The sequence below is a fragment of the Schistocerca nitens genome, chromosome 2 (genome assembly GCF_023898315.1).
Source record: "Schistocerca nitens isolate TAMUIC-IGC-003100 chromosome 2, iqSchNite1.1, whole genome shotgun sequence".
In the NCBI taxonomy this organism is placed as follows: Eukaryota; Metazoa; Arthropoda; class Insecta; order Orthoptera; family Acrididae; genus Schistocerca; species Schistocerca nitens.
In genome coordinates, this window is record NC_064615.1 from 930,015,282 (window position 1) to 930,303,639 (window position 288,358).

At 41.9% G+C, this 288,358-nt stretch overlaps 1 protein-coding gene across 3 annotated transcripts; it reads right to left on the bottom strand.

Annotated features, from left to right (window-relative positions):
* Nucleotides 1-38,119: 38,119 nt before the first annotated feature.
* On the bottom strand, nucleotides 38,120-233,270 carry LOC126237249 (caspase-1-like). Of its 3 annotated transcripts, XM_049947164.1 has the most exons (7): nucleotides 233,082-233,270; nucleotides 178,413-178,567; nucleotides 72,483-73,297; nucleotides 64,205-64,449; nucleotides 57,819-57,997; nucleotides 38,923-39,052; nucleotides 38,120-38,817 (listed from the first exon to the last, which is right to left on the bottom strand). In XM_049947164.1, exons 2-7 carry the CDS (start codon nucleotides 178,497-178,499, stop codon nucleotides 38,579-38,581), a joined length of 1,695 nt encoding a protein of 564 aa, XP_049803121.1. In that variant the 5' UTR covers nucleotides 178,500-178,567; nucleotides 233,082-233,270; the 3' UTR covers nucleotides 38,120-38,578. The 3 variants fall into 3 exon arrangements, with proteins under 3 accessions (XP_049803121.1, XP_049803119.1, XP_049803122.1); XM_049947162.1 differs by lacking the exon at nucleotides 233,082-233,270 and having other exon boundaries at nucleotides 178,413-178,803; XM_049947165.1 differs by lacking the exons at nucleotides 178,413-178,567; nucleotides 233,082-233,270 and adding an exon at nucleotides 177,866-178,019.
* Between the last annotated feature and the right edge of the window lie 55,088 nt (nucleotides 233,271-288,358).

The following is a 288,358-nucleotide window of genomic DNA, read 5'->3' on the forward strand; positions in this document are numbered from 1 at the left end:
AAGTCGCATCACAGGGACTGAACAGTTGTTGAAACATTGTTTGTAGTACAATACAAATCACTGTTAATAGCACTCGCGAATTGAACTAAAACAGATTGGGGTCACCAATGTGGTTATTCCTGATGTGCGGAGCGGCGGCGATCATTGAATAACACACCAATATGCATTAATACGACTTTATTATGCGAGAATATTTACAACGTCTTATACAGTCAGCAGCACACAACAGAATGGCAAGCAATATGGCGGCGCACAATAAGTCCACATGGGTCAGAGAGCCTCCTATGGCGGAGATATCTCACTCGTAGAGTCGATAGTCGCCACAACTGTATATGTATGATTTTCAATATTGTAACAGGTGCACATATGCAGCAACATTTTCTGAACAGCCATTGAGGAGGCACTGTTGCTAGTGCCTTGTTTCATCTGGGCAGTCAGTTGCTCAATAGTTATACATCTGTTTGCCTGTACAAATCTCCACAGTGTCATTCACCCCCATCATCTGTGGCCCATGGTGCACCACAGTTGCCTCAGTGCCAGTTTTGGATAGTACCATTTTGCCATTTGTGCTGTACTTTAACCACAATAACATTTGAACAATTTACAAACTTTACTGTTACAGAAATGCTTCCACCCTTGTCCTGGAAGTCAATGATCATGCCCATTGGACATCAGATAAATAACTCCATTTCCACAAAACAATGACTCCACTGTTTTCTTGTTTTCTGTGTAACCCTCCCCCCACGCCCCTCCCCCTGCCAACATGACGGCATTGGTCATCTGTGAGTGCTTAGATCACATTGATGCCGAACACAGGGAGTGCTCACATTAATGTGACTGGACCATGAATATTACCCTTACAATATCCATCGTCAAACAGTACAGGCTTTTTTAAGTTAATGTTACACATTAAGTGGTTAGCCCCCTTCAAACTTATAGCACATAATCATGTACAAAAATTTAAAACTGAGGATCATTAGTAGGCCCTGAGCAACCTTTTTTGGCAAAATATTGGTATTTTTATTCTGTGTTGTGGCATCTTTTAGACCAAAGTTTGATTTTGAAGCCATTAATGGGACCAAAACCACCAAAATTTTAATTGCATGTAACCCCCAAAATATGTTACTAAGATCCCTTATTTTATTTTACACTTCTAAAATACTTGTGTCTGCAGGAGTTCAAGATCATTCACAAACAGTGTTTTGCCTCTTCTTCTCTGGCTCTGGAATACTGCTGTTTAGGTTTGTACTCAGGATCCTCATTGTCACTGACTTGAATTTTTGGTTCAGGTTCTGATTTTACTTCAGGACACAGAACGTCTTTTTATTGCTTTTTGTCATAGGTCCTAATGTTTGTAAAAAGGTAATCTTTTTGTTGTCTTGTCATTCTTGCTCGAATTACTGCACCAGGAAACCAATGGATCAATTTTCTTCAGAAAAGATGTGGTGTGCATATTCATTTCTATCGATGTCCACTTTTCAATGTACACTATCTTTGTAGTTAGCAATGAAAGCAAAGTGGATATGTTTGGTTATATGAGATACTTTATCTATCCAGTTGTATGTATTCACAGCAACTTCACCCTTTTCATTTTTAGCAGCTACAGAAGAGTTAACATGTGTTATGGAGAGAGGTTTGAGTTTCTATAGTAACATCAGCTGTCAGGTGGTGTTTTATGGATGCCAACTTCAAGTTGGTAACATCTGTAGGCATTTATATTTCATATAAAAAGGAACCACTTCTCTTGTTTGGCAGCATTGTATTCATGAAACATTCACCTTTAATACAAAGCTACTCTAAGCTCCTTAAAATGCCTATAAAATTTAAGAGAAACTGTTTTTCGAAGTTTTAAGTACACAGCTACAAGCTTTAGAAAAGGAGCTTCTTGGAGGGCCAATCTTATTTCCCCATAACAACAAGAAGTCCTTTTTCAGAAGACTGACATGAACTGATTTTAAAGATATTATGGCTCCTGTTGGATTCAAACAACTTTTAAATTGATGCATGTGCATAAAGAATGAAGTAAATTAGTACAACATATGAAAAACTGAAAGCAGTTATTTTAGATATTACTGAACATTTTTGATTGTACTGAAAATTTTATCTCACCAACAAGAGGCCCCCTTTTCCATTCCTGTCCAACATTCCATAAGTATCAAGATATCAGACTTCAAGACATGTTGAACTGAGAGCAAAACAGGTAAGGGGAATGTCACATACTCCCCAGTGGCTCCAAGGTAGGTGATGTTAGACTAGAATCATTAACCATCAAATTCTTTGTGGCAGTGGCTGAAAACACAGTGAGAGCAAATGGACAGTTGAAAGCAGATCCATTAGATTTACTTACACATGCATAGATTTACTTAGACAAGCACTGTGTACTCATTATGTTGCTGAAGAGCAATTGCTCTTCTGAGTATAACTGTGCTTTAACCAAAGTAGTGAAATATTGTGATATCTTGATAGCAACCTCATCCCTTCCCCCAATGAGTCAAGGCATATTTTCTTACAGACTGAAGTATGCAGCAGTAATGCCCATTGATAAATGTGGAGTGAGGTCCATAATTAGAGGTTACTTCCTATCTCCCTTCTCACCACTAATGTGCATTCACTACAAAAGTACAGTGGGAACAGATACTTCAAACTAAAATAAAGTTATGTAATTAGTAATTATGAGTTCTCTAAAATGATGAAAAATTTTATAACTACTCTTCACAAATCTTACATAATACTGTTAGAATAATTAGTTTTGTTGTCCTTCTGAGTGATGAATATAATTACTAACTGACAATTATAGCAGACACTCCTGTACTAATACTCTAATAGCTTCAAATGCACCAAAATTAAAATTCTAATTGGCTGTCATTTCTGCAGCAGCTTTTCATCAATAAATAAATATTCTTATTTAGCAGCGCTTCAAAGTTTCTTAAATGTTTACAGAATCAGTATTGTCACATTCCAGTCCCCACACTAAGTCCTTATAATGGTGGCTGCTTTCATGTAGGCCACTCCTTGGTGGTTGCCTGCATGTGTAACATCATCTCCAGTATTGATGCATGCATCATGTAAATGTGAGCAAAGCTGACATTAGTTTCTGTTATTGTGGAATTACATGTGTGGGAATTTCCAGTCTTGCTATTTGTGTTTGTCTAAATTAATGCACTAACGCATTTGTTCTAATCAAAAGGCCTGTAGACAGTACTTTAATAATCTGTAAATGAAAGTAATTTATTTATTCTTTTTCTGTTATAGATTACTCTGCATGTGAGAGGATCAAAAATGGCATATAGTGTTGGATGTGTTCCAGTCTTCATGTTCTGCATAAAACAGCTAAAAGTAAAATTGCCCAGTACCTCAGATGAAGTCAGTTGTGAACCAGACTTACTATTATTTTACATAGATTGTCTTCTCAATCAGAAAATACAAATGTAGGACATTCAAGTTAGAGCAAGGGGTCAATCCCAACAAAGGAGACTAATTCTTTACCAAGTAAATTAATGTCTGTATGTGAGTTCTTAATAATTTATCTTTGTGTAAAATATTTTATTTCTATTTTTCATGATTGAGGGACAGCCAAATGGTTTGCAGAGTTACAGAGTAATAATGGAGAATCAAGAATATAAGGTAATATGAACAACAGGATCAATTACTCTTCATGAAACTTACTGATTGATTGATTGACTGATTCATTCATTCATCCATTCATTCACATGTGTTCCTTCAATCTTGTCATGAAGGAGACTCTTCAAGGATGTGGAACAAGTTCAGTTACACATTAACAGGTGGAATCAGCCACTACTGGCTACTCCTGTCAAGTATATTAACAACAGATTATGACTATCACTAATCTACTCAAACAGATATTATGATAATTACTTCTAAGCCACTTTATCATATGTATGTTAGAAGAAAAATAACTACTTTGAGAAACATCACTTCTCCTCCTACTATGCTACTCAGCTGTTGTTGTTATCTAATACTTCAAACAAAGCACCTTAGTGGGCTGTGTTTACAGAGCTAATAATTGAACACGGAACTCCCACCTGGGAATCTGTTCCTATCTCTTATCTGTTTCTCCTACTTAATATTCCTCACTCTGTATTCTCATCCTTTCTCCTCACTCTCTACTTCCCAGTATGCCTATCCTTAACCTGTTTTCTTGTTACACTACAGCATATGTTCTTTCCTCTGTACCCGTTTCATGTTTCCCTTTCCCTCTGCAAGTCAAATAAATGATTCAAATGGCTCTCAGCAATATAGGACCTAACATCTGAGGTCATCAGTCCCCTAGACTTAGAATAACTTAAACCTAACTAACCTAAGGACATCACACACATCCATGCCCGAGGCAGCATTTGAACCTGCGGCCATAGCAGCAGCGCGGTTCCGGACTGATGTGCCTAGAACTGCTCAGCCACAACAGCCGGCCCTCTGCAAGTCCTCTCAACTAGACTCCAAATACTAACCATCTCTTACATTCAAAATCACTATTTGCCTCAGTCACATAATGCAACATTCTTGTGCATAGACATTCTATGTGCACCTTCCCCTGTTCAGTACCATTACTATCATTATACATATTACTTCAAAATTAGTTTTGGCAGGATGCTAACATTCTTGTGAAACAGAGCAGTGATAGAATGGAAACAATATGTACTTTTAAGAGTGGAGGGAGAAACAAATGCTAAAACCTCCGTAGACCAAGTGCATACCTTTAAACATTTAACTGTATAGTGGACATTAAGCCCAATTAATAAAGAGATAGATATGCTTTATGAGTTAGTTAGTTAGTTGGTTTCATGTTCCATAGATCATTTATTCAATTAATTGTAACAATGTGGAATGAGTCATTTTATGTTCATATCACAAATTAAATTGTAAACATGGCTACATGTTGAACTCTTTTTTTAAGAACTGAACTACAAGCATAATGGGCTACACTTCTAATGGGAAAGAATCAAATTGTAAAGGATGTAACAGGAGCTGTAAGAGATAGAAATGTATTGGTACAGTAGTAGTAATACAACACACTGAGGAGCCATGGAACTCGTAAATAAATAAATAAAATAAGTAAGTAATTATTACGGACACACAACACCGTGATTCCAATACAACATTAATTTATTTTCTCTCCAAGGCACGTACATCATGGAATATAAAACATTAATTCAAGGATAATCAATATTTCCAGAGTGTCTATAATTACAAATATTACCCCGCAACACCCTCTCCACTCTGGTAAACCTCTAGAGGAATGACCAGTTGAACAGGGCATGAGATTATGGATCCTTCTTAAGTTCGTAAGGTTACAGTTCGTATTTTCCCATCTCTCTTCCTTCATTAAGATCTTCTATCGGCACCTTCCTCCACATGTGTCGTGGACGAACATCCTCTTGTAGAAGAACGACATCACCCAGCTGGAGTCTTCCTGAACCTGGCCTTGGTTGATGAGTTTCATGGAAGTTTTTGAGCAGGGTCAGATATTCTTTCTTCCACCTGTTCCATAAGTGTTCTACCATCTTCTGCAGCCGTTGAAATTCCTTGGACAAGTCCTTTCTAACTGGTGATTCCGGACCAGTAGGTAGTGTTGCGAGTCGATCACCTACAAGGAAATGTGCGGGCGTCAGTGGCTCAGATTCTTCTCCCCCTTGCGTAATTGGTCTAGAGTTTAGTGCTGCTTCTATACTGACCAGGATTGTGTTGAGACCTTCTTCGTCCAACTGTGACTGTCCTAAAACTTTTCTCAGGCAACGTTTGACAGATCCCACCATCCATTCCCAGAATCCTCCCTACCAAGGCACGTGTGGGGCAATGAATTTCCAAGTGATGGGTTTGCTGAGCGAGGTACTTGTGCGTCTTGCTTGCCATGAGAGCCTGCCAGAGCTCCTTCAGCTCTAAGTGCGTGGCATGGAAGGTAGTAGCATTATCAGTGTAAATTGTGCTGGGCACTCCTCGTCTTCCGACAAACCTTTGTAGGGCTTGAAGAAATCTGTCAGTTGACATATCTGAGCTTAGTTCCAGGTGTATGGCTCGTGTTGTTGCGCATGTGAATAGAGCAATAAACGCTTTCTTCATAATATGTCCTTGTCTGACATATAATGGACCAGCAAAGTCAATACCTGTTACTGTAAATGGTTTCAGTGGTGAAACTCGTTCAGCTGGTAATGGAGCCTCAGTTTGTCGAACAACGTGAGCTTTCACCATCTTACAAGGTAGGCAACGGTGTAGAACATGTTTAATTGCCTGTCGATCTCTAAGGATCCAGAATTCTGTTCTCAGTTCAGATAACACTATGTTTACTCCAAGGTGATGCAAACGAATGTGAGGCTGCTGGATCAGTAAACGTGTGAAATGATGATGTCCATCAAGAAGAATCGGGTGGCGTTGATTTATGGTTAATTCTGCAAACTGCAGCCGTCCACCGAGACGAATAAGACCATTATCCAAGAATGGGTTGTAGCGGGCTATCTGAGAATTACGTGGTAGAGGCATGTTGTTGTATAGTGCCTGCACTTCGAGCGCAAAATTTTGCTGTTGAACAACTTGAATCCAGTAAGTGCGTGCTTCGCCAAATCTGATGCTGTTAGTTCTCCAGATGTTCTGTTTTCTTTCAATAAGTGCCGTTTAAAGCGAAGTACACATCCTGTCCATGAAACCATACAGAAGCATGGTGAAATTTATCTGCTGTGGTACCTCTGGAGGTTAGATCACCTGGATTTTCGTCACCAGGGCAGTGCCTCCACTGCGACGGATTCGTTAGTCATCGTATTTCCGTAACACGGTTTGACACAAAGGTTTTCCATCGATTAGGGTCATGTTGTATCCATCCTAAGGCTACAGTTGAGTCAGTCCACAATGTTGCACGACTTGCATTATAGTTCGTGGCCTTACAGAAATAATGAAGTAGTCTTGATCCAAGAAGTGTCGCTAGAAGTTCCAGCCGTGGAAGAGTTATTGTTTTGATGGGAGCTAGTCGGTTTTTACTGCAAACTAAATGGATTGATACCATATTTGTTGTGGTGCACCGTACATAAAGGACTGCTCCGTAGGGCTTTTCTGATGCGTCGCAAAAGACATGGATTTCTGGCTGAGTGTTTTCAGATACACATCGGGGCATTTTTGTGTGTGAACATGATGGCAATGTTGATATCCACATTCGCCAGCGTTTGCTAAGATCAAGGGGTAAAAGCTCATCCCATTCAATTCCTCTTGGCCAAATTTCTTGAAAAATTATTTTTGCAGTGAGGAACACAGGCGACAACAAACCCAGTGGGTCATAGAATCTAGCAGTGTTTCGTAGTACTTCTCGCTTAGTGGCAGGACGATTTATAACATTGTCGGTAACATTGTTGTGAACAACACTGAGCGTATCAGTCTGTGTGTTCCAGTCGACTCCTAGTACCTCCGTATTTGTAGTGTTTATGACACCTTCTGATTGCCATATTCCAATCAGTTGGCTTGAATTTGTGGCTCACTTTGCCATTGGTAGACTGATCTGTCCCATGAGTGATGTAAGCTCATAATATAAGTTAATTACGGCATTGTCATCTTTAGCACCTGCTACAAAATCATTCACGTACATATTATCTTCAACAAGTAAAGCAGCTTGTGGAAAATTCGTTTTGTGCATTACAGCACGTTCTTTCAGCGTGGCTGCAAGAAGACACGGACTGCAAGTAAGTCCGAAAGGTAGCCGGGTGAAGCGGTATGTAATCCTTTCGTCAGTTGTAATATAGTTTCCTTGTTGATCTACGATTACTTTGTACCAAAAAAACCTCATGAGATCTCTATCTTTCCTGTGAAGAGCTAACTGTAGAAATGCTTGTTTGATATCGGCAATTAAGGCTACCCGATGTAGACGATATCTCAGTAATATTGAAAGAATGTCAGGAAGTAAATTAGGACATATTTCTACAGAGTCATTCAATGAACGTGCATTCTGGTCGTGCGACGAACCATCAAATACAATCCTCCATTTGATGACACCAAACTTTTCTTTCTTTACTGCATGATGTGGTAGATAAAATGTGTCACGCAATTTCTGTCCAGAAGGGGTGACTTCCACATGTTTCTTCTTGATGTGTTCTATCATTTGCGCCTCGTAAATTTGTTTCAGTTTCTTGTCCTTCGTAAATTTTTTCTCCAGTGAAGCAAATCTCTTCTCTGCTTGCTGAAGATTATTAGATAACATAACGTTGGGTTTTCTGGGGAAAGACACGACTCTTCTTTTGTCTTCGATGCAGTAGGATTTTGAGAAATCTTGCAATAACGCCAATTCCTTCTGATTCAGAGTTGTTGTTTCATCTTCTGTGATTCCCATTGTTTCTAAATTCCAGAAACGTCGTAAAATATCGTCTGTTGTTGTCGCTGTCTCTAAACTGATGTAGTTTGCCGTCACAAGGTTAGCCGTGGTGCTTGATTTGCTTCCACTAAGAATCCAAACTAGAATGGAAGGTACCAGAACAACTGATGACGTTAGTCGAATCGGAGGGGAATGTTTAACGATTTTCCAATAGTAATCTGCTCCGATAAGAATCTCGATGGGAAGATCTTTTGTACCACATCGTAGGTCCGCAAACTGAAGTCCCCGTGTGTGTACAAGTTTTCTTAAATCGGAAGGCACAGTTGGGTGCGCGGAAAATGAGTATGTGCTTTCAAACGCAGTCATAGACGCCTTGGAATTAGTCCATGTACCCTGTAGTGTCAATTCTACGACTCTACGATGCGTTGAAGTTGCGGATGGCATTTCAAAGGCATTGACAGATAGATCACGATGTTCTATAGTCCTTAAACCTAGCTCATCAATCAGGAACTTGGAAGTGAAGCTTGACTGACTACCGCTATCCAGAACGCAGTGAGTAAGTTTGCTTAATACTGCGGGTCCACTGACCCAAACTCGAGCTGTCTGAAGATAAGTAAAACCTGCTGAGCTTACGTTGATTCTCCCTACAGATGTAAGCTAATTTGCTGAGAAGATGAAGAAGAGGTAGCAATGTCAGTACAGATAGCTTTGTGATGACTTTTCTTGCACTTAGAATACGAGACGTTGCCCTTCTTACTGCAGTTTCTAGCAGTGTGACCTCGGTTTAGACATATAAAACAGCGATTATCTTGCTTTAGTTTATCGATACGTTGTTGGCTGTCAGTTACTATGTTGCAGTCTTGGGCCCAATGAGAGCGAGCTTCGCAAAATACGCAGTATGGTTGTACCGGTACTTCTCGTTTAGGCTTACGCGGATTTTTCGCTTGCTTTGAATTTATGTGAAGCGCTGCTGCAGTGGGCGTGAAGCTAGGAGATGACTGATATTCTGTACGAATCTTTTGTGCAGTGAGCGCACCACGCGCTTCTTCTTCCAAAAAGTTAAGTAGTTTCAGTACATCTCCTTCCGCTACTTCGGTTCTTCTACCATGAATGACCCATTTCTGGCACATTTCAGCGGGAAATGCACGCAGAATTTTCGGAGTGAGAATTTTACGTATGCCACGACGTCTTCTCCTAAGGCTGGCAGTGCTTGAACACGACGGTTACATTCCAGGAATGTACTGTTCAGCGTTTCAGGTGTCGCTGACTGTACAGGCTTTATCGCATCCAAATAGTCGAGGTGCGCCTGTATAATACGATTGCTATCTCCGTATCGATTCAATAAAATTTTGTTTCTTCATACGTGTTATCCGTTATAGGTATTCCATCTACTAGTAACTTCGGTTCGCCTAATAGATACCCTCGTAGGAAAACATGTTTGTTTACTGTAGAAAGGGATGGGTCTTTATCAATGGTCGATTCAAATTGTTCCCAGAAGCGGGACCACTTTTCGACATCTCCACAAAATGACTCAAGCTTAATTGCTGGTAGCTTGACAGAGTGGAATACAGTTGGTTGTGTGAGCACTGGTGGTGACGTGATATTCATCTGCGACGTTGAGGCTGAAAGCTTGTAATCAATTGCTTTTGTAGCCTTCTGTATAGCGCGTTTGACTTTGTCTATATATTCCTCACAGCTCAGCACGTCTGCATTGTATTCATCGTCAGAGAGAAAATTATGAATAGCGTCATCTAATGAAACGAGCTTCTCTAGAGTTTCTTGAAGACGTTCCCTGTAATGTTCAAAATCATCAAACGGGCTTTCTATGGTAAGAGCATCAACAGCCGCACAAAACCGCGTAGCATTAGTCCTCTCCCTAGTTCGCTTTCTTTTGAAGTTTGCTAACTGTATCGCTGATTCGTCCTGCATTATGTCTTACCAAAGACGGCTGTTGTAAGATTGTTTACGAGTGCGCTTGTGAATAGCTTAAACGTTCAACAAGCAGCGTATGCGCAAACGTAAGTGAACGAAAACCTTTTAATAAAACTAGCTACTCTGAGTGCAAGTTTCAGTCTTGTAACACAAAGCCGTAAAAACTGTTTTGAAGCAACCAGTTCATGCGATCATATTATATTGGATGGACTTAGCTTGTGATGCGGTCCGACGTCGTCTCTTGTTTCCTACAGGGTGAAGTAAGCCGTTAATTGTTGAAATCACGTAGGAAATCGCAATTTCTTCCCGGGTTTCGGCACCAAAATATTACGGACACACAACACCGTGATTCCAATACAACATTAATTTATTTTCTCTCCAAGGCACGTACATCATGGAATATAAAACATTAATTCAAGGATAATCAATATTTCCAGAGTGTCTATAACTACAAATATTAACCCGCAACAGCAATTAAGCTCAGCAGTGAAATTTCCCAGGAGAATCAAATTCAGCGCAACATTCAAATTTTTGCTATGTCCACCCATTTAACAACTGCGAATGTTCAGTATTGAAACTGTAAATGCTGCATACAGCTTGTGGTATATTGTTCCTATGGTCAGTGGAGCATAACAAAAGTCTGGCATATTTAGTCACTGATATTACCAGTGCACTCTGGATGCACACTGTCTCAAAACGACTGAGAAAAAGAAATTCCTCTAATATTGAAATGAATACTTGAAATATGGGCTCACTCCTTCCTTATAAATTAATAACAATAGGCCTAGTTTGTGTCTCATTCCTGAAAAGACATCTTTAAATGAAGCATTGGAGGTCAAGTGATCATAGAAAATTATATTTGGACAAATCGAGTACACCAATTTCATTTTTCCAAGCTTTAATATCAAATGTATAATCTTAAGCTTTCCCAATGAATCAACTGTTCGTATTGTTCTTGGCTGTCCAGCCAGGTGCAGTAACTTTCATTCTTTTTACTTCTTCATTAAGTCCCCTGTAGTGATGCAATGTTCAGCAATCACAGATGTTGTTGGTTACTTAAATTTGGTGTGTCTTCTGTGTTCCTTGCATTTTTCTTCAATTGTCCTCACAATCTGCCTAATTTATGCCTTACCACATTTAGATGGAATATGGAAAACATCCAGTTTACAGAGTTTCAAGTCATCTTTCACCATGTATAATAGCACACACATTTTGGAGGTTGATAAAAAATGCATTTCATGTTACATCCAATCAGGATTCTGCAGATTTTGTTTGGTGCTGCACCAGCCTACAGCAATCTGCCACTCTCTTATCCACCATGTCTGTTCTATTTGCTGGGCCTGTACCTTCTGCCTGATAGCATATCAGATTTGTCTCCTGCCGTATCCATTCTTCTTTAGTGCCTCCTTAAGGCACACTTGGTAGGCTTTCTTCATCAGAAATTGCTTGGGCCCTGTGTACCAGTATGCATAGCATTCCTCATGCTGTGAAGGATGTTGGCAGCTGGCAATGTGAAGATAAGAACCAGTGTGGGCGACTTTCTTGTGTATACTGTGTCCCATAGTGCTGTCCATTCTGCACTTGACTGAGATGCCCAAAAAGAGGAGTTTGCCATTCTCTTCCAGCTTCATAGTCAATTTGATACTAGAATGCAGAGAGTTCAGTTGTTGGAAGAACTCTTGAAGTCTTTCACACCCATGTGGCTACACCAGAAATGTGTCATCTACATATTTTAAAAAGTATGAAGGCTTCAGTGTACCCATTTCCAAAGATTTCTCATTGCAAAATCCTCCATGAATAAGTTCTGCACAACTGGTGATAGAAAGTAGCCCTTCCATTCATTCATACTAGTCGCCACCACCTTAATAAATCACCAGGTCCTGATGGGATTCCAATTCGGTTTTACAGGGAGTACTCTACTGCATTGGCTCCTTACTTAGCTTGCATTTATCGCAAATCTCTTGCCCAATGTAAAGTCCCGAGCAACTGGAAAAAAGCGCAGGTGACACCTGTATATAAGAAGGGTAGAAGGACCTATCCTCAAAATTACAGACCAATATCCTTAACATCGGTTTGTTGCAGGATTCTTGAACATATTCTCAGTTCAAATATAATGAATTTCCTTGAGACAGAGAAGTTGCTGTCCATGCATCAGCATGGCTTTGGAAAGCATTGCTCCAGTGAAATGCAACTCGCCCTTTTTTCACATGATATCTTGCAAACCATGGATGCAGGGTATCAGACGGATGCCATATTCCTTGACTTCCGGAAAGCATTTGACTCGGTGCCCCACTGCAGACTCATAACTAAGGTACGAGCATATGGGATTGGTTCCCAAGTATATGAGTGGCTTGAAGACTCCTTTAGTAATAGAACCCAGTACGTTGTCCTCGATGGTGAGTGTTCATCGGAGGTGAGGGTATCCTCGGAGTGCCCCAGGGAAGTGTGGTAGGTCCGCTGTTGTTTTCTATCTACATAAATGATCTTTTGGATAGGGTGGATAGCAATGTGAGGCTGTTTGCTGATGATGCTGTGGTGTACAGGAAGGTCTCGCCATTGAGTGACTGTAGGAGGATACAAGATGACTTGGACAGGATTTGTGATTGGTGTAAAGAATGGCAGCTAACTCTAAATATAGACAAATGTAAATTAATGCAGATGAATAGGAAAAAGAATCCTGTAATGTTTGAATACTCCATTAGTAGTGTAGCACTTGACACAGTCACGTTGATTAAATATTTGGGCGTAACATTGCAGAGCGATATGAAGTGGGACAAGCATGTAATGGCAGTTGTGGGGAAGGCGGACAGTCATCTTCGGTTCATTGGTAGAATTTTGGGAAGATGTGGTTCATCTGTAAAGGAAACTGCTTATAAAACACTAGTCTGACCTATTCTTGAGTACTGCTCGAGTGTTTGGGATCCCTGTCAGGTTGGATTGAGGGAGGACATAGAAGCAATTCAGAGGCAGGCTGCTAGATTTGTTGCTGGTAGGTTTGATCATCATGTGAGTGTTACGGAAATGCTTCAGGAACTCGGGTGGGAGTCTCTAGAGGAAAGGAGGCGTTCTTTTCATGAATCGCTACTGGGGAAATTTAGAGAACCAGCATTTGAGGCTGACTGCAGTACAATTTTACTGCCGCCAACTTACATTTTGCAGAAAGACCACAAAGATAAGATAAGAGAGATTAGGGCTTGTACAGAGGCATATAGGCAGTCATTTTTCCCTCGTTCTGTTTGGGAGTGGAACAGGGAGAGAAGATGCTAGTTGTGGTACGAGGTACCTTCCGCCACGCACTGTATGGTGGATTGCGGAGTATGTATGTAGATGTAGAGCAGAAAGAATGTTGATGTGAGGACAAATTCTAGGAGATCAATCTTTGTGGGCTTGAATTTCTCTCTGATCAACTTGATGAAATCAACAAGCAGCACTCTGGTAAGAGAGAAACCACATAAAACCTCAGCTTAAAGTTTGGTCATGGAGGTGTAGTTGAGTAAGATGTACAGAGTTCTTGATACTGTGCTGACATTTACCAACCTAGTAACGTTAAAATCAATTTCTGAGAAACACAACACTGTAGGTAAGTTTTTGAAAAAAAAAAAAAAAAGCCTTTGCAGTGTTGAACTCTCATTAGTCATTACTAGTAAATAACTGTGAGAAATCACTATCTGTCATGTACACACTAGTATTATTCACAGTTGAAGAAACTGTCACTGTAATGCTGTGACTTTTCGCATGTGTGGTGATGAAATTTATTCCTTCAACTTCAAGAAGAAGAATTTGACAAAGCAGTCTTTGGCACAGAAGAAAAGTTTTTAAAGCTTCTGAAGAAAACAGAACTTCTGATGGATATTGATGAATCAACAGCTATAGACAATGAAGTATTACTGGTACCTCACATTTGATTAATTATTTCCTGCAAATATCACTTCCAATATGAAATACAAGAAAGTGTAAAATTTTGAAGAAGGAGAAAGAGAGAGAGAAAGAAAGTATCCCTTACAAAAAGTAATTGAATGCCCAAGTGATGTAGCTGTAACCATGGTTGGTTGATATCATGAATTTAAAGTCCATTTAAAACCTGCTATCTACATCTACATCCGTACTCTGCAAACCACCATGAGGTGCATGGCAGAGGGTGCATCCCATTGTACCTGTCATTAGAGATTCTTCTTTTTCCATTCAGGTATGGAGTGTGGAAAGAATGATTGTTAGAATGCCTCTGTGCATGCAGTAATTGTTCTAATCTTATGCTCATAATCCTTGTGCAAGCAATACGTAGGGGGTTTTAGTACATCCCTAGAGTAATCAGTAAAATCCAGTTCCTGAAACTTTGTTAATAGACTTTCTCTGGATAGTTTATGTCTGTCTTCAAGAGTTTGCCATTTCAGTTCCTCCAGTATCTCTGTGACCCTCCCCAGGGATTAAACAAACTTGTGACCATTCTTGCTACCCTTCTCTGTATATATTCAGTATCCCCTGTTAGTTTTATCTGGTAAGGGTCACATTCACTTGAGCAATAAAGGCTATGGCAATATTGCAGCTATAGGCTACCTACGTAATGAAAATCTACTGTGTAATTGATAGGCAACAGCTTGTTGCCAGTGTGATGAAAGGGGACAACCTAGACCTTCAGTTGAAAAATATGTAACCTGACAGTGCAATTTCTTTGAAATTATGTTTGTACAAACATACAAGTATTGTTTTGGTGAAGTAGGGATGACTGTGACAATTTCAAATCCTTCTCATTTGCTGTTTTCTTTTCCTCCTGCAATATTTCACCTGTCCACCAGGTCTGTCTCTTTCTTTCTTTATTCATATTACTTCACTCCTGGTTTTAATGCTTCTTCCTTAGGAGAGTTCTAAATTCCATCCAAAAAAAATAGCTCTTTTTCTTCTTTGTTATGTATTTCTAAACCTTTAACTTCTGAGATCCGGCTTCTTCTTAATTCCTTTTCCCAGAGATAATTGATATTTGTTCTGCCAGATGATTTTCATTCATGTTGTACAACAGTCCAAAAAATGACAACCTTCTTTTTCGTATTGTCTTATTCTTTCAGTGTTTTAACATATTTATTTGTTGCTTTTTAATTTCCAGTCTTCTTCACTTGTTGTTGTTGTTGTTGTCTTCAGTCCTGAGACTGATTTGATGCAGCTCTCCATGCTACTCTATCCTGTGCAAGCTTCTTCATCTCCGAGTACTTACTGCAACCTACATCCTTCTGAATCTGCTTAGTGTATTCATCTCTTGGTCTCCCTCTACGACTTTTACCCTCCACGCTGCCCTCCAATGCTAAATTGGTGATCCCTTGATGCCTCACAACATGTCCTACCAACCGTTCCCTTCTTCTTGTCAAGTTGTGCCACAAACTCCTCTTCTCCCCTATTCTATTCAATACCTCCTCATTACTTATGTGATCTCCCCATCTAATCTTCAGCATTCTTCTGTAGCACCACATTTCAAAAGCTTCAATTCTCTTCTTGTCCAAACTATTTATCGTCCATGTTTCACTTCCATACATGGCTACACTCCATACAAATACTTTCAGAAACGACTTCCTGACACTTAAATCAATACTCCTTGTTAACAAATTTCTCTTCTTCAGAAATGCTTTCCTAGCTATTGCCAGTCTACATTTTATATCCTCTCTACTTCAACCATCATCGGTTATTTTGCTCCCCAAATAGCAAAACTCCTTTACTACTTTAAGTGTCTCATTTTCTAATCTAATTCTCTCAGCATCACCCGACTTAATTCGACTACATTCCATTATCCTCATTTTGCTTTTGTTGATGTTCATCTTATATCCTCCTTTCAAGACACTGTCCATTCCATTCAACTGCTCTTCCTAGTCCTTTGCTGTCTCTGACAGAATTACAATGTCATAGGCGAACCTCAACGTTTTTATTTCTTCTCCATGGACTTTAACACCTACTCCAAATTTTTCTTTTGTTTCCCTTACTGCTTGCTCAATATACAGATTGAATAACATCGGGGACAGGCTACAACCCTGTCTCACTCCCTTCCCAACCGCTGCTTCCCTTTCATGCCCCTCGACTCTTATAACTGCCATCTGCTTTCTGTACAAATTGTAAATAGCCTTTCGCTGCCTGTATTTTACCCCTGCCACCTTTAGAATTTGAAAGAGAGTATTCCAGTCAACATTGTCAAAAGCTTTCTCTAAGTCTACAAATGCTAGAAATGTAGGTTTGTCTTTCCTTAATCTATTTTCTAAGATAAGTCATAGGGTCAGTATTGCCTCACGCGTTCCAACATTTCTGCGGAATCCAAACTGATCTTCGCCGAGGTCGGCTTCTACCAGTTTTTCCATTCGCCTGTAAAGAATTCGCGTTAGTATTTTGCATCCGTGACTTATTAAACTGATTGTTCGGTAATTTTCACATCTGTCAACACCTGCTTTCTTTGGGATTGGAATTATTATATTTTTCTTGAAGTCTGAGGGTATTTCGCCTGTCTCATACATCTTGCTCAACAAATGGTAGAGTTTTGTCAGGACTGTCTCTCCCAAGGCCGTCAGTAGTTCCAATGGAATGTTGTATACTCCTGGGGCCTTGTTTCGACTCAGGTCTTTCAGTGCTCTGTCAAACTCTTCACGCAGTATCGTATCTCCCATTTCATCTTCATCTACATCCTCTTCCATTTCCATAATATTGTCCTCAAGTACATCGCCCTTGCATAGACCCTCTATATACTCCTTCCACCTTTCCGCTTTCCCTTCTTTGCTTAGAACTGGGTTTCCATCTGAGCTCTTGATATCCATACAAGTGGGTCTCTTTTCTCCAAAGGTCTCTTTAATTTTCCTGTACGCAGTATCTATATTACCCCCAGTGAGATAAGCCTCTACATCCTTACATTTGTCCTCTAGCCATCCCTGCTTAGCCATTTTGCACTTCCTGTCGATCTCATTTTTGAGACGTTTGTATTCCTTTTTGCCTGCTTCATTTACTGCGTTTTTATATTTTCTCCTTTCATCAACTAAATTCAATATTTCTTCTGTTACCCAAGGATTTCTACTAGCCCTCGTCTTTTTACCTACTTGATCCTCTGCTGCCTTCACTACTTCATCCCTCAGAGCTACCCATTCTTCTTCTACTATATTTCTTTCCCCCATTCCTGTCAATTGTTCCCTTATGCTCTCCCTGAAACTCTGTACAACCTCGGTTTAGTCAGTTTATCCAGGTCCCATCTCCTTAAATTCCCACCTTTTTGCAGTTTCTTCAGTTTTAATCTACAGTTCATAACCAATAGATTGTGGTCAGAGTCCACATCTGCCCCTGGAAATGTCTTACAATTTAAAACCTGGTTCCTAAATCTCTTGTCTTACCATTATATAATCTATCTGATACCTTCTAGTATCTCCAGGATTCTTCCATGTATACAACCTTCTTTTATTATTCTTGAACCAAGTGTTAGCCATGATTAAGTTATGCTCTGTGCAAAATTCTACCAGGCGGTTTCCTCTCTCATTTGTCTCCCTCAATCCATATTCACCCACTATGTTTCCTTCTCTCCCTTTTCCTACTCTCGAATTCCAGTCACCCATGACTATTAAATTTTCATCTCCCTTCACTACCTGAATAATTTCTTTTATCTCATCATACATTTCATCATCTGCAGAGCTAGTTGACATATAAACTTCTACCACTCTAGTAGGCATCGGCTTCGCGTCTATCTTGGCCACAATAATGCGTTCACTATGCTGTTTGTAGTAGCTTACCTGCACTCCTATTTTTTTATTCATTATTAAACCTACTCCTGCATTACCCCTATTTGATTTTGTTCCTCCTGCCACTGAACTTCACTAATTCCCACTATATCTAACTTCAACCTATCCATTTCACTTTTCAAATTTTCTAACCTACCTACCCGATTAAGGGATCTGACATTCCACGCTCCGATCCGTAGTACGCCAGTTTTCTTTCTCCTGATAATGACATCCTCTTGAGTAGTCCCCGCCCGGAGATCCGAATGGGGGACTATTTTACCTCCGGAATATTTTACCCAAGAGGACGCCATCATCATTAACCATACAGTAAAGCTGCATGCCCTCGGGAAAAATTACGGCTGTAGTTTCCCCTTGCTTTCAGCCGTTCGCAGGACCAGCACAGCAAGGCCGTTTTTGTTAGTGTTACAAGGCGAGATCAGTCAATCATCCAGACTGTTGCCCCTGCAACTACTGAAAAGGCTGCTGCCCCTCTTGAGGAACCACATGTTTGTCTGGCCTCTCAACAGATACCCCTCTGTTGTGGTTGCACCTATGGTACGGCCATCTTTATTGCTGAGGCACGCAAGCCTCCCCACCAACGGTAAGGTCCATGGTTCATGGGGGTAGGCTTCTTCACTTATCAGCCCTAAAATTTTTCTCAGGAATTACTCTTTAACTTCTAGTTTGTGTAATCTACTGTCCTGAATTAGGTATCCACTTGCATATAGGCATTTTGGTGTCATTGACAAGGGGTAATCAATGGTTTTTGTATTTCATGACATGCACTTTTTACTGTAAATATTTTGTTGTTCCACAAACCCATTCATTCTGTGTATTTTCACTTACTGGAGATTTTCCTAACTTAGTTTCTTTTATTCTCCCCCTAGACATTTGAACGTTTTCAGTTCATCCAACATCTGTAAAAATATTGGTATATTTTTTGTTTTAGTGATTAATTTTGTTTCCTGCACAGAGAATCTTAAACATGGTGTATTGGATATCTACTCCAAGGCACTGAATTACCTCCACCTCTGCTCTATTTCCTGACAGTACAGCAAGATCTTCTGGGAAATGCTAGGCAGTTTACTTCTGTAAGCTTTTTTTTTTCAGTTCTATTAGTGAGATTTAATATTTTTATTTTTTACTGGAAGTAAATACAATTCCGTGTCATTACTACGAGAGAGAATTGCAACAGATAAAGCCACCACCTTGTCTTACAGGTGTGTTTATTTTAACAGGATCAGAAATTTCTCCTTTGAATGTAACCTTTGAGACTGTCTCTGTAAGTAATTTATTGATTATATTTGTCAGTCTAGCTTTAACACCAAATCCTTAGATTACTTTGTCTAGAGTTTCCCTGTCACCATAGCCAAATGCCTTTCTGAAATCTACAAATTTTACAACTATGTCTTTAGAGTTCATTAGTGTGATGGATTACAGATTTAATATTAAATGTGTGTCCTAAAACTCCCTTGATATTCAATTTAACAATTGAATTTTTGCAGTTCTCCTCATTACAGCTTTTGAAAATACTTAATAAGCAACTGATGGGGGGGAGATATTCCTCTAGTTATTATGTCTTTTGTCACTTTTTGTGTGGAGAGGATGCACTGTAGAATGAACTGACTTCACAGGGTAACATTGATCAGCACTCAGCCTTCCACAGGGTAATTAATTGCCAGCTAATATGAAGATGGCTATTTGTTTTTCTCACAAAGGCAGCAACTTTAATGAACTTCTAGTGGAATCCTGATTGTTGAATACATATTTGTGGTGCAATCACGTGATAAAATCTGATTACTATTTCACTCTTTTTTGTGGTGGTGGAGGGGGTGAGCTAAATACTTCTAAAGATAATTGGAACTTGTTTGTAAGCAGCATTGCTTGTACATTGTGTTTTCTGTGATTGTTTCTTGGTTATCTTAATAGTGTTTATTTTTCTGAAAAGTGCTCCAGTTTCTTTTTAGGTATAACGAAAATCTAGTGAGGTGAGCAGGGGTGGCAATTCAGAGTAGTAGGAGAAGTGGTACTTAACCTATAGTTTTATCTTGAAACAAGTTAACTGAAGTAGTTACAATGTGTGCTGGTTTGTACTCCAAATATATTTCCTGGATTTTTGCTTTGCTGAACTCTCTTGTAGCAGCAAGTGTGTGATTCTCTTCAGGAGAAGTGAAGTCTGCTTCCTTTCTCACAGCTCAACCTCATGGACAGAGCCACGGGGCGAGCACAAATGTATGGTTGGTATAACAACTGTGACGTCACCTGCTTGAGTTTGCTCGCAGAGGGGACATGGGGCAAAGTAGATGGAAATTTTATTCCTGGATACTTCTAGTGCCAAATTGTAAAGCAGTGGTTGTTGCGTGAGTAGAATTCACTTCCATCTGTAGTGCATTTAGTGCCATATATTTTAAATATGAATCCCACTTATGCTATATATTGTACTTCTTCATGTTAGAAATAAGATCTGGATGAAATTTTAAATTGTGTGTGTCCTAGTGAATCTCTACAAATATTATTTACAATGGCCACACAAACCTCAGCCAGTCTTTGGCCTCACTCAGTCCAGCTTTCCACACCCTTCCGTCAGCTACATCTTCACATCCCAGATCCAGTATCCGTGTGCCTCCCATGGTATTATATGTCCACCATGTTCTTGACTGTCATAGTGGTCTCTTTCCTTCAGCTTCTCCATCCATTACTGCCTTTGTTATCATGTTCTCCCCTCTCCTCCTCTCAAGTCTGTACCATCTGAGTCTTTTAGTTTTCACACTTGCTATGATGTCAGGTAGCATGTATAATTGTCTAAGTTCTTTGGTGTTCCTTATTTTCCAGTCTTCATTTTCTTTCACTGATACAATTGTTTTTTCCCCTCCAGGGTCCATGTCTCGCTCATGTAGGACACTATTGATTTGATGATAGTGAGAGATATTCTTTCTTGTTATGATCTCTTGTTCTATAAGGTTCTGGCAGTTGATTTTGATACTGAGGTGTGTGAATATGTCTGTCTTCTGTATTTTTAGATTCCTGACTGTTAGATGGTTGTGTCTTAACTGAGCTCTTTTTCCTATTACTGAAACTTTGTTTTACTGTCATTTATGCTTAGACATACTTTCTTAGCTTCTTCAATCAGTGCAGTTCTCATTTTCTCCAGGTCTTCCATGCTTTTTCCTAACACCACAATGTCATCCACAAAAGCCAGAACATTAATTTTTTTCCTTGCGGTGACTCCTGTAAATTCTTGTATTACTCCCATCAGGGTATTGTTGAGTGCCAAATTGAACAGGTTTTGTGGTATAATTATCTCCCTGTCTAACTCCTGTTTTCACCTCAAATGTTTCTGTAAATTCTAGTATTACTCCCCTCAGGGTATTGTTGAGTGCCAAATTGAACAGGTTTTGTGGTATAATTATCTCCCTGTCTCACTCCTGTTTTCACCTCAAATGTTTCTGAGAACTCCGCCTATACTTCTACTCTATACTTTGTTTCCATCACACACATTTTAGTTAGCTTTATCAGTTTGTCTGATATCCTACACTCTGCCATTATCCTCCATATCTCCTCTCTCACTATGCTGTCATATGCTTTGTTGAACTCTATAATGTACAGAATGTATCCTGATTTTTCTCCAAGTTCTTATCTAGTATTTTTCTTAGTGTGAATATTTGATTGGCTGTTGATTTATGCTTTCTGAACCCCACTTGTTCTGTATCTAATATTTCTTAAATGTATGGGTTGAGCTTATTTACTGTAATACTAGATGTTATTTTATAGCATTTGCATAGTAGAGATATTCCTCTATAGTTGTGTGTCAACATTTTGTCTCCTTTCTTGTAAATGGGACATACAGCAGCAGTTTTCCGTTCCTCTCCCATTTCTTCTTTGCTCCACACCTCTTTAATTAATTTGGCTAACCATTCATACGACTTGTCTCCCTCTTCTTTGGTGAACTGTGCTGATATCATGTCTATGCCTGGGACCTTCCCATTTTTCAGGCATTTTATTGCCTCCTTCACCTCCATCAGAATTGGTTCTTTGACTAATGGTTGTAAGTTCTGATGGTTTTCTACCTGGTTTTTGTTGTTGTAGGTGTCTACCAGGTTGTTCAGCAGTTCTTCGTAGTATCACCTCTAGTTCTCTTGTTTTCCTTCATTTTTTGTGATCAGTTTTCCATTTTCATCCATCATTATCACAGGCTTAGTTCTGTACTCCTTTCTATAGCTTCTCATTGTCCTGTAAAACTGTTTACTGTTGTTCTGTCTATAGTCCTCTGCCTTCTCTATCTGTTTATTTATGAATGATCTTTTCTCTTGCCTGATTATTCTCTTCATTTCTCTCATGGCTGTCCTGTATTTTATTTGGTTTTCATATTTGTTACTGTGATCATTGCCTGTCTGGCTGTCTTTCTGTCATGGCCTGCTTCTCTACATGTTTCATTGAACCATGGTGTGCACTTGATATTGCTATTATTGTTATCTCTTAGTAGGTCCTGTGTTGTCTCCTTTATAACTCTTGTTATCTTGTTCTGTTTTGTATTGATATCTTCACCTTCTTTGCTATTGCTTTAATTCTCTAATTCTGTGGATCTATTTCTAAGCCTAGTGTTAACCTATTTATTCACCTTCTCTTCTTTTAGCCTACTCACAAGCTACTCTTTTTGGTTCTTTTGCCTCTGTTGCTCTTACGTGCTTGTTTTGGCAATGATTGTTTCATCTTTATTAGCACAAGAGAATGCTCTGGTCCTATATCAGCCCCTCTCATTGTCCTAACATCTGTTACAGCCTAGTTAGCCCATCGGATGAGATCTATGTTGCTTTATGTATGTCTTAATGGGGAAATGACGTACTGATTATTTTCCTGTTTCTAGCTGTGGAAAAGTTGATGAGCCTTACACCATTATCATTTGATTCACTGTGCAAGCTTAACATGCCTATATGTTGTTTCCATTGGTGTTCTTGTGTTTTTGGCATTTAAGTCTCTCAGCACAATTTTTATATCATCCTGTGGTAATCTGAAGCACATCTGGTCTAAGGTATCATTGAATTCATGGTCCTCCTTGTCCTCGGTTGAGGTGTGGACACTTACTGATGAGAATTTTCTATATTTACTTTTGATTCTGATGTAGCATCTCCTTTCATTGATATTTTCTAGTGGCAACACATTGACCATTATTTTATTGTGGACATGTTTGTTTCCACTGTATATGGTTGTATAGTTTTCCTCTCTGTGCATGCCATGCCCAGGCCGTCTTATCTTCTGCAAGGCTGTAATATCCAGCATGTATTCTGCTAGTTCTTCATCAAGTATCTTTGTCTGTCCTGCAGCATATAGTGTTCTTACATTCTGTGTTCCTATTCATAGTCTTTTATTTGTAAGAGGTTGAAAGAGTTTTTCAAAACCATTGTTAGCTGTGAGCAGTCTGATGATAATTCCCCCAGCTTTGTTTGAAAGATTTACTGTTTGATGTTTTGCAGAAGAGGTCATTGGATGTTAATTATTGCATATCTAAAGTAAATCCTACTTGCGATATGCTAAGAAACAAGAGAAACTAACAGTATTTTTCAATTACCTTTCAAAAGGCTAGTAAAATTTGTGTATGCACCTCTTGCAAGAATACAGTTTGGTCTCTCAGGGGGAATGTATTCAAATGTATTAATTCTTGTGTTGTAAATTTTTTATCATGTTTTGATGGGAATGGATGAGTGATTTCATGACTGTGAAAAAATTCAGTTCGTCTGCCTTGCCAACATGAAAAAATTTGAAGATTCCACACTTTTTCCTTCTAGCGCACTTGAAAACTTGCAGAAGCTCTTTGGGACTGTATCCTCAAAGGCACAACACTTGAGAAATGAACACTATTTTATATGCCAAAGAGAAGTACAGAAAGATTTCCACTGACAAGACGTTAGAGAACCTTAATGAGGATAATGACATTTTCATAGATACACTGTTGTCCCTTATTCTGTCCATCTCTTCCACTACAGCAACTGTTGGATGGAGCTTCTCTTTCTTGAAACATATAAAAAAAATACCAGAGAAATGCAGTTTCAGAGAGAAACTCTTCTTTCGAGAATACATTTCAAACAGAACTTCTAGCACACTTAATAAAAACACAGCCATCCTATGAAGATATCACCAACAAGTTTGCAGCCTTCAAGGACTGAAGGATTGATCCGGTGCACAAGAAATAGGTGATTTCAATTAGTATGGTAAGCTTGTGTAAATATAGGTACATTTTTCTTTCCTGCCTAACTTCCCAGCCACAAGCTGCCACTGGAAATGAGACCAATCACAATATACTGCAACACAAATATTGTAATTCATATGTATGTTACTGGCAATCGATTCTGCATTGTCTCTTATAGAGACAAAAGTTAAAACAGGAACAACATATAAACATCCTTTGGTGTCACAAAGCTATGGGAATTTCTCAGAGGCCCAAATTGAAACATTACTGAAAGACACTCTAGTAATGTCATTAAGAAAGACAACTGCAAAGCACAATATAGCCTATGTAACATTATGCAACAAAATACATGGACTATGAATGAAACAAATAAGTGGCCAAATGGCTCTTGGTAATACTGAAGAAAGGTCTGTATTGAATATTATCATCAAAGTGCTTCTTAGGGTTTTGCACTCACTTGTCAGTGCAGCTGATGGGAGAATGTATGTTAAGAGTTAACTGGACGAGCAATGCATAAAAACCGCTTGATTTAAAGATAATCCTCCTGACAAAGACTGGCTCTATGTGTTGTTAAAGTGGCAGTATGATGTTGCACATATTTGTTTAGTGTGAAATATTACACCATCATAAGCAAGTCTCTCATGTAAAGTTCTGACACAATAATTTTATAATTTGAGAGAGGAACTTGCTGGTGTAAAGTAAAATGTTCAGTTATAGTGGGAAACCTCAGTGACAATCCTGGAAAATCACTTGTTATCTACACACATGGCACAAAGTACCCTGAGAAGCTATACAATAATTTCAAGTCAACAATAATCAATCTGTGGGTCAGCTTCTGTTTACTTATTCCCTCCCTAAGTGATATACAGACAAGGGCATATTCAAAAACTCTGGGAACAAAGTGGTGCCAAAGGCCATGTTGCAACAAAGTATGATGTGCTGCCTGTGCTGGATAAAGTCATACAACCAGATTGATAAGGCAACATTTACAAACCTTTCTGAACTGTCTTTTGTCACACATGCCAGTGTCTGGAAGGTATGTAAGTTCTTCCGTGGACAGTTTACTATCTCATTTCAGACTAAATGTTTGTAGGTTATGTAGTGTTCAAGGGATCAAATTTGTATGCTTCCAAACTCAATAGACCTATAGCAACCTCTGAGTGTTACTTTCTTCAAGTCCACGAAAATGTTGTGGAATATTTCAAACAGGTACAATCAGGATTACCAAAAACAGACTTTCCGTTATTTGATGGCCAAAGCCTCGCTAGCACGGTAGCTCAGCGTGTTCGGTCAGAGGGTTAGCTGCCCTCTGTAAAAAAAAAAAACTGAGTCAATGGCTCAACACTGAACTTGGACGGGTGTCCTGGGACATCCGCACCGAACAAATGCGACGAACAAAAAAAAAACAACATGGATAACATTTCTGAAAAAGTGGCAGCACAGGATAAGGATTGAATTAAGCACAATGTTGTTGCTGACTGTGCCCCCTGTGGTGTAGTGCAATTTAACATTTGTAGCTATATATATTTCAGATTTCCTCATTTTTAATTTTTAATGGAATTTCTTCAGCATAATTGAAAATCCTAGAGTGATTTGTTGTTCTGATTAATCACACTTCAGTTATGTTTCACCCTCAGTCCCACAAATCACTCAACAAAATTCACAAGGTTTGAAGGAATAATTTCTGGTTGCACTTTCCATGTATATGGCAAAAGTAGATGTCACCATTCTCAATTCAAAGAAATATGCAATTTATCAAAATTGTTTTATTTATTTTATGTTTTCTGGTAACAAGGAAAATTATTACAACAATTTTTGGGTGGCTACGGCTTGTGCTCTTTGTATGCTAAATTTTGACTGATCATAATTTAGCATAGTTAGTATTTGCAATTACAATTCTTAAAAACAATGACCAATCTCACCCCACTGGACAGTGTTATGGCAACTTTCCATTCTTATGAAATTTTTTCTATTTTACATGTTTCTTCAAAAACTATTTGCAGATTTCTTATCAGCTTCATTTGTGACTATTTCAGGGATTCAGCTGTTATAGGTAATTCCTCCACCAACTATTTTTTAAAGTTTTATTTCTTCTTTTGTCGTTTGAATATCATGTTAATCCTCGAAAATATCTGAGAATAGGCTATTTTCCTACTTTTAAAATATGATTCGGATTGATGGTATCCTGACCGATTATAATATTTACAAAGCATTTACAGTCCATGTTCTCACAAAATATCTGCTATATTTATGTATTTAAAGCTTAAAAATCATTAAATATCAAAATATGGTCACGTGACTGAAAACTCTGTTACTGGCTGATACTGTGGTGACGTCACAGGCTATGAGTAAGACGAAACCATACTTGTGTTATAGGAGCATTAGTTGAAGTCATAAGGTTTTTTACATACTTTTTCTGCAAACAGTTTATCTATGTAGTGATCCTTCTAATCCTATGTGTATAGAATATATACAAGAATATTGGACATGGTTAAGTCTTTACAACATAAAACACAGTTTGTATTGCATTCCTAAGGACTAGGTATTTAAGTAATTTAGCAAATAAACATATATTCAACAAACATTAAAGACGACATACAAAGTAGAATATTCATAATGCATATTTATTTTTGTTCTTTGGCTTCTAGGTACTCTGTCAGACTCTATCAATGATCAACTAAATATGCCTTTAATCAGCCTTAAAACTACTGATTTAAAGTGGTTAGGCAGATTATTATAAATGTTTATCCCAATATGTAGCGTGCCTTTTTGGCACAATGATGTTCTCACCTGCTTCATATGAAGATCAGATTTTTGTCTTGTATTGTATGCATGTATATCTTAATTTTGTAACAAGATATCTGGGTGTCTATCAATATATTGTATTATGAAAACTGATGTTTTGTAGATAAAAATGCAAGGAAGAGGAAGAATTGACATTTTTTTGAGTATGGCTCTGCATGATTTCCTATCGTTTACCCCTTGAATAATTCTTAACATTCTCTTTTGCAGCCTGAAAAAGTTTAATATTTTTTGTTGCATTGCCCCAAAAGATTATGCCATATGTAATTACAGAATGCTCATACGAGTAGTATACATTTAACAGGCTGGCTTTGCTGCAACAACTTTTTAAGATCCTCATCATGTAGCAGGTTTTGCTTAGTTTCCTTTGCAGTTATTGATTTTGTACCTCCCATTTTATGTTGTTCTGGAGCTAGAGTCCTAGAAATTTTGTGGTGTCAACACTTTCAAGAATTCTGTTCCTTATGTCTACTTGTATGTTTGGGTGGTGCCTTCCTTTTAGATTGTAGATGTTCAATGCTACTGTCTTTTCTGTGTTTATATTAGCTTGTTACAGCTGAACAACTGTTCTACACTGTTCATTGTACAGCAGAGTCTTAGTTTTTCTTCTGTTTTCCCACTACTAAGGAAGCTTGTATTGCCTGAAAATTGGAGTATAGTTTGGCAATACTTGTTGTATATAAGGTCATTGACATAGAGGAGAAACAGGATGGGTCCTAATACTGATCCTTGATGGACACCATATTTCACATTTTCATATCCTGAATAGTAGTAGCTGATTTTGTTATGGTTATTCTTTTCCCTGCTCCCTGCTCCATCACTAAACTCACTCAGAACTAAGGAATTTTAGAACTTTTGCAAATGGATCCACATATTGATTGTCAGCTTTCAGCCATGAGCTATGACCCAAAGCACAAGAAATTTATTCTTGGCAAAAATTGTTGATGATTTCCTCTGTAGAAGACACTCAGCAGGGAAACTGTTTCCAGCACGCATTCAGCGGTGCAACAGATAATGTATCCAGCTGCAGATAAAGAGGTCACATGTTCGAATCCCAGAAGGTATACATACATTTAAAGTTTTATACAAAATATAAAAATAGCATTAGCAAGAACTGATTGTACCAGTTGTTTCGATTTGGTATGTATTATCTACAGCTTCATATTATTCTTAGTCTGAGAAATGGACAATGGAGTATAAACGCGTTTACTTTGTGAACAAACAACTCAATTTTTTAGAAAGCATTGCTAGTAGTGAAGTTATCACCAAACACCCACAATATAATGAGGTGTAGGACAATAAGGTTATATGGAGAGATATAAAGCATATAAAACATGCTGGTGACACAGACGTAAGTGCTGTTATGTGTCTCAGTGTAAACTGACATTGGCATCTGAAGCAGACTTACTTCATCTTCATGTAACATGATCAGCTATAAAAGTTGATTCAATAAGTATCCTAACTGGACAGTACGAAGATAACATTGTTTCTAATAAAGTAAAAAGTGTGTGATCACATTAATCTAGAAAATATCTTTTTGAATGTAAAGCATGTGAACAGTGACTGCCAATGTAAGTGCATGTAAACAGCAAGGAAATAATAATAACAATTATTATTATTATAAACCCCGTGGAGGCCCGGGAAAAGAATAGGCCTCCGGTATGTTCTGCCAGTCGTAAAAGGCGACGAAAAGAACAAACCACTAATAGGGCTAACCCTCCTTTTAGTGTGATTAGTTGGTTCAGGACAGAACTAATGGAGCCTCGGACAAGCGCTGTCATGGTCGGGGACGACGCTTGAACCCTATGCCCGTCCACAATGGTAACGACAATGCTAGCCACATGGAAAATGATTTAAATCCAAATAGAGGCATTTTGCAGGACATGCTTCCTGCAACCACCCTAGAAGGAAAACAAAGACAGAGGATGAGATGGTCTGATGAAGTTAACCGACACCTAATGTTCTGTTATTACCAAGCGACAAACTTAGGAACCAACACAACTGGATACAGATCACAAGTATACACAACATTTATTACCAGATACCCAGAATTAATATTTTTAACAGGACGATGACTAGCTGATCAGATCCGTGTAATAATCAAAAATAACAGGATGCCCCAGTCAGAATTAGAAAACATCAGACAACAAGTACAACAAATACTGGAACAAAATAATGTACAGCCAGAAGAAGAAGAAAATACAGATATGGACTCAAACATCCCAGAGCAAACAAACCAAGAAAAACACGCATCACTTAAACAATCAGAGGAAAACGAAATCTTAAGACAGCCACCAGAACAATCACAAATAAAACAACATGAAGTGACACACATGTTAGATACAGAAGAAAAATTTCAGCTGACATATATAGAATACAAAGACACAAATACAGACATTAGACCATTATTGCATAGACCGCCAAATAACCCACAAGTCAAAACAACAATAAAAACTATCAACACAATCATACACAACAAAATAAATGAAACCACAACTATGGAAGAGTTACAACTACTGATTTATATAGGAGCACTCACTACACTAAATATACACACTAGGCAGAGATCAGAACCAACCAACACACAGAAGAAACCCACAAAACCAGCATGGCAACACAGGCTACAGATCAGAATAGAAAAACTGAGAAAAGACATCGGACAGCTAACACAATTTATAAGACATGAAATATCAGACAAAAAACGAAAAAGGCTAGGTAAAATCTCACAACATGAAGCGATAGAGCAATTAGATGAAAAGAAGCAAAAATTACAAGCATTGGCCAAACGACTTAGAAGATACAAAAAAAGTGAAAATAGAAGGAAACAGAACCAAACATTCAACACAAACCAAAAGAGATTTTACCAGACAATAGATAGCACACACATTAAAATAGACAATCCACCAAACATAACAGACATGGAACACTTCTGGAGCAACATATGGTCAAACCCGGTACAACATAACAGACATGCACGGTGGATACAAGCAGAAACACACACACAAGATGATACCACAAATGCCTAAAGTGATAATTCTGCAACATGAAGTCACCCAAGCAATTAATTCTACTCACAATTGGAAAGCCCCAGGAAAAGATAAAATAGCAAATGTCTGGCTAAAGTAGTTCACCTCAACACATTCACATCTAACTAAATTATTTAACAATATGAATATAATAGAGGGAAACATTCCACGTGGCAAAAATTTATCTAAAAACAAAGATGATGTGACTTACTGAACGAAAGTGCTGGCAGGTCGATAGACACACAAACAAACACAAACAAACATACAAAATTCTAGCTTTCGCAACCAACGGTTGCTTCGTCAGGAAAGAGGGAAGGAGAGGGAAAGAGGGAAGGAGAGGGAAAGACGGAAGGATTTCGGTTTTAAGGGAGAGGGTAAGGAGTCATTCCAATCCTGAGAGTGGAAAGACTTACCTTAGGGGGAAAAAAGGACGGGTATACACTCGCCCACACACACACATATCCATCCACACATATACTGACACAAGCAGACATATTCAAAGACAAACTCAAACTAAAAGAAAAATATAGACAAAGACTAACAAAAATACTGAAAACAGAATTGACAGCAAGAAACAAGACAAAAGCTATAAATACTTATGCTATACCAATATTGACCTACTCATTTGGGATAGTGAAATGGAGTAACACAGACCTAGAAGCACTCAATACACTTATACGATCACAATGCCACAAATATAGAATACATCACATACATTCAGCAACAGAAAGATTCACATTAAGCAGAAAGGAAGGAGGAAGGGGATTTATCAATATAAAAAACCTACATTATGGACAGGTAGACAATTTAAGAAAATTCTTTCTAGAACGAGCAGAAACTAGCAAAATACCCAAAGCAATCACTCATACAAATACATCAGCTACACCACTGCAATTTCATAACCACTTCTACAACCCTTTAGATCACATAACATCAACAGATACGAAGAGAGTAAATTGGAAAAAGAAAACACTACATGGCAAGCACCCGTATCATCTAACACAGCCACACATCGATCAAGACGCATCCAACACATGGCTAAGAAAAGGCAATATATACAGTGAGACGGAAGGATTCATGATTGCAATACAGGATCAAACAATAAACATCAGATATTACAGCAAGCATATTATTAAAAATCCCAATACCACAACAGATAAATGCAGACTTTGCAAACAACAAATAGAAACAGTAGATCACATCACAAGCGGATGTACAATACTAGCAAATACAGAATACCCCAGAAGACATGACAATGTAGCAAAAATAATACATCAACAGCTTGCCTTACAACATAAACTTATAAAACAACATGTTCCCACATACAAGTATGCACCACAAAATGTACTGGAGAATGATGAATACAAATTATACTGGAACAGAACCATTATAACAGATAAAACAACACCACATAACAAACCTGACATCATACTCACCAATAAAAAGAAGAAATTAACACAACTAATCGAAATATCAATACCCAATACAACAAATATACAGAAGAAAACAGGAGAAAAAATTGAAAAATACATCCAACTGGCTGAGGAAGTCAAGGACATGTGGCATCAGCATAAAGTTGACATTATACCAATTATACTATCAACTACAGGAGTCATACCACACAATATCCACCAGTACATCAATGCAATACAGCTACATCCAAACTTATATATACAACTACAGAAATCTGTAATTATTGATACATGTTCAATTACCCGAAAGTTCCTAAATGCAATGTAACATACACCGTACAGTTAAAAGGAAGTCACGCTTGATCAAGGTCCGCGTCACTTTCCATTTTTAACCAGACCTAAGGTCCGAGAAAGGAAAGAAAATAATAATAATAATAATAATAATCTGTTTCTAATCAGTTTGGTGAAGATTTGTGACTGTGATTTGGTTTTCATATGAGAGGACTTTCAAGTAATTTTACAAATAAGATAAAATTTTCTTTCATATTGGATTTGAACCAGCAATCTAAGGACATCAATCTGTAAAATTTGACAGTCTACTGCTCTCACAACTCAGCTATCTAACAATGGAGGTTTAGCTGGGTAAAAAAAAAACTGTTTTCACTAAGAGTTTAATTTAACTGAATGATGCTATCCTTCTTTGTAACAGTGGGAGAGCATACATCTCAGATGTAAGTTAGTGTTAACTTTACACTACAACACAATTTTAATTAAGTTGTGCATCGATGTGGTACGATTTGCATTTTATGCAAAATTTTCAGGAGTTTTTATAGGCGTATTTGTATGCTATGGTACGACACCATTTGTAACCCATTTTCCAAAGCATAAATCCAAAACAAGACGTCACTGTGAATTAGCACCAGGACAGGAGCTGTGAGCTAGCCAGCAGTGTCAGACACCACATGCCTCAAATGGATCATTTTAGTGTGCTTTCAGATTATTTCAATTTCATTTCTGTTTTTATGGAAGAATACTGAATTTCAAGAGGGAAAAAAAAGCATGTTAGTAGCATAAATGACAATCATTTAAGACAATTTCCAGAAAACGGTCATATATCCTATTCCAATTTATGACTTGGTTCAAGCCAATTTAACAGCTTATGAATATACAGGGCTATTACAAATGATTGAAGCGATTTCATAAATTCACTGTAGCTCCATTCATTGACATATGGTCACGACACACTACAGATACGTAGAAAAATCTCATAAAGTTTTGTTCGGCTGAAGCCGCACTTCAGGTTTCTGCCGCCAGAGCGCTCGAGAGCACAGTGAGACAAAATGGCGACAGGAGCCGAGAAAGCGTATGTCGTGCTTGAAATACACTCACATCAGTCAGTCATAACAGTGCAACGACACTTCAGGATGAAGTTCAACCAAGATCCACCAACTGCTAACTCCATTTGGCAATGCTATGCGCAGTTTAAAGCTTCTGGATGCCTCTGTAAGGGGAAATCAACGGGTCGGCCTGCAGTGAGCAAAGAAACGGTTGAACGCGTGCGGATAGGTTTCACGCGTAGCCCGTGGAAGTCGATGAATAAAGCAAGCAGGGAGCTAAACGTACCACAGCTGACTGTTTGGAAAATCTTACGGAAAAGGCTAAAGCAGAAGCCTTACCGTTTACAATTGCTACAAGCCCAGACACCAGATGGCAAAGTCAAATGCTTTGAATTTTCGGCGCGGTTGCAACAGCTCATGGAAGAGGATGCGTTCAGTGCGAAACTTGTTTTCAGTGATGAAGCAACATTTTTTCTTACTGGTGAAGTGAACAGACACAATGTGCGAATCTGGGTGGTAGAGAATCCTCACGCATTCGTGCAGCAAATTCGCAATTCACCAGAAGTTAACGTGCTTTGTGCAATCTCAAGGTTTAAAGTTTATGGCCCCTTTTTCTTCTGCGGAAAAAAAGTTACAGGACACGTGTATCTGGACATGCTGGAAAATTGGCTCATGCCACAACTGGAGACCGACAGCGCCGACTTCATCTTTCAACAGGATGGTGCTCCACTGCACTTCCATCATGATGTTCGGCATTTCTTAAACAAGAGATTGGAAAACCGATGGATCGGTCGTGGAGGAGATCATGATCAGCAATTCATGTCATGGCCCCCACGCTCTCCCGACTTAACCCCATGCGATTTCTTTCTGGGGGGTTATGTGAAAGATTCAGTGTTTAAACCACCTCTACCAAGAAACGTGCCAGAACTGCGAGCTTGCATCAACAATGCTTTCGAACTCATTGATTGGGACATGCTGCGCCGACTGTGGGAGGAACTTCATTATCGGCTTGATGTCTGCCGAATCACTAAAGAGGCACATATCGAACATTTGTGAATGCCTAAAAAACTTTTTGAGTTTTTGTATGTGTGTGCAAAGCATTGTGAAAATATCTCAAATAATAACGTTATTGTAGAGCTGTGAAATCGCTTCAATCATTTGTAATAACCTGTACTTTGCTAGTATTTCATACCTGAGTGTAACTGAAGCCGATTCTAGCTCTTTCATTCTTTGTACTTTGTGGTTTGTACCCTTCAGTTTGTTCCTGAATAGAAACTTCTGGAATTATTTGTGAATTTTCTTTAATTTCAGAAAGTTGCAATTTTTAAAATAAAGTCTTAGTTTTCCATGTTATCCTAGATGCTTCTTTACTTGTCTGTTTAAACTGTTCATCATGTTCAGAACTTTTGATTTTTTTTCTAATCTCACTATTACCACTTTTTCACACTCTTCATCAAACTTTATTCTCATTTTTATCCCTACAAACCCAAATATTTTGTTTGTTGCAGTGTTCATTTGCCTAGATAGCTCTTGACAGTTGGCAGGTTTATTTTATGTTAGTATAATTTCCTCACTGGATTGTTTCCCATTGCTTCTAGTGTTATGGTAAGTGTAAATGGCATTTTGTATTTCATCGATTTACATAGCCTCTGTTTTTGTAAGGCAGAAACTTCATTTTAAAGTTAGACAAATAGCGAGCAGAATGAGGTACATAATTCCCGACAACTGCAGTAAATCTGCTTTTTCTCAAAATTGAGTTGTTGCCTCCACTTTATGCTCTTTACTGCCATCTATTGATTACACTTTTAATACATGAACAAAACAGCTTGCAACTGACCAAAAACGTACCAGCAAAATAGGCTACAGGTGCTTAAGTCTGTCCCTACTTCTGGTTGCAAAACAAAACTGAGTGAATCCATTGCATGATGAAGTAGCAAAACTTCATACACCCTAAACAAATGCCATTATCTACAAGATTTGATGATGCCAATTTTGTGTAAATTATGTCTTTTGTGTGAATAACACTGCTTTTCCAGCTTATTGGTTCATGAACATTAGTTTCGAGCCTGAGTGTGAATTTCATGAAGTTGTCACTGCTGCGTGCTACCGTGAAACAAAGTACAGCAGCACACTGGCTGTTACTTAGCCATACAAGTGCGTTTTTCTTTGCATAGCATCTTTCTGAGTGCATGGAAAGCATTTACGTTGTATTTGTTGCATAAAATATCAAGAGAGTGTTATTTGCTCCATAATCATTAATACCAGAAGGGAGAGATCTGTAAAAAACCAGCAAATCCTTTTCACTAGAACAGGAACAGCAAAATGTATGAGGTAAGATTAAATCATCAACTCTTTTATTTTGTGCTGCATCACTGCACAGAAATGGTTAGAACTTCATAATGAGCACACCTGTAAACAGTACGTAATTTACACTGATGCGTTAGGTTTTTCACAATTTTCCTTTCCGCCCCTGGCTGTGGAAAACTGCCACATGGTGTCATCTCCCCATTCCGCAATACAAATTTTTGTGTGCCTTCACTTTATTTTGTTCGTCTCCTTTGTTTTCACTTCAGGTGTTTTGTGTCATTTGCAACTGGCAGTGGTGCCGACAGTGCAATGTAGACCTCGGCTGGCCTGACATCAGGACTCTGAATGTTGAGTGCATTAGGAGTAATCTTATGGTACTGCCTGTTGTGTAGATGGCTGTGTTGCTTGGGCAGTGAACATTACTGCCTCAGAAACTCTTCACAGCTTCTTGGCCAAGAGTGAGACTTGTTCAAATGCTGTGAACACTGGTGCAACAACTGCAGCAAGGTCTTAATTGGCCATGGCAGATTGTGTCACCTGGAAGTGCACAATGTCAGTGCAGATGATGATAGTAGTGCATGCCTGTCATGGTGATGGCGTCTTCGTCAGGGTAGTGGATTTTCCACCTGGGAGGTCGATCTCTGTTCCTCTGGTGTGCTTGCCCTTGTATGATCGTACACTTGTTGCTGTATTAGATGGCCTGGCAGGCATCTGTGCACCTGGACCTAGGTATTTAACGGTCAGCCTCCTCCTTGAGTGGGACTCCATATTGGCAGGGTACTGCAGCCTAAGGCACTTCACAGCCACAGTAGCTCGTGCTTGTGGGCCTTCACAGTTCTTGCGCTTGGGAGGGTGTCTCTTGGACAAGGAACATCTTACACTAGCATATTTGCCTGCACACCTCACACATTCCTCAGTGAAGTACAGCAGCACTCCACATATATTCAAGTCCTTGACAGCAAATGCACTGGGGCAAGCCTTCCTTGTTCCATAGACATAAAACACTGACCTGAGTATATGCCACCTCTTCACCAAAAACAGGCTCCTTTTTTCTCCTGATTCTTATTGACTACTACCTGGAGTAAAGGTGGATTTGACGACCCCACACACACACACACACACACACACACACACACACACACACACACACACACACACACACACACACCAAATCTGTTGTCCTCTCCTCCAGATCTTTAAGAGGTCAGGATCTGTGCACTTTTGGGAAACCCTTGAAGACTGCTTTCATGAGACTGTCTGGAACAAAAGCATGAATGCAGAAAGGAACCAAGAGCTCTGCTGCCGCACTTGCGGCCTTCCTGAAATCTTTGACATTTGAGAGTTGAACTCTCCCTGTCTCCTGCAGGCCTCAAAATGATGACGGCTCTCATCCATGGTTTGAGGCACTGCAGAATCAGTTTTAGCTTTCATATATCTCCATGATGTTCAGACCACCTGGCAGTGAGTGCCGAATGGGAGTTGGCTGTATTTTGTGTATGTTGGTTTTCAGCCGTTTTGCATGGCCTTCCTCTGTTCCATCACAAGTGGTTGATACGGATTGGAGGCTGCTTCTGTGGCCCCAAATTTTGGATGAACAGGTAAGGCCCTCAGTGACTACAGTGAAGTGTTCAAAGACAAAGAAATAGCTTTACAATTAATAACAGATGTTGACAGTTGGTATTGGAAGCATCCAGTTGCTTATATCAGTAAGCCACCCAGTCAGACACACTTCAGATTTGGCCCAGTAGAACTAGCTATTACCACCAGAAGTAAACTTGGAAACACACTAGTAAGAGGTAAAGTGCCTACAGCATAGACACTGGCCGGAGAGAGGGATATGCAGACAGGGCAAACCTACTTGTCCGTAGAATCAAATGTTATCCGAATTGGCAGAGCCTTAAAGGAAGAAAAGTGAGACATTGATTTACAGTTCAAATAGGATTTCTGGCAGACTTGGGAAGAAAACTAATATCTTCCTTTCTACAAGAATATAACAGATATGAAAAATGCAGAGGAGAACTTCTTTATATGTACATTCAGAGAATTTAGATGGTACATAACAGAACTTAAGCTTATGACATTTTAACTGCTTTAATACTTTTGTTTAATGTCACATCTCTTGTAATAACAGTCACAATCAATCATTAAATTCTTTTCTCATTTATGTCAGTATTAAGGCGTACTGCTGCATTATGATAATATATGTACATTCAACTCTACAGAAGCAGAACTCTATGGATCCGTGGAAACAGATGCGGAACTTGGTGAATCAAAATTCTTTTATGTTGCGACTAGAAAAAGAAAAGCTAAATAGTTCAGGGATTGTCAGAAATATTATACTCATGTAAACATAAATCTATGATGGAAAGGAACTTTAATTATCTGCCATACAAAGGAGGTAAGAAGTCTTGAGTTTCCTGAAAACACTGTTCTTTGGCAGTCACTGCATTTTGCTTCTGGACGCCTCTTATCTCTATCTTTTCCTTTATTTTATATGCTGGATGATCTCCCACTGTTGAACTTTTTGTCAAATATATATATATGGGTCTTTAAATATGTCTGCTTGTGTCTGTATGTGTGGATGGATGTGTGTGTGTGTGTGTGTGTGTGTGTGTGTGTGTGTGTGTGTGAGAGAGAGTTATCTACCATATTATAGCTTTTGTTCTGGGAATTTAGATGTTTCAGCTTCTAGTTCACAACTGATTTACACACTTATTAAATGTAAAAGTAAGACTTTATACATGTTTAGACTATCACATTCAGTACAAGGGAAAGGTAATTTCAATTTGGATACCTATGAAAACAGGTTTATAAATTTTCTTTGTTATCAAATGGTTGAAATGGATCTGAGCACTATGGGACTAACTACTTAAACCTAACTAACCTAAGGACATCACACACATCCATGCCCGAGGCAGGATTCGAACCTGCGACCATAGTGGTCGCACGGTTCCAGACTATAGCGTCTAGAACCGCTCGGCCACACCTTCCTTGTTATCACTGAGGTCTTTATGAAGGAGTACTTACATTTATTCCATACAGATGTTTATAGAATTATGGAGTATTTTGGGATAGAATTGAAAAATCAGATTTAAAAAACTCTTCAAAATTTCTTTATTAAAGACATAGCTTAACAATCAAAAACTTAAACAGTTTCTGTAATAATAGTTGATCTTACACAGAAAAAGGAAAAAACAACAAAATTCTCTAATGGTAATAAGAAGGTAACCTCATGAAAGATTCTGAATAAAAATCTTAATAGGCAAAAGCAACTTATTTCCTCAGTCATTTCATTTGAATAAATATTTCTGTCGCTGTATAATCTGTTTACACAATCAAGTTGTATTATTCACAGCCAGAAAAACGAAATGAGATCACGCATTTAGGATCACAAGTTTTATATGAACACATGTATTAAAACGTCATGGCAGGTGGCAATTGTTCCAATATAAATTCTCAAATTATATCAAACACCCAATTTTCTATGAAGCTTTGAAGTGAATTTGAGCAACATTGTGATGATTTTGTATAAATTAACTATGAAAATGATCATTTTTTAGGACGAAAGTACACATCTCGTATAAGCATCGTCGTGACAGATGGAACTTGCTTCTTCTCATGTTGCCATAAAACAACATCATTAAATGATTCAAATTCCACTGCAACTTTCCGTGCAGTACGTGTTAGAACCCTAAGGAGATCCATTGTGGAAGCATGGGCCATAAGTTCTTCACACAAGCACTGGATGAACCACGTACCACTTTCAGGGTTTCGCCACGAATAAAAGCCTGTAATTTTATTTACATGATGATAAGAACAGAAAATTTTATCACATGGAAGTATATAGCAACTATCTGGTAGGCAGTATCTTAAAAATATGAGGATATGCTTACCTTCAGCAGAGCTGTAAGCAATTAAAAAATCCGCATGTGCTGGAATTTTGTACGCCTCTTGGGATGAGTCAGTCTGAGTTCTTGAGCGAACTAACCTCACACCAGAGTCCACTTCCTCTCCTCGACAAGCCTTAAATCAAAACACAGAATGTGGATAAATAAATAAATAAATAAACACACACACACACACACACACACACACACACACACACACGTACGTACGTTATATGTATGTATCATGAAACCACATGTACTTGAAACTGTATCATTTTGAAGACCTATTTCTGTATTATATTGCCAGATCATAGCAACTTTTTACTACATTTTTGAAATCAGGAAGAAGAATGTTATTGCATAATCATTCACATTTTAAAACACCAACCTCTCAGGAATTTGGTGTTACTGTTTAGTAGCTCAAAATTTTCTGCATCCAACACTTGTATGTGTTAACAAAATATTTCAATTTCAGTATTAGAGTTCCTATAAAAATTTGTGTGTGTTTTGCTACACTGTATGAAGAGAAACCCCTAGAAAAATTTTAATATTTATGCCCTTTTTAGAAAGTAAGAGTCTATAGTTGAATGAAATAGCTTCATTGCCAAATGTGAATGTACAGGGTGTTTCAAAAAGAATATACATCTTACAAAGTATTATTTTGCCCAAACTATCCATCGCTGTGTCTCGACTCTGCTATTGGAGAAGTGAGTACATAGCCTAGTTTTTATTAATAGCCGCTAGATGTCAGTTGTCTGCTGTTTTGCTTGGTAACCATCATATGTTAAAATAAATACTCCGCAGCAGAAATCATTGTGTGTTCTCAAGTTGAGGAGTGAAATTCCGTGATTACAGTGCAAAGATGTTTCAGGTTGAGGTACCAAGTTGATCCTCCAACTGGCTGGAACATTCACAGATGGTATCGACAGTTTCTAGATACAGAATGCGTATGTAAAGGAAAGTGTCCCGGCCACCCTCGTGTTTCTGAAGAAAATGTTGCACAAATTCACAATGCTTTCCAACATAGTCCTTCAAAATCAATTCATCATGCCAGTCGGGAGTTACAACTGCCTAGAATAACAATTTGGCATGTTTTGAGATGATGGTTGGTTATGAAGCCGTGCAAGTCACAGCTGTCACAAACTCTGTGTCCTGATGACAAACACAAACGTGTGGCATTCTGTAATGAGATTCTAGATGCTATTGACAATGGTAACACTTTCACACAACGCATCAAGTTCAGTGATGAGACTTTCTATGTTAGTGGTCAGGTAAATAAGCACAACATCCAAATTTGGGGCTTGCAGAACCCATACGCAGCCACTGAACACGTATGAGATTATTCCGAAGTATGTGTGTTTTGGGCGATGTATCCTGATCATCTGTTTACAGCCCATTCTTCTTCGACAGAAACATGGTTAACAGTCAGCAGTATCTCACTATGTTACCAAACTGGTTGTTTCTGAGGCTGCTTGAAGACAACTTCATTTTTTAACAAGACACACCACACCCTCACTCGAGTCGTCAAGTGTGTTAATATCTGAATGAAACCCTACTGAACCGTTTGATCAGTCATCAAGGAGCTGGCAATTTAGCAAGTCTCAGTTGGGCTCCACAGTTACTGGATTTGACACCCTCTGACTTCCTCCTGTGGGGTTTCATTAAAGACAATGTTTATGTACCACCACTCCCACAGAACCCAGAAAAGTTGAAGAACTGGACCCATACTGCCATAACATCAGTGAAGAAGGATGGGCTTACCTGAGTGTGGGAGGAATTTGAGTATTGATGTGATGTTGTTTGTGTCACTGATGGAGGACACATTGAACATCTGTAATCTGAACTTGAGAGGTTTGTAAATATGTGTGTAAAGTTTCATATTCACATGTCTTAAAGTTTGATGAATATATGCATTCAAAATACGTATGTTCTTTTTGAAACACCCTGGGTATTACGTATCATTCTTGAGTTATGTTGATTTTGTAGGAGATCTGTATTTTAATGTTTTATAAAATATTCTTACACAAACAGATGCTGAAATAATGCCATAGTATGAGTAGTTTATCTGTACTCAAATAATTAGGAACATGCTCTCTTTATTCAAATTTGATTGCTCTTTGTCTCTGTGCATTGTTTACCACTTTTGTGATGATTATGGAACTTAGTATCTGCAAGCTGGTATTTTTTAATGTGATATGTTATAAATATACTTGAAAAGTAACTTCAGTTGTGTTAACTTCATCATTTAGAATTGTTTAAGCACCTATCAGTTCATCTACTGGAAATAAAACTAAATAGAATTGGAGCAGTTAATATCAATAATGTTACATACTAAAGTAACTTCCCTGGCTGCTGCCCATCCCAGCACTACATTTTTTAAAATTTAGTTATTCTCTTTTTGTTTGACTCGTGTATCACCCACATTTCACTTCCAAACACTGATGCACTTCAGCGAAATTTATTTTAGATGCAATGAATTCCTCTTCCTCAGATGTGCATTTCTTCCTGTCATCCGTCTGTATCCTATATCTTATATCCTTTCTATTTCAGCTTTTGTTAATTATTTTGCTAGGCAAATAGCAAAATTTATCTACTTTTAGTGTCCCATTTCCTTATTCTTTCAGCAACATCTGATGAATTTAACTAAATTCCATTACTTTTGAAAAACTTCTGTTTACGTTCATCTTGTACCCTCTTTTCAAGACACCATCCATTTCACTTAACTGCTCTTTAAAGTCCTACGCCATCTCTTGTGAAATTAAATCAGCACGTCTTAGTTTTTATTTCTTCTCCCCAAACTAATCTTTTCCAAATTTTTACTTTGTTTCTTTGGTGTTTGCTCCATGAATAAATTTAGTAACATTGAGGATATGCTGATGTCCTGCCTCACTTTGGAACTGCCACATCCCTTCCATGTCCTTCAATTTCTAATGGCCATCTCATTTCTGTGCAAATTATCTGTTATTCCCAGTATTTTATACCTGTTGCCTATGTAATTTTGGAGAGCATATTCTAGTTGGCTTTGTCAAAAGCTTTCTTTAAATCCACAAATGCTATAAATCTAAGTTCACCTTTCATCAGTCTTTCTTGCAATTTAAGTCATAGGGTAATTATTGCTTCTTATGGTTCTACATTTCTTCACAACCTGCATTTATTTTGCAGGAGGTTAGCTTCACCATTTTTCCCATCCTTCTGTTAGCAGATCATGCAAATATTTTGCAGTCATGGCTGATTAATGTAATGGTTTGTACCATTTACTCCTTTAAATTTGAGGATATTCTGCCTGTCTCAAATCCTTCACATTAGGTGTAACACTTCCATCACGGTTGGCTCTCACAAAGCTTTCAGTCATTTTGGGGTGATGGCATCTACTCCAGGGACTTTTTTTACTTAGGTTTTTCAATGTTCTGTCAAATTATTCTTATATCATCATCTCTCCCATCTCACCATAATGTATTTCCTCTTCGATTTCTACGAAGTTATCTTGAAGTTTATTTCCCCTTCTATTTATTCCTTCCACCTTTCAGCTCTCCATTCTTTCCTTTGTGCTAGCTTGGGCCATCTGAGCAGTTCTCGCTCTTTTCAGCAGTTCTCGCTCTTTTCAGCAGTTCTCGCTCTTTTCAGCAGTTCTCGCTCTTTTCAGCAGTTCTCGCTCTTTTCAGCAGTTCTCGCTCTTTTCAGCAGTTCTCGCTCTTTTCAGCAGTTCTCGCTCTTTTCAGCAGTTCTCGCTCTTTTCAGCAGTTCTCGCTCTTTTCAGCAGTTCTCGCTCTTTTCAGCAGTTCTCGCTCTTTTCAGCAGTTCTCGCTCTTTTCAGCAGTTCTCGCTCTTTTCAGCAGTTCTCGCTCTTTTCAGCAGTTCTCGCTCTTTTCAGCAGTTCTCGCTCTTTTCAGCAGTTCTCGCTCTTTTCAGCAGTTCTCGCTCTTTTCAGCAGTTCTCGCTCTTTTCAGCAGTTCTCGCTCTTTTCAGCAGTTCTCGCTCTTTTCAGCAGTTCTCGCTCTTTTCAGCGGTTCCATCAGATACAGACCCTGTGCCATCAGAAAATCACATTAAACTGAACTGAATCCCAAATATTTTACTGGTGATTTTACTTTATTTGCTAGTATTTGTGAGCCAAATTCATATGAAAAAGCAACAAGTTGTTAAAAATGAAACGAAGCCGTAAATGACATCCATCACTCAAAAGAAACACTGACTATGGCCAGTTTACACTCAACAAAAGAAATCAATTCTAAATGGATATTGGCACGTCTAAGAAACATCAGATGATTCAAAAAATTGATATCAGGTCATTTTGTTCAAAGGGTTATTCCCAGATAGCAGGAGTGGACTCTGATGAAACATTCATTTCTGTTCCTGGTTGTTCATTTTTTACCCTGTTAGCCTTAGCAGCCAAATTTGATCTTGACATGGAACACATGGATGTTCAATCCACATTCCTATATGGTTATCTGAAAGCTTACATTCCTCAACCCAGGGGTTACTTAAAGGAGAGTAAGGCAACTAATGTTTGCAAACTGAAGAAGGCAATTCATGGTCTCAAATAGCATCACTTGTTTGCTATCAGAAGCTACATCTCACATTTTTTTAATGAAGCTGAGGAACTCTGAAAAGAAATCTTTGCATTTATATCCTAACTGAGAAGCAAATTATACTTGTTCTGGTCACTTATTCAGACAAATTTATCGACTACTCGAAAAGAAATAATAGGTGGAAGAAATAATTGAAGAAAGGATTGAATGATCAGTTGGAGACTAAATAGCTTGGTGAACTCCGTGTGTTCACTAGAAGATAATGTGAAACAGAAAACAATGGATGATTAGCAAGTAAATATTCAGCAAACATACTCAAGATATTTGTTATGGAAGATTTCAATCCAGTCACACATTCACTCAAACCTGGTCTGAAGCTGCAGGGAGACAAAAAATTGGGAAGAACAGCTGACAGATGAAGAACAACTTTTGATACATTTCATTCCTGATCAGCAAGGCATTGGGTCACTCCTGCATTTGGCTCAAGGTCCAAGACCAGACATTGCATATGAGGGTTTTAAGTGACTGGCCAATTACTCCAGTAAAGAAGATTTTTAGTGAATGTTACACAAAATAGATAAGTAATTTACTTTATTGTTGGAACGTATCCTCCTTATTTACTGATATACACCATAAACTATTGAATGTTACCTACATTCTATGTGCACCGGAAATCTCTGGGAAACATATTTAATGACTCTGTGTGTGTTAAGGTTCTCGTGCTAATTTCCTCAAAAATACTTTGGTAATTTTCACAATGAAAGTGCCAAGGCAGGTAGCTGTCCCCTACCTAAGGGAGTGAAATAGTGACTTAGCTATTAGTGCATTATCTTTGCATTCTTATTCTGAAGTTTGGTCCTATGCATAGTCCTGTCACCAGTCTGTACTCTAAACTATAACTTTTGAAGTGCACTTCTGCAGCCCACCTACTTAAACTGCATTTCTGTATGAACTGTAAATGTACATTACACATTTTACATCTTCAGAAATGCCATTTTCAACTTTACTATGTTGATTTGAAAGCGGGTCTTAGCCCAAAACTAATCAACGAATAAAAAATAAAATATTTTAACTTACAGATTTTTCGTTCTATTGCTTGAAAAAATTTTATTCAGGCTATTTCATTTAGATTATTCCTGCCTCTTACAGCCATATGCTAACAACATGGACGCCATTTTCATCCATCATCATCTTGAAGTGTGATCCAATCACCAAAATAATGATTACTGGGCTCTGCATAATAAATTGAATGATGCTTCCTTGATATGCACAGCCCTCTAATCATCCTCAATAGTGATGAATAGTCTAACAATCAGCATTGGCGGCCGAAGACTTCCGACATAAGAAGTCACGCTCATTCTGCCAACGGCCTTGTCAAAGAAGCCGGAGGGTGGTCAGAAGTTCAGGGTATTCTCTTGTCCTTGGGGTGGGAAACTGCCCCTAGAGGCAGAAGCATCAGCAATGATTAACAGCATGAGGAATCAGAAGGGAATGGAAAGCACTGCATTATTATTGTTGTGGTCTTGAGTCCAGAATTGGAGGGCAGCGTGTAGAGTAAAAATCATAGAGGGATACCAAGAGATGAATACACGAAACAGATTCAGAAGGATGTAGGTTGCAGTAAGTACTGGGAGATGATGAAGCTTGCACAGGATAGAGTAGCATGGAGAGCTGCATCAAACCAGTCTCAGGACTTCAGACCACAACAACTACTTCAGTCCAGAGACTGGTTTGATGCAGCTCTCCATGCTATTCTATCCTGTGCAAGCTTCTTCATCTCCCAGTACCTACTGCAGCCTACATCCTTCTGAATCTGCTTAGTGTATTCATCTCTGTCTCCCTCTACGATTTTTACCCTCCACGCTGCCCTCCAGTACTAAGTTGGTGATCCCTTGAGGCCTCAGAACATGTCCTACCAACCGATCCCTTCTTCTGGTCAAGTTGTGCCACGAACTCCTCTTCTCCCCAATTCTATTCAGTACCTCCTCATTAGTTATGTGATGTACCCATCTAATCTTCAGCATTCTTCTGTAGCACCACATTTCGAAAGCTTCTATTCTCTTCTTGTCTAAACTATTTAACATCAATGTTTCGCTTCCATACAAATACTTTGAGAAAAGACTTCCTGACACAATCTGTACTCTATGTTAACAAATGTCTCTTCTTCAGAAACACTTCCCTTGCCATTGCCAGTCCACATTTTATATCCTCTCTACTTCAACCATCATCAGTTATTTTGCTCCCCAAATAGCAAAACTCATTTACTACTTTAAGCGTCTCATTTCCTAATCTAAGTCCCACAACATCACCCTATTTAATTCGACTACATTCCATTATCCGCATTTTGCTTTTGTTGTTGTTTATCTTATATCCTCCTTTCAAAGACACTGTCCATCCCGTTGAGCAGCTCTCCCAGGTCCTTTGCTGTCTGACAGAATTACAATGTCATCATTAAATCTCAAAGTTTTTATTTGTTCTCCATGAATTTTAATACCTATTCCGAATTTTTCTTTTGTTTCCTTTACTGCTTGCTCAATATACAGATTGAATAATGTCAGCGATAGGCCACAACCCTGTCTCACTCCCTTCCCAACCACGGCTTCCCTTCATGCCCCTCGACTCTTATAACTGCCATCTGGTTTCTGTACAAATTGTAAATAGCCTTTCGCTCCATGTATTTTACCCCTGCCACCTTCAGAATGTGAAAGAGTATTCCAGTCAACATTGTGAAAGGCTTTCCTCTATGTATACAAATGCTAGAAACATAGGTTTGCCTTTCCTTTACCTTTCTTCTAAGATAAGTCTTAAGGTCAGTATTGCCCCAAGTGTTCCAACGTTTCTACGGAATCCAAACTGATCTTCCCTGAGGTCGGCAGTAAGTACTGGGAGCTGTACCCAGTAGCAGATATAGACTCAGATCGCAATGAAGTAGTGATGAAGAGTAGGCTGAAGTTTATGACAGTAGTCAAACAGAATCAATAGGCAAAGAAGTGGACTATGGAATTACTAAGGAATGACTAATTAAGTTTTTAGATTAGATTAGATTTACTTTCATTCCAATTGATCCGTAGTAAGGAGGTCCTCCAGGATGTGGAACGTGTCAGAAAAACAACAATACATGACAAATATTTACAACTAAAACAAATCAGCTAATGTACCATTCCACAGGTCCCAAGTGGAATGATGGTCATTTTTTAATGAACACTAAGAGTCATTTTACAAATACTAATGCACTGAATTTAAAATAAAGCTTTTTATTTACTTATAAGGTAATACAACTACTGTAATACTTATTTACAATGAACACATTACTGCACTGAAATTGTGCAGAAGTTATGTAGTACTTATATACAGATCAGTTGGTTTTACTAAGAAATTCATCAATGGAGTAGGAGTTGGCCACCAATAAATCCTTTAGGCTTCTCTTAAACTGAATTTCATTGGTTGTTAAGCTTTTTATGGCTGCTAGCAGGTTCTTGAAAATGTGTGTTCCTGAATAATGCACACCTTTTTGTACAAGACTAAGCGACTTTAAATCCTTGTGAAGATTATTCTTATTTCTAATATTGATTCCATGAATTGAGCTGTTGGTTTGAAAAAGTGATATTTTTAATGACAAATTTCATTAAGGAATAAATATATTGGGAAGCAGTAGTTAGTATCCCTAGTTCCCTAAACAGGCTTCTGCAGGATGTTCTTGAGTTCACACCACATATAACTCTCACTGCACGTTTTTGTGCCTGGAAAACTTTAGCTTGGCTTGATGAATCACCCCAAAAAATAATCCCATATGACATTATGGAATGAAAGTAAGCATAGTATGCCAGCTTTTTCATTTTTATATCCCCTGTGTCTGACAAAATTCGCATTGCAAACAGAGATTTGTTAAGACGCTTCAGCAGTTCTGTGGTGTGCTCCTCCCAGTTGAATTTATTATCAAGCTGTAATCCCAAGAATTTAACACTGTCCACTTCTTCTATCTTCTTGTCATCGTATGTTAGACATATACTCTTGGGACACCCATTACAAGTTCTGAACTGCATGTAGTGTGTTTTTTCAAAGTTTAGTGACAAAGAATTGGCTAGGAACCAGTGATTAATGTCCACAAATATTTTATTGGCTGATCTTTTTAAGACTACACTTGATTTGCTATTTATTGCAATGTTGGTATCATCGGCAAACAAAACAAACTTGGCATCTGGCAATGTTACTGATGAAAGGTCATTGATATACACAAGAAAAGTAAGGGCCCAAAATGGAACCTTGTGGGACCCCACATGTAATTAGTTCCCAGTTGGATGATGCCTGATAGCTTGATACATGTCTCTCTCCTAATAACACCCTTTGTTTCCTGCCAGAGATATAAAATTTGAACCATTTTGCAGCATTTCCTGTTATACTATAATATTCTAGTTTACTTAAAAGGATATTGTGATTTACAGTGTCAAATGCCTTTGACAGATCACAAAATATGCCAGTTGCCTGAAATTTTTTGTCTAATGAATTAAGCACATTTTCACTGTAAGTGTAGATAGCCTTCTCAATATCAGAACCTTTTAGAAATCCAAACTGTGGCTTTGACAGTATGTTATTTGAGATAAGATGGTTATAAAGACGACTGTACATTACTTTTTCGAAAATTTTTGAGAATGCTGGCAACAGTGAAATTGGACGGAAATTTGATGCTATTTCTTTATCTCCCTTCTTAAACAGTGGCTTAACTTCAACATATTTCAGCCATTCAGGAAATATTCCACTAATAAACGACTGGTTACACAGATAGCTTAATATGTTACTTAGCTCAGAATCACATTCTTTAATTAACTTTGTTGATATTTCATCATACCCACTAGATGTTTTTGATTTTAAAGATTTTATGATGGACATTATTTCTGTTGGGGTAGTGAGGGTCAAATTCATATTATGGAAGTTACTTGAAATGTCTGGTCTAAGGTAATCCATAGCAGCATCTACTGAACCTGAGAACCCCATCTTTTCAGTAACAGTTATAAAATGTTTGTTAAAAAGTTCTGCAACACTATACACATCTGTCACCAATGTATCATTTACTCTTAATGCTATTTGTTCCTCTTCATGTCTGGTTCTACCGGTCTCCTCCTTCACTATATCCCATATTGTCTTTATTTTGTTATCTGATATGACTATCTTTTCCTTGTAATATATTTGCTTTGACATCCGTATTACAGTCTTTAATATTTTGCAGTATTTCTCGTAATGTGCTATAGCATCAACATTGGAAATGTTTCGGATTGACAGATACAGTTATCTTTTTGTTTTACAAGATACCCCTATTCCTCAAGTAATCCATGGCTTCTTTGAGTAATCCATGGCTTCTTTGAAGACTTTGCTCTAACACTGGTAAGTTTTGGGGGAAAGCAGTGTTCGAATAAGGTAAGCACTTTATTAGCAAAAATGTTATATTTTTCATTCATGCCATGAGCACTGTAAACATCAGTCCAGTGAATGTCTCTGAGGAGTGTCCTAAAATAATCAATTTTTGGCTTACTGATTACCCTCTTGAGCTCCGATTTAACAGATTTTATATCCTGTTCAGTATTAACATTTAACAGAAGGAACTGCATGTCATGGTCTGAGAGGCCATTGACTATTGGTTTTGTAATATAATTTTGTTCATTGGTCTTTTCTATAAAGATATTATCAATGGCTGTTTGTGAGCAAGTGGCTATCCTAGTGGGGAACTTTACAGTTGGAATTAAGTTGAATGATAGTGTTACTAACTCAAATAAGTTCTTATTGGAAGAGTCTTTAAGGAAATCTACATTGAAATCACCAGCAACCACTATTTCTTTGTTTTTGGTTGTTAAATGGGCCAGTACAGCTTCAAGGTGGTTGACAAACAGATTAAAGTTACCTGCAGGTGCTCGATATACACTTAATATTATGAAGGATTTTTTGTGAAATTCTAATTCTATTGCACATGCTTCCATATGCTGTTCTAGGCAAAATTTATGAATGTCTATGTTCTTAAATTTATGAGAGTTCCTGATGAATGTGGCAACTCCTCCTTTCTCCATTTCTGATCTACAAAAGTGAGATGCTAACCTAAACCCTGTAACACTTAAAAGTTCTATACCAGTGGTCACATGATGTTCAGAGAGGCAGATTATGTCAGCTGGGTTTGAGGACTAATTCATCTATGCGGATAGTTAATTCATTAATTTTATTTCCCAGTCCTCGAATATTTTGATGCAATAAAGATAGCTGACATTTCTCATTGAGTTAAAATTGGGTGGAGTTAAAAATATCTGCTGACAGTTGAAAATTCTTAACCAATGGCTGTTTATGCTGATGTTATAAGCTGGAATTATGTTTATTTGATTTTTTTCTCCAACTGAAGGTTTGTCTCAGTTCTAACCTCTCTTAAAATTTGCTTTCTGTCCTCCCTACCCTAAAAAAGGGTCTTTTCTGAATCCTATAACCACTGGTATTTTACCACTCATGACAGTGCCTCCCCCTTTAACTTTCCTGCTATTTCCCCAGCCAATTTACCCTTCCCCTTCCTGTTGAGGTGAAGGCCATGCCTACTATAATCCCACCTACTGAGAGAATCAACATGAACCACACCAATGTGTGACCCCGCACCCGACATGTGCAGCCATTCCAGCTCCAAATTAACTCTCTTGACAGAAGAGTTCAAATTAGGTCGGTCATGGCGCCCAAGAACAGATACAAACTCAACACTAGTATGCTTCGATGCTGATGCAATCTTCACCAGGTCACACACTATACTGTACCCAGGATCTCTGTCAATACTGTTACCTGCCCTACCCACTATAACCACGGTGTCTTCCTTAGTGAAATATTTGCAAAGTGATCCTAAATCCTCTGTCACCTGCTCCACACCAGCACTAGGTTTTAAGTTCAAAGGCTATAGAGACAGCAATAAGGAATAGCTCAGTTGGCAGTACAGTTGAAGAGGAATGGACATCTCTAAAAATGGCAGTCAGGGAAGTTGGCAAGAATAAGATACATACAAAGAACTGAACTGTGAAGAAACCATACATAACAGAAGAAACGCTGAAGTTGATCAATGAAAGACGGAAGTATAAAAATGGTCAGGAAAATTCAGGAATGCAGAATGAGGAATAACATAAGTAGGGAGTGCAGGGAAACTAATATGAAATGGCTGCATGAAAAAATGTGAAGATAGCTAAAAAGAAATAATAGTTTGAAGGACCAACTCAACATATAGATAAGTCAAAACAACATTCGAATAAATTAAAAGGAAGGTTGGTAATGTTAAGAGTGCAATGAAAATTCCACTGTTAAATGCAGAGAAGAGAGCAGATAGGTCAAAAGAGTACACCGAAGGCCTCTGAGGGGGGTAGGTATGTTCAATGTGATAGACCAAGAAATTTGAGTGAATTTAGAGGAGATAGGGGATCCAATATTATAATCAGAATTTAAGAGTACTTTGGAGGGCTTAAGTTCAAATAAGGCAGAAGGGATACATAGAAATCCATCAGAATTTCTAAAATCATTGGGGTCAGTGGCAACGAAATGACTACTGAAGTTAGTGTGTAGAATGTATGAGTCTGGGAACATACCACCTGACTTTCAGAAAAATATCATCTACACAATTCCGAAGACTGCATGAACTGGCAAGTACGAGACTAATCGCACGATCAGCTTAACAGCTTATGCGTTGAAGTTGCTGACAAGAATAATACACAGAAGGATAGAAAAGAAAATTGAACATGTGTTATAGGTTCGTTTATAAATAAATAAATCTTCTGCTACCAGTCACGATTTTTCTTTATTTTACTATTCGCACGACGCATTTCGAGAAATAATTCCCATTTTCAAGTGCGTTTTTTGATGTGTGTTAAGCCATTTCTTTTGATGTTGTCAGTGTGTGTGAGTCTGCTTCATTTTGTTGACTTTTACTGTAATACATAAGTCCACAAAATGAAGCAGACTCACACACACTGACAACATCAAAAGAAATGGCTTAACACACATCAAAAAATGCACTTGAAAATGGGCATTATTTCTCGAAACGCGTCGTGCGAATAGTAAAATAAAGAAAAATCGTGACTGGTAGCAGAAGATTTATTTATTTATAAACAAACCTATTGTAAAATATATCTAAAAACAAAGATAATGTGACTTACCGAACGAAAGCGCTGGCAGGTCGATAGACACACAAACACACACACAAAATTCAAGCTTTCGCAACAAACTGTTGCCTCATCAGGAAAGAGGGAAGGAGAGGGAAAGACGGAAGGATGTGGGTTTTAAGGGAGAGGGTAAGGAGTCATTCCAATCCCAGGAGCGGAAAGACTTAACTTAGGGGGAAAAAAGGACGGGTCTCTCTCTCTCTCTCTCTCTCTCTCTCTCTCTCTCTCTCTCACACACACACACACACACCCACACCCGTCCTTTTTTCCCCGTAAGGTAAGTCTTTCCACTCCCGGGATTGGAATGACTCCTTACCCTCTCCCTTAAAACCCACATCCTTTTGTCTTTCCCTCTACTTCCCTGTTTCAACAGTTGCGAAAGCTTGAATTTTGTGTGTATGTCTGTGTGTCTATCAACATGCCAGCACTTTCGTTTGGTAAGTTACATCATCTATGTTTTTAGATATTTTTCCCACGTGGACTGTTTCCCTCTATTATATATAAAAGCTATAGGGAGACGCAGGTAATACACGATATGTATGAGAGCCAAGAGGGAATAATAAGGGCAGATGACAGAACGAAGTGCTCAGATTAAAGAGGGTGTAAGATAAGGCTGTAGTGTTTTGCCCTACTGTTCAATCTGTACATCAAACAAACAATGATGGAATTGAAAGAAAGGTTCAGGACTGGAAATAAAATTCAAGGTGAAATGATATCAATGATACTATTTGCTGATGATGATGTTATCCTGATTTAAAGTGACGAAGAATTACATCATCATCTGAATGGAATGAACAGTCTAATGAATACAGTATATAAACTGACAGTAAATCAAAGAAAGACCAAAGTAATGACAAGTTGCAGAGATGAGACTAGTGAGAAACTGAACATTAGGATTGATGGTCATTAAGTAGATGAAGTTATGGAATTCTACTACCTAGGCAGCAAAATAACCAAAGATGGACAGAGCAAGGATGACATCAGAATCGGACTAGCATTAGCAAAAAGGGCATTCCTGATCAAGGGAAGTCAACCAGTATCTAACACAGGCCTTAACTTGAGGAAGAGATATTTGAGAATGTACATTTGGAGCACAGCACTGTATGGTAGTGAAACAAAGACTGTGGCAAAACCAGAACATAAGATAATCTGAGCATTTACAGTGTGGTGCTACAAAAGAAGGTTGAAAATTAGGTGGCCTGATAAGGTAAGGAATGAGGAAGTTCTGCACAGAATTGGGGAAGAAAGGAATATGTGGGAAACACAGACAAAGAGAAGGGACAGAATGGTAGGACATCTGTTAAGACATGAGGCAATGACTTCCCTGGTACTGAAGGGAGCTGTAGAAAGCAGGAACTGTAGAGGAAGACAGAGATTGGAATACATCCAGCATAATAGTTTAGGACATAGGCTATAAGTACTACTCTGGAATGAGGAGGCTAGCACAGGAGAGGAATTCATGATGGACCGTATCAAACTAATCAGAAGATTGATTCGGGAATGGGGGGGGGAGGGGGAGTTCCAACCACCTCATATGATGTGTTTTCAAAACACGAATCACTGGTCTCTGAGCTTAATGTGTTTGACTATTTGCCTATGACACATTGGCACTCTGCTGTAATAATAATAATAATAATAATAATAATAATAATAATAATAATTAAGGGAGAATGTATTATTATTATTTTTCTTTCTTTCCTCAGACGTTATGTCTGGTCAAAAATGGAAAGTGACGCGGACCTTGATCAAGCGTGACTTCCTTTAAACTGTACAGTGTATGTTATATTGCATTTAGGAACTTTCGGGTAATTGAACATGTATCAATAATTACAGATTTCTGTAGTTGTATATATAAGTTTGGATGTAGCTGTATTGCATCGATGTACTGGTGGATATTGTGTGGTATGACTCCTGCAGTTGATAGTATAATTGGTATAATGTCAACTTTATCCTGATGCCACATGTCCTTGACTTCCTCAGCCAGTTGGATGTATTTTTCAATTTTTTCTCCTGTTTTCTTCTGTATATTTGTTGTATTGGGTATTGATATTTCGATTAGTTGTGTTAATTTCTTCTTTTTATTGGTGAGTATGATGTCAGGTTTGTTATGTGGTGTTGTTTTATCTGTTATAATGGTTCTGTTCCAGTATAATTTGTATTCATCATTCTCCAGTACATTTTGTGGTGCATACTTGTATGTGGGAACATGTTGTTTTATAAGTTTATGTTGTAAGGCAAGCTGTTGATGTATTATTTTTGCTACATTGTCATGTCTTCTGGGGTATTCTGTATTTGCTAGTATTGTACATCCGCTTGTGATGTGATCTACTGTTTCTATTTGTTGTTTGCAAAGTCTGAATTTATCTGTTGTGGTATTGGGATCTTTAATAATATGCTTGCTGTAATATCTGATGTTTATTGTTTGATCCTGTATTGCAATCATGAATCCTTCCGTCTCACTGTATATATTGCCTTTTCTTAGCCATGTGTTGGATGCGTCTTGATCGATGTGTGGCTGTGTTAGATGATACGGGTGCTTGCCATGAAGTGTTTTCTTTTTCCAATTTACTTTCTTCGTATCTGTTGATGTTATGTGGTCTAAAGGGTTGTAGAGGTGGTTATGAAATTGTAGTGGTGTAGCCGATGTATTTATATGAGTGATTGCTTTGTGTATTTTGCTAGTTTCTGCTCGTTCTATAAAGAATTTTCTTAACTTGTCTACCTGTCCATAATGTAGGTTTTTTATATCGATAAATCCCCTTCCTCCTTCCTTTCTGCTTAATGTGAATCTTTCTGTTGCTGAATGTATGTGATGTATTCTATATTTATCGCATTGTGATCGTATAAGTGTATTGAGTGCTTCTAGGTCTGTGTTACTCCATTTCACTACTCCAAATGAGTAGGTCAATATTGGTATGGCATAACTATTTATAGCTTTTGTCTTGTTTCTTGCTGTCAATTCTGTTCTCAGTATTTTTGTTAGTCTTTGTCTATATTTTTCTTTTAGTTCTTCTTTAATATTTGTATTATCTATTCCTATTTTTTGTCTGTATCCTAGATATTTATAGGCATCCGTTTTTTCCATCGCTTCTATGCAGTCGCTGTGGTTATCCAATATGTAATCTTCTTGTTTAGTGTGTTTTCCCTTGACTATGCTATTTTTCTTACATTTGTCTGTTCCAAAAGCCATACTTATATCATTGCTGAATACTTCTGTTATCTTTAGTAATTGGTTGAGTTGTTGATTTGTTGCTGCCAGTAGTTTTAGATCATCCATGTATAGCAAATGTGTGATTTTGTGTGGGTATGTTCCAGTAATATTGTATCCATAATTTGTATTATTTAGCATGTTGGATAGTGGGTTCAGAGCAAGGCAGAACCAGAAAGGACTTAATGAGTCTCCTTGGTATATTCCACGCTTAATCTGTATTGGCTGTGATGTGATATTATTTGAATTTGTTTGGATATTAAGTGTGGTTTTCCAATTTTTCATTACTATGTTTAGGAACTGTATCAATTTAGGATCTACTTTGTATATTTCCAATATTTGTAGTAACCATGAGTGGGGTACACTATCAAAAGCTTTTTGGTAATCAATGTATGCGTAGTGTAGCGACCTTTGTTTAGTTTTAGCTTGATATGTCACCTCTGCATCTATTATCAGTTGCTCTTTACATCCTCGTGCTCCTTTGCAACAGCCTTTTTGTTCTTCATTTATAATTTTGTTCTGTGTTGTATGTGTCATTAATTTCTTTGTAATGACTGAAGTTAATATTTTGTATATTGTTGGTAGGCATGTTATGGGGCGATATTTAGCTGGGTTCGCTGTGTCTGCTTGATCTTTAGGTTTCAGATAAGTTATTCCATGTGTAAGTGTATCAGGGAATGTGTATGGGTCTGCAATGTAACTGTTAAATAATTTAGTTAGATGTGAATGTGTTGAGGTGAACTTCTTTAACCAGAAATTTGCTATTTTATCATTTCCAGCGGCTTTCCAATTGTGAGTAGAATTAATTGCTTGGGTGACTTCATGTTGCAAAATTATCACTTCAGGCATTTGTGGTATCATCTTGTATGTGTCTGTATATGTTGCTCCAGAAGTGTTCCACGTCTGTTATGTTTGGTGGATTGTCTATTTTAATGTGTGTGTTATCTATTGTCTGGTAAAATCTCTTTTGGTTTGTGTTGAATGTTTGGTTTTGTTTCCTTCTATTTTCACTTTTTTTGTATCTTCTGAGTCGTTTGGCTAGTGCTTGTAATTTCTGCTTCTTTTCGTCTAATTGCTCTGTCGCTTCTTGTGAGATTTTACCTAACCTTTTTCGTTTTTTTTCCGAGATTTCATTTCTTATAAATTGTGTTAGCTGTCCGATGTCTTTTCTCAGTTTTTCTATTCTGATCTGTAGCCTGTGTTGCCATGCTGGTTTTGTGGGTTTCTTCTGTGTGTTGGTTGGTTCTGATCTCTGCCTAGTGTGTATATTTAGTGTAGTGAGTGCTCCTATATAAACCAGTAGTTGTAACTCCTCCATAGTTGTGTTTTCATTTATTTTGTTGTGTATGATTGTGTTGATAGTTTTTATTGTTGTTTCGACTTGTGGGTTATTTGGTGGCCTATGCAAGAATGGTCTTATGTCTGTATTTGTGTCTTTGTATTCTATATATGTCAGCTGAAATTTTTCTTCTATATCTAACATGTGTGTCACTTCGTGTTCTATTTGTGCTTGTTCTGGTGGCTGTCTTAAGATTTCGTTTTCCTCTGATTGTTTAATTGGTGCGTGTTGTTCTTTGTTTGTTTGCTCTGGGATGTTTGAGTCCATTACCGTATTTTCTTCTTCTTCTGATTGCACATTATTTTGTTCCAGTATTTGTTGTACTTGTTGTTTGATGTTTTCTAATTCTGACTGGGGTATCCTGTTATTTTTGATTATTACACGGATCTGATCAGCTAGTCGTTGTTCTGTTAAAAATTTTAATTCTGGGTATCTGGTAATAAATGTTGTGTATACTTGTGATCTGTATCCAGTTGTGTTGGTTCCTAGGTTTGTTGCTTGGTAATAACAGAACATGAGGTGTCGATTAACTTCATCTGACCATCTCATCCTCTGTCTTTGTTTTCCTTCTAGGGTGGTTGCAGGAAGCATATCCTGCAAAACACCTCTATTTGGATTTAAATCATTTTCCAGTTGGCTAGCAGTGTCGTTACCATTGTGGTGGGCGGGCATAGGGTTCAAGCGTCATCCCCGACCATGACGGCGCTTGTCCGAGGCTTCTTTAGTTCTGTCCTGAACCAACTAATCACACTAAAGGGGGGTTAGCCCTATTAGTGGTTTGTTCTTTTCGTCGCCTTTTACGACTGGCAAAACATACCGGAGGCCTATTCTTTTCCCGGGCCTCCATGGGTATTATTATTATTATTATTATTATTATTATTATTATTAGTAGTAGTAGTAGTAGTAGTAGTAGTAGTAGTAGTAGTAGTAGTGGATGCCTGAATATCAAATACCTCACACTGAGACTGTTCTGTGTTAACAATGCTTTCCTATTTCCTTCTAATATGGCAGCATGCTGTTGTATTGCATTCTGTGTAGGTTACCTACAAACCCTGATTTGGAGGCAGTTGTCGCTAGGTGGTGTTGTCAACCACAGGTGATGATTGTAAGGCATATGTTCAGTTTTGTGTGTAATGGTTGTAGCTGAATGTCACTGCCACAATTTAGTGTGTAACAATTCAGCAGGCAATCTGGCATTAACTGTGCTTCTAACAACCCTTCAAAGCACCAACTGAGTAACATACGTGAGCTGCATTGCCCCACACGATTGGGAATGCAGCATACTCCGCCGCACAGTACTGAGAATTCATGTTTACACATGAGGCCATGTATGAACACCAATGAACTGTAAGACATTATGGAAAGCAAAACTTCATTTGAGCTGTTAATAAATTATGTTGATACAAGAGTTTGATTGCCTGTAATTATTTTAGTTCTTTTTGTGTTATTAACATGTTAGTTTTCTCCCATTCCCCACACTACGTATCAAATATTCTTTGCCATTCACCGATCTCTTGACAAATCAGTCGTTATTTCAGGTATTTACTGTAATTGATATTAATGCCAGTGTGAACGTTAAGTACAACATCAAAAACGTTAGTTAATATTGTTTCAGTGATTATGTACTACTCCACATTAATTTGAAAATACACATTTTCACTTGCCTGCACAATGAAGATTTTTGGTTTTCCAGCCAACGTGGTACATTTATCAGCCGTAAATGGTTTCCACAAATAGTCAACAGAGTAAGGTACATCCTTTGAAAGAATATAACCTTCTTTCAAACCATGAGTTAGCACCGTTACTACAATGCAGTCGGCATCAGAGTGATCTTCCTTTGACACTGAAATCAAGAAAGTTTCTTTATAGCTTAATTCACTTAGCGCTTTATAAACAAGCATACATTGTATGTACACAGAAGAAACATTTTGTTGTTGCTTTCAGTCATTTTTATATACCACAGATCAAGAACTGAAATTAGTCAAGACACACATCAACAAATGTAAGGCTATGTTAGAAACAAATTACTACTAACCATTTTAAACTGCTATGAATGCTGTGCTCACTTTGACGAATTTGAAATCATAAAATTAGAACCTCTACTTTCTTAAAGCTACTTCCTCTGTCACATCAAATCAAGGTGGCCAGCTTAGCATCTAGATAAACATTGATATTTATCATAGAGCAACAGTTATGTCTCTGACATAAGGACATTGGTATGTTTAGCATAGGACTGTTTGTCCTGCAACTGAAAGAAGTTTTCAAATCTAATTCAGTTTAACAAATCATTTGGAGCAGGACTGGGTAATACAACACTTTATTAAATTCTTTTGAATTTATAGGGAGTCTCAGTTTCTTGTTTAATATAGGCCTATATTGAAATAATTCCCATAATTAGCACCGATTAGATTAACACGAGTCAATTTTCTGTTGGGATATTTTGCACATGTTACATGCAGTGGCTTCTTCTGGCTATTAATATGAAACTTGATTGGGAGAAAGGAAAAATTATGAAAAGACAGTATGAATGGCAACTACTGACCCTTAAGAGGTAAACATTCAATAATGCCAGTCATTGTCCCCTGTTCTAGTAACAGCTTGATCACTCATTCTCCGACTTCAGTGTGCCATTCCTTCTTTGTAACATTCACCTGTCTACCAGCTTTCCTCCCTGAACAAAGAACTGCTAGTACAAACAGTTTGGTGGAAGACTCTGCTGTTTTTACCAGCACAGTACTGGAATTTTGATTCCTGAAGTTATGGCCATTCATCAGAGAAATATGAATAGAAAGAAAGACAAACAGATGGACAGAGGTGGACAGTTTACAAAACATCTTCACTATTTTCAGAATGCTAATTACCACCCATTTCTGCATCATAATTTTGAATTTCCTGCCCTTTACACTTTATGAAACAATGTTAGTGCAGACAAAAAGAACATATAATTGAGGTTTCAGTTACTGTTCACTAACATTACCCAGTTAACTTTCTTTAACTGTTCTCCCCCTACTTCTAAATATGTTGAAATCTCAGGTTGGAACAGTGCTTTGTCCTCTGCCATTGCAAACATAACAGTAACTATTACATGTTTAGTGACATTTGTATAGTTGCATTATTGAACAAAGTTCTGGGTTGTGCTAAGACTTCAGTGTTAAGAGCCTTACTCATGTACTAATTTATTGGCTGAAAGGCCAACAAATTACACAATGTAGGCTTGTTGGCTGATCAAGCTATTTTTCCTGTCATGCAATCAGTTGAGTATGACCACCCGACTGCCAACCCCTCACCACACCACCCAACAAGCTTCAACGCTGTCACATCTGCCTGAGGTAGTTAGGTAGGTAGGTTGGTTGGTTTGTTTAAAGGAGGGGGGGAGGGGGGGGTGGAAGGGACCAAACTGCGTGGTCATCGTTCCCTTGTTCCCAGAAAAATAATTACACAAGGAAAAGAAGCGAAGAGAAGAAAAGAAAGACTGATCTCCATAAGCAGTTTCCGCGTAGCTCGTTTGGCCAGCACGTCACCAAGTTTGTTGCCTGGTATTCTGACATGACCTGGGATCCAGACAAACACCACTTAGTGACTGGACCATTCCAGGGCATAGGCGACTGCTGCATGGTCGCTACCAAAGGATGACGAGGGTAGCACTGGCGATAACTTGTAGGCTGCTCAAGGAGTCACACACAGAAGTAACGAGTCCCCAGGGCATGAACGGATGTGCTCAAGAGCACAAGATATAGCCACCAGCTTGGCAATGAAAACACTGCAGCAATCACGCAAGGAATGCTGTTCAGTATGTCCTCCATGGACATACGCGAAGCAGACGTGATCATCAGCCGTCGAGACGTATGTGTAAACCATTTCATGGCCTTGGTACATGTCAAGAATCTGGAGGTAGTGGCAGCGGAGAGCTGCTGGGTTGAGTCCTTAGGGCCATGTGAAAGGTCTAGGCAAAGCCACGGCCTAGGTGTACACCATGGAGGTGTACGTGAATTGACCTCAAGTGTAAGTGGTAAAGGCAAGGACTCCAGTTCGGAGAGAAGGGATCCGACATGAACTGCAATTGGAAGCCCTGACTGGGGTTGCCAATGCAGGAGATGTACCACTGTGGGTGGGAAAAGGAGATAGTAATTTGGATGCGCAGGAGAACTCTGCCTGAGGAAAGTTCATCATCTGTTACTGCACGCTGTACAAATAAGACTAACATAACAGTGTCAGAAAGATATATATATTTTTATGACAAAGTATGTTGACTATTTCAGTTTTTAGGTTCAAAAAAAATGGCTCTGAGCACTATGGGACTTAACATCTGAGGTCATCAGTCCCCTAGAACTTAGAACTACTTAAACCTAACTAACCTAAGGACATCACACACATCCATACCCAAGGCAGGATTCAAACCTGCGACCGTAGCGGTCGCGCGGTTCCAGACTGTAGCGCCTAGAACCGCTGGGCCACCTCGGATGACAGTTTTTAGGTTTTTTTTCTGATGCTTATCAGAAATGAAATCTAAAAAACAAACAAACAAACAAACAAACAAACAAACAAACAAACAAACAAACAAACAAACAAACAAACAAACAAACAAACAAACAAACAAACAAACAAACAAACAAACAAACAAACAAACAAACAAACAAACAAACAAACAAACAAACAAACAAACAAACAAACAAACAAACCAAAACTGTTATTTCAATTCTGATACCTATTAGAAATAAAATCTAAATACTGAAATATCGACAGTCAATGGACTTATAAATAAAATAGACTTGGTTCATTGTTAGAAATCTAGTCTATTGCCACTCCCTCTGCTATGATGAGTGAAGCATAATAAATTTTATGTTTGTAACTGTTGTTACATGGTTGATTTCTTATGAATCTGTTGCTGTAAGCCTCTTTATTACATGATGTGCATGACCAAAGTTTGTAGTCTTTCTTCCTCTAATCTGAAGAGAGTTTCTTAATCTTAACAAACTATATCTTTTGTACTAATACATACATACATACATACATACATACATACATACATACATACATACATACACTGATAAAATCTGAATGATTTTTTTTATTTTTTTTTAATTTAGCATGACACATGAGGATTTTCTTCGTGCAACTAAACCATATTTCAAGTTGCAGGTATCATCTTAAATAATTGTGGGGATACAACTGCATTGACTAAGGTCCTCTTAATTTCTGCCAGCAGGTAGAAATCATAATGTAGTGAACAGCTCCCCCTGGCAGCTTACAAATCTTCTTGTGACTGTTCTTTTCAACAAATATGGTTTGATGACACTAAGAAAACTGAAGAACATGTTTCATCCATTCTTAAATAATTCAGAATATCACTGGCTTCCAGCTCCATTACTAACAGAGCATGGGTGAATTTCTTTCTTTGCATTAGCCATTTCTTTGCCCATAGCAAACGTGCACACACTGTAATTGCAGAGCGCAGTTGGTCAGGCAGTGTGTGAGCTCTCTGGGCTATAGAAAAATTGGTACATCAGTCAGCCAATAAACTGGGGCATGCCTAGAACCCATAGTGCCCTGTAGTAAAAATAAAAGTGAAGTTGGAAATGATAAACAAGAGCTGCGGTAGCACCTCTTCTGTATAATATAGTAACTACATTCGAACTGCTGCATGTTTGACACCTCGAGAGAAGTATGACTGTTTTTTCATAATATATAGTAATTTCTGGAGTTATTGTCACTTGGAGCTACCAGCGAAGCCTGAACAATGTTCATAGAATGCACCATAGCTGAAGTGCACATATGTTGTCAGTGACTCTTGCATTTCATGCTGATGTTGGCAATTAGTTGACTTTGCTATAGCAACTAGGTAATAGCACATGGTAGCTAAAGAAAATCACATCTCGTAGCACCTTTCAGCAGAAGATACGAATTTATTATATTTGTTTCCAACACGAGGAGTGCCAGAGTAACTTTCACTGACCTGGTTATTATGAATTTTACAAGTCTCATTGATTTTAGTATTTCTTTGGTGATTGGAAAGAAGCATAGCCAGATACACACATCTGTCATTGCAGTAACATACTTTTATGGCTTGTTTCTGGTTTTACTGAAAATTCTACCTACATTTGACAGTTTGTCATGCTTACCCCCTGCGATTCATTTCGCAAACAATTGCTGACAGCAGCAAGCAACAGAAAAGCTGCTGACACCGCAAATGCAGTTTTACCATCCAGGCCTTGAATGCTTTTGAAATACTGATCAATTTGAAGACAAGTTCATCAGAGGAGATTGAAATGAATCACAATACTGGATTTAATATACAAGAATTACTATCAACATCTTCATGAAATGAACTTCAAAAATAATTTCCCATCAATTACATTTACCCGCAATTTTTATCATTTTTTTAGCCCCTAGCGCATGTACAAGATGGATTTCACATTATTCTGTTTTTGTGTAAATATTAACTTAGTTAAAGTGTGGTTCTTAATTAGAAGCATATACCAATAACAAGTAATTTTAGAGCATAGTGAATAGTGAGTACAAATTTCTGTGTGTTCGAAGAGGCTCTTTTCAAGATGTGGAGTTACCTACTTTACATCATGTCCTTGTTGCCCACTTTTACTGAAAGAATACTACCCCTTTAATAGCATTACGTCTGAAGATAATTCTATGAAACATGAGGGCATGAAGAATTGTTTAATGTAGTATTTCTAAAGTAAATCCAGTGATAGCTGATTCTAACTCATTAATTTAATTACTAAGCAGTATCTTCACTGATACGGGAGTTCTTAATGTATACAGTAACAAGGGACAAGAAACTAGTTTTGTGTTTACATTTTGTTACCAAGTTACCAATTAACTTGCACCATGCTGCTTAGTACTTTTGTGAATACATCACGTAAATGTAATAAGGCTTTAAAAGCATAATTGGCTAACAGATTCTGTAATAGTTTGCATGTTGACAATTGTAACTGTAGTTTTTGAAGTGTGGTAATTCAGCTATTTATTAACTTCTTTGTAATATACGAGAAGGTGCAAATAGGAAGAATGTATTGTTGTGGAATATGAGCTGCAATGAGTAATTTAATAAAAATATTTCTTGGAATACACTAAGTTTAATTTATGAAACACTTCAGCCAACCTTTCTGGTTCTGTTAAGTATTTATGACAAATGACTTTTTTGCTTTCTCAGTTCAACTAACTGTTTCCATACTTTACCTGACGGTGTTTCAGTTATCTCAAAACGTCTCTAAGCCATTATGTTCAGCAATTCTACTTACAAGTCATTTCAGAAACTGACATGTTTTGACTTTATGCAAAGTGTGAAACTAAGAAGCAGATTTTCTGCCATTCTCATATGTCTCAAACTTCAATTAATTTCTCTCTGTACATGTAATTGTGAAACAGGGAATTTTTGCATCTCTCAAACTTACCTTATACCACTTACTGTATGTTATGCAATTGCATCAGTGATGATGCACAAAGACTTACATAATAGGTTTTTTTATATATTTTTGTTTAGTATTACCTTTCCCTGTTACTATTACAGAAATACTATACGCTGTAATGGTACCTAATAGTGAATTAAACTTGTAAAATCTGCTTCCAATTGTGATTATTTCCACTTCAAAGATGGTTAATCATGAGTACTAAAACGATGGACGGCTGTATGAAATACCCCTCTACATTGCATCCAGATGATGCCACATGACATAATATAGCAACCATTCAATGTCTCGTGGTCCGAAGGGCACAACCATGGCATTTTGATTTAACATTTGAATCAGAAGGAAAGGTATCATTTGATTTCTTCCAAAGACTGGGAGAAACTGGAAATTGTCTACAATTATGGTTGTTTCTTAATGGTCAGAGGGGTGATTTAAATCACCAGTTAAGACAAATCTTTTCCACAATAATCTTTTCTTTTCCACAATCTCTTTCACAGTAACTGAGTATTTTCTCAGAATCAACTTTATTAACCTTACCTGTATTTATAGTTATTAATCACAAAATCAGTGTACTCACATATAACTAATTAATTGAAATACATATAACTAGTAGGTAAAATACTCACAGTCCAGTAATATCTTTTTTATTTCACTGTATTCTTTGTTATGGTGAACTGTAATTTCGAAGTCCAAAGCTGTGAAAAGACGGTTCAGATTTTTAACATCAGCATCTGAACCAGATCGATTACTAACGCCTGGTGTATCAAATGTGTCATTATTGAAAATGACTGCGTGTCCTCTACGAGGATGATTCATATTATATTCTTCATCATGTTTTCCAACAGGCATAACAGCCTCAATAACAGGACCACTGGAAAAAGAAAATAAAACTAGCCTTAATCTCTTACCATTCCAAGACATTCGAAAAATCACAGAGTAAATTACAACTACTGAACAAAAAAATAAAGTACTTAAGTAAGTACTTAACACTTCAGATCTAGTTTTTAAGTTCATCTTAAAATGCTAGTCGCTTTTGTAAGGCAACTAGTAATTCATGATAAACTTGAAAAAAAGTGAGTATGAAATGGTGATTTTCTTTACAACTGCCTAAGTATGAACACATTTCTGACCTATGAGAGGTTAAGTGTCTATTCCTTAACTCAATTAGACATTCAATGAAATACTACACACTTACATTTGATAACATGCAAACAGAACAGTTTGACTCAGGATAACTATCATGACAACTACTTAAAGCAAACTTAGTTCATGAGTAATGATTGTGTTCTGAACTTTTTAGGGAACACACCACTCAATCATGAAGTTCCGTTCAAGATATTTTGCACTTACACGTATCTCTTCTGGTGTTGACCTAACTGCAGGGATGATGGGCCATTTTCATTCCCATTGATGAAATGGAATCATATTTGGCAATGCAACCAAAGTACATAAATTTTAGTGCATTGAGTCACTACTTTTTCATGTTTCATTAAAACATATGATGCATTTCTGACCCTGTGATCTGACCAGGAGCAAACCATTATAGCCCATTATTTACCTCTGCTCAAGTAAGGTGATGAGGAAGAGCAGAATTAATCTTTAATCTTTCCTCTCTTCCTCACCTCCTTTGTTCAAAGAAAATAGTTTTAGAAACTTTATGATGAACACTTCTACTTGCCAGGAAACTAACATAACCTTTTGGTTCCTGAATCTGAATGTTCAAATAGTTTGTAGGAAAGTGGCTAATAAGGTATGTCTGATTTTCTTTCACACTGGAAGGATCCCCAATTTCTTACTTTAAATTAGATGGTAGCTTGCTGAAAATCTTAAGGGGAGCCGGAGGTAGTGAAATCCAAAAAATTAAGATTTTTTTGCTACCGAAAATTGGAACATTCCTCTTTAACGTAAACTTTGAATTATTGTTCTACTCGCCCTAGAAGTGGAGTTATTACCATTTTCCCCCACGCCTGCAGAGGAAATGGGCGGCCGCTGAACGCATCGAACACCCTCTCGAGACTTCCTGGTGATCTGCTTGGGATTTTCTCGGCCTGTTACGCATACAGCGAGTGTACAAGGGTTGGCTACATTGTTTTCTGTGACAAATATTACCCGTATTTCCTTACAGCTTACTCCTATTTTCCTCAGAATTTCTAACATCTTGCTCCATTTAACATTGTCGTGCACTTTTGTTCTGGTTACGATGCCACGTTTTAGTAACCGTGTATATAAGAAGAGGAAGAATGTAGGGAAAAGAAAATTAACACTAATACCAAGTTGCGATACTACAATGAATAAGAGCGCGGAACATAGTTTCTTTGCTGTTTACCGTTTCGAATTAGTTCAGTGTTGCGCCTGTTGTTGGTAGTATTATACTTCTTGTGTAAAGCGGGTAATATGCAGTATGTACAAGAATCAGGAGGGAACAATAAAACCAATTTTTCATGACTTATCACAGCCAGAATTGTTACACAAATGTCTACACGGAAAGACGCAGGATCCTAATGAGAGTGTAAACAATTTGATTTGGAAAGTGATTCCTAAAAGGGTGTTTGTAAGCATAAAAACACTGCACTTTGGCATTTATGATGCAATAGCAACCTCCAACCAAGGGAACAGTGTGAAGTGTGAAGTTCTGAAGGCATTAGGATTTACAGGTGGGGTGAACACTGTACGAGCACTAAGAAATATTGACAGAGAAAGGATAAGAGGAGCAGAAAGAAGAGAAAGGCATATGAAGTATGATGGAACAACAGGCCAGAAAAGAAGACAGAAGAGGAAGCTCTTTGAGGATGAAGAAGTCCTTGATAATCCATCCTATAGTGCAGGAATGTATTGAGAAACTTTGATAGCCATTTCCCGTAAATTTGAATTTTTCAAATATAAGGAACATTTTCTCAAAATCCACTCAAGTTAGAGAGATGAAATTTTTATACAGCACTCCTAGTGGTCAAACTTTCATTGCAACATAGCCATTTGGCAATATGTTCAGTAGTTTCATTTCAGTTTAATTATAAATCAATTATTTGTAAAAAAAATTTGGGTCATTAATAAAAAAAATAATTGGAAGGAAACTAGAAAAGATACTCCAAAATCCCTCTGTCATAACTGCAATACTAAACCACTCTGTATGTAAAAAAAAATTCAAATTTTTCTATTTGGTAGTTTATTCATAAATGTTCCTCAAACGTAGTGATTTTAACATGGGCAGCATAGGCACCTCCGGCTCTCCTTAACATCAATATACCTAACTCCATTCTAAATCCTGAACAAGGAGACTGAAGTCAACGTGAAAATTGTCGTATTTGTCTCTTCTGTATTGTAACAATGCACAACATGGTTCACGTGAAACTAATTTTTAGTATCAGCAACAAAAAACAAACAGTAAATATATTGAAGTTAGTAAGAATTCAAACATCTTTGAAAATGCTGCTTAAAGAGACATGGTTATCTACACAGTATTCTTACAGCTCACTTCTGCTAAACTGACACTATTTTCTGTAAGTGCACTGCTCAGAACATAATCCCGTAAGAGAACACGAACTGAGAACACTCAGAACAAGGCAATGCTCTTGCCTTTAGGTCAACAAAAGGAGAGATTTTTCTAAAAGCTTAACATGCTGAACTGAGCTGCTTAATTAGTGGCCCCAAAGGAACTTCACAACTGCTTCATTCTGTGATAACCATTAATGGCTACTTATAGTGATGAACACTACTACTGCTTGTTTAAAATTGCTTAATATGAGTCTCTGTGAGATTAAGACAAACTGTTAGCTATGAACCATATGTTGGCTTCTTAAGCTGTCATCTGAGCTGTCATCTGAGCTCTGTCTGCTACAGTTTAGTTTGAACCCTTGATTAATAGGTGTGTTTTTAAACTGTCTTTTCAAGCTATTGAAGGATCCTATTTGTCCTACCTCTCTTTGACCAGGTTGATGCAATCTGTCGTGAAATCCTCCCTTGCCCCAACTTATTCACCTCCAAGTTACACTTATTCCCACCTTCCTCAATTATTATTTTTGGATATATTCCTATCTGTCTTCCCGTGCAGTTCCTTGTAATACTATGGAGTTTGTATCCTGATATACTACCAGTTGTGCTACCACCCTGTCCCTAATATCAGTGTTTTCCGTATTGTGTTTCCTTGCCCATTCCGTGGGGACATCATCATTCCTTCTTAACATTCCACCTAATTCTCAGCATGCTTCTGCAGCACATCTCAAATGCTCCAGTTCACTTCTTTTTTCAGTTTTCCTTCAATCTGTGATCCACTTGCATAGATCAATGTACTTCTTACTAACTTTCTGAAATTTCTCCTTCAAATTTTGGCCGTTGTCTGATACCAGCAGACAACTTTTGCGTATAAAATCCCTGTTTGCATTTGCTAGTCTGCTTTTCATATCTGCTTTGCTTTGTCTCTCATGTTACTTTGCTATGGAGGTAGCAGAATTTCTTCACTTCATTGGTCCCAATTCCATGGTATGTTTCTCTAATCCGATTTCTGCTACTTCATTATATTCATTTTTACTTTATTTACTTTCAATACACTGTGTTATCAGCAGACTGTTCATTTCATTCAGTATATCACTTTCACTGAGAATAGCGATGTCATCAGCATATATTACTGGTATCAGCTCATCTTCAATTTTAATCCCAGTCCTGAACCTTTGTTATTTCTACCACTGCTTCTTTGAGGCAGAGACTAAATAGTAGGAGAGAAAGAGTAATTCTACTAAGGAGTTCTGTATCTTCCACGAATTGTTCCCTCTCACATTTTTTGTGTATCACATTGCTTTCCACATGTTTTACGCTACGTATTACAGCAGTTTTTGTGAGTATTTCCAACATACTGCGCCATTTGACATTGTCGAACTTTTTTGCCAAGTCAACAAATCCTGAGATCGCCTTGTTTTTCTTTCAGTATCAAGCACAATGTCAGAACTACCTCCTTGGTGACTATGTTTTCTAATGGCAAACATTGTCACCTAACAGATTATTAATTTCATTTTCTGTTGTTCTGTACATGTCAGACACTTCAGTGAATGAGCTATAAAACAGTGCATGATAGCTCATGCACCTACTTGCCCTTCTTATCTTCGGAATGATCTAAATGATATTTTTATCCCAAAATCTGATGGTACATACCTGGCACATTCCCAGGTTCATGTATTTTGCAAGTTAACTTTAAGAGTCATTTCGTTAGAATCTCCCCTAATGACTTTAGAAATTCTTAAGGAATGTTATATTATTCCACCTCATTTGATCACAATGTTTTTAAGTGTTGTTTAACTGATGAGAACACGGCATGTGCCATAACCTGATTTCCTACAAACTTTGCTCAGTGGATGAGGGGTCACAATAAACAAACACATGCCTTGGCTTATCCATAGATACTCTACTGTTTCTGAAAATGGTCAAAGTTTTTGAGGTATTGCATGCTACCTTAGTGGTATCCTCAGACATGGCACAGCAGTTAGTGCTGCGCCTCCTTAATTTTGTGACCTGTGTTCAAAACCCGATTATTACTTTTATATTTGTAGCATTTATACACCCATGTCTGAAGACTATTACTACATTAATACTTCCCAGCATATACTGATATAGCATTGTCCTTACTCATCTTCATTGGTCCCAATTTCCATGGTATGTTTCTCATTAGTCTTCAGATGAATGAATTTTTTTCAAAAAAAAAATTATTCGAAATTGTTTTCTGTGAAATGTCTTCACCAGTGTTGCAATGTTTCTTTCCTGAATGAGATTCATGCAAAGAAATGTCATACTGGCAAATCTGCCTTCATACAATGCTCATGGTGTTCAGTATATCTGTATTTCAAATGTTTCTATGACTGGCATCATCCAAGGGAAGACACCAAATCTTTCTGAAGAATAAACATTTTAAGAATTGAGACAAGGATGGAATATCAGAATATGAGAATTTAAGAAGATTGAAATCCTTCAACATACCATATACACATCCATTATATAATAAATTTGTGACACCTATTGTGAAACCCAGTTTTTAATTTTACAGTTAATATAATACCCTTGTATCCCCTAATCTGATAAACATTCATTCATATAGTAACCTTCTACACACGTGAAGAGACAACTTAAAAATAAAATAGAATGAGATTTTCACTCTGCAGCAGAGTGTGCGCTGATATGTAACTTCCTGGCAGATTAAAACTGTGTGCCCGACCGAGATTCGAACTCAGGACCTTTGCCTTTCGCAGGCAAGTGCTCTACCATCTGAGCTACCGAAGCACGACTCACGCCCGGTCCACACAACTTTACTTCTGCCAGTATCTCGTCTCCTACCTTCCAAACTTTACAGAAGCTCTCGCAGGAAATTGAAAGGATGGAGGGGTTTTTTTTTTTTTATGACCGGAATCATGTTCCGTGTGTCTATGTTCATTATGAATTGTACAGATACCCCAAGAATGAAGTTTTCACTGTACGGCAGAGTGTGCTGATCTGAAACTTCCTGGCAGATTAGAACTGTGCGCCGGACTGGAACTCTGGTATCTTTGCCTATAGCAGGCAAGTACTCTGCCAACTGAGCTACCCAACCACGACTCACAATCTATTCTCCAAGCTTTACTTCAGCCAGTACCTCTTCTCCTCCTGGAAACATCCCCAGGATGTGGTGAAGTCATATTCCCGCAGTATCCTTTCCTCCAGGAGTATTAGTCCTGCAAGTATCACAAGACATCTTCTGTGAAGTTTGGAAGGTAGGAGATGAGGTACTGGTGGAAGTAAAGCTGTGGGGACATGTCTTGAGTCTTGCTTTGGTAGTTCAGATGGTAGAGCGCTTGCCTTTGAAAGAACGAAAGGTCCCGGTTTCGAGTCCCAGTGTGACACACAGTTTTTATCTGCCAGGGAGTTTTGTGTACGGATAATTTTGATATGATCGGTATGTTGATGCCTTCTACATGCAATACCTTTTAATTAATATTGTTTATTCTTTCACTGTAGCACATCCACTTTTAAACCTTTTTAAGTCCTTCCATCACCATTGGGTAGTACCATCCAAGGGAAGAGTATCATAGTCAACTACCCCAGTCCTTCAGCTAAAATTTTAGCATTAAATGTTATTAGTTCTGACAGATCCATGACCCTGCCCAGATTTGCCAAGGTAGGATTTTGAAGTCAACTGTTCAGCCTCATCCTGGAACACTAATATTTTTCAGTTTTTGCGTTCCGAGTCAGTTGGCCATTTATGAAGGAACTCTGCCTCGCTTTAACTTTGTTTGCTTGTTTGGAATTTTGATCCCTATCACTTATAACACCAATACGAAACACTACTCCAATTGATGTTGTGATTGACAGGGCCATGGGGTAAGAAAAATTTATGGTAGGTAAATACAGTGTTCTTTTTATATTGTAATCTACAGGCAAGTGGTCTTTGGTTGTTGTTGTTGTTTTCAGTCCTGAGACTGGTTTGATGCAGCTCTCCACGCTATTCTATCCTGCGTCAAGCTTCATCTCCCAGTACCTACTGCAGCCTGCATCCTTCTGAATCTGCTGAGTGTATTCATCTCTGGCTCCCTCTACAATTTTTACCCTCCGCACTGCCCTCCAGTACTAAATTGGCTATCCCTTGATGCCTCAGAACATGTCCTACCAACCGATCCCTTCTTCTGGTCAAGTTGTGCCACAAACTCCTCTTCTCCCCAATTCTATTCAATACCTCCTCAGTTATGTGATCTACCCATCTAATCTTCAGCATTCTTCTGTAGCATCACATTTCAAAAGCTTCAATTCTCTTCTTGTCTTAACTATTTATCATCCATGTTCCACTTCCATACAAATACTTTGAGAAAAGACTTCCTGACACAGAATCTGTACTCTATGTTAACAAATGTCTCTTCTTCATAGATTTCCTTGCCATTGCCAGTCTACATTTTATGTCCTCTCTACTTCGACCATCATCAGTTATTTTACTCCCTAAATAGCAAAACTCCTTTACTACTTTAAGTGTCTCATTTCCTAATCTAATACCCTCAGCATCACCCGATTTAATTCGACTACATTCCATTATCCTCGTTTTTCTTTTGTTGATGTTAATCTTATACCCTCATTTCAAGACACTGTCCATTCTGTTCAACTGCTCTTCAAAGTCCTTTGCTGTCTCTGACAGAATTACAATGTCAGAGAACCTCAAAGTTTTTATTTCTTCTCCATGAATTTTAATACCTATTCCGAATTTTTCTTTTGTTTCCTTTACTGCTTGCTCAATATACATATTGAATAACATTGGGGAGCGGCTACAACCCTTTCTCACTCCCTTCCCAACCACTGCTTCCCTTTCATGTCCCTCAACTCTTGTGTTTGCAATTTGGTTTCTGTACAAATTGTAAATAGCCTTTCGCTCCCTGTATTTTACGCCTGCCACCTTCAGAATTTGAGAGTATTCCAGTCAACATTGTCAAAAGCTTTCTCTAAGTCTACAAATGCTAGAAACGTAGGTTTGCCTTTCCTAAATCTTTCTTCTGAGATATCGGTAACAACTATATTTCGTAAATTATGCCGATTAGATGGACTGTAAGTATATAATGCTAATAATAATAATAATAATAATAATAATATCAAAACGCATGTGTTGAAACTCAGTGCACGAAATATGGAACATAGAAATACGTATCTAATAGTAAACATCCCCATCCCCCTATATCACACACACACAACTTTCACATCCCCATGTTCCTCTGCGTTACTTCCCCCTCCTGTTATGCCTCTTTTTTAAATTTTGTCCTTTGTTGTATGGGCCATTGCCTAAACCATTTCAAATGAAAATAAACTTTAATACATTGTACTGAACCTAATATAAATAACGACTAGCAGCAAGCAAGAGTCAGAAAACAAAAAAAAAGTTACTGTGAATTTATCGAACCGTACAATACTCACCCTACGATCATATCGTTGATGTCATCGAACTGCTGGCTGATGGGGCCGGCATCAGTGGTCTCATTCTCCTCCGTCTCCGTCGGTGCAGGGTCCGCGGCGCCCTGGCAATCGTACTTGGCTCTGATATCGCAGCCGGCATCTGTTGTGTCGCTCACCCTGCACGGTGTCGCCTTGGTTGGCTTCGTGTGCGACGGCGTCGAGTGGACGCTGCTGTAACCGGCGTCGGATGGGGGAGTGGCTGGCGGGGAGCTACTGCTGGACTTCCGGGAATAGCGACCGCTCTTATCCGAACTAAACGAATCACCAATGGAGTCTATCACATCGGACATTCGCCTTGTCCGCTTCGGGTAACACTTCGTCTCAGTCTCGTGGTTCCTATTATTGTCTGCGACCACGTCCACATTGTTCTCCTTGTCCTCTTTGGCAGTCTTCTCGAAGTTGAAAAAGACTTCGTTCAAATCGCTTTCATCGCTACTTCCGATGTACACTTTCCTCTCCAATTTTGCAGATAGATCCTGTCCATCTGATTTCACTATCCGAGTAGTGTCTGTGAGCTCATTGGCCACAACTCGTATTTTCGCAAGGTTGTCTTTTTCACCCATTGTATCATTTACTTCCTCACTACCACGACTCTCTCTTCTGTTTCTCTGACGAGCACTGCGGTCCGTATCGCTACTGAATGCTACAATGTTTTCCGATCCAGCGGAGCTATCTAACCCATCAGCTTCGGGTACTTGCACAGCTTCACTGGAGTAAGTTTTCGTCCCTGAAGTGTTGGACGCACTGCTCTGATGTCCTTTCGTATTCTCAGTTTTCTGAAAAATAAAACAGAGCAGAATAACTAAAGTGCTTTTTACTATGTTGTGGCAAGAAACTACCTTACGATAAATCTAAATAAAATACTATTTTAATTTAGACGTCAAATAATAAGGTCCAAATACAACAAACGGAAATAATTGGTATTCAGGTCCGCGTATTATGGAAACAGTGGCTCTTTTTAATGACTAACCATGTATTTTCTAGAAAAAACTGAAAATACCCACCAATGATGACACACAGGCGCGGAAACATGACTGCGCATTAAAAAGAACGGTTTATCGCAGTAGAACTGAATTCTCGTAATTTAGACACGAAACACGACTGCTGCTACAACAGTGAAAATCAACCTGGTCCCTACCGATCACTATTTTATAGTGGGCGTTCCCACTGTCATGGTGGACGATAAGGTAGGGGTTTTAAGAACGTTTTCATTAGAATCCTATAAAAAATTGACGAAGAATGCGGCAAGTAATTATGTGCTTTAACTAAAGTTACTTCCCTACTTTGTAAATCACCATTACTGTGCAAACGATGCGCGGGTATGTGATTTTACTACTAACAGAGGTACATATGTGGTCGGTGGATCAAAACGTTTGGCTACCCCTGTGGTAAACCTTCGAAATCAAACTACGAAAGGGAATTTCTAGGAACAGGCACAGCTGTTTCCACACGCTAGCTACAGTTAAAGAGAAGCATTGGCCACCGCGTTGGACTGCATCCATATACTATCTAGGAATTATACATAGAATGTTTAGAGCAGTCATATCTCTATTTTCATTATAAACTGATTACCGTTGCTTCCAAAAACGGCGATTGGCCCAAACGGCTTGGGAAACTGATTCTGTACAGCGAAATCGATGGTAAGGATCAATTGACACATCAAGTCTCTTCTATCGTACCTCGTATAAACTAAAATTGTAGATGCCAATTCCTCTAAATACGTGAGCATTTTATCAGAAGACTGTAGTACCACAGAATCTGTTCACCGGAGTATTTCATTAGATCAAGCTTATTCACGTAGAATCACACGTTAACGAACGAATGGCTGTCACCCTCATTCTCTTGAACTTTCAATGTACCGACATCGTGCGGCATGTTCTCTAATTTTAATATCATATTTTCCTAACATATACCGCACTGACTAGGTATACGACAACAAAGAAAAACATCTGATGCGGGTGAAACTGCATGCACAAACGACGCCGGTGAGGAGGAGGGGGGGAGGAAGAGGGGGGAAGAGTACTTGCAGACACGCCCCCCTCCCCACAAGTCGTGGACGGGGAGTGGCTAGTTACGGTTTTTCGCTCTCCCCCCTCCCCACCAAATTCACTTACGGGTGTGCACGTACTATAGGTAGAGGCAGCGATAAAAAAATTGAATTTACATCAACAAATAAGCAATTGCTATTTGGTTGACAGCATTTTTTTGGTTACAACAAACAGTCGAATCCTTTAAGCTACTGCACGTCAGCCAATGTTAAATGCCCTAACTATATATAATATCATGCCATAAGTTTCCGCGAAGTAATTGAAATCTTGTGAATCGAGGTGCTTTGCCTTATTCGTGGCTACATTACGAAGGAAAGAGTGTCTTCTCTGCTATGGCTGTATTTAGATCTACTCTAAACAACACACACACACCTCTACCTTTCTGTAGAACAAGATTACTGTTGATTACTGTTAACTGCATATGACGTGTAGAAAAGTACACGACAAAATCCCTTTTCGTCTCTAATCTGTCGTTATTACTGAATAAAGAGAAAATCGCACACCTGTGTTCCGCCAACTCACGCACCATCTGCTGGCCGCTCAAAAGGAAACTGCAATCGCGTTACTAGTAATTCTAGTTCACTCAGGTTCCTCAACAGTACGGGAAAGGTACTGAGGCGTCATTAAACAATCAATGGAAACCTCTTTACACTCTTCCGTAAGATGAGCGATTTACCTCGGGGAAGATCAGTTTGGATTCCGTAGAAACATTGGAACACGTGAGGCAATACTGACCCTACGACTAATCTTAGAAGCTAGATTAAGGAAGGGCAAACTTAAGTTTCTAGCATTTGTAGATTTAGAGAAAGCTTGCGACAATGTTGCCTGGAATACTCTCTTTCAAATTCTGAAGGTGGCAGGGGTAAAATACAGGGAGCGAAAGGCTATTTACAATTTGTACAAAAAGCAGATGGCAGTTACGAGTCGAGGGACATGAAAGGGAAGCAGCGGTTGGGAAGGGAGTGAGACAGGCTTGTAGCCTCTCCCCGATGCTATTCAATCTGTATACTGAGCAAGCAGTAAAGGAAACAAAAGAAAAGTTCGGAGTAGGTATTAAAATCCGTGGAGAAGAAATAAAACTTTTTTGCCGTTGACATTGTAATTCTTTCCGAGACAGCAAATGACTTGGAAGAGCAGTTGAACGGAATGGATAGTGTCTTGACAGGAGGATACAAGATGAACAACAAAAGCAAAACGAGGATAATGGAATGTAGTCGAATTAAGTCGGGTGATGCTGAGGGAATTAGATTAGGAAATGACACGTAAAGTAGTAAAGGAGTTTTGCTATTTGGGGAGCAAAATAACCGATGATGGTTGAAGTAGAGAAGATATAAAATGAAGACTGGCAATGGCAAGGAAAGCATTTCTGAAGAAGAGAAATTTGTTAACAAGAAGTATTGATTTAAGTGTCAGGAAGTCATTTTTGAAAGTATTTGTATGGAGTGTAGCCATGTATGGAAGTGAAACATGGACGATAAATAGTTTAGACAAGAAGAGAATAGAAGCTTTTGAAATGTGGTGCTACAGAAGAATGCTGAAGATTAGATGGGTAGATCACATGACTAATGAGGATGTGTTGAATAGGATTGGGGAGGAGAGGAGCTTGTGGCACAACTTGACTACAAGAAGGGATCTGTTGGTAGGACATGTTCTGAGGCATTAAGGGATCACCAATTTAGTATTGGAGGGCAGCGTGGAGGGTAAAAATCGTAGAGGGAGACCAAGAGATGAATACACTAAGCAGATTCAGAAGGATGTAGGTTGCGGTAGGTACTGGGAGATGAAGAAGCTTGCACGGGATAGAGTAGCATGGAGAGCTGCATCAAACCAATCTCAGGACCACAACAACAAAATATCTGGATGAAGCGCCGCGAAATTTGGGCGGCTCTAGCAATACTTATATTGGAAATTATGTATCACTTGAGACATCATGCGGCAAATAAAAAATCGGCCGTTTGACGCAATTATGACAGATTCAACGACGGAGGTGGCTGACCAGGAGCAGTTTACTCGTACGGTTACTTTGTCGACGATGAGACGCTTAAAGCAAAACCTTTTTTCTCGATTCGAACAGCCCGCTCGACTCTAGGTCGAAAATGCTGAGTGCCACCACGAAATTCTTACCAATAATTTTATGAGGGACTGATTTCTATTTACACACAGTAATCATTGTTTTTATCTTTCATTACAGAAAGTTTCAAGAAGCCGTGATCCATTGTGCAATGTCTTGGCAACTTCTACATAAGTCGGACCCAATGAGCTGGAAGTGTAAAATAATTTAAACATTTCAGGGAAATGTATGACTGGGTACAGAACATTGACCGGCGTATTGAGTGCACATGACTGAAGACTACAAACGGTCAGTCAGTCCTGCGGGGCTATGCCAATCTGATCGAAAGGTTGGAACCAATTTTCTATTGAAAAGTCGCTACTACGAAGAACTGGCCAGACTTCTACAGACTATTCATATTGATGCAACCTTAGAGAAACTAATAAAGTGCAGTAAACGCTGCGCTGAAGCAAACGCGTTTCTGCCATTGCGCGCATCACGGAACAGGAACACTTCGCGCCCATGTGTGTATGTTGGAGGCTTTGCGATTTCGTGAGTGGTTAGGTTTTCCATAGTTACCTTTATGTATGGAGTTGATATGGAAACTAATGTGTTTTGAGTATGAGCGAACAGTACCAGGTTGTACTGTTGTTGGCTGTAACTCACACTGTCACAAGGCTAAATGACTGAAGTAGTGCTTGAGTCTGCAGATTTGGCTGTCTAAATGCTCTAGAAAGGACTGTGTTGCTAATGCTACAATATGCTCTCAGTTCAGAGAAAGTGATTACGTTAGAGACCTGCATTCGGAATGCTACATTTACCGCGGAAACGCGTGCTTAGGAGTGATGCATTCCCATCGTGTTATTTGCCTTTTAGTAGTAACGGCGATTGATAGCACACCACGTGTAACGGAAGAAAGGAAGGAACATTTCGACAAATATAAGGGTCACAGATGAAGCAGCGAACCTCCAGAAAAGTTTTCAACACAGAAGAGTGCCCATAAATGTACATTTACACATGATGTTTGGAAGACTTCAGATAAAGCCAGTTTACGTAACACCGCAGCGGCACTACAGAGAAGAAATGATCTGAAAAAACACGTCTTTGAAATCACGACCACGTAATTCGGTTGTCATCTACGAAATGTCTGCACTATGAAGAAAAATAAAAAATGAATGAACAAGTAAATAAATATACACTTGTGCCTCGTGAAATTAATCGAATACTGGGCAAAATATTTTCACTTAATAAAATTAGTGAGTTTGGTATAACGGTCGAAACGGGTTCAATAGGTCAAGGAGCACATTTGCAAGTCCATTACGTTGTGCGCTATTTTGCAGAAAAGTTGAATTTTCTCAGGGAAATACTCCAATATCCGCCACCTGCAGTGTCAACCTTCCTATCTTTGACAAACAGCAGTTTCACCATTCCGAAATATTTTGAACGTATTTCGAGAGATGTTGCAGTTAGATTAGCTAGTTCATATTCTTGCTACAAATAGAAGGCATAATTTCCGCAGTGAAATAATTTCTAGGGTGAAAACGACAGTGTCCACTTGTTTGTTGAAGTTCTTTGAAACTTGTGACGAATACAGAATGATGGACGTTATACAGATCTTGTTTACATGTTAAAACGTTTCTTTGTGCCAGCTCAGAAAATTGCATACTCATTTCGAACATCTACAATGACAAAACTGGGCCTTTTTGCATGTTTCGCTTCGATAGATGTTTGAATTTTTTGTGTGTTTAATAGCAGGACAAGCTGCAGAATGGAGCAGTGCCATTCTAGCAGCAGCAGAACAGCTATTTACCTTACCCACTTTTTATGTGGGCTTCAACAGTATTACACTACAGGATGTAAAAGTCCGGGAACACTCAATTATTTATTGCACAAGAGCCGAACATTCTACAGATAGCATATGTCATTTTGAAGTCTTTGTTTTGAAGAGAAACTTAAAAGTTTTTGTTTTTCATGTTTACGGCCACAGCGTAGTTTGGTCATTTGCCGATAGTCAGCGCTAGTTTAAACAGGGTGAGTTCTGGTGCGGAGCGAGGTGTTTCATGAAATGGCCTCCCCGATCACCAGATGTCACTCCGTGTCACTTTTTCTGTGGTGACACATTACAGATGTGGTGTAATTACCGCCTGTACCAAGTGATGTAGCAGAGCTCCGGGAGAGAATACAGGAAGTGACTGATACAGTCGAGGATGCCATGCTGGGACGGGTATAGCACGAATTCGATTACCGTCTTGACGTCTGCCGGGTCACACATGGTTCACATATCGAATATTTTTTTTATCTTTTTACAAACTTTCAGAGTTTCTCTTCAAAATGCAATATGTATGACATCTGTAGAATATTTAGTTCTTGTGCAATAAGTAATTTGAAGTGTTCCCGGACTTCATGTACGCCCTGTATTTAGCCACGGACAGATGCCCACATGAGATAGCGCTATTCCCGAGGCAGACGCTGTTCCTTAGTGACGTCATAGCGTCGCCCAATAGCAGCACAGATAGACTTACCGACCAACCAACCGACAGGGTGAAACGATCCGATGACGTTCTGAAAGCGCTCTTTTGAATCATCTGTCCAGAAGCGTTTGATATACTGTTGGAGCCAAATATTATTCCAAGAATCAAGATAAATACCAGCGTGATTGTACCACGCAGACAGTGGATTTGAAATTCTTACCACTTCCTGAATGTTTCACTGAAGGTTCAACCAAGATAATCTAATGCGACTGTCGTATCTTTGAGACAGAGTTTTTCTCCCAAACAAATACTCTACATATACGAAGTTTCCAAGAGTTCTTTTAGCGTGCACACACAATTAGTTTAACTGGTACATATTTCAAGCAGAGTACGAAATGCAGCGAACTATTACGACTGGTGTACAACCACGCAGTGTATTCTCTATCGCTGAACTTGCTGCCTAATGTGGGAGGGTTAAGTACCAATCTAAAGAAGTTATTCGCCTTAATGACACTTCAACCATCTTCTGAGCTGTTATCCAGCGCCTTACTAAGATCTGACACTTGCATCTGTCAGTCTAGAGCCAAGTATCTTCTCCTCCATGTTTTATCAAGACAATTGTGAAAACTGAAGTTGAAGAATTTGCTACCCCAAACGTGGGAAGGAAAACTACATTCTTAAACTGATTGTAACATTTTTGAGTCTAAAAAGAAACTAAATAAATGCCTTCCAAAACAACAACAAAATAGCAGTAAAAACGATATCAATGGCCGATCGTGATTGCAGTCTACAGTAAACCTGATGTAATGTTGTTCATCTCAGAGGAACTATAAAGTTTAAGGATCGGAATTGTTTCAAAGAACCGGTACCAATGAAACTGGGCCCATATTTGGAACCATTAAATTAGTGTGCTGAACGGTTCTGCTGCCAATATCTACGTCTAATTCACACTAGACAAATCACTGAACAGGTTGGTACGCCAATGTGCACAATTGTTTTCGAAATGTGTTATTTGACTTAATATTTTTTCTGTCTGCGCTGGTAAGAACTGTACTAACCACCTCGTCTGACTTTCCATGTTCAGAGAAATACTTATTCTTAAAGAGTACATTTAATTAGTACACAGTTGGCAGCTTCATAACCTGGAGGGGAAGGAACAAGCACACAGTATTTCAATAACGACCACACACTTATGGCTCTGATAATTTGACATACCTGTGTTTCTAGATATGAAGGAAGTTACTTTATTAACTATCCTAATTATAATAGTTCTAACTTTGTATGTCTGTCTTCATGTATCGTCACATGTCAACAATATTCCGTAAGTAGTAAAAAGTGTTGACAGCTGTCAGCTTCTAAGAGCAAACCCAGGCATTTAGTTAGCTGGAGTCGAGAAGGGGGAGGGGGCGGGGTGAGTGTGGACCAATTTTGTTAACTTCGCGGAAATGGCAAAACAGTTGAGAGATTTTACAACGGCTCTGGAAGTACTAGTTACTCGTCCTTTCCATTCCACATTTTGGCTTCTTCAAACTGGTTCCCACACCGATAAGTCTTCCTCGCGGGGCAGGATGTGAAATCTGTTTTCCCTTTTCACCTGTTCGGCTTGCGTTAACTTGCTCCTACTTGCCGTTACCTCATCTTCCGGAAGTACTCTATCGCTGTTAAGAGCGAAAAGAAAACTGGTGTGTCAGTTTTTATTCTGGCTCGTTTGCTTTCACTCATCCGAGAATCCCTCTAACCGTGGTGTCTGGTTTTGCCGACATTCCAGAAACCGCAGTACCCATGAGGGACTGTCTGCCGGTCAGATGAAGAAACAAACAGCTCGCGGCGTACGCTACCGCCACCGTGCGGCAGCATGCTTGATTTACGCCTGGCATAAACCTGCTAATGTTTATAGAGGCGGAGAACAGATGGCGCGAGCGTAGCTCGACACGCCTCCGAGAAGACGTGCAGCGCGACGATCCTTTGTGTACAAAGCCTGCACGTGCGGCGGATCGCTCAACCGCTGACGCATAACGACGCTCGCTATCAGTTCTTTGTTACTCCAAACCAGGCGGAGCGGCAGTGCCTCCCAACTCCCCCCACCCCTTTTCCTCCCCTCCACACTTTTTCACACCACACCACTGCAGCATCATGTGGCATGGAACATGTAAACACTGCTCGTCCCCACCCGTCGACCCCAGTAACGCCAAGGTCGATGACATGCTGCTAGATTGGCGCAATCCTTTAACCCGTTTCCCAGTGTGCTCGTGTTCGTTCTTACATGCGCTAATATTAAATCCCTTTCCAAAATACGTTGTTTTATTGGTTACAGAAATGAAAGTACCATACATACACACACACACACACACACACACACACACACACACACAGAGAGAGAGAGGACGGTTTCCAAACTGCACTCACTGCACACACTGATCTTCCGCTTGACAGATTTAACAACGCAGGCGAGAAAACCCTTCCCCATCCTCAAGGCGTCTTTCAGGCTCCATGAATCATTGCGAGGCGAGTGAGGTGTTACTGGAATATGTTGTCGGAGTATTAGTAATTTAATATATATTTCCTTGCACGGAATTATTTTCCTGGTTGTAACTGTGCGGCGGGCTGCTATAGCGCCCTTGTGGAATTTTCTTACGTTCGTAACCGTGTGATAGCTGATTATTCTCTCTCTGATGGCAGTGTGTCAGAAAAGAATGGCGGGACGGGATAGCGATTTCCACAAATCTAAGCATAGTATGGCACTCGGGAATGCGTTCACAGCGTGGATTATTAAAAAGTTTCCAGTGACACTGCGGGAACGGTCGTTAGTCTGTCAAATTTGGTCACGGGGGGAGGGGGGGGGGGGGAAGCATTGTCTCTAGATGTGGCTGAACCTGAGAGAATGTCTGTGTATGAGAAACGAATCCAAGTATTTTGTAGACACAGCGCTGATTGGCTGAACAGCCAGACTGCAAGGTTTGCTTGGATCTCTCACAATCGGGATTCGGTCGCGTATCCCCATGACGGGAACGAGGGGGGATCATTTTAGCGCTTTAATTTACAGAAGATGATTTGCAGTAGAAACAATCGATCGGCAGATGTGTGTGTCGAAGTCAGTATGGGGGTTACGTAACCCAAGCTGGTGGTGATGTTGGCGGTGGTAGAGTAACTAATAGCTGGCCCCCCAAGCGAGCCGATTTTAGCGACGAGTGACATTTCCGACGGATTCTGCTGAACATGCACGTCCAGCATGTAGAAACACGAGATTCAGCTCGTTACCTGCACTTCTCGGAACGATGATCCGCCTCTTCTGCTGGACACATACGAACGGATTTCTGCGACGAGTTAAGTTTCCCCGTGGCTTCCAGGTGGCAGCAACTTTCAGCTGCTTCAAGGATGATGGAGTGGGCCAATGACCACATCGGTAAGCTAGAATTTTACCACGAAAGACCTTGTTTGTGAAAATTCACCCACGAGCATTATACGAACGAGAATGTAAAGAAGTAGGGCGTGACGAAGAGATGGCTGAAATATTTTTAAACGGCATTCCATACCAGAACCAAAACGTTACGAACAGAGCGACAAAATTTGGAATCAAGATTCAGGAAAGAGCTCAGATAGGTGCAGGCTTCTGAGGGAGGTGGTAAAGGGAGATGCGAGTTGTATAAACACTGGCAATTATAAAAACTGCTTGTACTATGTTCATTATTGTATTACCTATTAACTGTCATGTCCATTATTTTACAAGTATTTTAAGTTACTGTGCTTTACAAACAAGAAATCCCTCTTCCTAGCATATCGAATCTTCACGATTCTGAACAGTGTCCACGATTTTGAAAGACCCATTTAGTTGAAATATTGCCTTCCGGAAATTATGTTTTTCATCCATATTTGAGTCCACAGGGTGCGTACCCTCGGCGACTGTCACAATTTTCTTTCTCTTATCGTCCATACTAACTTTCTCCAGACGATATACAGGATTTCCAGTATTCAAAATGTATAGAAACGTCGCACTTTACACTGCACTTTCGGGGAGACAGCGGTAACTACTGGAATCCATCGCCTGTGGTTTACTGAACACATCACAGTACAGCGTTCGCTGAGTAATAACGAAAATTCCGAAACTTCAAAACCAGTTCGCGCGCCCGCACACACGCAAGAGCCGCGCTTCGGAACAGTTGGCGTCCCTGCACGTTAGTGGAAAATGACAAGCCTGAGATCGGCAGGCTGTGTCCGTCAAAGATATCCACGAAAGAGCTGGCACATCGCAACAAGCCCCCCCCCCCCCTCTTCCCACCACCGTATAATGCCAGCTAATATGAAACTTCCAAAGATTACAACTGTGTGCCGGACGGAAACTCTAACCAGGTACCTTCTCTGACCGAATGAGCTGCCAAGGCATGAGTCATGTACCGCCAGCAGAGCTTTTACTTCCGCCAGTAAAGCTCGTTTTTTCCAAAGACGCCGACTTTGAGCCTCAGATCGGTACAAAGTTTCAATCTGTGATGAAATTTCACAACCGTGCGCAAACTGCTTTCTTTACAGAAATAATTTCTCCTCTGCGGCCAACAGGTGGATAGGTGACTTATCAAGTGCTGTACGTAACTTCAAAGCGACACAAATTGTACTATTCATCAAAGTTGACACCAAGTCTCCAGAACGTTCTGCCCATCTTTCAGTTCCTCGACGGAGCCTCGGTGTTGGTAGTTAAGCGACTGCTGCGGATCAGTTCCTCATCGCCTGCGTACGATGTCTATGGCCTTCCTTCCCCATCAGTATCATTCACCTCTATGCGGCACTGCTCAAATTGTTGGGTCCATTTCACTATGGTAGGACGCCACACGGCATTTGGCCCATATACCACCGGAATTTCAATGTGAATGTGTGCTATTTATATGTTTTTCTCACAATAATCTTACTGCCCCCCATACTTACGCTTTGGAGTACGTTCCCAGTTGCCGCAACATTTCAGTTCCACACATACATCTGTTACCCGTACTGAAGCAGAACTGTCTGTGCAGAACACCCAGAACAGTAATTCTCTTCTGATAATTCCTCATTCTTCGGCTCTATCATCGTAACGCGAGTCGAGAGCACAACTTACTTTCCTAAGTACCCCCGTACGATGACTGTTTCGCAAACTGCTTCAAAATCCAGTGTTTCCTGTTGCCGCCGCACGTGACAGAACGTACAAGAAATATCCAGGTTAACTATGAACACTGGAATATGGAGCTATCAAGATGTTACTTTACGGAAGTACCTGCAAGAAACTGCCAGGCTGTTTGAGAACGAAACGTGTATCCTCAGCAATGAATTAGGTAAGTGAATAGTGATCATGTAACCCTGATAGGATTCTACGGCAGCTGAAGGCACGTAACACCAACCACGTCTCTATCACCACCACCGGGAAACGTCTGGCTTAGAATACACCACCGAAACGGCTATCTTTATTTGCTGATACCCGTAATAAATCAAACAATTGCGCGAATTACAGTTAAGTACCCCCACTGACTTTACACTGTGTGTGTGTGTGTGTGTGTGTGTGTGTGTGTGTGTGTGTGTGTGTGTGTGTGTTTTTTCCATAACACGATTAGGTAGCCATAAAAAAGGCTTATTGCGGCTGTAGAGTAGGTACGGGAAAGGGGGGGGGGGGTCACGATACTTTATTCATGGCAATTGTTTGATTCATTGTGGCTGTTAGCGTTGTAACTGTAAATAGTCACCGTGATTAACAACTGCGACAATAGCTGACGTGCAGTAAAATTTTACAACATTACACTGTCCACAAGTATGTAAGACATACTGAAACGGTTGTCACAGCTGTCCGGTCACGACCTCTGTTGACAACTCTAGGAAGTTTATACATAGACATTGTTTACATCCTCATGTGAACTGCAAGTCACCGTATGGTGTTTCACGAATGATACATAATATTCCAGTACTGGCAACTCGTGAACTGTGGATGTATGTGGAGAAAATTTCAGAGACGCAGACTCAAAAGACTCGAAAACTCCAAACATGATACGTTCTCCGATATGGTTGCTGCTAACGTTACAGGCTACGAACTTCAGGTATCTGACTACCACAGCCCATTTCTACGACATATAGGTAGAACTATTGGATGTAGGCTGTTTAGGTTTGCTTAATGCTCTGTATGAAAATCGCTGACTGCGCTGTGTGCGATCTGTGGCTAGTTTGACTCATTGTTGGAATATGCGCTAGTGAAACGTTGGGCAGTTGGAGGTGAGCCGCCAGCAGTAGTGGATGTGCTGAGAGAGATGCCAGGGTTTTGAGAGGTTACTGTAAGCGGACGATCTGAACGTGTGTCCGTCCGAAGAAGGAAATTTGTTTAATTGGAGGTCAACGCTATTAAGGTAACTACATTGTTTGTTCTCTATCAAAATCTTTCATTTGCTAACTATGCTTATCAGTAGTTAGAGACTTCGGTAGTTTGAAACTCATTTAACTGGCAGTATTGGCACTCGCTGTATTGCAGTAGTTCAAGTCACGAAGATTTTTGTGAGGCAAGTGATTCATGAAAGGTTTAAGTAATTGTTAGTCAGGGCCATTCTTCTGTACGGATTATTGAAAGTCAGATTGTGTGTCAGTTTAGTGATGATCAGAATAACTAAAGAGAAAACTGTACGTTGACTTTGGTTCAGCTGTTTGAAAATCAAATAACTTAAAGAGTTTTTCCAGCACTGTCGTTCTTAACATTCAAAGGAGAATGTTTCACTATTAACATATTTCGTATTTGGCGTTATACTGTATATGTAACTGCAACATGTGGATAGCCGACGATGCAAAAACCGATGTATGTGAACGTTTCATTGGCGATCTCACTCTTGAGAAACTCGTCAGTGAAGAGCCCACGAAAGCGTGTATTAATTTCTTGCGAAGCGTTGGAACGCACAGATCATTTACAAGTAGCTCATTTTGTGAGTGACAATCTTTAAGTACTGTGGCCTCACGGTATTAAAGTAGTAATTTATTCGGATGCAGTAGCCTCCACCCTGGAGCTTCTTACGCGTATTTTATCCACATTTAATCCACTTCACAATTCTAAAGGCGTGCATAGCAACATATTAGCAAACAAGCCTGTGGCGGCTACCAAGAAGTAAATAAATACTTTCACATACCAAGGAAACGCGTCTCTAAAACCATGGGTTACCGGGCGTGCAGCTTTAGCCGGTCAGGTTTGGTTTTTTACGGTCGCATCTGGCCCAATGTACGAGGCGTGTTTTTTAAGGAAGTACCGTTTGAAATTAAAAAAATACGTGCTAAGATACCTCAATTTTACTTTTACATGAAAGCCTGTACCTTAATCTAATTTTCTACATCATTTCCGTCAATATTGAGGCACGTCTCATAACGTTGTACCCGTTTTTTAATACCCTCCTCATAGAAGTCTGCCGCCTGACTTGTTAACCACTGCATCACCACTGTTTTGACTTCGCCATCGTCTTGGAGACGCTGACCGCCCAGGTGTTTCTTCAAGTGCAGGAACAGATGGTAGTCACTGGGCGCAAGATCGGGGCTGTACGGAGGATTATCTAGAGTTTCCCATCGAAAAGATGTGATGACATCTTTGGTCTGATTCGCCACATGCTTAAGGGCATTGTCTTGCAGCGAAACGATGCCCTAGTTTAACTTCCATAGACTGTTGCTTTGGTTCTGGTGTGACGTAGGCCACCCATGTTTCATCGCCCGTAACAATTTTGGCTTAAGAAATCATCATCACCGTCATTGTGGTACCGCTCAAGGAAAGTCAATGCACTGTCTAAACTTTTTGTTTCGTGCACATCCGTCAACATTTTCGGTACCCAACGTGCGCACAATTTTCGTTAATTCAAGTGTTCGGTCACAATGCCATACAAAACACTACGAGAAAAATTAGGAAAGTCATCCCGCAAGGAGGAAATCGTAAAGCGTCTCTTCTCTCACCTTATTGTCCATATCCTGCACCGAACTTTTATTAACGACCGAAGGACGCCCATTACGTTGTTCATCTTGCTCATTTGTGCGGACATCTTTAAATGCTCTCATCCACTTTCTTACCATTCCATCACACTATGTTTTCTCCGTAAACTGCACAGACCTCACGATGAAAACGATCGCTTTTAGGCCTTTAGCACTAAGAAATCTTATTACAGCCCGTACTTCACCGTCGGCAGGACTCACGATTATGAGAGGCATCTTAAACACTCAGTACACAACGTGAACAAGGAAGAATCAGACTGTAATGGCGTCAGTGCATAGATTAAGGTACAGACTTTCACGTAAAAATAAAATTATTGAGATATCTTAGCACTTTTTTTTAATTTCAAAACGGGACTTACTTAAAAAAAAAAAAACACGCCTCGTATCAAAGTCCGGCCTGTCCGACTCTTCTCAGGTGAAAGCGTTCGTTCTGTCAGTGAGTAGCAAGCCGTCCTTTATGTAACAAAGTGGAGCAGAACTTTTGTCTAACGGAAGTCCTAATTCTTAAGTGAAATCAAAAGAGTCATCAAAATCAAGTGCAGTAATTTAGATCAAGCAGTAATATGTACAAATAAGGGGCAGTTAAATGGAAACGGAAAACCCGTCACAACGGCACCATGTAATGGTTCCATTCCAAAGTAATTACCACACGCGTTAAAACATTTATCCCAGTGAAAGTCGAGACGATCCATTTCTGTTTCGTAGAACGCGGTCGGCCGCTGATCGATCCACAACCACATCCACTCTTGCACCTCCTTGTCCGACTTACCGTCGTCCACGCATGTCATTCATCAGGTCGCCAAAGCTGTGCAAAATCACACGGTGGAAGATTCTGGCCGTACAGAGTATTTTGCAATGTTTCCCAGCCAAACCGCTGAAGCGTAGCCTTCGTCGGACAGAGTGTGGGAGCGGGCGTTATCGCCCAGCAGGTTGATTCCTTCCGACAACATTCTTGGGCGCTTTAACTTTATGGTGCGTCGCAGTTTCTGCGAAGTGTCTTCATAGTGATGCACGCTGATCGCTGATCATAGTTACGCGCAGAGGACCCCTACTGTCGAAGGAGGTCACGATAACGCCCGCCCTCACACTACCAATCGGACGAAGACTACACTTCAGCGATTTGGTTGGGTAGCCGTGTAACATTCTCTGTACATCCCGCATCCTTAATCGTGTGATTTTCGTATATTTGGCGACCTTGAAGACATGCGTGGACGTCTGTGAATATCGGACGAGGAAGTACAAGAGTGCGTGCGTTTGTGGAGGCATCAGTGTCCGACCAAGTTCTACTAAACAGGGGTTGATCGTCACGTCTCCCAGTGGGATCAATGCCTTAACGCATGTAGTGATTACTTTTGGATGTAACCATTCCACGGTTCTGTTGTGGCCAGTGGCCGGTTTTTATCTGATTGCTCATAATAATTGCCATGGACTTCAAATCCGGGAACATGCAGCTGAAACTACAGCTATAAAAAAAAAAAACTTGAAATTGGATGATAAATTCTTCGATCCGTAGCAGAATTTCAAGAAATTTAGCGGGGAAAAAAGTATGAGGTGACCAAAGCTATTGAAAATCTCTTTCGTTTTGTGTCTCAAAGGATTAGATAATTTTACCTAGTTCAATGAAGAATATTTAGTTTATTTTGATCTAAAGTTGTCTTAGAGGACTGAGCGATTAAGAAGACTGAGCACTCAGTTGCTCTCATAATCTTAAGGCTGTTTCCTGATTTGTTTTAGCTTGAGCACCTTCAACGTTGCTCTCGCAAAAAGCTTACTGTAATTGTTACTACTAATAGACTCAAAATATCATTTCTGTTTAAACTAGGTGGTCCTGTGTTCAGGGCAAACTGACAGGATGCATATGATGTCTTCTACTTCTGAACCCGGCATCCCTAGTTTCTCATGGTGTGCCACTCTAAGGGACTTTCGAAACTAGCGTTGCCGCCTGAGCCAATACTACACTCTAGGCCTGCAGATATTTTGGACAAGAACGTGGGTGTTCCTTGCGCTTCAAAATCGCAATTCACAGCTGTAAGGTAATGTATCTTAGTAATTTCAGTGACGATTGAGATTTTAGTAAACAGAAGGGACAAAAAATAGTTTTATTAACACAGTAGAGACTTTAAAAAGAAATTAAGTACTATTAATTGTGCCTCCTTAATTACTTGACGTATTTCTGTCACTTGTGACTGCATATTACGTTGCTATAGTAGGCTATGGTGTAATTCAGAGATAAATTTCAGTTTTAGCTATCGGTTTGGGTTGAATATTTAACAAAATATTTTCCTTATGTTAAATGTTTTCTTATATATTTTACCCATTTTCATTAATATGCACACACTTTATGTGTTGACATTAAATAGAAACCCGGACTTTCGTAAGGACTCTAGTAGTAGAAGACTAAATTTTTCATTATAATTTTGTGTGTGTGTGTGTGTGTGTGTGTGTAGAGAGAACGAAATTTCATTGGGCAGACATCGCTACCGCCGCGCCTCAACACACGATACCGACTTCGCTGAAAGGAGTTTGTCAGTTTCTGTAAGTGACGATTCAGATTCCAGCTTCCCAGATCACACTTCACCGCCCACTGCTTGCGTATTTGTTAATTTCTTTGAAGTACTAACGGCATTCACAGACAAAAGCGGCAAAATCTGGCACCGCTCTTGGTCGTTCTCAATAATTACGTAACCCTTACTAGAAAACGTCCATCAATCAAAATTTCGTCTACAAAAATTTGTGCGAAGATCTATAGAGTAAATTACTGCCACTGATTCGCCTTGCAACGTAATTCCTTTAAATTACGTTAAATTCACAAAACACATGCACAATTGCACAAAGACGTACTGTATTTGTACCTGAAAATAGTTATGCACCGCAGAATGTACCGCGAACGTTAAAAGCCGTTCACAATAATACAGCGGATACTACTTCAGCAAGAGGTTAAAAAATGGCGCACTGAGGTTACAGAAAATCAGCACATCATGCGTGATTGCAACATATGCCAGATAATGCTGTGTGGCTGTGCTATTTTTCTCAAATCCAGAACGTATGCACATCAAACGTCCGAAACAGGTTTCAAATTCCATACCGTTAATTAGAAGCGGCTCATCTATGCATATATCGAAGTCCACAAAGAATTCATCACTTATTGAGAGCCACAGCCTTTTATCAACTGCAGTCTTCTTACATAATAAAGACTTCATGTTGTTGTGGTCTTCAGTCCTGAGACTGGTTTGATGCAGCTCTCCATGTTACTTTATGCTCTGGAAACTGCATCTCCCAGTACTTACTGCAACCGAAATCCTTGTGAATCTGTTTAGTGTAGTCATCTCTGTGTCTCCCTCTACGATTTTTACCCTCCACGCTGCCCTCCAGTACTAAATTGGTGATCCCTTGAGGCCTCAGAACATGTCCTACCAACCGATCCCTTCTTCTGGTCAAGTTGTGCCACGAACTCCTCTTCTCCCCAATTCTATTCAGTACCTCATTAGTTATGTGATGTACCCATTTAATCTTCAGCATTCTTCTGTAGCACCACATTTCGAAAGCTTCTATTCTCTTCTTGTCCAAACTAGTTATCGTCCATGTTTCACTTCCATACATGGCTACACTCCATACAAATACTTTCAGAAAAGACTTCCTGACACTTAAATCTATACTCGATGTTAACAAATTTCTCTTCTTCAGAAACGCTTTCCTTGCCATTGCCAGTCTACATTTTATATCCTCTCTACTTCGACCATGATCAGTTATTTTGCTCCCCAAATAGCAAAACTCCTTTACCACGTTAAGTGTGTCATTTCCTAATCTAATTCCCTCAGCATCACCCGATTTAATTTGACTACATTCCATTATCCTCGTTTTTCTTTTGTTGATGTTCATCTTATACCCTGCTTTCAAGACACTGTCCATTCCGTTCAACTGCTCTTACAAGTCCTTTGCTGTCTCGGAAAGAATTACAATGTCAACGGCAAAAAAGTTTTATTTCTTCTCCATGGATTTTAATACCTACTCCGAACTTTTCTTTTGTTTCCTTTACTGCTTGCTCAGTATACAGATTGAATAGCATCGGGGAGAGGCTACAAGCCTGTCTCACTCCCTTCCCAACCGCTGCTTCCCTTTCATGCCCCTCGACTCTTATAACTGCCATCTGCTTTCTGCATAAATTGTAAATAGCCTTTCGGTCCCTGTATTTTACCCATGCCACCTTCAGAATTTGAAAGAGAGTATTCCAATCAACATTGTCAAAAGCTTTCTCAAAGTCTACAAATGCTAGAAACGTAGGTTTGCCTTTCCTTAATCTAGCTTCTAAGATTAGTCGTAGGGTCAGTATTGCCTCACGTGTTCCAATATTTCTACGGAATCGAAAATGATCTTCCCCAAGGTCGGCCTCTACTAGTCTTTGCATTCGTCTGTAAAGAATTCGCGTTAGTATTTTGCAGCTGTGGCTTATTGAACTGATTGTTCGGTAAATTTCACATCTGTCAACACCTGCTTTCTTTGGGACTGGAATTATTATATTCTTCTTGAAATCTGAGGGAATTTCGCCTGTCTCTTAGATCTTGCTCACCAGATGGTAGAGTTTTGTCAGGACTTGCTCTCCCAAGGCTGTCAGTAGTTCTAATGGAATGTTGTCTACTCCCGGGGCCTTGTTTCGACTCAGGTCTTTCAGTGCTCTGTCAAACTCTTCACGCAGTATCACATCTCCCATTTCGTCTTCATCTACCTCCTCTTTCATTTCGATAATATTGTCCTCAAGAACATCGACCCTGTATAGACCCTCTATGTACTCCTTCCACCTTTCTGCTTTCCCTTCTTTGCTTAGAACTGGGTTTCTATCTACACTTAAAATAACGAAGGTGGAAGAACGAGACGGGGGGGAGGGGAGATGTGAGGAAATGACAACTGAAGAACAACAACTAAAATATGAGTAGCGTAATGCCCATGTTATGTTCATCACTGGACAGCGTATTTAGCACATATAACCCCCTGCCGCCTCAGACGGCGGAAATAAAGACACTAGCGGCGGAGCACCGTAACAACTGCCCACAGCTAATTCGGACTCAACGCGACAGGTTCTGATGTGCGTGCATCCCTCTCCGCGTCAGCTGTGATCAATAGGATTGAGGTCAGGTGAGCTTTGTAGGGATGGCTGGTGGGGGGTGGGGGGGGGGGGGGGGGGGACTGTAGCCCGTTACACGGGTGGAGGATGTACTGCTGCGGAAACAATACGATGCCCACTGATGGGTATTCATTATGGCGACAACAGAACGGTCGCCCCCCTCTCTCTAAACTCTTCCCATTTCTTCCGCCTTTTTAATTAAACCGCTAATTGGTCTGTACTGGAAAACAATCCCCCCTCTGAATCATACAGTTTTCTAAATAACTGTATATACCGCAGCTGTTTCAGATTCGGCGTGACGCTACGTTTGAGACGATTGTTGTCAGTGTGTTAGGTCATTCCATGTGAAGGCGGGTGCAAAGAATCCGAGAAGGCAGATGGAACAAAGGGCGCACTGGCGACGCATTCTATTTGCGTCCTACTACTGCGCGTTGCACCTCTGCCTACATCCAGCTGCCGTGGTTTTATTTAGAAATCTCGCTCGTACACTCGTGTTGTCCATCTGACAAGACTACATTATGAACGGGCTAATAAGTTTCCTTGTGTTAACGAAACAATTTTTTTTAGCTTTTGTTTAAGTGTTGCATTATTGATTTTCTTCTGTGGATAGCCATGAACTTCCTCAGCATTCTTTCCGTCTTTATGGCTAGTACAGCGTATACAAGGGAAACTGTGCCTCCGAGGTAACTTGTCTTGTTCACACATCCGACGCTTATTTGTCGTGTGCAGTCTGTAGTCTCATAAGCATGTTCAGTAGTAGGGCTCAGATTTTGAATTATTGTAACATCTCTCTTTAGCGCAAGAACATTAAACCGGCGTTAAACACCATTTGATTTTATCCATTATGTACTTCTGTTACTAACAGCAAGTCACTTAGGAACTACGTTTAGCGTTAATAACAGATTCGCTTAAAACATGCAGAATTGAACAAATTCCGTACAACGAACAAGACAATACTTTCGAAGCGCGTCGATTCGATTTCTGTAACCTTCGCAAAATGCGAGTGTCTCCAAAACGAAGAGGCTTATGATGGGTTTCTGCTTATTGTTCTTCAGCTGTAGCAGCCCACGCGACCTGGTTATCGCGAAATCGTATCTTGGAATAACATAGTTAATGTGTTTTTCGCCCCCCCCCCCCCCCCACACACACACACACAATAATTTTGAAACGCATGTTAATGCTACAGTCGCAATATGTTTTTACATGAATGTCAAAAAGTCAGAAGTACTTAAACAACGAATTGGTTGTGTTAACCTTGAGAGTGACTAACTGACGTTCGAGTAAACAGCTTTTGTACAAATAAGCAGTCTAAACGCCTGATATAGACGGAGCCTGGCATTACAGTTTCACTTGCCTTGTTCACACCGCACACTTAATAGCTGTTGCCTGCTGCCAAACAGCTCAATATCAAAACTTTTAGGATATTTTCATGAAGTCTCTATGCCAACTTTAACAAGCGACATATCGTTCTACTGGTGTTTTTAAAGAATATTCCAATGTCATTAGAAGGTTGGTTGGTTCACTGGGGGGTGAGGGACTAAACATGGAAGTCGTCAGTTCCTCGGTCACGGGTTCTTTCATCTGGCGTAGACAGTGACGTCCTCCGGAATGTGCTCGGCAAGTAACGTTTCTAAGAGTGGTAAAAGCGATGCACTGAATGTGATATTGATACACTGACACTATGCTGTTAAGTAAATTACGTGTCACCTTAAGCGCAGACGCATAAAACCTGAACGGCAGAGACTATTTCGATAGCCAACTATCACATGACGGACAGTAACAGCATAGGACATTCCACGCAGTAACACACCCTTCCTTTTAGAATTCGCTGCATTCGGGGACGTCGAGAAAAAGTGTAGGCTTGCAGAAACAAAATTGCACTCTTGCACATTGAATTATATACAATAGATGGATCGCGAGGAAAGCCCTTGTCAGTACAGCTTGTCATCGTAGCTGCGTACATGAAATAATTTCCATGTTTGAAAGTACTTATTGATGTGAAGAGCTGTTTACTAGTATGAAATGTATGGCATACTTGTCCGAGAGTCCCCTTTCGGGGAGTTCGGCCATCTGGTGTTTGACACCACTCCGCAGACTTTCGGGTCTATGACGAAATAATGACAACACCCAGTCCCCGAGCGAAGAATACCACCGACTCGGCCAGAAATCGAACCCGGCTTTCGGCATGGCATTCAGCCGCGCTGACCGCTCAGCTACGGAAGGTTAACGATTTTCAGTTCTGAAAGGTAATAAATTGATCAGATCCAAATTTTGGACATTCATCTTCGGTCAGTTTTGAAAGTAATTATTGCTAATACGTTTTATCCCGAAATGGAGAAGATACCGCCAGAAGAGCGATTTCAAGTCTCAGGAACAGAACCGTATTGACAATGGAGGAAAGTACAGCAATCGATAGCGAAGTCCATCGTTTCGTCACAGTAGATCTGGATTGGAACTACTTCATAATCATCTTCAGTGCATATAATAACAGGTGACAGTCCGAAGGGTCACGTAGTAAATACTATTGATTGATGTTCATCATCATAAAGGAGTCTAACATCAAGTTCATGAGTTATGTTAGACTCCTGTCTGTTCATCAACCATGTTTATTACGTGACACTTCGGACAAACGTCACCTGTCATACGCGCTGGAGGTGACTGTGTAATAGTTGAACCGAGACTCGACTCAGGACCTTTGCCTTTCGCTGTCCTCTGCCGACTGAGCTACTCAATCAAGACTCACGACTCGTCCTCACAGCTTTACTTCCCCACCAGTACCTCATCATCAGCCTCCTACTATGTCTCCGCAATATCCTTTCTTCCAGGAGTACTTAGTCCTGTCAAGTTTCGCAGGAGAACTTTTGTGAAGTTTGGAAGATGGGGGATGAAATACTGGCGCAAGCAAAGCTGCAATGACGGGTCATGAGTCGTGCTTGGACAGCTCTATCATTAGAGCACTTGCTTGCGGAAGGCAAAGGTTCAGAGTTCGAGTCCGTCCTACATACAGTTTTAACCTGCCAGTAAGTGCATCAACGCACACTCCAGGCCAGAGTGAAAAATAATTCATTATGGAATGCCAGTTTTGGCTACAAAATAACGGAACTATTGCTGTAAAACGTTTTATTTCGAAAATACATGTTTAGTTATTGTCACAGTGAATATACTCTATTCCTACAACGCACCATGCTACTTTTCCATCGATAAAATCAGTGATTGAAGTCTTGCTCTGTGAACTCTATGATGCGTGCGCCTTTTTCACTGCTTCAACAGGCTGGAGTCATACCTTTTAATGCAGATTTGACCTTTGTGAACGGCTAAAAGCTACAAGGTGCTATGTCAAGGGAGTAAGGTAGGCGGTCTAACGCCGGGATGCTGCACTTCTCTATAACATTCTTAAACAATGCAATATGAGCCGGCGCTTTGTCTTGATGACTGTCTTAAACAATTCCGGTAGTCGGAATTGAGGGAGAACTGAGAGGTAGTAATGTTTATTAATAGTCTGATCTTCAGGAAGCCTATGAAGATACGCAATTCCATAAAAATCGAAAAAACAACCATCGCTTTGAATCTTTATTTACTCATTCGGACTTTTTTCACTCTCGGTGAAGCTGGGCCCTTCGAATGTATAGATTGACGCTTAGTTTCTGGATCATAAATGAAAAACCAAGATTCTTCACGGGTTATCACTCTACCCAATAAGTTTGGATTATTTTCAGTGGTATTGAAAGTGTTAGTACAAGCATTTTCACCAACTGCCTCTGTTCGACCGACAGAATTTTCGCCTGTAGTTTCGAACACACTTTCCTCATATTAAATTGGTGACCTAAAATTTATCTTGAGCATTTTTTGTCAATTCCTACAGTTTCAGCAATCGATCGAATACTCAACCGACGGTCAGGTCGAATCATTACATATGTTTTCGGTATTTTCATTTTTTGGTGTTTAAGCGATGTGTGTGACACGTATTCAATGTCTTCTCGGTCATCTTGAAAACGCTTTAGCCTATCAAGAACTCGCATACGAGGTAAACGGTCTTCGATTTACGAATTTTTTTTAGTAATATTCAGATTTCAGCAGCAGTTTTTCCAAGTAAGAAAATAACAGCTCTTACACAAACGAAGGCCACAGTCGCAATGATTTGTCTAGACACCAGAGATGCTGCATTGGATTGAGAAGGCTTCATACTTCACGGCTATTTGTCGTTATCTTTGGCGCATGCGAACCTACTGTATGACAGCATCAGTCCTGCTACTTCATAGGAAAACCTCGTTTTATCGTTGTCTCGTGCTTTTATAAGACATTTCTCTAAATAAATCTACGTATCTACGAAAGCTGATTTTGTAGTCTCTTTGCGGCCCGTCTAAGCTTACAACTTGTGTATTTGGCCCATGCCAGCTTTTCAGTGACATCCTTGATGTAACGTGCCAGCTCTGCTAGAGCGATACAGTAATATTGGTCCCCGCACCTTTTCCTCTCCCCTCGAGCTACCCGAGTTCTCGTTCGTTTACGCCTGCGGCCTACTGCCCCTTTAGTGTCCTGCACTAGCGTGGCACGCCGCTAGAGGAGCCAAAACAACATGTCTCATCAAGTTGAAGTCGAGCCCCATGAGGCAGACAGACCGCGGCGCGTCCATCACAGCACGTGATGCCGCAGGTAAGTTAATTACACGCTTAAATGCGTGCAAGCTTTCAATTGCATACGACAAAGTTTCACTGACACATTTTCGGTGGGCCCTGCATGGAGCCGAGCGTTAGCTAATTATAGCGGACAAGGCTAGTAATGTGACTGTCTTCCGAAGTTCGTTGCGAAGCCCTTATTTCTCGTGGACTACGGATGGAGTACTGCCCAACCACGATATACTGCACTTTGCTTCCTGTAGCCGTCATCGAAAACAAGCAACGACGTTATGTTAAACAAGTACAGATGTGGCTAAGGAAAACGCATCGCACTGCTAATCCTCTCAGAATAGTTGTACATATCGTATCTAGTTGTGGAGCGGCTCCTCGTGAAATATCACCTATAGTACACTGCAGTGCTATCCATAATCACGAATACGCCCGAGAGTGAAAAACACAGGAAGATAACGAGAAAAACTGTCGTGAAAAGGGGTTTATATTCAAAGTGGTCAAATTTTACAGAATCAAAATCCTGCTGGAAGAACATCCGCAACTGAGCATTATAGCAGAGGTTGAAAATACCGCTTCAGTTGTAAATTTCTTTGTCACACGACCTGTTTCGGAACAGCACACCTACGACATCTGAAGATGGGCTTGTAACAGACCGAAACCGGTCGTGTGAAAATAAAGAAATTTACAACAGAAGTGGCATTTTCAACCTCTGCTTTGCAGGATCAGTTGCTTTACTGAATGGAATCTTGCGGGCAGCAGAATAGGTACAGAAGTCGGAAAGGACAGCAAGATAGCAGAAGAAACCGAGGAAAAGTTAAAACCAGTAGAAAACAATGGCGTTCTATAAAAGAAGTTTCTCTAGATGACTTCGATAAAGCATTTATTCGAAGAAAATTCTGAGTTTATTATAACCAGAAGGAGGAAATCCTATCGTTGAGAAAGCTGCCTATATCTTCAAGAACAGAAATTTTCAGGGGGAAAGGAGAACATTTGGGGAAAATTTTTAGGTAGATGTGATTTTATTAGAGAAAAATGTGAAAATAAGGGAACCATCGTTGCAAAGCGTGCAAAATATGTGAGAGGTATCAGAAATAATGAAAGGAGGCCAATATGAAACTTCCTGGCACATTAAAACTCTGTGCGGGACCGAGACTCCAACTCGGGACCTTTGGCGTGCAAGTGCTCTACCATCTTCTACCATCTGAGCTACCCAAGCACGACTCTCGCCCCGTTCTCACAGCTTTCATATCAGCGCACACTCCGCTGCAGAGTGAAAACCTCATTCTGAAGGGAGGCCAGTTAAAACAGTGGTATTCACGGTCGAAACGTGTCGCGTACTTATCGTACCACGAAGAGAGCATGAAGTGCCTGATGTAATGACTTATAGCTGTGCAGGCCAAATAGTGTTGTCCACGCTGTAGGAACAATGGGTTTCATAAAGCGAGCAGATTAGTTTCCGATTCGAAATCTGAATTCCGGGACTGTCACGTTGATATGAACGTGGATAATCATCAATGGTTAGAAGGGACACTGATTCCAAATATCCCAGCTGGTAGAGTTGAGGCAAAATCCCAGTACTGAAACTCCCAAAAACAACTGAGTGGCCCAGTCAGAACAAAATCAGTTTTGAACCGAGCTTAACAAGAAATGGTCTTTCACAAATTGCGCATTGTAATTAGACAGTGCCTGTTTTCAAAGCAGATGCTGTTTTAAAGTTTAAGGACCGTGCTTAAAGGCTAAGGGAGACACTGATCTGAGGCTCCCTCATACCAGTGATTTGAACCCTATAAAACTAATCTGAATATACACCGTGGAACACAACTTATTGCTACCAGAATAGCAACGAAAGAATGCAATCAGTAAACAAATAGACCTCAACATAAATTTGATGATCATCTTTCACAACTGCTGTCACTAAATGTCAGCTACAGACATGTTTCCGACCACGGCTAGAAGAAAGGTTAGAACACACTACAAAACGGATTATTATAGCTACATTAAAATAATATCTGTAACAAATAGAAAGCAACAGGAACAACGAAGCGACATGGAAGTCCGGACTTTAAGACATAACCTGATGATATATGGATATGGTGTCTGTTCTTTCGGCTATGTCCGAAAGAACAGACACCATATCCATGTAAGTATATAGTTCTGGCAACACGGCCATGACCTCGACCTCCCCCTCCCCCTCCCCCTCCTGTGCGGATGCACACACATTCCCCGAACTCTTCCGGGACTTGGTAAGAATGTCTTCCACGAGTAGTGAGTGTGTTGGGGTGGGACACTACGAATGTAGTGTGTGGACATAAGGTGAGAATGTGGGTCTCGCGGGAGGCGTGCACGAGATAGTCCCTGCAGTCGCGCTATACTCTGTGCCCTCGGTGGCTCAGATGGATAGAGCGTCTGCCATGTAAGCAGGAGATCCCGGGTTACGGTCCCGGTCGGGGCACACATTTTCACATGTCCGTTGATATATATCAACGGCCGTTAGCAGCTGAAGTAGGCCGATGAGGATGATAACGTACTTGGTAATGTCATCTTGCGTAACACACTGCTTATGAACGAAGAAGTCGTTCAAATGGCTCTGAGCACTATGGGACTTAACATCTGTGGTCATCAGTCCCCTAGAACTACTTAAACCTAACTAACCTAAGAACATCACAAACATCCATGCCCGAGGCAGGATTCGAACCTGCGACCGTAGCAGTCCCGCGGTTCCGGACTGAGCGCCTAGAACCGCTAGACCACCGCGGCCGGCGAAGAAGTCTTCCTTGTAACAGGAGACATTTTTGCGTGTGGTGAAGCGTACTACTTACCACATTGTTCCGATACGCCTATGGGATTTTGCTTCATTCCTCCACAGCGACCCGTATGTGGTCTAGTGGGACAGAACGATTGCTAACCGCTCGTTTTAGCATGGCTCATACACGCTCAGTGTAAGTGAGATATGGAGAATATGGGGGCCATTCCATGTGACTGTCTACTCCACGAGGGTAGTGTTAACAAGATTGTAACAACGTGAGCGTGCATTGTCGTCCATCAGCGTGAATCCCGCTCCAACATGTTCGTCCCGGTACTCCACACCAGTCATCTTGCCATGTTTTGCAAAAGGGGGTGTCTTGCGGCCATAAATGACTACTCCAAAACCTGATTGAGCCGCTTTGATAAGGAAAGTTGTCTAGAATACAGTTGGGGTGTTAAAGTTGTCCTCGTTGGCTCCACACACGGTTATCAGTATTGCCAGACTGGAGACTGATTCGTGTCGCATCAGACAAGATCGTTGTGTGCCACTGGTGTCTAGCCCACAGAGCGGTTTCGTGCCCGTGCCACCTAAGCCCGTCTCCCAGCCCCGTTTAGAGGAGCCGCCTTGAGAAGTCTTCTGGTACGTAATCCCTGCTCACGGGGCCTCTTTCGTGTCATTTGTATTGACACCTGCACTCATGCAGCTGTTTGCAACTTCCGTTATAGACATACCGTATTCTGTGGAGGTCGCGTACTTGCTGTTATTCGCAGATATCAGTCCTGCACACCCGTTTTCCTTCCGCGGCCACAACTATGACGATGCTCAACTGAGCCTGTCACTACGAACTTGTTCCGGACTCCAGAGGCATCGCTTTGGTTCACAATGACATTCGCTGCGACGTACATCTCTCATTCGCCGCCTGCATTGGAGTGAGTATATGGAACAACTGATTGTGCGTCATTCTTATCGAAACCATCCTGAAGCAACAACTCTCTTGGTGACACACAGCACGAGTGCTGCAGTGTTTACAGGTGACACGGTTTACTTGAACTGCACATACTGCCCCCTCACAGTAGAAACATTACAAACAAATGCATTAATATTATAACATGTCTCTGGATAACAACGTTCAATTTTTAAATTTTGGCAATATAAAACATCTTGACAACTGCATGAGTCACGCTTAAATTATGCATTTTTTTGATCGAGGTTTGCACTTACGAAAACCTTAAAGCCGAACACGAGTGCCCGCTCCTTACTCGATCGCGTGAGAAGTGTGGTGTCATGTTTGTTTAGACGCGCGCAGCCGGAGGCGACGCGATGGTGTAGCGTACCGATAAGACGCCGCCGCCTGTCCATCTAACCACAACGGAAGCTGTGGCGTCGCCTGCAAGTCCCGACTCGCCTCGCCGGAGGACAAGGGAACTTGTACTGACGAGGACGGCGAACCCGCCTCCTTGCTGGTCCTTTGTCTGGAGTTGCCAAGTCCTGGAAAACTAAGCCACACCTCTTCACTGGAGAGCGCTCGTGTGCGGCCTTTACTAAACGCGAACCAGTCCTCTCCCCATACTCCGCCATTCCTCAGTAGGTTCCTCCAAATCTGGCAGCGTTTATGCATCAAGTCAGCCCGATCATATTCATGTCCATGATGAAACTGATGATTTAAGTCGAGTAACGTTTGGGTCATTCACACAACCATCACCTTCAGAATAATACTGTTGGTAGCGGAAACACCGATCTCAATGTTTCTGCCACCTATTAAATGTATCCTAATGTCTGTTACTGTGTTTAGTATCCTCTTTCACTTTATCAACCAATACCGCTTTATTTGCGCCTTGGTGGGGGGGGGGGGGGGGCAAGTGTCACCTGGGGCAAGTGTCACCTGGGGCAAGTGTCACCTGGGGCAAGTGTCACCTGGGGCAAGTGTCACCTGGGGCAAGTGTCACCTGGGGCAAGTGTCACCTGGGGCAAGTGTCACCTGGGGCAAGTGTCACCTGGGGCAAGTGTCACCTGGGGCAAGTGTCACCTGGGGCAAGTGTCACCTGGGGCAAGTGTCACCTGGGGCAAGTGTCACCTGGGGCAAGTCACACCTGGGGCAAGTCACACCTGGGGCAAGTCACACCTGGGGCAAGTCACACCTGGGGCAAGTCACACCTGGGGCAAGTCACACCTGGGGCAAGTCACACCTGGGGCAAGTCACACCTGGGGCAAGTCACACCTGGGGCAAGTCTGGAGAACAGCTGTGATCTTTTTTCTTAAAATTAAGTATATGTAGAGGGTGTGTCTCTTGAGTCGTCAGGCGCATTTTCTCTCTCGGGTTCGGCAGGTATTTGCTATTTCGTTTTTTCATTGTGTAACTGGAGTCACACCAAACAAATACTGCTCATCACATCTTTCATGCGGCGTCCAGTGTGGATGGAAAGCGTCAGTTTGTTTCCCTTTACAAACAAAATTATTTTTAAATCGAATTGTACGTGCCCATTCGATACAGCGCTCCCAGATTAGTCTTTATGCTACATTCGTGTTACCGATATGTAACGGGCAGTTAAAAACGAAGAATAGCGAGTACTCCAACAGCGACTGAGTAGCATGGCTGCTGCATGGCGGTGGCAGTCAGGACGGGCGAGGGCGGTATTGTCGCAGCTGAAGGACCGGTTGGTCTTCACATTTTAATGTCCCTGTAGACATGTCGACAGAACCACTACCGCACTAGACTATCTGGGAGCGCTCTATTGAATGGGCACGTAAAATGGCGCTTTAAAAGTATTTTTTGTAACGGGATACAAACCGGCGCTTTCCGTCGAGAATGGGACTCGCATGAAAGACTTGGTAAGCAATATTTCTTTGTGATGAATCCTGTCACACACTGAAAAAACGAAACTGCGAATATCTGCCGAAACACGAGAGAAAATGTGGCTGACGACTGAAGAGACTGTAAATTGGGTGGACAGGTAAGGTAAAACTGATGTGTTTGTTTGCAGAATCGGCGAGGAAAGGAGTATATGGAAATCACTGGCAAGAAGGGACCGAATGATAGGACATCTGTTAAGACACGAGGAACTTCCATGGCACTAGAGGCAGCTGTAGAGAATAAGAATTTTAGAGAAAGACACATCTGAATAACGTCCAGCAAATAATTGAGGACGTAGTAGATTTCAATTGCTACTCTGAGATAGAAATGGTGGTACAGAAGAGGAATTAGTGGCGGGCCATATCAAACGAGTCAAAAGACAGATGATTAAAAAAGTTTGGATTTTAAATTTGCTTCGTAGTGGCGGCAGATCTGAATTACGTTGTGATTCAAGCCAACTTTTTCGTCGGCAAGAGGAAAAGCCTAATAATAATGTGTGACTTATTTCCTTAGAATATTGACATTAATACGAGGAGACAATGTCCTCCCTGTCACCAATGTAGAATTGATTTCACTTGCAATTAAAGCCACGACCAACGTTAATACTTGGCCATGCATGGGAAACCAGCGCACAGTTTTCGCTACGCCTACACCGCATACCGCTGTTCGTCCGCCTCATTTTAGCGCGGTGGCACGGCTCTCTAAAAAAAGAGAGTTGGGAAACTGCGTGCCAACCGGGGGACGGGGGAGGATGGGGCAGAGGGAGGAGTATACAGTTTCTGTGCTCTTCTCCCTCCCTCACAGTGACAATGGAAGGTAATACAGAAACTTATTTTATTGAAGTAGGTTACCGTAGCTGCAAGAAAAGCAACCCAACTTCGAAAGGCACGACAAGTTCCCTTTCCACCGACAGTTTGTCGTAGCTATTCTGCGACGTGAAAATAGCATATGTATGATCGGTCAACTCACGCGCCACATGCTGGCCTCTAAGAAGAAAGCTGGAATCGCGTTACTAGTAATTACAAGTCATTCAGTTCCCTGACTGAACAGGAAACTCAGAACTGAACGGAACGATCACCGGAAACCTGACAGCGCTCTATCAGATTTGAAAGATCCGGCTGAAGCGTCACGACACGCTGTTATCACTGAAACAAAACGATATACTTGAAATTACGGCTCAAATGAGACTGTGCAGTAAATTAGAAGTTCTCCATTTCACGAAATTGAGGCACGTTAATTGACAGATATCGCTGTCCAATGACAGTTCACTCTCTAAGTTACTACACTCCTGAGGCTCGAAGTAGTAGATTGTAGACTTTCTTCTGGGTTTGCACAGTCTGCCAACTCCAGGGCACTAACTCTGGCAAATGCATCTTAAGACTCACTACAAACCGTGTTTCTATCCGCCAACTGTTTCGAAAGTGCTGCTAATGTGACTGGGTGAAACAAGGATGTGACGGAAACCCTCCGAGACCAGGCATCGAGCTGTTACACCCACTGCAGCAAACGTTTACCTATTGCACTACACGAAGTTTCAACAAGCTGCGATCCATTGTGAGATGTCACTAACTTAAAAAGCGAATATATACTGTAAATCTGTTTTGTCTGGTTAAATGTATGGGAGGTCCTGACGGCTCTAATGTCGCCAGCGTCATTAAACAGTTAAATACATAAATAAAAAGGTGCGCAAAAACACTTCAGGGGAAATTATGCAGTACAGAAAATAGCGACTTAAGTATTTAACGCACAGAGTTCAATAGATACGAAAGACGATCAGTGCAGAGGGAGCTATAGGAAACTGCTCGCGAAGTTTAAGATCGCACAGGGCGTCCATGAGGAATACCCAGTGTTTAGGGATGCGACAGGAACGATCATTCGAAGCAAACTTAAGTCTAGTCAGCATCGGCTCTGAAATGCGAATCTTGCGACATATGAGCACTTGTCCAGAAGAAGGCGTGTTTCACAGTGACGGAAATAAGCAAGTGCTTCAACTTATTAAGATACGCGTTTTAGACTTTTTGCTTCGAATGATCGATCCTGTCATAACCCTGACTATTGAACATTAGCCGAGCGGTTCTAGGCGCTTCAGTCTGAAACCGCGCAACCGCTACGGTCGCTGGTTCGAATCCTGCCTCAGGCATGGATGTGTGCGATGTCCTTAGGTTAGTTAGGTTTAAGTAGTTCTAAGTTCTAGGGGACTGATGACCTCATCTGTGAAGTCCCATAGTGCTCAGAGCCATTTTGAACTATTGAACATTCCTCCTGGGACAAGTATTGTTTGGGCTACACGAAGAATTGGCCATATCTCTACAGAATCCAGATTTCATGCAGCCGGAGTGGGGACGTTCTTTCGCCATTCTGAAAGCAGCTCTCGCCAATTTTAGATCCACGGAGGCGTTTGGTACGCTGTCAGAGAAAGCCAAAAATTATTGTAAGAACCTAAATCTGAGAGGTCCAAATATCTCATGGTCAAGAGGAATACTAGCTGGTTTGAAATAAAGCATGTGTTCATGAAAAATTGTCTCATGTTAACGTTTTTTAATCCTACTGATTTAACTGGATTTCTTTTTTTTAAAAAAAAAAAAAGGTGTGGGACTCTTGATCTCTTCCTAAATGCGACTCACCTTAAGTTCAACCAACAGGATGTAAATCGACTATCTCATCACGTAGGAGCACTTGTTACAAAATAGATCTCTAGCTTCGCGACATTTGCAAGAATGAGCATATCCGCGGCAGAGTTTAATTTGTACCGACCTTAAGCACAGTTTAAAATGCTGCAAACCATTACGACTGGTGTGCAACAAAGTACTACATGCCTTGTATCTTCTTGCCTAACGTGACAGGGTTAAATAACTGTTTCAGGAAATTACTCTGTTCAGTATTCTAGTGACAGTTCAAACATGAGTAAGGATTCTGTGAGAGGTCATTCAGAGTCTCGTGCTAAGTTAAAACGTGCCTCAGATTCACAATCGACACTCACATCCACTGCTCATTTATGTTTGTCAAGAAAGTGCTGCGAAAAATAATCTTACGGATGCAATGTAAGAATTTGTTTCCCACGACCGTTGAGAGGAAAGATACATTCGGATAACGTAAAAATTTTGGAGTTAACGAAAGAAACGCATTATTTTCCAAAGAAATTAGATTCTTTTTTCCTTAAAAGGCGATGCACAGCATCGTTTTTAAAATACCGCAACAACAGCAGCAGCAGTGATAATACGCTTATCCGTTTTGCTGAAAGGTGTGTGTGTGTGGGGGGGGGGGGGGGGAGGAGGAGGGAGGGGGGGATGGATGGCACGTGGCCAGTGAACACCTGCTTTACACCGCCTCTGGCGTGCGAAGAACGTCGGTAGGTATATCGATGCCAAGCGTGTCTCGCTGCCGCTCTGATTACGTTTGGGAACATCTCTTTATGACAAGTTTTCGCCTGCACGTGGGATCAATAACAGCGTGACGTAAATGGGGCAAGATAAACTACCCACACACAACGAAATGTGGGTCTTCCTCACCGATTTTTTTCAGGGGACGTATCTAAGTCTGGGCGGGATAACGACTGAATATGGTTAGGGTGCTTCGTCAACGAAACACTTAAAGAGCTGTGTCAGCACGTCCTTTCGTCGTGAGAAATAGTATTCCCAATGTATGCTGTGGGCAAAGTTACAAGCTTGTTACTGAGGTGGAAAGGCCATCTACTTTGAGTTCAACGGTTAATTGACAAGGCTCGGGAAAAACCCATTTAGTTTAATAGAGTTCGCTTGGGAGGAATATATTTCATCCTAAAATCGTGTCTTGAAAGGTGGTTTGCGAAATTACTTTAGCAAGACTGACTTTAGTTCTGTTTAGGAAACTATCCCGCGAAACACTGCAGATGCGTGCCGAATTGGTGTGGAGTGAAGCGTCAAAATGTATGAAGGGGCAAGGTGATTAAATAAACTAAATAACATCAGTCCTGGTATGTGCAGCATCAAGCTTCAGTGAACTATAATAATCATGGCGCTTTCTTCGGCTACGGTTTAACTTTATTCCGAGGCGATGATATAGCGCCGTAAACTCTGCCTACAGATCTATAAGATCGTTTGTCAACCTCCGCAGATAAGCCGGATTGTTTCCTTACAGAAGCGCAATTACAATCACATACCTAGTTCAAAGAGTCTATCCTTTCCAAGAAAAGTGCGAAGTGTTGCCCTGGATAGCAAATCTCCCTTTCTACGACGAATCACAATCGGTCCATTTAGAAACATGTGCAATGCCACATTAACTATTCAGGAGTTTCCAATTTTTTGCTAAGCTTATGTTCTCAAAACTGGGTCAGTGACTTTGTGAAACGGGTTTCCTTGGTCCCGGCAGGCGCAGCCACGAATGTTTGGCACGGGCGCAGGTATGCGGTCAACTCCTGCCAAGTCACCTTGACGTCGAAGCAGACGACTACGGGGACACCGCCCGCGCTTATGTGAACCCACGCAGGGGACATCTAGGCGGGAGTTGCCGCCGCTTATACACCCTAACGCCTGCACTGTCTGATTTTGCCACAGTCATACATGAAGTACACTGATGTTCGAGCCGTAAATCACTCCTTGCTCATCGAGCTCTTCATAAAACTGTCGTTTTTGCCTTCGTAACAGGATATCACGAAGTATCCCAATTCAACACCAACACTTACGTAACATACGATTTAAGAGAGTTCTGGAGGTCTTGAGCTCAATGAAAGCAAACGGACGGATAACATTCCATTACATTTATTAAAACCATTGTGGGAAATGGCAACAGAAACGACTATTCAAGTTTCTGTGTAGAGCCCATGAGACTGGCAACGTACAACCAGACTTCCGTAAAAATGTCCACCACACAATTTCGAAGTTATCAAGAGCTGGTAATTGCGAGAACTTTCGCAGAGTCAGCTGAACAGTTCATGCATCCTAGTTACTGACAAGAATATCGTACAAAAGAATGGAGAAGTAAATTTATGATCCGTTAGGAGATCAGTTTGGCTATGAGAAAGGTAAAGGCATCAGAAGAGAGTCCTGAAGTTTCGTCTGATAATGTAAGGAAGACTGAAGAAAAAATCAAGACACGTTCATAGAATTTGTCGATCCAGAAAACGCGTTGAACACTGCAAAATGGTGCAACAGGCTCGAAATCCAGAGAAAAATAACTGTACGATGTAGGAAAAGGCATAATTTGCACAAGAACCAAGAGGGAACAGTAAGAGTGAAAGACCAAAACGAAATGCTGGGATTAAAATGTGTGTAAGACAGAAATGCAGCCCGTATCGAAGAAACAATGAGAAAAATAAATGTTTTAGACTAGGATTAAAATTCAGGGTGTACAGATATCAATGACGAGATTCGTTGATGACATTACTATCCTCAGAATGGTGAAGGTGTAGTATAAAATCTGTTGAATGGAATGAACAGTCTAATGAGTACAGAATATGTATTGAGAGTAAAATGTAATTAGAAGTACCAGAAATGGTAACTGCGAGAAACTTACCAAAATTTGTGATCACGCCGTAGACGAAGTTACGGAATTTTGCTGCCTTAGAAACAAAATATTCTATGACGTACGAGGCAAGGACGTAAAAGGGAGACTAGTAAAAGCATTCCTGGCGAAGAAGAGTCTACATACGACCACTTTTGAGAAAGGAATTTTTTAGAATGTACGTTTGAAGCACAGCATTGTGTGATAGTTAATCATGAACAGGAGAATGGAAGGGTGAGATCCGGTGCTAGAGAACAATGGTAAGGAATGGCGACTTCACGGAATCAGGGAGTAAAGGAACATATGGTTAGCAAAAGAAGGGACAGGATTGCAAGACGCTTTTACAGGCGTCAGGAAATGACCTCCGTGGCGCAAGAGAGAGCTGTACAGGGTTAAAAACTGTAAGGGAAGACATTGAAACACACGCAACTAATAACTGAAGACGTATGGTGCAAGTGCTACTCTGAGATGATTATTTAGCGCAGGAGAGAAATTCGTGGCGCTCCGCATCAAACCAATCAAATTACTGATGACTAAGAAGCACACAGTGCGTGAAATAAACATTTTGGAGAACGAAAGCACAGTATTCCTTTTGGTAACACACTTCTAGTAGTCTAGTTAAGTCAAATTCTTGGCAAACAAAGTAGCTATACTAGCTACAATTGACTAGTGCTGGTATGTCTCCAGACTTATTTGGAGCTGATTTGAAGGTGCACTGCGGCAAACTTCATATAACATTCACGAAGGTAAAGTCTACAGCATTATTCAGTTGGCTTAAGATTGGTTTGGGGGAGGGGAACAAACAGCGAGGTAATCGGTCTCATCGGATTAGGGAAGGACGGGGAATGAAGTCGGCCGTGCCCTTTCAAAGGAACCATCCCGGCATTTGCCTGAAACGATTTAGGGAAATCACGGAAAACCAAAATGAGAATGGCTGGACGCGGGTTTGAACCGTCGTCCTCCAAAATGCGAGTCCAGTGTGCTAATCACCGCGCCACTCCGCAGGGTAGTTTTACTTCCTTCCTTGGTAGCAGTGAAACTTACCATACGCAACGGTAAAAGGAAATTGAGGCTTTCGTGCCACGTCATATTACGTGTCAACTATCGTCTCTGAATCTTCGGCCGACGTTTGTTATTCAACAAATGTCAGCTTAAAAGATCAAGACATAAGTCAACTGGCAATATGTCACAACTGCAGAACTGCTGCTGTTGTGGTCTTCAGTCCAGAGACTGGTTTGATGCAGCTCTCCATGCTACTCTATGCTTCATCTCCCAGTACCTACTGCAACCTACATCTTTCTGAATCTGCTAAGTGTATTCATCTCTTGGTCTCCCTCTACGATTTTCACCCTCCACGCTGCCCTCCAATACTAAATTGGTGATCCCTTGATGCCTCAGAACATGTCCTACCAACCGATCCTTCCTCATAGTTAAGTTGTGCCACAAACTTGTCTCCCCAATCCTATTCAATACCTCATTAGTTATATGATCTACCCATCTAATCTTCAGCATTCTTCTGTAGCACCACATTTCGAAAGCTTCTATTCTCTTCTTGTCTAAACTATTTATCGTCCATGTTTCACTTCCATACATGGCTACACTCCATACAAATACTTTCAGAAACGACTTCCTGAGACTTAGATCAATACTCGATGTTAACAAATCTCTCTTCTTCAGAAACGCTTTCCTTGCCATTGCCAGTCCACATTTTATATCCTCTCTACTTCGATCATCATCAGTTATTTTGCTCCCCAAATAGCAAAACTCCTTTACTACTTTAAGTGTGTCATTTCCTAATCTAATTCCCTCAGCATCACCCGACTTAATTCGACTACATTCCATTATCCTCGTTTTGCTTTTGTTGATGTTCATCTTATATCCTCCCTTCAAGACACCATCCATTCCGTTCAACTGCTCTTCCAAGTCCTATGCTGTCTGACAGAATGACAATGTCATCGGCAAACCTCAAAGTTTTTATTTCTTCTCCATGGATTTTAATACCTACTCCGAATTTTTCTTTTGTTTCCTTCACTGCTTGCTCAATATACAGATTGAATAACATCGGGAGAGGAGCTACAACCTTGTCTCACTCCCTTCCCAACCACTGCTTCATTTTTATGTCCCTCGACTCGTATAACTGCCATCTGGTTTCTGTAAAAATTGTAAATAGCCTTTCGCTCCCTGTATTTTACCCCTGCCATCTCTAGAATTTGAAAGAGTATTCAAGTCAGCATTGTCAAAAGCTTTCTCCAAGTCTACAAATGCTAGAAACGTAGGTTTGCCTTTTCTTAATCTTTCTTCTAAGGTAAGTCGTAGGGTCAGTATTGCCTCACGTGTTCCATTATTTCTACGGAATCTAAACTGATCTTCCCCAAGGTCGGCCTCTACTAGTCTTTGCATTCGTCTGTAAAGAATTCGCGTTAGTATTTTGCAGCTGTGGCTTATTAAACTGATCGTTCGGTAAATTTCACATCTGTCAACACCTGCTTTCTTTGGGATTGGAATAATTATATTCTTCTTGAAGTCTGAGGGAATTTCGCCTGTCTCCTACATCTTTCTCACCAGATGGTAGAGTTTTGTCAGGACTGGCTCTCCAAAGGCCGTCAGTAGTTCTAATGGTATGTTGTCTACTCCCGGGGCCTTGAATCGGCCATTTCTGCGGTTTTTTTCCACGAGCGGCGCACAGAAGCTAATCGACAGGGCACTAATTTAAGGCTTTCTCGAGCGCGACTGCTCAGGACCGTTGACGAGGCTGCCGCCACGGGGCGTGGCTGGTAGGTTCTCCACAGCAGGGGTCACCGCTCTCGCCCGTCTCCCTTACCGAATTTGCTTTCAATTGGTGCTTTCCCCGGAGACACGCAGCATGTATTATTCATAGAACTGCACGTTTATGCGCGGGCGGTCGCTAGCGGGCGCACAGCCCAAGGCCGGTGATCGCGACAGCCATGCGACATCTCCACTGGACCAGCCGCCAAAGATGCACTCATTTTAGTAACACTATACTACAGTATGGTCGAGCCACATCCGCTGTCAGAGGGGCGAGGCGGTCACGGCAAGGGGAACTGCCGGGAGTGCATGCGCAACAGCAGCAAACATCAGTCGCATCATCATAAAATGGTGAGTGCGCACCGTTTGTGTTTCACTCTGCGGCTTCCGCGCCTGCTGAATACCTACATGATGCTTTGACTTCTCAATGACGTTAGAGAGTGAACCTATGTCCGCCAATTCTCGGTTTGTTCGACTCCACACTGCTAAAATACATATCAATGCGTGTAGTATTTATCAAACACGCTAATTCTCACTTCAGTATTCTGTTATTCACATAATTTACCAAAGGCGCCTGTGCGTACCCTACCACTAACGTTGATGACTGCAACAATCGACCAATGTTCGTTCCGGAGTACCTACAAAGACACGTGCGATGTAATGAACTTCATGGAGTGTCACTGGAGCTGCAACTGAGACTTCACATTCTTTAGGATTATTTTTATATGGTAGAAATTTTCCTGTGTCGTCATAGTCCTCAAGTCAGGCATCTTCAGTACTGTTTGCGACAACCATGAGCGAGCAGACAAATAATTCCATTAAATTTGAGGCTTTTCTCTCAATCGTCGCTCCATTCTTGTTTTTAATTTTGTCCATTACTTCTGCATCGTTAGGGCTTTCATCACCATTGCCATTAAACCAAGAAACGATATGCCATTACTAGATGCGAAATACCGGGCCACGCATACGTTAGTTTTTTTCATATTACGCTTGGATCTTTGTGACAGTGTACACTCATTTCTGCATCCTATGGCTGCAGTGCCGTACTTACCCAGATTTTTACCCTCTGTATTTAGGATAATCTGGATCAGTTGTGACTGCCACGCTTGTATAGCGTAGTTTCTCTAAATTTACTCTGTTTACAGTTATGAAAATTTTGTAAAAGTAGCCAATCTGCTATTCGAATGCCCTATTAATAAACAAATCTAAGCCTTTATGGTCTGGCAGATTGGCTGATTTGCTATCAGACTGTAACAACGGTTTAGATGTGTCATGTTCCACGTTATACGCTTTTATTAGCAGAAAAATTTTAAACTAAATCAAGAGCGTTAAAGTATATTTATTTTATTACAAAATCCACATATATACATACTCTGCAGACAAATAGATACTTATCCATTCACTTATTTGCTTTTTTAAAATAATGTTCTACAGGTTTTGCTACGTATCAGCTCTTCGTAACTGTTTTCCACTCAGCTGACATCGTTATTCCGATATTTAGATCATCTAACAGGGCTACCAACTGTTAAACTTTCAGTCTCTGAATTACTTCACACATTCGCCAGCCTACTCCAAGATGCACGGAAGATAGGCGTAGAGTGTCTCATCGGCATCGAAATCAGATGGAACGCTTGCTCACCCGGCCCAGCGATAAATATTCCGGAAAGTCGGTATCAGAATGGTCGGATGTGGATCAGAACGCTAGAACACCGGAATACATATCAAATTAACCAGTACACCGCAGTTTCTGCTAGCAATTTAATTGGAGTTTATTTCAAGATCAGAGTTTCTGTTTAAATTATATATACTTTTCAGTATACTCCACAACTTGTTGGAAAGTAAGTTGCTTAACGCACTTAGTATGTAATAATTGAGGTTTACCATCTGGTCGAGGCTCATCTTTCATTTGTGACATGTCAGTGGCCTTTCTTTGGCTATAATGCCCTATTCGAGACGCGTAACAAAGTGTCATACATAGTCTTCACTCTCAGTGAAGCAATGTGGTAACAGACACGGGCACAAAATCTATCTGGAATATCCCGCGTACTGGCGTAACAAAAAGTAGACTTGATAACATTTCGACTGGCGCGTCACTTACGATTTTGTTTATATATTTCACGTGTTGCACACTTACATAAATGATGAATTCTGTGCATTTTCTTTCTTGTAACTGTTACAGAGTCAATTCGCATTTGACATGAAACGAGGTTTGTTTTTGTAGCTTGAGTAGAACAGCTCGTCATTAAATTATTAATACAATAGGTTTCATAAAACAAGCATTGTTAGTACGTTAAGGAAAGTGTTGGTGTTTTAAGAATAAAAAGCGTTGCCTCCAAGTTTGTTACAAATGAAAGAGTTTTTGGAAGTTATACAAACCAAATACGTATTAACTAGTATAGTATACTGTAGTATAGTAGTCTAGAATTAATGACCAAACACGTTTTACCTTACATGTATTGAAAAACTCCGAGCTTTATCACGTAACACTAGGGTTGCAATATCTAGCTGGGACCTCGTCGGGGCACTGACATGGGGGTATAGAAATGAAGTAGAAAGTTGAATGTAACTTTATTTATAGAACAATTACATAGAACTTGCTGCGGCAGAAGTAGTTTGTACATCATATTTTCCGAAAGATTTCACCTTTTTCAGTAGGTCTTATTCCCTTTTACGTATTTATAAAACTCAATGCAAGTCAGCTTTTAGTTAAACTGATTCCACAGTCCTCGATAGCAACAGATTTATTTTATCAATCTACTGGGCCAACATCAGCGAAAATACTCTTTCCACAGTGGCGTTGTGTTCGGGAATACAAAACAAATACCCGCATAATTTTAGCTGCCGGCATTTGCGTTCAGGATTTTCGGTTTCCTTAGGGCAACCTTTCTTCCACCGAGTGTTTAGACTTCCATTCTTCCAAGTCACGCTCACTTTCTAAAACGCTCTTCATTACATAATTCCTGAAAACAACTGTCGCCCGAAATCTTCACACCATTTTTAGTCAGATATATAGAAGTGTTTTCAGTCGTGCTCACCCAATCTGGGGCTTCAGACAGCATCATCCAATGAAATACTTGATATTTGTTAAATAAACAGCTCATTTCTCGGCAGAAACGCGAAGTGTATTTGACTGATCGGACTACTGACAATATTTGAAATTATTTTAGGTGCCTGTCTTCGCTGTCACAAAATTATTTTAATGGAATCCGAAACTTAAGAATTCTCTCAACTGCGGGCATTAACGACAGCCATCTTGTTTTTGAGTTGGAAAATTATCATTGACAACGCTTAAGCAGGAATCTTCCAGTTTCTCTGTCCTTAATGTGTATATTGAAAAATGATTAAATATTTTCATAACGATAATTCAATGTAGACATTTAAGACTCCAGCAGCGCTTGATCTAGTATCATGGAGAATATGGGCTGGGCATCCAATTCCTTCTACATTTTTCTCTCCATTTCTTTAATTTGTTGAAACATTCCGCTGGCAGGGTAGATGAAGCCCTTCGAAGTTTGTATTATCTTCACAACAAGTGATTGCTTTACCTAATGGAATGTGCAGTTGTCTTTACGTATCTAGACAAAACTAAATTCTCTCCGACGTTTCGATATTCAGCGAATCTAACTTCAACAGCTTCTGTTGGATTCCGTCAGTTTCAGTGATGTATTGAACACGAGGAAAAAATCTTTTCAGCCCTGTGGTTTGATACGTCGGTGCCTATGCCGTAAAATGAAACTTCTTGCAATTGTTTTATGCATGCGGACACGGAGTGGGGTGCGAGAATATTTTTAACAATCACTCTAGCCTCGATCCTGGGTGTGGACTGCTTTGCGGCGAGTGTGGAGGCCGGATACATTGCGGCTTTCAATTCTACGGTATAGTCTAGAGAATTGAAGGCTTCATGATGTTTGATAACTTTGTAAGTAGTAGTTGGTTCTGTAGCAGCAACGAGCAGTTCTTCCAGGGTATCTTTTTAAATCTTGAATGTAGAAATAGGCTTTGATGTCGATGCTACCGCGAATCTACTTATATTTGTTTGCTTCTTCGTTAAGATGTGATGCCTCACATCTGACTTACCTACGCGAATTACTGAAATGAAACATCTGCAGATACCCCCTAATGCATCCTGATCCGTGTGTCCTTTCTTGACGAAAGACCACTCTTTTCTATAATAATCCGAAAAGCGACACTTCGTCTTTCCACCCTTGGCGTTTTCGAAAGTTACGGTACAATAAGTTTATTAGACTGAACAGTAGACAATAACATTTTAGTCATCAAAGTGTGTGTAACAAGTGTGTATTCCCGCTGTAAACACCTCAAACATTACTTACACTCGCCGTTCGTATTACGTTTAGAAAAAAATCGTCTTGTCAGATCGCTGTTCAAATGGGAACTTCCCGATTCTTCCGCGTAGTGCTGCTGAAGTAGTTCCAGCCCTATGCTACTGGAGAAATCTGGTATTTTCTCGAATTATGGCGCTATGTCAAACAGAATACGCAACACTCAACGCCACCTGTGAGACGACTTTGTCAAAATAGACTTGACACAAATAGAACAGGCTGCATTTACGTATTGCGCTAACAGATGGCGTTACTTCAGTACCTGAGCCAAGCTCATAACTGTTTTGCAAAATCGGGACAAAATGGGATTTGTCGTGGTGTCGGAACAAGATGGTCCAAAACGGTGACGGTCCCGATATATCGGGACGGATGGCAAACATACTTAACACTGCTTTGTTTATTCTGCTATGAAGTTCATTGTTTAAAATCCAAGGAAAGACTTGAAATTGCTGACGCTGTCACAATCACTGAAACCAGTCAGGAAGCAGAAATTAGAGAGAAATACTATAATCTTTCGGTTGATAGTGCTCTAAAGGCGGTAAAAAGCATTGTTAAAGAAGCATGTATAAAATTTCGCTTAATTTATTTACGTTGGCGAGTGACAACAGGGGCCGTTGAGCCACCTTATATCCGTATATAAAACGCAACACACCAAGTAAAACGTGTTGAAGTTGGCATTTCTTCCGCGGTTTGTAGATCACCTTTGGTATGTTATACATTTAAACTTCCCTTCTTTAGGAGATGTTTTTTCGCTGTAGTCACTGGCTCCTCACAACAAACTGAGTGCTGTCCATTATTGAATAACATTATGCTACGTCAAGACGTCGACCCAAGTAGTGATTTTCACTATTTGGTGGTTAATTTGGAAGTAAACATACACAACAGGAACAATATCAATACCTACATGGACTAATTTCTCGCTAGAAGGTAATGCACCAATTTTTATGGCGGATACACAAACGCTGAGGCGCAGAATTAAAATTGAAAAATATTACACTGGGGCTATTGTGATGTCCCTTCCAGAATGGGATTTCCGTACCTTTGCGTGTCCTAGGTATTTTTCAACACTGTACATGCAGCTTTTCATTTTTTCACACTAGTAACCGTTTTGAAACTTTATTGTAACCGAGAAGTGTCCATTGTAGTCATGTTATTTTCTTCACTTTAAATGTCGTACGGAAACACTGATTCCGTTATTTCTGCCACTTTTACCCCGAGCATGGCAGTGCTTTCCTTTAGCAACACAACAAAAATATTTTCCAATTTGAATATACATTATACACATAGGGCCGAGCGAGGTGGCGCAGTGGTTAGCACACTGGACTTGCATGGGGGGGAGGGAGGGGGGGTACAACGGTTCAAACCCGCGCCCAGCCATCCTGATTTAGGGTTTTCGTGATTTCCCGAAATCTCTTCAGGCAAATGCCGGGATGGTTCCTTTGAAAGGGCACGGCCGATTTCCTTCCACTTCTCCCCTAATCCTACAGGACCGTTGAACACTGTTTGGTCCACAACCAACCAACCAACCAACACAAGAGTAAATAGAGTATTACCAAATCTTGTTTCACACGAAGTAAAATTCTTTAAGAGGGACCACAAAGTTGAACAGCTTGTCAGCTTGTGTCGGAGGCCCACGGTATGAAGTATGTCATTGCGAACTGTACTTTGGAATTTTAAGTGTTCCGAATTACAGCAGATTGGTCTGAAGCCCCCTTAGTATTGTGAGGTAGTTTCAGCTGCATTTGAAGCTTGCAATACGGCTGGAGTTAAAGTCTTGAGCAGACAGATTGAAGACAAAAGTGAACGTTATTTTGGTTTTACTAACTCAAGTAGGTAAGTTTAATAAATAGTCCATGTGGAAGGTATAAATCAATGTAAATGTGTGACGTTTTCTGCACATTAATGAAGGTTGTTACAAAAAGCTATATGCATATTGGTAACACGTTCCATTATTAAAACCTAAACGACATGGTTGATGCTGGAAACGTTGTAGCTTTGTGTGTACCCACAGGCGCTTTAGGTAGAGCTACGTATGCCACTATACGACAAAACATTCTATCAGCTACTCGCACTGTTTAATGCGCCGCTAATCCACTAGTTTACGTCCGCTCCATAACATTGAAAAGAACAAGGAGAGAGAAAGGAGTATGGCCCAGTGTTCTTAATGCGCTTCACTGTATGTTAATGGGCCGTGAACGCCAGCGATAAGTGCTATCATTCACGGCCTACAGAACAACTTCAGGGCAATAGGCCGCGAAGCTTCCGCCACAATGAGTGCGTGGGCCACAGAGAAAGCTATCAGAAGATAGATTCAGGCTACACAGGTTCTCACGGGGATGTGGCTGAGCATGGAGGCGGAAGATTATCGGTCCCCTGTAACGTGGGTTTTCGCACACGCTATCGTGTGACAGTTTCAAAGCCGCTTACGTCATCAGTTATCTGTTCGAACAAAGAAGGTTAGCCAATCTTTTTTACTTGGACCTACTCTGGACTTTTAGCTCACGGTGTTCAGCTACGATTATATTTGCTGCTCCAGCATGTTTCCGATCTGCCATACATTAGATCGCCTTCGAGGTGTTACTCCTGCTAACCCGGGAAATAATTTCCTCGATCCATTCACCACATAGCTTCTCACCATATTCACCTCAATTTCGTTTCATTTACAGCTTTAATTACAATGGCGTATTGTTGAAAGAGTACATGTTCTGGGCTTCATCCAGAGATAATGCTGCTGTGATCGGGTTAACTGTGCGAGAGAGGGAAATGGCGCGGCGATTGGAAACGTTCTCATAAGTTTAAATAGGTTTCTCACTGACAAAACGTCTAAACTGCACACACATTCACGGTGAAATTCTGGCGGTGTAAGGGCCAATGACAATGTCTACCCGTAGTGAAATGGTGCTAGCGATTTGACGAAGCCTGCACACACGTGGCTAATACTGATCGGAAAGGAAGGCAATTGACAACGATCACGGAAGACAAAATCCAGGCAACGGACGAACAGATTCGCAGCAGTCACATATTTTCCAACGGCGAGGGCGTTCACACAGCTGTTATCGAATGGCTCCGTGATCAAGGACTTAATTTCTATCGTCGAGGAATTTAACGACTCGTAGGATGTGTCGACCGTCGTTAACAGGGACTTTAGGATGTACAAAAATAGTGCAACTTACGAGGTCTGTTCAAAAAATTCTGGAACATTCGAAATTTCGCGCCAATGGTGTGTTGGAGCCAAAAGCGGTTGGCAACCCTGCAATCGCCTGTGTTTAATGTGTAACTGCAGAAAGATTCATTGTTGTATGTCAGTTATTCAGTGCTGTACTGGGAAGAATAGTGTGTTGCACAGTTCGCGAATTTCGAGACGGCAGAGTTAGAGTAGAGTGACCAAATTATTTTCGGTGAAAACCGGGACACATTCACCCGGGTGCCAATGGGCACCTCATTCCACAGGTTTCTTAATTTTAAATTAATGTTTTTTGTTAACCCGATTATTATAACTAATAAGAGGATACAAAAGATTGATGTAATATAGATTATCTGTATAATTAATGACATTTAATAGACTTTTACAGTAATAAAGAAATGTATTACGATTTTTCAAAATTTTACAGCCATTCAACTTTTAATCAATATTAACATGAGCTTTAATATTACTGAGCACTTTTAGATGGAATTGACTGTCCTTGGAGAAAAGGGTATTTTTCACTGACTCCAGCCTTCTTGATCAAGTCTTTGTTCTTTGAGACACAGTGATAAAACTCGGCACAATCCATTTTGTAGTTGTACAGGATCTGCAGGATTGCTTCAAGAGAGGCCACCTCCATTCTGTTTCTTTCATCAGTCCACTAGATATTCATGAACGAAAATATTCTTTCCACTTTGGCATTATGGGCTGGGATTGCAAATAAATACCTTACATTATTACCAACTCAGAGTAATGTTGAAGACAGTCACAGCTTTTAAAAAACTCACCCACTTCTCATGACATTCCAATGGTGTTTTTTTTTCATCATTCCACTTGTGAAGACTTTCTTCAACAAAATTTGTCAGTATGCCGAACTGATCAAAGAGAATGGAATCATCGATTTCAATCTCTTTACTCTTCAAATAACAAACTGTCTCTTCAACACTACCATCTTGGCACTCTCTTCAGTAACATCCAATCAAACACCGGCGATGAAGGTAAATATGAGGCGCTCCACTTGCTGATATAAAAAAAGCATCATAAAACTTGTTAACTTCCTCTCTAAAACTCCTTTCCGCTGCTTCTGATACTTCTGCTCTTAAGGACAGATTTAACATTAAAAGAAATGAACTGCTGTCCTCTCCTCTTAATAACAGTTTCCAGAGTATTTTTCAAAACGTCATTTACCTCTATTACACTTTTCGTGCTTCCCTCAATTTCCTTTATCCCATGCTGTAAAGTGCCAAGCTGACTGAATGAACGATCAGTAGGCTTCACTTAAAGGGTTACTGAAAAACTGAACCAATATTTTGGGGGCTTTGTCTTCATTTAGGAAAAAATCTTTTAACGGTTCAAACAGGCGGATTACTCTTTCAACTCCTGGAAACAGTGATAACCAGCGAGTTTTCGAGTGATATTACATTCATACATTCAGTTCCCACATAATCACAGAACTCCTTAAGCCTCTCTGTTCTAACAGCATATGTGTAAAAAAGTGTGAGTATACCTTCATGACGATAGTTTCAACATCACAGCTTGAACTGTCAGCAGATGTCTGCAGGCTATTGTGTGAAACATGTGCAGGGCACCCTATGCCTTCAATGTTTTCATGCAATGCTGCCTTCAATTTGGTAAATACGTTGCATTTGCCTTGTCTTTTTAAACCATCAAAGTTTGTGTTGGTGTTGTCTCCACAAAATGCCACACATTTATTTTTCTCAAGATCAAACATTTCGATAGTATTCATACAAAATCTTGAATTTTCGTCAGATGTCTCATTAGGTAGGGAACTCACCTCCAAAGTTTGGTCTGAATTCCCTGATTAATATCGAAAAACTGAACAACAAACGGAAATATTTTAGTGGCCTTGTCATTGCTGGCATCAGCAATCAGTAACCCTGTAAGTGAAGCCTACTTATGGTTCATTCACAGTCAGCTTAGCTCTTTACAGCATGGGATAAAGGAAATTGAGGGAAGCACGAAAAGTGTAATAGAGGTAAATGACGTTTTGAAAAATGCTCTGGAAACTGTTACTAAGAGGAGAGAACAGCATTGGCCGTAGAAAGAAGACTTTTTGATGTATTGAAGGCTTTCCTTTACACTCTGGGGAGCAATAACTTCTTTCACTAAGGCTGGCACTTTAGTTCTTGCTGAACTAAACTTTTTTGCAATAGAAGAATCAAACAATGCTATTAAGCTTATTAGTAAAATCACTAGATCTATAAGTTTGATGATGTTTTACCGTGTGGTAGGCTAGTGTAAGCTCTGCTGTTCGAACTTTCGTCTCTTCACTTGACTGATGATACACAAAATAATTTTGTAGAGTTTTACTGCAGCTCGGTGCACTGTATCTGTTAGTGTGTTTCTTTGACCTGATGTGATCAACGATGTCGGAACGTCCACCATGACTTATACTAATAAAACAGTTACATACGGAGCACACTGCTTTGTAATCAAAACGACCTTTCTTAATGAAATCCCATTCCTTGGAATAACAGTCACTGAACTTGCAGGCACGTTTCGGCATTGCGTTTCACAGTACTGCAGCAATAATACCACTAATATGAGAAAAAACTATTGCAGTTTGTCTGAGAAAACTACTACACTGTTCTGACAATGAGTGTGTGAGTAAGTGGCGCGACAATCGGACGGTTTCATAGCTCTATTACAATAATACAGCTTACTACTTGTTGGCCAAAGTACCGCTCGAAGTAAATTATTGCCTGAGTATCAATACTGATACTATGATTACTAGTATGGGACAATGGAGGTTTTAGACAAATAAGCTAAAATATATTTCTTGTGTTGTATTTCCTTTAATACAGCGAAATCCCAAAAATTTGAGAAAGTTTCACGAAATGTATTTAAAAACTGAATTCCGGGACTTTTGAGCGTCCCGAAAGAAATTTTCGGGACATCGGAACACAGGGATGAAAACCGGGACAATCTCGGTTTTCCGGGACGTTTGGTCACCCTAAGTTAGAGGAGCAACGCGAGCACATTAAATTTTGCGTGAAACTCAAGAAAACCTTTAGAGAGACAAACCAAATGACGCAGGAAGCTTATGGTGATGAGTGCTTAGGTCGTAATCGGTGTTACGAATAGTTCAAGGAAGTTAAAGATGACCCTTCGCTCATGTCAGGAACGTAAAGGAAATTTCTCGTACCAATTGAAGACTGATTGTCGGGCAGGTTACAGGAGAATGTATTTCCAAAGTTGGAAACCCCGTTGAAAGGACGAAGATTTGGAAAGAGACGTGATGAAAGAAAATTTGCACGATGTAGCAGGAGGCATACCTCCCGGAAATTGAAACGGTGTATCACTGTGGAGGAGAGTATTTCGAAGATCATTCACAATAAGTAAAAGGTAAGTGTCACTTGGCCTGCCACAATAATGTGTGTAACTTTTTCAAATTCCTCGTAGTTAATAGTATTGGCAGTATACACAATGTTTAAGAGATTTGTATGCCTTGATAGAAGAGCAGGAGTGGCTCGGCACATGTCACTTATCAATGTAATACGATTAATGATTCTGAATACTGAGTGGTTGTCCGCAGCCCGTGGTCTTGCGATAGCGTTCTCGCTTCCCGCGCACGGGGTCCCGGGTTCGATTCCCGGCGGGGCCAGGGATTTTCTCTGCCTCGTGATCACTGGGTGTTGTGTGTCTTTCATCATCATTTCATCCCCATCGACACGCAAGTCGCCGAAGTGGCGTCAACTCGAAATACTTGCACCAGGCGAACGGTCTACCCGATGGGAGGCCCTAGCCACACGACATTTCCATTTATTTACTGAGTGGTTTACGGTAAGTACAGCTTTTATCAGTCAAGGGAAACTATTCTGCGACAACGGCTTTTTTCTGGTCTCTACTATTAATAGCAAACGTTGTTCCCTCACCAGCTCTTATGATTTCAGCATCATGGGTGTATGTGCGACGTCACTGTACTAAGGGAAGTCCATTAAAAAGCGCTTTCCTTCTGGGGCTCTAAACACGCTGAGTTGTGGGATGTCTATCAAAAGCACTGCAGATCCGTTTTACTTTTATACTTTTTCCTCTGTACAAGGTGACCTTCGGGTTTGTTCATAATTTAGCATTTCAAGCTCCGTGCATGTACATCAGTTTCCCAAAGCAATACGACGAATTCTTGAAAACTAAAACCTCTTCAGATGACCACATGATTTCCGTGCGTCTGAATTACAGAACATTTGGCGTTTCTTATAAGAACCGCTTTTAGCTAAACAATTTTAATTCTTTGTCTCATAGTACTACGAATAATTTTTATACAGAATTTAAACTCTTGCATGGACACAATTTTGTGAACAAAAGCAACTCAGTACTGTTACTTAAAAAAGAAAGCATGTACGTCTTGCTTGTTTGAGGTTCTTGATTCGATTTTTGCTAGTAGCAACTTTAACATTCTGTCTGTATCACGGAAACGTTAATCTGCAAATACTGAACCGTAATTTATGAAAAACAACATCTTGATCATTATTATCAAGCAAATGAATAAAAATTCTACACAGTGTGTTAAGCTGGCCCATGACCGAGTGAGGTTGTGGGGAGGAGGAGGAGGATTTAAGCCCTGTTCCCCGTTTCTCGCCGCCGTTTTTGGTCTGTTATAACAACAACATAGGGACCGACGATGGCGCCAACTTCTTAATTTCTGTGCACATCGCGAAGCGGGAGACCTGCAAGAGGTAAATTCTTCCGGCTTTTTATCCAAAGGGTAAGTATCCGGACATAGGTATCTTATCAAAAGCTTATCTCCCAAGCCCGCTTTATAGCTCCTAGAGGCATGTTATAGTAACTGAGAAACTCCTGTATAATGTATAAATAATAATGTATAAATAAAATTGCTGCTAGTAAGAATAGATCGAAGGACATCCTGATTACAAGACTTTTACGCTTTTTTTTTTAGAATTGCATCGTACTGGTTTAGGGAATCATTGTCCGCACAGTGAGGTTCCAGTCATGTAATTATGAAGAAAATTGAAGAGGACCTAGTTCGTAAGCTCTTCTTCGAAGTAATCGAAGATCACAGTTTAACGGCCCGTCGGCAACGAGGCCATTAGTATTGGAGCACGAACCGACTGGGAGCTATTCCATGAACCTTGACTTTTTGGGTAATCATTCCTGTGACTTTTTGGGTAATCATTCCTGCGTTTCCCTCCAAAGATTTAACAGAACTATAGATCTAAAATTGGACGACCAGACTGCGTATTACAACTGCCGCGCCGCCCTTTCTAATTTTCGTCCACCATCTCACGGGCGCTCGGTCACAACATTTTAGCCAGGCTTTTGCATGTACGTGGCTAGCTCAGACCACTGTCCGCGGAAGTTAAGATCCCTGTTATTGTCCCACACTTTGGACGAGGCAGGGAGTTTCGTATTAGGGCACACCCAAATGCCAATGGATTCAATATGAATAGTTGATGCTTCTGGTGCACTTTGTTCTCTATGTCTGTTCATTTCTGTTAAGTCTTAGACCGCCGATATTTAAATGGTAACACTTTCGTCATTTTACCCTTCATTTCCTTTTGGGCGTTACTGCAGTTTCCGCTCTATTTGCGTTATTCGGTATCTTACAGTATTTACTCACAATGCATGCCGTAGCAAAGGTCAGCGTCATTTGTAACATCTGACTACAAAGCTGTGATGTTGACACATGATGTTTCAAACTATCTACATCTACATACACACTCCGCAAGCCACCTGACGGTGCGTGGCGGAGGGATATTCACATGAAAATGGCTATAGAGCCGAAATTGCTACTGTGTCCTAAAGGACTTTAAAGAACAGCCGGATGGCGTTAAGATATAATTGGAATATTCAAGGTGACTGACGAAAGTAGGAAAATTCTCATCCATTATCTGGGAAAACATCTTAATAATTGTCTAAGGGGAATATGTTCTGATGCTTTGTTTCCATCGTTGAAATGAGGTGAACACGGACGCACAGAACTGCAGTAAAGAACTGTAGAGCCATCCCATTTTCTACCATTTACCACGGAGAATTTTAAGTCACTTCTTTCAGAGTTGGTTGGAAGATTAATTTGGGCAAAGCTTGCACTTCCACGTAACTATCTATTAACCTGCAAGTCACATGTGAAAAAGGATTTCGATGATCAACACTTTACTCTTGTTAATGTCCTTCATTTTCGTTGTTCTTTCCTTAAAGGGTTCGATGCGTAAGAGTGACATTTTTATCAGCTACTACACACACCTTACACCACACTGCATTGTACCAGCTTCTGTTGATTCACAGCTGTCTGCACTTCGTATACGTCAGCAAATCTGTTTCTGATAAAATGAAGAGCATTGCGACATGGGAGTACCTGTCGGCGATAAAGCAAACAAGAAGAAGGCCAACACACACACACACACACACACACACACACACACACACACACACACACACTTAACCACCGGTATTCTTGAATCTTCGTTGCTAAGCACTGAAAATGTTTTGCATTTATCTACTAAGAAGAAGCCCTTCAGCTGATTGTTCATTCCACTGTATTCTATTCACTTAGGGAATGCGGAAGGAACGACTTCGGTGGTAGCTACAGACACTTCTGTGCGAACTGTAATTTGCCCTATTCTGTCTTCATCAGCTCTGCGGCAGAAATACGTGGCTGGACTTTTCCGAGGCGGGTCTTGAGAGATGCACGGCGTTTTATTTCACGAGGCTACTCGTAGGATGGTCCAACATTTTTTTACCCTTTCACACGCGTCAAAAAAGCCTGTAACCATTCTAACCACCTTCGTGTAGGTTCGATGTCCCCTGTTAGTTCGATGAAGTAAGCGTCTCATACTTTAGCAGTATATGAGTATGAGTCGCACTATACCCGATTAAACGGATTAACGATCCTGAAGTGAACACTTGCGTGGCGACTGGTCAACGGTCACAGCACACGATCACGGCCGTTGTCACGCCACTGGAAGTAGACCCGTAATATATATTAGATTTTTGTGTTATACTGCAGCTAAAGAAACGAAGCTATAAAGCGTGAACAGAAAGCAACAGTTTTGTTGATCAGTATGCTAAATGCTTACGCTGTGTATTTCTTGTGTCAATTATGAGTGTGCAGTCCCTTTCTCAGAACAATTCTGTACATGACGTTATGGCTAGTTCTGATCGATAAATGTCGGCTTGGTTTGAAAATGCTCTGTTTCTTCTTTGAACATGAAACGTCGAAACGCTTCAGTTTTCACCTTCGTTTTAATAAATTTACGAAAAACGATTTAGCAGCACTGTTAGCGGTAGAGCTTAGTGGACTTTTAACTGACTTGTATATGAAAGGTTGTGAGTTCGATTCCACTTCAAGTTGATAGTTTTTAATGTTTATCGAAATGGCATCCTGTGTTTTACACTTTACAGTAAATCGACTGTGTGGAGGAAAATTAACCTTTGCATGTGACAATACGCAGATCACCATTCCTCACTTTGGAAGTGTTGATCTTTTAGTCCAGAAGCATTCATTCAGTTACACACGGTGTTCCGAAATTCCAATTACAAATTTCTAGGACTTGTAAAGGCTAGTGAGCACATTACATTCTGAAAAGAATGTAGTGTCCGGGAACGTACTGTTTCCATTCTACGACCGTTTAAATTCTGATGTTTAACTCTGTCAATTCTGCTTGAGAAACTGAATTAGACGGCGAACCACCTACGAGGTACTAATTCGATAGGAAAGAACGAAACGTCCATTTTGTCACTTAAGTGCATTTGTTTGTATTAACGATTAGACATTAAAGTGTTTACATTATTCCGAAACACAAAAAGAACTCTGCATACTGTACGTACGTCACAGTACTGATGAATTACACTAGCGGCTCGATGTGGCGACAACCAACGTTGTTACAGACATTGCACACGTCATCCAATCTCTATCGCAGACCGGGACAAGAAACTGACTTTTCTCTTCCTCTCAGCAGACGTGGACGCGTCTGAATTGAAGCGGTACGTTTCCGGCTATGGGTTCCTATTCAAAATATTATGTACACTCTCCCCTCCATACGTCCTAGAAATTTTTGACGAGAATTTCCGAACATCCTGTGTACGCCATGCAGAAACAACATTGGAAGTGTAGAAGACGCTAAGAACTTATCCCGTTGGTGTTGCTTATGTTTGTTCATGTTTAAAAAACAACGTCCTTCTTGGATAAAATGCTTAAAATTGGCTAACACCTTTTTATTCGAGTAAGTTTGTCAATTCCCGGAATCATACCACCTCTTTTTTCACTATTTCTGGGCTTACACTATTTTGCCCAAATGAGAGCGATTTACGTCAAGAAATGCTGGCAACAAACTTAAGAAAACTAAAAAGGCTACATTAGAATGCAAGTGAAAACCGTCCTATCCAAACACTGAGGGGAAACACTTATCACTGGCGTAACGATCAAACATATGTCAGTTGGTTGTCTGCGCTGAACAGCTCAAGTCCGGATAGAGCGAAAAAACCACAGCTGAAGTCACCGCAGTAACTCATTTCACTGTTAGTTGAGCGAAACAAAGAAATAATTCGCCAATTTGTTGTTATAACCAGTCTTTCCAGTAAGTCCACGAACATCTTGAAAGCAAACTTTTGTTCTTTCATTTTTTAGATTTTTTACGATAGTCTCACAAGCATTTGACAATGTCAATCTGTTTCGATGTGTCAGTGGTATAGATAACTGCTGTCTGGCCTGAAACGGTTACAACATTGTGTAAAAATGTACAAGACAACTGCTTGATCTCCCAGAAAGTGTCATTGGCTTCCCGACTGTTTTAGGTAAATAGCAACAGCGGTCATCGGCCGTCAGTGCAGCTATCAGTGTAGTCCGTTTTGAAGGTTATAGAGAAACCTATCATCCCATCGTATTGCAAGAAACGTCGCCCGTGTAGCCCTCCACAAATGCCTTTGTCCTGGAGAAGAGCATTTTTCTCCAGCCTTAGACAGCACCGACCTCTCCACGATATAGTACGTCTGCAGAGTAACTGGGCGAAACCACTCAGCATTGGGCACGGTGCGAGTGTGGCCAATAAACATTGCCACGCTACTCGGGCGCGCAGCCAGCGTGGCCGACACGCAGATTTTTTAATGTTTTATTTTTTACTTTAGCGGCCGGTCCAGCAGCGCAAGACACGGACGACGCCACTAATTTGCGTGCCGGGGCCAGAGGGCGCGCGTAAAACATGAGAAGCGCGCGGATGAGCCGATTACGACATTCCGCCGGACACGGAGAGGCGCGACGAAACGCGGGCAGGCGGAAAGTGTGACGAGCGTGCAAGACGGACGTGCGGCGAAAAGCGCGTGCCGCCATTAAGCCGCGTCCGTGTGTGTGCGCTCCAGAGAGAAGTGAGTGTGCGATAGTCTTCTGTCACGGCGAGTGCAGCAACGCCGTCATAAAGGGCGTGATTTACTGCGCCGGACACGCAGGGAGACACGTCGAAGCAGTTGGCCCACTCGTCCCGCAGCAAGGAGGATGGGAAGGAGCCGGCAGCAAAAAGAGTCAAGTGGTGGTCACGGAAGGTGAGGGGCCACAGATAGCTGGGGGCTGGGGTCGCCGACGGCAGCGTCATTATCGCCACGGCGGCCGCTATTTATTATGAGCTCAGCCGTAATAGTCGGTCCTCCCGAGGGGCAGATGACGCTCTAGTGTCGCTCGTAAATCTCTGATATTCATTACGGAATTCTATTCACTTCAAATGGGGACGGGTAGCAACGGTGAGGAGGCGCTGCAGAACGTTGCTCTGTGCACTGGTAACGTCGCACCCTTCTTAAACCCCGAATAAATGGGACCTCGGCAGCTCCTCAACGCCACTCACCGGGAGCTCGTGTTCAACAATCTGCTCGCAGGCAGGCGTACGGTTGCTTTCTCACTTGTTGGGGTAAAGTGTTGGGAGTCAGAGGCTGTTCTTGGCAAGACAGACACGGCGAAATACAGAGAAACCCTTCTGATGAAATACATGGTGATTGCAATTGAACTTTCCTTGCTTGAGGTAGTGTAAATGGAGAACTACTTACCGTAGGGGTACCAAACTTTACAGTAATGACATCCAGGATTTGCGTTATTATTCAGGGTGTATATGACCCGGGAGATCTGGGAAAAATCCGGGAAGTTTTTCGTCCGGGAGAAAACCGGGGAAAACTGATTTTTTTTTAGAATTCCGGGAATTTTTCATTCTTTTAGTTATCAGTTAAATTTTTGTGATTTTGACTGTTAAGAACCAATACTATAACAAAGGATATTACTGTACCCCGCTTCTGCAGAATAATACTCTAGCAACAAAACATGAACGAAAAAAACTTAAGTCGCAAAAGAAATGCGCCATATACAACAACAAAACACAGTGCTCATACAAGCGTCTGCCAACAGTAAAGTGTGTCAAAGACTTCAGGAAGAATATGCAATGCTTCCTAACAACAAACTGCCTCCGATGAGAGTGACGTGACAGCTGTTTACATTAGTTTCGTTTGGGCAGTTGCGGACGGCCTCTTGCGCATGCGCAGTTAAGTCGCGAATGAGTAGTACCTTCTCCCGCTTCTGGCTACGGATGTGTGGCTGGGCGCCACTATCTATAGTTGAATTCTTTTATCTTGGCGGCTCGCGCATGCCCGCCCAGACGCGGGAGATTGCTGCGTTGCCAGTTGCACACGACGCACGCGCCAATAGAAGCAGCGCCATAGTATACCATAGTTCGCAAGCTTACGTTTAGGGGGGAGCGCGCAGTTCATGAATTAAAGCCACCACGGCCGCATTAACCCTTCCGCTGCTTCAAAGACGTGCTCCCTGCATTCCGCGCTGTGCGCGATTTTGTCACTGCACTGCTCGCCTGTGCAGACACGGTGTTCCCACTGCTTTGACACACTTATCATTCGATTCCACAAAAACTATTTGGCCCAAAAATTAGATTTTTACACATTTTCTTGACTGATACCTTCCCCCCATAAATGACTTAATTTTGTTTCGATGTTCAACGCAGTTATTATGCCCATTAAATATAGTAAACCATTGCATGAAATTTTGAAGAGTTTGCAGAGGTAAAAGTCCATAGAGTATACTTTCCGTATGGTCGATTTTAGTTGCCAGTTGACGCGCACTTTAGTATTGCCCCGGTTCAGACATATCGTAGATCCGGGGCTGATGCACAGAGCAATCTGAGCTGTGGCAGGGAGATGGGTAGTCTCCACGTGACCTGTGTATACGTTTAGTGATTTTGCTGTTTCCTCTTCATTAATTGCTCTCACATTAAATGAAAATAAAACTGATTTCTGTGGCCGGGAGCTACCAAACGAATTAAAATACGTTCACATATTACGGAAGGCTAAAATATGTTTTTAGTTTCAGGTTTTATTTCCACCTTTGACAATCAAGCATTAATCGCCTTGCAGAACAATGATGTTCTTTTTGTTCGTTTCCTACAGATATTTGGCTTTTATTAATCTTTTGCGCTGAGGTAGCCAATTTATTTGAAACGAAGTATTTAATTTCACACTGTTTACTAGTTTCAACTGTTCGCTGCATTTCAAGTCCACGTTTTCCATCTTCTAGCTCGTACGGCAATATTCCATAATAAACAACCAAACATGAGAGAATACAGTACTGGTACTCAAGAAAATTTACATCCTAATCTGGACATACGAATGTGCACTTTAAGCCGAATTATGCATTTTAGTATGGTTCGCGAAATTCCGATGCTCTTGAAGTATCCTCTGATGTTTTGTTTCTTTTATGACATAATAAAATATCTTTTAATGTTTTACACGTACGAACATACGGGCTTCCTGTGTCATCGTAGCTGCGCCTGCGTAGTGACGCCTGTTATCTGGCGCTGACTGGCAACTGCTGAAACGAACCAGTTTCTAACAGGTCAGGGGAAAATATTGCGAATGGTGGTTTGAAAAGCGTTAGTTTCAAAGTAAATTTCCTTTTACGAAAGATGAACTATGTGCGAGAATGTACGATGAATTTCTTAAATTACAGAGCGTTTGACTGTCATTTAAATATCAAATCTTTGAGTACGACCAGCTAGAAGAATTTCGAACCCAGAAGATCAGGCATTTGCGTCGTTATTAAAAATTTTACTGGCACATTTGTGTGATGTATCAAAGTGTAACACGCGCAAAAAGATCAACATTATATGTGGAAGCTTAGCTTCTCTTGCACCTTATTAATCTTCGAGACCAATATTATATTTGAAAGTTTTTCTTGCAGCAACACTGTGTATATTAATTTAAACCATTAACTTTTCTTATTTGTGTGTTCGCGCTACTTAAGAGTGATCTTGCTATTGGTTGACTACATCTCGTGTCCTACACTGTCATCAGCTGGCGAGATCACGTGCCATGAGCTATGACTGGCTGAACAAAAGCTAGTCGCAATCTCGATTTCAATGCTTCGGAAAGTAACATGCGGTGTTTGGTGGAATTCTAATTTATACCTTCGTAACACGAAAAAAATGCAGCGTACATGTTGCTGCACATCAAAGATATTTCCAAAAAGTGTTTTTCCCCCTGAGTTTTGTTTTCTAAAGTGCCGGGAAACTCTGCATCGGTGTAGAAAACCATAATCATTATAAGGCTTGATAAGTTTTACAGTGTCGAGGAAAAATATACTGTCACTTAACACGGAAAAAAATGTACTTTCAACCGGTAGAAAGTGTACTTTCAATTTCAACCGGTAGAAAGTGTATTTTCAACCGGGAAATCCAGGGAGAAATCCGGGAATTTTTTTCCTTGTCCACGTGTACATCATTTTGTTAGTGTCAGTGTCATGACTTGCCTTTATACGCACGTACGTTTGAAACAAGCAGAGTACATTATAGTTGTAAACAGTCAACTTGGGTCTGGACAAGGTGAACAGGGCTTTACTCTTAAGCTATTTTATCAAAACAGCAGCAATAGCGTTCTTCCTTCGCGAGTATCAATGCATTAACACAATGCGAAGAGGTTCTCTTTCTGCACTGGCGTTGAACATGATTCAGTAGTTACAGTTTACTGGCGAATTGGGAATTAATGGTGGGAGAGGGCGATGGACAACTGCGCCACCAATTGTTGATGTAATTGTTCCCATGGCTGAGAATGCTGGACGCAATGTGTGATCTTCAAGCAATGCACGAGCTGTGTCCCAACAGCTGAACATCCCATGGTCCACCGTTAGAAAAGTGCTGCGAACAATTGTTAAAGGTATCTCCAATGTGGTTCCATGCTGTCGTGTATGCAGATAGTCACACTGAGCAACGTTCGTGACCTGGAATGTAAACATGATATGCAACTAATGTTGCTCTCATGTGGAAGTTGAAATTTATTTCTTTAGGTGGTTTATTAGTTTTTCTCTTATGTCCTTACTAATGGTGCAACAAAGATTCATTGTCCTACGATCACTCATTTTTTACGAGGGTCCTCAAGTAGCTGAAGTTTATTTATATCCATGTCTCTTCGTATCATTTTTACTGTGCTAATGCAAATTTCGAAGTCAGGGCTTCGTCCAAATTGTTTCCAAATGAAGCTGCTGTTTACCTTTCAAACAAAATGGTCAGAAGTTCAATACGAATTACAAAATGATTAGACATACCTGCAGGGTGCCAAAAAGCAATTGATAATAAAAGAGTGAGATCCACCACAGGAGTACAAAGAATTCGAATTTCCGTTACACGACAAATCACACATTCAAAGTTATTCAGCTCAGTCTTTGGAGATGAGAATTACGAACATCCTAAGTCGGAAACCACTTTTATTTGGAAAAATGGCGTGGAAAACGAACCGAAATTGGGACAATACTTAGAAGATCAGCAAATCTACTGAAGAGACTGCCTACACTACACTTCACTCACTTCTGAGTATTGCTGTGCAATATGGGACCATTACCCCATTGGATTGACGGAGGGCATCGAAAAGATTCGAAGAACCTTTTTTCACTATCACGAAGTGTGGGGAGTGTCACGGGCATGCTACGCGAGTTAGGGTGGCGCTTTTCGTTACTGGGAAATGTTTTTACAGAATCCATCACCAGCTTCCTCCTGCTACTGCAGATATATCTTGTTGACTTCCACCTTCATAACGAGAAATGATCTACGTAATGAAGTAAGAAAAATCTGAGCTTGCACGGAAAGATTTAGGCGTTCATCTCCAACCTACTACTCGACAGTGGAATGGCCGAGAATTAGCCTATGAACCCTCTGCGAAGCACGTGTGAGAACTGCACAGTAGTCTTGTAGCTGTAGCGCTTCTGTTGTGTGAGGACATCCATTGTCATGCCAACACGCAAGAAACTTTTCTTTTGTGTCGTCACAATGAAGTAACATGTGTACACAAACAACACTATGGAAAGACTGATCTATTCCATTAGTACTAATTTTTCATAACTTTCATTGTGTTTAAATATTTAAAAATTCATTTAGAAAAAAATGACTATGTATTAGACAGCCGAAAGAACGGCAGATGCAGTAATACTGCACGGACTTTACTTGGAACAGGCGCATACCTAACACATTCATACACGTGAAGTCGTGTGAACAGGTTACATGGAGATAAATTTGTTCAGAGCCGGGCTTGGGCTTCAGCACCATGATGCAAATATGGGATGAAACGATGTAAATCATTAACGGTAGCCATAGTCCCGCTGCATCGTGCAGCTTTCAGATCTGTTTATATTCACACACACTGATCTTTAAGCTACGCCAATATACATTGCCCTCTTGACATTCTTCCTTGACTACGTTATTGGCGAGTTGCCACGCAGTTCTCAAAAAGCGAATGTTACCGAGTACGGACGTTGACAGACTACTTTGAACTCTGCAAGTACGTAGCAAGAAGGAACTAGGTGTGACTAGTAAGGTGTAACAAATGATATTACAGGAGAACTTTCCAGTTTTCACAAATTCATATTCAAATGCGTGTCTACACTTAAAAATTCAATTCTTGACTGAACCTAAATTCACAACTGGCCTCTAGTGAGATGATAATCGCATGACACTGAGGTTCGGTTTATGCTTCCTGCACACTCCAAGCTCTGACCGAACACTTTATTAGTTGCCTTTATGTCGCCGAAGTTAAGCCCTACGACCAGTACGTCTGTGACTTATTTTCGTCTAGTTCCTGGTGCTTCATCACAACTATGTCTTAGTCGACCACGTGTCGTCCTCTCACCATCCCAACCGAACGACTCGCTCGACACAGACAAAGGAAGCGGAAAACTCCAATGGACGCACGTGTGCAGGTTGCTTTGACGTCATTCTAATAGAGCCACTGGCGGCTGGCGTTCGCCCCCCCCCCCCATTCTCCTTCCCCTCCCCCAATCCCGGCAATAGTCGGGAAGTGCCCCACCCACATCACCTGACCTTTCTCCAAAGAGCACCGCTTGCGAATCGCCTGCAGCACTTGGCACTGCACAAAGGAAAGTGAGGATTCTCGCGCCAGATAGACAAACTGCCGCAGAACTTCAGTGACAGCAGGGTTTTACAGCGTTCAGCATTTCCCGATTCTTCTGAGTACCGTTTAAACCAGAGATGGCGCCATGGAGCCCACATACACGTTAGAATCCAAGTAGTGTCCACGACGAGATACGAGCTCTGGGTAGCTAGCGTGACTCGTTCTAAGGATCAGTTTTTAAATTTGCTGTTGTCACGTAGTGAAGTTTATGTAAGGAGGAAAATGACACAGACGAATCCAGCTTTTTCAGTAAGGATGCATGCTACAGTAAAAGGTGTGACGGAATTCATGAGAGCATAGGTTCATTTCCATCCATTGACTTGTCATTACTTAGAAATTTGTATACGCTACATTAAAAACACCACTGTGTCTATAGATTTCAGAGAGGTGATTTGTGAATCCAAGCTAGTTAACTCTTCGGGTAGCTGCAACGAAGGTAAAGTGGGAGTCATTGACTCTTTCTCAAAACTTCGGTACATTACAATGAAATATTAACAGCCTCCTTCGTGGAGAGTATATCGATAAGCAGTTTTGATTAGCTTGCGCATGTGAAGTTTCAGCTATTCCCAACGAATGTAAAATAACTGCAATTAAATTCGGCAGTTAATGTAAAGCGTACTTGTTTAATTAGTCAATAGTAAAAACGTATGTGGTAATTTAATATGAAATATTGTAATTATTAATTTGGGGCTCCTAAGTATGTAACTGGGTTACTTTCCTGCCAGGTATAATTCAAATTCTAACAGTTCCATTTAGCACCAATGTCATTTAGCACCATTGCCGTTATAGCAACCGTGCCTGGCAAAAGTATTGACGCACAGAATTTTATCTCTTTATTATAATACTGCATCCAGTTTCTGTACATTACGATTCAGTGTGCCTAAAAACATCGTTTACAACGAAATGCATTCTAAGTATTCGCAGTAGATATTACGCTGAACACTGGCGCAATCTTAAAGCATTCTGGCGATCTGAAGCACAGAGATGTTTCAGTCATTTTCTCTACGCTCTGACGTTCAAATTTCAGGAGGAGCTAGTTCCTGCTTATGGGTTTACGGCAAGCCCAAATCGCAAGAAATACAGGAAATATGTTAGGTTCATCCACAAATTTTCCTGGCTAAGGAGTATTCCATGGGATTTCGGAATTGCAGTTGAGTGACTTCTTGCCAGGCAGCTAATTTTACGAATGGAAACTACTTATGCGCCTAGCTGTGTTTACAGAATATTAGGATTAGCTTCCAGTACCAAGGCAATACGTTCAGAGGCAGATAATATTGTAGTAACCACCAAACGGAAGCCCAAAACGAGAAGTACAGAAACAAACTATGTATCATGAATAGGCTGCAGTTATGTACAAGGCGTGTGATCTCAAATTTAGGAGGGTACTGACAGACGAAATGAAACTGTAATTGTATATGGTTAAACCATGAACGGTGGTTCCATACCTGTTTTACACTCCCAGTTCGCAGTGTGTTCGAAGAGCATTCCATGCACTTTCTGAACTGCTTATATCGTCGTGACCTACAGCGTTGCCACATAATATTCCACAACACAGTCGGGCTGTGACACATTCAGAGCTTATCGGGTCGTACCCACCACATGCCTCATGCCGTGCCAGCCCAATCGGGTGCAAAGGGGGGGGGACAGATGGTACTCACCATTGACCATAGAGGATTAATAGCATATCATCTTCAAAATAAACCTTAATTTTGTTCTAGAACACCTGACTGTCGCACCATAACTTGTTTAACATACTTTAGACATATCCAGTGCTCACTTTTGTCAGTAGAAAAAACAGGAAAATAAGATTTTATCGCCACAAAAGATGGGGAACTTAAAACCGCTTACCGAGTGTACGTCGCAAACATCCGAAAGCGAAGATCCTAGCACGGAATAGGAACAACGGGGGCATGACTTTCTTGTTAAACAGTTTAGTCGTAATACAGCTTGCAAGGATGAAGCTTATGCGATTTCGTTGATTTCAAATTGTTGTTGTGGTCTTCAGTCCAGAGACTTGTTTGATGCAGCTCTCCATGGCACTATCCTGTGCAAGCTTCATCATCTCCCAGTACTTACTGCAACAGACATCCTTCTGAATGTTTAATGTATTCATCTCTTGGTCCCCCCCATGAACAATGGACCTTGCCGTTGGTGGGGAGGCTTGCGTGTCTCCGCGATACAGATGGCCGTACCGTAGGAGCAACCACAAAACCACAACGGAGGGGTATCTGTTGAGTGGCCAGACAAACATGTGGTTCCTGAAGAGGGGCAGCAGCCTTTTCAGTAGTTGCAGGGGCAACAGTCTGGATGATTGACTGATTTGGCCTTGTAACATTAACCAAAACGACCTTGCTGTGCTGGTACTGCGAACGGCTGAAAGCAAGGGGAAAATACAGCCGTAATTTTTCCCGAGGACATGCAGCTTTACTGTATGGTTAATGATGATGGCGTCCTCTTGGGTAAAATATTCCGGAGGTAAAATAGTCCCCCATTCGGATCTCGGGGCGGGGACAACTTAAGAGGATGTCGTTATCAGAAGAAAGAAAACTGGCGTTCTACGGATCGGAGCGTGGAATGTCAGCTCCCTTAATCGGGCAGTTAGGTTAGAAAATTTAAAAAGGGAAATGGATAGGTTAAAGTTAGATATAGTGGGAATTAGTGAAGTTCGGTGGCAGGAGGAACAAGACTTTTGGTCAGGTGATTACAGGGTTATAAATACAAAATCAAATAGGGGTAATGCAGGAGTAGGTTTAGTAATGAATAAAAAAAATAGGAGTGCGGGTTAGCTACTACAAACAGCATAGTGAACGCATTATTGTGGCCAAGATAGACACAAAGCCCATGCCTACTACAGTAGTACAAGTTTATATGCCAACTAGCTCTGCAAATGACGAAGAAATTGAAGAAATGTATGATGAAATAAAAGAAATTGTTCAGATTGTGAAGGGAGACGAAAATTTAATAGTTATGGGTGACTGGAATTCGAGTGTAGGAAAAGGGAGAGAAGGAAACGTAGTAGGTGAATATGGATTGGGGCTAAGAAATGAAAGAGGAAGCCGCCTGGTAGAATTTTGCACAGAGCACAATTTAATCATAGCTAACACTTGGTTTAAGAATCATGATAGAAGGTTGTATACATGGAAGAACCCTGGAGATACTAAAAGGTATCAGATTGATTATATAATGGTAAGACAGAGATTTAGGAACCAGGTTTTAAATTGTAAGACATTTCCAGGGGCAGATGTGGACTCTGACCACAATCTATTGGTTATGACCTGTAGATTAAAACTGAAGAAACTGCAAAAAGGTGGGAATTTAAGGAGATGGGACCTGGATAAAGTGAAAGAACCAGAGGTTGTAGAGAGTTTCAGGGAGAGCATAAGGGGACAATTGACAGGAATGGGGGAAAGAAATACAGTAGAAGAAGAATGGGTAGCTCTGAGGGATGAAGTAGTGAAGGCAGCAGAGGATCAGGTAGGTAAAAAGACGAGGGCTAATAGAAATCTTGTATGAATATCAAGAGCTCAGATGGCAACCCAGTTCTAAGTAAAGAAGGGAAGGCAGAAAGGTGGAAGAAGTATATAGAGGGTTTATACAAGGGCGATGTACTTTAGGACAATATTATAGAAATGGAAGAGGATGTAGATGAAGATGAAATGGGAGATAAGGTACTGCGTGAAGAGTTTGACAGAGCACTGAAAGACCTGAGTCGAAACAAGGCCCCGGGAGTAGACAACATTCCATTAGAACTACTGATGGCCTTGGGAGAGCCAGTCATGACAAAACTCTACCATCTGGTGAGCAAGATGTGTGAGACAGGCGAAATACCCACAGACTTCAAGAAGAATATAATAATTCCAATCCCAAAGAAAGCAGGTGTTGACAGATGTGCAAATTACCGAACTATCAGTTTAGTAAGTCACAGCTGCAAAATACAAACGCGAATTCTTTACAGACGAATGGAAAAACTGGTAGAAGCGGACCTCGGGGAAGATCAGTTTGGATTCCTTAGGAATGTTGGAACACGTGAGGCAATACTAACCTTACGATTTATCTTAGAAGAAAGATTAAGGAAAGGCAAACCTACGTTTCTAGCATTTGTAGACTTAGAGAAAGCTTTTGACAACGTTAACTGGTGGCAGGGGTAAAATACAGGGAGCGAAAGGCTATTTACAATTTGTACAGAAACCAGATGGCAGTTATAAAAGGTGAGGGGCATGAAAGGGAAACAGTGGTTGGGAAAGGAGTGAGACAGGGTTGTAGCCTCTCCCCGATGTTACTCAATCTGTATATTGCGCAAGCAGTAAAGGAAACAAAAGAAAAATTCGGAGTAGGTATTAAAATTCATGGAGAAGAAGTAAAAACTTTGAGGTTCGCCGATGACATTGTAATCCTGTCAGAGACAGCAAAAGACCTGGAAGAGCAGTTGAACGGAATGGACAGTGTCTTGAAAGGAGGATATAAGATGAACATCAACAAAAGCAAAACGAGGATAATGGAATGTAGTCAAATTAAATCGGGTGATGCTGAGGGGATTAGATTAGGAAATGAGACACTTAAAGTAGTAAAGGAGTTTTGCTATTTGGGGAGTAAAATAACTGATGATGGTCGAAGTAGAGGATATAAAAAAAATGTAGACTGGCAATGGCAAGGAAAGCGTTTCTGAAGAAGAGAAATTTGTTAACATCGAGTATAGATTTAAGTGTCAGGAAGTAGTTTCTGAAAGTATTTGTATGGAGTGTAGCCATGTATGGAAGTGAAACATGGACGATAACCAGTTTGGACGAGAATAGAAGCTTTCGAAATGTGGTGCTACAGAAGAATGCTGAAGATAAGGTGGGTAGATCACGTAACTAATGAGGAGGTACTGAATAGGATTGGAGAGAAGAGAAGTTTGTGGCACAACTTGACTAGACGAAGTGATCGGTTGGTAGGACGTTTTGAGGCATCAAGGGATCACCAATTTAGCATTGGAGGGCAGCGTGGAGGGTAAAAATCGTAGAGGGAGACCAAGAGATGAATACACTTAGCAGATTCAGAAGGATGTAGGTTGCAGTAGGTACTGGGAGATGAAGCTTGCACAGGATATAGTAGCATGGAGAGTGCATCAAACCAGTCTCAGGACTGAAGTCCACAACAACATCTCTTGGTCTCCCTCTACAATTTTTAGCCTCCACGCTGCCCTCCAATACTAAATTGGTGATTCCTTGGTGCCTCAGAACATGTCCTACGTACCGATCCCTTCTTGTAGTCAAGTTGTGCCACAAACTCCTCTTCTCCCCAATTCTATTCAATACCCCCCCTCATTAGTTATGTGATCTACCAATCTAATCTTCAGCATTCTTCTGTAGCACCACATTTCGAAAGCTTTTATTCTCTTCTTGTCTAAACTATTTATCGTCCATGTTTCACTTCCCTACATGGCTACACTGCATACAAATACTTTCAGAAACGACTTCCTGACACTTAAATCTATACTCGATGTTAACGAACTTCTGTTCTTCAGAAACGCTTTTCTTTCCATTGCCAGTCTGCATTTTATATCCCCTCTACTTCGGCCATCATCAGTTATTCTGCTCCCCAAATAGCGAAACTCATTTACTGCCTTAAGCGTCTCATTTCCTAATCTAATTCCATCAGCATCACCCGATTTAATTCGACTACATTCTATTATCCGCGTTTTGCTTTTATTGATGTTCATCTTATATCATCCTTCAAGACACTGTCCATTCCGTTCAACTGCTCTTCAAAGTCCTTTGCTGTCTCTGACAGAATTACAATGTCATCGGCGAACATCTAAGTTTTTATTTCTTCTCCATGGATTTTTATACCTACTCCGAATTTCTCTCTTGTTTCCTGTGCTGCTTGCTCAATATACAGATTGAATAACAACGGGGAGAGGCTACAACCCTGTCTCACTCCCTTCCCAACCACTGCTTCCCTTTCATGTCCCTCGATTCTTATAACTGCCATTTGGTTTCTGTACAAATTGTAAATAGCCTTTCGCTCCCTGTATTTTACCCCTTCCACCTTCGGAATTTGAAAGAGATGATTCCAGTCAACATTGTCAAAAGCTTTAAGTTTGCAAATGCTAGAAACGTAGGTTTGCCTTTTCTTAATCTAGCTTCTAAGATAAGCCATAGGGTTAGTATTGCCTCACGTGTTACAACATTTATACGGAATCCAAACTCATCTTCCACGAGATCGGCTTCTACCAGTTTTTCCATTAGTCTGTAAAGAATTCGCGTTAGTATTTTGCAGCTGTGGCTTATTAAACTGATAGTTCGGCAATTTTCACATCTGTCAATACCTGCTTTCTTTGGGATTGGAATAATTATATTCTTCTTGAAGTCTGAGGGAATTTCATCTGTCTCATAGATCTTGCTCACCGGATGGTAGAGTTTTGTCAGGACTGGCTCTCCCAAGGCTGTCAGTAGTTCTAATGGAACGTTGTCTACTCCCGGTTAGCACCCCCTTGACACGAACGCACGCTACAGCGACAGGAAAAACAGCCGTTCTGCATATTGCCACAATTTTTTTTACCGAACATATTTTTAAGTATCGACGTTGCAATACATTTTTGCATCAACAAAGTTGTGGTTATGGCTCTGGGGTAGTGAAGTGTCACCGAAACACTTTGTCGAAACCCAGCCGGCTCTAGTGTCTAGACAGCACAGCTGGGGGGGTCGAGAAGCACCTGCCTCCTGCTACAGCCGCAGCTGCGCCGCCTTTCAATACACCCAAGGACGGCTAACACCCCTCCTGCAACAACTCGAGAACACATGCCATCTGTCAACTATGTGGCGCGTATGTACAGCTAACTACGCAGACTCAGAATCATAGGTTTCTTACTGCGACCTTCGCTGACGTTACTACCAATGCTTGGTAACTAATAAACCGTTAGGTATTTGCCTAGGTGGCTCGGCAAAGCGTTCCAAGAATACGCTCTGTAAAGCACAGTACGTTAAAGAACCTCGCACGTGTATCTAGAGGCACTGAAGATTTCTACGAGTGATATAGACAGCGGCGATCAAGTGAATATATAGATAACTTTCCACTTTATGCACCATGAGATCGGTTTCTCAAGTAAGCGCTCAGTCTTGACCGATCTCCAACGGGCTGCTGATTTTCACCTTAACATTGAGGACAGTGCGAGTTATGACAATCCTTGATTTCATCATCTCGTTATTCCTCTCTGTTTCATACGCTGTTCTGTGATCACAATGAAGTTATGTATAAGGAAACGAAAATAAACAACAACTCAGAGACACGTAACTATAAAACGGAGAAATCTCTGCTTTGTAAGGATACCAAACACGTGATGAGTTTAGGGCGAAACTTTAAGACAAAATGCCGACTAAAAAGTTTCCTGTCCTGTGGTCGTTGAGTATCTTCACGGGTCGGAGAGGGAGGGAGATACTGTTCACTGAATTCAGACATCCCAAACCAAAGACGATTTATCATATGGGTGACGTGAATTTAACTGTGCCTTTCATCAGGAAATAATACTTTTATTTTACCTATCTTTATGATGTCGGTTGAGCACCGCGTCTATTAATTTAGTTATTATATCAACTTTTTATTTCGTACACAATACTGATGTGTTGTGAAGAAGCTAGTACATACGAGTTTTTTGTGCCGATTATTTTAATGACTTTTGCCCCTTGTGTGTGCGCTTTCTTGCAATGTCAAAGAAAGGATGCCTGTAAAAACTGTTCAAGTTTTACTCCTTGTTGGAGCATTTTTTTTTTTTTTTTGTGGTTTTCGGGCGCACAACTTCAATGGTCATTAGCGCCCTGACTACTCTAAGAATGCACCGCGAGGCACAAGTTGACAACAACAACTAAAAGGGAAAACACAATAAAAGACAGACTGACAGGCATAGGATTAAAAAACATCATCAAATGTCCTTAGCGAGGTTTGTCAAATTGATAAAACAAAGAACACGAGCAGCTGCTCGTGGGTCATCCGCTAAAATGGCATCTAAAGTAGTAGGCAGGTTAAGATCGAGGCGCAGTGTTTTAAGATCGGGACAGGACATTAAAATGTGACGAACCGTCAGCAAGTGCCCACATGGGCAGAACGGCGCCGGCGCAGCCGTCAGCAGATGGCGATGGCTGAACCGGCAGTGTCCAATTCTTAACCTTGCTAAAACGACCTCCTCCCGCCGAGAAAGGCGTGAGGAGGACGTCCAAGCCACGGGAAGAGGTTTTAAGGCCCGAAGCTTGTTGTCGGTAAGTGGAGCCCAATCGGCATGCCACAGCGACACAACGCGCCGACAAATGACCCTGCTAAAATCGGACGAAGGGACACAACAAGAAGCTGTCCGAGGCTGGAGGACCGCAGCCTTGGCCGCGGCATCTGCAGCTTCGTTCCCAGGGATACCGACATGGCCAGGAACCCACATAAAGCTAACCGGCGTACCGACGTCCACCAGCTGCTGAAGAGAGCGTTGGATCCGGTGTACGAAAGGGTGAACCGGGTACGGATCACTGAGGCTCTGGATGGCGCTCAGGGAATCTGAGCAGATGACATAAGCAGAATGTCGGTGGCGGCAGATGTACAGAACAGCCTGGTAGAGGGCAAAGAGCTCAGCTGTGAAGACCGAACAATGGCCATGGAGCCGGTATTGGAAACTGTGCCCCGACAATAAAGGAACACCCGACCCCGTCATCGGTCTTAGAGCCATCTGTATAAATGAAAGTCATGGTGTTGAACTTCGAACGAAGTTCCAAAAAACGGGAGTGGTAGACCGAACCGGGGGTGACCTCTTTTGGGAGCGAGCTGAGGTCGAGGTGAACGCGGACCTGAGCCTGGAGCCAAGGTGGCGTGCGGCTCTCGCCCACTCGAAAGGTTGCAGGGAGTGAAAAATGAAGGTGTTGAAGGAGGCGACGAAAGCGAACTCCAGGGGGTAGCAAGGCAGAGACATACAACCCGTATTGAAGGTCAAGAGAGTCGTCAAAAAAGGAACGATAAGAAGGATGGTCGGGCATTGACAGTAGCCGACAGGCATACCGACAAAGCAGTATATCGCGCCGGTAGGTGAGTGGCAATTCGCCAGCGTCAGCATGAAGACTCTCTACGGGACTGGTATAAAATGCTCCGATCGCAAGTCGTAAACCCCGATGTTGTATGGAGTTGAGGCGGCGTAAGATGGATGGCCGTGCAGAGGAGTATACGAAGCTCCCATAATCCAGCTTGGAGCGGACGATCGACCGATATAGACGAAGTAGGACGGTTCGATCCGCTCCCCACGACATACCACTGAGAACACGGAGGACATTTAAAGAACGGGTACAACGGGCGGCCAAATATGACACATGTGGAGACCAGCTAAGTTTCCTGTCAAAGGTAAGGCCTAAAAATTTGATTGTCTCCACGAGTGGGAGAGCAACGGGACCGAGTCGTAAGGACGGTGGGAGAAACTCTTTGTAGCGCCAGAAGTTAATACAGACCGTCTTCTCGGCAGAAAAACGGAAGCCATTGGCGACACTCCAGGAGTAAAGACTGTCAAGAGAACGCTGAAGACAGCGCTCCAAGACACGTGGACACTGCGCGCTGCAATAGATGGTAAAATCGTCCACGAAAAGGGAGCCTGATACATCAGCTGGGAGGCAATCCATTATTGGATTGATCGCGATGGCGAAGAGAGCGACGCTCAAAACTGAGCCCTGTGGCACCCCATTCTCCTGGCGAAAGGTGTCGGACAGGACAGAACCCACACGTACCCGAAACTGTCGATCCATTAAAAAGGAACGAATAAAAAGAGGGAGGCGACCGCGAAAGCCCCACGTATGCATGGTGCGGAGAATGCCCGCCCTCCAACAGGTGTCGTAAGCCTTCTCCAAATCAAAGAACACAGCCGCGGTCGGGCGCTTCCGCAAGAAGTTATTCATGATGAAGGTCGACAAGGTAACCAGATGGTCGACAGCAGAGCGGCGCCTTCGAAATCCACATTGTACATTGGTAAGTAGGCGGCGAGACTCGAGCAGCCAAACCAATCGAGAGTTAACCATTCGCTCCATCACTTTACAGACACAGCTGGTAAGCGAGATAGGTCGATAACTGGAAGGCAAGTGCCTGTCCTTCCCCGGCTTAGGAATCGGGACAACAATAGACTCGCGCCAGCATGCGGGAACATGTCCCTCAATCCAGATGCGATTGTATGTACGAAGAAGAAAACCTTTACCCGCAGGAGAAAGGTTCTTCAGCATCTGAATATGAATAGAATCAGGCCCTGGAGCGGAGGACCGTGATCGGCCAAGTGCGGTTTCGAGTTCCCGCATGGTGAATGGGGCATTATAACTTTCACAATTCGAGGAGCGGAAGTCACGTGGCCTAGCCTCCTCGGCCTGTTTGCGGGGGAGGAAGGCAGGGTGGTAATGAGCGGAGCTCGAAACCTCGGCGAAAAAGCGGCCGAAGGCATTGGAGACAGCCTCAGGGGCCACAAGGACTTCATTCGCGACCTTCAAGCCAGAAATTGGGGAGTGGACCTTAGTGCCAGATAGCCGGCGCAGGCTACCCCAGACAACAGAAGAAGGAGTAGAACTGTTGAAGGTGCTGGTGAAAGCAGCCCAGCTGGCTTTCTTGCTTTCTTTAATAATACGACGACACTGAGCACGTAATCGTTTATAATTAATACAATTCGCCACTGTAGGGTGGCGTTGAAAGGTGCGTAAAGCACGTCGACGAGCACGTATAGCGTCCCTACATGCTGCGGTCCACCAGGGGACCGGTACGCGACGTGGAGAAGAGGTAGGGTGAGGGATGGAATATTCAGCAGCAGCGAGAATGACTTCCGTGAGGTGTGCGACCTGACGATCGCAGCTTGTGAAGGTTTGATCCTGAAAGGTCGCCCTGGAAGAGAAGAGCCCCCAGTCTGCCTTGGAGATGGTCCAACGAGAGGAGCACGGAGAGGGAGTATGCTGCAGGAGATGGATAATACACGGGAAGTGGTCGCTCGAATATGTATCAGCAAGGGCATACCACTCAAACCGGCGTGCAAGTTGGGGAGTACATATAGAGAGGTCTAAATGGGAATAGGTATGAGATGCGTCCGAAAGAAAAGTAGGGGCGCCAGTATTGAGGCAGACAAGATTGAGCTGGTTGAAAAGGTCTGCTAACAAGGAGCCCCTCGGGCAGGATGCTGGAGAGCCCCAAAGAGGATGGTGGGCATTGAAGTCTCCAGTTAACAAAAATGGTGCAGGTAGCTGAGCAACAAGTTGCGTCATGTCTGCCCTGGTAACGGTAGATGACGATGGAGCGTAAACGGTACAAAAGGAAAACGTAAAAGTGGGGAGAGTAATGCGGATGGCAACTGCCTGCAGGCCGGTGTGCAACGTGATGGGATCGTAGTAAATATCATCCCGGACCAGCAACATAACCCCTCCATGAGCTGGGATACCTACCACAGGGGGTAGGTCAAAACGCACAGAGGTGTAGTGTGCCAAGGCAATTTGATCGCATGGGCGTAGCTTCGTTTCCTGGAGGGCTACGACGAGCGGACGATGCGAGCGGAGCAGCAACTTCAAGTCCTCTCGGTTGGAGCGAACGCTGCGAATATTCCAGTTAATAAGTGCCATCGGAAGAAAAGGAAGATGAGAGAAGGGGTCACCTCGAAGGCCGCTGAGGGCCTGGCTTCGAGCGAGCACTGCCGCCGCTATCAGTAGGCGGACAGTCATCGTCCATTGGTTCTATAGGTTCATCGGCCATCTTGGGAAGATGGCCGGGAGGGGGAGCTTCCTCCGCCGGTGAACGGCCAGATGTTCGGCTACCAGCGGTGCGGCCAGGCGAAAGGGATGACGGCCTGGGGCGGCAACCGCTGGGTGGCGCAGGAGAAGAAATGCGCCGTGGCGGAGAAGGAGAACTGTGCTTCCTATTAGCCTTCTTGGATGGTCGTTTGGTGGAAGTACCGGACGAAGGCTGGGAGGTCGAGGTACGTAGGAAGTCTGCACGGGACGGTTCCTTCCTGAAGGCCCGTGCATCTGACTTCTGGGTCTTCGTCTTAGCAGAAGCTGATGAAGGGGCTGGTGTCTGTGGGGTGATGGGACGAAGAGGAGACGTCGACCGCGCGATCTTAGCACTGGCCGAACGGACGACCGTGGTGCTGAAGGTCAGATCGCATGTCTGGGTTGCTACCTCCCGGGTAGTCCGAGGAGAGGCGAGGACAGTGCTGTATTTCCCCGCTGGGAGCAGCGTGGGCTTCCTACTAGCCAATAGCTTGCGAGCAGCCGAGGTGGACACTTTCTCTTTGACTCGAATTTCCTGGATACAGCGTTCGTCCTTATAGACAGGACAGTCGCGGGAGGATGCGGCATGGTCACCCTGACAGTTCACACAACGAGGAGACGGAGGTGGACAGTCACCCTCATGGGCATCCCTGCCACAAGTGACACATTTAGCCGCATTGGAACAAGACTGTCGAGTGTGATTGAAACGCTGACACTGGTAGCAGCGCGTAGGTGTCGGGACATAGGGGCGAACAGAAATAACCTCGTAGCCCGCCTTGATGCGCGATGGCAGCTTAACACTATCGAAGGTTAAGAAAAGTGTCCGGGTCGGTACAAGGTCATTGTTGACCTTTTTCATGACCCGATGGACAGCCGTCACGCCCTGCTCAGCGAGGAAAGATTTAATCTCCTCGTCAGTCAAACCGTCGAGGGATCTAGTGTAGACCACACCACGAGACGAATTCAAAGTTCGGTGAGCCTCCACCCGGACAGGGAATGTGTACAGGAGTGTGGCCCGAAGCAGTTTTTGTGCCTGAAAGGCGCTCTCAGTTTCTAGTAATAAGGTACCGTTACGCAACCTGGTACAAGATTTGACAGATCCGGCTATGGCATCTACGCCCTTCTGGATAACGAAAGGGTTGACAGAGGAAAAATCCTTTCCGTCCTCAGATCGAGAAACTACGAGGAACTGTGGGGCAGGCGGTAGTATTTTTGTCACTGTTGGCTGATCACGTTTCCGTTTGTGGGTCGAAGTCGAAAGCGATGGAGTAGAATCCATTGCGGAGGAATCCCCCATGATTGCCAGCGTCTCCGATGGCGCGCTCCTTCCTTGTGGGGACCCTCTCAGAGGGCACTCCCGCCTTAGGTGAATGTTTACACCTCAGGTCACACCTCCCGAGAAACAGACGGAGGGACCAATCGGCATGGTCAGAAGGTATCAGCTCAGGCAATCACCCCTCCCCGGGCCTGGCCTTTACCAGGGGGTACGCGCGTGCCTTACATGTCTACCCAGGGCGGGGAATTACGCGTTACCCCGTCACCGGCTACGCGTGCGAACGCGTGGGTCGGCCTTCAGACACGCACAGGGAGGAAGGAAGAAGAGGAAAAAGAAGAGAGAGGGAGAAAGAGGACAGACTGTCTCAAACGCCGAGGCGGAGACCAGAGAAGGCAAGGAGAAGAAGGCAATGAGAAAGCAAGGAGGAGAAGGCAAGGAGAAGAAGGCAATGAGAAGGCAAGGAGATAAAGGCAATGAGAAGGCAAGGAGGAGTCAAGGGAAAGAGTAAGGAAGACAGTGAAGTGGAGAAGAGCAAAGAAAGGAACCAACAAAAGGAAGGAAGAAACGAGAAGGAAAAACCAAAAAGACCACGATTATAGGTCGTGAAACCGTCCGTCTCCGGACGCAGGCGCTAACTACCCCCGTGAGGGGGATGGACTCCTTTTAGTCGCCTCTTACGACAGGCAGGAATACCTCGGGCCTATTCTAATCCCCGGACCCGCAGGGGGGTTGTTGGAGCATAACTGCAGTGGACATTTGTGACAAGCTGTAATTTTGTAAGAGACAAGGAGCTGAACCAAGATACTTACCTCTCATGGCAACCCACCATTGATAACTGTTGTTGTGGTCTTAAGTCCTGAGACTGGTTTGATGCAGCTCTCCATGATACTCTATCCTGTGCAAGCTTCATCTCCCCTACTGCAGCCTACATCCTTCTGAATCTGCTTAGTGTCTTCATCTCTTGGTCTCCCTCTACGACTTTTACCCTCCACGCTGCCCTCCAATATTAAACTGCTGATCCCTTGATGCCTCAGAACATGTCCTACCAACCGATCCCTTCTTGTCAAGTTGTGCCACGAACTCCTCTTCTCCCCAATCCTATTCAATACCTCATTAGTAGCGTGATCTACCCATCTAATGTTCAGCATTCTTCTGTAGCACCAGATTTCGAAAAGCTATTCTCTTCTTGTTTAAACTATTTATCGTCCATGTTTCAGTTCCATACATGGCTACACTCCATACAAATGCTTTCAGAAACTACATTATACCGCACAAAAAAGCAAAACTGGCCATTCGCCTGTCCCACTAATTTGGAAACTCCTGTGGTCTAGGGTCTCCTACCTGATTTATCTGCGTAATTCCTGAAGCTGTGGTTAAATCTTTCTCCATATCTATAATTTTGGTGGAGTTGCCACATCCTATGTGCAGGTTTGAAAGACATGGAGAAAACTGAAGACAAATTCAAGGTTTGATACGATTCGGGAGGTATGATCGGATAGCCCAGTGCCAAGTGCGTTCTCCAAAAATAGCGGACCGATATAGTTAAGATAAACACACATTGAAATTTGTTAGTTTTAGTCTATAGGATCTGAGAAAGACAATCAAGCGAACATGGACAGCAAAATGTATTTTAAAACCTGTACGTTATGTTCGTCATACTTCGTTCAAACGACACTGCTAAGTCCTGAATGTCTACGTAAGAGATCGTAGTGACTCAGTAGACTGCTGTTGCCTTACGTATGCGTAACATCACAAAATGATCGTTGTATCCACTGGAGATCAGAAACGGAACGAGTACGAGTGTAATGTTGCGCGTTGAACTTCACTAGCCAAGGTGCCGCTCTTACATCAATGGTAACGGCTTCCTTCGTTCCCGCTGCAGTTCCACGAATATGAGTCAGAACGGTGACCCTGCGATCGCTTCTTACTCGTCGACTCCGCCTTGTTCTCTCTTACTGAAGCGGGCACGAGTGACTGACTGCTTGTACGGAAGACGAGCGCACTACCTTGCTGCTGTGAAGTAGCTTTAACTAGGCGAAGTGACCGACTGTCTTCTGAGATGGCGTAGCGAAACTGTTTTAAGACTGTGGACAGTATAACAAATTTATGCAATGTACAAAATTGCGAAAGTGTTCAATTAGAGCAGCAGTGATCCCTCGTATACGTTTTATGCTATCGTCGACGCTTCAGATGAAAGCACACGAATTTCGTGCAATGTGAACAAAATTGTTTTATCTTTTTTATTCTACCCCCACCATGAGGAAACATACGTGATATCAAACGAAAACTGGGCACACAAATTTGTCACATGTATCCCCGCGATCAAAAAGTGCGCTATTTCTATATTCTCTTGGCCAGGGCACCATGCGTTTATGAGTCAAGAGCGGGCTGTGTAGTTTAGCCTGTAATTTGTTTCTGTAAATTTTTCAAAGACTGTTACAAATTTATTGTAATAACAGAGGAATTAATGACAAGTTGAAGGCTTGATGCGATCTCTCAGGTGTCGTTAGATAAATCAGTTGGTACTGCGTCTTCCAGGATTTATATTTTATATACGGAGGGCGGAAACAGACTGATAAGCTTTCAATGGTGTTGCACGGTAGGTTGTGCTGAGGAAAAAAGAATCGTTAAGAAAAAATTCGATACGTTGCGCTGTTTCGGAGTTAATTGGCATTGACGTTAGCCAGTAAGGCGGTTGCGTGAGCAAATTCAAGCGGCTCACAAGCGACAGTGACGCTAAATGAATCCGAACAAGAAAGAAATACTAAAATTCGATATGGGACGGTACTAAGGATTGAATCGGAGCCGAAGACTTAGCACTCTCGTGCGCACTCAACGACACTATGAGAACAACTAACTGTACCTGGTGGGCAGCTTTAATTTGCGCACGAAACGGCCTGACAGTCTAACTTCAATGCTAATTAACTTGGAAACGGCGGAACAATACTCACTGCTAATCCATCAGTCATTACATTCGTGTAAAATAATTGTGTTACCTAACGGTTGTTCATGTCATTTAGGCAGATCGGACGTATGGTTCAAATGGCTCTAAGCAGTATGGGACGTAACATCTGAGGTCATCAGTCCCCTAGACTTAGATCTACTTAAACCTAACTAACCCAAGGACATCACACCCATCCATGCCCGATGTAGGATTCGAACCTGCGACCGCAGCAGCAGCGCGGTCCCGGACTGAAGCGTCTAGAACCGTTCGTCCACAACGGCCGGCGCAGATCGGACATTTTCTGGCATTTCAGCTTACACTTACTGTTGGCAACGGGCGATGCAATGTGTTACGATGACCACTGACGCCAGAAACCGTAATTTCTACTTTAAATTTTACGTGATTGTGTCTGACAATAGTCCACGTCCGTGTATTCGGTACCCGCTATTAAACATTTACACGAAGAAGATAAGTTCATAACGTAGGCTAAAGATTGCATTCATGTTTAAGAGGGGAGTGGTGTCCGAAGCGTCTTACCTATTACTTCGGACGTGGGGAGTCTGGGAGGACAGAATGCCCGTTACGTAGCGGCCTTCTAGGAGGAGGATCGATAACTGGTTTAGGAATAATAATTAATCTGAGAGTCCGTCTTCTTGCAAGAACACAATTTTATTATGTTTTTCTTAATTCACAACTATGTTTCACCACAACTGTGGCATCTTCACTTGGTTATTATTACTATCTCAAACGTAAGAGTGTGAAACAAAAAGTTATGGTCAACACTTTAGGTAACATTCCTCACGCGAAGGAAGAAATTATGTTTTATGCAGAGGTGTTCGGAAACTATCTTTAGATCTCATTTTATACTTTTCTTCGGTATCATCTTAATCGTGGGAAACCCACAAACACCCTCTTGGTCAGACTGTACAGTAAGCTGTAGACGGCCACAAGCAGACAGGGCTCTGGACGGCCACTTAGCACTACCGAGAGTGGCTACTATCGTATTCGGCGTATGGCTCTGGCGCATCATGATGCATCGGCAGCAGCAATTTGAGCAGCGGCGGCAGAACAGTAATACAACGGACTGTTACAAATCTGTTACTTCAAGGATAGTTCCAGCCCAGACGCCCTGCAGCGTCACATTCCACTGACCTCAAACCACTGCCATCTGAGACTTCAGTGGTGTCAAGCATGAGTTCATTGGAGGGCAATGTGGAGGTCAGTTGTGTTTTCTGATGCCACTGTGTTGTTCAGGAGGAGGCCCCTAGAGAGCCTGCAACCAACGTATCCGCGTACTGGACACAATGGACCTATACTTGGGGTGCCATTTCGTATGACAGCAGGAGCACTCGTGGTTATCCCACGCACCCTGACAGCAAATCTGTATGTCAGTTTGGTGATTCGATCTGCTGTGCTGCCATTCACGAAGTACATTCCAGAGGGTGTTTTCCAACAGGATAACGCTGGCCCAAATATCGCTGTTGCAACCCAACATGTTCTACAGTGTCGACACGTTGCCTTGGCCTGCTCGGTCACCAGATCTGTCTCCAATGGAACACATATGAGACGTCATCTGCCAACTCCAGCGTCATCCACAAACAGCATTAACCGTCGCTGTATCGTCCGGCCAAGTGCAACAGGCATGGAACTATATCCCACAAAGTGGAATACAGCGCAGAAGTTCTGACAGTTACACCGGTTGCTAATGTACCAGCAAATCACATTTGCAATGGCTTATCTTGCGCTTACATTAGCCTGTGGTCTTTGAGTGTTGATCACTTAATATGTTATCTACACAAATGTTCAGTAATTTCCTAAGTCGACATTGATAATTATTTTTTGGTGTTGCTATTTTCTTCTATCAGTGTATACATTGGTCAGCCAGAACATTATGACCACCGATCTACTATCGATACAAAACCGTTCAGGCTATAGCAGCATCACCTGGCGACGACTGATCACTTGCCAGACAGCACTGTGCATGAAGAATCACTGAGGGTGCTGTCTGTGTGCAGAATGGGGAAGGCGCGCGATCTGCGTTTACAGGTGGCAGACTGCGATGGTCCGGAGACTCTGCACGACAATTTCGGAAACTGCACGATTTGACGGGCGTGAGAGCAGTTCTGTAATGTCTTCAACACATGGTGAAACCACGCCGAGACGTCGTGAGATTGGGCGGCCAGCCCTATTACAGATATCGAACGTCGTAGGCTAGGGAGACTGGTGAAAAAGGACATGCGGCGAACTGTGGCGGAACTAACATCAGACTGTAATGCTGGGCAGTGTGACAGTGTGAACACACAGTGCACTGAACACTCCTAACCATTGACTTCCGCGGCCGACGATCCAATGTTAACACCGCGACATCGCCAACTACGGCTGAAATAACCACGTGACCATCGGCAATATCTTCTTCATGCCAATGGGAGTGCGTGAATCCGCCGTCTTTCAGGGGAACATTTCGTGGCTACCTGTACTCCGGGACGGAGACAAGCAGGCGGTGATGCTCTGGGAAACATTCACGTGAGCACCCACGAGTTCAGTGCAGCTCGTTTAAGGCACCATGACGGCAAAGGAACATAGTATACTGATTTCAGACCACGTACACTCCTTGACGTTCATTTCTCCCGACGTCAGTTTCATTGTTCAGTAAGATAATGCGCCGTATCACAAGGCCAGGAGTGTGATGGAGTGGTTCGTGGAACACTGGCGGGTTCCAATCCATGCGCTGGCCTCCATCTTGTCAGATCTGAACCCGATCGGACACATCTGGGATGTGACTGAACGTGGCTTTAGAGCTCATATCCCCCCTCCCCGGAATTTACAGGAATTGGATGACTTGTGTGGGCAAATGTGGTGCCAACTCCCTCCAGCGATCTACCAAGGCCTCATTGCTTCCATGCCACCACGCGTCACCGCTGTTACCAGTGCCAAAGGCGGACCTACCGGCTATTAGGTAGGTCGTCATAATCTGGCTCATCGGGGTATGCTCTGGTGTAGTGACTTATGCCCTTTTTCTACGCTTACTATTGCTGTAGTTGTCCTTCACTGTACTTTGTTTTATTTGCGTGTTAAATGTGTTATTGTTTTCACGTGTGAAGTTACCTGTGGACATAGGTAAAAGTTTCTTTTTTGGAAAAAACAGAAGATGAAGCAGGAACTGGACGAGATTGAGACCCACTTCAGGAAAAAACAACAGCAAACACTTTTTCGGGAAAAGAGTCTGATTGGATACAAAGAGAGAGATAAAGGGGAGCTGGCTGTTAGTGCGAAGGAGAACTGTCGGATTTTTGCACAGCACTTTCACGACCTGCCGAACTGTGAATCACCTGAAGAGGAGCTGGAACTGGGGACGGACACAGAAGAGAGAGCCACGCCCTCCAACCAGGGATGAAGTCGCACATGCCATAAGCGATTTAAATATCCCGAAGCAACTGATAGAACACAGGGCCTTAAAAACAAAAAAAAACATTAATAACCTTCGTGGACTCCACAAAGGCATATGACTCCATCGACAGACTTGTTAGGATCCTGAAGAACAGAGGACCTGATAAAACTACACAAGAACTCGTAAAAGAAATTCCGACAGACACAAAAGCAAGGTTGAGATTCAAAGGAGCACTGTCAGAAGAATTTGAAATCAAGACTGGTGTTAAACAGGGAGATGGATTGTCGCCATTGTTCAGTATAGCACTGGACGAAGTGATCAGGCAGTGGAGAACAATAAAGGAGGAAATGAGAATATCAAAGACCCATGTGGGGGGACAAAAAGGACAACAGGGCTCAAGTGGACTGCCTAGCCTTTGCAGACGACATAGCAATAGTAAGTGAGACGGAAGAAGACGCAAAGAGACAACTTGACGACTAAAGTAAGGTAGCCAGAAAGGTGGCACTGAGGATCGCCTATAACAAGACAGACATTTAATACCACTGCAGACTGGGAAACACCGGAAGGCACTGTGCAAATGGTGGACAAATTTAAATACATGGGAGAATTTATAACAGGAAGCAACAGGAGCAAGGAGGGAATAACAGAGGATAAAGAAGATGCGGTCAGCCTTCTGGATGACGAGATACGTACACAAAAAGAATATATCCACAGAGGCAAAGGTAAGCTGCTACAAGGCAACGGTGAGGAATGCAGTATTATATGCTGCTGAGACGATGACACTAGGAAGAAATGGGGCAGAACATCTAGATAAGGAAGCGAGAAAAATACTAGGTCCCAAAAGAGGCGGAGAGAGGTGGATGCGAAGACCTAGGGCTTCCATGTACCGGAACATGATAACAATATCCGGGGAAATCAGACTCAAAAGGGCAAGGTTTGCTGGACATGTTACGATGAGTATGGACAGAATGACTAAGAGAGTGTGGGAAACAACATAAGGACAAGGGGAAAGACAGGAACAAAGTGGGTTGTTGAACTTCGGAAGGACTGGTTGGAATTGGGGATCAAGATCGAAGGAAAGGAAAATTGGAGGAACAAATATACACCGACCAATATGCCGGAGATCAATGACAGAAGAATACCGGAAAAGATTAGAGTCACCAGTGGAACCCACAGGAGAAACGGACACTGAAGATCTCTGAAGAAGAGTGGGAGAGAAGAAGAGAGAGCATGAAGAGGTTCTGGGAGAAGAAGAAAATGCAGTCAACGAAGGGGCTACAGAGGCCGTAACGCAAGAAGAAGAAAAAACAATCCATGAAGTCCTGAGACGACTAACTGAACAACTTGCGGAGCACACTGGCATTGAAAAACAAGAGTGCAGAGCCTGGCACATGAACGTAACGAGAACAAGTCACTGGCTACGCCGCTTCCCTCCCTCCTCCTCCTCCTCCCCCCTCCCCATTCTCCCGGTGTTCACGCGTGTCTCTCAACGCGCTCTATCACGCTTGATGGGACGAAGTGGTCGGACACGTGCGTAAACGGCGACGCAGCTGCGTACTCACGCACGACGTAGCACTGGCGGGGGCGAGTGACCTCTCTCGCCGGTTAATCCGACCACCATGCGTCGCCACCACGTGCTGCCCTCACCGAAGAGGCTGCCATTCTTGCTCTTCTGTTAAGTCCAAGCGCAGATAGCAGGCTGGCCATAAACAAGTGTTGTCTGCCTGACTCAGATGCCTCACTGGCAGGCGCATTTACGCGACTCCATTATTACGTTGCATGAGCAGCGCGAAGTTTACAGCGCCACTGAACAACAGCTGTTAGAGAAGTATTACAGTAACACCTAACGGAGTTAGGTAACGTCAGAGAAAGCGGTGAAAGGTGGCAACTCTAGTAAGCGGACCATTTACGCAGCTAGGCATTCCTTTGTTTTCACTGACATAGCACACAGAATTAAAATCGAAATGAAGAACGCGGTTTGAGGTTCGCTCATCGAGTTGTGTGTTAACCACGGTGCCACGCCCCCAGCTAATAGTCAACTGCAATCTAATATCTTGATACCACTAATCAGGTCTGAAATACTGTCACGGAGCAGGTGAACACTACCATCCCACCCCTCCTGTGGAACTTCTTCGCCCCAATATTCCCTCCGCAGCCGTCTTCATCCTTTTTATGTTCCATGTTAACCTCTCCCATTAATTTCGGAAACCGATCTTACTACTTTCGCTGCACATGTCAAACAATTTCAGCCGTTGTCAATTGATAATTCAATTCATTAACATCGCACGTACGTTTTCCGTAGCTGTATTACAAACACTGTCCCCTCTATGGCTTATTTTCTACGATATGGAAGTAAATTATATTTGAACGTCGGTAAATTGGAAGAGCAAGACAACTTTGTTCCCATCAGTCGTAGCTGAGTTCCGTCTGAATTAGCTTGCTGATCCGTCTATTCTTACGTGTTTCCCCACTTTTTTTAGATTTAATGGATGGACGTATGTATGTAAACTTTTTCTAATTTGTTTCCATAAACTGTGATATTTCTTATTTGATTTCATCATTTATCTCTCTCACTTTCTCCAGCCCCTCTACCCCTATATTTATAAAGGGCTTTAGGTCTGTCCCCTAAATACTTTCAACAATGTCCAAACGAAAAACACTGCAGGTGAACCGACTTCATTTACGTCATAGTTTACCACAGGCTTCTCGCACTTAATAAATACATATTTAGATCTACGGCATATCTTGGAAATTTACAAAAGACGTATTTAGAAGAAAGTAAAGGAACAGTTGATCTTTATTGGTATTTTCCGCCTGAAACAGCACTGAAAATTTTAAGACTGCAAAGTTGTGTACCACCACCAAACTGCTACTATGTTAGCTGAGTGGAGGCGTTTGGTTTGGCTGCTCTGTATACACGAAACTAACTTTGTCCAGAAGTGGAATTGTGAGTGGTTTATTCTAGCCGTATACAGTGTCGAATAGTTCATAAAGGTCCCTTAAAGTGGAACAACGCACACACTTTCACCCAAGCCTCAACACGGAGACAGTTTCATACTGTCCGCAAGAATGTATTTTTATCCAATCGCCACTTTTTTTTAATCTCGCAATATTCCACGAAACATATGGGAACTGCATAGTGAAAAATTCGGATCATATACTTAAGGGTCGTTTGGTCTTACCTTCAAGTACTGTGGAAGCTATACGGAGAATTAGAGTACCACAGTAAAGAACGTCCTTGTCTCATTCTGGGAGGGATTCGAGTATTCTAGATATAACGCACATTCATCTCAGTTCGTATTCATCCAGCGACAAGAACTCTGTAACAGGACTATAGTTTTATTAACCATAAAACAGTAACGCGTTGCACAGTTCACAGCGGGCTTCATGATTTTTATCGATAAAAAATTCAAAGTAACTACACAAGAAACTGAAACTTTCCGGCAGATTACAACTGTGTTCCGGACCAGAAGTCATGCCTTTCGCGAGCAGTGCTCTTAACCGGATTAGTTATCTAGGTACGGACCTCGACCCTCCCTCAATGCTTTACTCTCTCCCCTGCTTCATAAACTTAACAGAAGTTTGCCTCTGTACCTTGCAGGAATAGTACTCCTGGTAGAAAGGAAGAGTAGGCATTGCCCGCGAAAGAAAGTTCTGGGTGCTAATTCGTGTCCGGCACACGATCTCTATCTGCCTGCCGGTTTAACAGTCACACTCTGCTGATCATGAGACATGATAAATCGTTTCTTCATCCTGAGCAGCTTGCCGCAAATCCTGAACAGCTTCAGTTACATTAATTCGCATGGCAGCTTGATTACTGTCACACTACCAACACGAAAGATCGAGGTTCGATTCTTGTTTAGCTCAAGGATCTTCTGTTTCCTTCTGATAACCTGACTTCATACCTGAACATATTCGGAATGTTCGTAAAGAGGAAGGGACCAACAAAGACAGGTTTTCACGCTCCACTGCTGAAGATAACAATAGTGAGTAAACACAAGCTCTGAATGTGCAAGGATTGGGAAGGAAATGGGCTGCAATCAGGAGTCCAATGCCTAGCAGGCATCTCACTATAGTCCAATCCACAAACGATGGGGATTCGCTCATGTCGGGGAACAGAAGGGAATTTCATTGTTGAAGATTTCAAGCGACGGTTGCTGTGTGCGCATGCGCGTGCTTTCCTCTTGGAGAAAGTGTATATCCTGCAAATTATTTCTCAGTTGCTTATGCTGAATTTATCACAACCATCATCAGCGACGCCAACTCGCAACAAATGGAATAGAAAAATCACTAAACAACTAGCAACGATCAAGTTTAATGCTCACATTACCTGCGGCATTCACAGCTGAGCACTTAGAACACTGCCGAGTGCTGATTGGCTGTCTGAGAACCTAACGTAGGTGGACGCAACAAGCCCAAACTCGACCGCCATCGTTGGCGACTCCAAACTATAGTCTGAGGAAGGAGCGATCATGCCACTTGTGATCGGCCCCATATACTGAAGAATATGGCGCTCGAATTAATAATTGGCTTGATGGAACAAAGACTCGCCTTCACGTGGAGCGTGCTTTTGTCATTTGAGGGCTATTAGAAACTTAAGTCTCATTCCAATTGTGTATCGTATTGTTAACTCTTGTCTCTCACGGGCTATGTTAATGCCCCACACATTTTGGTAGACTGCTGCCGCAGTGCTCCTACACGGGATTACCCGAACATTAGTTTTCCTCCCAGGCTATCACGCTTGTGTGAGTAAGGTACTCTTGCCAAGTTTTCTAATCCAAGTCTATGTTGGCGGTACTGAACTCTCAGTTGCTCGTTCGGATAGCTTATCAAGCATCAAGTGACGCACTGTGATTTCCTAACGATCTCGCATTCTGTGCGCTGACTTGTTAGTAACGATTCCACGGTGTTCCTTATTCCGAATTAAACGTAAACTATGTTTTCCACATACCAAATACGTAACTGCATCCCACAAAATGATATGCGTAAGGATTTTTTGTAATGCTGACGAATACCAGCTTTACGTTTGTATACATTGTTAACATGTTCAGTTCCGAGTTATTGCAGAGGTGGGTAGCCCAACAGTTTAGTGCTCAGTGCCCTTGGTGCAGCGGACTCAACACGTTCTCATCGCCGGTGCTAAAATGAAGTCGGATAAAAAGCGAGTAATTCTGCAAGAACGTAAATAGCACAGCTCAGGGCAGTTTCTGAAACACACACACACACACACACACACACACACACAACCACCAGATACAAGGCATTACAGATCAATATCGTTAGGATCTTACTTTTGCAGGACTTTGAAGAATATTCGAAACTAATACGAAGTTCCTAGATATGAAAAACATTCCATGCGATCGGAAAAAATCAGTTTTGTGGAACAGTTCTCTTTAGTAGTGCGCTTTCGAAATTTCAGACAGAAGTACGTTTCGACACTTTCTAAAAATACCTTTGAAACCGTACCACAATGGCCCATGATAACCAACACCATACAACATATCTTCTGAAAAGGGTGTGTGTGTGTGTGTGTGTGTGTGTGTGTGTGTGTGTGTGTGTGTGTGTGGTGAGGGGGTAGGGGGGGTAGGGGGGGCAGCAAACAGGCGAGCGCGTATCATACTATGCACGATCGGATTCCAGTCTACGAAGGTGCATTAATGATCACCCCAATTCACGCATGGCGCACAAAACTAAACAGACCTCGATATAATAAGATTTTAAGTCGATTCATGCTGTAACGTTGTGAAATTATTGTTCGAGACCCTGTTATTCAGCTACTGCAAACCTTTATGACATTCTGAACGTTCCGATTTGGGTTGCAGTACGATTAAGGAAATGAAGTTTCTACCTTTTATGCTGGAATGAAACAAATTTACCTTTTTTGTAGGATGTCTGCTACCCATGGTTGTAGCGGAAACCAAAATTCTAGGCTTGTTCATCCCCCGGTAGTTTAATCTGACTGCATATTGTTGATGTTCCCAGTCATTTTCTCTCAGTAGTTTTTGCGAAAAACATTGGTTTTCCTGGTGTACTGCATCAAATATCAATCGCTCAACGCAGGACATTGTCGTAACTTCGTTCACTACGAAGAACAAGCTGAAGACAATGTGATGGATACGATATCCTGTCAGACAATCTCCATATGTAATACTACCTGATGTGACGACGTAATAAATTTCATTCCAATTAAAACTGTTCTGAACTGGTACACAGTATTTGTACACTACTGGCCATTAAACTTGCTACACCAAGAAGAAATCCAGATGATACAGGTATTCATTGGACAAATATATTATACTAGAACTGACATGTGATTACATTTTCACGCAATTTGGGTGCACAGATCCTGAGAAATCAGTACCCAGAACAACCACCTCTGGCCGTAATAACGGCCTTGTTACGCCGGGGCATTGAGTCAAACAGAGTTTGGATGGCGTGTACAGGTACAGCTGCCCATGGAGCTTCAACGCGATACCACAGTTCATCAATAGTAGTGACTGGCGTATCGTGATGAGCCAGTTGCTCGGCCACCATTGACCAGACGTTTTCAATTGGTGAGAGAGATGGAGAATGTGCTGGCCAGGGCAGCAGTCTAACAATTTCTGTATCCGGAAAGGCCCGTACAGGACCTGCAACATGCGGTCGTGCATTATCCTACCGAAATGTAGGGTTTCGCTGGGATAGAATGAGTGGTAGAGCCACGGGTCGTAACACATCTGAAATGTAACGTCCACTGTTCAAAGTGCCGTCAATGCGAACAAGAGGTGACCGAGACGTGTAACCAATGGCACCCAATACCATCACGCCGGGTGATACGCCAGTATGGCGATGACGTATACACGCTTCCAATGTGCGTTCACCGCGATGTCTCCCAAACACGGATGCGACCATCATGATGCTGTAAACAGAACCTGGAGTCATCCGAAGAATGACGTTTTGCCATTCGTGCACCCAGGGTCGTCGTTGAGTACACCATCGCAGGCGCTCTTGTCTGTGATGCAGCGTCAAGGGTAACCGCAGCCATGGTCTCCGAGCTGATAGTCCATGCTGCTGCAAACGTCGTCGAGCTGTTGGTGCAGATGGTTGTTATCTTGCAAATGTCCCCATCTGTTGACTCAGGGATCGAGACGTGGCTGCACGATCCGTTACAGCCATCCAGATAAGATGCCTGTCATCTCGACTGCTAGTGATACGAGGCCGTTGGGATCCAGCGAGGCGTTCCGTATTACCCTCCTGAATCCACCGATTCCATATTCTGTTAACAATAATTGGATCTTGACCAACGCGAGCAGCAATGTCGCAATACGATAAACGACAATCGCGATAGGCTGCAATCCGACCTTTATCAAAGTCGGAAAAGTGATGGTACGCATTTCTCCTCCTTACACGAGGCATCACAAGAACGTTTCACCAGGCAACGCCGGTCAACTGCTGTTTGTGTATGAGAAATCGGTTGGAAACTTTTCTAATGTCAGCACGTTGTAGGGGTCTTCACCGGCGCCAACCTTGCGTGAATGCTCTGAAAAGCTAATCATTTGCATATCACAGCATCTTCTTCCTGTCGGTTAAATTTCGCGTCTGTAGCACGTCGTCTTCGTGGTGTAGCAATTTTAATGGCCAGTAGTGTATATGAAGTCTGTCGCTGACTAGAATTCAGAATCCAATGGCAGAAACAATGGTTTTGAAACTGATCGTGCTCACTAGTGGGTTTTACGAGCATTTGTTGTCCGCCTCGCAACTGTAGCATTTTCGCAGGTAGTAGGTGCTCAGGTAAGTGTCAAGGCCACGGGGCAAAGGGGCTGCAGCAACAACCTGTGCTGGCTTACCTGTGGCACCCTAAAAGGGACAGAGCTCCTACCTGCCTCCACACACCTGCGCGGAGCATCTGTGCAGGGGCCCCGACTGACCCTCTGCACCTGCTCGATGTCTGGCACTGCAGCGCATAATACCCTTATCCGACTTCCACATCAAGTCGACAGTTTCTCTCTAATGCTTCCATAATAAGAAACGAGATCTGTATAAATAAATATTATATAATCATACAATTCTCAAATTCTCGTTTCTTACCGAAATCAGCGTGAATTTAACATGCAGGTACCGTCGTGGTAATTTGATATGTAGTATTAGCTCAACTGGTGTAGGCCGTAGCACGGAAATCACCAGCCAATGTCATTGGTAGTTACTTAGTGACTATGCTTAATGGCAGCGACATTCAACGATTTTACGAAGACTGGACACTCAAAGCTACCTCTGCTGAGCACGTACACCGTCTGTTAGAGTGTAAAGAAAGCTTATGAACACCAGAACTCAGCTCTTCCTGCTCCCCTTCTCTCAGGGCTAAGCGGAACGGGCGGAGAAGCAGAGAGTTCAGAGGTGGAAGTCTAGATTCAGCAGGAGCATTTCTATACTAAGGAGAAACCACCAAAGAGACAGGATTTAGCGACTGTGTTACAGGAATCGTGGTACTGAAGACAGAATGTTCATGAAAAATGCTAAGCGTTCGTGATTTCTGGCACTGATAGCCTCTAACAACCTACATTAAAGGCGAACTGGGAACATTGAGCTCAATTCCGACCAAAGCACAAGATTCTACGGTTAAAGCTAAAAACCGTAACGTTTTTAGATAGTGCCACATAAGGCCATAAAAAGGGCCAAGTCCCACACTGGTTTCGTGACACCACTCAGACAATTTCGTGAAAACATACTAGCACTCTCGCAACAGAAGAAAACAAGCAAGCGAAGCTATCCCAGTTATATTTCATATTAAATACACACCGCCAATTCCCTAACCTAGGTCATGCTTATCGTGAATCTATAACACAGCAAATATGCCAGCTTGACTACAGAATGTAGGTCACATACTAAGAACGGCCGCACAGAATTACAGACTATTAGTGTCCATCTGTTAGAAGATCCTCCATCATCCTGCCGTTCCTGGATGAAAAACCTATTCCTGCACACACTATTCGGCCAGGCAGTTTCCAAACAGCGCATACTCTGCTGCAGAGGAAAGAGTTATTCTAGATTAGAATCATCCAACTGAGGCTGTAAGAACAGTAGCCAACCAGACTTTGAACGTAACGTCCTGCAGAAGGAACGTCTACATTACTGCGAAACATTCAAACGAAACTGCACATATCCGGTTCACAGACAAATATACCTTGAAACTTGCTTACGAAGCTCGAAACCGGTTGTGGCTAAATCCGCAGTTACCGAAAATTGCGTGAACGCGCGGTTTTATACTGATATTCCACATTTATGACCTCCAGTGGGTAATTAAAGAACGATAATGTAGAGAAACCAAGTCAACAATCACACAATTATCAACTTCAGTTTTGGTATTAGCAGCCTACGGCGATAACAGAAGACCTCAGGATCGGCGAAAATTATCTCCACAGGTGCCAGTTTTGAAGAGACTGTGTGAAGTATTTGAGCATGGAACAACACTTATCTAGTACGTGTTGTGTTCGCCTGCCGATTGAAATCAGTATTACTGTTAGTAAGGAAAAGGTAACCAAGCCAAGAACATGGCAATTTTCTTTTTGTTTACAGGAGTTCTAGATAGCTAACTTTAGTCTGCCACCGAAAGGCGTTCATTGAAATAGCATAACTTATTTTTTGCCAATTTTTCGTAAGTTCTGTGCTCCACTGCCAAGGAAACGACGTTACGAATCAGGAACAATCTTTTCAGCCACGACGAGGCCAGAAATGGAAGCTTTGATTAATTTAAGAGAGATTCTCGTTTGAGCGCCTCAGCAGTGCATAACTGTATGACAACTGGAGCGTTCGACAGCCAGAGAGACAGCAGCTAAGCTACTAAGTCCTCCATAACCAAGGTCAACCGTAAAAACAGTATTACGTCTGGAGATTTATATGCGAACGATTGTAAATTTAATGTATCAGGTGGTAGGGGGAGGGGGGAGAGAGGGAGGGAGATTAAAAAAACTGGCCTTCAGATGGACATTCAATGGTGCCAAGAGTAAACAAATTTCAAGAACCACACAGTTCTCCTGTGGCTATTTAAGAGCTCTAACTTAACCGAGACATTTCCAAAATCTCGCTTTTCAATCCTAATGAGAATTTATGTAAAACTCATCTCAGAATAGGTGAAAGGCCAACTCCGGGAAGAATGGAGAAAGTTGAATAAAAAATGAAAACAGTAGAAACCTTACGAGATAGAGTCAGGAACCCTTAAAAGAAAGATATTGTTAGAGCACATTGAATGAGTAACGGCGCATCAAACGACTTGTCACGTAGCTGGTATGGTCCAACTAACGTTTTCATTTCGCAGTAAAACCTGAACTTTTAACGTTAAACGTATTTGCTCTAATTTTTCACGTTTCTTTTTAAGTAGGGCTGCTAGGGATGTAAACCGAAATAAGTCCACGGAGAATTTTTACTTTTCGTGGGTAATTAGAGTTTGCTAAAAGAAGCAGTATGTATTGAAAAATATGTAGATTGAGTAAGAAACAGCTCTATATTGTAGGGATAATTCTTGTGACCAATGTAATACAGTGCGTTCCGCGTACCACGCAAACGTTGTACTCTGAATTGAACAGGAACCAATGGCGACATAGCTACGCTCCCATCGACGCATGACGATTGCGTCCGTTGCACAAAGTGGCAGCGGCGTATCGATTTTGTCAGAGTAAACTATAGGAGCAAAGAGCATTCAGATTCGAGAAAATCGTGCGCCATTCAGAATTACAAATGGGTGTGTCAGTAACGTCTGTTTCGAGTGCTGGGCACGAACACCACATATCTTATGGAGTAACCGTAGGGCACCGATTGGTCGATTTAGGTGTTGCTCTGTCAGTAGCTTCGCTGTTGGCGGTTCCAAGCCCGGATGGAAAGGAGGGAGGTAACCTCGGGAATGAAAAAGGTAAGTCACCTGGCCCCGGCTAACAAAACCCTCCGAGTGCCCCTACCTAGGGTTACAGGGGAAACAATCCACGACCTTTAAGGCAGAGAAAGACCGTAACCTCAGCGGTGGACGGGACGGATTAGTTTTCTTCTGCAGCATCTGTACTCCATGTTGGCGGCGGCTGCACGTTAGGAGCGGGGTTGCGACGCGCCTGGTAGACGGTAAGAACGCAATAGGAAACACTTCAATATTTGCTAAAAAAAAATATGACAAAACGGAGGGAGCGTATAGCACAGGTTGAGAAGCCGAAGTTGGAAAGAGTGACCTCTGTCAGTTCTGTGACTTGCTATTATAGCCAGTGCCTGATAGATACTTTGATCCTGAAACATTTTCCTGGTTAAGCATGGCTGCATTTATTGAGGTACGTGGGCTGCATTTATTGGGGGACGTGAAATGGCAAACACGTTTTGAGTTCTGAAAATATTCTTTTACTACAAAATCCACTGCAGTGTCGTCTGCTGATAATGGAATAGGAATTATTTGACCGATTTGTTTTCGCCAAACCAGAATTTTTCGCATGTGAACAAGCAATTGTATCTATGGAAACAGGTGCGCCTGTTAAGCAACTATTTTTAATGACCCAACGTTTTTCGGTACTTTTGTGCCATCAGTGGCTGCCCGCTGATGTGGCAAAGCATGTTTGGATATTAAAGTTCTCTGCATAACAAACTAACCTGAATCCCCATAATTTTATCTACAGACGTGACTGCTGTCGGCGTTTCACTAACAATCGAATAAACTGCGACCTCCAGAGAGCCAACAACTAACGAAACAGGTTACGGTTATTTCATGCAGGACAACGGAAGAGCAAAGAACATCAAGGCGTCCATGGCAGCATTGTGAGGGATTTTTGACGGTAAGTGACTAGTTAGGATAATTCCTATCAGTAAACACTACATTCCTGTTGCCTTGTAATGGAATACTGACTTATTGAACACCTCTGCTGAATACGGATCCAATCGGAACAAACATCTTCCTCTTTAAACTACGTAACTCTGACGAACTGACGATTAAGAATATACAGATCTAGTACTAATACAACAAGTCTTTCAGGTGTTACGAATAGTATTTGATTTCAGCTTTAAATGAGAAAGTAAATTGCGGCTCCACTTCATGTAGTGCGTAACGGCAGAAACAGCACTTTTTGCCTTTTGTGACGTGATATTGGCTTCAGAAGTTAACATGGGGCAGAGATATTTCTCTCTCTCTCTCTCTCTCTCTCTCTCTCTCTCTCTCTCTCTCTCTCTCTCTCTGTGTGTGTGCCTCTCCGAAGAGTCGTCAGGCGAATTTTCTCGAATGATCAGACTAATGTTTGCAATTTCGTTCTTTCAATATATAGTTGGAGTTACCGAAAACAAATACTCTTATTCACGCCTAATTCTACGCCTTGTATTAGTGAAGCGTCGGTTTGTTGCAACACAATGATATTTGAAACAGTATTTTACGTAGTACGATATTCGTCTTACTGACTTATTAACAGGAACGTCAAAACACGAAAAATAACCACTAACTCCGGCAGCGATTCGCCCGCCATGCAGCAGCGCTACTCAGTCGCTGTTGGAGTTGTGGGTATTCTCCCTGATTTATTGTCACTTAACACGTAGCGATAGAACGAATTCAGCACCAGAGTAATTCAGAATTGCTAACCGAGTGGGCACCAAAAATATTGCTTTAAGACTAATTGTCTGCGCGTAACAAACAATTCGTCGTTTTCCGTCGACAATGGGCGTCTCACGAAACACGTGATGAACATTATTTGTTTGGGCCTACAAACTCAAAGAACGAAATAGCAAGTACCTGCCGAATCACAAGAGAAAATATGCCTGGCGAGTCTTACGATGTACCGGGTAATCAAAAAGTAAGTATAAATTTGAAAACTGAATAAATCACGAAATAATGTAGATAGAGAGGTACAAATTGACACACATGGTTGGAATGACATGGAGTTTTATGAGACCCAAAAATATACAAAAGTTCAAAAATTGGCCGACAGATGGCGCTTCATCTGATCAGAATAGCAATAATTAGCATAGCAAAGTAAGACAAAGCAAAGATGGTGATCTTTACAGGAAATGCTCAATATGTCCATTCCTCAACAATAGCTGTAGTCGAGGAATAATGTCGTGAACAGCACTGTAAAGCATGTCTGGAGTTATGGTGAGGCATTGGCGTCGGATGTTCTCTTTCAGCATCCCTAGAGACGTCGGTCGATCACGATACACTTGCGACTTCAGGTAACCCCAAAGCCAGTAATCGCACGGACTGAGGTCTGGGGACCTGGGAGGCCAAGCATGACGAAAGTGGCGGCTGAGCACACGCTCATCACCAATCAACGCGAGCAAGAGATCTTTCACGCGTCTAGCAATATGGGGTGGAGCGCCATCCTGCATAAACATCGTACGTTCCAGCAGGTGTTTATCAGCCAGGCTGGGGATGATGCGATTCTGTAACATATCGGCGTACCTCTCACCCGTCACGGTAGCAGTTGCAAAACCAAAATCACGCATTTCCTCGAAGAAAAAAGGCCCGAAAACGGTAGATGTAAATCCAACCCATACCGTGACTTTCCCGTCGTGCAATGGAGTTTCCATGACGGTTCTAGGGTTTTCGGTAGCCCAAATTCTGCAGTTGTGAGCGTTGACAGACCCTCTGAGCGTGAAATGAGCTTCGTCGGTCCACAACACGTTACTTAACCAATCGTCATCTTCACCTTTTGAAACGCCCACACCGCAAATGCCCTCCGCTTCACTAAATCGCCAGGTAACAGTTCATGCCGATGGATTTTGTACGGATAGCATCGGAGGGTACGCCTCAGTGCCAACCAAACAGTAGTGTATGGAATACCGGTGCGACGTGCGACTGCACGAGCGCTGACTTCCCCGTGCATAGACGAACACGCTACAGTCTCCATTTCTTCCAGAACTGTCTCAGCAGCATTACGCCTTGTGCTCGGTCGGCCACTACGGGGTCTATCGTCTAAACAACCCGTGGCTTCGAACTTCGGAATCATTCTCGCTACAGCTGCATTTGTCAAAGGACCTTTACCCGTTCGAATCCCCTTCCTATGGCGATAGGATCGTAACGCTGAACTAGCACATTCCCCATTCTGATAATACAGCTTCACTAAAAGCGCCTTTTCAGGTAACGTCAACATGCTGCGACTGCTGGCGCATCTGATTCTCTCTCTCATTACAGCTCCTTTCATACACGATTGTCATGCGCAGTCACTGACATTTTGCTGTCCAGCGCCATCTGTAGGACATTTTGCGAACTTTGTTTTTCTTGTTCTAATAAAACCCTATCTCATTCCAAGCAAGTGTCAATTTTTACCGCTATCTACATTATTCCGTGGTTTATTAAGTTTTCAAATTTATACTGACTTTTTGATCACCCGGTATATATAATATAAGCTCTCTGAAGTGGGCGCGAACGCCATCTGTAGTAGTGCCACTGAACTGATGCTAATATGACGTTCAGATTTTGCTTTAGGCGAAAATACCAGAATGCACATGAGATCTACGAATGAACTAGAACAACAGTCACTGACAAGGGAACATCCCCATCGCACCCCCCTCAGATTTAGTTATAACTTGGCACAGTGGATAGGCCTTGAAAAACTGAACACAGATCAATTGAGAAAATAGGAAGAAGTTCTGTGGAACTGTGAAAAAATAAGCAAAATTTACAAACTGAGTAGTTCATGGTAAGATAAGCAAGATCAAGGACACTGGGACCGCAGGAGCGCCGTGGTCTCGTGGTAACGTGAGCAGCTGCGGAACGAAAGGTCCTTGGTTCAAATCTTCCATCGAGTGAAAACTAATTTTTTATTTTCAGTTTATGTGACAAACTTATGTTTTCATCACTTTTTGGGAGTGATTATCACATCCACAAGAAAACCTAAATCGGGCAAGGTAGAAGAATCTTTTTACCCATTCGCCAAGTGAACAAGTTAGGTGGGTCGACAACATATTCCTGTCATGTGACGCACATGCCGTCACCAGTGTCGTATAGAATATATCATATGTGTTTTCCTGTGGAGGAATCGGTTGACCTACGACCTTGCGATCAAATGTTTTCGGTTCCGATTGGAGGAGGCACGTCCTTTCGTCTACTAATCGCGCGGTTTTGCGATGCGGTCGCAAAACACAGACACTACACTTATTACAGTGAACAGAGACGTCAATGAACGAACGGGCAGATAATAACTATGCAAAAAATAAAGGAAGTAAAATTTTCACTCGTGGGAAGACTTTAACCTAGGACCTCTCCTTCTTCAGCTGCTCACGCTACCACGGGACCACGGCGCCCCTGAGCTCACGTTCTCCTTGATGATGCTTATTTGGCCCATGGACTACTCAGTTTGTATATTTTGCTTATTTTTTCACAGTTCCACACAACTTCTTCCTGTTTTCTCAATTGATCTGTGTTCAGTTTATCAAGGCCTATCCACTGTGCCAAGTTGTAACTAAATCTGAGGGGGGTGCGATGGGGAGGTTCCCTTGTGAGTAACGCTGGAGTCCTCCAGGCGGCGCCCGTTGTATGAGTCACCACTATATGAAAGTAAAGGGCCTCTAGATATGAAATCTAGAGTTGTATTTGCTAGTAATTATTCTGCATTTTGTAAGGACACCACTGTTTACATCCCCTCTCCTGTCGAAGTCAAGAACAGTGAGGGGTACAAATTGTTAGAAAGCCTCTATGCCCGGGTTCCCGGGTTCGATTCCCGGCGGGGTCAGGGATTTTCTCTGCCTCGTGATGGCTGGGTGTTGTGTGCTGTCCTTAGGTTAGTTAGGTTTAAGTAGTTCTAAGTTCTAGGGGACTTATGACCACAGCAGTTGAGTCCCATAGTGCTCAGAGCCATTTGAACCATTTTTGAAAGCCTCAATGAACTGGACGCCTAATTTTATGAAGGCCGGTTTAAGGCCTAAGCGGCAGAGGCCGACACTCCGGAGCGCTAAGCTCAGAGGTGCAGTGTAGTGCAATATTTGTATACAGTGTGTATAAAAATTAGTACACAAAATTGAGAAGGTTGATAGTGTACGAGGATAAAGAGGGGAAATTTGGGGTAAGTAGCTTGTCCGGAGAAGATGTTCCCGAACCGGCCTGCGTCATAGTCCTTTCGGAAGATAAACACAAGAGGAAGCAATATACAGGGTGTTACAAAAAGGTACGGCCAAACTTTCAGGAAACATTCCTCACACACAAATAAAGAAAAGATGTTATGTGGACATGTGTCCGGAAACGCTTAATTTCCATGTTAGAGCTCATTTTAGTTCCGTCAGTATGTACTATACTTCCTCGGTTCACCGCCAGTAGGCCCAATTGAAGGAAGGTAATGTTGACTTCGGTGCTTGTGTTGACATGCGACTCATTGCTCTACAGTACTAGCACCAAGCACATCAGTACGTAGCATCAACAGGTTATTGTTCATCACGAACGTGGTTTTGCAGTCAGTGCGATGTTTACAAATGCGGAGTTGGCAGATGCCCATTTGATGTATGGATTAGCACGGGGCAATAGCCGTGGCGCGGTACGTTTGTATCGAGACAGATTTCCAGAACGAAGGTGTCCAGACAGGAAGACGTTCGAAGCAATTTATCGGCGTCTTAGGGAGCACGGAACATTCCAGCCTATGACTCGCAACTGGGGAAGACCTAGAACGACGAGGACACCTGCAATGGACGAGGCAATTCTTCGTGCAGTTGACGATAACCCTAATGTCAGCGTCAGAGAAGTTGCTGCTGTACAAGGTAACGTTGACCACGTCACTGTATGGATAGTGCTACGGGAGAACCAGTTGTTTCCGAACCATGTACAGGCACTATCGACAGCTGATTGGCCTCCACGGGTACACTTCTGCGACTGGTTCATCCAACAATGTGTCAATCCTCATTTCAGTTCAAATGTTCTCTTTACGGATGAGGCTTTATTCCAACGTGATCAAATTGTAAATTTTCACAATCAACATGTGTGGGCTGACGAGAATCCGCACGCAGTTGTGCAATCACGTCATCAACACAGATTTTCTGTGAACGTTTCGGCAGGCATTGTTGGTGATGTCTTGATTGGGTCCCATGTTCTTCCACCTACGCTCAATGGAGCACGTTATCAGGGTTTCATACGGGATACTCTACCTGTGCTGCTAGAACATGTGCCTTTACAAGTACGACACAACATGTGGTTCATGCACGATGGAGCTCCTGCACATTTCAGTCTAAGTGTTCGTACGCTTCTCAACAACAGATTCGATGACCGATGGATTTGTAGAGGCGGACCAATTCCATAGCCTCCACGCACTCCTGACCTCAACCCTCTTGACTTTCATTTTGTCTACGCCACCCCGGTACCAAATGTAGAGACTCTTCATGCTCGTATTGTGGACGGCTGTGATACTATACGCCATTCTCCAGGGCAGCATCAGCGCATCAGGGATTCCATGCGACGGAGGGTGGATGCATGTATACTCGCTAACGGAGGACATTTTGAACATTTCCTGTAACAAAGTGATTGAAGTCACGCTGGTACGTTCTGTTGCTGTGTGTTTCCACTCGATGAATAATGTGATTTGAAGAGAAGTAGTAAAATGAGCTCTAACATGGGAAGTAAGCGTTTCCGGACACATGTCCACATAACATCTTTTCTTTATTTGTGTGTGAGGAATGTTTCCTGAAAGTATGGCCGTACCTTTTTGTAACACCCTGTATAGATTGTGTCTTGTACGAAAGTACACTCCGTGAATTTTAACAGTAAAATACACCAGCTCTGGGAGGAACCCCTATCATTTCACTGCTGAGTACCTAATTTCGGTAACATACAACCGACTGACGTAACAGTGCAGCAGCTAGGTACGGCAGCGGCTGCCGCCACCAGACTTTAGAACTACGCTAACGTAAGGCCAACTGCGTGCGCCTGCTGTAGAGATGCGGACTGTAAACAAAGTCTGGCTCGGCAGCAGACGTAAATAGCAGCCGTTTAGCGGCAGAGCAGTAAGTGGCGGGACCCACGCGCACTGCAAGGCCAGTGACCCGTACAAGGCTAGCCGCTGGAGCAGCGAACAGGTCTGTCGGCCACTGGGCCCGCTTCTTGCTCTCTTTGGCAGCCGCAACCATCGGCACGTCCGGGCACGGCTGCTGAGATACACGTTGTAGCTGACGTGCGCAGCAGCGCGTTGCGAATCGCGACTTTGAAGGAACGAGAAATATTAAAGGGTCCTACATACGCCCCAACCGACCGACAGACTGTACATGTGTAGGTGTTTCGAACGACCGACGAACATTTCTTTCCGAGATGTCTGCCGGGTATGACCAAACGACGACCGATCCCCACTCGAAACAACCAACTGTGCCGTGTTATGTAGCGCTGTCGTGCCAACCGTCCGACAGTTCGTCTTTTGCTAACTACGCGCCGGAATTAAATGCTCTTCTATTGTACATGGCACGGTGAGAGGCAGAAAACTAACAGATTTTCTGGAGAAATTTGAAGACTGCTGGTGTTTGTTCGACACGTCTTACGAGGAATGCAGCACGTCTTAGGAGGAATATTGCAATCGGATGCAAGAAATGAAGCATTTTTTTAACGAATCCTCAAAGTTTTCCTGTGTGACAATAAAACTCCGTCGACCTCACGTATTTCTATGTTTATGATACTTATAGCAAATGAAATCTAAACCCCGAAATATCGACATTCAATGGACCTTACTTCAGAAAATATGCCTGATGCTTTGTTGTAAGTACAGCCCATATCTAAGCCTGTTGCTATGAAGACCACAGAGTGGGTCATTCCTTAACAGCTGCTAAATGCTTCATTTCTTACGTATTTGTTGTATGTATTAGATTATATGCGCCACCACCATTTGTAGTCTTTCTTCTTCGCTTTTGAAATGGGTTTCTTAAACTTACAGGACCATCTTTTATGCTACACAGAAATAAACTAAAGTGTACATGGCCATCTTTTGCCTTATTTGTTTTGCGTCACCATGATGTACTTCCTTAGACATCTAAAAATTACGTTGCATGTTTCAGCAATCATTCTGATTAATAATTTTGGTGATACAACAGCACCGAATCTGAGGGCCTCAACTTCTGCAAGTGGCTAGAAACTAATTTAGCTAACAACTTATCCTCGTTGCTTACAGATCCTCTCTTGACTATTCTTTTTTGTTAAGAATGGTTTGATGGTGTTCAGCAGCTCAGAAATGTATGTATCATCCATTCTTAGATAATTACCGTCATCATCGACTTCCGGCTCCTTAAATAACAGGACGCAGGTGAATTTCCTTCTTCGCATTAGCCACTTTATCCATAGCTCTATCGGCTTTTTTTGACCTTGTACCTCTAAAATAGCCAAGGGAAATCCCAGTTTTTGTTTGTGTAAACGGAAGGGGATCTCTGAAAACACACTCAATGAACTTAAAACAACAAGAGGGCGAAAACAAACTCAGTGAACTTAAATCACAACAGGGCGGCGTTGTAATCGCCAAGTGCAGTTAGCCGGACATGTGTAGGGCGTCAAAAAATTGGTTGGTCCGTCGGTAGTTCAAATTATTGTGCGTGTAAAGGCCTTACACAGCGTGAACCCTTACTCCCACAACTTCGGAAGCTCTGGGATATTTCCTGTGTATTTGGTGCAAGGGAGCCGAGCGTGAGCTCCGATGTCTCTCTACAGAGTACTTTCATTCTCGTGTATTTCTCTCCCTCTGTCTTTATATTGTACTGATAATACCTGCACAACAGCGCAAACATTAACAGCATGCGCTATGAGCCTTGTCCGGAAGCGTTCACTCACGGTACTTTGCGTTGAACACCGTAATGTCGTCTTTATTCATTACCCTTCGCCCTTGCATTCGTACGTACTGTTCTGTCACTGGATTGTTTTGTCCTCAGTGTTATTTGAACGCCAAAAGCAAAACACAGCAGTCTTCATACGTTTCCTGATTCGAGTTGCCCGGTATGCACCTTGCATATGGGTTCACTGAATGTAATGGAAGAGAGGCAGTTCGAGGCTGTGTTTAACTGTTCCCGCAGCGAAGCCAACCGCATCACAATTTTTTTCTTATATGTAGAAGCCTCCTATGTGTTGTGCGTTCTGATAATTGCGTATTAAAGGCTTTTTCATTGTTATATTATAAATCCATTACACTATTTCTCTTGCAACGAGCTACGTAAGACAGGCCTCTCATACCAAAATAATCGGACAATATACCCCGAACACACCAAATTTTGTCGGAAGAGTTCGGGATAACCCTACAGAGTGAACGTCAGAGTTTAAGCCGAAGTACAAGTTCAAAATGGTTCAAATGGCTCTGAGCACTATGGGACTCAACTGCTGAGGTCATAAGTCCCCTAGAACTAATTAAACCTAACTAACCTAAGGACAACACACACATCCATGCCCGAGGCAGGATTCGAACCTACGACGTAGCGGTCGCGCGGTTCCAGACTGTAGCGCCAGAACCGCTCGGCCACCAGCGGCCGGCGAAGTACAAGTAATTTGAAGCTAATCGTCAAGCGATTCTGTGCTTTTGTTTCTTTTCTTTCGAATTTACTCTATTGCAAGTATTGTCAGTGCTGCTTTTTCCGACTTCCGTGAGAGCACAAGACAGTTTTGTCAACATCCAAACTTTTCATGGTCGGGCTTGTAGCAACATCATGAGTATAGTCATTTCAGACCACGGAAGCAAAAGTATTTAAGAGAAGTGACAGTGAAAACCTTATGGTCAGTGCACTTTGTTCTCTCACATGGGGCATACTGTGAAAATGACCACCTGAAACCGTGGTCGCTGTGGCACATCCATTGCGTAGTCTGACATATAGGTTAGGTTGTAATTGACTGGCTGAGAGTCCGCCGAAGGCAACTAATTTGAGTGCGAGATGAGGTTGTAATCTGTAAAGTAGCCCGCTATCTATGTTCGCGTCTATTTACTTTATTTAAAGAATTGCAATGTAAATTCGGGAAAGCTAAATTGGATTACAAATCTCTGACGAGTATTATGGTGCATGTATGTACCGTACATATGCGTTACATGCATAAACTGCGAGAAGTACAATTTGGATTGGAGGGGAAGAGGGGGGCGGGGGGCGACACTACGTATCTCTTACCACTGTTCAATAATCGAGGCAACCTCATTAACAAAGGGATACTTTTGCCCTCTTTGCTCCTTTTCACGACAGTGAAGGTACGAAAACGAATATAGCAGATCACTTGAAGACGGACAGTTTGCTGAGTGATGGTGGGTCGAGAAACCAAGCTGACCTCGAACAATTTCCGCATTCGCCTAAAGGACGGAAGGATGTAAGAAGACAATAGACTAAGGCCTCAGTGGCTCTAGGATGGGAAAGATAACCGAGTGTCCTATTCAGGGGAAAATGACATACGCTTGATAGCACAAATTTACACTCCTTCCTCAATCAGCTTGGCCGGTGATCGTCTGTCAATCTCACAAATGACAGAACTCTTGACATCGACATTAAGCCGGCAAGAGTGGCCGCGCGAACGCAGCGGTCCCAAGTTTGAATCCTGCCTCGGACATGGATGTTTGTGATGTCTTTAGGTTAGTTAGGTTTAAGTAGTTCTAGGGGACTGATAACAGAAGTCCCATAGTGCTCAGACCCATCTGACCCACCGATATTAAGTTATCGGCGCACTGCTCCACTGAGCGGGCGAAGGATCCTTGAAAATATTATTTAGCACACGTAGGGCGAAAGCCGGCAGGGTGCGGAGGGAAAACCAGTCCCCTACTTTCGTCATAACAATGCTCTATCTTTTACATGCAAACTTTATTCTTGTTTTCGACGATACATGTTTCACCAAATTATTTTAGACATCGTGTTTTTCTGCATTTCCATTATTTCGTTTGTAATCTTCTCTGAATAATTTGTTTACACACATTTTCGAAACGTTCAGCATAATCAGTCACCCTACTTGAAACTTTTTCTGAAAACAAAATTTTGCTACAAAATTTTAATAGTTATCTATGAGAAACAGTACTAAATAAATGTGGATGAATGGCCGCAAATATTAACCTATTACATCAAGAGTAGTTTTCTTCCAAAAATCGTGATGCGGTAACTAATCAATGGAATAATATGCAGATCTAGGAGTCTTTCAACATGGACTGTACAATATCCCAAAGTTGCATTTTAATTGCAGTTGAACTACTGCGAGATATTTCACACGATATTGTCTAAGTGTGGACGAAAGCTGTGAAAATATCACAGTCTTTAGCTACTATTGTGAAACGTCTCCAAGCAGTGTGGAACAATGAGAGACGAGTACGCGACTGGGCTTTGGTGAGTTGTTCCTAGGTGCGTATCATTACATGAACTTCAGCCTTCATCAACTGTTTCCATCTCTAAGAACTGGAAATTTGGCAGACGTTCCACTAGAAAACTTTCACAGAGAGGTGAGCATCTTTGGGGTGATACTAAAGAATGTGGGGCAGCCTCCTTGATGACATCAGCCTCTGGGTATAAAAAATAAACATAAAACTATCAATGTTTACAAAGTCATTTTCCTGACTAGTGGTTACACAGCTTATCAGTTCTGTGTTCGGGGAAAATTTGAAAGAAATAAAAGCACGAATCAATTTAAAGTTATTTTCCAACGTGCATTACTGAGGAAACAGTACAACTGGAGCCTCGAGCTTTCTGCAATACATGATCGCTCGTTGCTCACTGGAACCCTAAAGTCGACCCACAAACACGGATTCGTCATCAGCTAGCTGTAGCCAAACTATCCAAAAACCTACGCAACTGGCATTACTAGCAGTGTGTGAGTCGCAGTAAGATCTTTGAAACTTTCTGGCAGATTAAAACTGTGTACCGAACCGCGACTAATTCGTGACCTTGTTCTGGAAATACCCCGCAGGCTGTGGGTAAGCCATGTCTTCGCAGTATACTCTCTTCCAGTAGTACTAGTCATTGAAGTTTCGCAGGAGAGCTTCTGTGAAGTTTGGAAGGTAGGAGACGATGTAATGGCGGAAGTAAATTTATGAGGACGGATCGTGAGGCGTGCTTGGGTGGCTCAGTTGGTAGAGCACTTGCCCGCGAAAGGCAAAGGTCCGGAGGTCGAGTCTCTGTACGGCACACAGCTTTAATCTGCCAGTAAGTTTCAAATCAACGCACACTCCGCAGCAGAGTGAAAATTTCATTCTGGTGTACTATCTTTATCCTACATCAAAGATCTAGTAACTACCGTTCAGTAGTTTTATAGCAGTTTCATTTAGCGCAGAAGGTTAATAACATTCACCTCAGTATCTCGTCCGCTACCGAAACCGTTTGTATACAAACAAAACACTTTCAGGGCGGCGTTAAGGTGCACTCAGATTCATCTTATTCGGCACTTAATGACCATGTTTCGGCACATCTGTCCGCTTTACAGTGATTTCCTGTGTTTTAAAGACCGTTCGTTAACAGGGTGGACAGCTAGTTAAAATTTGTGTCATTTTTGTCATCGCGCCCATGTTCTGGTTGTGAAGACGGCGGCGTAACAGCACATATTTACCAACAGAAATAAGGTTTGATAATAACTAGAGCCAATCTTTTAATTGTCTGCAAGCAGGCCTGCTATTGGCAGCCTCAAACAAACTAATGATTTACGGTTAATTTATTTACACATTCACGTCTAGGTGTGAGAACTGAAGCGCGATCCCACGTCTTCATATACATTCGCAGTATAAATTTAATGTAGGTCAATATTGTCAATGAAAATTAGAAACGCTCTTTTTAATGTAAGTGTAGAAGTAGCAAACGAAATCTAACACTGAATCTTAAAAGCCGCTCATAGTATTCACACACAAAATCAACTATTGTATCTTATTTTTACTATCACCAGCCACAACGATAAAAGAACGTTCAATAAAAATTATTTCCAAATCCTGCAGTATTACAGGAGCTTAAACTGCTAATGTTGACGACAGCTAATGCTGTTTATTTGTAGATGTACGAAATACATCGCCACTTCCGTGTGATGTATTTATGGTAAGACTATTCTGTTCGTTCCAAATAGTTCGCAAAAATTTAAGACGGACCAAGAACGTATTTCGCGGTTATGCATTAAAATTACGTACATCTTTTAGAATCACCTGATATGTCGACAACAGAACGCCAGTAGCTCTTGTTTAACTGTGCCTCTGCTCATTATTAACGACCCAGATTGATTGCGCATCACACCACCATCCGATTGTCGTCTTAACAGGTTTTATCCTGTGGGGCGGAATGCACGCGTCTACTTAACATGTCAGAAACGGATTGCAGTGCTTACGAGCGGTTTTTACGAAGCCTTAAGTCAGTTACGCAGAAGTATTTTGTTGAAATAAAACGAGGCAAAAAATGCGTTACGGTTATAGTATTGATATTCGTGTCAACTAACGCCTGTACTACAGTCTCTACGTTTGAGAGTATGGGGCCCTGTGGTTCACATTGGCAATATATATACTAGCAATATCCACGATGCAGCCCGTTAAACGCTCTGTCGCTGTTCGAGAAGACTAGGAAATAGTGATTCATAAAGCGAATATTAAAACCACTATTTTTCCAGCAAAAACCAAATTAAAACTCATTTCTCGGGCGCACTGTTTTCGTGCACGAATTACAATGTATTAATGGAAAAAATGTGAAATTTTGAATTCGTTCCACACTTTACACAAAACACTGCCGATAAAGTTGCATCATGTACATTCGGAAACCGAACAAAATCGCGCAGACAGTTTCTTGTTCTGTAATGTACACCAGTCCAAAAATGTTAGCCACAAACACTGATGCCTACACGGAATTAAACATTCAAAACTAAGCTAAGAATCCCAGCTGTTCAGAAAATACTGAAACCACTTTAGCTCAAGAATCGCGTAACTCAACTGTACTTTTAAAGCGTTGCGTACAGTGCTGAAAGAGTAGAATAATGTATAGTATCTTTCGTGGTTTCGCCGTCTGTACGGAAGAAGGACCGATGTCTACGTTATGAGGTGCAAATCCCGGTACACAAAGTAAAAGCATCGAACAAAAGTTTGTAAGATGAAAAACACGGTACTCACTACAGAAGGTATCCGCTGAGCAAGCAGAAGAAAAGCCACAATCAGCACACTGCGTCAGGAGCTCGCAGACTGCGCCGTCCACTAAAGCACAACCTCTCGCCTCGAAGCCGCAGCTGATACTACAACAGCCTGACGCAGCAGCTCTGTACTATGACTGCTACTACAGGTCCACGCGTCTCTCCCCTCCACTCCGGCGCTCTCCTACTACGAGTACTACGAACCACCCCCCTCCCGCAGTGTCCAGTTTTTGTCGCGCTGTGTACCGGTTCCGCTCAGACGGCGACGCCATCTCTCGCCGATAGACTAAAGCAAGCGTGGCCTTGGAGCGGGGAAGTTTCACGGTTCTGCTAGCAGCAGCTGCGTTCGCAGTCGAGGCGGAAGGAACAGCATTAGGTAGAAACATGTCCGTGCAAGGCATAACGGACACCAAATCTCACGAAATTAGGTAAAAAAAATGGGAAGTTAACAACAGGCAAAGTAAACAACGGTACTCGCGGACCGACTCAATTACAAGAGAAAAAAAAAACCGAGGTAGTGATGGACTCACCGATTTGTGCCTGTGCCATATCGCCTCCGAGATGAAGATTGTGAGGGCCGTGGCGATGGCTGTGCAGACGCAAGCAAGAACATCCATCACCAGGTCTGCCACAGCTTACTGCTCGCAAGGCAGTCGCGTGAAGGACCCCTCCGGACTGCGCGCACCTGAAGCACCGACCAACAGTTACTGCAGCGCGCGGCACACCGCCACCGACTGCTCCGTAGTAATAGCGAACACTGTTTATGCGACTGAGGCACCCCACTGCTGCTAATGCCGAGCCAGGGGTGTCCAAGAGCATGCTGCTATATTTGTCTGCCAGTGGCGACTGACCGTCAGCTGTCGCCAAATGAACTAGCCAACGAGCGCACGCGTTCGCTTCCGAACCAGCACTTCGTGCCAACTGATTACCAGCGCAACACAGCGCCAACAGGTGGACGAAAGAGCAACTAAGTTGGGCGCGCCTGCGAAGTCGCTGCTATCGTTTGGCGGATTCGCCAGCTGCCTCTGACGTCGCAGTGTATGCGTCACACAGCGCAGGCGCACGATTCACTTAAGTCCTTTCCTGTAAGACAGCAGACCTTTCCCTGTTCCACAATTTTGTAACTGTTATTACATTTATTGAATCATTGCGTGTACACGAGAATGTCACTAAACCTGCGTAAAAGATTTGTTTCGTTACAAAGTGATGGGGAGTGGTTAATACTGAAGGAAGCGAATGCAGGTGTGTGGGAGGAGGGTGGTCAGGGGGAATGGGCAGATATTCAGCCATACTAGAAAAGTTATTAACACCACATAAGGTGAAGTAATCTTTTTTGCAACATGCAGTGTGGAAAAACACTAAATTGCCCCATCCGTATAAATGAACAACACAGAATTTCTCTTCACACACATAAAACATGATCGTTACTTTGTTAACAGTACGAGAGTCGCACAAAAAAGTAGTGAATTACACGAAAGTGAACTAGTTTGTAATGTCTGGGCGACATGTCATAACTTCTCATCTAAAATTCAGGCTCTCGATATCAAAGAAATACAAAATATTTGAAATTAACACTACCAAAGACGTAAACGATTTGTGTAACATTAAGCTGTCTGTATAGCTCAACGATCTTTGCGTTGTTCATTTGTTCCTGCATTATTTATGTTCCGTAAACGTTGGTGAGATTGAGATGGTCTCCGCATTGCCAGAATTTTAGCGTTCTGTAAGTAAATCTTGTTATGAGAACATCTGTAACTTACAGAAATGTATCGCCTGCGTATTATGTTCTTTTCCTTTGACAGCGAAATTAAATGCGAAGGACAAACGACGCAAATTAGTTGTCGAGACGTGGTTAGCGCGAAAAGTAACGGTAATAATAAAAAATAGACGCTACTTAACTTCAACCCATACGAATTTCCATTTTTCTCTTTGGAAAACTAGTTTCCTAAAGTAACATTGCTTTTAACGATCAGATACTTTACAACTACGATTTAATAACTGGTAACGTGAGACTGCCGGCTCTGTAGGAAAAAACTCCCAACAGAATAAATACGCATCCCTTTTTTCTGTTTTATTGCAATAATGACGAATCAGTTGACAGAAGAAAACAATAATGAAGAGAGTCAATCTGATTAGTTCATTGGTTTCGATTTAAATTTTTTCTTCTGCTTGTTGTAAAACGTCACATTGCAGTACTGAGACCAACTGTTTAGATCTGGTTTAACACTCTGTAGCAGCTACTCATACCGCAGCGTCGCTGGTTTTGTTGTTTCGTAATTAACTGATGCTATATGCCTCATATAGTAAGTCATTCGACAGATGTAAGCGAAGGCGGCTGAAAAAGATCGAAGTGTTATTTCTAGTTTTTTTCTTATTGTTACCTGAAAATCTGCTTTATTGTATGCGTGTAAGAAGTCGCACGTTGTCTAGGTTTGTCACTTGTATTTCTAACAATCTGAATCTCACACCAGTGGCAGCAGTTATAAGTATTCAATGCATAATAAAATCAGAGCTAAGTAACAAGAAATTGGAATTAAAATAACAAGTTTTATAAAGCAGTTAAATAAAAGGTATGTTGTGCGTAACATCATTACCCAAGCGAATTTCTACAGATGCCTTGAACTTTGAGTGAGCCACATAAACATACCAATTAGTTATGTACCTCAATCTACATTTTCAACAGCCATTATCAACGAACTACGCAGGAATGTCTGTACGGCTTTTACATTTAATCTGCGTATTACTATATGGTGCTCAGAGCGCTGTTATGTTGTAAGAACTCCTTCAGCTATTATGTGACTCGACAAACCTCTTGTTACAACTGCGAAAATGTTAAACATACGATCGTATTATTAGCAACAGCATCCGTTTGCCAATTACTAGTTGTACTCTAGATAGTTCCAAATGCTACGGTCTTCAGCGATACGCATTCATACTAATTCTACATGTTTTCTAATGTCATCTACTCATCTTTCATTAGATAGCCGTCCCAGACTTTGCTTGTATCCTGGAAATCAGAAAGGAACTCGCATGGTCCATTTACCATCTATTCACCTGGCAACATGTTCTGCCTGCCTCTATTTAATTTTCAATACAATCGTAATTTGTAATGCTATTTTGTCGAATATTGACTTGGCGAGACCGAGACTGTGAAAATACAGGTTATTTGTTGTAATAAATTGAGAACAGCAACAGATCGCTGTTCATAACGCTATTTTTAAAGAACAAATAGCGTCGTTACCAGTTTCGAAGCAGCAGACACGTCGATAGACAGATGTTTAATGATGATGGTCCTGTTGGCTCAAAACTGGTGATGGCGTTATCTGTTCTTAATAAATAACATTATTAACAGTGGCTGTCCGCTGTTTTTATTTTATTGTAATAATTAATCTATATAACGGAAACTTACTGCTTCAAACACATCAGGAGCTTTTTACTAAAAACTCCTACTTAATTTATCGAAGGCCTTCTAGCTATTTTTACTCTTCCGTTCATTTTTTTATTTATTCTTGCCAATGTCTTTGTTTTCAACTGCCGTAAATATAAAAACTCTTATGACTTCATTATTAAATTTTGCTATTTTCTTTTCGATGTATTGATTATATGCTATTTTAGTCTTATTGTAACTAATTTCAGACTCATTTTCAAATTTATCTGTCAAGGTCTTCTATTTATTGTTGAAATTTGTACGCACAAGCGGGAAACAGTATTAACACGGTCTTTCGCAAGGCGACAGTTGTTCTACTACGTTCCATTATAACCCGTGTTCTGTATTTGTTTTCCCACTTTCTCTAGGGCTGCTGTGAATAACTGTGATGTGTAATCTCCTTTCTGATTTCTCTCCCAGTTCTGAATTTCCCAGTATCCTAATCAAAACTAATAGAAGCTGTAGCATTGGTGAATTCAGTATAATAACATATGTTAAACCAGCGCCTTTTTTTCAGGTGTTGTTGGTGGTCCGCAGCTCGTGGCCGTGTGGTAGCGTTCGCGCTTCCCGCGCCCGGGTTCCCGGGTTCGATTCCCGGCGGGGTCAGGAATTTTCTCTGCCTCGTGATGACTGGGTGTTGTGTGCTGTCCTTAGGTTAGTTAGGTTTAAGTAGTTCTAAGTTATAGAGGACTGATGACCATAGATGTTAAGTCCTGTAGTGCTCAGAGCCATTTAAACATTTTTGTTGTTGGTGCAGATTTTGTTGAAACCGAGTCAAAAGTGCTCTCAAAATCTATGGATCCCAACAAAATGGTATCTCATATACACTTTTTTTATTTTCTAATTTCTCTCAAGACTTGTAATTTCTGTACTATATCCACTCCTAAAGCCAGCCCCCTCCTTTGCTTGACTAAAATCCAGTAATTATTTCGTGTGAAGTTGGCGATGATTTTAACTACATCGAGGAAATGTTTTTCAGCTTATGTGGCTCCTTTCTTCTGAAATGGAACAAAAACAGATTTGTTCCGTTATTAGGAACTTACTTCCCTAGCAGACAATCTGTAAGTAATTTCACAAGCTCCGACCGCACCATATCATGTTTGATTTGTTTTTACTGATTTTACTACTCCACTGCTGTGGCTCCTAATTTCATAAATATATTATCCCTAAACGAAAGAGTACAAAAACCATTCTCATCTATGAGGTCCTTGTTATTCTTAAATTTATCCATGCTGACATCTGCGACTGTATTACAACATTTATAAAATAATTCTTCAGCTTGTCACTTTTATTTACCAATATCTATTAGCACCACGGGTTTCAGCAGCATGCTGCCATCATCACGTCATTGACAGTTACATTTCACTAATTTTTAATTACAGGTACTTTTGGAGTGCGACAAGGTTTATTTGCTGTGTGTGCCAATGAACACACGGCCAGAATTTTCTCCCTGTACAGAAATATAGATTTATTTCACTGTGTACCTCAAGTGAGGCGTATGTTCATACCATCTCAGTTATGTATTTACTTAAACATTTTCTGAAGATGTATTTGTTTGGCACACAGAGCACAAGAATAATCACAGCACCATCACTTAACACGAGTGAATTCAGTTGTTCACGTTCAGAAAATTATTAATTGCTAAGATAAAAATATTTTCAGTTGTTAAGGTTATACATACACGCAACAGGTCACGATCTTTTACCAAACGCGTATCTTCAACTTAAAAAGTCGACGGGATGATTGCCTCAGTGCTCATGGCGATTTTACCTCACTGGCATACCAATTCTAGACTGTACGGCCTTCCAACGGAAACATTTTGATCGCCCGTTATACAGAGGGGTCCAAAAAAAATGTATCCACTGTTTAAAAGACCATAACTTGCAAACTAATTGACGGAGTTGCCTCATTTTTGGTGAAAGTGTAGCTTAAAGTCCAACTTAAAGATATCACTGTAGGTGTTCGAAATGGTCACCATTAACATCCACACACAACCGATGCCGCCGAACTGCAGCACGAACTACTGACTGCAACGTGTTCAGTTGGATATTTGCACTTGAATGTACGATGGATTCTCGACGGTCATCCAATGTGCGTGGCTTTTGTCGATAAACGACGTCCTTTAGTGTTCCCCACAGGTAAAAGTCCAGAGGAGTTAGGTCTGGGGAATGTTGTGGATACTCCACAGCACCTCTACGGCCTATCCATCTTCCTGGTAGATTTTCGTCGATATACGCCCTAACACGATTTTGGTAGTGGACTGGGGCACCATCTTGTTGAAAATAAACTCTTCCGTCTCCATGCAAGTCTCGGATGGCAGGTAAAATGGATGTCTGAAGCTTCTGAAGGTACACCTCACCGGTAATTGTGCTGTCAAAGAAGAATCGCCCAATCAAGCCCCGGTAAGACAACCCACACCACTCATTTACTCCTGGCAAATTCACGGCTTTGTCTACATGGACGTTCGGATTTTCGGCGGCCCAGTAGATGCATTTGTGGCGGTTTGCTGTACCATTGAGTTTGAACTGTGCCTCATCAGACCACACAATCATCTCTGCAAACTCTTCATCGTTGCGCACCATGTTAGTAAACTACTCGCAGTACTCCATTCTACGATCTGGGTCGTCCTCGTTCACTGCGTGTAGCTCATTTACTTCCCTGTCTTCAAAATTTGCCCAACACTTGAGCTACTCACGCTAGTTTCACGGGCACACTTTCTCACAGACCTCTGTGGTGAGCGAGTAAATTGTTGAAACATAAGATTCTTACAGGTAGTCCAGATCGTTGTTTGTGTACATCTTTAACACAGCCTTCGGCTTCAAATTTGTCTCGAATGCGACGAATCGTTAAACGTGTCGGTGGCTCTGTTTGATACTCATTTCTCCATTGCCCTGGAACCTCATAAATGTTTTCGTACTTAAAATACCACTTCAAAACTGACTTCCTTCGATCGAATGTAAGCCTTGCGCCAGCTATGTTTACTCGAGTAACTAGGTGAAACTAAGAACAAAACACTGACTATCTGGTGACTGTCATCTGACAAAACAAAACGACGCAATACAACACCTGTGTGGCGACTGCCGGAAATACAAACTATTACACTACCAAAGATGAGACAACTCCGTCAATTAGTTTGCCAGATATGGACTTTTAAACAGTGGATACCTTTGTTTGGACTCCTGTGTATTATACACTGGTGTGCAAAACGTTTGGGCGAAAGAGGCTGCCGTATGATGTGTCACTGCCAAGTAACACTGATCGATGAAACTTGGGTCATACATAGATAGAACTTACTCAGTGGAGTGCAGTACAGAAGGTAACTTAAAGAAATACGTAATGAGACAAACAGAAATGACAGTTATTCAAGACATTAATTAATAATTACACTTAAGTCACCACGATTCATGATGGTCCCATTGGCATTACAAAAGGCGGGACATAGTTATTAATTGGGTGTGTGATCACCACGGTCGGCAATGGATGTTCTGCAGCGTGGTCACAAGGCTGGTAAGGAATTCTTGTGACAGGGCGTTCCATTTCTCTACAGAGGATTTGACAATTGTTGGATGGTCGATGGTGCATGTGGATTTGTTAAAATACATCTCTCCTACGCATGTCACACGTGCACGATGGAGTTTAAGTCGGAAGACCGGGCAGGCCTGTTCATTCGTCCAATATCCTCTCGTTCCAAGAGCTGCTCCGCCTGCACCATTCGATGGGGCCGCACACTGTCCTTCATAAAAATGAAGTCCGGCCGAATGCGCCCCTGAAATGACGCACATGGGGAAGGAGTACAGCGTCACAGTAACGTTGACCAGTGAGTATAACACGTTCAAAGATTCGGAGGTCAGTACGCCATGCAACATTATACTGTATTAAATACATCAAAAAAGTTTTGCATCACCTCGGTTCCGAGAGTTCCGTAACCTATACAGAAAACTGAAATAGAGATCAACATAAACGTCATTTCCGCTCTTTTTATTGGTCATAAAAAGCACACATTGCATGTTGTACCACCATAAAGCGAGAGCTTCAGAGGTGGTGGTCCAGATAGCTGTACACACCGGTACCTCTAATACTCAGTAGCACACCCTCTTGCATTGATGCATGCCTGTATTCGTCGTAGCATACTATCCACAAGTTCATCAAGGCACTGTTGGTCCAGATTGTCCCACTCCTCAACGGCGATTCGGCGTAGATCCCTCAGAGTGGTTGGTGGGTCACGTCGTCCATAAACAGCCCTTTTCATTCTATCCCAGGCATGTTCGATAGGGTTTATGTCTGGAGAACAATCTGACCACTCCAACCGAGTGATGTCGGTATGCTGAAGGAAGTCATTCACAAGATGTGCACGATGGAGGCGTGAATTGTCGTCCACGAAGAAAAGTGCCTCGCCAATATGCTGGCGATATGGTTGCACTATCGGTCGGAGGATGGCATTCACGTTTCATACAGCCATTACGGCACCTTCCTGACCACCAGCGGCGTAAGTCAGCCCCACATAATGCCACCCCAAAACATCAGGGAACCTCCACCTTGCTGCACTCGCTGGACAATGTGTCTAAGGTGTTCAGACTGACCGGGTTGCCTCCAAACACGTCTCCTACGATTGTCTGGTTGAAGGCATATGCGATACTCATCGGCGAAGAGAACGTGATGCTAGTCCTGAGCGGTCCATTTGGCGTGTTGTTGGGCCCACCTGTACCACGCTGCATGGTGTCGTGGTTGCAAAGATGGACCTCGCCATGGAGTCGGGAGTGAAGTTGCACATCACGCAGCCTATTGTGCACAGTTTGAGTAGCGTTGCTGTCAGGGTTCTTCTGAGCCATAACACGTAGGTAGCGGTCATCCACTCCTGTAGTAGCCCTTGTGCGGCCTTAGCGAGGCATGTCATCGAGAATTCGTGTCTCTCTGTAACTCCTCCATGTCCGAACAACATCGCTTTGGTTCATTCCAAGACGCCTGGACACTTCGCTTGTCGAGAGCCCTTCCTGGCACAAAGAATCAATGCGGACGCGATCGAATCGCGGTAGTGACCGTCTAGGCATGGTTGAACTACAGACGACACGGGCCGTGTAGCTCCTTCCTGGTGGAAGTGACCCGGCGGATTTAACGGGTAGTAAATTTTCAAATATAAATATTTCTTTCAAGCAATACTTTCTGCTCCACTAAAGTATTCTTTAAAACTAATAGTGCACGTGTGTGCTTTTCTTAGGACCTGACAAAATTAGAATTAAGATTATTTTTTTTATATTTAATGCCATTTGGCTTCTATATAATCAGGCTGTTTATTCGTTCTGAAATCAGCTGTCTTTGTATTACACATAAATCATAATCTCATTTACTTTTATTATGCTTATGTTCACATCCTTCAGCTTCAGTTTATACATACAGTAACGGCACATTTATCATTCATGTCCATGTCTGTAGCGTGAATCGAACACACAATCTTCGTATTAAGAGGTAGAGATTCTTTCCGGAGATTACGGGGGCAGCCTTAGCATTAATTTTTATCGTAGTTACAGGAAAACAGGCATAGTACAACAACGTAAATGGCCACCACATAATGACAGGAGCTCTTGAAGCGTGCATCAGATATATAGACTTTATAATATATTAAGATACATTGCATCTAACAAAATGTCCTGAAATGTGATAATTGGAACACAAAAGAAAATAATACTAAGGAAAGCTCGCTTCTGTTGTGATTCTAGAAATTTCCGTCTGTAAAATGCTTGTCTGTTTTTGCGACACAAAGCGGCCCCCTTTTATGTCGTTGTGCGCTAGCCTTCTCGAGGACTTCTGCTTCCGATCAAACGGACTGTTTACTTCTTCTATGTTCCGTCCCTTTGCAGCCGTTCGCAGTGTTACTCACTTGACCTTAAGTTCGGCAACGTACCGTTATTATCTCGCCAATATGTTCCTAAAAGTAGGCCATTACTGGCCGGAAGAGCAGGCCGTGTAGTGGGACTAGTGTGACTAAGACACGGGGCAGTCACTCCTCGGATAACTTCCGCTGCTCTCTGTTCTCTGAGTATTTCCCAATACATCGCAAAAGCGCGCTCGTTATGCTCTGAGAAGATTATGATCTGACAACACTGAGAGTAACGTTTCGGGTTCTTTCAGTACTGCATCTACTTTGGGTTTCAACGACACAACGGCGTATCGGTACATTTCATAGTCTCTCAAGATGTGGATAGTTATAAAACATGCAGAGCGCTTTATACAGCGCCATCAACTTAATTCTTAAATTTCCAGCCACAAGCCAAGGGGAACGGCAGGAAGAGTGTTGTTTTCCGGATTTCCCCAGCACCAGCGCTACAATGAGACTTATTCGTTTTGCACATTTTCATTATTCGATGTCATATTGGATGATAGTCTGAGGCAACACTGTTCAGTCGCAAAACATATTTCTAGTTCAAAAGTTACGTATCAGGGCCCTCTATCTTCTCGGGTATTGTAGTTAACTATTCTGCTAATGTTCCACGTACTGCTTGAAATTTGTTAACTCCAATTAGCAGTACATCGGCTAAACTAAATATGAACAGAAGAGAATTTTAAAATTTCGTTACATAAAGCGGAAATCAGGGCCTTTTAAGGTAAATAATTATCTACATTTTTTGCCGTGGGAAGTAATTACATTCAAATTCTGTTATGGCACCCACTATTTTGATATGAATGGAGTATAACACTCCGAAAGCACCAGGCTGGGTTAACAATAGAGTATACTTGAAAAAAGAGACAGCATTGGTCGTATATTTTTTACTATTGCAAAATCGATTTTCTGTCACTGAGTGACCATCTTCAGTGCTATATTGTATAACTTAAATTGGGATGCACTGTTGTCACTAAACTTACGGCGATCACATAGACTGACTGACTTTCAGTCTATGTGATCGCCGTAAGCTTAGTGACAACAGTGCATCCCAATTTAAGTTATACAATATAACACTGAAGATGGTCACTCAGTGATAGAAAATCGATTTTGCAATAGTAAAAAATATACGACCAATGCTGTCTCTTTTTTCAAGTATACCTGTTATCTGGTCGTAGTGCACAAGACAACATGGAGTCGCCAATCAATAACAATAGAGTAGCCCGAGATGATTTGCAGGCATCAGGGCTCGCAAGGAAGGAATTTTGTGTTACTAGATAGATGCTGTCGTTTCAAGCCTAACTCTCTGTTAAACGAAAACGGGAAGCACGTGAATGCACATTATTCATTCAAGCCTTAGGCTTTTGATTTGTCAGTATGGATTTACGCAGACTTTTCATCTTACGGTAAATCTCACAGCTATCGATTATGTGTTCATACAAAAACTATAGTCCTTCTTTCCATTTCTGACTGTTATCTAAGTTATTATTCTTCATCCAGAACCGTGAAAAAAGGAACTGCGTCGGCTGTGGACTAGATTGGTGGAATGACTGCCATTTGACATGTGACTCAACGAACCTATTTCCTTTCTTCAGGTTAAAGTGGGACTAGGCTATTCAGATAGTTAATAGCTTTGAAATGAGCGCTTCTGGAAAGATAAGAGGACGGTAATAGTTCTCCTGCGGTGAGTCCGTTTCTGTGTCAACTTAGTTGTCTCATTTGCAACTGACAGATGACACATTTTCAACAGTCTGAAGGGTTACTGATCCAATTTTTCTACTATATAAATAACGAAGAGAAGAAATCTGTGGATAGCCTGACCAGACCAGAAGAGGGGAACGGTTGGTAGGACACATTCTGAGACATCAAGAGATGATCAGTTTAGTACTGGAGGGAAATATTGGGGGGGGGGGGGGAGGGTGTAAAAATCGGAGAGGGAGACCAAGAAATGAATACAGTTAGCAGATTCAGGAGGATGTAGGTTGCAGTACGTACTCGGAGATCAAGAGGCTAGCACAGAGTAGAGTAGCATGGAGAGTTGCATCAAACCAGTCTTCGTACTGAAGACCACCACAATAACAACATAAATAACGACTGTATTGACGGTTTTCGTCTATTTAGGGTGTAACAGGGAGAAGGGTCAATGTTCAGGCATATGACAGGAACTATCATCCGAAACAAAAAAGGGTAGTAAAAATGGGCTCTGGAAAGAGTACTTTAAAAGCTAGAGCACTTCTTCATTTTCGATACTGTCAAACAAACCTCTTTTGCTGTAAGCTCTTTACTTTCCATATTTTCAGAGGTTATAATATGGATCAAAACTAGAAAAAAATGTTTAGTAAATTCAGGTTCTAAAAAGCATTCCTCAAGGGCTGTGTGCATTTGCTCATCTTCACTTCTGTGAGATACATCTCTTCTACAGAACAACGGCTCTTAGCCCTTCAAAATGTTCAAATGTGTGTGAAATCTTATGGGACTTAACTGCTAAGGTCATCAGTCCCTAAGCTTACACACTACTTAACCTAAATTATCCTAAGGACAAACACACACACACGTATGCCCGAGGGAGGACTCGAACCTCCGCCGGGACCAGCCGCACAGTCCATGACCGCTCGGCTAATCCCGCGCGGCTCTTAGCCCTTAAGGTAAGCATTTTAGAGCCCATGTTTACTATACTTCTTTGATTCGAATGGTAGCTCCTGTCATAGTCCTGAATTCTGACCATTCCTCCTGGGACACCCTGTATACATACTCATAAAGCCACTGTACAGTGCTTGGCGGAAAGTGTATCATACCAATATCACCGATTATCTGTCCTATTCGCGTACTGAGCTAGGTAAGAATGAACGTCTATGTGCCTCTGTACGTCCTCCGAGCATTCTTATCTAATTGTATATCTTGCTAAACGTACGATAGTGGCAGCAGTGTGGACACGTGATCTTCTTCGCATAGAGGGTCTCAGAATTTACCCAACAGGGCTTCGCGAGACCTATTTCGTGTTTCTTCCAAGGTTTCGTATTTATGTTCCTCAAGCATTCCTGTTACATTTCCGTGAAATTAACGTTGGCTCGGAAACGCTATTTAAGGGGCATAAATTTTAAGTTCATGCCACGGGTATATGCTCTCTATATTTAAGATGGGAACGTTAAGAGGGACGGTTGTATGTTCGGATGCACGTACATGCCTCCAAAGGCACAGGTGTAATTCCTGCAGGGCCACAAATTTTTAATATTGTCTGTGTGATCATACGCAGAAGAAAAATCAGAAAAACATTTCTGAGTTCCAGTACTTAACTCCCTTCTGAAATTAACATCAAGACAGGAATTTAATTTTTGAAATGTGTGTGCAAGTGAAAATTGTATCTGAAGAGGTTACATTTATTATCTTGTAAGTATAGAGAGTCGCAGATTTATCTCTTTCGTATATATGCCGCCTGTTCTTTCCAAGATATCCGAAATAACAGATGCCATTTTGGTCCTGCAGTCATTATGAATCAAGACATAAAGGAATTAAAGATATTAGCTGACGCGGGCATTAATTTATATCAATGGGACAAGCTGAAAATTTGTACCAGACCGGGATTCGAATGCAGGTCTTCTGTTTACTAGGCAGGCGTGCTGACCACTATGCGATCCGGACACGGTAGTCACCATAACCACACGGACTGCCCTAGCACGCCTCTCGTCACTGCATCAGTATTAAATGGTATAATGTGATAATTTGGGTCTGACGGGAGGCATTTCGGGGTAGTCACTGCGATTGTGGTGACCAACGTATCTGGATACCGCAGTGGTCAGTGCATCTGTCTAGTAGGCAGGAGACCTTAGTTCGAGCTCCGTTCTGGGATAAATTTTCAATTTGTCCTGTTGATATAAATCAGTGCCCACTGATAACTAATATCCTTAATTCCTTTGTGTCTTATGTCATACAATTCATCGTTTGGTATCGCAAAAATCTGACATTCAGTTTTGTAGTTGCAACAGCATATTTGAAAAATTTGCGTCTGATGGCGAACGTTTGGCAACGACCAAGAACAGTGACATCCCGTTGGAAGCTCGAATTTTTGAACCCCATAACAGGCTTAACAAAACTGAACTTCATTTCTTCTTCTCATTCTTGTTTTCGTTTTTGTTTGTTTCAAATTAAAGACTCTATTTACGCAGTTCATCCAGAAGCTTACAATGATGTGCAAATTACCGAGCAAAATGAGATGGGAACCATGTTTGCACCAAACTTGCATGACATGTTAGTTACGATAATTGTGAAAAAAAAGTATTGTTAGAGAAATACACATCTTACCTAAATAAGTAATTAAGAGCCTGATACGCAGTTTCCCCGAGAGAATCGATTCTGAGGAAACAACTAAATGAAGGAGAATGGAAAGCTAGTACAAAACGTCCAGCTAACACTGAAGTCATTGGAGTCGGAGCTGATAAGAATAGGAGAGTAATATGGCTTGACTTTCTTGAAGGAATGACATAGATTCCTTAAAACATTTTAGGGAACTCATGGGAAACATAAGCCTTGGTCCTCGGGAATTTGAGTTCTGTTCCTTCCGAATATGAATGTGTTTGTCCTTAATAATGTTGGATTATAAGACTTGTTCTTTTGAGTCGGGCAAATTCCTACACTTACAAACGATAATTGGCTATGGTCCTAGTGGAAATGGTCTATTGTTGCATATGGAACAGCTCAGAATGCTCGCAGTGCACAATTGCCTTCTGCCCACGAGACACTGCAAACATTTTTGAATGTAACGAATTATAAACAATTGGTAAGTAAACTATGCCCTACATTCTGAATACGAATATTTCTTGGCTTGAGCAACCGTAGAAAATTTTTCAGGTAGGGGGCAAGGGGCAAGACTCTAACATAACCATTTTTTCATATAAATAAGATGGTCAGTTTCGAGACGTGTCATGCCGCCAGAACTAACTTTTATAGGCTACGCAAAAAACTTAGTATATCCCAGGAAATTGATGGTTATCCCACTCAGCTTTTTTATAGGCCCCAATAAATTACTTTGATACTTAAAAGTTTAGCGTGATTTCATTATTATTTTCAAAGTACACCTTTTTATACCGTTAAAATTATTATGGGTGTGACACATTTGAAAGTTGATGATCGGACATTATCTTCTGACATGATTAAATCTGATATGTGTCCTACAAAATGATCAGTAAAGTAGCAAATAAAGCAGCTAAAATATATAATAAAGATATTATACACATACCACTAATGTCACGTTAACACGTGAATATCAAAAACTGCCACAGAGCTAGTTTGTGCACAAGCGAAAGAACAAATTGTTTCGGGAGGGATGGTGTTGAAGCGACGTACTAAGAACTGGTGAAGAATGCTGGCCAAGTTGACAATCAGCATGTTCAAGTTGTGCGGCAGCGAAAAGGGGACGGGCGTCCTTCTGGGAATTGGTGGCGACCTGCCAATGTGTTGGAGATGTCCATTTGTGTATTCCGACAAGAGCGGCTATGCGGGATCGAGAGAAAAAGATTGAGGGCTCTAGTTTAGCACTCTCTTTCAAAAGTGTGCATCTGCTTTAGCTTTATGTCAGCGCAAAAACGCAACTGCACAGTGGCGGACGGCGATGATGTGCTAATGTGTTACAGCACACTAAATATCGCATTTAAATTATACCATTTCTCTCCGGAACCGTGGGACTGCTACGGTCGCAGGTTCGAATCCTGCCTCGGGCATGGATGTGTGTGATGTCCTTAGGTTAGTTAGGTTTAAGTAGTTCTAAGTTCTAGGGGACTGATGACCTAAGATGTTAAGTCCCTTAATGCTCAGAGCCATTTGAACCATATACCATTTCTCTTAGCACTCGAGGCAGAAATTGCATTAAAAGTACGCCATTTCTCTTCGATTGTGAACCGGAAATCGCATTAAAAGTACACTATTTCCATTCTAATTCTACTAGTACACAAATAAAACGGACGAAAACATGTTTTGAAGCGCTCTCTCAGTGATAATTAGTAACCAGTGTCGAGTGCTGAAATAATGGTCAGCCGCGCTGCGAGCAACCCGGAGAAGGGTTTAGACTGCACATGCTCTGATGTGACGTCATCCCTTCCGGCACTATGGGTCCTACGTTCCTCACAGCACCAGATCAATAGTTTTCTTTGAAAGTGCATGTGAAGAATTGTGCAAACGCAGAGTATAGGGCTTCTTGAAGAGCAGATGACGTAACGATGCCGTGGCCCAATCGTCAGGCACACCAAGTGGCATTTCATTGATTCGGATTTAATTCCGGCTGATGCTATATTTTTTTCCATTTTTTTTGTCCTCGTACTGTTAACCTATTAATTATAAAATTTAAATATACGTAAGCAGTTCAGTTTATATATATAAAATTAATATATTAAATTTAGTTACAATTACTACCTTGTAAGTTAGAAGGCTATAGGTGGCGGTAATAAAAGCGAGTATATGAGGAAATTTCGTATGAAAGTGTCTGACAAGAGCTGGATCTGCAGTTGTGATGTTTGCAGTGCACTTTCTTCTTTCCATGTCTGTTACTTGGGAAAGGTGATATGTGCGGTAAAGGAAGAGTGGAAGATCTAGGACATATTAACGCAATAACAAAAATTTTAGCACAAATTATAAATATCTAAACAACTAACTTGATTTTAGTGTGTTAAGTAGAGCTAATAACCGAAAAATATTAAGTCATGCCTCTCATTATGACGGAGTGAAGCAATTTGCTTATTTTTGAAGTATTGTAGCATATGGGTACAGTTTTTCTCGAGCAGGCACTGCAATTGCACCAGAAGAAGAAATTTCGTAATTTTCCATGAGCATAGTGACATCCAAACAAACATGAGTTATAGAATAATGGCTTTGAGCACTATGGGACTTAACATCTGTGGTCATCAGTCCCCTAGAACTTAGAAACACTTAAACCCAACTACCCTAAGGACATCACACACATCCTTACCCGAGGCAGGATTCGAACCTGCGACCGTAGCGGTCACGCGGTTCCAGACTGAAACGACTAGAACTGCTCGACCACACCCATGAGTTATAGAGCAATTACTAAAGCCATAGTACTGTCTCACTGCGATCAGCCACATAATGATACAATTGGCTATGCGAGGGGTTTAGCGGAATCACGGGAAATCACTTCTAGAAGCGTATGAGAATTCATTGATGGCTAAAACCTCTGTACTCCAGATCCAGGGGGAGGAGGGGGGTGGTAATACCCCCCCCATCCGTCCCCTCCCCCCCCCCCCCCCCTAGCCGCCGCCTATATCCCTATAGGCGCATATGTTCCATGGCCCACTAGAATTCTCACTGGCTGCCTCCATTTAATCTTGTCCACTTGGCAACAATTTTGTGACTTTGACCACGGAATTGTGCTAGATAAGCATGTAAGATTGACATTTCTTTACAGATGGTACCTGGTCACGACCACGCTTTGTTTTTACTTAGGCTACAGGTGAGATGCAGTGCGTCGGTGAGTCGTTACGTAACAGGGTAGCGTTGCGGACGCTGTAAACACATTAGTACGCTGAGCGAAGGTGGGAAAAAAGGCTAGAAAAGCGCGATTGCTAGTTCAGTGACAATCGTGCAACAGCGCGTTTTCTGCCGCCAGCGAGGACACCAGTGGTGAGACGCTGTCTGGCAGCGAGTTGTGCGCCGAGCATGGACGTAAAGTCCAAGGTGAGGCGTTCTGCCGGGATCTCCTTTCCACTGCACCAGTGCGAGCGTGGCCGGGCGGGTCTGCTGGAGAGCGTCCAACCCGCTCCTGGGGGCCGCTCAATGAGGCAGGCCTTGGCCGCGTGCTGCGTGCGTGAGTGCTCAATAATTCAGCCGCCTTTGTCGTTACTCCGGGGGCTGTCCGCAGCTCGCGTGAAACTGCCCCGTCCGCAGAACCGCGCAACGCAACAAGCCGACAAGTGACAAGGTGCCAAGCAGAAAGAGGAAAGGTGTTCACTCGCATTGCACTTAGTCACTCGGGCACTCCGCCGCTTTTTTTTTTTTTTTTTAATCTCATTTTGTTCGTTTTCGTTCGTTGTATCTGCTCGGGGCGGACGTCGCAAGACACTCGTTTCAGTTCTTTGCTGATCGATTAACTCAGTTTTTTTTTATTACAGAGGGTAGCTAACCCTCTGACCGAACACGCTGAGCTACCGTGCCGGCAACCGCGCTTTAGGAGGTCGACGCCTGCTATACGGGCGCTAGCCCGTCCCTGCACACACAAACCGGCTTTGACTCACTAGCCACCGAGCCTTCAACAGCGGCAGTAGTTTGTGAAAAACTTTCTTTCGTTACGTCCGCACTAAGTATTCACATTGTTGTTGTTTTTTTAGGCTGGCGTTTGTCCACTTTGCTGCTTCCGCTCTTGCGGAGTCTATTCAACATGGTTCAAAAATCAAATGTGTGTGAAATCTTATGGGACTTAACTGCTAAGGTCATCAGTCCCTAAGCTTACACACTACTTAACCTAAATTATCCTAAGGACAAGCACACACATCCATGCCCGAGGTAGAACTCGAACCTCCGCCGGGGCCAGCCGCACAGTCTATGACTGCAGCTCCTTAGACCGCTCGGCTAATCCCGCGCGGCTACTCAACATGGATATGACACTAGTTCCTGTGACGTCACCATCTCATTCTGAGAGAAGGGTGCAGGAGAGAGAGACAGAGGAAAAGGTGTGGGGAGCGTTACGATTCCAAACGCTCATGACGAGAAATATAACCACACCATGTTTCCTCCCTACATGAATTTCACTGCTCTCTGCGTCCACATAAAAACACCGAGCAAAAAATTAATCACCCCCGTTAGTTGTTATTGTGCTATACAGTCCGAAGACTACGCTCTTGATTAAGCGTCTTCATCTCGTAACTACTGCAACCTACATCCAGCTGAACCTGATCACTGTATTCATGTCTAACTCTTACTATAAAGTTGTTCCTCCCCCCACCCCCAAACTTCCCTACAATACCAAATTGACAGATCCTTGATGCATCAGAAAGTGTCTTACCAACCGATCCCCTCTTTTAATCAAGTCGTGCCGAAAGTTTCTTTTCTCCCCTCATTAATTACATGGTCTGTCCACATAATCTTCAGCATTCTTTCAACAACACAACATTTCAATGGCTTATATTATCTTCTTGTCTGATTTGTTATCCGCCCATTTTTCACTTCCATACAAGACTACACTCCAGGCAAATACCTTCACAAAACACTTCCAAACACTTAAATTTATTAAATTTTTTCAGCATCTTTATCCAAATACGTTGGTATTTAATTACAGTATTTCATTCCGTACTAGGCAAAGTCCTTAAAATTTTGTTTTTGTGGGAATCCACATCATCTAAATGCTTAGTAAAAGAAATCGTGGTCAGTAGTAGGCTATAATGTAGACGACCTTTATTTAAATCGTGCACATAGATAATTTCGACGACTTTTCGTTTTCAAGCACCTGTAAAACCAACGTGCAAGAGTATCACATTGCCTAAATGCATCCCCATAAATCGCCATGTATAAGCAACACATTACACAACTCACATTAATATACTACCTACAGTGCAAAATTACTTCTTTCATGTGTAATACGTAGAAATTTCACAAAATAATTAAGGGATTATTCATATTTCAGTATTTTGTGAATTTTGTACCTATTTCATATATTATTGGTAAAGTAATGTATAAGCTTTCGAAATGTGGTGCTAGAGAAGAATGCTGAAGATCAGAGGGGTAGATCACATAAGTAATGAGGAGGTATTGAATAGGATTGGGGAGAAGAGGAGCTTGTGGCACAACTTGACTAGAAGAAGGGATCGCTTGGTAGGACATGTTCTGAGGCGTCAAGGGATCACCAATTTAGTACTGGAGGGCAGCGTGGAGGGTAAAAATCGTGGAGGGAGACCAAGAGATGAATACACTAAGCAGATTCAGAAGGATGTAGGCTGCAGTAGGTACTGGGAGATGAAGAAGCTTTCACGGGATAGAGTAGCATGGAGGGCTGCATCAAACCAGTCTCAGGACTGAACACCACAACAACCACAACAAGATATTTTGTTATATTTGTATACCATTAAGTAGTCTTTGGCCATTGATTGCCTGATATACAACACATCAACTTCGTCCGGCATGCCAGCAGTGTTTGTAATGTATCTCTGACAGTTTTATCGTTTGTCCACCAATGTTTGGTTGTATTTGTATCTTTGACAACAAAATATCAGCTGATGTTGGCTGTCAAGCTGTAGTACTTAGAGCAAAGTTCACAGTATGATCTTTAATGTTGTCACATTAATGAAGATCCATTCACAAAGTAATGATGGAATATAACGTCCACGTTTAACGTGTTGCGGAAAAATAATTTGACAATTACGACACGTAATACGTAATATTACACATGTAAGTAGGAACTTTGCACAGTAAGGTGGTATGTTAACGTGAGTTGTGTAATTTGTTAATTATACTTGACAATCTGTAGAGTTGCATGCAGACAATGTGATACTCTTCCACATTTGTTTTGCAGGTGCTTGAAAATGAAAGTCACCGAAATTAGTTAATTGCACGATTTAAATATAGATCGTCTACATTACAGCCTACTACGGACCATGTTTTCTTCTACTGCTATCGCCGGTCTACATTTTATATCTTCCCTACTTCGGCCATCATCATTTATTTGCTTCACAAATAGCATACCTCGTCTACTATTTTTAGTGACTCACTTCCTAATCTAATTCGCTCAGCATCGTCCAATTTCATTTAACTACATTCCATTACCTTGTTTCATTTTTATTGACCTTCAGCCCATAATCACTCTTCAAGACTCTACCTACTCCAGTCAGCTGCTCTTCAAAGTCTTTTGCCAGCTCTGAGAGGCTTGTAATGTCACTGGCAAGTTTTTATTTCTTCTCTCTGAACTTTAATTCCCTTTAGATGAGATATCATACTAATCCCATTTAACGCTGTCTCTAGGCTTCATAATGAAGAGAGAGACCACAAGTGTCTTCAAGTACGCTACATCGAGCTGAAGGTCATCATTGATCGTTAGATACCATACTGTGTGGTTGTTGATCGCTGTTTTTCACCCACCATGCCAAAGAGTCCCAAACATTTTCAACTGGTTTAAGAAGGGGTGATTTAGCGGACCAGTCACAGTGCGGTAAGGTGTCCGAGTGTTCATTAGATCAGAAACATAATTATGTTGTCATCTTTTGTGATGGGAGTGTTCACACCGTAGTAACCTTGAATATGTAGAAGAAAGGGCAAAATTGGTCACTGAGAACAATGAATTAATATCCTGGTTCGTGTCCACGGTAACTTCAGTAGGGGGATACAGTCGTGGTCTAAAATACACCCCCAAAATATCACAGAATAACTTACGGGAAGAAATATGTGAGAACCTGCGAGTCGCCTGTTTTTTTCTCCTGGCTGATCTGACCGATACAGCTACTGAAACAGATTACTCCTCAGAAGCTAGTGCTGATTCATTAAGCTGCGCAACTGAATTGAACAATTGCGATCAGTTAAGAGATTCTGAGCACTGTATCCTGAGTGGGTCTCAGTTAATTTGCTTTTACTCCCACCTGGATTTCATTAGCCGCAGAAGGAAAATCAGTGAGGAGAACACATTTATAGTTTATTCCACAGTTGTTACATTAAATTTTGAAGGAATTAAATTTTGATTATAAACTGTTTGGAAATAAGCAGCACATAGGTGGCCATGTCAATGACAGTAACGAATGGCTGACAAGGTTTAAGATTTAGTTATGCCGATTCAATATCATCGTTATTGTATCGTGAAGTTAGATGATAAGTACACAATGATTGCAATGCATGAGGAAGACAACAGATGAAGGCAAGTATATTGTTGAATCAGAGTAACAGATATAGGATTTGTCACTACCATAAAAGTTAACAAGTTACTGTATCTATCCGTTCCTATCGCGCTGTTGCTGCAGTATGTTCGTACTGTAAGCAGCAGGAATCAGCGTCGAACAGTAGTGGCACAACTCTAGGGAGCCCTCTGTCTCCGTTGGTCGAGTGAGCGCTCCTCTGAATCTTCCTGTCTCCCTACATCCGTCCATCTCCGAAAGTCCTCCTTCAAATCCTCGTCTCCAAATTTCTACTCCAACCGTCGTCTCTAAATCTCTGTATTCAGTTCAATGCAATTTAATTTATGACCACGAATTTTTAAACTCTAAACAGGTCGAATATAAATCTCTGTATCCGAATAATCTCAAAAACGCACTCTTCCCAGGCTGACGGCTGTCTTTCACAAGCCTAAAATCTCCAGTCAATCACCACATTTACCGCCAACACTGGCCAATGGTACAATTTTTTTTTTAAATTTCTTCATCCTACTTCAGCGGGTCTGTAAAGCTAGTCTCCCTGCCAACTTCCTTACCGCTCTCGCAGGATAAAAAGTAGGACTCAAGACCGACGTCATGAGCCACCTACCAACGCCGGATCGTCCTTTTCCACCAACGCGTTTTCGCCACCGTGGGAAAACAAAAAGGGAAAAAGTCCTATTCTCTCGGTGCTGGCTTGACTGGTCATCAGACACGCAGTAAAGTCACAGTCAGTGGTGCTTTTGGTACGCGGCGGGAACCTTTGCTTTTAAACACGCAGAGAAACTGACAGCTTTTCTCTGAAATCTCTTCTTCCACTGGTTACGTTTTTCTCGATAACCTGGGGCACGTTGCACGGCTCGCAAGTTAGACTGGAGGAAGAGTGGGGATTGCATTTTAACACCGTGGCTGTGTCCCTGTGTATTGTCCTCGGCACTTGTGGCCTGCGGCCCAATGCTAGTCTGGCGACATCTCGGTCGTCTGCACAAAATCCCGTTGTTCTGCTGTCCTTTGGACGTGGGTTCACTTCCACCTTGTAAGGACACCGTCTCCAGTGTTCCAAGGAACAACCGCCACTGCGGTCTTCGCCCTCCACAGCGTTCGCTCTCCTCTGACCGGTACCGTGTCCGTCTCTGCACATCATTATGCGGCATGCATGAAATCCCATCAGTATATGAAAGCACAGAGAATTGGACCTCCAATGCAATCACTGTCATAACCGTCGTTAAGATTCGAAATGCAGTTAGCGCGTTACATTGTTATCAACATACTAATCTGTTCTGTCACCGGTTACATGGATGAGATGTGGCTAGCTGGAATGGTTAACCACCTATCAACTACACCGCCCACATATTGCGTGTGGATTGCCTCACTGTGCCTCCATTGCACTCGATGACCAGCTCATTTGAAAAGAAGGTAAATCGCAATTCGCCCTTGCAATAGTTCAGGCCTCCAGCCCCATATTGTTCAGTGCCTGTGTAGTTTGGCACATTATCTAGAATATTGGCACTAGAGCACATGTCAACCACTGTTTGTTAACTCATCCTCTTTTTAACAATCTTGCTTTTGTCGTGTTCTTCTTTTTATTGCTGTTTATTACTGTAATGCCTTTTATACGTTATAAGCTTATTACAGACTTCAACTATTGTATCCCCCTTTATTCTCGCTGTTTCAATTAATTATTGAAAACTAGTGTATGCCGACATTAGCGACATCTGGTGAACTTACAACACAAACATCCTGTGGATACTGTACGGCAGCTTGTTTTAAACAGTAGTATTACTGACAACATGACTCATGCATATGATGTTATTTATATGTATTTGACGATGCTGGTGCTGATTCCGCATTTAACATTGGACGATGCCACTATGGCTGCAGTACATTAGGACTTTGTTTTTATGAAACAGGTATGACTCTTCATATTTAAAGCGCACAATTGTAAAATTTTGTCAGTACTACTTTTCATTATGGTCTATGTATTGTTCTTAAGCTGTAGACACTTCGCGAGTGTATTTATGTTTTTCCAATTTCTGCTGCAGATCTGATGATGGTCATTAAAGACCGAAACCGGTAATCTGTTAACAAAAAGTTTGTGACCATAGACGTAAATTAAAGGAAACTTATTGCATATACGGGTCACTGTTTTTCGCGACAGTGTCGCAGCTTGTGGAACTTTACTTAGTCAGGCACGCGACTCGAAATTTCCATTACATGCAGTTCTCTTCGAAATGTTCGCTCAGAAGGTGATTGAAACTGACCTACATTCACTGTCAGTAGCAATTTCCTGTTACGTCTGAAACATTTTGTCATTTACGGTGGATGACAGTCGTCTCCAGACCATTTCGATTAGGATCCTTTTACTACAATTGTTCTTGCGCTTGACAGCTGCGAATGGTACACCATTCCTTGTAGACACGTTGTAAAGGTCGCATTGGTATACAGGCGGCATTGGTATGCCAACAAATAGGGAAACTTCGTTTACACTGTGCTCATGGGCGCGTCCGAACACGATGGCCTCATTCTGTCTTTCTGTCACATCTCCATGACGACCCGTTTTACTACGCTGATTCCATACAACAGAATGACACATACAGCCAGCCGAAGTGGCCGTGCGGTTAAAGGCGCTGCAGTCTGGAACCGCAAGACCGCTACGGTCGCAGGTTCGAATCCTGCCTCGGGCATGGATGTTTGTGATGTCCTTAGGTTAGTTAGGTTTAAGTAGTTCTAAGTTCTAGGGGACTAATGACCTCAGCAGTTGAGTCCCATAGTGCTAAGAGCCATTTGAACCATTTTTGACACATACACACCATGTACCTGCCAAGACTTAAGTCAGCCGTCGAGGACTACATGAACGACTACAACGCTCCTTGATTTAGGTTTTCTGTGATTTCCCTAAATCGTTTCAGGCAAATGCCGGGATGGTTCCTTTGAAAGGGCACGGCCGATTTCCTTCCCAATCCTTCCCTAACCCGAGCTTGCGCTCCGTCTCTAATGACCTCGTTGTCGACGGGACGTTAAACACTAACCACCACCACCTACAACGCTCCAAAGCGACCAGTGTGCTCTTTTAGGAAGGTGACTAATTTTTTTTTTTTTTTTTTTTTTTTTTTTTTTTGGAAAGCTTAGACCCTACTTGTAATATGTGTCCAAAGCGACACGCTTTTTAAACACATTGCGCGGTGCAATGAGATTCGTTACTTAACAGTACTTGTTTCCGCTGTTTCCTGTTTATGTGGATTTTTTTACCACAACATATTTAAGGTGAGAACAAAACACGTATTAGTCAAAAGAAGGATATTGTTAACCACGTTACGTACCCCATGTCTAACACCTTATGTGCTCGAAATGTGTACTGACTCTGTGTCGAGTTTTCTGACCAGACTCGGAATTCATTAGAAGAATATTTTTTTCAACCCCGGACGGTGTCGGAAGACCAGAGTACGTGATCGGCCTGAATGGTTTTGGACTGTGGATGTTCTGTGTTGTGTACGACTTCTGCACAATAGTAAGAAGAGGGGGGCTACAGAGTTGTGCAGCAGCTGTCGTCGTAGGAAAGCTGGAAACGAGCAGAAATGATCAGTGAACAAGTAACACAGAAAACTTGTATTCCTCCAAACATACGAAGATTCATTACAAAAAATGGTTCAAATGGCTCTGAGCACTATGGGACTTAAGGACTTAACGTCTGAGGTTATCAGTCCCCTAGAACGTGGAACTACTTAAACCTAACTAACCTAAGGACATCACACACAGCCATGCCTGAGGCAGGATTCGAACATGCGACTGTAGCGGTCGCGAGGTTCCAGACTGAAGCGCCTAGAACCGCTCGGCCACAGAGGCCGGCTAGATTCATTACAAATGGTGTAAAAAGTAATAGAGTCTAGCTATCGATGTCACAAGAAAAAAGCACGAACGAAGCTGTCGTAGCGCAGTGGTTCCAAGCGCAAGTGAGCTGAGTCGCTGCTGCCAGTGATCCTATAATGTGGTAGCAGAGGTTGCTCGAAGTACAGAACTGCTGGAGGTGTGACTCAGTGGACGCGCATCATTGGGTCCGCCAGATTCCGAGCGACCGCTAGTGGCGTCAGAAGGAAACTTGCCATTTTCATGATCCCTTGGCAGTGACTGTGGACTCAGTTCACATGTCCATTCGGAGCGCGGTGTTGCTGTACTCGTGTGATTTGCATATGCTTCTGGTTAGATATTAGTTGACAGATGGCTACCGAAATGTCATTGATGGTCTTCAGCTGTGAAATCTAAGTCGTTTTTCCATGTCACCGTTTGACTTTACCACTCTTTCCAATTAGCCTTCTTGTGAACAAAACATGACTAGTATGACCAGCACAGCAGTTAGGTACATATTCTCAGTTCACTCCTCGATGTTTTTTAGTGGATACTGTAAATCGAGCCGGCCGCGGTGGTCTAGCGGTTCTGGCGCTGCAGTCCGGAACCGCGGGACTGCTACGGTCGCAGGTTCGAATCCTGCCTCGGGCATGGGTGTGTGTGATGTCCTTAGGTTAGTTAGGTTTAAGTGGTTCTAAGTTCTAGGGGACTTATGACCTAAGATGTTGAGTCCCATAGTGCTCAGAGCCATTTTTACTGTAAATCAAAGTACGGCCATTAACGGCTTAAAATGCAGTCGTTACAGAGGTAGCTCCAACTGGACAATGGTGTGGCAGGAAATCGTCCATGTCACGCACGTCATGGGATTTTGGAAGGACGTAAGAAATATGAATCAATATGCCAGGGCGCGGACAGTAACTTCGCCAATTCGGAATATTAGGCTAGTGCCTTTCCTATTGTGCCACTTCGCGCGAGGGATACTTCACGTGCATGAATATTATTCCCCGGCATATAACACGACTTTTGTATGTAGTTTCCCTTAAGGAAAACTGCACCATATTTCTCGATGTCCTGAAAGAAGTTAGTACTACTCTACATAGTCTTAAACACACAAAATGTATTCCAACGAAATGTCGGACCAACTAAGCGACTAATTGTGGGCAGTGGTCAGCGGACAGAACGAATCCATCGTCAGAAAAAGTAACATCGGGCTTGCCTCAAAGATTGTGATGCTGTCATTACTATTCACAATGTAATTAAATGACTAAGTGATGAGAACTTCACGGTTCTGACACTGATAACTGACATGGATGTTAAGTACAGAGAGATACCACTGGTAGAAAATCGTGTCTCAATGTTGTTGTGATTGTAGACTATCAGTGCTTGTTGTAAAGTGTGGCAGTTGATTCTTATTTTAACAAACGTAATATCATGCAAGTGAAGGGATGAAAAGATCATATACCATTTAATTGATGACTTCCTTTAAATCTGTCACGAGGCATACACAATCTGAGAGGAGGCTTAACAGCATCTTAAATTCTACACATACCGCTGTAAAATCTATATCAGTCTCCGGTGAAAGGTCGTATGTTATTGAGTGCCTTATCAGTTCAATAGATATAACACTGTGAGATGGGATTGTAAGGAAAAGATAATACGCAGTGATGAGCTACTTCAGCGAATGAAAGAAATGTAGAACAACAGCTGCGAGTTATTGCCGTGTATCGGCAACACGTACACCCGGTAACAGACGCTTTGTTATGGCAGAGCAGTGTAGTCATCAGTGATAATAATTTTCAGCATATGCGCTTGAGATTCGTATGGAAGGAATATGAAACAATAACACACGCACGCTTCGTTACTCCTGCTACACATATTTAAAGAACTATTTTAAAAATCCAAAACTGTAACTCATGACCCATCACATCTAGCAATTGTCTGAAAAAAAAAAGACAATATCAGCAACCATTCTGTATATTATAAATGACAGTGTAGTTTCACAATCATGTAACAATTTCATTTTCGTAATTTGTAATATCTGTTATGTATCTGTATATGGAACATCTCTGTACTTCTTTGACGTAAGCTCTTTTCAGTGGAAACACATTGGATATTGTGAGTGCGTATGTTTCTTTAGTTATTAACATCTAAAGTGTCACTACTTTATCAGAGACGTAATTTGGAAGCGCCAATAATTAGCGTGGTGACTAATATAAAGTTAAGGTGTAAGAAACGAAATATTTTTGTAGAAAAATTGGATAGATGTAATGTGAAAATGATATGGATAATTACACCAGCTGTATGTAAGTACTCTATTATTTTACGACACTTGTCGCTTAACCATTTCCAAATACAGTATTTTATTTGTATCTATTTAGTCATCATCACATTAAGTTCTTTTTTATTTAAAAACTGATCTCTAACACTGAGTATAGGAACCTGTACAAGAATGTAAACCACCTGAAGATGCGCACTAGCCCGAAACAGGTCGTGTGTTTAAAAAAAATCACCTTCGTTTGTGACTGGTAGCGGTTATTATTCTACACGAAGTTACACAGCAGTCACGAAGTTACACAGCATCCATTATGGATAAAAATATATATTTTAGTCAGCCTGGATGTGGTGTCTCTGTTTAAAGTCCGTGTGGAGGACAAGGAAACACGTTAAACACTTGGGCAGATCACTTTCCTCCTGAAATTGTAAAGTTGTTTAGTCATGTTTTGACGGCAATCTACTTCTTGCATAGCGGTAAATGTCATGAAATGACCGACGGAATAGCCATTCGTTCTCGAACGTTTTAGTGAGCTGCTAATATTTCGTAGTTAATAGTACTCGAAAATCTAATCTTTGAAGGTGATTTTATCAAGTTTTATTTTAATTGCGCCGTACTTCTGTAGTATATTGATATGCGGACACTTTTTCAATTACGTCGTACCTCTATGGTCTATTGATGTCCGGCCACTGACCTTCAAATAAAATATTCCCCTTGTCAGTAAAGCATTGCCCCTCTCGCCCCGTGCAAATTGTGAATTTTTTTCTGTGGATGGTTTTTAATCAGTTCTGGAAAGCGACCGGGGGCTGGTCTGCGTTTCAGCCATTCAAGCAAATGTAATGGACCGAACGTTGTAGATCTTCGCGCGCAGCGGTTCGTTTACCGCGCCAGCGGCACTTGAAAGGGTTCGCCACACGCGAAACAAACAAGCAGAAGCTGCAGTAATCGATTTTCACCTGCGGGCGTCAATTAATTTAATTAAAAGGGTCGGGCGCTCGCGGCAGACGAGGAGTGCCTGTTTGCTCAGCGTTTCATCACAGGCGGAGGGGCGCGCCGCTGCTACGCTACACACAGCTGCCTGCGCAGGCTGCTCTCGGCCGCTGGTCCAGAGGAGTCGGTCTCCCTGGTGCAGCCACCACTTGCAGCCGTTTATCCTCACGCGCCTCCGGTAACGCTCAACCTTGAGCAACTGTCGTATCTGCCGCGGCCGGCGCTCAGGTAGCCAGCGTACTGGTTTTATATTACTCACTTCCGACGTCTGATCTACAATGCAATCGCTCAGAACGCGTTAATCACTCTAGGTAAGTGAGGAATACGTCCCCTAACTCTGAAGGATAACGGTTCACTAACTACAGCAGCAAATGTATGTGATGAACAAAACGCCATAGAAGGTTAGATCACCGTTAGATCACAGCAATTAGAAGTTGTGTTATTGGTCATTTAGAGGAGGCTCGAGTGTAGCTGTTGTCGTGGTCATTAGTCCGAAGATGGTTTGATGCAGCTCTCCATGTACCTTATCCTGCACAAGCCCCTTCGCCTCCGAATAACTATTGCAACCTACATCCTTCTAAGTCTGCTTACTGTATTCATCTCTTTGCCTCTCTCTACGATCTTTACCCTCCCCTCCTCCCCCTCATTTCCCTCCAATACTAGAATGGTGGTCTCTTGATGTCTCAGAATTTATCCTATCAATCGATCCCTTCTTCTAACCACAAATTTCTTTCCTCCCCAATTCTGTTCAGTACCTTCTCATTAGTTACGTGATCAACCAATCTAGCCGGCCGCGGTGGTCTCGCGGTTCTAGGCGCGCAGTCCGGAACCGTGGGACTGCTACGGTCGCAGGTTCGAATCCTGCCTCGGGCATGGATGTGTGTGATGTCCTTAGGTTAGTTAGGTTTAAGTAGTTCTAAGTTCTAGGGGACTGATAACCACAGCAGTTGAGTCCCATAGTGCTCAGAGCCATTTTGAACCAACCAATCTAATCTTCGCATTCTTCTGTAGCAGCACATTTCAAAACCTTCTATTCTCTTCTTATCTAAATTATCAGCGATCATAAAGCGGTTACTGCATCGATGATTTCAGCCGTAAATAGAAATATTAAAAAAGGTAGGAAGATTTTTCTGTTTAGCAAAAGTGACAAAAAGCAGATTACAGAGTACCTGACGGCTCAGCACAAAAGTTTTGTCTCAAGTACAGATAGTGTTGAGGATCAGTGGACAAAGTTCAAAACCATCGTACAATATGCATTAGATGAGTATGTGCCAAGCAAGATCATAAGAGATGGAAAAGAGCCACCGTAGTACAACAACCGAGTTAGAAAACTGCTGCGGAAGGAAAGGGAACTTCACAGCAAACATAAACATAGCCAAAGACTTGCAGACAAACAAAAATTACGCGAAGCGAAATGTAGTGTGAGGAAGGCTATGCGAGAGGCTTCAGTCAATTCGAAAGTAAAGTTGTATGTACTGACTTGGCAGAAAATCCTAAGAAATTTTGGTCGTATGTCAAAGCGGTAGGTGGATCAAAACAATATGTCCAGACACTCTGTGACCAAAATGGTACTGAAACAGAGGATGACAGACAAAAGGCCGAAATACTAAATGTCTTTTTCCAAAGCTGTTTCACAGAGGAAGACTGCACTGTAGTTCCTTCTCTAGATTGTCGCACAGATGACAAAATGGTAGATATCGAAATAGATGACAGAGGGATAAAAAAACAATTAAAATCGCTCAAAAGAGGAAAGGCCGCTGGACCTGATGGGATACCAGTTCGACTTTACATAGAGTACGCGAAGGAACTTGCTTCCCTTCTTGCAGCGGTGTACCGTAGGTCTCTAGAAGAGCGTAGCGTACCAAAGGATTGGAAAAGGGCACAGGTCATCCCCGTTTTCAAGAAGGGACGTCGATTAGGTGTGCAGAACTATAGACCTATATCTCTAACGTCGATCTGTTGTAGAATTTTGGAACACGTATTATGTTCGAGTATAATGACTTTTCTGGAGACTAGAAATCTAGTCTGTAGGAATCAGTATGGGTTTCGAAAAAGACGATAGTGTGAAACCCAGCTCGCGCTATTCGTCCACGAGACTCAGAGGGCCATAGACACGGGTTCCCAGGTAGATGCCGTGTTTCTTGACTCCCGCAAGGCGTTCGATACAGTTCCCCACAGTCGTTTAATGAACAAAGTAAGAACATATGGACTATCAGACCAATTGTGTGATGGGACTGTTCAGTTCCTAGATAACAGAACGCAGTATGTCATTCTCAATGGAGAGAAGTCTTCCGAAGTAAGAGTGATTTCAGGTGTGCCGCAGGGGAGTGTCGTAGGACCGTTGCTATTCACAATATACAAAAATGGCCTAGTGGATAACATCGGAAGTTCACTCAGGCTTTTTGTCGATGATGCTGTAGTATATCGAGAGGTTGTAACAATGGAAAATTGTACTGAAATGCAGGAAGATCTGCAACGAACAACGAATTGACGCATGGTGCAGGGAATGGCAATTGAATCTCGATGTAGACAAGTGTAATGTGCTGCGAATACATAGAAAGAAAGATCCTTTATCATTTAGCTACAATATAGCAGGTCAGCAACTGGAAGCAGTTAATTCCATACTTTATCTAGGAGTAGGCATAAGGAGTGATTTAAAATGGAATGATTATATAAAGTTGATCGTCGGTAAAGCAGATGCCAGACTGAGATTCATTGGAAGAATCCTAAGGAAATGCAATCCGAAAACAAAGGAAGCAGGTTACAGTACACTTGTTTGCCCACTGCTTGAATATTGCTCACCAGTGTGGGATCCTTACCAGATATGGTTGATATAAGATATAGAGAAGATCCAACGGAGAGTAGCGCGCTTCGTTACAGGATCATTTAGTAATCGCGAAAGCGTTACGGAGTTGACAGATAAACTCCAGTGGAAGACTCTGCAGGAGAGACGCTCAGTAGCTCGGTACGGGCTTTTGTTGAAATTTAGAGAACATACCTTCACCGAGGAGTCAAGCAGTATATTGCTCCCTCCTACGTATATCTCGCGAAGAGACCATGAGGATAAAATCAGATACTAGAGCCCACACAGAGGCATACCGACAATCTTTCTTTCCACGAACAATACGAGACTGGAATAGAAGGGAGAACCGATAGAGGTACTCAAAGTACCCTCCACCTCACATCGTCAGGTGGCTTGCGGAGTATGGATGCAGATGTGGATGTAGATATTTGTCGTCCGTATTTCACTTCCATACATGGCTACACGGCATACAAATACTTTCAGAAAAGACTTGCTGACACTTAAATCTGTATTCGATGTTAACAAACTTCTTTTCCGAAACGCTTATCTGCTCATTTCCAATCTACATTTTATTTCTTCTCTACTTCGCCCATCGTCAGTTGTTTTGCTACCCAAATCATCTACAACTTTAGGTCTCTCGTTTCCTAATTTAATTCCGCCAGCTTCACCTGATTTACTTCGACTACATTCCAATATCCTCATTTTGCTTTTGTTGATGTTAATCTTATAGCCTCCTTTCAAGACCCTAATCATTCCGTTCAACTGCTCTTAGAAGTCCTTTGCTGTCTCCGATAGAATTACAGTGTCATCGGAAAAAGGCAAATTTTTTATTTCTGCTCTCTGAACTTTAATTCATGCTCCAAATTTGTCTTTGGTTTCGTTTACTGCTTGCTCAATCCTCAGACTGAATAACATCGACGATAGGCTACAACATTGCCTCACTCCCTTCTCAATCACTGCTTCCCTTTTATGTTGCTCGACTCACAACTGCCGTCTGGTTTCTGTACAAATTGTAAATGGCCTTTCTCTCCCTTTATTTTACCCCTGCTACCTTCAGAATTTCAAAGAGAGCGCTGCAGTCAACATTCTCGAAAGCTTTCTCTAAGTCTACAAATGCTATAAACATAGGTTTGCCCCTAACCATCTTCTGAGAGAAGTCGTAGGGTCAGTACTGACTGGTATGTTCCTACATTTCTCCGGAATCCAAAGTGATCTACCCCGAGGTGAGCTTCTACTAGTTTTTCCAGTTTTCTGCAAAGAATTCGTGCGATGTTTTGCAACCATGACTTATTAAACTGAATATTCACATCTGTCAGCAAGAGTAACCCTCCCAGCGGAAGAAACAAGCCATTCGCTTTGAAGTGATTTAAGGAAGTGTGGTTGAACCTAGAGCAGGATACCGTACAAGAACTTGCTCCATATTTCTCCTGAACCTGTTCTTAAATACTGCTCAAGTGTTATGGATCCGTACTAGGTCGGATTAAAAGAAGATATTGAAGCAATCCAGAGGCGGGCTCTTAGATTTGTTACTGGTAGGTTCGGACATCAAGCGAGTGCTTCGGACAGTCCAATGGGGATCCCTGGAGGGAAGACGATGTTCTTTTCGAGGTATGCTATTGAGAAAATTTAGAGAACTAGCATCTGAAGCTGACCGAATAACGATTCTGCTGCCACCAACAAACATTTCGCGTAAGGACTACGAAGCTACGAGAAATTAGGGCTCATACGAAGGTTAAAACAGAGTCTTTTCTTTTTCACTTTACTTGCAATTGGAACGGGAAAGGAATGACAATCAGTTACAGTATATAAACCCAATCTAGTATTGATGATGATGATGAGTCCCATACTCCTTTACAGAGCGTAGGGGAGCGACGCGGGAGACCCGCGCCGCCTTACTAGACAAGGTCCTAGTGGAGGTGATTTGCCATTGCCTCTAGTAGTACAACATAAAAAATAAGAAATCATAAAAAAGAGCATATGGTTCAGGGTACCCTCCGCCACACACAGTACGATGACTTGCGGAGTATGTATGTTGATGTAGAACTCACCTCCTCATTGGGCTTTTCTGCCGCTGGAAGCTAAAAGCCAACATAAAAGCAAGGAAGCTTCGCTCTTCATCTGTTACATCTCTTAACAAATAAAAACATGGAAAGAGATGTTTAGTGCTATAAAGAAGTGGTCAAAACATTTGGAAGTGGCACTTTTCGGTTTTAAAGGACAACGATATCTTGTCTCGGTGTTACGGTAGTGCAACCACGTCATAGAACAAGAAAACACTGTCTGATGATCGTGGAACGTCTATTCGAAAATTTTTTTAAATTTTGATCGAACAAAAAATAAAATTACAACTTGCTGATTACCGCTTTCGGTTGGCTAACAACTATCTTCACATCATGCTTACTAAAGAATCACTACCTATGTGTACTGTTGATCATAACACTATCGTTACTAAGTGTAACTAATATCATGCTTATTAGGAAACTGTTACTAAGTACAATGTTAGCCACATCATCCTCACGAAGTGTAACTCATCAATAGCAAAAGTTGGTCTGAGAATGGCTGTTAACGTCTAAAACCATCACAAGACCATGGTTTTATGCGTTAAAAGCCACACAGCAGACTGTTAACAATCGTCCGAGCATACGGTATAGGTTCCAGGTATGAGAGCGGCTCGACGACTTCTTAAAGTAACGCAGTATCTTATCCCGGACTGCGAGTGTTCATCAGAGACAAGGTTATCGTCAGGAGGGCTCCAGGAAAATGTGATGCGATAGCTCTTGTTCTCTGTGTGCATAAACGATCTGAAGGGTAGGGTGAGCAACAATCTGCTGCTCTTTGCTTATATCGCTGTAGTGTGCGGAAAAGTGTTGTCTTTGATTGTAGGAGGATACAGCATGACGTAGGCAGAATATCTTTTTGGTGTTGTGAATGGCATCTTGCTCTAAAGGTAGAAAAATGTAACTTAGTGCGAATGAGTAGGAAAAACAATCGTGCAGTGTTCGAATACAATATTAGTGGTATGCCGTTTTACATTATATATCTAGGCGTAACGATGGAACTAGCACATAAGGACGGTGGTTGAGAAGTAGAACTGTCGACTTCGGTTTATTGGGAGAATTCTAGGAAAATAGAACTCATCTATGAAGAAGACCACGTATAGAACACTGGTATGACCCATTCATAACTACTGGTCGAGTGTCTGAGACATCGATGAAGCTCGCATCCAAACCTCCAGATGTCAGACACTCAGATCGGTATCAAAAGTTTGTCGATAGGGTATCAATCAAAACAACGATTTAGTTCATGCTGTGTGCTGTCGTAAATGGTAATTAAAGGTAACACCAGAACTACGGAATATAGGAAAAGCGTATCTGTCAGCTATGAAACTGAAGGTTTATGGTAGTTGAGTTGGTGGAGTGTCAGATCGCAGTATTTAAGATCCTGGATTCTAAATCTACTGATGGCGATTTTTCTTTAACAGTTTACGCTTGAAATTATTATATGGGAGAACATTTTTCTGACGTGTAAAAGGATGTTTCCGAGTTTGTTCTTTTGACTGTCTGCTTTCACCTCGTTAGTTCATTACTTTCAAGTAGCAAAGCTATAGTCTAAATTTGTATAGATTACACCACACTTATCTATACAAATGTACTCTATAGGTTTGCTAGTTTCAACTAACGAAGTGAGAACATTGCTGCAAACTCCGAAACGTCCTTTTACATGTCAGGAAAACGTTTTCCCACATAACAAACGATTTCACCCGTAAACTATTAAAAAAAAATCGCCACCAGTGGGCTTCGAACGCGAGCATTTTAGTACGACAATCTGGTGCACTACAGATTCACCTCCCACAGATGTTCGCATTGATGGGTCACAGATACGCTTTCGCTATACTCCGTAGTTCTGATATTCCTTTTAATTACGGTTTACGCATTTTCTACTGGTCGACAGCACACAGCACGAACGAAATCGGTGTTTTGGTTGATACTCTACCGACACGCAACGTTTGGTACCGATGTGAGTGTCTGACATGTGGAGGTTTGGGTGTCAGTGGCGTGCTGGTAGATTTGTTAGCGGTAGTATCGATCAACACGCGGAAGTTACAGAGATACTTTATAAACTCTAATGGAAATTCGTGGAGGGAAGACGACGTTAGAAGCCTCTCTAAGGCGACTGTGGTTCACTTTGTCTACATTTGTGACGTCACATTCACGTCCCCTTATCTATGCCGTCATCATGAGGATGTCACAAGCCACACCCCTTTTTCAGTGACGTCGCATCGGCGAGTAATTTAAAAAGAGATACAAGAAGGCGCTAGTGCGACGTTCTTTATTTTAATATTCAGGCCATCACAGTGTTTAAAAGGGCAAAATGGGACTGGGTGGCGTAAATTTTTTAATCTGAAGCCGCCAATTGGGGAGCATTATATTTTGCCAAAGCCCAACGTGTTTAAAAGTATCGAACTACACTATAGTATTTCCACAAGCTTATTCACCTGAATTGGGCGCCAAACGATTATTTATCAAAATTTTCGCTTGCGCGCGCGTTTTCCCACACACACACACACACACACACACACACACACACACACACACACACACACACACACACACTTCATGCAGTCGCAGCCCCTGTACAATTGAAACTCAGAATATCCCTCATCATAGCTGCAGTGTATATAGTACGCTATACTGAAGGTTTCATGTAGATGTATCTGATCGAATGCAGCCAGTGCTACGACTGTAAGTAGCAACTGGTTCTAATATGAATGCTGTATCAGCATAAAACACAAATGGCAGTTTCTGTGTGTAAGTAAACTTGCTAAATTTTATAAAGTCGTTCGTGCTTCTTGTCATCATACTGTGGTCCATGTTAAATTGCGCACAGTAAACTTAATGTGCGTCTAATACTTTGGAATAAAAACAGCACAGACATCATTCATTTATCACAACTGATTGATGATAAGCAGTAATGCTTCAAAGTGCTAACCTCCACAAGTTTTTTACACCATAGGAATGACATATATCTGTATTAGCAACCTGTAACATTAATAGATTTACCTATTTCTCGTGACGTGCTCTGTAGCGTGTTGCTGCACAACTCGAAATTCTCTCTCACCATTTGTAACCATCCATTTATAATCAGAATACTGGATACCACAGACTTCTACAGAGACGTCTTCGTTCTTTTTTCGAAAATGTGTATGTGTTTCAACTCGTTAGGAAACAGTATGTTGACAAATTGCAATTTGTTTGCAAATAGAGAATAGTCAGTCACTCATTCTGCATCGTTATTTACAGGATGTAAACCTGCTAAAATTGGCCACTTGAAACATTCATTGTCATCTGACTGAACGTTTATTACTAGAGTTTTATTTGCTGCCACCCTGGGCTGTTTGTGTACACTGAGGTGACAAAAATCATGGGATAGCGACATACACATACCGCGCACACGAAATGTGAATGGGCAGTGTAGTGAAGGAGCTGTCATTTGTACCCAGATGGTTCACGGGAAAAGGTTCCCGACGTGATTATGGCCGCACGACGGGCATTAACAGACTTTGAACGCCCCGGTTGGTGGTTGGAGCTAGACGCATAGGATATTCCATTTCGAAAATCGTTAGGGAATTCAGTATTCCGAGATCCACAGTATCAAGAGTGCGGAGAATACCAAATTCAGGCATTACCTCTCACCACGGAAAATGAAATGGCCGATGGACTTCACTTAACGACCGAGGATAGTGGGGTTGGCGTAACGGTGTCAGTGCCAGCAGCAAAAAATGCTGCGTTCAGTAAGCGCAAAAATCAATGTGGGACGTAGGACGAACTTAACTGTTAGGACAAAGCCGTGAAATCTGGCGTTAATTGGCTATGGCAACAGACAAGCGACGCGAGTGCCTTTGCTGACAGCACGACATCGCTTGCAGCGCCTCTCCAGGCTCGTGGCCATATCGGTTGGACCCTAGACGACTAGAAAACCGTGGTTTGGTCATATGAGTCCCGATGTCAGTTGGTAAAAGCTAATGGTAGGGTTCGAGTGTGGCGCAGATGAAGCCATGGACCCAAGTTGTCACAAAGGCACTTTGCAAGCTGGTGGTGGCTTCATAATGGTGTGGGATGTGATTACATGGAATGGACTGGATCCTCCGGTCCAATTGAACCGATCATTAACTGGAAATGGTTATGTTCGGAGACCATTTGCAGCCATTCGTGGACTTCATGTTCCCAAAGAACAATGGAATTTTTACGCATGACAGTGTATCGTGTCACTGGGCTAAAATTGTTCGCAATTTGAAGAACTCTCTGGACATTTCGAGTGAATGATTTGGCCACCCACATCGCCTGACGTGAATCGCGTTAAACATTTGTGTGACATAATCGAGAGGTCAATGCGTGCACATAATCCGGCACCGGCAACATTTTCGCAATTATGGACAGCGATAGGAGCAGCTTGACTCAGCATTTCTGCAGGAGACTTCCAACGACTTTCTTAGCCCTTACCAAGACAAGTTGGTGCACTACGCCGGATAAAGGGAGGTCCGACACGATATTAGGAGGTAGCCCTTGACTTATGCGAAGCATTACGTTTATTGTTTCAAGTCTCCTGAGTGAGCGTGCCAAGTATCCGTCACTTGCGTAGCTGCAGGACGGTTTCAAAAAGGCGTCTGTAGGTGATGTACGTTACAAGCAACGTGCTGTCATTGAATTTCTCACTGCAGAGAAAGAAACAGTGGGGAATATTCACAAATGCTTGTGCAAAGTCTATGGAGCATCTGCTGTCGACAGAAGTACAGTTAGTCGCTGGACACAGAGGGTGAGGTCATCAGAAGACGGTTCGGTGGGGCTCCACGATTTGCAGGGTTCGGGGAGACCATCCACGGCTATCACACCTGACCTAGCCGACTCGGATCTCCACTTGTTTGGACCATTAAAGGAGCCATTCGTGGAAGACATTTTGAGGACAACGATTGGTACCGATAGGGCATACACGGCCTTGTTTCGCGCTGGAGGAAGGCCATAGAACGGGATGGGGATTACGTGGAAAAATAGGGTGTGTAGATGAAACACCATTCTTTCGTCCGTGTAATTCTCATTATGTTCAATAAAAAATTTCTGAAGAAAAAAATGCGGTGCATTGCTTTCTTGGGAACCCTCGTATTTGTTTCCGTGACCAGCTGGAATCTCTTTCTTGAAATTCTCATGGTTCTTTAAAAGCTTATCAATAACAGTAGTTCAGTACCAGTCATCACTAATATCAGACGGCATTTGACACCTATTCCTTCGTCTTATTTCTCCTGACATGGACAAGAGAAAGTTGAAGACTAGATAAAGCTGGTTTTAAGAGGTTGTTACTTGGATGGTCTCTGTTCTCAAAAACGTGAAACCAGGCGTCCAATAAAGATCTGGGCTGTTTAAATCCAATACTATTATCTATCATACCTGTACATATTGGACTTGAAAATGTAGACTTAACAGCTACCCATTCAAGATCATTGGTTGCATTTAATTTAATGCTTTATAGTGTCTGTTCAACCATTGTTGCTAACTTGACATTAATACAATAATATTACTTGGTTATTCTCAAAGTTGTCGATGATGTTCACGATGTCCAGCCTGCCGAGAGAACTGTCTGGCGGATGTCTTCGTGGTTGCTGCTCTCAGATCGGGTACAATAAATGACGACTGCTGTAGTCTTTCAGCTGCTTCTCTGATCGGGTGCTATTCAACACCAATGCTTGCAGATTCTGCAGTAATGAATGAAAAGCTGACTGAGTTCCAGCAAGCAAGTGAATTAGCTGCATTCATAGATGTAGCAGTTTCGAAACAGGCTGGAACACTATCAAATGCAATGCAGTTCAGAAATACATATAAGAAATGCCTGAATGATTGACAGTGAACGATCTGCATAAGCAGATAATGATATGTTTCGAGAAGAAAAAGAAGAAGAAATAGTAGGTGGAAGATGTATGATTATTAATAGAGTGAATCACCTAAAAAGTGTACCGCAAATATTGCGGTTTTCACATAATGGATTGATAATCAGGCGCTCATACTGTTAGCCATGAAACATATCGTAATAATACATAGAAAGTGTATTTTCTTGGAAGAAAGTGTGTTTTTGTGGAAACGTACACTTTTTAAATAGAGCAATGCCTACAGACATTAAAAAACTAAGACTAGGGTAAATTAGATTGTCAGTGGTGTTAGTTGCAGGAGTCTAGTGCGAGTCGTTTACGAGATATAGTATTTTGAAAAGTTTCCAGACCGATACTTGTTTGTGTCATTCAACCTACGTACTTGCTAGGTACGATGTTGCGTTTGCTTACAGTGTGCTTGTGTGTTCTTTGTGCGCATTGCGACTTGGTAGTCATTGTAGACAGTCCAAGCAGTAGGTCATGAGTGGACGAAGGGATTCACCAATGCAGAAAAGCCGACATGCTTGTGGTGTATGAGGAGTGTAGGAAGAATACTGTTCGTTCTTGAAGGTGTCTGCGACAAGATATACCAACAGACGTCAACTATCTCGGCAATTATGTATCAATCTCTTGAACCAGTTATTTGAAAGTGGTAGAGTAACACCAGCAGCAGTGTATGGGACTGAGTGTCGCTCTATGACGAAACAACAGGAGCAGATATTACTACACACCATGGAGAGGAAGATGCTTCGATGGTCCGTGGGGCTGACACGATGTGACCACGAAAAACATACAGCTGTCCGGCAAAGGTTTGGTGACGCGCCGATCACCGACAAAGTGAGGGAAGCCCGTCTCCGCTGGTACGGCCACGTCATGAGAACGCAAGACAACTCAGTTGCAAAAACAGCGCTCCACATCAGCCCAGGAGGAACAAGACCACCAGGAAGACCGGCAAAGCGATGAACTGACAGCGTCAGGGGAGACATGCACTTTGTTGGATTAAGACCAGAAGATGTCAACGACAGGGAGAAATGGAAGAGATGTAGCAAAACAGCAGACCCCGCAAGTCGGGATTAATCTTTGGAGAGAGAGAGAGAGAGAGAGAGAGAGAGAGAGAGAGAGAGAGAGAAACACTTAGACAACGTAACAGAAGGAAACATGTGGCGACAGAAGAGGGGGAATTAATGTTATTGCTGGTGTTGGAGCTGATCCGCACGTTAGCTCCCACGCAATCGCACGAGGAACTGCCATGTGTCAGACCAGTGTCCTATGCATCATCCATCGACGTAGTCTCCATCCTTATCATATCTCTCTCCGTTAAGAGCTGCATTGAAACGATTATGAGAATTGTGTTAACTTCCATATATGGACATTAAGACTGGAGCCCCCACATGTATCATATATCTTGTTTAGTGCTAAAGCCACAATACCAATCATGGCCAGGTAAACCGCTGAAAGATGCACTATTGGTCTGTTGAAACTCCCCGCTAGCTTCGTCACGTGGAACGTCAGCGTCCTTGGGGAGTAAACGTGTGATATGGGAAAGTGAATCATGACCTCACAGACCTATTTTTCACAGACGGGACACAGAACACGCACATGTATCGTAGCCTAATGGCTGACCAGCCCATAGTGCACGCAGTACTACAGCATGTCTCCACGAGTTGTTTTCAAATCTTTGGATTGGACGCAGAGTATTGTGCCTTGGCCGGCCTGTTCCCGGATTTCACACCTGCAGAGTTTTTTCTGTGGGGAAAGCTGAAGTACGTTGTCCACAACGACATACCTACTACACATGATATGTAACGACGTATTACTGCAGCCAACTCGGACATCTCCACTGAAATGCTAGCACATGTGCATACCAGACCGGAAGCGTATACTGCCGCTGCCGGTGGTCATTTTGAATACAACCTATGATGGTTAATTGTCTCGTCACTGATCAGAATGCATATAAGTAGTGTATGCACTTGTGTCGCGTTTTCTTACGTTCTACCACAGGTATTGTAGAAGTATCGGTGTGGGAATTTTGCAAAATACGGTATCTCATAAACGAACTGCAACGAACACCACTGACATTCTAATTTGCCGCACTTTTAGTCCGTGAATGTCAATAGGCGAAGTTCTATTTAAAAACTATATGTTTGTGCAAAAAATACACTTTCGAAGTATTATTACAATCTTCTGATTGGTTAACAGTACGAGCCCCCGACTGCCAATCCATTCTGTTAAAACCCCACATCAACAGCATTTTCCATTTCCGCAATATTTGCGGTGCACGTTTTAGGTGATTCACCACGTACATGACAGACATGTTTTTTTGGAAAGTTGCTGCATATGGAAATTGGCATGTTTGTCATATTATGCCGAGCCAAGTAAACTGCATTGACGAGAATCGAGAGCCATATAACAAAACGTTGAATATTTTCTAAAATGGTTCATAGAAATATTAACCATTATTCCGTTAAGCATCAGTTACATAATTAACCTACGAATGTGATAAATAATATAACATTATTAAAACATCCAACAGATGGTTTGGGAATTTTTGAATATTACGGCTATATACACAGATTCAGGCTGGCCGGATACTTTTGATCATGATGCCAATTTACACAAATTCAGATCTTTCGGTTGCTTTTGATCATGACGATAATTTACGCAGAATTTAGGTCTCGCGGATTCTTTTGATCATGACGCTAATGTACATAAAATTCATGTCGTTCGGGTGCGTTTGAACATGACGGCAGTTCATACAAATTCTGATTGTTTAAACTTATATACGTGACTCCAATTTGGGCACATTTATATCGCCTGGATACTTCTGTAGGAGGAGGAGATTAGTGTTTAATATCCTGTCGACGTCGAGGTCATTAGAGACGGATCACAAGCTCAGATTATGGTAGGATAGAGAAGGAAAACGACCGGGCCCTTTCGAAGCACTCATCCCGCTATTTGCCTTAAGCCATTTAGGGAAATCACGGAAAACCTACATCAAGGTGGCCGGATGCGGGTTTGAACCGTCGTCCTGCCGAATGCGAGTCCAGTGTGCTAACCACTGCCCTACCTCGCTCGGTGGATACCTCTATACATGGCGCAAAATTCAGATCGTATACCTTTGATACGAAGCCAAGATAAGATAAATTAGGGCTTGTACGGAGAGTTATAGACTGGCGTTTTGCCCTCGCTCCATTTGTGAGCACCACAGGAAAGGGATTGTCTAGTAGTGGTGTCGGGTACCTTCCGCCGTGCACCGTGTGGTGTATTGCGACGTTGTATTTACATGTACACCGTATTCGGGTAAGCCTGATTTTGTAGATGGTTGTTAGTCAAACGAAACTGGTAATCAGCGAGTAGTAATTTATTTTCTATTGCGATAAGCCTATCGAAATTTTTAGCAAATAAACACTTCACTCTATCTCCCTTACCGGACGATATCAGGTCTTACAAATATCCGAAAACGGATGGCTGTTATTTTCACCGTAAGAGTAGTGTTACAACATGTGGCGTGAGAATATTAAAAAAGAACAAATGGTGGGAGCGACACGCTGAACTGCTTAGTGCAAATGGTTCATGCGTGAGAAACCCCAATTTGGTCTTTCATCACGATTAATATCCCGGAAATTGGTCGAAATAATTAGTTGCTTGGACGTTCTTGAGAACCCTAAGGGTAGTCCTCACTGTGCATCATGTGACTTCGCCTTCTTTCCGCAAATGAAAATTTAGTTGAAATTACGCAGGTCGTCTCTAGATGTATAGTGGAAATACGGAGGCACTCAGATGATAGATTACTGATAAGTGTTTTGGTGAATGTTACTGAACGACGAACATCTTGATTATTGTTAATGGAAATTAGTTTGAAAGAAAAATAATACCGTGTAAACAGGTGTTGTGAGGTCTGACAAATCGCGGCTGTTCAAGAACACAAGAAGAAAAAGAAGAAGAAGAAGAAGAAAAAGGTACAGCTTATACAGCGTATCAAGTCACAACATAATGTTCTAATTTTGCGCACCACAGTTCGACGCTTAAAGCCCCGAATTCAAGTTCGCGTCTTCTACGTGTGAGTGTGTTCATGTGAGCAATGTCGCTGCAGTGTGTAATTTGTTCAAGTGCTACGTTGAGAAAGTAGTAAAGGAAACCAAAGAGAAATTTGGAAAAGCGATTAAAGTTCAGGGAGGAAAAAAATGAAAACTTTTAAGGTTTGCTGATAGTATTATAATTCTGTCAGAGACGGCAAAGGACATAGAAAATCAGGTGGACGGAATTGATGGTGAAAAAATTAATAAGATAAACGTCAACAGCAGTAAAACAAGGGTAATAGAATGCAGTCGGATAAACTCAATAGATACTCAGCGAACTAGGAAATACGACAACAGATCGTCGTAGACGAGTTCTTGTATTTAGGCAGCAAAATAATTGAGTATGGTCGAAATAGCATATAAGATGCGGACCGGCAATAACAAGAAAAGTGTTTCTGAAGAATAGAAATTTCTTAACTTATAACTGTAGTTTGGTTTCTGTACAAATATAGTCAACCTTTCACTATGTGCTACCTGCAGAATTTCAAAAAGTACAGTCAACGTTAATGAAACCTTTTTGTAAAGCTACATATGCTATAAACTTGGATTTTTCCTTTTTTTCGTATATCTTCTAAGATAAGTCGTAGAGTCAGTATTGCCCCGCGTGTTGATACACTATTCATTCCAGAAACGTTGATGAAACTACACGTGATCAGTGACAGAACAAGTAAGGGGTGTTTTAACCTAGAAACACAGGCATGTCACCTTGAGTTTGGGAGTGGGTTGTAGGTGTGCTGTTGACTTTGCGGGACTTTCACGCAGAGCAAAGTAATGAAGATCGGGTCGTGGCGGAGTTCCCACACGCCGCCGGTGTAGACAGATCGGCCTGGGTGGTGTTGCGGGAGGGATCCAGCGTTACGTTACATGCTAGGGTCCGGAGCGCTCCAGCGTGACCAGGGAAACAAAGAGCACGCCAGCTGCTTGCGCGCAGCTAATTCTATTTCGGGAAGTCGTTTTCACTCCTCTCGACCCCGCTGCGGAGTAACTCGCATCGTCGTCGTCACGGCAAAGATCTGTAACACCAGCCACAAAAAGCGATTCTTATCAGTTGCCAGACATCTGGTGAATGGTATTGCAAAATTTTAAAAAGACTTGTGCACAGTTCAGGACGATTTGCAGCAACGTAATATGTGTCTTTGGTGCCAATGTACACCGTATGAAGTTTTGTTGGATCTCTTCACAACTAATGTAACACAGTGGTTGTTAGTTCTCTCTAAAAAACACGGCATATCTGTAAATGTCTTTGCAGTATTTATAAACATTAGAATTATACGTCATTTTGTAATTATTCTGTGTGTGTTAATATGTCTCATATAGAAACAAATACGAATACACATATGTAGCAATAACAAGAGATAGTTTGGTCCTTGTTTATGCAGCTCTCCAACAAGTCTATCCTGTGGAATTCCCTTTATATCTTGATGACTACTGATATCTGCGTCCATTTGGACATGCTTCTGTACTCAACCCTGATGCCTTGGGAAGTATCCTACCAACCAGTATCTTCTTTCAGTTAAGTTTTGTCTTAATCTGTTTTCTCCCTTTTTCAATTTAGTAATGTCCATTAGTTATTTATTAATCTAAGCAAAAGGTGCAAGAGAGAGAGGTCACTGCTGATTTCTAATTTTGAAAATAAAACCATTATTAAATGAGATGTTTCGACGGTTTTTGCTGCAGTCTTCTTCAGAGCGACTAGGAGACCGCTTCAAAGATGGTCGAAACGTGGATTTAATAATGGTTTTAGTTTCAAAATGATGCGACCTAATACCCTACAGGATTTTGTTAAAATTAATGAATTAAAATTATTAGACAGCCGAGTAAGCCATCCAAACAAGTAGTTATAATTTAATTGGTAAACAATTACTGTAAGAAACCGTACGAAGTATTTCGCTTTTTTGTTACTGATATTGTAGGAGTTTCGTACGGTAATGTAATGTGTTTCTCAGTTGTAGTATAAAACTGAACTCTAGAGACTACAGAGAATAGTATAAAGCAAAGTGAATGGGAACCATTGTTTTATTGTGTATAAAAAGACGTAACACAAAGCAAAGATCTTTCGAAATGGAGCTGCATTTGTCTTATCGTTTTATCCCCAATTAAAATGTTTCAAACTGAGAATATCATTTCAACGAACTCTCCCATGATTTAAATCCGTTGACGAACTTGTCGTCCGAAAACCAGTTAAGAAAATGGAGCAGTACTGTAAAATATCCACAATTTGGCGCTCTTCGTTTATAAAGATAAATAATATCTCGTACAGAATTCAATTGTGAGGTATGCCCGCCACAGATCGAATCCGGCCTGCGGATTATCGACGACGACCAAAGTGGATGTGATTTTGAGGTGGCTTCTTATAACCCCCTAGGTGAATACTGACCTAATTCCCGTGTTTTACTCAGATACGTGCTATGTAAACAATTTATAATTTTCTCTTATTTACACACACAATTTACTCTCTACGCACACAGATTGGGTAACCTGCTTCTGTCTTGGGGGAGTGAACAGGCCATTGACGACACTCGCTGTTTGCCCTTCTTAGCCTCTTCAGTCCCAATAAAGAAAAATGTTTGCATAACTAGTTTTATTGTGATTACACATAGTTACAGTCTCAATTACATTGTTCTACTTTTTATTTTTTACATTTTCTAAAATATATCAGGTACACATATGTGTAATTTAGCTCTTAACCAGTAGAAGAAAAATCATTACAGCATATATTAAGAATTTTGCTTAAAAAGCAATTGTTTCCAAGTACACACAAATATATATTTCATTTCTTTCAAACTGTTCTTGTGCATGCAGTACCCCCTTCAAAGCGACTTTTACCGGCATTCTACGCCATTCTTTTGAGTCATATCTTAAAAACACCAGAAGTGGCACTGCAAGCCAAGCATGGTGTGTTATAGCGGCAAAAACTGAAATTACGCTACTTACACGAAGGTGTGATTCAGATCTTGAGTCGGTAAAAACCTCTCATTAATTATACGAAGCGAATTATCGAAGTCGACATATGTGTATCCGAGGACTGAAGAGATTTAAAAAATGGCTCTGAGCACTATGGGACTTAACTTCTGAGGTCATCAGTCCCCTCGAACTTAGAACTACTTAAACCTAACTAACCTAAGGACATCACACACGTCCATGCCCGAGGCCGGATTCGAACCTGCGACCGTAGGGCGAAGAGATTAAATACTAACTCAGCATTAACGTGTATTTCACTCATCTTGCTCAAATAACGTGCGTTTTCAAATACGTTTATCGTCCTACGTCGAGCACCGGACGGTCAAGGTCACCGGCGCCTCTGATTAGAAAAATGACGACCAAGATGTAATGGGCCAACAGTTGCAGCTCGACCACATTCTAAGAATACCGCCCATATTGCAGGAAGGGTGGGAGGGTGGATGATGTTCCACTCCTTGCGTTTCTCTACGAACATGGACATAATACGTGAACAGAATGATCAGTGAAATACTACGCGAGAAAACCCTCAACTACAGCCGTATAAAGAAGGAGAGACGTAGGAAACGATGCACATCAATTATAGCATTTTATCCACGCCTGTTATGCAACAAATGTTTACAAATGCCCAAACATGTTTCAGCACCTTGCCCCATCATAACTGTGTACGTTCTGCAAAACGCAAACGATACTGTAAGAAAATTTAGACCAAAAAACAATTTATGTTTGTTCTCGTTATTAGGTTATTTTCTACACTGTTGAGTTCTGTAGGACGTTCTTTACGGTACTGTATACCCGCAGCTTGTCATCTGCAACTAACTGATGTTACTGTTGAGCCCTGTTGGCGAGTTAACAAGTCTCTCTACCTATAAGAATAATTTTGTTGTGCGAGAATATTAACCCCGCCAACCAATCTATCAGTAGCACAATTTACTTGCACATGACAAGCTACCGGCATACAGTTGTGTAAAGAATGCCCTGCAGAATCCAGGAAGGTAGAAAATAACCCAACAGATATAGGCTAAAATTCATTAGAATAATTAGTACTTAAAACATGTTTTCCTGTTACAGAACTGAATAAAAGTACCCACTGATGAGATGGCAATAAGGTACAGAAACACTTTTAGGCATTCATGAACAACAGTTGTTTACATAATAGGAGGACATGAATTACTATAATGTGGTCTGCAAACATAGCTGATGCTAAGGCTTAAAAAAAAAAAATAATGATAGGCATCAGCTTTGTGAAGAAGGGGCAAGCAGTTGACTAATCAATGTATGTGAACGATGACGACAATATTTACGTACGTAGTCCGCTAATAACTTAAAGCGGGCCGCAGAGGGTACTTTTATATTGTATCGTATGTTATGTTTTTTCCCGTGCCATTCACAGGTGGAGCGTGCTGCTTATATTATCTGTCCACGCTGTTATTTACATAATTTCATTTGCACGATTTCTGCAGCAAAGATGCTCAGTTTCGGTCCTCAAAGACGGTTCTTGAAGCTTTCTAAGCAGATTCTCCCGAAATGTACAGCGTCTTTATGCGAGTATTTGACCGTTAAGATTTTTGAACAGTTTTGTTACTGTCTCCCGCCAGTCAAAGAAGCTTGTAACCATTTGTATGCCTTCCTTTGTTTACCGTCTATGTGTCCAATTGCTCAAACCTGTAAGGGTTTCCATACATCAGGGCAGAGGCTCAAATGGCTCTGAGCACTATGGGACTCAACTGCTGAGGTCATTAGTCCCCTAGAACTTAGAACTAGTTAAACCTAACTAACCTAAGGACATCACAAACATCCATGCCCGAGGCAGGATTCGAACCTGCGACCGTAGCGGTCTTGCGGTCCCAGACTGCAGCGCCTTTAACCGCACGGCCACTTCGGCCGGCCTCAGGGCAGAGTCCAAGCGTGGATCCACAAGTGTTTTATATGCAGTCTCTATCATAGACGGACTCCAGCTCCCTCTGTTCAAACCGTGAATAGTAACCTGCCTTTTTTTATATGTAACTGGTCCTATGTTATCTTTCCACTTCATATCTCTAGGTATTCTTTCTCCCAAATATTTGATATCACTGACTTTAACTGTAACTCGTTAATCTTGTAGCCAGAGGAAGCATTTTATGAAGTGCACAATTTAGCGTTTATTCATGCTACGACTTAATTTTTAGTCGTATGAAGCTGGTATTTTTTCTAGATACAGTTTGATATGTGCACGATTTTTACCACATATAATTTCCTCATAAATAACGGCATCGAAAAATCACAGATTGCTATCCCCCGTGAACTGTAACAGTCATGTTACACCCTCTCGGGACATGCCAGATATCACTTAAGTATCTATAAGTTAATCTCCATTGAAGAAAAATTGCTACGATGCCTGTCATGATATTTCTGATGTATCAGTACAACGAAAAACTATCCAAAGTTGCAACTTTCGACCTTGTTTTATTCATTCGATGACTATTTTCGGGCCGGGACCCATTATCAAATCATCCTACAGGGCAGAAAACCAAATTTACACTCCTATACAATACAGCTATTACCATTTTTTAGCACATGCCAAAAATACAGAACATATCGTTTCAAGATTTACGTAACATAATGAAAAATGGTATTTCCGAAACTGAAAAAAATCATGTCAAAAATATGCAAATGAACAGTTACATCGCATACAGATAACTGACACTCTGCTCCTTCCGTTGCTGCAAGGAAATCTTGGGAAGGGGCGCCTTATCAGGATAAAGGAAGCCTTTAGTGTTTATACAATGTTCTTCAACCATAAAAAATACGACAATTAGTACAATAATCATACAAGTCGGTAATAAAATTAATACTTTTAAAATCTTTACCGAAAACAGATGTACTTAAAATCACTGAACAGTAAAACACGGCAGCGCCACATACGGCGCTTGTTACAAAGTTGTAAGCCATGTTGGCACTTAAAGATCATTAAATGTAACAACATCAGTATTAAAAGAAACCAGAATAATAGGAGATGGAAAAATCTTCATCTTCATCTTACAACCCTTTACCAGCATAAAAACTTCACTGTAACAAACTTTACAAAATATGTGAAGATGAAAAAACTTTTACGCTATTTTATGCTTGTAAAGCGTTGGAAGTGATGAAGATTTTTTAATCTCCTATTATTATTGTTTCGTTTAATGCTAATGTTGCTCATACTTAATGATTTTTACATACCAACATGGCACACAATTTTGTAATACACACCATATGTGACGCTTCTGCATTTTACTGTTCGGTGATTTTAAGCATTTTGACTGTTTTTGGTAAGGATTTTAAAAGTATTAATTTTATTGTTGATTTGTACTGTTATTGCATTAATTGTTGTATTTTTGATAGTTGGAAAACATTTTAAGAAATACAAAAGGTTTCCTATACCCTGATACAGCGCCCCTTCTCGAGGTTTCCTTACGGCAACGGAAGGAGTAGACAGATAGTTATCTGTATGCGCCTTAACTGTTCTTCTGCAAATTTTTGACACGGTTTTCCGAGTTTCGGAAATATCATTTTTCATTATGTTACGTGATTATTGAAGCGATATGTTCTGTATTTTTGGCACGTGCTGAAAAGATGATAATACCTGTATTGTACATAAGTGTACATTTTGTTTTCTGCCCTGTAGGATGATTTAGAAATGGATCCCGGCCAGAAAATAGTCATCCAGTGAATAAAAAAGTGAAATTTGTAACTCTGGCTGGTTTTTAGTCATACTGACTAACAGAAGTTGCTGACCTACAATTATTCCAGTGTGCTCGAAGTTCGTAAAGTTTTTGTTGCAGTCGTATCCTTGGTTAGATATCCGTTGTTAATATACACTCCACGGAAAAAGAAATGAGGCATGCGGAAGGCTTGGTTGTATGTCAATGTATCTTCGTACACGTACTCGTCATCTGCGGATATGTGAATGTTTTAGAGTTGATATTTTCTGTCACTGGAAGAACGGCCACCGGACTGTGTTAATGTTGTTCGATGTAGTGTTGTTACTAGACCTGGTGGGTATAGGGGGTAGCAAAACGAAAACTGAACACCCGCCACAAAAAGATCATGGAATGGTTCCATTCAAAAGTAATCACCACACACGTTAAGACATCTATCCCACTGGGAGCCGAGACGATGAATTCCTGTTTCGTAGAAAGCGATCGACCGCTGACGGACCCACAACCGTGCCTACTCTTGAACTTCCTCGTCCAACTGCAACCGTCTTTTATGCATGTCTGTCTATCAGGTCGCCAAGGATGTGAAAATCACACTGTGAAAGATCTGGGCTGTACGGGGGATCTTGCAATGTTTCCCAGGCAAATCGCTGAAGCGTAGCGTTCGTCCGATTGACTGTGTTGGGGGCAGTTTCTGAGAAGTGTCTTCATAGCGCTGCGCATCGATTGGGGTTCCACGCTCGAGGAACACGACGAGCAGAGGGCTCCTGCAGCCTTATCGGAACTTGTGTGAACAGCTTTGGGTTTCTTCGCTCTGTGTGTGTGTGTGGGGGGGGGGGGGGGGGGTGAAGAAGCGTGAGCAGTGTCACATGTTGAGTGATCACTGTGAAGGAAATGGAGACACCGTGTACTCGAGTGAGACAGTGTTACCAGCGCCTGATGAAGTTTGAATGGGCCTCATTTTGGGTATCATGTTGGACAGCTGGTGTACTGGCGCAGTATCCAAATTTGTGGCGCATTCGGAAGTGCCAGTGGTCCGATGTAGGACTACACGGGAACGTGAGGGCAGCCACACTAGTCGTCAAGGTTCTGGTGGACCACGTCTGACCACCACAACGGAGGATCGCCGTTTTGTGCGCGAGGCACATCGTATCCCCTTCATATCTGCGCCTGCCTACCAAAAACAAGTAATATATTCACTGCAACATGATGTGCCATTCCACAGACTAGCAGCAACCGCACTAGGGAATTACCATCCCATGCATAGGGTGCTGTTAGTACCACAGCACAAATGACGGCCTTAGGAATGGAGCCGTGACCGGGAAGCATGATGAGCTGCTGATGAATGGGAACGCATTTTGTTCGGCGATAATCACGGTTCTGCACTGTCCTGGATGACCATCGTCGTCGGCGAGTATCAAAGAGTGTGTGTGTGTGTGTGTGTGTGTGAGAGAGAGAGAGAGAGAGAGAGAGAGAGAGAGAGAGAGAGAGAGAGACGTCCAATGTGGAGAAGCACCGCGGTGTTACTGCCAACTTTATGGAGTGGGGAGCCATTGGGTACCACTTCAGGTCGCAGCAGGTGAACTCTTGACAGCAGACCGCTACGTCACGGACATACTGCATCAAATATGTTACCGCTCGTGCGACAGTATCGTGGTGCCGTTTTTCAACGGGGCAGTGACACGGCATAAGTCACTATGAAAGGTGTGCGTGGCCCACCAACGCACCCAGATTTGTACCCGATAGAACATGTGCGGAGCCAACTCGGACGTCAACTCGGTCTTAGAACCAGTATCCAGAATATCAAGGACCAATTAGAACAGTCATGGGCCAGCTTGGCTCAGGAGAGTATACAACGGCTTTATGACACCCTTTCGAACCGAATCAGCGCTTACATCTAGGCCAGAGGGGATGTAACGTTATACTGATAAGTAGGATCATACTGCCAAGTTCTCTGAAAATTCGACTCGATTTTTTAAATCACTGAAATAAAATCTCATAGCCTCTCAACCCATGAAGTTTCATTTCTTCTCCTCCTCTCCTTCTGGGTGCTTCATATTCTTTTTTTTTTTTTTTGGGTCAGGGTATGTATTTGCTTTAGAAAGCACCGATGTGATGTTGAATCAGTAGCTTTTGTAGTGTTAAAAAAAAGGAAATCAATCCGATTTTCTGAACACACGGCACTGAGGGTATCGTGCGTAAAGTGCACGTGTTGAGTTCCACATGATTGGTAGTTTAGGTGCCCACGGTGATTTCCAACGAGAATTTTATTTCGGCACAACTTTGAAATATAGAACGGTCTTCATCGCACAATTCTTTATTGAGCATTTCATCATTGGACTGTAGATAAAAACCAAACTTTAGTACAAAGCTCGCGAAAGTGAGCACGTAGACTGAATACAGTACAAATCTCACCTCATGTAGTCACATCTGACAGTGCCATCGTCAATTCGAATAGAACCAGTGGTAAACGATGTTATTTCTGTGGATCACTTCTACGTCGTTCCTTGTAAATGGATGTTAACTGTGCTTTTCAGATTGATTAGTCCACGGTTCAATCCTCGAACTGTACTAAGATACCTATTGGCGCTTAAAGTTGCTTCTACTCTTACAGTGCTCTGCGTATCCGAAATAATAAGAAGTAGCAAGCTGCATTGTGATTCAGACTCAAAGCTGAATTATATCGCTCTTCCTCCCCCTCCCCCCCCCCCCTCCTTCCCGCTTCACCTCCCCCAACATACACACACAAAGCAGCTGTGCTTAGCAAAACACTGATACTCTCAAAACAGTCATATAGATTACTGCTATATTGAACTTAACGTGTTATCTTATACATCCAGGATCAATACAGTTGCAGCGATAGGTGAAATCAGAATTTTTTTGGTAATATTTTATTGGTTGCTTGCAGAGACGAGCTCAAAATTACCTTATTGTAGAGAAGTGTCTACAATCCGCAGTCACATTTGCATTCTAGTGGTAGTTTTTGGAGCAAATGAGTTCATAGTTGAACTACACCACGCCTACTGATTACTTGTGAGTAATATGTGTTGCTACGACTGCTGGCATTTCATTTGTTCTCTGTGCATCGTAGGCGTTACAGTGTTGATAGTCGTCTGACTGCTGACGTCTCGTCGAGATATCACCGTCTTTTAATGAGCATTCCGTAATAAACAACGTTACACCTGTTACTTTAAGCTGCACACGTTCATTTGGCTAAAACTGGTTGAAGGCTGTGTTAAGTTGTCCGCCATATCCTACGCAAACGTAACAAAATCAGCAAAAATTAACTGTAACAACCAAACAACTAGGCAGAGTTAGACGGACGGTGAGTATAACTACTGCACAACTTCTCCAACCACGAAAATATTATTTCAGTTGCCGGTGATCAGTTTCTCGGATATTTGCCATTCTAGAGGAGTGGGTTAACTGCCGGGACAGGATTTCACTCTGTGAGTTTTTCTGTAGTTCGATTTTCGCACTTGCCACATTATTAACAAAAAAACAAAAAAAATACATCCATAATCCGCAAGAAAATCACCAAACTGCGTGAGTTAATACTTCATTTCTGTTATAGCGGTAGGATTACCCCTTGGTGTCTTCCACCCAGCACCTCATTTTACTTTCGTCGTGAATCGTAATTTGAAACCCAGTACTAAAACAATCCATTTAAAGACTGGTCATAGAAATAAATGCGAATGCAAATTTAATACGGAATTTTAGATGTATCTACCAGAATTATGTGCGATGTAATAAAGGAGTTCTTTAAAATGATCCATTGCCCATCAGAAACACAAAAATTTAAACTGTAATAACATCGGTTTCTGCAGTCGCTGGCGGTCTTCAGATCGTGAGATGGCAGTAGTTTGCTCGCGAGCATATTGACATAATAAAATTTCTCATTGTGGCACGAGGTAGGCGATGATATCAGTGAAATTTTGATTGTTATTTTGTTACACGTTTGACAGTGATAAAATAGAAGCATAAAATAGAACTGCGTAATCGTGTTGTTCACAAGGTTTTATATATAACATCACGTTGCCTGTGTTTCGTTTGGGTTGATAATATGGAATACAGTGACATCTTAAAATCATTTGTTTTAGATGGTTCACCATCGACAATGTTCATTAAGTTGTGAAGGAAACCCGATCATTCATTTTCAACACGCAAGAAATTGATTACTGACTTCAAATGTGGCGCTTCACACCTTGAATTTGCTGCATGTGAAGGATGTAACAAAACTACAACCACTGATGAAGTCATCAAGAAAACGTACAGTATTCTATCGGTCGATAGACGATAATGGCATACGAATTAGCTGGAGCCATAGGCATTCCGGAGGAATCAGTGTGGTACGTTTGTTTGAAAAATTAACGAAGACAGATTTTTATAGGTATAAGTGTCTCATATTTCCTGAATGATTACCAAAAGCAGTTACGAAAACAGATTTTTCAGGAGTGTCAGGATCGCTTAAAAACATGCCCAGCTAACAGCGTGCATCTGATTTGTTACTTTGGATGAAATATTGTACCAGCATTTCATCCCAGAAACAAAGCAGTAAGCAAAATAGTCAGCGGACGCCGGTACTGTCTACCGAAGAAGGCCTGCATATCACGGTCTATAAATGGACTGTCGTATTAAATATCTTGAAAATGGCGGTTATACGCGAGATGAGCCCTAAACAGCAAAAGAAAATAAGTCTTCAGGGTAACGCCCTTCCCCCACATAGGTATTTTTGCGATGAGAAAATTGAGGGATTAAAATTAAGAATGATTTGTAAAATCTTCCATATTTATCGAATTTACGCTCTCTGACTCTCCCATATTCTCACATCTAACGAAATTTGAAGCATTAAAACCTGTAGGGTGTAATAAACTTATCAGTTTGGCAGTAGATAAGTATTCTGCAAACCTTGAAGAACCACACTATTGGGAATTTTTTTTATTCATTCAGGAAAATCGTTCGCCAACTTGAGTTTCCGTAACTGGGGAAAATATAAAAAAATATAAAAATTAAGGATATTTTAATTTAAAATACTATATCTGCATCCTTAAGCAACGGTATTGTCTTATGTTTGTATACAAAATGGAGAAACATATTTGAAAAATAAAAGAATGTAATCATAAGGTCAAGATTTGGAGATGAAAGATAAGATACAATTAAACTAATCCGTAAATCGTCGACGCGAGTTACTGCAATTATTGAAAGCACTGATATGGTTTATAAAATGTACACGACACTGAACTCGTGTTAAAGAGGAGCATGATTTGAGTCCTTCGTCGGACATTCAGGCCTTCAGTTGCTTCTCTAAATTACTTCAAACGAGTAAGTAGGTAATTATTTTCACAGCAAAGCAGTTACACTCGTTCTGGATGACGTCGAGTAGAAAACTGATCCTTTACCTCTTTATAAGTATCAAATAGGCAAACCAAATGAACATATAAGGCAAATGACTTTTGTGCACTGCAGTGAGGAGAATGTGTTCATGAACGATACTGATGGAAACGGGAGTCACCTTGCCGCTAGCTGACTTACCTCTAGTATTTGCGCGACTTTTCGTGTGGGTTGACAGCGGCGAAGTCAGCGACTATTCTAAACGGGAACACCTTCCGTATGCACTAATTGATCGACAAAAAAAACTTTTACAGCTTCAGAACACTTGTCACGCCAGTCACTCGATTTTTTTTTTCGCAACAGACACTCGGGAAAAGATGGATGCTCCAAACGACGTCTGTACAGCGTACCAAGGCAGAGACTAGCGCTCTTCCGCCGCCTGTAGATATATAACAGCGACGGCAGCCGCTCGGAGAAGTAGCGAGATAAGGATTAGATCCCATGAGATAACAGGGAAACAACTGGCCGCACATTGCTGCGCCATGACTCGCATCTTCGCGATTCTCAGAGTAAAATAAATATATCTGAGAACTGACTTGAAAACCAAAAGATATGTAACTGGGAATAAGTCACTGAGCTCATGTTCGGAAGTAGCCGAGTGCACTAGGATAGTCCGTAGCAACTGAGCACTGCCACTTCCTGTGTCTTACACAAAATCTTTTTTTGTTATATTTTTCAGAAGAATGCCAGTCATTCAGGAGTCTGATATTTTCAAATGGAATTTTATAAAAATCAGTATCCGAAGTACTCTGAAAATGAATCGTAGTTATAACTACTTCCTTAACAACATTAAACCGCTTCTTTTCATCAATTCATAAATCATTTCGGCACTAGCATTAGTGAGATGTAGAACTAGCACAAACGCAGTAATGAGCTGCAAATTCTTGCAGAAATTATCTTGAGATGTAAAGAAGTTGAAAAATATAGACTTGTTCAGGTCGGTTTAACCAAATACTGTATTTTCTTTATTCTTTAAACACACTGTTTCACAATATGCAGGACGATTATTGAAACTAATGAAAAACGGGACAACACACAGCCCGTACGTATTATGTCAGGATAACGGGACACTTAAGTTAATAAGGGACGATCCCCAAAAATACGGGACGTCTGGTCACCCAGCGCTAGGTGATTTTTCAAATTAAATTGTCTCTTATGAGTTACCTGTTCCAGTGCAAAAGCATCGTCTATGCATGATCTACATCTGTGAACTATACAAATACCTGGGCGTAACAATTTGCAAGGATACGAAATGTAACAATCATATAGGCTCAGTCGAAGGTTAAGTGGGTAGAAGACTAAAAGACTTCATCACTAGAATATTAGCGAAATGCAGTCAGTCTACAAATGATGTTGTTAGTGTGAGCTATCCTAGAATATTGCTCAATTGTGTGGGAAATGTACCAATACCACTAACAGGCGATATTGAACCTATACGAAGAAGAGCAGTCCAGGTTTGTTTGAGCAACGCGAGAGCGTCACGGAGATGCTGAAAGAACTGAACTACCAAACAATTGAAGATAGCCGCAAACTATCCCGAAAAATCCTGCTTAGTACATTTCAGGGGCGAAACTGAATTAATGAATCTAGAAATATAGTACAAGCACTACGTATCGCTATCATACTAACAGTGTGGAGAAGATTGGACTAATCACAGGACACACAGAGGAGTTTATGCAGTCATTCTTCTCGCACTTCATATGTGAAATGAACAAGAAAAACCTCTCATAACTGGTACAGTCGAGAAGTGCCCTCTGGCCCTCATAACTGGTACACTGCAGAAGTACCCTCGCCGGGCGCGGTGGTCTAGCGGTTCTAGGCGCTCAGTCAGGAACCGCGCGACTGCTACGGTCGCAGGTTCGAATCCTGCCTCGGGCATGGATGTGTGTGATGTCCTTAGGTTAGTTAGGTTTAAGTAGTTCTTCTAAGTTCTAGGGGACTTATGACCACAGATGTTGAGTCCCATAGTGCTCAGAGCCATTTTTGAAGTACCCTCTGCTGTGCACTTCAAAGTGGTTTGCAGAACAGGGATTTATATGTAGACGTAGAAGAGATGTAACAATTCTCGAAAAGATAAGTGTAGAAAGAATTTCAAAGGCGTCTGTGCACGTTGAATTGGGTGGGGAGGGAGAATGGTAATAGAAAGAGTGGGAAAAGATTTCCAGAATGAGATTTTCACTCTGCAGCGGAGTGTGCGCTGATATGAAACTTCCTGGCAGATTAAAACTGTGTTCCCAACCGAGACTCGAACTCGGGACCGTTGCCTTTTGCGGGCAAGTGCTCTACCATCTGAGCTACCGAAGCACGACTCACGCCCGGTACTCACAGCTTTACTTCTGCCAGTATCTCGTCTCCTACCTTCCAAACTTTACAGAAGCTTTCCTGCGAAGGAGAGCTTCTGTAAGGTTTGGAAGGTAGGAGACGAGATACTGGCAGAAGTAAAGCTGTGAGTACCGGGCGTGAGTCGTGCTTCGGTAGCTCAGATGGTAGAGCACTTGCCCGCGAAAGCCAAAGGTCCCGAGTTCGAGTCTCGGTCGGGAACACAGTTTTAATCTGCCAGGAAGTTTCAGTGGGAGAAGAGTTCTTCTGTTGCTGTTGTTGTTGCTGCTGCTGCTGATGATGATAATATCACTTTGAAAGTATCAAACAGTCAAATAATAAGTGTCTCCTCCAAAATGTGGTTGAATTTTACAAAAGGAAAGAAAGAAAGGAAACAGTTTAAAGTCACCCTTTAAAATATTTGTGAAAACAGTGCACAGCAAGCAAGCATGCACGAAGACACAAACCATACGTATAGAAGAATGATGTAATCTTGATGTGAAGCCCTTGATAAAAGACTAGAAAAGATGGAGAAATAACTAAAAATCTGCAGAAAAAGTGTATCACTGTCTACTCACTAAAATTTAAGTTAATGATGCACACATTGTGCGACACACTAAAAGCTTTACCCTAAGATATTGAGAGGAACTCTGACAAAAGGCAAAATTTTAATAATCCTTCCATTTTCAACTCGACTTCAGCGTTGCTGATCTTGTATCTTCACCTCGGAGCGACATTCATGTTGATATTATTATATGTCGTTGTGCATTGAAGTCGAATAAAACTTCTTAGTAGTACACCAATTTCGTTTGTCATTAGTCTTTAGACTGCTTTAAGCCATCCGCCACATCTGTTTGTCCTGTGACGTACATCATTACCAGTATATTAATTTAGTTTAGAACTTCTGAAAAAAATGGCTCTGAGCACTATGGGACTTAACATCTGAGGTCATCAGTCCCCTAAAACTTAGAACTACTTAAACCTAACTAACCTAAGGACATCACACACATCCATGCCCGAGGCAGGATTCGAATCTGCGACCTTAGCCGTCGCGCAGTTCCAGACTGTAGCGCCTAGAACCGCTCGGCCACACCGACCGGCTAGGACTTCCGAGGTTTTCCTAACTCGATTAAGGCAAGTGCAGAGATGGATCTTTCACGAAAGAACAAGACTTGTTTTCTTCCTAATTGCCTTCCGTTCCGAGCGTATGTTCTGTCTGTAATGACCTCGTTGTCGACAAGACACTAAAGTTTAACTTCGTTTGTTCTTTTCTCTTCATCTCACGGTATCTGTTACTAAGACAGATCTTAAGAATTTACAGATTCCTGCATGTAAGATCCTCTGTATTTTTACTCTTCTCCCAATCTTTCTATTACCATTCTCCCTCCCCACCCAATTCAACGTGCACTGACTTCTTTGAAATTCTTTCTACACTTATCTTTTCGGGAATTGTTACATCTCTTCTGCGTCTACATCTAAATCCCTGTTCTGCAAACCACTTTGAAGTGCATAGCAGAGGGTACTTCTGCAGTGTACCAGTTATGAGGGCCAGAGGGTACTTCTCGATTGTAGCAGTTATGAGAGGCTTTTCTCGTTCATTTCACATATGGAGTGCAAGAAGAATGACTGCATAAACTCCTCTGTGTGTCCTGTGATTAGTCCAGTCTTCTCCACACAGTCAGTATGATAGCGATACGTAGTGGTTGTAGTATATTTCTATATTCATCATTTCAGTTTGGTCCCTGAATTGTACTAAGCAGGATTTTTCGGGATAGTTTGCGGCTATCTTCAATTGTTTGGTAGTTCAGTTCTTTCAGCATCTCCGTGACGCTCTCGCGTTGCTCAAACAAACCTGGACTGCTCTTCTTCGTATAGGTTCAATATCGCCTGTTAGTGGTATTGGTACATTTCCCACACAATTGAGCAATATTCTAGGATAGCTCACACTAACAACATCATTTGTAGACTGATTGCATTTCGCTAATATTCTAGCGATGAAGTCTTTTAGTCTTCTACCCACTTAACCTTCGACTGAGCCTATATGATTGTTACATTTCGTATCCTTGCAAATTGTTACGCCCAGGTATTTGTAAAGTTCACAGATGTAGATCATGCATAGACGATGCTTTTGCACGGGAACAGGTAACTCATAAGAGACAATTTAATTTGAAAAATCACCTAGCGCTGGGTGACCAGACGTCCCGTATTTTTGGGGATCGTCCCTTATTAACTTAAGTGTCCCGTTATCCTGACATAATACGTACGGGCTGTGTGTTGTCCCGTTTTTCGTTAGTTTCAATAATCGTCCTGCGCATTGTGAAACAGTGTGTTTAAAGAATAAAGAAAATACAGTATTTGGTTAAACCGACCTGAACGAAGTCTATATTTTTCAACTTCTTTACACCTCAAGATAATTTCTGCAAGAATTTGCAGCTCATTACTGCGTTTGTGCTAGCTCTACATCTCACTAATGCTAGTGCCGAAATGATTTATGAATTGATGAAAAGAAGAGGTTTAATGTTGTTAAGGAAGTAGTTATAACTAAGATTCATTTTCAGAGTACTTCGGATACTGATTTTTATAAAATTCCATTTGAAAATATCAGACTCCTGAATGACTGACATTCTTCTGGAAAATATAACAAAAAAAGATTTTTCAGATACTAGCCACGGCGAAACCTCCAGGCTAATTGACATTGATAAATAAGTAACTTATGTAAATAACAATAATTTTCTACCCTGGTTAAAGACATCGTTATTTTAAAGTGGTATATTGTGTTTGCACGTGGCAACAATAAACAATAATATATTTACTCATTTACAAATTCAAAGCTTTTTACAGCTTCTTTGGTGCGCATTTTAAGAAAATGGTACGATAATCTATGTAGCTGTAGCATGAACCAAGTAGTTTAACACACTTCTACTATATAGGTATAAATAAGGATATAGGTACAGGTATAAATATGGATATAGGTATAGTTTACACAAAATATAGATACATTTCAACTTCTAAGTGGGTGTCATATTTTGATTCTGGAAATCTGTTCACTGTAACCTAGCATTTGTGGATGATGAAAAAGCATTTGACAAAATTCGCAGAGACAAGCTATGGACAAGAATGGAAAAAAGATGAATCCCTTAACATCTGATCCAAGTCACAAAAAGCGAATTTATGGACACCAGAATTAGAACTGACTCGGGTAAAGAGATGACACTTGAAGTACAAAGAAATCAAGGAGTATAAAAAGGGTGTAGCTTGTCACCAACATTATTCAATATCTATATAGATCATATGATCAGGGAAACCATAGTACATAGAACAGCATCGGGCATAAATACTGCTGGAAATAAATATATTAAATACTCCTCAATAATAAACCGATATAACAGGCAGCTCATTTAAAATATTTAGGATGTGACATGATATAACATCAGAATATGGATATACAGAAAACAAATAATACTTAGCAGCATATATGTGGTACAATAAGAAGAAGACTTAAGGGTAAAACAAGGCAAGTGACACTACCGATATTTTATAAAGTCTTGGTAATTCGTACTTTATTATATGGGACAGACAGTTGGACACTGAGAAATAAAGATTTACGGCAATTAGAAGCATCAAAAATGAAATGTCTAAGACTTTTGAGAAGCTGCGCTAGTAATAGGACAAAGTTCGTACGGCCCCATGTTGCATTGTAGTGAAATTTATTCAAGATGGCGGATCCTAGATGGCGGCGATAGATATGGCAGTGTCGCAATGACGTTATGGCGGAAAATTGAAATTATGGCGGGAAAATAGGTCAATTGGGCTACCTCCACTAACCTAATCCTTTCCCCTCCCTCATAAAATGGCGGGAAGTTCAAATTTTGGTGGAAAAAAGATCGCTTGGGCTACCTCTGCTAACCTAAGAAAATGGTTGGGAATAAGGTCACTTGAGCTACCTCCACTAGCGTAAGTCATCCGACCGCCACCTCTTCCTTGGAATTGGCGGGAAAAGGACTCAGCCTGTGCTGGGCTGCTGGATAGGATGGAAGTAAGTCTTTATTTTGCAGGCAGCCTTTATTTGAACAATTTTTAGGCATTAGCTCCATCCAGTTTGTTCACCATGAGGTCCGGAGTCCAACTGGCCTAGTAAAGAAGTACTGCCACCAGAGAGCATTATCAGCCCGTGGCAGTCTGGGGGAAAATGGCGGGAAAAGGATTGAGCCTGTGCTGGGTTGCAGAGAGAGGAAGGTGTGTACTTTATTTATTTTGGTACTGTTTATTTACCGATGGATTTCACGTAGTTTATTCGTTACAGTGATACAAAACACACACTCTGACATGCTTGGGTCACAATACACAGCCTACAGGCCTACAAACCACTCGTAAATTATCGAAATAATGCAGTACACTGATGTACAGACACGCAACCAACTCGTAAATTACCGAAATAAGTCATTGCACACCCTACAGAGCTCCAGACTACTTGTGTTGATCACCGAAATAATGCATGTAAAACTCTTTGCAGACACGCTCACTAATTGTAAACTGTCGAAATAGTGCATTGCACAGCCCATAGACCTGCAAACTACTCGTAAATCACTGAAATAATGCATTACACAGTCTACAGACACAAAAACAACTCTTAAATTGTCAAAATAATGCATGTAAAACGCTCTGCAGACACGTTCACTAAATGTAAACTGTCGGAATTATGCGTTGCACATCCCACAGATATGTTCACATAATAATGCAACAGACATGAAAACAATTCCTTAACTTTCGAGAAATAATGCATGTGTAACACTATGCAAACACGCCCACAATGCTTAATTAAACAGCCGAAAATGATGCAGTGCACATAAAAACACTTTTGAACTGTCATCGTGACAGTCGCAGAGAGGACTGACTGAAACAACGCATTTTTCTGCTCGGTGCTAAGCCCCAGAATGTACACACTCACCAGTATCGTTACCAATTTTGTCGACGGGCCTATTGCCCAGTTCGCCGACTATACGGTAAAGGGAAGCAGTTACAAGTTTGATTTCGCCGTCAGGAAGACGCAAGAACGCTTGGACGCAACCACAATTTGGTGAAATTTTTGGAAAATAAAAATCAATCCAGACAAAAGTCATATTAGTCTTCACTTCTAAAACCAGACCCCAAACACCACATTTCTGTGGCCAGGGCCGATAATGAAGGTTGCTTCTCTTACTCGTACCCGCTCCTAAAGGGTGGCGCTTCCATCGCACGTATCCGCTCCTACAGCGTGGGAAGTTATCAGTAGACACTGAGCTGAGAATTTAAGAACAAATTATGTTTCCCACCATCCGGTATGAGCGGAGGTTTAATCTATGGCATCGAACACACACCTCAAGAAGCTGCAGTCACCTCAGAGCAGGATGCTCCACACAGTAGTAAGAGTCGACCGATACACGTCAAACACTCACACTAGGGATCTCCTTGGGCAACCATGCATCTATCAGTACATTGAGAAGAAATCCGAAAATCTACATTTCAAGCCTTCTACATCACCACACCAACATATTCGTCAGTATTACGACGTTTCAGGCAAACGACCTATTCCACTTTCAGCCGAAAGCTAGGATTTAACTACCTACGGACTACAGTCAGTCATACTGTCATTCGGATGTTTTAAGCTGCCACTTCAAATCTCATTAAGACAAGTTAAAAACTGTGCTGCTTCTGTGACAAAAGAAGGCAGTTCAAGAGTTTGAGTTAGGGATGGGAAAAACCGACAGGTTAAAACCGATGCCAGTGTTTTAGTTGTGAATAACCGATATTTTTCGGTACTTGTTTGGTGTCGGTTATTATTTTTACTAATAACTGATAACAGCAGATTCAGAAGGATGTAGGTTGCAGTAGGTACTGGGAGATGAAGAAGCTTGCACAGGATAGAGTAGCATGGAGAGCTGCATCAAACCAGTCTCAGGACTGAAGACCACATCAACAACAACAATAACGGGACAAAAAAAGGCATATCAATTTGCCATAACAGCAGTGCCAAAATTTTTAGTTTCTGAATAACCTTTTGCTTAAACAACGAGTAATGGTTAGTCATAAAATTTCCATTGCTTTCAAGTATTCGTTTATTACAGAAATTGGGAAGAGTGATCAGTACTATTTTACTAACAACGCGTACAATCAGAAACTAGCAATAAACACATGACATAAAGAGTCGGTACAGGGTTGCAGAGACGATAACGTACCTACAGCATTGTGACGTGGCGTATTAGATGGTGTGCAAGACATACCCCCACTTGGCGGGGCAGTTTCTCACTAACGTCCTCGTATGTCCGTAGTATTGCAGAATGGCACCATCCTTAGTTTGGAATTCTTTTACGTAGGGCGGTAGCGGTGAAGTAGAGTTCATGATTTGCTTGAAAGATTAGCAATGGGAGGAGGTACATCAAACTTGCGACATCATACTAGGAGGAAACAGAAGGTAAATTTGATTGATACACCTATTGTTTATTGACATGTTCTAAACTCGGATTAATAACTGAATTCTTAATTTTGTGGCTGTTTAAAGGTATAAATTTGAAGCTACCCAAAAGTGACAATGCGGGGAAGTCATCAACATGACCCTTTCGCTCTCAGTGTCACCCTGTTCGTCTCCTTCACATTCGCAATCTTTTCTCGAGACAATGAGACCGATTTCTGCAATAGCCTCAACCCGATATCGATCATGGTATCCTATTCCTTCATTTACATTAGAATTTTTCAATATTTGTTCGGAGTCTACGTTTATTACTGGAAGTAATAGTAATAAAAAACCTTCATATGAGTATCCAAAATCATTTGCTTGACAGTTTTCATTTCTGTTGTATCAACTGTATATGTATGATGGGTTCTGGCCCAGTGCTCGTGCAAAAGTGTATAACTAGAATGCGATGTATTTTTTTGGGACAAAGCTTTTATACTTTAAAGAGAACACTGTTTCCTTATACCCAAGTTCTGTTTGTATCATAAGAGAATTTTTTTTATAAATAATAGGTGTGATAGTGGAGGTATCTACTAAGCTAGCGTATTTTGTACACTTGTCTCTAGCCAACATACAATTAATTCTTTGCAATTTGTAACAGTAGTTTTCACTCACGAGTGCGCTAAACGATCTCTGCATCCACAATGTGCGCTTAAAACATACTGCTTCCATAATTACGATGATTTTTGTAACTAAGCCTCAGAAATATTTATAAAGTGTTCACATGTCCCAATGGGGCGAATGAGATGTGTGTATCATCACGTCGTTAAATACTATAAGAAATTGTTAGTCAGCACCCTAAAAAAATTTTATAACACGTAATGTGTTTCATGGCATTTTGACCTGCTATATCGTGACATACATTGTATAATTACCACTATTAATGTATTTGACTTCTTGGTTTCAATGTAATATTTTACGTAAATTAAGAACTTTGTATCTCTGACTTCCTACGCCAGATGGCGGTTACTGTGCTATAACAAATTCTGTTATATCTGATGTCATGTTATTTGTATATTTTTCTTCTTTACTAGTCCTGTAATCTGACACCATATAATTTTACCTGTTGGTTTTTACTCTTACATGTTTTTTTAAGTTGTCTGAAAATAACACACCAGCGTATGTTGGCAAGATGTGCATTTCCCCCTTTCTTTTTGCTATGCGTTTTTTAATGTAAAATTTTAAATATTCAATTAACGATTTGCAAGTGCACTTTGGTATTTTGTGGCAATCTCTTGCCAAATAAAGTATTGTTAAGTCTTCACATGACACACGCCACATAGAAGGCGTTCCAAGACCCTGTCACAACGAGGTCTGTTGTATAGGTGAATGTAAACTGCGGCTTCGGTTATTGTGATCGTTTCTTAGCATTGGTTACTGATAATAACTTGATACCAGTGCCTATGAGTTTAATTTGTGCACCACAGGTATGTTCTTTCCAACAGTTGATTTATACTCAGGTGTATTTGTGGTTTTTTGCTTTTTATTCACCGATCGCTATGTGAAATTTTTAACTTCCAGCACTGAAGATCACTATGTGACTGAAAATCGATTTTGCTATCAATAAACCATCAGTATTACGGCCAACGCTGACCTTCCTTCTAATAAAAAACAGGTTGTTTCGGCGATAACGGCCATCCTACTGCCTTCCCTAGTATGTGGAACAATCTGATAGAAACCGGTACACTTGGACATCCAACCGCCAGGCTTCCGCTTACACTTCATCGGCGTGCAGCCCGCATCCGATGGGAACTTGTCTTATGTCTCAGATATTAGCGTCCGCTAAGAGGGAAGTAGTACTAATTACGGACAGCAGCAACAATACGAAGTGGACCAGCAGGAGGCGGACACAAGGACACGAGGCTGTGGCATTTTTAGGCCTACTTCGTGAACTGCCGGTAAGTATAGGCCTGCCGAGAGCGGCTTGCACGCAGACTGTGGAGAACAAAGCGCGGTGCGTGAGTTTCCCCGACGCGTGGGGAACGAGCGGCCCAGCGTTCAAGGCCGCGGCCTGCCTCCCCCGCCTGCCGGCCGGGACCTGCCGGGGCGGTCACTCCGCGGACACCTGCACCTCGCCCAGCCACTGCAGGCGGCTCAGTTTACCATAACAGAGACTCCATATTGTGACTGCAGCGAGGGGGCTGAACACGCGAAGCAAATAAAAGAATCACAGTGTTGTTGTTGTTGTTGTTGTGGCCTTCACTCCCAAGACTGGTTTGCTGCTCCTCTCCACACTAGTCCATGCAGTGCAAGTCTCTCCGTCTCTGCATAACTACTGCACCCTCTAGCCACTTCAACGAGGTAGATTTAGATTCCATCTACTATTTTTACCATCCACACCTCTCTTCATCGCTAAATTGACATTATTTTCCGCATCGGGGTGTGTCCTGTCAACCGAGCCCATCTTTTATTCAAGTTGTGCCTTAAATTTATTTTCTCCCCAACTCACAACAGGTCATATTCATTGGTTGGACTGTATTGGTTTTTTGGGTTGTTTGGGGAAGGAGACCAGACAGCGAGGTCATCGGTCTCGTCGGATTAGGGAAGGACGGGGAAGGAGGTTGGCTGTGCCCTTTAAAAGGAACCATCCCGGCATTTGCCTGGAGCGATTTAGGGAAATCACGGAAAACCTAAATCAGGATGGCCGGACGCGAGATTGCACCGTCGTCCTCCCGAATGCGAGTCCAGTGTGCTAGCCACTGAGCCACCTCGCTCGGTGGTTGGACTATAGACAAATAGCTCCAGAAAAAGACTTTCTAACACTCAGATGTATACTGAAGAGCCAAAGAAACTGGTACACCTGTCTAATATCGTGTAGGGCCCCCGCGAGCGCGCGGAAGTGCTGCAGCACGACGTGGCATGGACTCGACTAATGTCTGAAGTAATGCTGGAGGGAATTAACTCCATGAATCCTGCAGGGCTGTCCAAAAATTCGTAAGAGTACGAAGGGGTGGAGATCTCTTCTCAACAGCACGTTGCAAGGCATCCCATATATGCTCAATAATGTTCACGCCTGGTGAGTTTGGTGGGCAGCGGAAGTGTTTAAACTCAGAAGAGTGTTCCTGGAGCCACTCTGTAGCGATTCTGGACGTGTGGTGTGTCGCATTATTGTGCTGGAACTGCCCAAGTCTGTCAGAACACATAGTGGACATGAATGGATGCAAGTAATCAGACGGGATGCTTACGAATATGTCACCTGTCAGAGTCGTATTTAGACGTATCAGGAGTCCCATATCACGCCAACTGCACACGCCCCACGCCATTACAGAGCCTCCACCAGCTTGAACAGTCCCCTGCTGACATGCAGGGTCCATGGATTCATGAAGTTCCCTCCATAACCGTACACGTCCATCCGCTCGATACAATTTGAAATGAGACTCATTCGACCAGGCAACATGTTTCCAGTCATCAACAGTCCAATGTCGGTGTTGAAGTGCCCAGGCGAGGCGTAAAGCTTTGTGTCGAGCAGTCATCAAGGGCACACGAGTGGGCCTTCTGCTCCGAAACCCATATCGATGATGTTTCGTTGAATGGTTCGCACGCTGATACTGGGCCCACCATTGAAATCTGCAGCAGTTTGCGGAAAGGTTACACTACTGTCAGGTTGGAAGATGCTCTTCAGTCGTCGTTGATTCCATTCTTGCAGGATCCTCTTCCGGCCGCAGCGATATCGAAGATTTGATATTTTATCGGATTGCCGGTATTCACGGTACACTCGTGAAATGGTCGTACGGGAAAATCCCCACTTCATCGCTACCTCGAAGACGCTGTGTGCCATCGCTCGTGCGCCGACTGTAACACTACGTTCAAACTCACTTAGCCTGTCATTGTAGCAGCAGTAACAGATCTAACAACTGCGCCAGGCACTTGTTGTCTTATATTGGCATTGCCGACCGCAGCGCCGTATTCTGCCTGTTTACATATATCTGTATTTGAACACACAAGCCAATACTAGTTTCTTTGGAGCTTGAGTGTATATTCGATGTTAACAGATTCCAGATTTTCAGAAAGGCTTTTCTTGCTGTTGGCTGTCTGCGTTTGATATCCGACTCTTCCGGCCATCATCAGTAATTTTTCGGTCCAAATAACAAAACTCATATATTACTTTTAGTGTGTCACTTCCTAATACAATTCCGTCCTGATCTCCCGTTTTAATGTGAATACATTCCATCACCCTTGTTGTAGTTTTGTTGATGTTCTTCTTATGACCTGAACGAATTTTCCACTCTGCAGAGGCGTGTGCGCTGGTACGAAACTTTCTGGCAGTTCAAAACTGTGTACCGAACCCTTGACTGGAACCCAGGGCCTTTGCCACTCGTAGCAAGTTCTCTACTGACTGAGCTACCCAACCACGACTCACGATCCGTTCTCACAGCTTTACTTCCTCCAGTCTCTCTTTTCCGACCTACCAGACTAAGCAGAAGTTCTGCTGCGAAACTTGGAAGGTAGGAGATGAGGCACGTGCGGAAATAAAGCTTAGAGGACGGTTCAAGCCTCGTTTCAGCAGACAGTTTTGATCTGCTGGAAAATTTAACCCTATAACCTCTTCTCAAGACACTAACTATTCTGTTCAATTGCTATCTCAAGTTCTTAGCCGTCTTTTATAGGATTTCAATGTCAACTGCAACCCTTAACAGCTTTGTTTCTTCTCTGTGAACTTTAACTCCCGTTCTAAGTTTTTCTTGGGTTTGCTGTAGTGCTCATTCGATGACATACTGAATAACATGCAGGATAAATAAAAGTTTATTTCTATATATTATGACTAATGTTAGTAATGAGATAAACTAGCCACGTTACTATCACACTCTGCGTATCTACATCAAACCGACACAAAACCAAAACTTTTTTTGTTAAGCAAACACTTTCAATAATTATTTTCTTTGCAGGCAGCGAAGGTGCCTAAAAGAAACGTGTTTTGTTTAAAAAACAAACATAAAGTCAGTTGCAAAATATGGCTAATACGCTCCAAGCCGAAAAGAGAGAAAAAAATTATATGAATGGGAAGGTTGTATGTAGATGTGATGTACATGTACAGACGAGCAAATGCTTAAAATTTCTGAAAAATGGATAATTTACTCAAGAGAAAGAGCTTCACAAATGGAGCAAGTCACTAACGCGTTGATCCACCTCTGGCCCTTAAGCAAGCATTTATTCTGCTTTGCATTGATTGATAAAGTTATTGGATTTTCTCTCGAGGGATATCGTGCCAAATTCTGTTTAATTGACACGTTACATCTTCAGAAGACTGGTGTGGTTGGAGGGCTCTGACAATAACGCTCCTACGTTCTCAACTGGAGAGAGATACTGCGACCTTGCGGGTCACAGTAGGCTTTGGAAAGCAGGAAGACAAACAGTAGAAACTCTCACGGTGTACAGGAGGACATTATCTTACTGAAATGTAAGCCCAGGATGCCTTGCCATGAAGGGCAACAAAACTGGGCGTAGAACATCGCCAAAGTACCGCTGTGCTGTAAGGTTGCCTTGGATGACAACCAGAGGGATCCTGCTATGAAATGAAATGGAACCACAGACCAGGACTCCTGGTTATCGGGCTGTACGGTGGACGACAGGCCGGTTGGTAATCCACTGCTGTCCGGGGCGTCTCCAGACACTTCTTCGCTAGTCATCGGGACTGAGATCGAAGCGAGACATCACTGAAGACAATTCTGTTTCAGTCAATGAGATTCCAGGTCGGAGACATGTCTAGAGATTCCCCGGACAGTGGGGGGATACCAACCGGAATGTCGCCCGCCATACGACCTGGCAACCAGGAATGATGGTCTAGGGCGCCATTTCATTTCATAACAGGACACTCTTGGTTGTCATCTGTGGCATCCTTCCAACACAGTTGTCGTCGACCATATTTTATACATTTCATGAAGATAATGTCCGCCCGCACACAGCGAGAGTTTCTGTTGCTGGCCTTCATGCTTGGCAAACCGTACCTTGCCCAGCAAGGTCGTCGGATCTCTCCCCAACTCAGAACGTTTCGAGCATTATTGGCAGAGTCATCCAATCATCTCAGGATTTTGTCAGTCAAAGGCGCCAGTTGGACAGAATCTGGCACGATATCCCTCAGCAGGACATCGAACAACTGTGTTATTGTCAAGCCAAATAACAGATTGCGTAAGGGGCAGATGTAGACCAACGTGCTATTGATTTGCTCAATTTGTGAAGCTCTTTCTTTTAATGAATCATCCAATTTCTCTGAAATTGTAATTGTTTGTTTGTCTGTGCAGTAAATAACATCTACAGATTTTCCGTCCAATTCGGATAATTCCTTCGTGGTGCGTCTTTTTTTTTTTTTTTTTGGTGAGGGTGTGTGTTTATTCTTATCTACAAGAGAGACAGAATAAATTATTTTTGGCTTAACTGATGCAGCCGTCCGCTATAATACCGTAACGTAATGACTGTCCCTTCACTTGAAAGAGATCTTTACCTCTTGCGTTTGTGGACAGTTACGAAGAAACAGTAGAATACTTCATTCTCCTCTTAAGGGCACATTTACGTCGCTACAGCAGTGTTCTACAATGAAATAATAGACAATATTTAGGAATACGATTCCTCACGTAAAATTGTGAATAATGCATATCAACATATATCCAGCATATTTTCTTTCTGAGTTATGAGGCACTCAGGTATCAACAAAGGCAATGCTTTTCCTAAATAAGACTGCAATCATTATTGATTATTGTGAATAAAGTTGTCTAGATCCCTTCATATATTTCTTTATTTATAACGACGTTTCAGCTATTACCATGTTCAGATCAAAACTTACATATTGTTCAAAAATGTTCAGATGTGTGTGAAATCTTATGGGACTTAACTGTTAAGATCATCAGTCCCTAAGCTTACACACTACTTAACCTAAATTATCGTAAGGATAAACACACACACCCATGCCCGAGGGAGGACTCGAACCTCCGCCGGGACCAGCCGCACAGTCCATGACTGCAGCGTCCAGACCGCTCGGCTAATCCCGCGCGGCTTACATATTATAAAACAATGTTCATTGTCTTGTTCAATAAAACCTATGCCTAAGTGTGTGTGTGGGGGGCGGGGGGTGGAGGGGTGTAAACTCAGCAGAAGAGCCAATTATGGTAAGAGTTAGTTATGGCTATTGTCTCATTTACATATGTGCCACAGGTAAGTATTGATAATTATACTAAGCGAGACGGCAGAACTTTAAGACATTGAACTTGCATTCGACAGAACCAGAATTCTATCTTCAGTTAGGCATCCTAATTTTCCTCAATCATACATTTCGAATGCCGCGACGAATTCTTCGAAAAATTTCCTGGACTGACTTCGATAAAGAAGTAACACTGCGTAATCCTACTTGTACTTCCGCTGACCTCTAGGGAGAAGAAGAGGGTGACTACCGGTTAGTTAGTTACTCTCCTTTTACGCATCGGAAACTTGACGTCCATACCGGAGACACATTTCTGCCGTATCAGTATACGTTTTCTTTCCGTATAAATGGAAGTAACCAAGCGACTGGTTTCCATGTACGAGAGAGGAAAACGTCTCTGGAAAAGATTACGTGTCATGCTAATGCACAGTCATCACATACCTAAGATCATCTTCTAAGATGAGCTGTGAAACGGAAGGAGGAAGGATGGAGCACAGAAGCTTCACTTCAAGGACGTGCGTCGAGCGTGAAATGTGTCACTGTACGCCGAACAGCGCAGAGCCTCAGCATATCAGCAGTCGATTTTACTAAAATGGCGTCAGATGGTGCACAAGCAGGCGGAAGCATACGAATCAGTAAAGCTGCTAGCTCTTGACGATAAGCGGAGTGCAATAACAAATATACTTGACGAGACGAGGAATTTGTACGTCTGTATATTGAAATAGTTGATTAAAAAGCACGCAGCAGTAAGTCTCTGCAGACCACTGAAGACGTCTCGTACAACAACGCGGAAATAGTTTGGACAGAAACGATAGTAAAAATGCAGTTGAGAAAGACGAATGGACGTTATTCTTACCTACAAGACAAACAGCATTGAAGTAGCAACTGAGAAGAAAACACTGCTGTTATTAAACGAGTAAATCTGATTTTTGTAAAGGTATTAGTTTATTGTTAGAGATCTTAATAATCGTGGAAGCTGTACTTTGATTTGTTCTGGCGTCGCTCAAATGGGAATAACGTCTGAGCAATTGTCTGTATGCTACAACTCCTTTAGCGACAGTAGTTGGTTGTGTAGCGGTTTTAATTTCATTCTTGGCGAATGCAAGTCCGATATCTTCACTTGTCGAGTTGCTTCGAACCCCTCCAGTGGGGTAACTAGGGTAAATGGCGCGCGGACACCCTTCGAATTTGTGTGCCGCCTCTCCACCCCCGCCGGCCGATGTGGCCGAGCGGTTCTAGGCGCATCAGTCTGGGACCGCGCGACCGTTACGGTCGCAGGTTCGAATGTGTGTGACGTACTTAGGTTAGTTAGGTTTAAAAGTTCTAGGGGACTGATGACCTCAGTAGTTAAGTCCCATAGTGCTCAGAGCCATTTGAACCATTTTCCTCCTCCCCCCCCCCTCTCCCTCCTCCCTGCCACACTCACCGCACCTGCCGACACATCATTTTTCTTTTTTTTTTATTTAATCGTCGCGCCACCTCACCTCCCATCTGTTGTTATTAGTTTGCTACGGTTCCGGACTGAGCGCCTTAACCGCGAGACTATCGCGGCCGGCGAAAGCAAGCCATAGACTGCTGCGTGAAGAAATTCATAACTGCCTGCTGCACATCCTCGTCCTACAGAAATCGTCGACCTTTCCAGGCCTTTTTTAAGGGACCGAAGTGGAGAGACCAGGATTATAGCGCGGGTGCTCGAGTGCCTCCTATCTGCCTATAACGGATGGGCTGGCCTCCCATATTGAGCGCAGTCTGGTGTCCAACTGCGAACAACACGGAACTTGGAGCACCGTTCCACAAATGTAGTTTTCGACAGCCGTACTGCTCCATACATGTTCTTCGGTGGGCAGCCAAGAAAAGAATAACAGCACATGGCTTGTTTGGACGTATCTGATAGTAACGTCGCCACAGTTCAGTTTTGACATTTACCACCGGAAAGACCCGAATGCCACACTAATCCGTTGCCTGCATCTCAGTGCTTATATACCCACATCGGAGTCGCGCTACGTTGCATATACTCTGCAGCAACCCTAAGGACATTAATCTAGTTTTTGTGTTATGCTGTAACCGTGCGGCGTGCTAGCTACGCTACGGTATCATCGATGTGTCACCCGTTTATTCGTTCTGAAATCAACATGATTTTACTACATGGTGTCCAGAATTAAAGCAGCAAACTGCTATTTCCCCTTCCTGTGTCTAATTCACTATATAATCATACAAACTGTAAACAGATGCCGTTACGATCGTGTTCTTCACGGAAGATGGCATTCTGATCAACGGACAACCACGCCAGCAATGACGTCAGGGCACCTGTCAAGCGGGGTAGTGTTTGCAGGGTAGTCCACATCCACAATCGCTGTGTACACAGACACAGCACAGTGTATGGCACAGAGAAGTCGCTTACAGGCTCTCTGCTGTGGAGGGCCATAGGAGGAATGGAAGCAGCAGAGTCGCATACTAATGTGGCCCAGTGGCTTACTGTGAATCGTTCTGTTGCTTCTCGGATGAGGCGAGAGTGTATAGAGACCAAAACTGGAAACTATATCCCGGAGAACAAGAAGGGGCGGACGACGTATGACATCAGGAAGAGTAGACCGTTATTTGGCTGTAAGGGCACGACGGCACCGCCTTCGTACTGCACTGCAACTGGCGCCTGACCAGCATCCCCTAGACGTGTTGTATCGAGGCAAACGGCCTTTATTGTTGGAGACCTGCTGGCTGTTTACCTCTGGCGTGTCTTCATAGAGGAGAACATCTAGAGTGGACCCGTCGACATGCCATCTGGACGGTCGAACGGTGCACCAATGTTCTTTTTACAGATGAGTCCCGATTTGGTCTGGAGAGTGATTCTCGACGGATTCGCAACTGAAGGGCATGTGGAACGTGATTTCGGGACCCAAACATTGTGGAAAGAGACCGATGTCGAGGAGGATCCCTAATGGTGTGGGCAGGGATTATGTTAACCACTCGAACACCTCTCCATGAAACTGAACGGGTGAATCAGCAGGATTTAACTGCTGCAGGTACCGTGAGATCTTGGGATCTGATGCGCTGTTGTTGCGAGGTGCCGTGAGCCCATTCTTAGTACCGATGGACGGTAAGGCTCGACCTGATAGAGCACGGTTGGTTAATGTTTTTTTGAAACGGATGCATGGGTGGCGTGGCCTGCTCGCTCTCCCGTTTTGAATTCCATAGAGTATGTCTGGGATCCACTAGGGAGACGGGTTGCACCGCATCAGCGTCCACCAAGCACTCTCCAAGACTTGTGAGCAGCTTTGCAGAAAAAATGGGCGTTGTTGCCTCACTATGAGATTGATGACATCGTTAACAGCATGTCCCGTCGCTATCAGGCCTGTACTGGTCCGGGAGGTGGTCACACCTCATACGGAGCGCATTAACCAGTTGTCAGAATGTGTGTGCAAATCCGTTAAGTTGGAAAAAACTAAGAACATTTTTGTCTCCCGTTATGCCTGTTTCAGTTAATTACATGCTGTGTTCTTTATCGCCTGTTTGTACTGTTCTGTGGCAAAATAAACGCAACCTTACCAAATTCCCGTTTGTTGCTTTGATTTTGGACACCAGAGCATAAAGTGAAAGATAATCGTTTCAGTAATTCTTTTTTGTATGATACGATTCAAAGCATGCGATAACACACAGGCAACCGTTGTGTGGTCCGCAACAATAACGCTATTCCCTTTTCATTCTTTCCTTGCCGGTCAGTGAAAGTCAGTACAAACGAACGCAAAATATGCTCTACAATTTCGATGCGTTGGCTCGCTTGGCATATTGGGCGTGACCCCATCTAGGGAGCTGAGGCTTAAGTCAGTCATGTCCGAATTTCTTCATGGTTTACTTTCATGCATACGCAGATCTTTCTCATTCTAGTTACCTCCAATCCTTTCCCCTCGTCCTCTTCTTTTTCTTTTTACTATTCTGATCAGTACTGTACTTCCTCCTCCTGACACAAAACTGTACCGCAGGAAAGGCGCCCAGGCCTCATGCTCCGTCTGCCGTATCCCAAATACGCGCCATTGATGCCCTCAAAATCGACGAAATTTCGTTTTTAGTTAGCAATATTGAATCTTTCATACATGTTTAATTACACACAATTGCGCCGAAATGCACGGAGGACGCGTCTACAAACTTACTACAGCATCGCATCACGTAATTTCAACCAATGAGCAAATTGCACCAACGCATGGTCAGTCTCTTTCTGTTGTTTAATTGTACATTATCCCAATCGTAATTTCAAAGTTAACCTGAGCAGCTTATTAGCACTGCAGGACCATAATTTAGTCACGAGCTGCAGACAAGCAACTGTGTAGATTGACTGCTGGACCGGAGGCATAACAAATGCTGTAATTTTGTTTTTGAGTCTTCAGAGTTTTGACTGATTTTATGCGGTCCGCCGCGAATGGCTCTCCAGTGCTAACAACATCTTCATCTCAGAGTAGAGTACCCAACGACCTGCTAAGGTCATCAGTCCCTAAGCTTACACACAACTTAAATTAACCTAAGGACAAATACACACACCCATGCCCGAGGGACGATTCGAGCCTCCGCCGGGACCAGCTGCACAGTCCATGACTGCAGCGCCCTAGATCGCTCGGCTAATCCCGCGCGGCCTCAGTTATTCGTCGGGTGTATTCGCTTACAGTTTTTACACTCTATGACGCATTCAAGCATCGTGGAAGCTATTCCCTGACGATTTAACACACGGCCTATCATTCAAAAATGGTTCAAATGGCTCTGAGCACTATGGGACTTAACGTCTGAGGTCATCAGTCCCTTAGACTTAGAACTACTTAAACCTAACTAACCTAAGGACATCACACACATCCATGCCCGAGGCAGGATTCGAACCTGCGACTGCAGCAGCAGCGCGGTTCCGGAATGAGCCGCTCTGCCACAGCGGCCGGCGTCCTGTCATTCTGTCACTTCTTCCTGTCAGTATTTTTCACATGTGCTCCTCTCCTCGCTGATTGTGCTGAGATATTCCTCATCCCTTATATTATCCGTCCATTTAATTTTCAAAATCCTTCTTTAGCTGCACATCTGAAACGCTTCGATCCTCTTCTTTTCCCGTTTTCCCACAGTCTGCGACTGACTTCCACTAACCTAGGGCGGACTACCGACTCACAGTTTCCCAGTAATCGCTGCGCGCCGACGCGGGGAATAACAGGTCTGTAACATTAGCTCGGTGACGCTACCGTCTGCACTGTACTGCTGGCGTGTTCTCACCTGCAGCTCAGAGCAGAATCTTACTCGGTGACGGTCCACGTTTTTATCTTGTTTTTATGATTAGTGTGCACTAAGTGACTTCGAACCATGTATACGATGACGTACTGCTGGATTTCCGCACAGACTGCGTGACTGCAGAAATGGACGTATTAATGCTGATATATTTAAGAGAACCTACAGATAATTCCCGTTATCATGTACGCCAAGTATTATCTCGTCTACCAGCCTGTGTTCACGTTCCTTGTTCGCGAACATGTAGTACGACGCAAAATGCCGACGGTACAGTTTAGATCAGTTAACTTACAAATTTGCAACACACGACCATTTACGTAATTGCCATTGTTGTCTACTGAGACACCATACAAGAACAGTTTGCAGCTGTTGATACCGGAAGTACCGTGAAAAACCGTCGCACCAGGAACGTCGCTGCGCGCAAACCAATCACGCTGCGTGCGCGACTCACGCCCCCTGGTGCGACAGAGCCACCAGGAATTTTGTTTTTCCTTTATTGACTTTCAATTCCCCCCGAAGGGGGCGGGCTGGCAGCAGCTTAGTACGCTGCTCTACAGCCTACAGACTTTTATGTCCACCAGGAAGAGGTAGACGCGCTTAAATAAGCGTGCACGAGCAGAAGTTGCCAGTTTTTTATTTATTTATTTATTTATTGCCAAATTATAGACCTGTTACCTGATGTTTAAAACAGGTCGTACATCTTCCAATTTTCGTTTTTCATCTTGCAAGTTGTGAGTCCGAGTCTTGCTAGAGAGTTCCAGCAGAATGTTTGTCGTGTCTCCAAGTCTTCAAGTAAGATAGAAACAGTGGCCGACAGACAGGCAGTGGTTTGTCTTAAGTAGAAACAGAATAGTGAATAGAATTATCGTGTATGGATAGAGACCGCCTATCTACAGATTTAACTGAATACTATTACTTTGGAACTATTATTCGAATAGTACATCAAGACAGAAGATTGGCTTTCTTCCGACTTCAGACCATAGAACGTTATACAGTTTGCGTTCATGCGACTGTAGTCAACCAGGACAGATGGGCTAAACCCGCATCCTACAATTACTGTAACCAGTGTCACCAAAGCTGGGTAACATATACAGGGTGTTACAAAAAAGTACGGCCAAACTTTCAGGAAACATTCCTCAGACACAAAGAAAGAAAAGATGTTATGTGGACATGTGTCCGGAAACGCTTACTTCCCATGTTAGAGCTCATTTTACTACTTCTCTTCAAATCACATTATTTATCGAGTGGAAACACACAGCAACAGAACGTACCAGCGTGACTTCAATCACTTTGTTACAGGAAATGTTCAAAATGTCCTCCGTTAGCGAGGATATATGCATCCACCCTCCGTCGCATGGAATCCCTGATGCGCTGATGCTGCCCTGGAGAATGGCGTATAGTATCACAGCCGTCCACAATACGAGCACGAAGAGTCTCTACATTTGGTACCGGGGTTGCGTAGACAAAATGAAAGTCAAGAGGGTTGAGGTCAGGAGTGCGTGGAGGCTATGGAATTGGTCCGCCTCTACCAATCCATCGGTCACCGAATCTGTTGTTGAGAAGCGTACGAACACTTCGACTGAAATGTGAAGGAGCTCCATCGTGCATGAACCATATGTTGTGTCGTACATGTAAAGGCACATGTTCTAGCAGCACAGGTAGAGTATCCCGTATGAAACCCTGATAACGTGCTCCATTGAGCGTAGGTGGAAGAACATGGGCCCAATCAAGACATCACCAACAATGCCTGCCCAAACGTTCACAGAAAATCTGTGTTGATGACGTGATTGCACAACTGCGTGCGGATTCTCGTCAGCCCACACATGTTGATTGTGAAAATTTACAGTTTGATCACGTTGGAATGAAGCCTCATCCGTAAAGAGAACATTTGTACTGAAATGAGGATTGACACATTGTTGGATGAACCATTCGCAGAAGTGTACCCGTGGAGGCCAATCAGCTGCCGATAGTGCCTGTACATGGTACGGAAACAACTGGTTCTCCCGTAGCACTCTCCATACAGTGACGTGGTCAACGTTACCTTGTACAGCAGCAACTTCTCTGACGCTGACATTAGGGTTATCGTCAACTGCACGAATAATTGCCTCGTCCATTGCAGGTGTCCTCGTCGTTCTAGGTCTTCCCCAGTCGCGAGTCATAGGCTGGAATGTTCTGTGCTCCCTAAGACGCCCACGTCCGGGTTCCCGGGTTCGATTCCCGGCGGGGTCAGGGATTTTCTCTGCTTCGTGATGACTGGGTGTTGTGTGATGTCCTTAGGTTAGTTAGGTTTAAGTAGTTCTAAGTTCTAGGGGACTGATGACCATAGATGGTAAGTCCCATAGTGCTCAGAGCCATTTGAACCGAAGACGCCGATCAATTGCTTCGAACGTCTTCCTGTCGGGACACCTTCGTTCTGGAAATCTGTCGCGATACAAACGTACCGCGCCACGGCTATTGCCCCGTGCTAATCCATACATCAAATGGGCATCTGCCAACTCCGCATTTGTAAACATTGCACTGACTGCAAAACCACGTTCGTGATGAACAATAACCTGTTGATGCTACGTACTGATGTGCTTGATGCTATTACTGTAGAGCAATGAGTCGCATGTCAACACAAGCACCGAAGTCAACATTACCTTCCTTCAATTGGGCCAACTGGCGGTGAATCGAGGAAGTACAGTACATACTGACGATACTAAAATGAGCTCCAAGATGGAAATTAAGCGTTTCCGGACACATGTCCACATAACATCTTTTCTTTATTTGTGTGTGAGGAATGTTTACTGAAAGTTTGGCCGTACCTTTTTGTAACACCCTGAATTACTGTTCACAAGTCTGCGTTACTTTCAATGTGTGTGTGCGCGCTGCCCTGGAATCCACGCATCCGTTTTCTACCAGCACACGTTTTTTAGTCTTTTTCAGTGGCAGCGAGATTTTCATCAAAGTGGGCGCCCTCCGCTCCACAACAATGATAAGCTACTTTTTTTTTACAATAAAAAAAGGGATTCATTCTCGATCTCTCTCTTGATGTTAAAACACTCGCACGCACCATAGTATTATTGTACATTCAAAAATTCTTCTATAGAGTAGATAGAAGCCTTTGTTGGGTGTGTAAGTACAGACACAAAATGACTGCGTCACATATGCTTTTTCTTTCTGAAGTAACCAGCTTAGCAGGTTTAGCGAGTCAGAACGGGAGGACAAAGTTAGTTGTGCCCGCAAGTAAGAGAGGGAGGTAGTGACAGGGTCAGGGATTTTCTCTGCCTCGTGATGACTGGGTGTTGTGTGATGTCCTTAGGTTAGTTAGGTTTAAGTAGTTCTAAGTTCTAGGGGACTGATGAACTCAGAAGTTAAGTCCCATAGTGCTCAGGGCCATTTGAACAGACTGTCAAGATATTCTGGAATATGACAACAATTTATGCAAGATTCAGATCACACATATACTTCTGAACATGGCGCAGAATTCAGATGGTTCTGATACTTATGAACAAGAACAAAATTGAGACTGAATACTTTTGAACATGCTGTCAATTTACACAAAATTCATTCATATGCTTTTGAACATAAGCCAACTTATGAAAATTCGCATCATTTAGATAGTTTTGAACATGGAACAGAATTCAGATCATTAAGATACTTTTGAGCATCACACAAAAAAGTGAGATCGTTTGGATAATTTTGAACACGATGCAAAGTTGAGGTCAGAAATTCTGATCTGTTCTGTTGTGTTCCAATCTGTACTGTTCCTAACTGTTTTTTAATGCTCACTGTGGAGGATGTCAGAAAGTGGAGTGTCAGCCACTGGGGGCAGACCACAGGGGAGTGCAAAATTCAGGTCATATGGATACTTTTGAACATGACACTAATTGTTCATAATTTAGGTCATTCAGATACTTTTGAACAAACGGTAATTTACACATGGTACGAAATTCATATTGTTCGAATACTTTTTAACAGGGTAACCAACTTAGCAGTTGTGTAAATGGAAGTTCAGTCCATTACTTCGTAAATTGCCTTAGTTTTGATAAAACGCACAATTCCTGGATTACTTGATAAGTGAGTGCTTGTGTAGGGAGTGAGTTGTAAGCACACCAACAGGTGCACATGCTACACAATGTGTGTCAGGTTTCTGTGAAGTCAGAGATGTTAAGACTTGCTAAAGCTGCTGAATATGATGCAGACAATTCAGGTACATTTGTAGATAAAGGACTACATATCGATCAGCTGTTTCATTGTAGACAGAAATATTGCGCTGTTACTGACTGTTTCGTTTCAGGTAAAAATTCTGCCCCATTGTTAGCTATTTCATTTTAATGGATGATAATTTTTTAAAAATTTTTCCCACCATTGCCACCTTGCATTTCTTTAAAATTTTCCACCAACACCATATTGGATTTGTAAGTACTGTAATTGGCTGTTTCATTTTTTACAAATTCCAGTTTTTTTAAAAAAACGTTCCAGCTAGCAGCATCTTGCAGTTTTGATTTTCCCACCAGAGGCATTTTGGAGTTTTGGTCATGTAAGTACGAAGTAGCCCAGAGTCCCTGTAGATAAAATACTGTTACACTAGTTATTTGGAAAAGAAAAGGCTTGCACAGAATAAAGTAGTGGGGAAGCTGCATAAAACTGGTCTTCAAACTGAACACCACAACAAGAACAAGAACAAATCAACAACAATATGTTAAAGGAAGAGGTCTGTTGGATTGCACTGTAGCGTGAACCTCCCAAATTTGGATTGTAAATCGCCTCGCGACGAATTGGTGACATATGAGTTTTTCAAGCGACATCTGTTATGGGTGTTGTGTACTATTTGAGGATCCTTTTTTTCTGAGTGTTGCGTCTTCTTTTCCCAAAAGTAGTTTTGTGTGGGTACTGCATCTTTAATGGCGTCCTGCAAGTACACCTGGATATTTGACAGTTGTGACTGATTACGGTGGATGACCACAATAGTTGATTCAAACTCTGTCAGATCTTTCTGTTATTTACGTGTGTAACATTATATATATTTAAGTTGGGGATCAGTTGCCAGTTCTTCCACCCGAGTCTTCCTGAATTTCTTAATTACGGGATCTCTCTGTATACAACTCTATCGTCCATTAAAGAGTCTCAGAGAGCTATAGCTGCTCGTTTTTAAACTATATTGTGAACAGGAATAGTACTGTCACACTTCCTTTAGGTACGCTGGACTCTATTGTGTATTATGTCGGTATCCACCCAATAACAACAATGCACCGTACCTTCACCCCAGTTGATACCTTTTCGGGTATTTCGCAAGCATATATTAAACCTAACAGGCGACTTGGGGTACAGAGTCGAAGGCATTCCGGAAGAAAAGAAACACATCAGTGTGGATACTGTCGAGGAAAGCCCGGGTTTCATACTCGTACGATCGGTACTTATGGAATATGTGTTGATGCTTACGAATGAGTTGTTCAGTCTTCAAACACGAACGTAAACTATTAGGTTAAAATTTGTACCAGTAATCGACTTCGCCGAGGTAGTGTGTCACTCTGTACATCTGTCATTAAGTACTACAGCCGAAGATTGTAACCACCAAAGGTTTTTAGTCTTTACATGGTATGCTCAGTTTTTTACAGAAAATACAATTGCGCTATAAACCGTTATTACACACGTAGTATGTTGGAATGAAAGCGGTCAGCACTTAACGCCAGTTTCATGTTCGTGTTGTGAGGAAAGTACACTTTCCAAGTAAAACATGAAAATATTTTTAAAATTTGGTCACACCACATACCCTATTTAAAGACCATCATACTGACCTTGATAAGCTACTTATGCTGCAGAAGATGAAGTTCTTTAAATATTTACATGCTTTGGGGCACCGACTGCGTATAATGTGCTAATGTACAAACGTCCCTGGACATCCATTCCTTTTCGCAACAACCACCCTTATAACTAACATCACGTAGGACTTTCTTTTGAAACTTGCCATGTTCTGGTATACTGAATGCGAAATTTGTTTATTTTTTTCCTTAAATCATTGTGATTAGTCGTTGGTGGCTTTTCTACGAATAGATTCAGCACTTTATGCTAAAGCTGTTCGGAGGGGTTCAGGCGAGTACTCCAAGAGCTCAGCGTACAAAATCCACTTTTCTTCGAGACACAGTGCATTATGAAGTTGGTATAAAAAAAGGTCCAATTCTATGTTGGTGCCATAATGTGGATTCCTACTGTTGCCTAAAATGTTTTCTTATGCACATCGGATCACTATACCATCTTTTAAACCTAATAGGCCTAATCGAACCCCGGGATAGCAGCTCCAGGTCGTCACATGATTTCGGTATAATTATCAGCAGCATTTGACATTCTTCATCAGAATGAAATTTTGAGAAAACGTAGAATTACATTGAGATAGGGTAGTGGTCAGTAGGTATGCCCAGCAGATATGCATCAGACTCTTGAGTCTGATGTTGTTCCTAGGTAGGCATATGTGCCAAAGGCTGTAACGTGTTTAATTTTATTTTGTGACTTGAGCATCCTTAGAGGTGTCGAAACGTAGGTCAGTGTACCAAACAGTTAATTACAACCAGTTGGCTGTGTGATGCCTATCTTGAAACTTAACATACGGTTGCTGAGAACCAGCCACGTTTAAAACTATTATCTGGATGTCCTAGAAGGTATCGATTAATTATACATAATATCATTAATAATGATGTTATTAATACAAATGTAGCGGAATCCTTAAATGTAAAATCCATTTGCCACCTCCAGATTTCTCCATGCATTACAATTTCCAGCTACATACCTCCTCGTTACTAATGTACGTTTTATAATGTCATCTGTTCACTTCTATTAGATTTTTAGGTTGGTATTTTTTTCTTAATTAAATCATCATTCTCATCAGCCATTTCTGTCACAAAGTGACGAGTGATTCCATGAAGTTTCCGAATTTCTGTGTCGCTTAAGTCTACCAGCCTAGCCTTTAGTCGTCTTCTGTTCCTTTCGAGTCCTCTGCAGAGCATGGTCTGTACATTGCCCTTACTCCTGACCGTTTGGCCGATCTACTGCCACTTTAGTGAGGCTACCGGTTCAATATCAATAACATCATAGTTTTTCCTTATCGCTTGGAATCCAGTAATTAATTTCGTCGGTCCATCGACCGTTCATCGACCTGTATATGTATACTCGTGCCCACCATTTCATTTTCAATTGAAACGTCCCCTTTTGAAAAATTATACACGAGACTGTGCTTAAACTGACACACAGTATTTTTAGCGCAACGCAATCTGACTTTCAAAAATCCCTACAAAAGGATGGCCCTGACTAACATTAACCTATACGTTTCACAAATCACTTACCTCACAAAAATCTTGGTTACTCGAACTACTGCAGTACAGCGAGCGCCACTACTGCCAGCTAAATAAAAGATTCAAACTACGGAAGGCACTAACTACTGATAGGCATAGTTAGCAAATGAAAGATTTTAATAGAGAACAAACAATGTATTTACCTTAATAGTCATAATATATATAGCAGTTCATGACAAATTACAAAACTCCGCCATCTCTCTCCCCACATCCACCACTGCTGGCGGCTCACCTCCAACTGCGCAACGCTACGCGCTGTTCACATCCAGCTGCCGCTGCCCAACACTACAATGGCAGACAACAATGCAAACCAGCCACAGACTGCACACAGCACAGCCAGTGCTTCTCACACAGAGCGCTACGTAACGTTGCCAATAAGAAAACATAAACAGCCTACTTACATAGCCCCCATGCTCCCCACAAAAAAATTTACAAATTGTTTTGGGCAGTGGCCAATAATGATTTCATAAAATTTTCCATAATTACAATAACAAAGAAATCAAATGCACACACTTCTTGATACAATGTTGGTCAAAAGCTAAAATTTTCTCACAGTGCATAAAGACAGTCCTGATCGTTCATCACAGTAAAATAGCAGTGTTTTTCTCAAAGTCTGAGCAGTAAAAGAAAATGCACACAGAAGTAGTGGATTTTCATGCTGTCTTGAAGAAGTAGTGTTGACCTTCCAATGGAAAGACAGTGCTGACTCTTGACATGCAGACAGGTAATGGGCCACAACAGAGCAAACCCACAGCAGAGTCAGTCGAAATTTTGAAGAGTATTGGTAGGTATGTCATCACAGAGCAGACCCACTGTAGTCCTGGTAGAGATTACGGTATTGCTGGGCCACCAGAGGTGCAGACCCACTGTAGTCCTTGTAGAGATGGCCAGCAGCCATCTGTTGTGACTGTGCAGGTGCACAATCACGATTGAAGAGTCTTGCGGATAATATAGCAAGTCCATAAACCACCACTTGTACACTCACAAAAATTTTTTTTTTTGAAATGTCCTTAGAACCAGCAATGCTGTTATCCAGTCACTTGCTGAATTATCAACCCACGTGCAAGCACTAACAGTCCCAACTTCTCACATACTGTGCATATATTATGACCAACAGAAAAATGTGCAGTGAAATGTAACTTACACGTTACTTAATTTGATGAACTGGTGTCAATTACAATTTTATAACATAAGAATACAATAACAAAGGTACAAAATACATCATTAAAGAACATAACAATACAGATAACTCTGTAGTAGTACAGGCTTTACAAAAGAATAGAAATAAACAGTAACATCAGTGTTACAGGAATTATGACATAAGTACATACATAAAGATCAGAATAACTTTCGAAACATCAACTTCACCCATGAGCATTAAAACAAAACAGAATAAATAATGTCTAAACACCTTTATGAAGAAAATAACATAGTATTTGAAAAATTCTACAACATAAATCTTATTAGCTAAACACATAAAGACAGGAAAAACACAAATACACAAGGGAACACAAACACATAGTGGGATAACACAATGAAAGGACAGGGTTTCTTTTACTGCAGTATTTTGCAAACAAAACTTTCTTTACTTCTTGGAGATCTCCCTTCATTCATTATTATTCCCAAAAAGTCCTATCTATACCTGCTTTCTGTATTCTATTCATATTTCTTTCAAAATAATTATGTCTCAGTGTACAATACTCATTTTGGCCCAAATCTTTTTCATATAACTCCTCAATGCATTTCTTCCAATTCATCGCAACTCATTCTCTTATATAGTCTACCTCCTCTTAAGCTAACTTAAATCTACTGAGCTCAGATGCTAAACTAAGGGACGAGGCAATGCAGCAGCACAAAACAATTAACACGAACAGCAATGACAAAAAAATTCAAATTGGCAAAGTAAGCAACAACATTACAACTAATACAAGGCAATGAGCAGCAAACAAGAAAAATAAATCAGTAGTAAACTGACTTAGCAGAGTAACACAAAGTCAAATTCAGTAACACTATGCCTGGCAAACAGCAGCAGCAAATGCTATAACTAATACCTAAGCATGGCAAAGTTCAAGCAGAAAAAATATTACACTAAGGACAACAATGCAGAAAAAGGGAAATGTCTATTTACATCTTAATATCTATGTCATTAAAGTGGTGCACCACAAAAACTAATTCTACAAAAAATTACCAAGTACTTGAAAAGAAAATTATATATGCAGTTATTGTTATCAGTCCCTTCTTATTGTTCTTTCCATTCCAAGAGCTCCTTTTTCGAAGAATGTGGATCATAAAATAGTTATTTAATAGATCTGTTGACAGAAAGTGTTCACATTAGCAAATGCATCTAAGTTTATTTTATAAAACTAATGCTGCAACACAGCTGGAAACCAGATATCAAATGACATAAGCAACTATATACAAAGTAAAGCATAAGAACATCATTCAGTAGTCATGAGGCATTTCATAAGTTAGTAGAAAAATCTCTCAACTAGAGAGACAGTAGTCATAATCAGGTGTATAGACATAAAAATATTTCTCGTCATTTCATTAGGCATTTCAGTAAATATAAATTAAGAGCTCCACAGTGTAATCATATGTTTTCAAGTTCGAGCGTATCGTATTTGCGATGCTTTCTACAAAGGAATGTCAATAGCGAGGATAATGGCCTCCTTTTTTTTTTTTTTTTTTTTTTTGCACCTAATGGCTTTCTTTTGTCAGACGTCTACCTCTCAGCTGGGCGCCCAAAACGCATTACGCCAAGGTCACTTACCTTTCTTACTGAAATATTTACGACAGCAGTTTCCGCTACAGTGGCAGTCTCATACAAAAATTTCACAGGTCGAAAATTTGCGTTACAAATGTGTAGAAACAAAATCTTATGAATATAACAGTGTCCAAAAATTTTTAGCTGGCATTGTGATACATTAACGCATTTACACACATTTCATAACTCTTAAAGTATGAGTCTTTGTTTCCAACATCCTTTTTCACAAGTCAGAGTCCCTAACTACTATTCATTACTCCTTACCTTATTACACATAAACATATTCGTCGACACGTCAATCTTGCGACGACACTTCAATATTTCATCATAATAAATGCATAGCATAATCAAATTCCTCATATAGCATCAGCTTATTGATCATAAACATACCTCAACAGCATAATACACATTGTCATCATAATAATAACATCATAACACCTCAGTCAAATCTCAAAAACGTCGTAGCTTCCTCCAATAATTTCAAAACCTAAAAAAATTCTCTGCTCATGTCAAAAGTGTCATCTGCCTCAAACGCACTTCAAAAATCATGATCCCATACCAAATATATCATTCAAAGCTCTCATAGTATCACAATGGTTCCGAAAAAATATGAACAGTTCACAAAGTACAGACAAAATACAGTTTCATAAGTGTGAAGTTATCCAACTGTGTAATTGCGTAAACATCTGTCACTGACGTAGTAAAAAGAATGTTTGTTTCTCTGTCAAATAATCAGATAGCTCTGTAATTCTGTGTTAGAGAAATCTGGTACCGAAGTGTAAAGTTCTATAAGCAAATACCATATTAGCTAGGGCTCCTTGTGCTTGCCAAACACATGGTACACAAAGTAAGCGTGTACCCCCCTGAGGATTAATGTAATTATACCCTAAGCTGTTACAGATTACAGCAATGGAATGAAATGTATCACGGAAAATCTTAGGATCGCCATATGAAACGTCCCCTTTTTAACAATTATCCGCGACTGTGCTTTAACTGACACACAATATTTTTAGTGCAACGCAATCTGACTTTCAAAAATCCCTACAAAAGGATGGCCCTGACTAACATTAACCTATACGTTTCACAAATCACTTACCTCACAAAAATCTTGGTTACTCGAACTACTGCAGTACAGCGAGCGCCACTACTGCCAGCTAAATAAAAGATTCAAACTACGGAAGGCACTAACTACTGATAGGCATAGTTAGCAAATGAAAGATTTTAATAGAGAACAAACAATGTATTTACCTTAATAGTCATAATATATATAGCAGTTCATGACAAATTACAAAACTCTGCCATCTCTCTCTCCACATCCACCACTGCTGGCGGCTCACCTCCAACTGCGCAACGCTACGCGCTGTTCACATCCAGCTGCCGCTGCCCAACACTACAATGGCAGACAACAATGCAAACCAGCCACAGACTGCACACAGCACAGCCAGTGCTTCTCACACAGAGCGCTACGTAACGTTGCCAATAAGGAAACATAAACAGCCTACTTACACAATATAGTCATATTTCGTCTTTCATTCCAGTTTATATCCTCATAAGTTTGTCTTCCTGTCTCCCCTCGTAATTTCCATCACGTATTTCTCCACTGCTCGCTGGGGAAAGCCCGTGTTACACATGGTTTTTGCATGTAATTTTCAACCCTCACTGCAATAACTCAAAACTTGCAATACATTTTTATTGTTAACTTTCCTTTTGAGACACTCGGAAGCTGTATTGAAAACTCAGAATATTTTAACAAAAGCAGTCGAAAACATTTTACTTTTATACATATTTCTTTTACTGTCCATCCAATAGTTGTCTTCAGCTACCTTCAGCACAAAACTCCTCAACTGTTTTCATAGCTTTTATTGTAAAATAGTACTATTGTCCTTCAGATGAGTTGGTTATACACAGTTGCAGATCTGTTATAAATAACTTTTCGTCGTAGTTCCAAAGTTACTCTGTGACGCTCTTCCAGACGACTGAAGACGATCAGTACAAAGCCATCCGCAAAACGCACGTTGTCTTCTTCTTTTACCCAGTTTAATGGCTTGGAAAGTTCCTGCAGGTCTGTTAAGAAAAATTCTAAAGATACATCACCTTCTTGCCTGATTCAGTCCTGAATTACCCACTATCTTGAAGGTGTTGTATGAGAGCTTAAACTCTAATGTGTATATATTCCTTAATATATTGACATAGTGTGGATCAGTGGCTGGTTTTTCAAGAGCTTTTACTACAAATATTACAAGTAACACTCTTTGATAGGTTATATAATTTTTTCACGATTTTCAAATGGTCCAATGTATTGTAACTATTTCTAAGACCAGGTGGTTTCTGTGCTTGATTAAAAATCTGTTGTTTTTCTGTGCTATTTTTGATGATTTTAGTGAAAATCTTGTAGATCACGGAGATTAGGGGACTGATAGGACTATATATTTTTTTGCTGTCCCTCTCCTTGCTCTTGAAGTAGAAGTGTTACACTGACTTTGCAGTTTTGGGATCTCTTCTTATTCTGCAGACATTCTGTTAAACAATTTTCATAATAAACTGAGGACAATATTGCTCTTCATAGCCCGCATCTCGTGGTCGTGCGGTAGCGTTCTCGCTTCCGACGCCCGGGTTCCCGGGTTCGATTCCCGGCGGGGTCAGGGATTTTCTCTGCCTCGTGATGGCTGGGTGTTGTGTGCTGTCCTTAGGTTAGTTAGGTTTAAGTAGTTCTAAGTTCTAGGGGACTTATGACCACAGCAGTTGAGTCCCATAGTGCTCAGAGCCATTTTTTGCTCTTCATATATTTATGTAAGTATCACAATAAAATTTAAAGAGCCTCTTTTCACTCCATAAAACTGTTCTACTTCTCGCGAAATTCTATCATTTTGTGGATGACCACTGTATGCGTACCACAACGGAAGCCCACAACGATAAATGACTACGACCGCTTAAGATATATTCGAACCGCACACTTAAGGCTTCAACGGATTTTGTCAGTTAATGTATTAGACCTAGTATGGGGTTGTTTGGTTTTACTGCTTCAGTGACGTTTCCTTGTGACAATAACATAACCATGAATGTTCACTCTATGCACGTTTTGACATGAGAGGGCCGCTACGGTCGCAGGTCGAATCCTGCCTCGGGCATGGATGTGTGTGATGTCTTTAGGTTAGTTAGGTTTAAGTAGTTCTAAGTTCTAGGGGACTGATGACCTCAAAAGTTAAGTCCCATAGTGCTCAGAGCCATTTGAACCATTTGAAGGTGATTAGTTTTGTTGTAGTAATAGACAGTATATTCAAGGTAGGGTGGTTATTGCTAGATGCGTGCGGGAAAGTATACTACTTGTTCAAAAGTATCCGGATATCTATCAGTGTACATTAATGTGGGCTGTGCCCCCACTTCGCCTTCATACGGCTTGGACTGTGCTGGGTGCACTTTCAGTGAAGTGTCTGAATGCACCACCACAAGCGTTGCTTGGTACGGACTTAAGACGTGTTTGGTTCAAGGGGAGCTCTTTTTCCGTTGTATCCCATTCTCTTTAACCCCTTACGCACGATAATGTGCTAGCTGGATTGCTGGAAGCACTTAAATAATCATGTGTGATTATTTCCGCTGATTTCACGCGATTTTTTGTAACGGTCCTCAGCAATGCTCGACGGTCGCTGTCCGTCAATACATGAGGTCTCCCTGTTCTTGGTTGAGCTGAGGTTGTTCCTTCGTATTTCCACTTCACAGTCACATCATCAACTGTCGACCTGAGCAGCTTTAGAAGGGTTGAAGTGGTCAGTGACGTATTTGTTACTCAATTGACACCTAGTTAAGAGCCCGCGTTGGAAGTCATTAGTCCACATGACCGATCCACTCTGTTGTTACTGCTTCTCTACTGACAACACGATACTTCCTGCCTCCTTTTTACACTGGCGGGTCTGCCTCTCGTGACATCTGGTGATCAATTCCGCATTACGTAGGGATGTCTGGATACATTTGATCATATACTGTACGTACCTAATACTTTAAAACCAGCCTCACGACAGCAAGGTATTTAGGCTCCAGAATTGGAAAGATATAACGAGTTTATTCTATGAAAATGATAAAAGGCACTAAAACCTTACAAGCGCCACTGTACTCAATGCACTCTCCGTTTTGTGTAATGGTGAGAAATTTAGAAATGCAGCGATATGACTGTCTTTTCCAGTGCAAAAATTTTCATTTTACTCGAGATGGTGGCACATAAGCAAAGCTGTAGAATCCACTTGAAAACCGGGTTCGGTTTTGTGCGGAAAGATGACAAAGATGTGTTGAAAATGAAATATGTAGCGAGGGCCTCCCGGCGGGTAGACTTGATCTCTTTTTTTTTTTACTTTATTGTTATTTTAAAGCCTGTACAACAGGCAGGCTGTCAGCAGCACACTACACTGCTCTTCAGCCATAGAATATACAAGGAGCAGCCATAGAATATACAAGGAGCAAAAACAGTGAGAAGACACATAAGTTTCAGAGCGGTGGGCAATAAAACAGGAGACACATAGAGACAAACACGGAGTCGTTCACACTCGTCGATAAGCCACACTGCTAACTGATGAGACGACGCACAAACACTGAAGATGACGATGGCACTGGTGAACGATGGAGTGTGACGGTGAACACGGAACACTAAACATGAAGGCACACACGAAACACTGATGACAGTGATCTCCGGCGCGCGAATATCCACTTAGCGTATGCGAGTCCGGGGACCTGCCAAGAGAGGAACAGGGGTGAGGTGGGGGAGAGAGGAGAAAAAAGGATGCCAATGGCTGAGGAGACGGGGGCAGGAGGAGAGGGACAGGGGAGGGGAGGCCCAGGGGAGGAGGGGGGAGAAAAGGAGGAGGGAGGGAAAAGGGAGAGAAGGGAGGGAGGGTGCCCAGAGGAGCAAGCACAGGAGGAGGGCGGGAGGATCAAAGTTGGTAGGAGGGGTAGATGGAGGGGAGGAGGGCATCATCATGGAGGGGGAGCTGGCGGAAGCCACCTTGGGAGAGGGTAAGGAGGGTGGAGAGATGGAGACCGGGTGGGACGTGTGAATACAGGCGCGGCAGCAGGCGGGGGTGGGAGAGGAACGGGGAGACGAGTGGGTGAGGAGGATCCAGTTTGCGGGAGGTGTACAGGAGCCGTATCCTTTCAAGGAAAAGGAGGTGGGGGAAGGGGATGAGATCGTACAGGATCCGCGTGGGGGAGGGGAGACGGATGTGATAGGCGAGGTGGAGAGCATGACGTTCAAGGATTTGGAGGGATTTATAAAAGGTAGGGGGGGGGGGCGGAGATCCAAGCCGGATGGGCATAACAAAGGATAGGGCGGATGAGGGACTTATAGGTGTGGAGGATGGTGGAGGGGTCCAGACCCCATGTACGGCCGGAGAGGAGCTTGAGGAGACTGAGTCGGGAGCGTGCCTTGGCTTGGATTGTCCGGAGGTGGGGAGTCCAGGAAAGGCGACGGTCGAGGGTGACGCCAAGGTACGTAAGGGTGGGAGTGAGGGCGATAGGACGGCCATAGATGGTGAGATAGAAATCAAGGAGGCGGAAGGAAGGGGTGGTTTTGCCTACAATGATCGCCTGGGTTTTGGAGGGATTGACCTTGAGCAACCACTGGTTGCACCAAGCGGTGAACCGGTCAAGATGGGATTGGAGAAGGTGTTGGGAGCGCTGCAGGGTGGGGGCGAGGGCAAGGAAGGCGGTGTCATCGGCAAACTGGAGAAGGTGGAAGGTGACGGCGGCGGCATGTCCGCCGTGTACAAAAGGTACAGAAGGGGGGAGAGGACGGAGCCTTGGGGCACACCGGCGGAGGGGAAAAAGGTGTAGGAATCTGTGTTATGGATGGTGACATAGGAAGGACGGCGGGAGAGAAAGGAGCCGATCAGACGGACATAGTTAATGGGAAGGGCGAAGGTTTGGAGCTGGAAGAGGAGACCGGAATGCCATACGCGGTCATATGCACGTTCGAGGTCCATGGAGAGGAAGATTGCGGAGCGACGGGAATTAAGCTGTTCGGAAAGGAGATAAGTGAGGTGAAGGAGAAGGTCGTCGGAAAAGAAGGACGGCCGAAAGCCACACTGGGTAACGGGAAGGAGGCGGAGATGCTGGTGGATGCGTCGGGTGAGGATAGATTCCAGGACCTTGCTGAAGACCGAGGTAAGGCTGATGGGACGGTAGGAGGAGACGGCGGACGGCGGTTTGCCAGGTTTAAGGAACATGAGGATACAGGAGGTTTTCCACAGGTCGGGGTAGTAACCGGTGGACAGGACTACATTGTAGAGCCTGGCCAGGGTGGAGAGGAAAGAGACAGGAGCTTCACGAAGGTGACGGTAGGTGACACGATCGTGACCAGTGTAAGTAGGCTGTTTAGGTTTTTTTATTGGTAACGCCACCTCTGTATAAAAATCACTGGCTGTGCTGTGTGCAGTCTGTGGCTGCTTTGCATTGTTGTAATACTCGCCATTGTAGTGTTAGGCAGCTGGCTGTGAACAGCGCGTAGCGTTGCGCAGTTGGAGGTGAGCCGCCAGCAGTGGTGGATGTGGGGAGAGAGATGGCGGAGTTTTGTAATTTGTCATGAACTGCTATATATATGATGATATCAAGGTAAATACATTCTTTGTTCTCTATTAATATCTTTCATTTGCTAACTATCCCTATCAGTAGTTAGTGCCTTCCATAGTTTGAATCTTTTATTTAGCTGGCAGTAGTGGCGCTCGCTGTATTGCAGTAGCTCGAGCAGCGAAGATTTTTGTGAGGTAAGTGATTTGTGAAAGGTATAGTTTAATGTTAGTCAGGGCCATTCTTTTGTAGGGAATTTTGAAAGTCAGATTGCGTTGCCCTATAAATATTGTGTGTCAGTTTAAGCACAGTTTTGTATAAATTTTTCAAAGGGGACGTTTCATGGCCATCTCTACAGGGACTACAGTGGGTCTGCATCTTTGATGACTCACCAGTACCATTATCTCTACAAGGACTACAGTGGGTCTGCATCTTTGATGACTCACCAGTACCATTATTTCTGCAAGGACTGCAGTGGGTCTGCGCCTCTGGTGGCCCACCAATACCGTAATCTCTACCAGGACTACAGTGGGGTCTGCTCTGTGATGACCTACCTACCAATGTTCTTCAAAACGTCGACTGACTCTGCTGTGGGTTTACTCTGTTGTGGCCCATTACCTGTCTGCACGTCGAGTCAGCACTGTCTTTCCGTTGGAAGGACAACGCTACTTCTTCAAGACTGCATGGAAATCCACTACTTCCGTGTGCATTTTCTTTTACTGCTCAGACTTTGAGAAAAACACTGCTATTTTACCGTCATGAACGATCAGGACTGTCTTTATGGACTGTGAGAAAATTTGAGCTTTTGACCAACATTGTATCAATAAGTGTGTGCACTTGATTTCTTTGTTATTGTAATTGTGAAAAAAATTTTAACAAATATGTATTGGCCAGTGCCCAACAAAATTTGTAAAATTTTTTGTGGGGAGCATGGGGGCTATGTAAGTAGGCTGTTTAGGTTTTTTTATTGGTAACGCCACCTCTGTATAAAAATCACTGGCTGTGCTGTGTGCAGTCTGTGGCTGCTTTGCATTGTTGTAATACTCGCCATTGTAGTGTTAGGCAGCTGGCTGTGAACAGCACGTAGCGTTGGGCAGTTGGAGGTGAGCCGCCAGCAGTGGTGGATGTGGGGAGAGAGATGGCGGAGTTTTGTAATTTGTCATGAACTGCTATATATATATGATGATATCAAGGTAAATACATTCTTTGTTCTCTATTAATATCTTTCATTTGCTAACTATCCCTATCAGTAGTTAGTGCCTTCCATAGTTTGAATCTTTTATTTAGCTGGCAGTAGTGGCGCTCGCTGTATTGCAGTAGCTCGAGCAGCGAAGATTTTTGTGAGGTAAGTGATTTGTGAAAGGTATAGTTTAATGTTAGTCAGGGCCATTCTTTTGTAGGGAATTTTGAAAGTCAGATTGCGTTGCGCTATAAATATTGTGTGTCAGTTTAAGCACAGTTTTGTATAAATTTTTCAAAGGGGACGTTTCACCAGGAGCGGTGTTGCGTTTTGTGCGGAGTGTAGCAATGAGATCCTGTGTAGTGATAGGGGCGTTGAGTTCCATGTGTGCAATGTTGTCCAAGTACTGGAAACCAGGAGCGAGGGGAGGGACGGAGGTGTCAGTTCGATCGCGGATATCCGGGAAGAGGGAGTAATCGAACTGGGGATCATCGGCGATGGAAAATACATCGGAGAGGTAGGAGGCAAAGTGATTGGCCTTACTAATGGTGTCAGGGAAAGGGTGATCATCATGGAGAAGAGGATAAAAGGGGGAGGGTTTAGTTCCGGTAAGGCGACGGAAGGCCGACCAGAACTTGGACGAGCTGATTGTTAGGGTAGCATTTAAACGGGTGCATATCTGTCGCCAGTCCCGGCGTTTCTTAGCCGTGAGCAAATTACGAATGTGTCGCTGGAGTTGCCGGTGGCGTCGTAGTGTGTCCGGGTCACGCGTGCGGAGGAAGGCACGATAGAGACGACGGGATTCACGGAGGAGGAGGACGGCCTGTGGGGGTAAGGTAGGACGGACGGTGGGGGTGGATGGCGACAGTAGGGACGTGGGCCTCCACGGCCTCAGACAAGGTCTGCTGGAGAAAGGAGGCGGCATGGGTGACATCGTCAGGGTGGTGGTAGGTGAAGGGGTGGCTATCGACCTGGGTGGAAAGGGTATCCCGGTAGGCATTCCAGTCGGCACGGGAATAGTCATGGACATACTTAGGGGGAGGGTCATTACGAGGGTCGGGGCGGGGGCGACGACCGTCTGAAACGGTGAGGAGGACAGGGAGATGGTCGCTACCAATAGGCTCCAGGACATCCACCGTTATGCGGCCAAGGAGGTTGGGGGAGGAGAGGATAACATCAGGAGTGGAATTGGATTCGGGACGGGTGTGCTGGGGGATGGGGATGAGGTCGCCTTGAAGGGAGGAGAGGAACCGATGCCACCGCCGTAACTGGGCGACGGAACGACTATGGATGTTGAGGTCGGCGGCGATCACGAAGGAGGAGAAGGTACGGTCAATGTGGGAGAGGAAGTCGAAGGGAATAGGGGCGTTAGGGCGGACATAGATGGTGGCGCAGGTAACGGTAAGGCCGGCGAAGAAGAGACTAAGGATCAGGTGTTCGGTGGGGGCGTGAAGGAGAGGTTGGAGCCTAACGGGGATCTGGCGGTGGTGACCAATGGCAACTCCGCCACGCGCAATTGGGAGGGGATTATCGGAGCGATGGAGGAGATAGGGTGAGGTGTGGATGGAGTGGTGGGGTTGGAGGAAGGTTTCATTGAGGAGGAAGGCATCCACGCGGTGGGTGGCAAGGGTGTGCAGGAAGAGGTTCTTGTTGGCGGAGAGGGAGCGGATATTGTTGAAAAGGATATGTTGCTGTCGTATACCTGATCGTCTGTTGCAATCTTTTGAGATGACGCCACTTCCGCGACTTGAACGTCGATGAGGGTAAAATGTTATGATGAAACACCAGTCCCTGGGCGGAGAAAATCTTCAATCCAGCCGGGAATCGAACCCGGGCCCGCCGGCATGAGAAGACGGCGTGCTGTGTTCTCAGCTACGGTGGAGGAAATAGATGTGTTTAAAGCATGGAACTGAAAGGTGTAGCGTATGTGTGTTTTCTCATCGAACGAGTAATCTACGTGGTTGGGCAAGAGAATACAAAAACAAACTGAAATTTTGTAAGATAAAACAGTAGCGTGCATATCTGTTCCTATCAGACAGACCACTACACAGCTTCCACACTCCGATGCTATCCCACTATTCCTGTCCATAATAATGCCACAGCAGGTACCCGAAAGGCTTGTTTGTTACGCAGCCTGTCTACGCTCGCTCACACTTGTTTCTTTTGATAGCTATATGCGAGCTGTCGGAGGTCGACCTGTCGGTGCAGTAATTTCCGGTTTTCATTAAGCGCTGGATGAAAGCCGTGTCTTCAGTGGCTAGTATATGAACCTGCCACAGCCTCCAAACAGGTCCCCGTGTTAGCGCAACAGTGCCAGCTACGGGCAGCTGGAAAAATCGGGGAGAGCAGGTAAGCGCGACCACAAAAACACACGGCCGAGGGGACCGGCGAAACAACGGAGCGGCCGCGAGGGTTAAAAGCCCTGCGTATACAAACCCAGGGACCAGGGCAGTCCACCTGCGGTCGCGACCTCGCGTCTTCGTTCCCCTCCTACACATACGCGAGCAGGGCAAAATACTAGTTCTGTCGTTGCACCGTGTTAATTATTTCCTCACAAGAACACAAAAATTATGTACTGTTAAGAAATTAGAACATATTGCGGTAACAATGTCAAAAGGGTTGTAATTCAAGATAGGCATAGAAACCAAGATATCTGGCATACTTAAGTATTAGTTCGCTTAGTACGAGGGTCATTCCGAAAATATTTCCTCCAATATTCTTTTTCGTTGGCTTTGAGGCTCGAGCCATATTATTTCTATGTAGTACTATTGTTGTGAGCAAGATGTATGAGGCAGGTGAATACCCTCAGACTTCAAGAAGACTGTAATAATTGCAATGCCAATGAAAGCAGGTGATGAGAGGCTGACAGGTGTGAATATCACCGAACTATCAGTTTAATAAGTCATGGTTGCAAAATACTGACACGAGTTCCTTAGAGACGAATGGAATAATGGTAGAAGCCGGCCTGGGGAAAGATCATTTAGGATTTGGAAGGAATGTAGGAAAACGTGAGGCAATACTGACCCTACGACTTATCTTAGAAGATATGTTAAGTTATAGCATTTATCCACTTAGAGAAAGCTTTTAACAATCTTGACAGGAGTAAGCTCTTTGGAATTCTGAGGGGTTAAAATACAGGGAGCGAAAGGCCATTTACAACTTGTACAGAAACAAGATGGCAGTTATAAGAGTCGAAGGACATGAAAGGGAAGCAGTGGTTGAGATGGGAATGAGACATGGTTCTAGCCTATCGCCAACGTTATTTAATCTGTATATTGAACAAGCAGTAAAGCAAACAAAAGAAATATTTGGATTGGGAATTATAGTTCAGAGAGAAGAAATAAAAGCTTTGTGGTTCGCCTGTGATATTGTAATTCCTCTAGAGACAGCAAAGGACTTGGAAGAGCAGTTGAACGGAATGTAGGGTGTCTTGAAAGGATCATGTAAGATGAACATAAACTACAGCTAAACAAGGATAATGGAATATAATCAAATTAAATCAGGGGATGCTGAGGGAATTAGATTGGGAAACGAGACTCTGATGGTAGTAGATGAGTTTTGCTGTTTGGTTGTCAATGTAACTGATGATGGCCGAAGTAGAGAGGATATAAAATTTAGACTGGCAATGGCAAGGGAGGCGTTTTTGAAGAAGAGAAGTTTACATCAGATATAGATTTAAGTGACGGGAAGTCTTTTCTGAAAGTATATGTATGAATTGTAGTCACGTATGGAAGGGAAACATGGACGATAAACAGTTTAGACCAGAAGCCAACAAAAAATTTTGAAATGTGGTGCTACAGGACAATGCTGAGGAGGTACTAACCAGAACTGAACTGAAAAGGAATTTGTGGCATAATCTGATTAGAAGAAGGGATCGGTTGATGGGATACATTTTGAGACATCAGGGAATTACCAATTTAGTACTGGATGGAAGTCTGGGGGTAAAAATTGTAGAGGAAGACAAGAGATGAATATAGTAAGCAAATCAGAAAGATGTATGTTTCATTAGTTACTCGGGGATGAGGAGGCTTGTACATGATAGAACAGCATGAAGAGCTGCATCAAACACGTCTTCGGACTGAAGAACACACAACAACAACAACAACAACTAATTTTTGAATCTTCTGGCTAATGTCCTGTTGGTTTCATTGTTCTGCGACACTCAGAGGAGCAGCGGAGCGATCTGGAATGGCATCTGCTGTCGACGTGCGTTTCTAATAAAGATGTGTCTTTGAATTCAGCATTCTTCTGTATTTCTTTTCCTTAGAGTTTATCCCGCCTATTACGAGATCCGCTTTTGCAGGATTTGGAAGATCGTATTGTTATTATTTAACTTTCTGGCCGGATGCTCTCCTTCACGCCACAAACTTCAAACGTACTCAAAAGGAGGGAAGTTTAGTGCGTCATGTGTTTAATAATCGTGTAAGCTGTATTCTCTTTGTAATCATTTTTTAACAGTTTGTGTATCGTGTTATCTGAGGCGGAATCTGGGTGCCACCGCAGCATTTGCCTAAACAAGCGTGAGAAACCGCCTAAAAACCTCACTCAGGATGGCCGGTGTTCCAGCCCATCGTCGTTAATCCGCCTCGTGGATTCTATTCCGATGTAGATCACCTCCCTGCCTCGCTAATTCGCGCGCTGCGCGTTACACTGTACGAGCAGGTGTATCATTGAATTCAGCGTTACTGAACAAACAGCGTCAATTGAAATCTATTGACGTCTGCTATTAGTGTATGATGGCGACAGAGTAGACGTGAGTTATGCGAGGATGTTGGTATTGCTTATCAGTAGTGGTGAAAAGGCGCACAACAAGCTACACCCCGGTCGACTCTGCTCAGCTGCCATATCTCATAATGAGCAGCGTCTCAATCAACTCCTCCGTGATCGTCGGCAGATTATGACCTAGGAAATCTGTTCCCAGACAGCATGTTAAGAATCCCTGGTTATCGCAAAGTGTATGAAATGTGCTCGTGGATGCTTGCACGATACCGAATGAATCGTGGAACTGAAATTTGTCAGAACCTGTTAGACCAATATGAGATTGTAGATGACGATTTTCTGAGCACTATCATCACTAGTGAACTAGGAGCTGTACGAACAATACGAGCCAGAGTCCAAAAGACAGGCCGTGTAGTGCAACATATGTTTTCTGCAACGAAGAAGAAATCCAGGAAGAGCCATCTGCATTCAGGGTGGTGAGTACAGTCCTCTGGGATATGCAGGATGTGGTTCTTATGAATGTCTTGGAATCTAAAGCAAGTGTCAGTTCAGAACACTATAAGATTATACCGCTAGGCTGAATGCCCGAATTTCCAGAGTCAGGATAGAGAGGAAGACAAATTTTTGCTTCTAACACCATAACGCCTGGCTCCCACGACAGTTTTCCGACTATGGAATTCATGCTAAATTTCGCTTGTCTGTCTTATCACGTCCGTCGCACAGTCGTGATTTAACATCTTCACACTTGTATCTCTTTGGGCCTATGGGGGATGGACCACGTGGCCAACATTTTGCAGACTCATGCTGTTGTCAAAGCTGTGAGACAGTTGCTAGCATCAAATCGTTCACGTTTTTACGAGCGCGGAATGCAGGTTCTAAGTCATCGTTGGCAAACTTGCACAATGAACGGTGGTGAGAATTTGGAAAATTGACAGTTGTAGCCGAAAGATTTCTCTGTTTAACTGCGTTATTGTGCACTCTGTACCTGTTGTGATATTTTCCATGATAATAAATGAGAGATATTAGTTTCGTAATGGCCGGCCGCGGTGGTCTAGCGGTTCTAGGCGCTCAGTCCGGAACCGCGCGACTGCTACGGTCGCAGGTTCGAATCCTGCCTCGGGCATGGATGTGTGTGATGTCCTTAGGTTAGTTAGGTTTAAGTAGTTCTAAGTTCTAGGGGACTGATGACCTCAGAAGTTAACTTCCATTGTGCTCAGAGCCATTTGAACCATTTTTTTGAAGTTTCGTAATGACCTTCGTACTATCGTAAGTTGACGTGTTCTTCTTTTCGTATCGTGCACAGTGTTGGAACGCGTACATGTCGTTTACATTAATAGATTTGTTCCCCGTTAGCATTACGACATGGGCACGCCATCTCCGAAATGAGCACGCCCAGTAAATCAGTAAGTTGTTCAGCAAAATGTCAGCTTGATAGCTACTTTTCCTTTTTGTTCTTGAATACAAGTTCACTGCTTTACCACCACATCGGTACCACGTCCTGCTCTTGTTCACGTTCGTTCATTGCATCCATAGAATAACAGATGTAAGGTCCAAAAAAATACAAGACTTCAAGTGTCATCTCCAGAAATTTTCCTGCAGCCAAAGAGTAACAGTAAATGCTCAATCAGTTACTTGTTCCGTAGATCAAACTGACGATAAGCGTCATGCTGTAGTACGTGTCGACAAATCAAACATAGAAAACTTATATACAAGTAAATAAAAATTTTGAACACTATATTTATAAGGCTGTATGCTGGCCATATAAGGGTTTTTAATAACAAATTGTTACCTGCACTCAATAGTTTCTTTACGGTAAGGAAGTAGTTGTTAAACAGAAACCTCTTTAATCGACTATTGAAAACATCTGTTAGACATTTTATTTCTATGGGGAGATTGTCAAAAAGTTCTATGGCTGCACATTTCTTTTCATTCTGTACCAAAGTTAGATTCATAGAAGGGTAACGAAAATCGTATCTCCATTTAGTGTTGTACGTGTCAATATCTCTGTTACGCTCAAAATTAGATGGATTGTTGATGAAAAATGTCATAAGTTAATAAATGCACTTTCGGCCGTAGTAGCCGAGCGGTTTTAGGCGCTACAGTCTGGAACCGCGCTACCGCTACGGCCGCAGGTTCGAATCCTGCCTCGGGCATGGATGTGTGTAATGTCCTTAGGTTAGTTAGGTTTAAGTAGTTCTAAGTTATAGGGGACTGATGACCTCAGATGTTAAGTTCCATAGTGCTCAGAGCCATTTGAACTAATAAATGCACTTTGAGGCTGTTAAATAGTCCCATCTGCTTAAATAACAGTTGTTTCTGTGGCAGGATGATCACATAACGCCACAGTGTTGCTTCAATCTAAGAGGGGAAAGCCTTCGAACACTTGTTGTGGAACCCGTACTCTGAATTTTTTGCTATTTAGTTATTTATCTGTTGTAATTGCCTAGACAGTTGAAAAATCCGTTTAAAGCTACAACAATTAAACGCTCTACGGGTCCAGTTGTTAATCCTGCGCACGATTTTGATTTGTGTCTGATTCAATTCGATATCTGTAAGCTGCATCACCAAGCAATTTAGTTTCGACGACCGTACATCATTTTCTTCTTTACTGATTGTCCCCAATCTGCAGAACGGAGTATATTATTTGTGCGTCCACCAGGATGAAAAAAATTAGTGTTTCTCGTACCTAAACTCATCTTTGCGAAAGTTTGTCCACCACGGGATTCCTTTCAAACTAAAAATGCGGAAGATGCACAATGATACTAAATTGGTTTACTATACTTTTCGGTACTAATTGTATGTTGAGACATCTAAATAGCTGCTCTTTTTCTCACAATCATCGAAGTGTTGTAGGATGCCTATTATTTCACAGCGCTACCTTTGTTGTGACCGTTAATCTGCTGATCGACATCAGTAAACACATAATTACGTAGGAAAATGAATTTAATTTCATTGTGTATCCTGTGGAATAGAAAGAAAGAAATAAAAATTTGGAGATTGTTGATACCACTGTAATTTGTAAGGGACGGCAAAGGACTTGAAGACTAGTTGAACGGAATGGGTTGTGCCGCGAGATGAGGTTACAAGATGAACACCAACAAAGCTGAAACAATGGTAATGGAGTATAGGCGAGTTAAGGGACCGACGCAGAGAGAATTCAGTTAGGAAATGAGGCACAAAAAGTAATAGATAAGTTATCCTATTTGGGCAGGAAAGTAACTGATGATGGCAGAAGTAAAGAGGTGTGAAACGCAGACTGACAGCATTAATAGAAAGTTATGAAAAAAAGAGTTTTGTCAACATCGAATAAAAATTTTAAATCTACGAAGTATTTTTTTGAAGATAGTTACAGAACAAGTCTGAAGATTACGTGGGCGGATAGAGTAATTAATGAAGAGGTGCTTTATCGAAAATGGGAGAAATGAAAGGTATAATACAAACAGACTAAAGGGAAACTTAAGTTTACTGAACACATACTCAGCCATCAAGGAAAAGTCAGTTTGGTAACGGAGAGAAGCGTGTTTTTTTTTAGGGGGGGGGGAGTGAATTTATGGAGGGTGACCAAGGCTTGACCACAGTAGGAAGGTTCAATAGAGTGGTCTGCAGCAGTCATGCAGAGTTGAAGCGTCTTGCACTGGATGGAATGGCGTGAACTGTATCAGTGGCGCAACAAAGCCGACGTACAACATGTGAGTATTCAAAGTTTACAGAGTTAAAATCCCAATGATGACAATAAAACTTTGTCGACACTAGTTTGGTAAGAGAAATAAAGTATATTGATCACAGCGCACTCAGAAATATTATTTTTTAAATCACATTGTCATTAACGCTAAATGAAATGTGATGCAGTAATTGTACGAAAGAGTAACTCCTCTTTGAAATTATTCCGCTGTAGACTGTCGTTGGTGGTGAAATAATACAATACAAAACAGTTGTGTCAGTCACTAATTTTACTGTTTAAGTCCTAGAGTTTCTAGGGTTTGTACTCATCTTGAATTTTATGAGCTAACATATAGGCATACAGGGAATCACACTTACTGTGTGTTGGCGTACAAGTCTCCCATAACAATTTTCAAAAATAATTAAGGGTAATTAAGGGAATGACACTGTCATTCAAGGAACCTGTGTAAGAAGCTTGACTCAAGACTAAATATATTCGACATTGTAGCCAGGAACGACTAAAGCAAATGCAGACACGCTGCAGTTTCACTTGTGTATTTAAGTATTAAAAGTTATGATTTGCGTGGGAAACAGTGCATTTACAAATAAGATAGATATACGTTTGAATGTAGCCATGAGGATTTCTACTCGTACTGTCAGACCTACATCCATTCACTAGTTGGCTGTTATATTCCAGCCGGCCGGGATGGCCGAGCGGTTCTAGGCGCTACAGTCTGGAACCGCCCGTCCGCTACGGTCGCAGGTTCGAATCCTGGGCCGGCCGCGGTGGCCGAGCGGTTCTAGGCGCTTCAGTCTGGAACCGCGCGACTGCTACGGTCGCAGGTTCGAATCCTGCCTTGAGCATGGATGTGCGTGATGTCCGTAGGTTAGTTAGGTTTAAGTAGTTCTAAGTTCTAGGGGACTGATGACATGAGAAGTTAAGTCCGATAGTGCTCAGAGCCATTTTGTTATATTCCAAACTGCTCCTCCGGATACACAAGAAAAGTTTCCAAGGTACAAAAGTCTTCGGAAGACATAGTCCTGTAAGAGCAGTTCTGATGAGCACTTTCAAGATTCTACCAGCTATACGCCTGAGATGACATAAGCCACCTTGGGTCGATCTTCTGACCAGTGGCGTTTCCAGTGTCACCGAGAAGCTGGATGGAACACCCGACCTATAACGCCGACCTGACTGAAGGCCCAGCAAAAAAGGTTGCAGGTTCTGACCTTCCCCGTCGTGTACAGTCAAGACTCAATCGCATCCGAATGAGACAAGGGAGTTAATGGTAACATCATGAGTTTATAGCGAAATTTCTGCGCGTGGCTCTGGTGCGGAGGAATAGGCAATAAGACGTATCGTGGAGGAAATGCTCACTGATGCGTTTCATTGTGGTCCCTAAGACTTGCTATGTTTGCGATTTGGTTGTTCCTGAAGATACTTTGTGCATCTGTGCATGCTTCTGTATGTCATATGATGTCCTCTACGGCATAGAGCATGTTTAGTATTATGATGATGCGATAGTGATAATAACAGCGAAAAAGTGCCTGACAGAAATAACTGTTATTTACTGTGCAATACCGTAAACGTTGCAGCTTTCCAAAAATAAGTCCGACATGAACAAAACAACGTTGTGGATGAACCATAAAGATCACGGTTTGGGTGTTTCCGGAAGTAGTCTTTCTAGTCTTTGTAAATAATGCCCTCATTTCCTTCTCAGTGCAGATGGGGTACGAATAAAAGGGGCACGAAAAACGCACCGCATCACGCTATACGCTCGTTAAAGCGTTTTGGGTGATAAAACATAAGGGAATCGTAAACGGGGTGGAGGCGGAGATCTAGTGCGATGTTTAAGTGGCGAAATGTTGATTTCTTTAAGCACCGAACGCCTAATCCGCGAACGGGCAGCTCCACTTACGTAATGAAGTGCGGAGATAAAAAACAGTACGAGCGGAGAGGCTACAAACGGGCTGTTCCCGGCGTGCATTGCGTGCTGCTCCGCGCTCCGGCCGGCTTGCAGCCCGCCGAGTGTTGGGGTCACGTGGCAGGGCGGCCCCTGCTACAGCCGCGCTGGCTGTCACGGCTCGGGCCATCAAGGTCACCGCGTACAGCTGCAGCCAGCCACTAACTGTCCCCGCTCCACGCACGCTTCCAGGTCGCAAATGGCAACGCAGCCGTAGCCCTCTTGCTTCTCTGACACTATCATTTCGCACTCATCATTGTTATTTATGTCGTCGTAGGAACGGTAGAAAATGTGTCATTTACTGCCAGCTGCAACCATTAGTATCAACACGAATAGTGACTGTGAAAGTACGCAGACTTTCTCTCTTCCCCGCCCCTTCACCAACCCCATCCTCTTTTGACCAATGTCCTTTCGTGGTTTCTGATTGACCCAAAGAGTCTGCAGGGTCATTTCGCTAAACGGGGACAAACTGAGAGGAAAAAGAGTAAAAAAAAAAAAATGATCTTGAAGGTGGAGATAAGGATTTTTGGCAGTAAAAACACACACGGGAATTTTCTTTCTCTACTAGCTCCACGCTCAAGATGGTAGCGAGATGGAACACCATTATCGAGTAGTCAGATTGCTTTAGATGTAGTCGCACAGTCATTGTGGGTACTTGTCTTGCTGCAAACAAGCCCTTTTCCTGAATTAAGGTAAGAGACGTGTCTGTACAATCCTGTACGTGCGAGCGAACAGTATGTCTGTCCTCTCAGTCCCTAATCATCACCATCATCATTTAAGGCTGATTATGCCTTTCAGCGTTCAGTCTGGAGCATAGTCCCCCTTATAAAATTCCTCCATGATCCCCTATCCAGTGCTAACATTGGTGCCTCTTCTGATGTTAAGCCTATTATTTCAAAATCATTCTTAACCGAATCCAGGTACCTTCTCCTTGGTCTACCCCGACCCCTCCTACCCTTTACTGCTGAACCCATGAGTCTCTTGCGTAACCTTGCTTCTCCCATGCGTGTAACATGACCCCACCATCGAAGCCTGTTCGCCCTGACTGCTACATCTATAGAGTTCATTCCCAGTTTTTCTTTGATTTCCTCATTGTGGATACCCTCCTGCCATTGTTCCCATCTACTAGTACCTGCAATCATCCTAGCTACTTTCATAGCCGTAAAATCAACCTTATTGATAAGGTAAACTGAATCCACCCAGCTTTCGCTCCCATACAACAAAGTTGGTCGAAAGATTGAACGGTGCACAGATAAATTAGTCTTGGTACTGACTTCCTTCTTGCAGAAGAGAGTAGATCGTAGTGAGCGCTCACTGCATTAGCTTTGCTACACCTCGCTTCCAGTTCTTTCACTATGTTGCCATCCTGTGAGAATATGCATCCTAAGTACTTGAAACCGTCCACCTGTTCTAATTTTGTTCCTCCTATTTGGCACTTAGTCCGTTTATATCTCTTTCCCACTGCCATTACTTTCGTTTTGGAGATGTTAATCTTACATTTCTGATCTAGCTCTGAAATATTACTTTGCAAACTTTCAATCGAATCTGCCATCACAACTAAGTCATCCGCATATGCGAGACTGCTTATTTTGTCTTCACATATCTTAATCTCACCCAGCCAGTCTATTGTTTTCAACATATGATCCATAAATAATATGAACAACAGTGGAGACAGGTTGCAGCCTTGTCTTACCCCTGAAACTACTCTGAACCATGAACTCAATTTACCGTCAACTCTAACTGCTGTCTGACGATCTATGTAAAGACCTTTAATTGCTTGCAAAAGTTTGCCTCCTATTCCAGAATCTCGTAGAACAGACAACAACTTCCTCGTAGGAACCCGGTCATATGCCTTTTCTAGATCTATAAAGCATAGATACAATTCCCTGTTCCACTCGTAACACTTACTCCATTATTTGCCGTAAGCTAAAGATCTGGTCCTGACAACCTCTAAGAGGCCTAAACCCACAATGATTTTCATCCAATTTGTCCTCAACTAATACTCGCACTTTCCTTTCAACAATACCTGAGAAGATTTTACCCACAACGCTGATTAAAGAGATACATCTGTAGTCGTTACAGTCTTTTCTGTTTCCATGTTTAAAGATTTGTGTGATTACTGCTTTCGTCCAGTCTGATGGAACCTGTCCCGACTCCCACGCCATTTCAATTATCTTGTGTAGCCATTTAAGACCTGACATTCCACTGTATTTGATGAGTCCCGACTTAATTTCATCCACCCCAGCCGCCTTATTGCACTGCAATCTATTGACCATTTTCTACACTTCCTCAAATGTGATCCTATTTTCATCATCACTCCTATCCCATTGTACATCGAAATCTGAAACATTACTGACCGTATTTTCACCTACATTGAGCAACTCTGTAAGTAGGCTGTTTAGGTTTTTTTATTAGTAACGCCACCTCTGTATGAAAATCACTGGCTGTGCTGTGTGCAGTCTGTGACTGCTCTGCATTGTTGTAATACTCGCCATTGTAGTGTTGGGCAGCTGGGCTGTTAACAGCGCGTAGCGTGGCAGTTGGAGGTGAGCCGCCAGCAGTGGTGGATGTGGGGAGAGAGATCGCGGAGTTTTGTAATTTGTCATGAACTGATATATATATATATATATATATATATATATATATATATATATATATATATATATATATATATATATGATGATATCAAGGTAAATACATTGTTTGTTCTCTATTAATATCTTTCATTTGCTAACTATCCCTATCAGTAGTTAGTGCCTTCCATAGTTTGAATCTTTTATTTAGCTAGCAGTAGTGGCGCTTGCTGTATTGCAGTAGTGGGAGTAACCAAGATTTTTGTGAGGTAAGTGATTTGTGAAAAGTACAGGTTAATGTTAGTCAGGGCCATTCTCTTCTAGAGATTATTGAAAGTCAGATTGCGTTGCGCTAAAAATATTGTGCGTCAGTTTAAGCACAGTCGAGTAAAAATTGTTCAAAGGGGACGTTTCAACTCTTCAAAATATTCCCTCTATCTGCCCAAGGAATCAACAGGATTCACCAGCAGTTTTCCTGACCTGTCCAAAATACTTGTCATTTCCTTCTTACCTCCCTTTCAAAGACTGCTAATTACACTCCAGAATGGTTTTCCAGCAGCTTGACCCACAGTCTCCAACCTGTTTCCAAAGTATTCCCAAGATTTCTTCTTGGATGCTCCAATTATCTGTTTGGCTTTGTTTCTTTCTTCAACATAACTTTCTCTGTCTACCTGAATTCTAGTATGTAGCCATTTTTGATACGCCTTCTTTTTCATTTTACAGGCTGACTTGACTGTGTCATTCCACCAAGCTGTTTGCTTCATCCTACCTTTACACATCACTGTTCCAAGACATTCTTTAGCCACTTCTAGTACTGTGTCCATGATACCTTGTCCATTCCTTTTCCAATGACTGTAATTGACTACATTCAACTAACTGGTACCTTTCTGAGATCACTGTTATGTACTTGTGCCTGATTTCCTTATCCTGAAGTTTCTCCTCTCTTATCCTCCTACATATTTTGTGGGCCTGACCTCCTGCACTTTCGGCCTCACGATACCAATTTCACTGCAGATTAAATAGTGATCAGTGTCATCAAAGAATCCCCTGAAAACACGTGTGTCCCTCACAGCTTTCCTGAATTCCTGATCTGTTATTATATAGTCAATGACAGATCTGGTTCCTCTGCCTTCCCAAGTATACCGGTGAATGTTCTTATGTTTAAAAAAGGAGTTTGTGATTACTAAGCCCATACTGGCACAGAAATCCAAGAGTTGTTTCCCGTTCCTGTTGGCCTCCATATCCTCTCCAAATCAGTCCCTAATAGACAACTGAAATTATATCGTTGGCTAACTTCAAAGCTTCGAGTAATTGCATAAATACTGCCTACTAATGAAGCCATTCCCACTCCTGACGGTATTAGTAACACTCTTGATTCATATTGGTGATCTGACAAAAATCCATTTACTTCTGTGGAGGACGATTTTCAAGATTGTTTCCATGGTATCATCTAGAGATCACTGTGTCACGCCGAAGTCGGCAAAGCGAGTGGTTACCACAGACATCAGCGAGGGCTCACTGCAGTCCGCAGCAACCAATGTGTGGCACTCCAGAAGACCGCGCCTCCTTCTCAGCATAGCAGCGAGCTCACGATTAGGTCAGTGTAGACCCAAGCATGGAAGCGCTCTACCCCAGTGCGTGACTTCATCTGAAAGCGTCGGCATCATAGCGCAGGACTAACGATTTTTTAAAGTTTCTTATGAAGTTCTACTGTTGTAAATGTAGAACATTATACCTCGAGAGAGCAGTTCGTTACTTAGAACATCAACTGATGCCTTCATAGTCAATGACAGTTGTAAATTATCCAGTACTCCTGTGGCAAAGAAGTGTGTCGAAGTTAAGATAATATTTTATTCATTCATGTAATAAAGTGAACTATTATTTCCTATGTTCTAGTTTGATGAGCCTTCTCCCAGGGCAATCAAAGAATTCATGGTTATGGTCGAACGAAAGAAATTTCCTGTGGCCACAATACTGTCTCTGTAAACAGGTGGTGCAGTTTGACAAATAATAAGTTGATTGTGGCAGTTGTCTTATCACATCGTCTTACAGGGCCTCATGATCTAGACTTTATTGAAAACGAGCTAGCAGCATTACTGGAAGAGATTGCTTTGGCTACAAGGTTAGGTGCACTTTCTTCCAGCGTGACAGTGCACCCTCACATTCTATTCGCCAGGTGATACAACGTCTAAACGTAGCATTCCGTGGCCTATCGAGAATGTGATTTAGTGTCCTGCAATATTAATGCTCATGTTGATCGGGATCCTACGAATGTTACGTGAATCTGGAAGCGAGGACTTCAGGAAGACCATACTTAACGCCTCGCAGTATCACAATAGCGTCACTAATTGAGTGAGAGAGAGGCGTAGTCTTGTGGAGTGTTTGGCATTGGTTGTTACGGGCTGCCGCTAGCCCTCGCTGATGTCTGTGGTATCGTTTCTCTTTCCCGTGTTTGGTTCAAAATGGTTCAAATGGCTCTGAGCACTATGGGACTTAAAAGTGGAGGTCATCAGTCCCCTAGAACTTAGAACCGCTTAAACCTAACTAACCTAAGGACATCACACACATCCATGCCCGAGGCAGGATTTGAACCTGCGACCGTAGCGGTCGCGCGGTTCCAGACTGTAGCGCCTAGAACCGCTCGGCCACTCTGGCCGGCCCGGGTTTGGTGTGGCACTGTGATCTCTGTTTGCTACCAGAGAAACTTTATTGGAAATCTGTCTCCACAGGGGTAAATGTGTTTTTTTCGGACCACCGATGTGAGTTACGAGTATGATTGATAGCGTCAGGAGTGGAAATGGCTTCATTAGTAAACAGTGTTTATATACGAATACTCGATGATTTGCAGTTAGCCAACGACAAAATTTCAGTCGTCTACCTTCTACCTGCTTCTCGAAAGTGCTGAAGGTGAATCAGCAGTAAATGATATGGCATTACGTTCGTAATGTCTGCCATATTGTTGTATGTAAAACACCAATTGGTGAAGAAATTGTGCATGTGCTTGTTAGAGGACTACATTCTACCAGCTGAATAATGTCTTCTACACCATCCACATCCCGGTCATTTACTCTTTCAGAAGAATATGATTGCTGGGCATTGCACTAGTTTCACGCAGTTCAGTGAAAATACCAGCAAACGCTCTTGAATCCGGCACTTGGTGCTTAGGAAATCATCTACCTCATTATCTAGAGGAAGCAGCAGCATTTCCATTACAAAACCTGTACAGCATTTGTAAACACGTGCGGCGTGCTTAAACGATTCATTGAAATTGGCCAAGAAATCACAAAAAGGTTTGAAAGTTTCAATTATATGAAGCCGAGCGCAACTCCAAAACTTTAGCTTCGGAACAAAAATCGCCAATCGATTGACAAATGCCCAGCAACTTGAGAACTAGCAAGCGGAATGAAACACATATCTCTGTAAGTAGTGCTTAATTTATAGCGGAACGGTGTTCCAACACCTCGCGAGAAAATATTTTTTTATCGCACTGCAA

Excerpts from the sequence above, each read along its gene's own strand:
- LOC126237249 (XM_049947164.1), bottom strand. The coding sequence starts at position 178,499 with ATGGATGTTCTTGCTTGCGTCTGCACAGCCATCGCCACGGCCCTCACA. Across the intron at positions 73,298-178,412 it reads TATGGCACAGGCACAAATCG|AAAACTGAGAATACGAAAGG; the intron begins GTGAGTCCATCA and ends TTTATTTTTCAG. Across the intron at positions 64,450-72,482 it reads ATCAACGATATGATCGTAGG|TGGTCCTGTTATTGAGGCTG; the intron begins GTGAGTATTGTA and ends TTCTTTTTCCAG.